Source organism: Giraffa tippelskirchi, chromosome 11, assembly GCF_054371585.1.
Source record: "Giraffa tippelskirchi isolate mGirTip1 chromosome 11, T2T-mGirTip1v1.2.pri, whole genome shotgun sequence".
In the NCBI taxonomy this organism is placed as follows: domain Eukaryota; kingdom Metazoa; phylum Chordata; class Mammalia; order Artiodactyla; family Giraffidae; genus Giraffa; species Giraffa tippelskirchi.
In genome coordinates, this window is record NC_137285.1 from 100,354,456 (window position 1) to 100,628,738 (window position 274,283).

The 274,283-nt window shown below is 43.8% G+C and overlaps 4 long non-coding RNA genes across 4 annotated transcripts; 1 reads left to right on the forward strand and 3 right to left on the reverse strand.

Moving 5' to 3' along the window:
* Nucleotides 1-56,118: 56,118 nt before the first annotated feature.
* LOC145526653 (uncharacterized) lies at nucleotides 56,119-243,330 on the reverse strand. The gene is made up of 3 exons (XR_014069051.1): nucleotides 242,943-243,330; nucleotides 60,531-60,658; nucleotides 56,119-60,323 (listed from the first exon to the last, which is right to left on the reverse strand). It is a non-coding gene; the product is annotated as an uncharacterized LOC145526653 (long non-coding RNA).
* On the reverse strand, nucleotides 68,535-69,953 carry LOC145527259 (uncharacterized). The gene is made up of 2 exons (XR_014069598.1): nucleotides 69,507-69,953; nucleotides 68,535-68,838 (listed from the first exon to the last, which is right to left on the reverse strand). It is a non-coding gene; the product is annotated as an uncharacterized LOC145527259 (long non-coding RNA).
* On the forward strand, nucleotides 112,321-118,497 carry LOC145525589 (uncharacterized). Its single transcript, XR_014068311.1, has 2 exons — nucleotides 112,321-117,188; nucleotides 117,877-118,497. It is a non-coding gene; the product is annotated as an uncharacterized LOC145525589 (long non-coding RNA).
* An 8,835-nt stretch (nucleotides 243,331-252,165) lies between the features above and the next one.
* On the reverse strand, nucleotides 252,166-260,385 carry LOC145527934 (uncharacterized). The gene is made up of 5 exons (XR_014070009.1): nucleotides 260,240-260,385; nucleotides 257,453-257,679; nucleotides 255,257-255,396; nucleotides 254,771-254,906; nucleotides 252,166-254,665 (listed from the first exon to the last, which is right to left on the reverse strand). It is a non-coding gene; the product is annotated as an uncharacterized LOC145527934 (long non-coding RNA).
* Between the last annotated feature and the right edge of the window lie 13,898 nt (nucleotides 260,386-274,283).

Genomic DNA, 274,283 nt, shown 5'->3' on the forward strand with positions numbered 1-274,283 from the left:
TGGTGTTGGAGAAGACCCTTGAGAGTCCCTTGGACTGCAAGGAGATCAAACCAATCAATCCTGAAGGAAGTCAGTCCTGAATATTCATTGGAAGGACTGATGCTGAAGCTGAAGCTCCAATACTTTGGTCACCTGATGGGAAGAACTGAGTCATTGAAAAGACCCTGATGCTGGGAAAGATTGAAGGCGGGAAGAGAAGGGGAGGACAGAGGATGAGATGGTTGGATGGCATCATCAACGTGATGGACATGAGTTTGAGCAAGCTCCAGGAGTTGGTTATGGACAGGGAAGTGTGGCATGCTGCAGTCCATGGGGTCGCAAAGAGTGGTACACGACTGAGCGACTGTACTGAACTGAACTGATATAATACTTCTTAATATATATGCAACTTATATGCTTCCCTGCTGGCTCAGACAGTAAAGAATCCATCTGTAATGTGGGTGACCTAGGTCCAATCCCTGGGTTGGGAAGATCCCCTGGAGGAAGGCATAGCAATCCATTCCAGTATTCTTGCCTGGAGAATTCCCATGGACAGAGGAGCCTGGTCGGCTACAGTTCATGTGGTCATAAAGAGTCGGACATGACTGAGTGACTAAGCACAGTGGAACACCAAAGTATAAAGTGAACATTAACAGATATAAAGGGAGAAATTACAGTAATACAATTGTAGGGGACTTAAATACCCCACCGGAGAAGGCAATGGCACCCCACTTCAGTACTCTTGCCTGGAAAATCCCATGGACAGAGGTGTCTAGTAGGCTACAGTCCATGGGGTTGCTAATAGTCGGACACGACTGAAGCGACTTGGCAGCAGTAGCAGTAAATACCCCACTCACATCAATGGAAAAATCATACAGAGAGAAAACCATTATGACCAATGAGGCAATGAAGAAAGCAACAGGAAAATTTTAAAATACCTCAAAATCTATAGGACACAGTGAAAGCAGTTCTAACAGGGAAGTTTATATCAACATAGACCTACCTCATGAAACAAGAAAAGTATCAAATAAACAACCCTACCTATTATCCAAAAGAATTGGAAAAAGAAGGATGAACAAACCCCCAAAGTCAGAAGAAGGAAAGAAATAATAAAATCATACAGTAAATAAACAAGAGAGAGATAAAAATCGAAAAGATCAATGAAACCAATATCTAGTTTCTTAAAAAAATTAATTGACAAACCTTTAGCTAGGCTTATCAAGAAAAAAAGAGAGACAACCCAAATGAATAAAATAAAAATAAAAGAGGAAAAAAATAACAACTGATACCACAGAGATACAAAAAAATCATAAGAGAATACTATGAACAGCTATATGCCAACAGATTCAACAACCTAGAGGAAATGGACAAATTTCTAGAAACATACAACCGAGTCAGGAAGAAACAGACAATCTGAACAGACTGATTACTAGTAGTGAAATTGAATTTGTAATTTAAAAAATTTCCAGTAAACAGAAATCCAGGACTAGATGGATTCACAGGGGAAAGTACCAAACATATAAAGAAGAGATAATGATAATACCTATCCTTCTCAAATTATTCCAAAAAATTGAAAGGGAAAGAACAGTCCCAATTTGATTCTATGAGGCCTCTGTTACCCTAATAACAAAACTAGACAATAACATTACAAAGAAAGAAAATTACAGATGAATATCTCTGATGAATACAAATGTAAAAATCCTCAACAAAATATTAGTGCACTGAATTCAACAATACATAAAAAGGATATACCCTGGTCAAGAGGAATTTATGCCAGGGATACAAGCGTGGCTTAATATCCACAAAGCAAACCATGTGATACATCTAATTAACAAAGGAAGGATAAAAATCACATGATCATCTCAATAGTTGCAGAAAAAGCATTTGACAACATTCAGCATCTATTCATGACAAAAACTCTCATCAAAGTGGATATAGGGGGAGTATATCTCACCATTATAAAGGCCATTTATGATAGACTTACAACTAACAACATACTCAATGATGAAAAGCTAAAAAAGAAAGATGAAAATCTAATGCTTTTCCTCTAAAATCAGGAACAAGACAAAAATGCCTACCCTCACCACCTGTACATCACCTGCACTTAATAGTACTTGAAGTCCTAGTCACAGCAATTAGGTAAGAAAAAGAAATGAAAGGCATCCAAGTTGGAAGGGAAGAAGTAAAATTATCACTGTTTGCAGATGACATGATACAATACATAGAATACCTTAAAGTCTTTCACCAAAAAGCTATTAGAACCAATACATAAATCAGTAAAGGATATAAGATTAATATTTAGAAATCTGTTGCTTTTCTATACTTGAATAATGAACTAATGGAAAGAAAATTCAAGAAAGCAATCTGATTTACAATTGCATTAAAGAGAATAAAATACCTAGGAATAAACTTAACCAAAGAAGTGAAAGACCTATACTTTGAAAAGTATAAGACATTGATAAAGGGAACTGAAGAGGATACAAATAAGTTGAACAATAACCCATATTCATAGATTGGAAAAATTAATATTGTCAAAATGTCCATACCACTCAAAGCTGATTTAATCAATCCATCAAAATACCCATGTCACTGTTCATTGAACTAGAACAAATAATCCTAAAAGTTATGTAGAATCACAAAAGGCCCTGAATAGCCAAAGCAACCTTGAGAAAAAAGAACGGAGTTGGAGGTATCATGCTCTATGATTTCAGACTATACTACAAAGCTATAGCAATCTGGATAGTAGGGTACTGGTACATAAACAAACACACAGATCAATGGAAGAGAATCCAGAAATAAACTCATCCACCTATTGTTAATTCAGTTCAGTTCAGTTCAGTCACTCTGTCATGTCCAACTCTTTGCAACCCCATGAATCACAGCACACCAGGCCTCCCTGTCCATCACCAGCTCCTGGAGTTTACCCAAACTCACGTCCATCGAGTCAGTGATGCCATCCAGCCATCTCATTCTCTGTCGTCCCCTTCTCCTCCTGCCCTCAATCTTTCCCAGCATCAGGGTCTTTTCAAATGAGTCAACTCTTTGCATGAGGTGGCCAAAGTATTGGAGTTTCAGCTTCAACATCAATCTTTCCAATGAACACCCAGGGCTGATCTCCTTTAGGATGGACTGGTTGGGTCTCCTTGCAGTCCAAGGGACTCTCAAGAGTCTTCTCCAACACCACAGTTCAAAAGCATCAATTCTTCAGTGCTCAGCTTTCTTTATAGTCCAACTCTCACAACCATACATGACTACTGGAAAAACAATAGCCTTGACTAGACGGACCTTGGTTGGCAAAGTAATGTCTCTGCTTTTTAATATGCTATCTAGGTTGGTCATAACTTTCCTTACAAGGAGTAAGTGTCTTTTAATTTCATGGCTGCAGTCACCATCTGCAGTGATTTTGGAGCCCCCCAAAATAAAGTCTGACACTGTTTCCACTGTTTCCCTATCTATTTCCCATGAAGTGATGGGACCGGATGCCATGATCTTAGTTTTCTGAATGTTGAGCTTTAAGCCAACTCTTTCACTCTCCTCTTTCACTTTCATCAAGAGGCTTTTTAGTTCCTCTTCACTTTCTGCCATAAGGGTGGTGTCATCTGCATATCTGAGGTTATTGATATTTCTCCCGGCAATCTTGATTCCAGCTTGTGCTTCATCCAGCCCAGCATTTCTCATGATGTACTCTGCATACGAGTTAAATAAGCAGGGTGACAATATACAGCCTTGACGTACTCCTTTTCCTATTTGGAACCAGTCTGTTGTTCCATGTCCAGTTCTAATTAATCTATTACAAAAGCAGGACTATTCAAGGAAGAAAAGACAGTCTCTTCAATAAGTGGTGCTGGGAAAACTGGACAACTATATGTAAAAGAATAAAATTAGAACATTTTCTCACACCATATACAAAAATAATCTCAAAAGTAATTAAAGACCTAAATTTAAGACTGGATAGCATAAAACTAGAAGACAGTATAGGCAGAACATTCTTTTACATAAATCAAAGAATATTTTTTGAATCAGTCTCCTAAGGCAAAGGAAACAGAAGCAAAAATTTTAAAATGGAACTTAATTAAAAGATTTTGCACAACAATGGAACCACTGACAAAGCAAAAAGACAAGATACTGAATGGGAAGAAAATATCTGCAAATGATATGACAGATAAGAGGTTAATATCCAAAATATTAACTTAGACAATTCTATATTGGGCATCCCTGATGGCTCAAAGGTAAAGAATCCGCCTGCCAATGTAGGAGACACAGGTTTGATCCATGGGTTGGGACAATCCCCTGGAGAAGAAAATGGCAGTCCACCTGGGTATTCTTGCCTGGGAAATCCCATGGACAGAGGAGCCTGGTGGGCTACAATCCACAGGATCGCAAGACAGTTGGACATGACTTAGTGATTAAACAACAGCAATACAACTCAGTATCTAAAAACAAACAACCCAATTAAAGTATGAGCAGAAGACCTGATTAGACATTTTAACAAAGAAGACATACAGGTGGTTAACATGCACATAAAATATGCTCAACATCGATAACTGCCAGAGAAATAAAGATCAAAATCACAATGAGATATTACCTCACATGTGTCAGAATAGCTAACATCAAAAAGGCAAAAATTAACAAGCATTGGTTAGAATGTGGAGAAAAGGGAACCCCCATGAACTGTTAGTGGGAATGTAAACTGATTTATTTGCTATGGAAAACATTTTGGAGATAAAAATTAAAAATAGAACTACCATGTTATCTAGCAATTCTACCCTTGAATATTTGTCTGAAGAAAATGAAAACACTAATTTGAAAAGATATACACATCCCTATGTTCATTGCAGCATTATTTACAGTAGCCAAGATATGTAAGCAACCTGTGTCCATCAATAGATGAATTAATAAAGAATATATATATTTTGCATATATATATGTATAACAATATATGTAGCTCAACCATATAAAAAATAATGAAATCTTACCATTTGCAACATCGTGAATGAACGTAGAGTATATTGTGCTAACTGAAATATGTAAGACAGAGCAAGACAAATATTGTATGTTATCTGTTATATGTGGACTCTAAAAAACAAAACAAATGAACAAACATTACAAAACAGAGTTAAAGACACAGAGAACAAACAGGTGGTTGCTAGAGGGGACGTGGGTGGCGAGAGGAAACAAATAGTTAAGGGACATTAAGAGGTAGAAACTTACGAGTTTGGCATAAAATGAGTCATGGCATAAAATGTACAGTGTGGAATACAGTCAATAACTATGTAATATATTTGTATGGTGAATATCATAACTAGACTTAGGGTGATCATTTTGAAATGTATCCAAAATCACTACTTTGTACAACAGGAACAAACATAAGTTAATTATGCTAAAAAACAAGCTCATAAGAAAAGAGATCAAATTTGTGGCTACCAGAGGTGGGGAGTTGGGGGAGGGGAAGCTGTATGAAGGCAATCAAAAGTACAAACTCCCAGTTATAAGAAATAAGTACTGGGTTGACCAAAAGTTCACTCTGGGTTTTCCATAAGATGTTATAGAAAACTCAAATGAAATTTTGGCCAACACAAATGCTAGCCATGTAATGTATAACATAATAAATAAAATTAACACCACCATGCATATATATGAAAGTTATTAAGAGGGTAAATTCTAAGGGTTCTCATCACAAGGAAAAATTTTTTCTTTATTTTTTTAATTTTGTATCTATATGAGATGATGGATGTTCACTAAACTTATTGTGATAATCATTTCATTATATATGTAAGTCAAACCGTTATGCTGTACACCTTAAATTTATACAGTCCTTTGTGTCAATTACATCCCAATAAAATGGGGGAAAACAACCAAACAACAAATATAAACAAACCAACAGGAACAGGGGGAGAACTGAATTGGAAGTCAAACCGTTATGCTGTACACCTTAAATTTATACAGTCCTTTGTGTCAATTACATCCCCAAAAATGGGGGAAAACAACCAAACGACAAATATAAACAAACCAACAGAAACAGGGGGAGGACTGAATTGGACCTGAGGCCCACAGTTTTTTGACCCCTGAGCTTGTACAGGGTATTTGTACATTTTTTTAGGCTTATTCCATTCCTGTGGCCACACTTTGGCTCCTACAGCCCAATTCATTTGGGAATTGCTGCTTTTCCTCCCTACCTCCTTTCCTGATACATTTATATTTTGAGTATCTCTATTTTCCCCATGAAAACTTCACCAGCTTATCCAACCTATACTACTCAACTGAGTTTTCTGGAGCCCTGTGGCATTTAGCGTTCGTACCCCAGAATTTAGAATATAGTTGTTTCATGAAAATTAATTTTCTCCTCCTAAGAATACTATAGATGCTTGAGGGAAGAAAACAAGTCTCACATTCATATATGTTTCCTTCAACTCCCCTCTTACAGCATGGTACATAATAAGTGTTTGATAAATATTTGCTAATTGATTTGTTGACTTACATCTACAACAGTGCTTATTTGTTCCTTGCCCTGTGTAGCAGGCTGCATAATGGCACCCCCTAGATGTCCCTGTCCCACTCCTTGTAACCTATGGATGTTACCTTACATCATGATAGAGACTTTGCAACAATTAAGAATATAACATGTTAAGAATATAACTCAACATGCAAAAAACAAAGATCATGACTTTTGTTCCCATCATTTCATGATAAATAGATGGGGAAACAATGGAAACAGTGACAGACTTTATTTTTGGAGGCTCCAAAATCACTGCAGATGGTGACTGCAGCCATAAAATTAAAAGATGCTTGCTCCTTAGAAGAAAAGGTATGACCACCCTAGACAGCACATTAGAAAGCAGAGACATTACTTTGCCGACAAAAGTCCACTTAGTCAAAGCTATGGTTTTTCTAGTAGTCATGAATGAATGTGAGAGCTGGACTAGAAAACTCTTGAGAGTCCCTTGAACTGCAATGAGATCCAACCAGTCAATCCCAAGGGAAATTAGTCCTGAATATTCACTGGAAGGACTGATGCTGAAACTGAAACTCCAATACTTTGGCCACCTGATGCAAAGAGCTGACTCACTGGAAAAGAGCCTAATGCTGGGAAAGATTGAAGGCAGGAAGAGAAGGGGAGGAGAGAGGATGAGATGGTTGGATGGCATCACTAACTCGATGGACATGAGTTTGAGAAAGCTTCAGGAGTTGGTGATGGACAGGGAAGCCTGGCATGCTGCCGTCCATGGGGTTGCAAAGAGTCGGACACCACTGAGCGACTGAACTGAACTGAACTGAACTGAAGTTAAGAATCTTGAGATGAGATTACCTTGGATTATCTGGGTGGGCCCCTTGTAATCACAAGAGTACTTATAAAAGCGAAGCAGGAGGAGTCAGATGACAGAAGCAGAGAGACAGAGAGAATGTGCTTTGAAAATGCTCTACTACTGGCTTTGAAGATGGAGGAAAAGGGCCATGAGTCAAGGGCCTCTACAGGCTGCTTCTGGAAGCTGGAAGGGACAAGAAAATAGATACTCTCTTGGAGACTTCATAAGAACCAGGCCTGCTGGAACCTTAACTTCATCCCAGTGAAATATATACAGAATCTTAGCATCATGAACTGTAAGAGAGTAAGTTTGTATTGTTTAAAGCCATAAAGTGTGTGCTAATTTGTTACAGGAATAATAGGAACCTAAGACCCTCTGTGATGGGAAAATATTAAATGATTAAAAACACCAAGAAACATTTCTGTACCCATCTCTGGATGCCACGGCTGGTCCCCAAGCACAGCTTTGAGAATTTATTCTCCAATGAGGAGGATGATCTAAAGTAGGTGGTGAGAAAAAACCCTAGAAGCATGTATTTGTTTATACGAAGAGATTTCCTAGTGACGTTCTGTATTTAAGCTATTTTTCAAGGCGCATTGGAAAGCGATTGGTCCTAGAGATGTGGGTTTAAGATCCAGCTCTGTCATTTGCTATGTGACCTTGGACAAGTCACTTAATCTCTTTGGCAGTAGAGCCTTACAGCTCCAAAGGGTATAGGAGATATACCCAGTCCCATTTAATTGGCCCCAAGGAGGCAAGTCTAGCCTCTGTTCATTTGGATTTAGTAAGACATTTACTATAAGTTTGCAATAAAGCTATCCAGTAAAAAACCCAAGGGGCTGTTCTGTCTTACAGACAGCTGAGGTACTCAAGGTACAGAGCTACTATGCAACTTTGAGACCTCTTTCTGCAGAGGAGACGCTGCAATTACTCCAGTCAAACAATGCTACCAGGTCCAAGACCCAACAGCTAGGTGATTATTTTCAGAAAGATGGGTTAGAGGTTCGCTCTGTTTCAGTTTTGCTTTTTTGAGCTATCCTCTTAGATTAATCACAGAGGCCCTATAGGCATACCCTGGGTTTCTAGTATTGTCATTTTTGTGATATTAACAATAATAGTAATAATAATGGCAGGTTTGTATGAATAATAACATTCTGCTACCTGTCCAAGGCCAGTCCTTCTCTTGTGTTCCAGATGTTTTACTCCATCAATTCTCCCCATTTTCTCTTGCATTATTGAACATGGATCACACTCAATCTCTCCATACACTAGCAAGTGAAAACAAAGAAGAAACACTTTTTTGGAACTATGTTACCTCTATGAGCTACTGACTGCTCTATTTCTTCCTTCCTTTTACTGCTCAACTGCTCCAAATGCTATCTACTCTGACAACTTCCTTATGTTACCATCTATGAACTCTTGAACATCTTTCTTTCTGGTTCCCATTCCAAACAATTAACTCAAATTATACACTACACAACTGAACCTCTCTTAATTGACCCTTTCAAAGCCCCTTGAAGTTCCTCATTTTTATGACTTCTCTGCTGTGCATAATTGGCCTCTCCTTGTAAATATCACCTCCTTTAGTATGGGTGACTGTCCCCTATGCTGATTATTCTCTGACATTTGTAAACTCTTCTTCTATGCCCTTTGTTCTTGATTTTTCCTCTTCTCCTTGTCCCCAGCTATGGCTGGTCACCAGGTCCTGCACTTAGCACTCCTCTTCTCCCACCATCCTTTCTCCTTGAGCAATCTCCTCTATCCTTGTGACCTCACCATCATCCACATGCTACTAACTCCACTTCGGACCACTAACCCAACTTCCATTTCCACTTTTCCAAATGCATTGTGGTTATCTCCACGTGGATGTTCACATGACATACTGAAATAGGTCAAAATCTGAACTAATGTTCACTTCTCTCAAAACTGTTCAGAGTGATGATTAAGAACGTGGCTTTTCAAGTTTTAGAGGCTTGCATTCCAGTGTCAGCTTCCCTCTACTTTAGCTGTATGACCCAAAGAAATTTACTTCTGTGTCTGTATTTCCTCATCTATGAGATGGGAAAAATAGCAGTACCTACCCCACAGAGTTCTTGAGAAAACTAAAAGAGAGAATGAACCCAAATTGTCATTCTTAGTGCCTGGAAAATAGTTATGGTTCAATAAATATGCATGCCGTTACTGCACCTGACTTACTCTTCTTTTTGTCAGTCAACCTCAGCTGGTCATTCTTCACATCACCATACACCCAATCAATTGCTAAGTATTGTAAATTCTTCATTAATAACATGTCTTGTTTCTATTTCCTGCTTTTCACATGATCAGCTATTTTGTTAGGAGCAACTACAGCTTGCTGTCCAATACCTTCACCCTTTTCTCTCCACCTGCATTGCATCCTTTCTTTTTGAAGAACAGATTCAATGTGTCATTTTTCTGACCCAAACCTTCAATGACTTCTTATCATATAATGAATAATTGGCATTCAAAACTCTCCAGGATTTTGTTTTTAACTTACTTTCCCAGCATTATTTCCAACATCTGTCCTATGAACATCTCATACTCTACCCAAACTTATTGCATCACAAATAATTATCTTGCTTTTCTGACCCTGTACCTTTGGTTTTATGAGTCCTGTCCCCAATGCTGCCATTTCTGGTTGCTAAAATTCCAGCCTCCCTTTGAAGTTCAAGTGAAATGGAATTAGCTCTAACTTAGTGATTCTTAAACATTTTGAGTTATGACCTCCTTAAAAATCTGATGAGTGTATAGATTTTCTTCAGGAAAGATGAAAATGAGCCAACCAAACATCTGCATATGATTTCAGAAGTTCATAGACCCTCTCCTCCATTCCTTTTTGCTGATCATCGAATTATAGTTTATTTTAAAATTATGTGGTATTTTTTGACTACTAAATTCTTAAAGCATAATGTATCTCTTTCATAGAACTCAGCATGTAATTCCCTGTATTTTGGTTAGTTTCAACACTGGCTTTCCTTAACTTCTAGAAAAATGCTTTCTTTATTGTTGTTATTATTATGTGTATGTATGTGTGCTATTTAATGAGATTCTAAGATTATCAAAATTAGAATCATAAGAGATACCTGGGTGCAACTCCAGGTCTCCTAAATTAAGATGCCATGGACAAGGGACCCAGAAACACTTTGCTGTAAGCTGCCCCATTGAAGTACCCGTGAAATCTCATCCTATGCCTGAGCTAGCATCACAGATGCACAGGATGTACAGAAACAGCCTTGGTTCCCCCACTCCCAACCCTTTTGGTCTGATGTGACCAGGAATTGTCATGGACACATTACTTCTCCTGCCATCTTCCATCAGTTTAATTGGATTATGTCTACACGAGCACCTTCTGGATTTGAGACAAGGAATATTATGTGCTTGAGAGTATTTTATCTAGGTCCCTGGCTCCTTCTCTGCAGATGACTTGTTTTTTCCAAAACTCTATCCTGCATTGGTGAATTGGTTTCTGCTTAGTCTTGACTTGATATGTTAACACACAGTTTGGAAAATTCCAGCAAGTCTCCCAATGGAGCTTGCCTGAATTATGATAGCAATTTGGGTAAATGCCTTATCGTCTCTCTCTGACTGTGAAGTTCTTAAGCGTAGACTAAACCAATTTCCAGGTTTGGCATAGCCATTGTATTGCTTTATTTTACCCAGACAGATGAGGTCTCTTTCTTCTCCCTCCCCATCCCAGAAAAGTCAGAGAACAGTCAGCTTCCTTTTCTCCTATCTACAACCTGACCATTTTAAAATTCTCACCTCTTTCTTGAAGCTCTTCCTGAGAAGTTCTATGTACATTGATTTCTCCCCTTCTGAACTGCCCAGGGCACTTCCGGTCTATTCCAAAGATTCCTTTTTAACCTGTGATTATATTATATAAGTAGTATGGCATAATAATTAAGTTTATGGGCTCTAGATTCAAGCAAGCTAGGTTCTAAAACTCAACCCTAACACTGCATAAGAGGATGGCTGATCTTAGCTCTGGGACTCAGTTCAACATCTGTAAAACAGAAGTAATATAATACCTACTTCATGGTGTTTTATGAGAACTCAATGAGATAATGCATATAAAGTCCTGAGCATATGCTCTGGATATAGTAAACACTCAATAAATGTTAATTTTAGAGTGATGCTATGTATAAATCAGATTAGGCTAAGTAATGCTATGGTAAGGAGTAACCTCAAAACATTGTTTCTCATAGAAACAAAAAGTTATTTCTCACCTATGCCACATGTCTCTTGTAGCCCATTTAGGAGTCAAACTCCATATTGCTATGCTCTGGGAACCAGGCTGACAAAGGAGTTATTGTTGGAACATTGCCAGTCATCACAGCAAAAGGAAAGAAACCTATGGTTAAGCAACTAGCTCCTACAACTTCTGCCTGAAATTGACGCAGGACAATTTCCTGTAAATTTCACTGGCCAAGTCACAAGGCAGGGTCTGACTTAATGGGGCTAAGAAGATAATTTCCCCTCAGGAAGGGAAGAGGAAGAAAGTTATCTTTTAAGGCTTTCATGTATTTCAATTTTCCATCAGCAGTTATTTGACTGGCGTATCTTTTGTGTCCCTTAGAATTGAGCACATAGTAGGAAGCAAGTATATATTTTCTTGATGGATAGTAGGTGTTCATCATGTCTCTACATTTTGAATTGAGCTGAATGATTGAAGGAGAAATTCCTCGGTGATATATAACAAGTGTCTGAAAATGTGAACTGATGAATTGACAGTAAAGAATCAGAGATCCCCATTTCTCTAAAACAAATGAAACCATCCACCTGGCACAATTTTTTTTTAAATGTTTAACTTGAGAGCTGTCCAAGACCACATTTTACTCAAAATTTCTTACTAGGATACGTTTTTATTAGTTGTCTGCAAAATCTGGGATATTGCTATCATTTTTACATTTAGATCCACAAGTGTAAGACACACAAAATTTTTTATTTCTCCCTGAGTCCTGGCCAGCAATTAGCATCCAATGTCTTTAAGTTACCTTCAGATAAACATGTGGCCAAGACAAATGGGCACCCAGTACATATAGTTTCCTGCTTTTATAAAAGATGATTCTCTATTTAAATAAATAAGTGCTACAGAGAGATGTGGATAGTGCAAAAGCACAAGTCTTTAAAGAAAATAAAATCCCCCAGGAATTTTTGTGTACCTCCGTAATTATTTATTATTATCGATTATCTTGCCCAGGTTTTATCTCTAACCTTGAGTACATTTCTTTCAAGTCACTTTCAGTCTTGAAACTTAGAGTCAAAATTCCTTCCTGGGGCATATTTATGGCTCCAGTGCTTCTCTGTCTTCACCAGATATGAGTGTCCCTGGAGTCTTTCTTCTGCCAACAGCAGATTAAGACTCTGTTGGGAGAGTCTTTTGCTTCTCAAGAGTTTTCTTCCTCAGTCGGCAGTGATCAGATGTCTCACATGACCTAACTACCAAGTTCCTCCATCTTAGCACTAGAAAGAAATTTCCAGCGGCAGAAAGCTATCTCCTTTCAAGTTCCCTACTTGTAACTCACCTTCTTCTTTATCCATAGGGCAGAATCCCAAATGTGAGTAAAACACTTAAGGCTGCTGGTCTGGGGTGGAGGGATCCAGGGGGAAGATCAAAGGGCTTCATAAAATAAAAGGTTGCCAACCTATTTACTAACTCATTTTTTCTTTCCTTTCTTCCTCACTTCCTTCTTTTATTCTTATCAATATTTTGACTGAATTATGTGTAAACCAAAATTTGAATTGAATCCCTTTAGCAACCAGCTCTTTTACAACCTGCTTTTGATACAGAGTGCCTGCCTTTAAAAGCTCCACGTCTCTTTCCCATGCAAGCCTGTAGCAAAATATATCACTATTTAAATATACTTATAACTATCTTACTTTCTATTACAAGTCAGGAGAGCTAGAATGAAGAATTTTCCACTTTGCTTTTTTACTGTAGTATGGCCAGAGATTAACAAATTTTATGCCACATAGAAGGTCTCCAGTAAATAATTGTAGGTGAAAGCATGAATAAATAGCATGGTGATGAACAGACACTGAACCCAGGCAAAATTACTGAGTTCAAAACACAGTTCCACATTCTGTAACTTTTTTCTAACTCAATTTTCTTATCTGTGAGATGTGATATTAGCATTTGGCATAGTCAGGGTTTAGCTGCAGGTAAATAAAACAGTCGAGGTGTTTTGAGCAGAAAAGGATTGAGTACAGGGATCAGGTGCTTACAAAATTGTTGAATGATGAGAGGAGCAGGCTCTAGGCTCAGCTTCCACAAATAAGATCCAAAATACCACCACTGTGTGTGCGTGGTCGTTTTAGTCATGCCCAACTTTTTTCGACCCTATAGACTATAGCCCTCCAGGCTCCTCTCTCCGTGGGATTCTTCAGGCAAGAATACTGCAGTGGGTTGCCATGCTCACCTCCAGGGGATCTTCCTCACCCAGGAATCAAACCCATGTCTCTTGCTGTCTCCTGCATTGCAGAAGGATTGTTTACCCAGTAAGCCACCTGATACTGACCCACTAAGAGAACTCTCACACATCTTCCATCAGAAAGCTGGGGAAGCAAGAGGTTGCTGTCTTAATTTCTGAATTCAAGATCAGATCATCTTATTAACAGATAAATTCCAAGAATCAGGAAGTCACCAGAATTCTTGGCCCCAAGATCACCTGAGACGGAGCAATCTAAAGCAATCATTACAACTGCAAGTTTTAGGGTCAAACTATTATACAAACTGGATCTGTCACAGGGAATAAATGGCTCACTTACCTCTCCTTGTCTCCCTACCTAACTCATCGAGGAGTTAAAGTGTCAAGAAATCTGACTGGATAAACCAGAACTGCATCCAGACTGCAAAGCATCCTGGGAAATCTATCTTCAGCTTTCCAGCCACTATAGTACAGGAAGTAATCCTAGGAGTGGGTTCAGTGGACATTGAGCAAGCCAGGCTATAGTTCCCCACCCACTCCTGCCACAGGATTTCAGTAAGTGAAAAGGCTTCAGCAGAGTGCTTGAACATAGGTGATACTCACTCAGTGTTACTTGTTGTTATTATTTTACCTAAGAAGATCTGTCACATTGGCTTGTATAGTAATCCTTCATACATATTTTGTGAGCACTACAGGCATTGAGTAGCAAGTTTAGTGAATAAATCTTGTAAAAAATTATTTTATGCTCTTTAGTACTGGACATTAGCAGAATCTGTACACCCTTCCCCATGCCCCACATTCTTGGCTCTCTTCACATGACTGAAAGTGAAGGCAAAACCTTTTTTCCAGTCTTCTGGCCAAATGTTGCAGTGCTCCTGCTGGGGGCTTCCCCACAGCTCACCCTCCTGGAATCCAAAGGACATGCAGTTTGGTCGATTGCTTCAAGCGGCAGTTATCTCAAGGATTTCCCAGGTGGCTCAGTGGTAAAGAACCCACCTGCCAATGCAGGAGCTGCAGGAGATGTAGGCTTGATTGCTGGGTCAGGAAGGTCCCCTGGAAAAGGAAATGGCAACCCACTCCAGTATTCTTGCCAGGATAATCCCATGGACAGAGGAGACTCAGGGCTACAGTCCACTGGGTTGCAAAGAATCAGACACAACTGAGCGTGCACAAAGTTATCTCCAATCATTTTGTCCTTTGTGTTTTGAGGGCAGACAGTGTAGGCATGTATGTTTCTTTGTGTGTGTGTGTGTTTCTTTTGTGTGTCCATCTACTATACTCTCCTCAATCAGATATCTTTTCTTCTCTGGGGTCAATTCCAGGTCTTTCCTTCTACTCTTCTAAGAGCGAGTTCTCTGAGGACATTTTTTTCATCTCAGACAAGTCAATCCTCAATATTTTAGGTATACCATCTACATGCTAGTTCCTATGCTAGGTCCTATAGATCAAAGGACTTAATGGTTCACCTAGGAAAGCCTGTGTGGTGCTCTGGCAACACAAAACAGAGAAACGAAAGCCTGATTTCAGTTGAGGATCATAGAGGATGTCTCTGAAAATAAAAGTATAAACTGAGAACTAAATGAAAAAGGATGTGTGAGAATTAGCCAAGTGACATGGGCTTAAGGCAAAAGTATAACCTATAGAAGGAAAGGGGTGAAGCTTTCACTAGGGGTGAAGCTAGTGGTAAAGAACCCATCTCCCAAAGCAGGGTTTGATCCCTGGGTTGGGAAGATCCCCTGGAGGAGGGCATGGCAATCCACTCCAGTATTCTTGCCTGGAGAATCCGATGGACAGAGAACTCTGGCAGTCTACAGTCCATAGGGTTGCAAAGAGTTGGACACAACTGAAGTGACTTAACACACATGCACACATAGAAGGAAAGAAATATGCATAAGGATATCTCTCCCCCAAATAAATTAGTGGTTAAGATAGATTGTTCAGAGAAGTGAGTGGAGGGTCAAGTTTCTGTTCCTCCACTTCCAACCCCATTTGCCTTGGAGAACTACTTGTCTGCTGTTGAATGCAGTCTTGGTGGGATTGTCAGGCTAGGTGTCCTGCCCTTCCACAACCAAGCTGTGAGCGGATGAAACAATCTAGGCCAATCAGATACTTTCCCTGGAATTTGAATCTTAAGTGGATTGAAAAAGAGACTGGGAAAGGCTCAAGTTATCATCATGGTAGTGGTTCTCAGCCATCCATTATTTTAAGATACTTTGGTTTCTGTCCTTTCTGAGGTTCTGCACCCCCCTCAATTCTATGAGATACCCCACATTCACTAATACAATTTATTTTTTGCCCAAGTTGATCTCTGGTGGCTTGCAACTAAGAAACTTTATGAGATAAAAGAAGCAAATTTTTTTTTGCTAAAAAATGTCTTTGATAGCAGATTGAAGAGAAAAGTAAGAGTTCAAGGGCAAAGGGAACTGGAGACTAGTAAACAAATTCTATCCTTAAAGTGTTCTACACTAAAAATCCATAAAGCATTGGAAAGTTAGGAAAGAACAGAAGAGGGGATAATTCAATTGAACCACATGGTGAGGTTGTTTGTACTCCTGCAAAGACCTCCTCTCTCTATATACATTTGTCTCCAAAGTCTTTTTCTACACTAGACAATGCTGAATATGAATAGACTTTCGGGTATATGGAGGGGGTGGGGCAATTGAAATGGGCAAAAGGATTGAGTTCCACATTTGCATTGTCCTGGCGTAAAACAATTGCAACTTGTGTGGAACTGAGAGAAATTCAAAGATAGGTAACTGAGAGGCAGAGAGAAGCATGAGAGTGTAAGCTTCTCTATGAATTTTCAGGTATACTTCTAAAGGGCAACGGAATAGGAATCTGACCCAAACCTAACTGGACTTTCTGAGGACAGAATGACCCACAAGTTGACAACTCTTAGTACGTCTGTGACTTAGAAGAAAAGCCTAGTGGACAATGCAACAACATCGTCCAACATTAATGGAAGACACTGCATGATGGGATTATGTGTGATTTTTATTTCATTTAGTGTGCGTGCTAAGTTGCTTCAGTCATGTCCAACTCTTTGTGATCCTATGGACTGAAACCTGCCAGGCTTCCCTGTCCATGGGGATTCTCCAGGCAAGAATACTGGAATTGGTTGCTATGCCCTTCTCCAGGGAATCATCCCAACCCCGGGATCGAACCTGTATCTCTTATGTCTCCTGCGTTGGCAGGCAGGGTCTTTACACTAGCTCCATCTTTTCATAAATTCCAAATTTTCAACAATAAACTATAATGGGAGAAATATTATTTAAAGTATGATTAAATACATGATCCTTTTAGCCCACGTGACTCCTGTGAGGACCAAATTACATAATGTCTAAAATATTCATAATTTTTCTTTCTATGTCCAGTGCTAGCACTGTTTACAGAGCCCATCCTGGATGCAAGATTGGAGAGGGACAGCCTTACTGACTGGGTAGAGGTGGTTTGATGCTTTATCCATTCTCCTCCCAAGCTCTGTTGCCTCCTCAGCACCGTCATTGTTTCCAGAGGTGCTGTCATAAAGCAAACAGGATGGGGGTACTCCTACCCCGAGTAACTGTTGTTACCTGCAGGATGTACACCAGCATGCTCCTACCTACTCTTGAAAGTGACACCCGGCAGCTTGGAGAAGCCTCCCACAGCCACTCAGCCAAGACAGGCTTCTCTGGCATCCAGCACCCAGGACGACATAGCAAGGACAATTCTTTGTATGACAAGGCCAGGCCAAATCAGCACTGGTCACTGCAAATAGCCAAACAGTCAGTCTTTAAGGCTTTTCAGCATGCAGAGGGTGCCCTTCTGGGTGTGTTTCTTTGATGAGGTCCTGGGAACAATGGGCCCTACTTTGGGGTTCCTGATGATGACCCGGGGAGGCCACTAACTTCATAGGAGCAAGCCTCTTGGAGCCACTATCAGACCCTGAAATCTTGCCACCAACATTTTGGGGTATGAACAGCCTTGAGAACTCTGAACAACTTCATCCATGATGGCTTATATTAAAGACTTAGAAGCAACCAGCTAGTTCTAAGGAGATTCAGATATCTTCAACTGGGATACAGGCAGCTCAGCTCAAGTTCAAGTCCATCTCCTTTGTAGAATAGTTCCCTAGACCTTGGGGAAACATTCATTGTCACCTTACTTGCAGTTTCATGCTGCTTTGTGAATACCTCATTTGTAGCATTCATCACACTCTGTGGAAGTGTACATACATATGTATTTATCTTGCTCAGAGGACTGTGGGCTCCCAGAGGATAAACACTGTCCACCCATCACAGTGCCTGGCATGGAATAGCCTCAGTCACTGTCCATGAAGTAAATGACTTCCTCATCTCTTCATTCAACAAATATGTGTTGCATATCTGTGCTGGGCCAGGTGCTGTACAAGGCACTTGGGACATGGTGATGAATGAGACAAAGAGCAGCCTCCCCGGAGCTTACCCTCCTGTGGGGGATGACAGGGGAATGCAAACACATCGTCATCAATAACTGTCAAGTATCAGTGGGTGTCCAGAAGATAAATGATCCCAGGTGGAAGGGAGCACTCCTTCCGATTGAGTAGCCTGGAGAGGCCTCTGTGAGGTGGTCACATTTGAGTAGATGCTGAGGCAGTGTGTCCTGAGTAGAGGAAATAGCAAGAAGGAAGGCTTCAGGGAATAACCCTGAAGTCTCCTGGGGCCAGCAAGAAGGCTGGACAGGGAATGGGTGAGTGTTAGGAGACAGGATTCAGGGGACCCATGGGGGCCAGATGAGGCAGGGTCATAGACAGGAGGCTGGATTCTACCCTGAATGAGCAGATGAGCCACTGGAGATTTCTGAGCAGGTGAATGACGTGATCTGATTAGTGTTTCAAATTGCTTTGTGAAATTAATCGGAGAAGTTCAAGGGTACAAGCAGTGAGAGCAGCAAGGAGGTGATTATTAGACCAAAGAGATGTTGAGGGATTTGCTTGGATGGTCATGCCCTGGACCATGCAGGTATGGAGCAAGGTCAGGTACAGGAGCATGGTCAGGTGCAGGATATATTTGACTATTTTTAGGCTGCAGGAAGAAGGCAAGCTCTTAGCTGGACGAGAGTTTAGGGCTGAAAACAACAGTGTCCAGTTTGCAGCATGATGATGGAAATCTGGGCGAGGCAAGAGATGAACAGCGTCCGATGATCAGAGCAGACGTATCAGCCTAGCTGTCTGGCCCCTCCTTGAAGCAGGATGAGAAGGCTGGGGGCTGGAGGGCACTGTGACAGCTTAGCCGGGCCCCATCGCACACTTTCTCCAAAGCCCCACCAGGTGGGGAAGGGACTGGAATTCTGGCAACAAGAAGTGCTGAGATCGTCACCTCAGCTCCAGCAGCTGCTGCGTCTCCACTGACCTCCTCCCCAGAGGACAGAAAGTCAGAGCAGAGATAACGCCGCCGCCCCAAGCCAGGCCTGGTTCTCCCGTGCTGATGGGCACAGAAACATGGTTTTCTCGGGGAGGAGGACACCTTCTGTCGCCCCCTGGGCTCTCTACAAACAGCTGGCTGGGCAGGTTTTGTGTGTGTGTGTAGAAGTTGGCCCGGTGCTGAGCACCCAGTCTCAGGGCTGAGTCCCACTCCCTGGACCACGTCCCCCAGCTCCTGAGTGTCATTTTTATTTACTCGCTGTTGCTGAGAGCTGCCAGGGAAGGGCAACAAAAGTGCTCACGTAAGGGTGTGAGGAGATTTATTCCACTTTCACCTTAGTGCTCGTTAAAAAAACATGTAAAAAAGGCTGCGGGGAGGTGATCCAGAGCAGACCTAGCTGAAAGAGTGCAGGACTCCTCCACGGAAACTGCCAAAGGGTATTTACGACCATCAGAGTAAGGCCAGATGGCGCCACTGCCCAGCAGCCAGGGCCCAAGGAAATCCGGGCAAATGTCCCCAGCATCTTCCCAGCGTTACCTCACACACCTACTTCACAAAACCCTTTTTCTTCTAATCGGCCATGGCCTCCGCGTTCTACCCACAAAGACGCGCTCATTTCCTGCACCCCTCCCCTCACCTGAAGCGTCCTCGTAGTCTTCCTAAATCTTCCCCATCCTTGAAGACACACACTCAATCCCATCATTAGCAGCTGCTGCCCTCCCTGGTTTGGCTCACGTTAAACTTCCTGTGCCTGTGTGCTAAGTTGCTTCAGTCGTGTCCAGCTCTTTACCACCCCATGGACTGTAGCCCACCAGGCTCTTCTGTCCATGGGATTCTCCAGGCAAGACTACTGGAGTGGGCTGCAAGATCCTCTTCCAAAGGGTCTTCCTGACCCAGGGATCAAACCCATGTCTCTACGTTGGAAGGCAGGTTCTTTACCACTAGCACCACCTGGGGAGCCCCAAGTGAAAGTGTTAGTGGCTCAGTTGTGTCTGACTCTTTGCAACCCCATGAACTATAGCCCAGACTTCCTGTAATGGACCCCAAAGACATCCATATCCTATTCCCACCAATCTGTGACTATGTCACCTTACGTGGCCAAAGGGACTTTGAAGGTGTGAGTAGGTTAAGGATCTTTGGACAGGGAGACGATTTGTATTGTTTGGATGGGTCCAACGTAAGCACACTTGTCCTTGTAAGAGGGATGTGGGAGGATAAGATCTGGAAAAATGAGATGTGACAACAGAACCAGAGGCGGGAATGATGTGCTTTGTGGGTGGAGGGAGGGACCACAAGCTAAGGAATGGAGGCAGCCTCTAGGTGCTGGGTGAGCTAAGGAAATGAAAGTGCCACTGAAGCCTCCAGTAGGAATGCAGCTGTACCAACACCTTGATTTTAGACTTCTGACTTTCAGAAATGTGAAAGAATACATTGGTACTGTTTTAAGCCACTAATTTTGAAACAATTTGTTAAGCAGCCATAGGAAGCTAGAGCATTCTCACTTTTCTGAAACTGCCTCTGCCCTTCAGTTTGCTATTTCATCACCTTTGACTCTCATTGTTCCCAGATCTACTTCTTGTCTCTTCAACTGGCCTGGATGTCCCCAGAAACTCAGGCGACACAACTTACATAGCTTGTACTTGTCCTCGGCGTTTAACATAGGGTTTAGCATATATTGCACACTCCATTAGCATTTGGACAAGGAACCATGTCAAATGAAGGGAAGCATCAGAGAAGAATGGGAGCCCCTAGGCAGCCAGTGGGTGTGAGCACTGCACAATTCATCCCTGCCTGGCCCGCTAAATGTGCTCTTATATTCAAGAACTTTCTTAGGGCTTCTGTGGCCCAGGCACTGTTTGAGGTTTAGAAATAAACTAGACAGGTAGGGCTCCTTTTACAGGAAGTTCACAGGTGAGTGGGAAGGACAAATAGGCAATAACTGTGAATTGTGTGCTTGGGAAGCTATGGGAGCTGGGCAGAAGCAACTAATTAGACTGTAGAATCAAGGAAGTCTTCCTAGAGTAAGTGACATTGAAGGTGAGATCAGGAGGATGGGTAAGAGCGCTGAGAGAGTGGCGAGTGTGATGGGATGAGGGCATAAAAAATAATGTGCTGAAGAACACAGAGGAAGAGATTTGACACTGATGTTCATGACAGCATTATTCACAACGACCAAAAGACAGAAGCAACCCAAGTGTTCAATGATGTATGAGTGAATAAACACCATGTGGGATATACATACAATGGAATATTATTGTCTTTTTAAAAGGAAGGAAATAATGACACTACTACAACATGAATGAAACTTGAGGAAATTATGATATATGAAATAAGTCAGTGACCAAAAGAACAGATCTTGCACAATTCTATTCATATGAGGTACTTAGTAGACTAGTCATATTCACACAGAGGGAAAGCAGAACAGTGGTTGCCACGAGCTGGGGGAAGGAGGGGTGGGGTTTATTGTTTAACAGGCTCAGAATTTCAGTTTTGCAAAACGAAAAAATGTTCTGTGGATAGATGATGGTGATGGTTGTCCAACAGTGTGAATGTACTTAATGTTAACTTTATACATTTTTAAAAGGTTAAAATGGAACATTTAATTTTAAATATTTTATTACAATTAAAAAATAAATTCATTAAAATAAAAACAAAAATAGTACAGATGAACTTATTGGCAAAGCATAAATAGAACCACAGATGTAGAGAACAAACTTATGGTTACTAAGGGGAAGGTGGGAGGGTGGGATAAATTGGGAAACTGGGATTGACATAAATACACTATTATGAACAAAATAGACAACTAATGAGAACCTGCTTTGTGAACTCTACTCAGTGAGAACCTACTCAGAGAACTCTACTCAGTGATCTGTGTTGACCTAAAAGGGAAGAAAATCTAAAAAAGTGGATATATGTATACTTATAACTGATTCATTTTACTGTACAGAAGAAACTAAAACAACATTGTAAAGAAACTATACTCCAATAAAAAAATTTTTTAAATAAAATAAAAAACACAGAGGTTCTCACTTCTGTACACAAGTATCCGCAATCATTATTAAGCATCTTCTACCTGTAAAGACCTGCTTCCTGCCTTGGAAGCTTCATAGTTAATGAGTGAGAAATCAAGTGAGCCAATCATGTGAACCAACTTCGTTGGAGTAGCTTGGCTGTCTCCTGTCCTTGGCTGTCTTCCATTCTACCAGTGTAAGAGTTTCCCTTGCATCCACCAAGCCTCAGCCTTCCTTGTTCCTGGCGTCTATAGGAGTATCCTCAAAAGAGCTGGAGCCTTTCACAAATCAGTCACAATGATGACTGTTGCTTGGTGCGATCTTGCCCTTGCTTCTCTGTGGATCTCAGAACTTGGGTGCCTCTAACAATTCTTGGCTAGAATGCCAGCAGAATGAGTCACCAGCTTGCACTCAGATTTGGATGGTTCTAATGCAGGAGACCTGGGTTTGATCCTTGGGTTGGGAAGATCCCCTGGAGAAGGAAAAAGCTACCCACTCCAGTATCGTGGCCTGGAGAATTCCATGGACTGTACAGTCCATGGGGTTGCAAAGAGTCGGACACGACTGAGTGACTTTCACTGTCACTAGGGCAGCTGTGGGTTTCTCCCATAGCTCAGCTGGTAAAGAATCTTCCTGCAGTGCAGGAGACCCCAGTTTGATTCCTGGGTGAGGAAGATCCCCTGGAGAAGGGATAGGCTACCCACTCCAGTATTCTTGGGCTTCCCTGGTAGATTGCATGATAAAGAACCTGCCTGCAATGCAGGAGACCTGGGTTTGATCCCTGGGTTGGGAAGAGCCCCTGAAGGAGGGCATGGCAACCCACTCCAGTATTCTTGCCTGGACAATTCCCCCAGCAGAACCTGGCAGGCTACCGCCTATGGGGTTGCAAAGAGTCGGACACGACTGAATGACTAAGCACAGCCAAGAGTAGCTGCACCTTTTTCAGCGCTGCAGTTAGGAGTTTCCTTAATGTCTCCTTCTGCCAAACTCAACTGATCAGCTCTCTCTGTCACTGGTGAGGAAAACAGACTGTCTTAGGGCCCAGACCCTTTAGAAGGGGCTCACAGCCGAGGGACAGGACCTGCAATCACTCAGGCCTCCAACTTGCTCCCTTCCCCAGCAGGGATCATAGATTCACTAAAGGAAGTGGAGATGGTATCCAGGGAAGCCTAGTTCTACACCAGGGTGCCCTGTGCCCCTCCCATTCTCAGACCCTGTATCTGAGTCCAACTTGTCTGCCAGATTCACTATTCACATACAGAGACCTCTTTCCACAGATTCCCATTCTCTCTCTTTTCTGTGGGGACCCCTCCCCATACAGTCCATCAAATAACATTGATGGAGCTCTGCATTCCAAATCTGGTAAAGTTTCAGATGATTCCCCTTGGAACGCCCAAGTCCCAGGAAATCACAGGATGGCGCTTGATACCTGGAAACAAGTACCTGAATGTTTCACGACAGTGAGTGATTTTCTCTGCCCAGAGTACAGAGAAGGCCTCCAGGGCACTGTTGCTTAATCTCAAAGTCGTCGCATTCTAGTCTCAGCACAGCCACCCTTTTACACCAATCTGTACTACAATCTTTCAAGTGTTTTCTTAGCACTTTTGAATTACATGGTGCAGGAGAATAGAGGCCGAAGAGATTGATTCTGTCTGGGGAGGTTGTTCAGGAGAAAGGAGTAGGGGTGTGGTGACACCAGTGCTCCTGGGCATCAACTGAACGCTGTGCATGGCAGTCACAGCCTGTTACCACTCGTCTCGTTACTGTACACATTCACACGCCCTGCAGATCAACCCTCCTCCTGAAACACAGCGAGGGCCTTACACCAGACTGAGTCAGCTGGTCAAGAGTGGACGCCTTGGACTTGGAGCCGAAGGCCTGGATTCACATCCTGACGCCACCCAAGTCCTTTAGTCTCCTGGCACTTGGTCTGACTACTTTCAGGAAGACACATATCTTCACCACCAATATCTTCACTGCCTTCCCTTTTTCAGCTCCATGAGAGTCAAATGGGATTGTGTAGGAGAAAATACTTTGAAAGTTATCTAACACACTACACATATAAAATAAGAATAAAAAGGATAGTAAAACAACAAAAATGTTTATTATCAAAAAGAATAATGATAAAAACTCAGCATAAATCAGTGAGCCTATGAAACAGCTGATTACCATCTTCCAGTTAGCATGTTATGGCATTTGTTATGGCCAGAGAAGGCTTTGTTTGGGGAGGAAAATCTCAAAACCACATATAAGTGTCCTTGTGAGTGATGGGTCAGGAGAGATAGAGGGTGTGTTCTCACACGGAGCTGTCGGGACGTATCCTGAGTGACCTGAACATCAACCCACTGTGCTAGTTGCTCCAAAGCTAAAAGAAAATCCAACAATCTCAGAACATGCTCTATGTCAGCCTCTCATGGAATGCAAGAGTCAACAAGCAGACAGTTTTTCCACTTAAGTCACAGTTTTCTAGAAAAGAGCTCCTGTAAGAGCAGAGACTCGGTGCCCACTGCTCCACCCTCAGGCTTGAATCTTCCCTCTGTTTCCCTCCCAATTCTCTTGTGCTGGGAGGCTCCTCTCACCCACTGCCGCGCCACGCAGGAAGCAAAGGAGGCTGTTGGCTCACACCACACTCAGCTAAGTGACAGAGTTGTTAACAGTGAGGTTGGGGAAGGTCAGGTAAGCTGAGCAGGCCCCGCGTTGCCATGGAGTTTGTTGAATTAGACGCAGAACAAGGAGATGCTCGTAAGATGAGGTGACCCTGGCTGCCTGAGCTACATATTCTCCCTGCCAAAGGTGCACACACAGAAACCCTGCTAGAAAATCACCTGGCCTGGCTTCCTTCTCCTTTGACTTGTAAGAATATGGGTTCTGGGGCTGGGGAGGGAAAGGGGTGTCTTAGGTTCAGGGGGCAAGCGTGGAAAGATCCAGCAAGAAAGGCTGAACTAAAGTCCTTATGCAGCACTAGGACAGAAACTGGAAATCAAGGGCAGCCAGAGTGTAGAACCAGGGCTAAAATGTTGAGTTGAAGCTGAGAAACAGAGCTAGTGGGGAGAGGTATAGATGATGTGTGTAGATGGTGTGGAGACCATGACTGGTATGCCAGTCTTTCATTTGTTGACTGTCAGTTCCAAGATGTGGGGTCAGGTAGGGGAGACTTAAAAGCTAAGCCTGGGGGTCAGGGCCCATCTCACCCCCTTGAAACCACTTACGTGCTTTTTTTTTTTTTGGCCATACCACATGGCATTTGGGATCTTAGTTCCCTGACCAGGGATCAAACCTGTGCCCTCTCCGTTGGAAACAGGGGGTCTTAACCACTAGACTACCAGGGAAGTCCCTACACATACTTTTAAATTTCATGTTCTCACCATCTGTACTCCCAGCTCCCCGCATAAGACCCACCTTGTGGCTGAAAAGTCTTTACAGTCAGCACCCACTTCTCAGATCTGCTTGGCTGGCAGATGGTCATGTTGTTTGATGTGAAACGCACCCTTTAGGAAGAGAAATCAGTTCCCTTACTGGGTGCAGCCTCAGGCTTTATCACTTCTGCTCACATGTGATCCCACAGACAGGCTTCCTAGGCAGGTTGCTGAGAAGTGTTTATCACAGAAACACTTGCCCACGTTTTCATGGGAGAAGAAGCAGGGCTAAATTGCCTCTAGGAAAAGCTTGGGTAGATGAGAGTCCCTGATGACACTTGACTCAAGGCTTGTATTGTGTTTTATTATTGCTGATTTCAGAGCGTGATAAGCAATATCCGAGTTAATTTATCATTGGCCTTCACCTTATACTTTTGCAGTATTTGCAACTTTTCCCCTCCTAGTTCTCAGAAGAGAATAGTGAATATTTTACTTTATTAAGCACTTTATGGGCAAGATCCAGAGGTTTAAGATCTGGTATCTTGTAACTTCCCAGTGTTAGGGTTTTGGAAGTGGCTTTTCTATAGTTTGGTGTTTTTCAGGTTTCTTTTGTGGGCTAGGCAGTTTCTCTGGTCTAGGTTTTCTTCCTTTTCTCCATATCCAATGTATTCACTCACTACATTTGAGAATATACTACATGCTAGATGCTCTTCTAAGTGCTGAACGATAGTAATAAATAGAACCATCAAAAATACCTGTCCTCAACACATATATGGAATCTAGAAAGATGGTACTGATGAATCTATTTGTAGGGCAACAAAAGAGATGCAGACATAGAGAAGAGACTTGTGGACACAGCAGGGGAAGGAGAGGGTGGGACGAATGGAGAGAGTAGCATTGAAACGTAGACACCACCATACGTAAAATAGATAGCCAGTGGGAACTTGCTGTATGACATAGGGGGCTCAACCCAGTGTTCTATGACAACCTAAAGTGGTGATATGGGGTTCAGGGGGTGGGAGGGGGGTTCAAGAGGGAGGGGACATTGGTATACTTATGACTGATTCATGTTGTTGTATGGCAGAAACCAACACAACATTGTAAAGCAATTATCCTCCAACTAAGAATAAAATCCCTGTCCTCATTGTTATAGGGACAGAGTAACGGGCAAAGTAGGTGATTAAATAGTTAATCCCACTAAAGGATCACAGTAAAGGAAAAAGCACGGAGACCCCTGTAAGTTAATGATCAATCAAGAAAATAGATTTGCTTAACCACAAAACCAATCAGTCTCGCTTAGCAACAGCCATGCAACACAAGTGTGAGACTTGCTTTGACTGGGTCAATGTTCCTGTCGATAGATCAAATAGTATAAGGTGTGGGAAATGGCTATTATGTTTAGGGTGAGCTTGATAAGATGTTTTGGTAAAGTGGTAGGAAAAAAATCCTGATTGGAGCATACTAAACAGAGATATGGGGAGAAAAAATTAGAGAAAATGAATGTCAGCAATTTTTCAGACTAATTTTCTTATAAAGACAAAGGGAGAAATGGAGGTGACTGTGCCAGGAGTAGGGCTTCCCCGGTGGCTCAGGGGTAAAGAATCTGCCTGCAATTCAGGAGATGCAGGTTTGATCCCTGGGTCGGGAAGATTCCTTGGAGAAGGAAATGGCTGCCCACTCCAGATACAACTGAAGCAGATGTAAGAGGAGTAAGGTCAAGGGAGGCGCTTTATTCCCCCTTAAATACGGAAGAATTCATGGTATGGATGAACGCTGATAAAAATGATCCAGAAGAGAGGAGAAAGATGATGTTTCAAGAGAAAGAGAGGATGGCTACTGCACAAATGTTCTTGAATAGGAGTAAGAAGATGGGTTCCAGTACACGGACAAGCTATTGGCCTTGCTTGGGTCATGAAGAGGTCATGACTCTTACTATACAAAGGGAAGACGATTTATTTGCAAATGAGTTGGAACCCACAGGAAGCCTTGGAAAAGTAGGATCAGCTCCTGGGACAGACTACTGTGAATAGTCTTTGCCCACTGAAAAACCATGCCAACCACACCAGTATCCCCTAGGGGAGGAGAGGGAGCACCACTGATTAAAAGATGTACAGCTGCTGCAAAGTGAAATAATCTGATAGATAGAAATAAGTTTAGGACACAGGGCTTCTGGTATCTATTGCTTTCTATTACCTTGGTATGAGTCATGGAAGCAAAATATTTCCCATATAGTAGGTATTAACCTAGTGGCTTATGTTAAACTATAGACCCAAGGAACATGTTCTGACCAAGCCCACTGAGCCTGGAACAGTGTGGTCTCTCCCTAAATAGTTGTTACAGGAATGAACACAGGAATGCAAGAAAGCATGAATAAATGAATTACAATCTTGACCGTCTATCTGATACCAGCCTACAAAGATAAGCAATTGTTCTATGTTCTTTTTATCTATCTTACAGATAATATAGAATAGCTGAAGTATCATAGGCTTCGGATTTGGACAGATAAGTTAGATTCCCAGGTTGCATCTCACTTAAATGTGTTCCTTAAACTGTATGAGTCTTATCCATAAAATGGGAATAGACTAGTTCTTAACTTATAGAGTTGTTGTGAGAAAGAAATCAAACCAAGAATACTGTGTTTCCAGTAAATCATCTGACACATATTATATGTTAAATGCTGTCTGAAAAACAGCTCTGCTTAATAACCTGGTAAAATTCACCAACTTCTCTTTCTGCAACATCTTTAGATTTTTCAGTGCAAGCCAGCCCCTGAGATAAGGAGTTTGAGAAGGTCCTAACAAGCTCTGGAAAGTCCTGCTTTTTTCTAAGAACATAAAAAATTATTATCTCACCTTCATTTCAACTTAGTGATTAATTATTGCATATTGGATGCCTTCTCTTTATTTTTAGATTTTAACTTTTTTGTTTTTGCATCTGCAAAGTCCTCTTCTCCCAATGGCTATGAGATGGAGATTTGGGGATCCTGCTTTCCTTTAGTGAAGTTTCACCCCAGAACACGTTTCTTAGATGTGTAAGAAGAGAGAGACACAGGACCACACCTCAGGTAGACCCACTTTGTTGCACAAGAGAGAGTCGTCCACGGGATCAGTAAGGGGGATTCCAGTGTGATTTCTTCATCCCCATTAATCTCATGTGACTAGAAGGAGATTTGTTTGATGTCTCTCTGCAGATACAGTCAAGAACACTCGGTGTGGGTTGTTGAAGGCATTAAGGATGTTCTCACAGACTCCCGAAGAGGCTTGTAGTGAGAGGTGTTTCTCAGGAATTCAGGGTCACCTGCAAGGACTAGTCAGTCATCTGAGAGAATGTGCGCTGCTTAGAGTCAGGATTCCCCACGTTTTTAACAACCATGTGAGGATGGTTTATGCACATCGAAGCTTTTGTGGAATAAGAAGAATGTAAAAAAATGGAGAGGAGACTGTAATAATGTAGGCAAAGGAGAGGTGACGTCAGGGCAGCACTCTGTCCAGTGAAAACTGGCAACATCCAAGTTCAACAGGGAATGTTCTCTCCAGGTGTTCTGACTCCTCCCCTAACACAAATATAGCCATGAGTTTTCACCCCAGGATACTCCAAAAGACCCCTCTCCTAAGACACTGAGCTCTGCTCAGGCTGCCTGGACCCTAATTTTTGCCTGGTGTGAATATTTTGTGATCATACAGGTAGCATTTCCCTGCCTTTTCATACAAGGCACCATTGCTCCAGCACCAACCCGAGGAGTCCAGAAGTAGGTGCTCAAAGTGGAGCTCAGTTCTCAAGCCTCCCTGACTATCACAAGGGTTGATGAGACAAATATCTCAAGGCATAATGTAGCCATTTTCCACAGACTACCTGTTGGGGTGCTATCCCACACTGCTCCCGTCTCTGCACATTTCCCCCCAAAGAATGAGTGTTCGCAGAATGGAATGGAAGCCTAGAGGAACCTCACACAGTCAGTGGGACAAAGGACTAAGGTCCAGGAAGAGTGGAGGATGACAACAACACACCACCAACAGTGATGTTTGTAGACTAATGCATATAGATTCGGAGAAGGCAATGGCACCCCACTCCAGTATTCTTGCCTGGAAAATCCCATGGACGGAGGAGCCTGGTAGGCTGCGGTCCATGGGGTCGCTAAGAGTCGGACGACTGAGCGACTTCACTTTCACTTTTCCCTTTCATGCACTGGAGAAGGAAATGGCAACCCACTCCAGTATTCTTGCCTGGAGAATCCTAGGGATGGCGGAGCCTGGTGAGCTGCCGTCTATGGGGTCGCACAGAGTCGGACACGACTGAAGCGACTTAGCATAGCATAGCATATAGATTCTAGGCAATGATCTTACATGGCTTGCCTCAGTTTGGGAGATAATCACTTGACAAAGGTGCTGTCATTATCCCCACTGTAGAAAAGATGAAGTTAAACCTTGCAAAGTTTGGCTACTTTGCCAAAGTGATGCAAGTAATAAGTGATGATACTGGTATTAGAAGCCTATAAGCCTATGTTCTTAACTAATTGGCATGGCTACTTTGTAAGCAAGAAAGGAACAACATATAGGTGGTGGGTAGGTAGATACCTCTTGCCTTGATCTAGGAGATGACTTGATTCTAGCCCAGCTGTGAGGATGAGGACCTGGAAAAATTCAAGTTGGGGAGTTTCCTGCTCTGCCTCACTTCTGCCTCCTCTAGAATGAGGCAAGTTGCAAGCAGTTGGTAACTGTAGCTTGTGTTTAAGAGGTTTGGGGGGCTACCTGTCCCAAAAACGATGGAGACAGGTGAGCGTTTGAGGAATTTCACATTTAAAACTCAGAGTTGTGTTTTTTTCTCAGGAAGTGCGTGTCTGCTTAGTCACTTTAGTTGTGTCTGACTCTTTGCCACCCTATGGCCTGTAGCCCACCAGGCTCCTCTGTCCATGGGATTCTCCCCGCAAGAATACTGGACTGGGCTGCCATGCCCTCCTACAGTGGATCTTCCCAACCCAGGGATAATACCCTTGTCTCCTGTGTCTCCTGCATTGCAGGTAGATTCTTTACCACTGAACCAGCGGGGAAGCCCTCTTAGGAACTGAGAACACAAATTTTAGCGTGCCTCTGATGGGGAAGCACTCACAGCCGCCAGGTGCCCCTCCCATCACCTTGGGCAGCTGGGCTCCAGGTCTTCGGTACTCTGGCCTCTCTAGCCATCTCCCTACCATTTCCATCCGTCCAAAGCTGAACAGTCAGAAACCGCAGAGCCTCATTTCCCCCTCTCACTGAATCTCAGACTTTGAATGAGGACCACTCAGCAAAACTCATCCTCCCAACCCTGAGATAGGATGCTCAGAGAATTCACCAACATTTCTCGATGGAATTTTTCAGAACAGGAAATCCTTTCTAACCAGCAATACTCAATGAGTCTGAAGGCATTGTTATAAGAAGTCAGGCCTTCTCCAGTTCAGTCTTGAGTTGGAGACAAAAACTGAAAACGTGGTCCTGACTTCCAGTGATTCACTCATAACTTCTCAGCCTCACTGTGTGTGGGTCACAGGCTTAAAAGTGTATGAATCAGATCTTGGCATCACAGTCTACCTAAGGAGACTTAGAGGACAAGGGCAGGCTGTAATTCTTGTCCCCAAGAAAGGTCCCTGTTATAGATTCCAGAAAACACCTCCATCTGAGGGCAATTTTGTATGCAAAAAAGGACGGCGTTACTGCAAGGAGTCCCATAGTCAGTGCGTGAGGTCCAGTTTGGTTTTGTTCCTGGGCTCCCCTGGTGGCTTAACAGTAAAGAATCTGCCTGCCAGTGCAAGAGACATGGGTTCAATCCCCGGGTGGGGAAGATCCCTTGGAGAAGGAAATAGCAACCCACTCCAGTATTCTTGCCTGGGAAATCTCATGAACAGAGGAGCCTGGTGGGCTACAGTCCATGGGATCTCATAGAACTAGACACAATTTAGCAACAAACAACAACAAAAATTGTTCCTACATAAGATCATGTCCAGAGGCCTGAAGTATTGCTCTGTGCTTGGCCACCTATGGGATCCTCACCCGAGTTTGGTTCACAGTCCTGGGGTCATCAGATACCCATTCTCACAAAGGGCACAAACATGGGGACAACCAAACTGTGTGTCTCCTCGGACACACCTCCTTCTCCCCATGTAGGTGAGCACAGACCATTTCAGGCTGCAGAGGCCGCTCAAGGTCAAGCCTCAGTGCTGCTCTCAGGCTTGTTTCAAAACAGCCTGGTTGCTATCTCTAAAGACTCAAAGATCACACAACTTTGCTCTCTCTCCTCCAAGGGCCAATCAAGAGGCTTAAGCTGAAGCAGGAAGGATTTGGGGTTCAAACAGCTTTTGAGGAAGCCTTGTGAGATTCGATTTAAAAAGAGTAAAGAGCTTCGTCGTCTCCAGGGGCTTATGGGCAGGTCCACTGGCTTCCTTTGGGAGAGTCTGAGAGCATCTTACCCCACTCTGAGCAAGTGGGTAGATTGGGAGTCCAGAGAAGATCTCTGTCCCTCCCTTTAGCTCGGGAGATCTGTGACAAGTAAATACCATGATGAAATTAACTTATTTTAAAATCAAGGGAGGGGGTAGCCTGCCAGGGCTCTGACTCTGAGAGCCCTCATTCTGGGCGTGGACAGTTTGAGCAGCCCCTGATGCAGTCCAAGCCCCTCCTCTGCCTTCCCTTCCCTTTCTCCCTTTGCCTCTTCCTCCCCTTTGCTGGTCTGGCAAGGCTGTTCCCTGGCAGAACCCTAAAGCTGTCCCCTGGCTGAATCACGTTGGCAGACACACCAGCCAGGAAGCAGAGCTGTGTTGATCAAATATAGATGAGATCATGTGAAGGAAAGCCTGGGAGTGTGCACAACGCTGGGGGTGAAGAGTGGAGTCTTCAGTTACACCACAGAGGTCTAAGTATGGCACGTCAGGATGTGTGTGCGAGTGTCTGGAGATAAACAAATGAAATAACAGGTCAGTGGTGAGGTCAAACTGCTGTGTCCACAGGGATCTGAGGCTGTCGGCAGAGACAAGAATTTCCATGCATCAGGTGAGAATTGTCACCCCATCTATACTCAGTAAGGCAGTCAACATTCAGAAAATGAATCTCTTTTCTGCTAACAATAATTGCAGAAAAGGACCTAAGAGTAATTCTATCTTACAAGGAGAAGGTTTAGAATTCAGCTCATGTCCACTGTTAATTAAACATTCCCCATCTCTTCACCCAGCACTCCAGGCTTCCTATGTCTTCCCTGTGGAAAAAAACAGAAATCTGCTTCTAGGGATTGAATCATAAACCACTTCCATTCCCTACTTACCCACACTCTTCATGCCTACAAGCCATATTCCCACATGCCAACTCTTAACCACATACATAATTATACATACACACAAGCACCCTACTCATTGGTCTGCTGACCACATCCACACACAGCATCCATGTAATGAGTTTTTGTACCATAGATCCCTTTGGCAGTCTGATGGAACCCATAACTCCCACCCCCCCCAAAACCATTTTTAACTGTGTGAGATAAAATACATAGAATTACAAAGGAAAATATTATATTGAAGTTCAGTTTTCAAAATATTTTAGAAATGAATCCATGGTTTGATAATATATGTGCTCCCTTATTAAAACTTTAAATAACATCTAATGATGGATTTTATAACTAATGTTGTAGTGGCTGTAAATGATATTTTGATTACATCTATAAGAACTGTAAAATAATATGAAATATCCGTGATTTCTATTGGTAATAAAATCATCGACACTGCTAATACTACTATGGATTGTTGCCTACATTCGTGTTGGAGGAAATGCTACATTTCAGCTAGAAGTTAGTTTAGTTGGAATTAGATAAAGATTTAATTTTCTTTTTCCTCTTCAAGTTCTTGGACCCTCTGATTCCTTCTATGGACACCTTAAAGATCCATGGATCCCAGGTTAAAAGTTACCTGGACTTATCTATCATATATACTTATACTTCCAAAGCAATAAATACATTCATTCATTACACTTACACTTATCCACCAAATCTCTCTCTCTCTCTCTCACACACACACACACAATCCTTCCGAATCTTGTATCAATAATAACCAACCAACAATCCCATGCATATACAGTTGTATGATGATAAATGTTTAACAACCAGCTCTCCAGGTAATAAAGGTCCTGATTTGCAGCATTTGCATCTTCTCTGGGATGAATACTCCCACCATGACTAATTTTAAGTTACCAATATATATCATGAAACTTGAAGTTGGATGAGATGACAGACAACAGCCTGTTCTACTACACAGAGGAGGTATAAATAATCTCCAGATGCAAACAAGAGTGAAATGTAAAATAATTACAAATGCATGAGTTTTAATTATTATTTTTATTCTTATATAATTTATGTCATTGTAAGTGCATACAATTTAATTTTTAATATTGGTTGATTTTAACAACAGGCTTACACAATTCCTAAGTTTAACAGTTGCTCCCACAGGCCAGTGTAAGCCAGCTCCAGCACACACTGCTTATGCTTTCATATTCGTATATATACCAAACCCTCAAGGTATTTTCCACACACAGATCCAATCATCCATTTATTCATGTATGTCCCATGTTCCTGAGAAGGAAATGGCAGCCCACTCCAGTATTCTTGCCTGGAAAATCCTATGGACGGCGGAGCCTGGTAGGCTACCGTCCGTGGGGTCGTAAAGAGTCAGACACGACTGAGTGACTTCACTTTCACTTTCACTTCTTTCCCATGTTCCTGAACCCCCACTCGTGAACATACACTCTACTAACACCTTCATACACTTTTACTGGTACACATATTCACAGCACTTGTATCTGTCCATCTTAACACACAAGTTGTTCATATATACCCTTGATATACATAGCACACACTGTTATTTATACACATTTACAAACCCACAATCCATAGAAGTCCTCAAACTTATAAACCAACTCTAATTAACAGAACACACTCATTTATACAAACACAACTCATCCTCAGTTGTAACATATTCATGTACATACCATTCCCATAGTCCCTAAATTCCCCTTATCAAAATACATACACTGACACCCCTTTCACATACATTCCAAAGATTCTTAAACAGGTCAGTGTACATAGATGCACCATGCACTCATATAACACCAACAGTGCATTGTTAGTGTGAAAATGTTAGTTGCTCAGTAGTGTCTGACTCTTTGAGACCGCATGGACTGTAGCCTGTCAGGCTCACCTGTCCATGGAACTCTCAAGGCAAGAATACTGGAGTGGGTAGCCATTCCTTTCTCCAGGGGGTCTTCCTGATCTGGGGATCAAACCCGGGTCTTCCACATTGCATGCAGATTCTTTACTGTCTTCTTTAAGACTTCCCTGGTGGCTCAGACGGTAAAGCGTCTGCCTACAATGTGGGAGACCTGGGTTTGATCCCTGGGTTGGTAAGATCCCCTGGAGAAGGAAATGGCAACCCACTCCAGTACTCTTGTCTGGAAAATCCCATGGACGGAAGATCCTGGTAGGCTACAGTTCATGGAGTCGCAAAGAGTCGGACACGAATGAGCAACTTCACTTCACTTTCTTTACTGTCTGAGTCAACAGGGAAGCCAGAACAGTGCATTACACACACTCAAATACTCACAATTTTCCTACTCCCCCAATAGTGAACACAACTAACCTCCACTCATAATGTTCATGTTTGACCACCTACCACATAAATTATCCATATGGTCTGGTGCATATAGATCCCCACATGTCAGCTACACACACCGCTCACGCATTTCTCATATTCTTACACCTTCCTGCTCCTCCAACACCCCCACACAAACACACAGATTGAATCCTGGCATCTCTTTCAGGGCAAGGCTGCTGTCGGCTCTCAGAGCACCACAGGAGCCGAGGAAGAGGCCAGGCTGGCTGGGTGACCTCACACTGATATGTCAGGAAACAGCAAGACAGTAGCTTGGCCAGAAAAATCATCACCTCTGTGGAGCATGGTCCATCAGTGACTCTTCCTTTTCCTTTTGGTTTCTGATTCACAGAGCTTCACATCCATTATGTCTCTGCCAATAGGAGCAATGAGGTACATGGGGCTGTGAGGCAGAGGGGCAGAGAAGACTTAGGAAGCTGCCAGTCTGTGCCATTGCAAGCAGAGTCTGAGCCTGACAAAATTCTCACATGAGTGGACGCCCACGGCTCATTGTCTCCACAGGTTAGAGGTTCAGGCAGGTGTACAAGGCATCAGGAGTATGTAACATACCAGTAATGTCTGCTTCTCTTCCAAATAACTGGACCCTGTGTCCTGAGAAGACACAAAGAAGGGGAGGAGGAGGAGTGTGATAGACTCCATGGGTGCAGGGGGGACAGGTCTCTGAGTGGCCTGGGTGGGGGTGGGGGAGCCTGCAGGCACAGGTGAGCTGGGCAGTGTGGTCAGAAAGTCACATGGGGCCTCCAGTTCAAGTATCAGCCCCTAAATGGGTCGTGTGTGCTACAAGTGAGCAACTCACAACTCAGGTATGAGAACACTTGATGGCTGATCACTGAGATGGGGCTAGAATCAGGGTCTCTGGCTTTTAGATGGGCTTTTTGCCTCTGAGCAGATACTTAGTAAGTACTTGATGAATTGAATTGAGGCCCTAGGAAGCTGTATAGTGTAATCCATCTCCCAAGGAGACCAGAGCACAAAGCAATCCTGACTCAACACCTCATGGCCCTGAGACAGGAGGGGTTGGCACTTAGAGTCCTGGTCCATCCAGCAGAGGCCCTTGCATCAGCTTCTGGTTCCATCTGTTCCATTCCTGTAGCAGCACATCCTGACCCACCAAACCAGTGGCCCGGGGAAAGGGGGCAGTGAGAGGGGGAAAGAGTTTGTCTTTGAGCCCTTGACTGAGTTACAAATGAGCTAAGTGACCCTGGACAATCCTAAACCTCTCTGAGCCTCAGGCATCTCAATAAAAACCCAAGTATTTGCTCCAAGTGATCTTTAAGGTTTCTTTTCTGGCTCTAAGATTCTGGAATACTGAGTGAGGCAGTAAAGTGCCTATGACAGGGCCTGATCCAGTGTAAAGCCTCATAAATAGTGGCTCTTAGTATGTTTTCTTAGGGTGAAAGATATATTAAAAGTATGACATACAGTCCCTGTCCTCATCTAAAATGAGCCCAGGTCACTAGGCGTAGACATATGAGTAAAAGATGAGAACCAAGGTGTGCCCAGGAGGAGGCTATGACCGAATTGATACCATGATGTGGCTCAGGAAACAGGCTGAGTTCAGAGGAGAGAGGGTGGGCTGGAGTCACCCAGGAAATCTCCCTAAGGTGCCTTCCAAGAACAGACCCTTCTCCATAGCCTCTGCTTTAGCTCCTCTCTGAAGTACCCAGATAACAGTATCTGCTGCACATTTCCCGAGTTGTTTTACAGATGCTAAAACCCCCACAAAATGGAAGGTATTAACTACTTGATGACCTTGAGCACATAGCCCTTAGACCTACTGGTGCTTAAGAATTGAAAAATGTTAACCCCTGTGACACCACCCTGTTACCTCACTATCCATCTCTCAGAGAATTGTGCAGGAGCTGATCACAGGCCCTGGGCTGGCTGCCCCTCCCTCATCTGGTCTTTAAAAACCCATGGCTGATTCATGTCAATGTATGGCAAAAACTATTACAATATTGTAAAGTAATTAGCCCCCAACTAAAATAAATCAATTTATAAAAAAAAAATAATAATAATAAAATAAAATAAACTTTGAAAAATCAACATAAAAATAAATAAATAAATAAATAAAAATGCTTTCTGGAAACCAATCAAGGAGTTCAGGTGTTTTGAGTACTAGCTGTCCTGAACTCCTTGCCTGGTGCCCTGCAATAAATGCTGCACTTGCATTCATCACAAGCTGGTGTCAATGGATTGGCTTTGCTGCACACAGGGAGCAGACCCAAGTCTGGTTCAGTGACAATTAGACATGTCAAGAAAAGAGTTTTGTGGCCTTAGCCAACTGTCTTCCCAGGGCTCATGGAAAGAGTAAGGTCCTGAAACAGGGAGAGCCCAATCTACACTCTTCATTTATTCAATTGTTTACACAACCAGCCTTTATGAAGCATGTTTTTTCTGACAAGCACTGCTATTAAATGCCCTGGGGATATAAAAACAAGGACATGAGTTTAAGCAAACTCCGGGAGACAGTGAAGGACAGGGAAGCCTGGCACACTGCAGTCCATGGGGTCACAAAGAGTCTTAGCAACTGAACAACAACCATATAAAAATAAGAATGACACAGTCCCTGTCTTCAAGGGGATAGGCTCTCCTAGAAAAGTCAGATTCATAAGCTGGTGCTTTTGGAAGCAGAGAAGGGCCCATAGATTTGAGTACAAGTGTGACAGAAAAGGGAAGGAGTCATTCTCCTCAACTCACCAGGTAGGACTGTGGGCAGGGGGAGGTTTGGTGAGGGAATCATGATGACCACTAAACTTGACGAAGCATTTACTGCGTGCCCTAACTAGTCTACGTATATTATCCCATTTAGTATGCATGCCTGTCCTTTAAAGTGGGTACTATTCTTATATACTCTAGTAGTGACAGTTGCTCAGTTGTGTCTGACTCTGTTATTGCGTGGACTGTAGCCCGGCAGCCTCCTCTGTCCAAGGAATTCTCCAGGCAAGGATACTGGAGTGGGAAGCCATTCTCTTCTCCAGAGGATCTTCCCAACACAGAGACTGAACCCCGGTCTCCCACATTGCAGGCAGATTATTCTTATATACAGAGGGGGAAATTTTCAAGTAGGAATGGGGAAAATTGGTTCTCAGTAACTGGAAAGCTCAAAGTTGGAAATGGCATAGTCAAGTTGAAGTTTCACACAGTGCCATCCAGACTGTCTCTTCACCTGTTCATTTTCCCTCTGCAGCTGAGCCTCCTAGAACTAGCATCCCCCTCCCCATCTTGGCTGGCCCCTTTGAAAGGCCAGGACCCTGCCCCTGGTCAATGCCATCCATCCCTGAGTCTGCATATCCACAGCCATGGATTCACTCGGGTAGCACAGAGCCTGCTGCAGGCCTACAGGCTCCACACATAATGGGGATTAGAATTCATTAATGCACTACAAATTAAAGTATTAATAACGGCTGCGGAGTTGAAATGAGAGCCAGGGAAGGGAATCGGGAGCGGGCCGCCCCTCCCGCGCCCCCACCCAGCGGCATTGTTCCAGCACCGGCAGTCCTGCGCTCTTTAATATGCCGTGACAGCCGCTGAAGTGACCCCAGACAATAAACAGGGCCTCCTAGTTAAGTATTAATCTGCCAAAAGAATGACCTTCATCCACTAAAGAAGGGATGATTTTAAAAACCTCGCGAGTGGAGGAAGGCTCATTTGTTCGCTCATTTAGCATATTAAAAGGGTATTATTGCTACAAACAAGAAATCTAAATGAGGCCTGGGCAGGAGCCGCGGATAACACTCCTGATTAAAGGTACAGGGTAAGGATGAACACGGGAGGCTGAATCCGTTATTGTTCACCAACATGGCAGGACCCGGCAGCTGGGACGATAGGAGCTGTGAGCTGCGGCTGGGACCGCAGGCGCGGTCCGGGAGGAGGGGCAGGGCCAGCGTCTGGAGCGCTGCGCCCACCCCGCGAGGGTCGGGGCTGGGGGACGGGTGTTGGCGGCGACCTCCGAGGAAGGGCCCAAGTGAGGTCGCCTCAGGAGGTTCGCTGGAGCGACCAGCGTCTCCGCTAGCATCTCTCATCCAGCCCCTGCCGGTCAGCACTGTGGACAGTTCCTTTCCCTCAGGCCCCTGCAATTTTCCCGAGAGTGATCTATTTCCTGGAGGGAAGAGTCCAGCAGGGAGAGGAGAGAAAGAAGAGACGGACTGTGATTCATCTCTTTTGTGCCCAGGATAAGGTCACCCCCCACCCCCAACTCCCCTACCCCCAGCCTGGGCTGAGGAGCAAGGTGTCTCCTCTTTTAGCCTGTGGCAGTCTGTCCGGGAAAGATGGAGCCTGGGTGAAGCCCTGAGCAGAGGGAGAAGAGAAATATAATTGGAGGAAAGAAACAAAAAGATACGAATGTAACACTCATATTCAACAACTAGAGGGTAAGGGTGCTCCGCCACTTGCCTGGTACCCCATCAGGTTACATGGGGGACTGACAGGTGACTAGAATAGTCACATAGATTCAGCCCTAGGAATGGAGGGAGGTGGGAATGACTCACAGGAGACCTGTAGGCATGAAATAAAGTTTTAAGAACACAGACTATTTCAGATATAAGTAATCACTGGTAGCAGGAAACAGTGAAGTTACAGAATTAATTGAAGCCAGAATTGAATTGAATTAATGTCATTACAGAATGAAAAGGGGAATTGAATTATCCTAAGAGCTAACAGTGCTGGCACTTGCTTCTCTGGACTATGTTCTCCTTGAGGACAGGGAATTTGTTTGCTTATCTCTGTGTCTCCATTGTTAAGTACAGTTCTTGACACACATTAGATGCTGTGGCAGAAACAACACTATTTGTTCTCCACCCAACTTCCTCTTCCTGGGCTAAAATGGAGAAACATTTCTGAGCCTCTCTTGGAGTGAAATTGGAAGCATATGACTAAGTTTTGGCAAATACGTACAAAGGAGTAAGAGAAATGTGTCACTTCTGGCCCAAGGCGTGGAAAAGATAATTTACCTCACCATCTCTCTCTTCCACCTCAGCAACCATCGCAGGATGGAGGGAGCCTGGATCCCGGGTCAGTAGATAGGGGAGGACCCCAGCCATCATACATCAGACTCTTCAGGTTTCTATTGTGTTGCACCACTGAGATTTAGAGGCTTATCTACTGAGGCATAGAAATTATTTATCCTGATTAATAAATGAAGTGCTTGATAAACACTTGTTGAGTTAATAAATGAATATTCTCCTTTAATCCTCACAATGGCTTTAACATAGATACAGTTTTTCCCATTTGACAGAGAAGGAAAGAGACTCAGAGTTAAGAAGTAATAGACCCAGAAGTTAAATTTATGTCTTCAAATTCCATGTTCTTCCTACTATACCTGGCTGCCTTTCAAGAATATAGCCTGATGTATATTTTATGTGAAATTTACCAAAAGCTACCTCAGTGTAACAGAGGTTAGGGACTTTCCAAATAAGAGGGTTCAGTGGCCATCATTGCTGTCAGGACAGGGTTGCTGTCTTGGACACCATTAAGGTTTCCTGAATTCAAGTACTTGACAAAGAACTTTAGCCACATGCTTTGTCTCCTTGGCAATGGTGGTGCTGGTGGTTATCCTTCTATTTCCATGCCCAAGAATGAAAAATCTCCTTCCCATAAGCAGATGGTCAGATCAGCCTCCTTGGAGAGACTGACTCCAAGCTGACTTTTGCATCTCACCTTCTAAATAGATTTGTCAACCACCCAACAGTTTTGAACCTCTGGAGCTTGCCCTGCCTGAACTTAAGAAGCATGAAAATAGCTGAAGATACGTACTAACAAGTTGACTTACACTGTGAATCCTCTTTTCTACTTTGCTATGGACACAAAGAAGGCAGAAGGTAGTGTGGAGAGGGAGAAGACCTGCTCTTGGCTTGGGTGGAGGTCTTTAACAGGAAAGGGAGGATTTAACTGGAAAGGGGGATGCCTGCAGGACTAGAAAGAAATTAAATCTCTGAGAGAAAAGCTAATAAGAATCAACCATAATAGATGATTAGTTATCTGTAGAGAAATCCAGAAAGCAGGGGTAGATTGTCCTCTGTCACCATTCAATGTCTCTCTCCTTGGGTCCTGGGGAGGTCTGGGTCTTCTGTTCAGCTAGCAGAATAAACTTCCTTTGAGTAAAGACTATGTGACAAGCATGGTGCTAGATGCTGGGGACACACATATGAGTAAGAAGGATCAATATCCCTCACACCCAGGCTGAATATATGAAGCCCTCTGCAATCATAGGAAATGGCTACAGCTAAACCACGGGGTTGTTGTTGTTCAGTTGCTAAGTCTGTTCGACTCTTTGTGACCCATGGACTGCAGCATTCTAGGCTTCCCTGTCCTTCACTGCCCCTCGGAGTTTGTCTAAACTCATGTCCATTGAGTCGATGATGCCATTCAACCATCTCATCCTCTGTTGGCCCCTTCTCCTCCTGCCTTCAATCTTTCCCAGCATCAAAGGCTTTTCCAGTGAGTTGGCTCTTTGCATCAGGTGGCCAAAGTATTTGAGCTTCAGCTTCAGCATCAGTCCTTCCAATGAATATTCAGGGTTGATTTCCTTTAGGATTGACTGACTTGATCTCCTAGAAGTTTAAAGGACTCACAAGAACCTTCTTTAACACCACAGTTCAAATGCATATATTCTTTGGCATTAACCTTCTTCATGGTCCACATCTCACATCTCTGTATGATTACTGGAAAAACCATAGCTTTGACAACATGGATTTTTGTTGGCAAAGTGATGTCTCTGCTTTTTAAAACACCGTCTAGGTTTGTCATAGCTTTTCTTCCAAGGAGCAAGGGTGTTTTAATTTCATGGCTGCAATCACCGTGAGGATTTAACCACAGGGTGTCTTGATACAATATGGAGGTTGCTCAGTGGCTTCCCTAGTGGCCAAATTACCTTGTACCAAGAACGCTGGAGCGGGTTGCCATTTCCTTCTCCAATGCACGAAAATGAAAAGTGAAAGTGAAGTTGCTCAGTCGTGTCCGACTCTTCACGACCCCATGGACTGCAGCCTACCAGGCTCCTCCGTCCATGGGATTTTCCAGGCAAGAGTACTGGAGTGGGGTGCCATTGCCTTCTCCACCTTGTACCAAAGGTCCTTTCTATTTTTCATTCTCTATCCTTCACTTTGAGATCTGTGTTCCCCTGGGATCTGCAGCTACCTGATATTAGAACTGGACAGATCCGAAGGGATTGTTGTCACCCAAATTTCCCATTCTTGAAGACGAAGAAACTGATAGAGAGAAATGACCTGACAGAAGACACTTTCCTGGAGGGACCAGTGTGATGACTCATGTGTGTTTGTTAACATTTAAGCCAAAAAAGTATTAAAGCTTTTTAGTAAATTAATCATTGTTGGACTGGTAGAGGTGGGACTGGGGGGGAAAGTTGATTGTCTGCTCAGTCTTGGTGAGTTCAGTATATGCTGTTTGGGTCCTTCTGTGACTTGTGTTCACCCTCAATTCCACTCCCTTCTCTTGGTTCCAGGTTCCCTCTAACTCTCACTTGTAAAGCAATTTTAATGCAAAGACCATAGGGCAATTGGAGCCTGGGAGAGCTCCCTTGGCTGAGAAATTAGTCAGTCTAATTACCCTCTCATACTGTATTTATCTCAATGGAAAGGGCTGCCAGTGGTCTGTCAATGACAGACAAGGTGAGGGTGAAGTAATGGCAAGTGGTTGGGTCTTAATTGTGTGAGCTGTCTTAAGGGACATGTCATTCTGTTCTGGAGCTGTAAGACTGGGTCATCTGCATCTTGACACCCTTGGCTCAGTCCCCTTGCTAGTCTGCATTCCCATGGCAACAACTGGGTGACAGCTCACTCATAGCCATTCCCTGGGGGTTTCCAGTCTGGCTCAATGGCTTCCTTCCCCATGATGCCTTCCCTGACCCGCTTCCCAGTCCCCATGCTCTCAACATGCGCACACCCCTCTCACAGCCCTCACTATGGGGCACTTCCACTCTATTCCGGTGCTTTTCTCCCCCACCAGCCTGAAAGCTTCTTGAGAAAGAGCCCAGGCCATCCTAGTCTTTGTGTCTCTGGCACTAGCACAGGTCCAGTGCAAAGTAATTACCCATGTTGACCTCAAAGTAAAACCAAGTCCAGTTCCTAGAGTCTTACCATTATTGTGATGTTGACCTGGTTCTGTCCCATAAGGGTTGAGTAGGTGCTACTGGGAAGCCAGGTCTGCCCTGGCATTATGCCTAGGGCTTCACATACAGCACCACAGCCCTGAGGGGCAGGCCTTATGATCTCATCTTCATCTGAAGAAACTGAGATTCAGAGGGGTTAAGTGACCGGTCTAAGGTGTCACAGATGGTGGGTACAGAAGCTAGATTGGAGCACTGGTCTATCTGACTCCACAGACTGGGCCCCTCCATAGGCCACATCCTGACTTTGCTGGCCCAGCCCGTCCTGTTCACAGTGCCCACAGTGTGAGATTGTCAACACTGTTCATGACCTCAGACTCACTTACTAGTTTTCTGTGGTTGTCGTTCAGTCGCTAAAAGTTGTGTCTAACTCTTTGTGATCCCATGGACTATAGCACACCAGGCTCCTCTGTCCTCCACTATCTCCTGGAGTTGACTCAGATTCATGTCCATCGAGTTGGTGATGCTATCTAACCCTCTTATTCTCCGTCACCTTCTTCTCCTCCTGCCCTCAATCTTTCCCAGCATCAGGGTCTTTTCCAATGAGTCGGCTCTTTGCATCAAGTGGCCAAAGTATTGGAGCTTCAGCTTCAGTAACAGTCCTTCCAAAGAATATTCAGGGTTGATTTCCTCTAGGATTGACTAGTTTTCTGGGATGCCATAAAGCCACATACAACCTAGACTGGACTTTACAGCTTCATTTCCCAGAGACATCTGCCTTTGCATATGGCCCCTATTGTTTTAAAAGCATCTCCCTCCTCCTCTCCCCAGTCAGGTGAGCCTGAGAACTGCTGCTCAAGCTGCCCCTGTCTGCTTTGCAGGATTTCACATGGACCTCCTCTTGGATTCTGGTCCTTGGTTCCTCTTGAACTCTTGTGGCTTAAACATAATAATAACAAACAAAGACGACAGCTGCCTGCAGTAAAGAACAGGGACAAAAATCCTCTGCTATTATCTCCAGAGATCAAAGAGATCTTACCTCTGTTGCTCTAGAAGATCCTAGGCTTGAAACGCCCCGTAGAATTCCCCGATACTTTGATTTATCTACTTGCTGCTGACCATTTCATTAATTTATTTATGCTTTCATCTTTAAAGTATATATAGAATATTTTTAGAACTTAACTCATGTTAAATTTGGAGTCATCAAGAAACTATCACTGTTCACATGTTCTTCAGGCACCAGGCTGCCTGATCCATTCCCTATGGAATCTCAAAAGTCAGTGGACACACATACACACATGCACGTCGTTTGAGAATAGAGGGAGAGCAAAAAGGAACAGGGCCGGGAAGGGGAGAGGATGAGAGAGGATAGGCAAGAGAGAGATGAAGAAGGAGATCCTGGGTGGATCTACAGTTTGAAGGAATCCCAGGGTAAGAGCCTCGAGCAAAGGTCAAAGTAGTGCGAATGAAAGAAAGGCTCCTTAGGATCCTTCTGGCATTGGAGAAATATACAAAGAGCCAGAGGCTGCAACTGCAGCTAGTGGGAGGTCATGAATTTTTGTGTTTGAGTTTCTGGCGTCTGGGGTTGAGTATTTTATATATATATAATTGGCTGCGTTAGGTCGTAGTTGCAGCACACAGGATCTTCATTGTATCATGTGGGATCCCTTGTAGCTGTGTTCAGGCTCAGTAGTTGCTGGCGTAAAGGCTTAGTTGCCCCAAAGCATATGAGATCTTAGTGCCCCAAACAGGGATCAAACCCAAGTCACCTGCAATGCAAGGTGGATTTTTAACCACTGGTCCACCAGGGAAGTCCCTGGGTTGAGAATTCTACCATGTTTGTAGGAAAGAATGGAGACTTTTCCTTGGGAACACTTTTAATTCAGGAATGGAGTGTCAGGGAAATAGGGATCCGATAGAGACAGACACAATCCTAGTCCATTTGGAATGGAATGCCAAGAGGTTTTCAATATAGAGTGAGGATATTCAGGGAAAGATAAGAAGCTTAGAAAGAACCTGAGCGCTGGAAATAACTCGATTGCAAGTATCTACATTTTGCTAGCAGACAGGATTGTTCCAGATGCCAAAAAAGAAGCAGTCTGCATAGGTGACAGATTTTTCCTCCGGATATAGGAATCTGTGTCACAATTAACCTCTTGAAGAGAGATTTCTCTCAATTAAATTTTAGTTGACAGGTGGTAAAACCTGGACAACTGGCAAGGATTGACTGACACCTGGAGCAGATGAAGCCATTCATTCTTTCTTTTTCTGCCTCCTTTTTGATCATCCCCCCTCTTTCTCGCCAAATACTTTCAGTCTCCAAATACTCATTTTCCATGTACCTTCTAGGAAACCTTCCCTGAATTCTATCCTCTTCTTGCACCTTCCATTTGGGCTGAGAACCTTTCCTCTGGGCTATCAGAGCACACTGTGCTCATTTTAAAAATAGCACTTAACACACTGCATTATAACCTCTCTGCCTCCTCCATCCGGCTGCAAGTTCCTTAAGGGAAGGAACTCTGTTTTACTCATAAACTTTCCTTTAATTTCTAGCATGGTGCTTGTTACATCATAGATGTCAAGTAAATATTTCTGAATGAATGAATAAATGAATGATCACGGAACTATGAATCTGATCTAGGAAAGTTATCCACTATTGTATAGTGTCCCAATTTAGGGGCTTGGGGATGGCAGAGCAATATTTTAAGAAATTAAATTATTCAAAAGACCATTTCATGCCAGTCACCAAAAACCTATGTTGCATTCACTACTCTAGTACAAACACATCTCACCATCTTTATACAAGTGTCCGAAGCCATTGCATTGCTCATTGAGCAGAAACACTTGACTGCTCTCCCTGGAGGAGCAGGGGTCTCACACATGTTAGTAAACACATGCTCCTTCTTTGGCACCAGCTTAACTTCACATGGCACCTCATACCTGGACCTGTTATTCACAGGAAGTCCTGCTACCCTCGATGCCATGTAACAAACCATGCTGCTCAGTATTACATCTGCAGGTGTCACATTAATATTGAAAGAGACGTTCACAAAGCACCCTTAGGAAAGGAACCACCCATCCTATGTGCCCCAGAGGATAAACAGGCAGGGATGAGAAAAGCAGCCCCTTGGTGGAACAGCCAGGACATTCCCCAAATTTACAATGATGTCCCCTGGGGAAAAAAGACAGCAACAGTGACTTGAATTCATTAACAAAAGAATAGACACAGTATAGAACTCTTGCAAATAATCTCTCTAAAATTTGGTAAAGAACAGAAGGAAATTGTAGGGCCACTGGGCAAATTCCTCATGAATAACCTTCTCAGAACCAAGAAACAATTGTTTCAGGGAAGAAATTATGATGTGGTGAAGCTCTCCATGCTTGCTTTATGACCCTCAGTCTTTTGTCTGGGTGGCAGGTTCAGAGGAGCGGGCAAGGAGGCATTGTGGGATCCAGGGAGAGGGAAACTAGAGCTGGATATTTAGAGAAGGCTCTATCTTAAATAATGGTCTTCCCTGGTGGCTTAAATGGTAAGGAATCTGCCTGCAATGCAGGAGATCAGGGTTCAATCCTTGGGTCAGGAAGATCCCCTGGAGAAGGAAGTGGCTACCCACTCCAGTAATCTTGCCTGGAGAATCCCATGCACAGAAGAGCCTGGTGGGCTACAGTCCATGGAGTCACAAAGAGTCAGACACAACTGAGTGACTATCATACCTTAAATAATACAGATAGAATGAATTTTACTGTTTTCAGCCAATCCTCCCAAAACAGAAGAGCAAAGGAGCATTAAGGGCAGAATCCATACCTAAGAAAGAGCCATGGGCTTTTGAAATGTTGATCATGATTGAGGCTGCAGAGCAAGCTTATGAATGCTACATATGGGGCACTGCCCACATCTCTCATGGGCAGGGTGGTGAAACCCAATATCTGGGAGCAGCCTACAGAAGACTTTACTTCCAGCTCCTTTCATGAGGGAGTGGAGATGGCAGTGGAGTGTGTCATGGACATGCTGAATAGATCTACACAAGTTGTTTTTGAAAAGGTAGATCCTAGATACCACTTCACAGTTACTAGAGAATCTTTGAAGGTGGGGTCTGGACATCTGCATTTAACTGACTCCCCAGGAGATCCTTGTGCACACTGAAATTTGAAAGTCAGTGGTTTAGTATGTAAGAAAATATTTTGGGGTAGGAGAGACTGGGATTCCAACAGAAGATTTGTACCCATTGACTGAATGACTCTGGGAACTTAACTTCCTAGTTCTCAGTTTCTCACCTATAAAATAGGAATAACAGGAACATGAATGCTCAGGGCTATTGCACAGATTTAAGAAAATATAGAATGTAAAGTGTCTAGCATACAGTGTGATACATTGTAATATGTGGAGATTATTATTCTATAGTAATTACTGTAGTCTTTTTTGGGTAAACAAAATGAATGCATGTGAAATAATTGCAAACAGCTAATCAAGTGACATGTTGTGCCCAGAGACATCATGAAAGAAAACTTTTCCCCTTGAAATATGCCTCATTTCTTTTCCTGAAGAGGTCACGCTTTCTTCAATTGGGGGGGTTAGCTTGTTGTTGCAACTTTCATGTGATTCCTCTAGGGAGGAATCTTTGGTTGGGGGACTGCGAGTACCCGCTTTGGAACCCAACTGGCCTGAGCTGAATGTCTGTGCCCTCACTTACTAGCTGTGAAGGTAACAACAGTCCCCGCTTCACTTGATGATGAGATGACATAGCCCATGTAAAGTGCCTAGTTCAGTACCTGGCACATAGTAAGTGCTTATTAAAAAGTAACCATTTTTAATGTTATGGGGCTTTCAAAGCAAACCAGCCATTTCCAGGGGAACATGCACTTATACAGTCACTCAGCAAATGAATTCTGAGTTCCTACAATGTGTCTAGGGAACCACAAAACCATAGGGTGGTTCTTGTTTCCTTGAGAAGTGCAAAGAAAGGCTATTATTTTTCTCCTGAAACCAGAATAGCCATGAGATTATTATATGGCAATTATCAAATGAATATCATACAGTGAGCACTAGGACATCTTGGGGGAGACAAACCAAGGAAGGTTTCTAGAAGCAGGGACAGATACTTCTGAACAAGGAGAGGTCTTTCAAGAGAAGAGCCGAAACAGAGTCAAGGTGAAGGGGACAAATATAAATGATGCATCCATGTAAAGAGTGTATGACTAGAGGGTAGACTATATTATAGAGTAACCTTCAGAGGTCACTGTATTCTGACCCTAGTTTGTCTCCACACCACCAGAAAGGGGTACATTTATCAAGACTCTAGAAACATGCAGGTGCACACAGTATATCAAGAAGACTGCTCTCAGGTGGGAATTTCAGATCTGGAAGAGCTACTCATAGATGGCACATGTATACTTTTTCCTTTTCCTTTTGATCCCATGTTTTTCCTTATTTCTTTTTTTTAGGGAGAGGAAAAGAAAAGAGAATTAAAAATTCAGAGCTTATCTTGACACTGCACCTGCCATAGAGACCCTGCACCTGCCACCCTCATCTCCCCAAGCCCTTTCTAGCACAAAGACATAACCTTGAACTTGATGACAGTCTATTAAAGATGCTGACTCAGAAAGGATCAAGAGGACAGACAGAACAGAGAACTGAAAGAGAGGAAAGAAGAAAAGGAGGAAAAGAGAGAAAGATGGTGAGAAGCTGAAAGAAGAGTGTAAGAAAAGAACCATGGACAAATGTGCCATCTATTGCTCTTTGGAATAGTTACAAATGTTGTATTTAGGTGGGGTGGTTTGTCCTATCACCATCCAGGTTTCTGCCTTTTTCTCTTCATTTTTCATACCTAGAAACACTGCCTGGGATCACCTGGAAAGACATTCACAAATACATAAGCTTTTTAAAAGTCATGAACTCAGACACTTATTCATTCATTCACAAGTATTTACTAGGGGCCTTCTATATTCCAGGCATTGTACAGAAACTAGGAACATAAAAGTGGACAAAATAGATATAGTTTCTACCTTGTTTTAATTGCCCATCAAGTACTTTTTGAACTAAATGCTATAGCTTGCATTGTTCTAGGTATTGCAAAAAATACAAAATAATTTTAAGACATAATCTGTAGTCCCAGGAAGCTTACCATCTGCTGAGGAAGTAATAAAAATGTATCTGAATGAATCACTTCCTTGAATAACTGCAGTCCTCAGTGATTTTTCATTCTTTTGTACTCTCTGTTCACTTGTGGAAATAAGTCTGTTCACTTGTGGCAGACTTAGCACACAGTACCTGGTATTGTTATCTGCTTATGCATATATTTATTTTTATCCTACAGAAGGCCTGTATCAGTTAGTTTGTGCTATTTACAAATAATTGCAAAACTCTTTTCAGTCATTTATTTATTCCATGATTCTGTCAGTTGGTGATTTGGATTAGGCTCAGCTGGGTGACTCTTCCGGTCTTGGATATGTTCATTCAAGCATTTACTGTCTGAAGCTGCTCTGCTAGGCAGCTCTATTTCTAGAGGTTAAATGAATGTTGACTAAGACATGAGAGGTGACTGGGCAACATGGTCTTTAACCTTTTGGCAGGTAGGCTGGGATTTGTTCACATGGCCACTTGGCAGAGTTTTCAGAAAACTAATGAAAATGTGCAAAGTTTCCTAAGGCATGGGCTCTGAACTGGCATATTGTCACTTCTGCTGCATTCTGTTAGCCAAAGCAAGTCACAGGGCCAGTCCAAAATTAAGGGGCAGCAAAATGGGCTCTGCCTTTAGAAGGGAATAGCTGCAAAGACACATTGCAAGGGCATGGATATAGGAAGGGGTACTAAAGCCATCTTATCCTCAATCTACCATATGGTCTGTTAATCTTCTCAAGAGAGATGCTATTTACATATTTTTAGATTCTGAGAGATGAGGGTCCTGGCATATTTCAGGAAGAGAAATAATGAGTCAGGTGGGAGAGAGTTTGAGCTGAGGGAGGAGCAGGGAGACAGTGCTGCAGGGCTAGGCAGGCAACACAATTGAGGGCCTTGCAAACCTTGATAAGGAATTTGGACATTATCGTAAGAGCAATGGGAAGTCATTAAAGAATTTTAAGCGGGGGATAGGAATGATGAGGCCTATGTTTCTGAAAGATCACTTGGACTGCAGTATGGAGAATGGATTAAGGGAGACAGGAAGAATAAAGTCCTATTTTAAATTCACAGATACCTCTGGCAGGATTAGAGGGTTGTCAGCTACTTACACTTTAAGGGCAGGATGCAGGACCAAGATTCTCTCCCTGACTTTGAGCTATAGGAGAAGGGATCAGTCAGCTTTCCAGCAATGCGCCTCTCTCACCCATATTTTAGGAAGAAAGAACAGAAAGTTCAAAGATGAAGATTCTTTTTACCTCTCTATTAGCTGAACTAATCATTTGCCTTTAAGTAAGACATTTCATTTTGATTAAAGTAATAGCCATGAATAAGTAAAAAGAAATTAATTTCAAGAAGGACATTCAAATGTAACAGGATTTCATTTCCTGTCGGGACTGAGGTTAATCCAACTCTTGCTTCTGCTGACATCTAATGGGAGTGACTATTTTATTGAGTTCCTACTATGTACCCAGCAATTTACACCATTTATCTTGCATGATGCTTATGATGACCTCCTTAGGGAGATGGAATCACCACATCTTACAGATGAGACTCAGACAAAGTATGCCATGAGTTCAAGGTCACTCTTAGAGGAGGTCCGAGCTGGAGCGTGATAATTCCTCTAACATTCATGGTAGCTTGCCGTCACCCCTGAGTTTTGCAGTGTGCCAAGCATGGGGTTAAGTCCTTGATTTGTTTTATCTTGCATATCCTCCCAACAATCCTTTGAGATAGGGCTGTTAGCCTCTTCACTCTACAGATGGGGAAAATGAAGTTCAGACAAGTCACCTGGCTTGTTCAAGACCACTGAGCCAGGTCTAGCAGAAGCTGTGTTTTAACCTAACACATTGCTTCCCATGTTCTTCTAATATGTACACCATGCTATCATGAAAACGATGGATTTTCTTAAATAAACATTCCCTTATCCTTCCTAATCGCCGTGTAAACAAAGCTCTGCATCATTGATACAGTAAGCCCTTCATATCTCCCTCTTCATCGCCCACATCAGTCATAAGCCTTTGGATGAGAGGGGCTGTGTCTTAGACCACTTGCCATTCCCTCTAGCACTTAGCCATGAGGTTCCAGTCTGGAAGCATTCTTGATCTGGGCTGGTTCTCCCCAAGTGTGGTGCCATCTTTACTCACACATGTGGAAATTCTCGCAAGCTGAGTTTTCTGAGCGAGTCCTACTAACAAGCCAGTCAGGCAAGCAGCCTGCCCCTCTAGCTGCATCTGCACGGGGATGGATCAATGCCACTCTCAAAGCAATGACCAGCCAGTCCCACCCCTGCCTCCCCCCAGCGCCAAGGTTCCTTGGGGAGCTGGGGACTGCATTTGGACGCTGCTGTTTCTCCACATCGTCAGTCACCAGCATGAGAGAGGCCGGGCTCCAGCTCCTCAGGCAACAACATCGGGAGGAATAATGAGCTGCTCTGGGGAAGGCGAGAATTTTCTGATTGGGAGACATATGGGGCTGTCACAGTGACAGATGGACCCAAAGGCCCTTTCCCTGCTACACTGCCCCAGTGACCTCTACTCTCAGCCCCTAGGTCTGTCTGCCTCTTGATGCTTATTAGGGATGGTGGGGTGGTCAGAGAGAGGAGCAGGAGACCACGAAACCAGTGAAAAAAGGGAAAAACCATAACGGTCTTGAGGGACATTATTTGAGTGTTAGCTTTATAACTCACATCAATAAGCCCTTTGGACCCACTTTATTTATCTGCATCATGAGACAGTTAGACTTAGACTTTGACCTCTGGGACTGTAGTTTCCCTCATCTGTAAACTGTGCTCAGTGAAAACACCCATTATTGTAGGCCTGGCGGAGGGAGTCCCAACCTTGAAGTCAGAAGACTTAGATGAAAATCAGGTTTTAGTTTTCTGACTTCTCTGTACCTCCACTTACTCAAGAATGAAGAGAAATAACAAATGCATTTCTCATGAGTTTCTTGTGAGCATAAAACCAAGCACATGTATAAAAAGCGCTTAATGCAGTATCTGGTAGAGGATAGGTGTTCCGCCAGCGTTTACTGATTTGGCAGTGAGTTTTGAATAAGGCATTGCTGTTAAACTGAAAGACACCATGCAAAGTTGACTCTTAGCATGTTGTATTAGTCTAAGGATCCATGTCAGTATTTGTGCTGGTACTGGTGAGAGGGATTGTTATCCCTAAGGTATCCTTCAACCTTTAAAGACAAGGATCTCCAAACAGAAAGACTGGTTCTTAATAATCAGTCAGTTTAATAGACTGAAAGATGGAAAACTTTGCATCCCCAACTCTGCTCTGTGTCCCCAGCACCATGCAGGAGACTGTGGATCTCTGTCTGCCCAAAGATGAAAGTGACTGACAAGTAGCTGAAAGGGACTTTGGATGGAAAAAACAGGGAAAGGAGGCAAGGACAATGCTTCAAAAAGGACAGGAGGAGACTGTTTAGGGGGCAGAGAGAGGCAAATCTGTTCTTGGACCACTCCCATCCCTTCTAGAACTTAGCCATGCAGATCTAGCCCAGAAGCGTGCTCAAAGCTGTGGCCTCCAACATTGGATCTGTGCCCATGGATAGCCCAGGTCCAGGGTGAAGTTGGCATTAGAGAACAGCTAAGGTGAACAGTGATGAAGTGAGGGAAGGCTCAGTGAGAGAAAAGGCAGAGGAGAAAGAGAAGAAAGGACATGGAAGATGCTGAAGTAAAGAAGAAGGAGGAAGGCCCTCCTTGTCCTTTCTCTTCTTAAAATCTTCCAAGAATCCCTCATCTGCATGAGTAAGTCCAAGACCCTCAGCTCATGCACTAGCCCTGGAGATCAGCTCAGTGGGACCAGCTCTTGCACTGTCTCCACACATCCATGCTCCAGCCACCAACAAAGCACCGGGTGTTGCATCTTCACGTCTTTGCCCTTGGGGTGTCCTCTGAGCAGATGGCCTTTCAGCTCTTCCTCATTTTAGAAAACCACCAGGCATCCTTCAAGTATCACCTCCTCTGGGAAGCTTCTCCTGAGTTCTTGAGGCAGAATTAGTCTCTCCCTCCACTGGGCAGCTGTACCTCCCTCCCTCAAGGGCAGACTTCCAGGTCTGTTTGCTTCCTCACCTGCCTTTCACTCTGCGGAGAGCTCCTCGAAGGTGGGCTGTATTTCTTGTTCATCTTGGTACACTGGTGCTTGAGCTGTGGGCCTGGAACACGTTCATGAAATGGTCATGGAATGACAGGAGGGGCCAGGGGAAGAGGGAGAGGAGAAAGGGTGAAGACAAGAGGGAAAAGGAGCCCAAGGAGAAGAGGGAAGGAGAGAAGAGAGCTGATGGAAGAAGAGCATGCCAATGGGGAGTGGAGTGGGGAGGCGAAGGAAGAGAGGAAGGGAGGCAGGGAGGAAAACACAAAGGTGAAGCAGAGAGGAAAGTGAAGAGGATAAAGGGGAAGAGAAAGTAGATAAAGAAACAGGGCTGGTGTTTGAAGAGGGATAGAGGAAAATGGGTTCCAGAGAATCTCTGGGAATTTCTCAGCAACCAGTGCCTGGCCCCTGGGACCTGCTTCCCATTTCTGCATCCTCACAAGGCACCAGGGTTAGCTCCTCGCTGAGCCTAGACCCGTCTGGAGTATCTGTGACCTGGGATGACTGTTTAGAGGAAGCATGGCTTTTTTACTGCTCAAAAACAACAGGCGGACCCCCTTGCAGGTTGATTGGTGTGGACAGCTCTCACTTATAAAGGAGAGTCCTGCTCCTTCCTCCCTGTCATCACCTGCTCCAGCCAGCTCTATTTTGGACAGACTCCACTGGACAACTATCAGCTGGAGACTTTGTGGAGCAACTTATCCCCAGCTAGATTTAACCAGACTCAGCTGGTCTTTCTCTCTTCCCTGGGTTGAATTCCACTGACTCTCCCAAAGTACTGCCTCTCACCTGATTTCAAGCAAACACAACAGGGGTGCTAACTTGACCACCCAGGCACACAGGCCTCCAGGTAGTGTTGTGGGTACATTGCAATGAGAGTAATCCCGCAAGTTTTCTGGGGCTGTTCCCTGATGAGGGCTGGGCCATCTTCTCCACATTGAAATGGACCTGTGCTGGGTAATCAGAGACTGGCTTCTCTGAATGCAGGTATTACAAGAATCAACATCACTTGAGGTTAAAGTAAATATCATTAGAGAAGGAAGAGCCTGGAGGCCTCTCTGCACCTTTATCTTTCAGCTTCCCAAGGGAGCCCATTGAGGGCTGCACTAAAGTAAGTGGTTCTTCAGTAAATTCCAAGACCCACTTAATTTGCATGATTCAGCCCAATCCTTTGCATCTTCTCTCTGATGCCCTCTCCCTCACTAGCCTTCATCTTCACGTGTAAAACCACGAGACCCCAATGCTCCTCTTTCTTTTCTAATAATTTACCATGAGGGGAAAGTATACACTTATGGGGGGGGTGGCATGGAGGGCAAGGGAGAGAAAGCGATGCTCTTAAAGGTAGTATTCTCCTTAACCACACACAGGTCAGAAAGGTCTAGTGGGAGGGAGAGATGAACAACCTGTGTGCAGAGATGGCAGGGAAACTTGGACAAGTTCTACAGAGTTCTCCATCCTTCTGGAAGACAAATAGAAGCAACTTTTCCCTTCCTTTCTAGCAGGAGCAATGGGATCAGTTAGAAAGGGGAATGGAGAATGTAAATGCATAGGGCTCATTTTAGCCTAGACCAAAACTTTCACCATCTCTTCTAACTTGACCTTCACTGGACGTCTAATGAATTTCAACTCTCTTCTTTTTGCTTCTAAGGCCTGAAACGGGCAATAGGTGAGTGAGAAAGAACCGAAAAAAAGTCTCAAATAATCCCTAATCCAAAGAGAATCATGATTCCCAACGAAAATTGGAAGTTAACCAAAATACTGTTTTTTGGGTTTAGTCCAAGCAGGTATGCAGCATGAACCTAGTTCATTGGTCCTCTCCCTTCATTCTCTTTCTTAAGAGAATAGCCTTATAAATTAGTGTTAGTTTGTTCAGTGATGGAGGATGGGCACTGTAATTCCTTAGTCTCTAGCTGCCAAGTTTCTCCTTGAAACTACCCTCACTCCTACCTCTTTCCTGGAGGCACCACGTACCCAGAGACTGCATCCTTCTGCCCATTCACTTACTTATCAATTATTCGCTGAGTAGTTGGGAGCCACAGGAGACTTAGAACAGAGCTATAGTGTCCCTGTCTTTCTGAAAGCATGAGGGACACAAAATGAGGCTGGGAAGCCAGTGGACTCAAATAGCGAAGGCTCTTACAGGGCTAAATAAGGAGTTTAGACTCATTTTATAGACAGCAAGGCATGTCAGAAGGTTTTGAAGGAGGGGGATGGCACAGTCAGTTTGCTTAATAGGTCATCCTGGGCTCAGTGTGGAAGGTGGCCTGGAAGAGGTTCGCAAAATGGGAAGCAGTCAAGAGGAGGCTGAACAGTGCAGGTAGAGGCAGAGAGTCTGCCAAGGGCAGAAGGGATGCAGTGAGAGGGAGCAAGGTCATGGGCATCTGACACACACACGACTTAAAAGACTTGGTCGGGTAAGTAAAAAACCAACAAAACCATATACTCTTCCCCCAAAGCTGCGTTTTATTCCACTATTATTAATAACTGATTTCATTCTATCCATTCCATTTTACAACCCCTGTCTCCTGCAATTGTCTGGTCCTGGTAACTATTTTATTGGAGCATAGGAGGCACATTATAAATACATTTTATACTGCACATTGTATTTGAAGCAAATTTGAGACATCTCTGATTAGGTGCCTTCCCAACGATAGCCTTGTTCAGACAGATAATTGCGTGCTGATTTTTATTTTATTTTATTTTATTTTTTTCAGCTTTGTTCTCTCCCCCTTGGCAAAGCTGCAATCTTGCATACACACGTCAGTGGATAAAAACCCTTGAAAATAACTCTTCAGAAGAAATCTAATTTACTTTTTAATCTGGCTCGGAAATTTGCCAGAAAAATTTCCACCGACAAGCACAGCCATTTATTACCACTTATCACACAACCGGGCTGTGCTCGCATTCCTGATGGGGCTAATGTAACAGGGGAGGAATCTTCTGATACATTATTTATTTGACACAATCCCACCAGATAAGATCTATGGGCAGGAGAGGACAAAGTTTGACCTTATCCTCTGTCTAAGGGAAAGTAAGGGGTCTTCACTTTTGCTTGTTTGAGGAACCCTCTTTAATTCCATGCCCTTGGAAAATCCTAAGCTTCCCTTAGAGCTCTGGGATTATCACCCCACAGAGACCTAGCTTTGACTTTGCTTTCTTCCCCTGAGATCCATACCACCCACTTACCCATTTGCTTGTGTTAGACCTTGAGATGATTTTCAAGAGTTTCATGCTTGTTCTGATCTGTTTCTTAGGGACAGAGACCAGAGGGACATTTAACAAAGGCCTTTCCAAGCTAAGATTGGGGTGGCTCCATGTTGAAGAAAAAAGATTGGTATGGGCCAGCTGGTGGCCTTGGGCTGGTGGCCTTGGGCTGGTGACCTTGTGTCCTCATCTGTAAAATGAGAAAGGGGATCTCTGCAACCTTGTCAAGCTTTCATGGTCTGTGGAGATGGCCCAAGGCTTTGGGAAGAACAGAGGACTTGAGTCAGAAGGCCTCGAGCTGGAGTTTTGGCCTAGTGGCTTCCCGGCTGGCTGATCTTCAGTAAGTTGCCATCTCTGAGCCTCTGTTTTCTGATGCGTCCACTGCGAAAACAGCTCATAGCATCATTACGATGATAATGATTATGGAAACTTTGCAAATAGCAATGAAATATGTAAGTGTATAATTATCATGAATCGATTCATTAATTAGTGAAAATACATGATGAGATATTTGCAGAACCCACTCGGAAAACCTGGAGAGAAGTAAAGCTGGGAGTAACCAATGGGGCTTTCTGTATACCTATCTCCAACCTCAGCTGAAAGATACTCCAGGCTAGCCTTAGTCAAAAGGAGACTCCTTCTTTTTGCATTTATCCCTAACAGACATTCCCAGAGATCTCTGGAGCTCCCAGGAACTATAGAACTGGGATTTAGTGTCCACCTCACCCTACCATGTTTCCTAAAATTACAAAGGTGAAAGATCTTTGAACACTGGACAGAACTGGGTTGAAATCTTGACTGTGGGCACACTGAAATCTACAAGAATTTACTTAACTTTTCTGAGCTTTAACCCTCATCCCTCCTCTATAAAAGGAGGATATTAGCACTAACCTCATGGAGTTGTTGTGAGGGGTCAGTGGCATATGTAATGTTACCCTTACAGGCCTCAGTGATCCACCACCAGTGAATTAAATTCTAAGAGAGGTCCTTTTCTTCTTAGAAACCCTTGTACTCTTGTTGTGCTTAGGACCGTGTCTGCCATGTTGGAAGAATTCAATCAGTACTTGTCAAATGGGTGGACTGATGGATGGACAGATGCAATACACAGCAGTCAGGGTTGTGAACTGAAGAAAATGTACGTAATATTCTTGATCTAGAAAGATAGTCTTGAGTCCTAAATCAATTTTTGAATCTTTGTGCTATGCTAAGTGACTTCAGTCATGTTCGACTCTGCAACCCTATGGACTGCCAGGCTCCTCTTTCCAAGTGTTTCTCCAGGCAAGAATACTGAAATGGGTTGCTGTGCCCTCCTCCAGGGAATCTTCCTGACCCAGAGATCGAACTCTTATCTCTTATATCTCCTGCATTGGCAGGTGAGTTCTTTACCACTAGCGCCACCTGGGAAGCCCTTTGGAATCTTTATTTCCTCCCAAATCTGTCTCCTACTTCTTCCAGGTGTCTTACCGTTCTTGCTCCCCTTTCCCATCCTCTTGGCCTCCAAAATGTTCCATTTCTCTGACCCTCACCCTCCAAGCTTTTCTCTCCTCAGCCAATGGGTTGGCAGTGAGGTTTGCCCACAGAACTTTCTCCTTGTCTCCCTGCTTTCTGTGATGCCTTCTCAGAGCTATGCCTCCTGTGGGAAGAGTAAATATAGAAAAATGACAACATGTACATTAATGCTCGTTAGAATGTCATCATTATACCCCACAAAGTGTCTGCCGAGGGGGTCCCTAAAGGGCACTTAGAAACGAAGCAGCTGCTCCAGCTTTGTTCCAGCTCACATCTCGAAGAAGTGACACTGAGATAGATGCAGTGATCTCTATCTGGAGAAAGGGGAGAGAGCAGTGCTTCTTTGGAGGAGGAAATGGTGATGCGAGAACCCACACTTTACCCCATGCGCCCAGGACAATCAGTGAGTGAGATGGACGGAGAGTATGAGAACGTCAGGGAGCAGGCCAGGCTGCATAGCTGGGGCTGGTGTGCCCAAACCCAGAGGCTCCCAATCTCTGTAGGGAGATGGAGGATAAGGAGCTAACCCTAACCCCAACCTCAATCTTAGATCAGCCTCGGAAAGAATCACCTGCTCTTCATCAATGTGTGTGTTAAACTGCTCAGTCATGTCTGACTCTTTGTGACCCCACAGATTGTAGCCTGCCAAGCTCCTCTATCCATGGAATTTCCCAGGCAAGAATACTGGAGTGGGTTATCATTTCCTTCTCCAGGGGATCTTCCCAACCCAGGGATCAAACCTGGGTCTTCCATATTGCAGGCAGATTCCTTACCATCTGAGCCACCAGGGAAACCCCCTCTTCATCAATAGTGAAACATAAACTACGGTGGGAATGAGGAAAGTATTTTTCTACTTACTTTTCTACCAGTAGTAACTGGACAAAAATTGTGGAGAAAAGGGGAGGCAACATGATATCCAAGTTTTGAATCTATTGGCAAAGGGTACCAACTAATCTCCCTCATAACTCTGCTCATCCATTCAAGACACACCCACAGGACACCCATGCACCCTACATACACTTCTGTCCACAACTAGTCTGTAGCTGGTCCAGCAGCACAGGCCATGGCCTGGTATCACAGGTCCCTTCATCCCAGTGTCTTGAAAAAGCAGGTGTCAAGGTTCATAAACTTATGTTGTCATATAGAAAGACAATTTTGAGCCTCAGGGACAAAATCACTACTCTAAGTTCAACTAATTCATACCAACTATGGTTTGTATACCACTTTGTGTTTATACAGTCTTTCACATGTACACACTACTACATCAGATTCTCATTATTACCCTATGAAACAAACAGGGCGGGTGTTATTATCCCCATTTTACAGATAGGGAAAATGAGGAACAGACTTTTCAATTACACACATATATACAACTTGCCTACCACCCCCATCCCTCCTCTTTCCCCAGGACTCAGAAGGTTGGACCTAAATTAATTTTCTTTAGACCCTGCTGCCTTTTCCTATTATGGTCAAGCACTGATTGGTTTGATAATTCCTTTTAAAATCTCCTTGTCATACTTTATTGAGTGTTCCTATGTACCAGGGAGGATGCAAAGTTGTCTGATCTCTGCCCTGGAAATGTTATGGTTTCATGGGTAGGCCAAGGCATCTAAATTCCCTGTCTCAGCCTTCTCCTCTATAATGTGGGGATAGTGGTAATGTTTTCAGGGTTATAGTGGGGATTAAATGAGATAAGGTCTGTGAAGTCCTTGGGACAATGCCTATACATAGTGAACTCTTATTATTCTTGTTACTAATTGCAATGAATATTATAAGGGAGGCATTCTACTAAAGCTGTGGATGAGCTGTGCTATTTGTTGTGTCTGACTCTTTGCGACCCCATGGACTGCAGCACCCCAGGCTTTCCTGTATTTCACCATCTCCTGGAGCCTGCTCAAACTCATGTTCATTGAGTTGGTGATGCCATCCAACCATCTCATTCTCTGTTGTCCCCTTCTCTTCCGGCCTTCAATCTTTCCCAGCATCAGGGTCTTTTCTAACGAGTTGGCTCTTCGTATCAGGTGGCCAAAGTATTGAACCTTCAGCTTCAGCATCAATCTTTCCAATGAATATTCAGGATTGGTTTCCTTTAGAATTGACTGGTTTGATCTCCTTGCAGTCCAAGAGACTCTCAAGAGTCTTCTCCAACACTACAATGTTGTGCTATGGGAAATCTGAAAAAGATGGAGCTATAGTTGTACTCAGTGGTCTTTAACTAAAGAAAACTGGTGGGAGAAAGAAGCAATATGCATGATTTTATGTCAGTGGAGAAGATGGTTTTATATTGGGTTGGCAAAAACCTTTGTTTGGGTTTTTCCATAAGATGCTGTGAAAAAACCCAAATGAACATTTTGGCCAACCCAATTCTTTTATGCACTTACCTGGGATATGAGGAGGAATCTAATTTGAGCCACAATCATCAACTCTGCAAATATACAACACTAGTTCCTATAAGTGGAGAGATGGGTGACGTGGTGTCTGCATTCACAGGTCAGTCCAGCTGAGGAGGCTGCATAAGGGGAGAGAGGAAGAAGGAAGAACATCTGGGTGGGGTGAACTGCACATGCAAAGATGTGTCTCTGGGGAGAAGCATGGTCTTTTTGTCTGGGAGATAAGGAGAGGGAGACAATAGTCAAATTTTAATTAGAATAAGCACTTTGATAACTATAGTCCTCAGACCAGAAATTATTTAACTTCTTGTATTATTAAAACTGATTTTTACTCACCAATTAGGCCCCTGAGACTAAAGTGTGCATGAACAAGTCACTGAGAAGTAAACTCGAATTTTGAGCTAGTAGTCTTAGGGGAAATGCACTCTGAGAATGAAGTCTCAAGTTGACGTAGAAAGAAATGGAAAACCTGAGAAGACAGAACCTGGTCACAGCCTGGAGCTGCTCCAAAACCCATCCTACCTGTTCACAGGATGCCCAAGAGCCACCATCTCTTCTCCACTTCTCCCCTGACAATCATTTTTGCTGCAGCCACATCCAGGCCAGGAAAGGATACCCAGATAGAGTATCTTGCCTTGAGACCAAGGATAAGAGATTAGAGGAAATGGCAACTCTGTCTCGGTGTCCTCCTTTGATCAATGCACCTTATCAAGTAAGTTTACTTGCAGAGCTTAGTAATGACTCCTGTGAATAAGGGAGGAATTAGTGTATCAACCCCATTTTTCCCAGCTCCCTCAGCCAGCCATCTGGAGTAGTCCAGGACAGATCATAGAGGGCTCTGAATGTTGGCTGAGTAGCTTGGACAGAGGTAAACAAATTGAGAGCCAGTTTACAGGACGGCATGCAGAAGGTGGAAGTGGTGGAGACGGATGTCAAGAGGACGGGGATCTTCTTTGCAGAGGAAGCTTTGTTGAGCCAGAAATAAGGGTTGTGGGTGGAAATGGGCTTTACATAAACAGACAGCAACAGATGCAGGCTTTAGGTAAGTAACAAAGAAGCAATTCTGCATTATACCCCAGACTTTAAAATCCTACTCAGAGAAAAACATTGATAAGAGCACCTTCTTTTAATTCCATGACTTAGATAGCGCTGGCCCCTAATTTAACCAATGTTTATTAAATACCATCATGTTCATTGGGCTTCCCCAGTGACTCAGTAGTAAAGAATCCACCTGCAATGCAGAAGTCGCAGGAGACCCTGTTTCAATCCCTGGATCAGGAAGATCCCCTGGAGGAGGGCAAGGCAACCCACTCCAGTATTCTTACCTGGAGATTCCTGTGGACAGAGGAGCTGGCAGGCTACAGTCCATAGCGTCTCAAAGAGTCAGACATGACTGAAACAACTTAGCATGTAGCATGCATGTTTGGTGTGCAAAGACAAATAAGACATGGCATCACCTACACAATCAAGCAGGGCAAGTGGATGTGTCTACAACAACCAATCACCCGCCAGGAAAAGTACTATTCCAATGATATGTACAAAGGACATGTAATTCTGCTGGAGACAATTAGGAAAAGGAAATGGTATTTAAGTCAGTTCTTAAAGAATTTGAGTAATTAATAAGAGTTTGTAAAATGGAGAAGGGTCTGTGGACCCAGTCTATCCCCTTTGCTTTACCATATGCATGTGTTCACTGTTCTCCTGCCGGGCAAGTTCTATTTGGGATAAAAATGCAGTGCTTTCTCTTCTCTCAAGGGTTTAAGCCACTCCTGCAAATGACCTGGACAGTAACTGAAATTTCTAGAGGGAAAGAGCCAGGTTTGTACTTTTCCTGAGTAAGTGTGGCTCTCTGAGTGGCAGGGGGAGTTTCACTCTTATTTTTCTTAGAGTCCCACATTATCATATCTCTTTCCTATGCTTGGAGGGAAGTTATTTGAATTGATCCCTCTTTGGGGACCCCCAAATGGACAAATTTTTTTCCCTTCATCTCTCTGGTGTTACCGTCAGGAACTGTGCACAAAATCTCTCCAGCATCCCTTGTGACTTGTGCTTCCCATCATTCTTTTGATCACTCACCAAATACTTATTGAATACCAACTGTTCCTTGGTGGCTCAGATGGTAAAGAATATACCTGCAATAAAGGAGACCCTGGTTCAGTCCTTAGGTCAGGAAGATGCCCTGGAGAAGGGAATGGCTATCTACTCCAATATTCTTGCCTGGAGAATTCCATAGACTGAGGAGCCTGATGGGCTACAGTCCATGGGGTCACAAAGAGTCGGACATGACTGAGAAACTAACACACATACATACATATAACCATCCACCTAGTCTGGGCACTAGGAAGACAACAGTTAAAAAATAAGCCCTTGTCCTTATGGAATTTACAGTTCAGTGGGAGAGTTAGACAATACATAATTAAACAAATAAAGATATTAATATAATGTCAGGCAGTCGTAAGTTCTTAGGAAGCAAAACAGTGTAGTAGGAGGCTATTCAAAATGCTGGGCAGGGGATTGTAAGGTCAGGGACATCTCTCTCAGAAACTGATATTAGAGTAGAGAATGAAAGATATTCCAGGCCAGAGAGATGAAAAGCAGGACTATTCTCAGAATACTTGATGAACAGAAAGGGAGAGAGTGTGTCTGGGGTGGAATGAGCTAGGAAAAGAGTGGTCACTAACAAGTCACTGGGACAAGGTCATTTAGATCTTTCAGACTGCATAAAGACTTAGGATTTTATGCTAGTTGAGGGGAGATGGTTTTGGAGAGTTTTGACCAGTGGAGAAACATGCCGTAATGAATGTCTTCATAGGGTCATGTCGGCTGCTTTGTTCAGAATACACAGAAGAGAGTCAAGAGAGGAGACTGGTTCGGAGGCTGATGTAGTAGACTGAGCAAGAGATGGTGGTGACTTAGACTTGAGAGGTGGTGTGGAAGGTAGTGGCAAGTGGTCACAGACATATTTTAGTGGACAGGTCAAGAAGACGTATTTAAAGGATTGAATGCAAAGAATGGGAGAAACATAAAAATCAAAGATGATGACAAGGGTTTTAACCAAAGCAACTGAGTGAACAGAAGAGTTACTTATGAGATCTGAAGACTGAGGGGAGATTTTGGGCTGGGGCTGGTGAATACCAAGTTTGATAAGGGAAATTTCTATTAGGCATTCAAGAGGTAATACTGAGTAGGTCAAGGAGGTATGGACTGATGACTTCAAAAAGTTGCGTGATTTTAGAGAGGAGGAAGAATTAATTTGGATAGAGTACTGAATACCAAGGAGAGCACACACGCCAGCCCCAAGAGGGTGGGGAAGAGTAGGAGCAAAAGGAGCATCACTGAATGGATTTCAGGGGGAGACAAAACCCTCTGGGAAGAGCTGGTTTCAGTTAGAGCAAGAAGGTGATGGAGCTGCTCAGACATGAGATTGAGGATGTAGGGGATGTTATCAAAGATGGGGCACATCTCTGCAGTGCTCCATGGAAAGCTTCAGAGTTTGGGCATCACTGTGAGTAATAGACAAGAAGAAATCCATGAGCCTCAGAGGATCATGGATAAGGTAGAAGTTTTAAGGCAATTGGTTTCTTCACAGATCATGGGAAAGTGATGCAGAACAACATAAGGAAGAAGCCCCTGAGTTAGGACTCCAAACAATCTCAAGGATCCACTTCTGGGCACAAGTTCTGGGTATCTCAAGGTCATGCCAGCATTGACTGGATATTAAAAGTCCTGCTAATAATGGCTATATTCTGTTCTCACTAATTTGTCTTCCTAAATATCCTAAGGCAGGTGGCCTCTCCTTCTCAGGTTAGGGAAAGGAGTGTGGTCATCTCAAGCTCTATCCTATTTCTTGAGGACAGAGGTTGAAGAAAAGAAAATCAGAAATCTAGAAGAGCTTACAAAAGAATCACAAGCCATAGGCACTTGGAAAGAAAACCATCAGTACTGGGCACTGAAAGATGAAGCCCAACACATGGGTCAAATGGGCTGTGAGTGTGAAAGGGTTTAGAGAAACTGGAAGCCCACTGGACAGCCAGGGTGGCCAGGAAAGGCTCACAGGGAAGGTGGGCCTCAGAGGGGTCCCCAAGAATGAGGAGTGTCTGCTCCATCACCTGGAGCAGTGGATGGGGAGGTCACCTGGGTGGATTTGCATCTATCAATTCAGTAGTGTGCCTCTGGGTGAAAAAGAACCATTTGCTCCTTGTCATTATCCTTAATAATTCTAAATCAAGAGGTGATGGAAAACCAACTCAAACTCATTTCAGAAGGATGTGGAAAGGGGGAGGCAGCAGGAAAACACATCAGAAAACAAATTCATCTTCTTGGCACAGAGACAAAGGACTGGGGCTTGGTCCAGAGCTACAAAGACTGATCCTTTCAAGGCTGAGCCAGTTTTTCAAGACATTCAAGTCAAGTAGTGATAAAAATCCCACTATTCACTGTTATATTAATGGCTTCTCCACTATATGCAGATAGGTAAAAGCATCATATCTTTATTTGCATTTCTTTTTCTATTGCCTCCAGCTCACTGAATTTCTTCCTTATCTGCCAAGAAATGTCTACTTTCAAGGTATTCTTTCATTTCCTCATGCCATTGGCTGTCAAACGACTTAATAACTTGCCTATCATGGAAGTCAAATATGGTTTATTAAAAATGCATGTCTCACTCAATAAGATGCCCTTTGGCAGTCTTCAGACCTTGACGACTCTGTCTCAAAGCTTGGGAGCACAGAATGGTCTTGGCTGGCCAGCCGCACTGCCTTGTTCTGTAACTTGCTCATTGCTGCCCAGATTATGCTGAAGCGGCACAGAGAAAGGAGGTAGGAACTGTCCAAGGAGGTGGAATCGGACCACTTAACTGACTTGAGGAAGTGGGACGTAGGCATGAAACCCCCAAGTGCCTGAAGACTTCCAAATCATCCGCCAGGTCTCAGGGAGAGAATTTGGGAATGAGGATGGAACTGGTACCCTGAGGTAGGAGAAGGGAGGGGGAGAGGCATCTCCGGAGGGAGTGGCATCAAGCAGGAGTGGGCTGTGTTGACTCAGTGCACTGGGATGATGAATCATGCCTGGGATGGCTCACATAGCAAGGCGACATCGCTATTTACAGGGGCTAATGAGGCATCTGCAGTCACCCACTCAGAGTCTGAATGCTGTCATGGTGGAGGAGCAAGCAAGGAGCCTGAGCTAAAAACACAAAGAGAACTGGAGGTCACCTTTTCCATTCTCTGCCCAGGGGTCCAAAAGCACCAAACCACTTCATCAGGATATACTGACCCTTCTCCCAAATGATCTCAGAGCATCTCTTCAGCTTCCCAGGCTGATGTTCTCCAGTGGCCTGTGGATCTCCTACCTGGAGCCTCAGGACTTCAGCTAATCCTTCATTCTTTGTTTTTCTGTACATAACAGAGATGAGAAACACCTGTGCTGCCTCATTTCATATACCACCCCCTCCACTACTTACAGACTCCACTCCATCTCACCTTAGTCTCCTCTTCTTGATTCTAGTCAATCCCCACCTCTTCCATGAGAGCATCTCTCATTACTGTCCTCCAGATGGTAGTTTCTGGTGTCTTATTGTTAAAGGATCTGCCATGTTCTACTCTGTCTGCTCAAGACAACAGAGATGGTGGAGAGCCCCAGCCACTCTTCCCAAGAGAATGGAGATGCCACACCCAAGCAGAGACTCGATGCCATGGAAAGACCCAGAGGGGAGCTCAAGTACCCACAGTAGGAAAGTTTGGTTACTCAGCAGGGAGAAGGCAGGGGTTCCTCTGGAGGAGAGAGAAATCTGGGCTTTGGGACTGGATAAGGGGAAAATATGGACCACAGTTGGAAAAATAAGGGGGAAGGTAAACAAAAGGAAGGGAATGAAGAGAGGGACCTGTGCCATGAGACAGAATGAAGAGGAGAGGAAAAGGCATTGGGAAGAAGGTGTGGAGCCATGGAGGAGCCAGAGCAAGGTCTGGGCCAGAGAAGGGGCCAGAGGCCAGGGGCCAGAGAGAAGAGGAGAAGGGCAAGGCGTGTGAGCTCTTGAAAAGGCACACTAATCCGTGGCTGGGCTGAGTGAGGGGAGAATGGCTCAGCCTGGTCTGCCCAGGCACACGTGCTGATCCTCTGTTGAGACCATGGCCAGGGAATCACCCCAGCCAAATAGCTGGAAGAGCGATCCCTCATGTCCTCTGCCTGGAACTCCCTTGCCACCTGGGATGATGGGTGGCCAGGTGCTGACATGGCGTGACTTGGGCTTGGAGGTTTCATGAGCTTCTCCTGTAAGAAACCTCCGGAGAGATGACCGGGAGATTGGGACTGACTGTGTATGAAGTCGACGGCCTGTGAGGGCTTACTGTATCAGGCATGGCGGGGTGGGGGAAGAAGGTACAATCTGTTTATAGGACATTATTAAGTTAACCTTAAAAATGCATTCCGATATACAGTGAAACTGAAAGTGTTATTCCCTCAGTCGTGCCTGACTCTTTGCGACCCCATGGACTGTAGCCTGCCAGGCTCCTCTGTCTGAGAGATGCTCCAGGCAAGAATACTGGAGTGGGTTGCCATTTCCTTCTTCAGGGGATCTTCCTGATCCAGGGATTGAACCTGGGTCTCCTGCATTGCAGGCAGATTCTTCACTGTCTGAGCCATGAGGGAAGCCCCCCAGTATGCAGTAGGTACAGACAAATACTGATTGATTCCACATATATAAGGTACCTAGAATAGTCAAATTCATAGAGTCAGAAAGTACATCAGTAGGTGCCAGAGGCAGGGATGTGGATGAGTGGGGAAGGGGGATGGGGAGTTAGCGTTTAAAGGGGACAGAGTTTCCCTTTAGGAAGTTGAAAAATGTGGGTGATAGATGATAGTGAGATTTGCACAATAATATGAATGTACTTAGTGCCACTGAACCATACAGTTAAATATGGATTAAAGAAAAGAAAAAATGCCAGAAGAAGGAGGAAATGAGGATGCAGTGAAAGAGAATAGAGAGAAACAAAGGCAAGTGCTGAGAGAGAGACAGTACCAAACCAAGACAGAAAACAGCAGAACAGAGACGAGAGAGATGGCAGAGAGGTTGATAAGAAAGGGAAAGCAGCAGTAATGATTGGAAGCCTGGGAGACAAACTGAGAAAGATGTCATGAGATTGAGATGATATTGAGAGAAAAGGAGGTTGAGGGAGAGGAAAGAGAAAAGAGCCAGGGCTAGAAAACAGACAGCATGGAGCTGGAGCAGCAGAAAATGGAATGGGCCCTAATTTTGAACCTTTGCCAACATCTGAACTTGCTCTTCTGCTATCAGTTTTTCATCCGTCACTAAGACAAGCTGAAAGAGCTAAGCTTCAGGTTTTGTTGATTATAAAATGTTCCATTCTGATCTGTACCAAGGGTAACTTTCCTGGATTTCTAAATGAACCACATGCAGTTAGAGAAAGAGAGTGAAGGAAGGGAGGTCGGGGGTGGGGAAGATGCTTGCCACACCACTAAGGACGGAAAATAGAGTCATTTAGTAACACCCCCGCAGGGCTGGAGGAGACACTTCCTTACATCTTAGTGTCATTCCTTGGGGACAGGGAGCTTGGAGCCACATTAGGGCATCCGTTGCCCCGGGGCCAGCCCTGCCACCTGCAAATCTCTCTTCTACCTGCTTTGTTTCTGCCAAATGCAGAGAGAGATCTGGCTTTACCAGGAGCTCACACTGATGACCCCTGCCCATGCAAACAAAACAACAACTTTCAGTCTCCCTGAGAGAAGCCAGGTCGGGCTGAGTGTGGGGAAGGGGGGCTAGATTCCTAGGTCTTTAATTGCTGGCTTCCATGGGAATGCGCCCCCACACCCCAGTGCCTGCAGCCTTTCAATCTGCAGCGCCCACTATAGGACCCACCAAGGTGGTGGCGCTCAGAGAAGAGGGACAGAGTGAGGACGCGGAGGGGGTGGCATGCTCCACTGCACCTCTCCCCAGAATGCAATGTGACACAAGACATCGGGAGATGGCAGCGAAAGTTCAAGGGAAAAACACAGTTATTTATGGCTCGGGCATCTGTCGTCAGATCAGAAACAGAGACCTAATCTCAGGCAAATCCTTGCCTGTACCAGAGCAGATGGGGAGGTGTGTGCAATGCTCCATCCTGTTCAACTCTCAATTCATTATTATTCCTCATCTTCAGATCCTATCTCCGAAGCAGACGTTTGTCCTGGCCATGATGCCAGCAGCCCCGGGTGGGTGGATCGGGAGATGAGAGTGTCCTTCTCTTGGATGAGTAGTTATTTCCATCATGTGACTTGGAACCTTCTGTGTGAGGAGAGAAGGCTAAGGCAGAATCCAGAAAGGAGACAATGAAAAAAGGGAACAAAAGGAAAATTCCAGCCCAGAAAAACCACAGGCTGAATGGAAATGAAATTGGCCTGGGAGCCCATAGTTTAAGGATCTAATCTCCCTCTGCCCTACCTTGCAGTGTGACCTCAAGCAAGTCATTTTACCTGTTTGTCTGTCCGTTTCTGCCAAATGCTTGAGATTCTGTATTTGCGCATTCCCAAGGACACACAAAGATGCCCGCTCAACCCAGGTGTGATGGGAAAAAAAATACCAAAATACCAAATCTGGAATCAGGAGATCTAGGTTCAAGTCTTTATTTGCCAGGGACCAGTGAGTCACCCAAAGCAAAGCAGCTTCCCCTGCTGACTCTTAGGCAAGAAAGGAAGGGGAGTTTATCTGGCCCTTTCCCAAGCTAGAAATCCCACAATTTCATGAGAAGGAAACCTGGAGATTATCAGAGGACAGAAAAATGAATGAATTATGAGGAATTCAGATGCAGCTCCTGAGCCCTTGTAAAAACTCACTCTGTTGGTTGAACAAATAATAGTCTCTAATGGTGATTCTGAGTTTGTGGCTCAGACTCACAGACAGCACAGACGCTCAGCCCCCAGAGCTATAGGTAGACACCTTCTCCACCCCATACCACTCTCGAAACAACCTACCTGTCTCCCAAGACCTTCCATGTTGGCATCCCACGTCTCCAAGAGCACTTTTGTGGGGGAGCGCAGAGGAAGGAGGAGGAAGGACAGGGTGGGCGTGTGGCACAGCGTGGAGAAAGGAGGCCTCCATGTGGATCTCCATGCCTGTTCTGATTACTCTGCCTTATAAACTCTTTTAAGAGGATGCTGTCATCCCAGGAGACACCTTACTTTTCCCATTTGAGATGCATCTTCTCAACTGAAAATATGCATCAACAAGCTCTGTATGTTTCATTGCAAAACAGAATTACATTTCCCGACCTGTCTAGATCCATTTACACTTAGGTCAGTGTGATTCCAAAGGCAGAGCCTCTCCAGGTCCTCAGCCAATGTCAAGGGGTTTAGCGTCCCCCGCCTCTGCCCCCAGGAGAGCAAGACTTTTCCCTTGATCAGATGGCAGGCACACTCAGTGGTAAACCCTGGCCCCAGGAGGGCTACCTGCGTCATGAAAGAGGGGAAGTCTGATGTCATAATAATGGTAAATAAAGACCTGTAGCGGAGCTTTAGGTAGACAGATGTTTTGATTGACTAGACACAGGTGTCTCTGTCTCCAGTGCCTGAGAGATGGTGGGTGATGGGAGAATTGCATTTCAGCTCCACTCCCAGGGGCTGTCAGCTGCAGAGCCTCATCCGTGTGCTTTGTATTCCTCTCACTGCCAGGCAATCCAAAGGACTTAGGGCTGCCAGGGAGCCTGTGCTAATTAACATTTGCAAGTGACCAAGCAAGACCTCACTGTCCCCAAGCTTTACCCCTTCCCTGGGGTATCTAGGTGGAAGGGAAGAGAAGATATGATTGGTCACCCCTCAATAAGGCCTGGCTGGGAAGTCTCTCCAGGTGCTCCTTGCATTGAGACGGACATCTCTCCCCCTGCGCAGCCAGACCCCTCAGCAAGGAGAGGTGGGGGCTCCATCTCATCACCGAGGCTGCAGAGCAGAAGCCTCCCAGCAAGACAGTGGTCGCATCTGCAGAGACGATGAGATGGCACTCTTCCTCCAGCCCGGGGCAGCCTCTGTCGGCAGGCTGACTCTCTGCAGTTGGTTTTGCCTATGTTGGCACCTGTTCACAGCTTACACCAACTAACGTCTGTCAATGGACTAATTATCATCAAGGATAAGGAATTAAGAAATTATGAATGTGTAGACACTTCTGTTCTCATACTAATGGTCTGTGTATTTAATGGTTTGTTTATTATGTAATGGTTTGTTTATTTTACTGATGGCATCTGTCCTCATTTGAACCTTGCAAAGTGCAAATTGGACTTGTACTTACCATTATTTTGGGTTTTCCTTACCTCTGCTGTCCTTGATTTTCTATTGCCCCTAATGAAAGTGGCAGTCATTGTTTAAGTACATGGATAGTAGGTAGATAGATAGAAAGGGAGGGAGTGAGGGAGAGTGAAGGAAGGGAGGGAGGGAAGAAAGGATAGAGGAAGAAAAAAGAAAGGAAAGAAGGAGGGAAGGAAGGAAGGGAGGAGGAAAAGGGTTTTTAGTGTACTAAAAGCTTCGGAAATCACATTTATTGAAGGAATTTTATGTTTGGCTTGGAAAAGAGAACGTTTAAGTGGAACATGATAACTGTCAAGATTAGAATTATCTTTTTAAAGTTTTCTTCTAAAGTATGACATGTACACATGCAGAAAACTATGAGAAATAAATACATAGCTCATCATTTTAAAAAATCTTGTACCCACACCCTGGTTGAGATCTGGACCATGCCAGCCCCTTCCTCCACTGCTGGCATCTTCCCAATCATTCCCTGCTTCCTGCTCTCAGAGGTCATTACAGTCCTCACATTTGTCTTCTATGGCAATTCATTTTTAAAAAATTTTGTTTATGGCTTGTCATCTAAATATGTAGCACAAACAATATGACATTTTTTTGCCTGTTTTTTGAAGTTAAGATAAATGGGGATGTACAGGGAACCAACTTCCTTCGCTTAACACTGTGTGTGTGTGTTTTAAGATTCATCTATATTGTTGCTTGTAATTGTGATTTGTTCACTTTGTAGTGTATGGCATCCCCTTGTATTAATATACTATAATATTAATGTGACCTAATGTTAGTGACTATTTGGCCTGTTTCCAATCTGGGGAAATTCCACGTTGACAGTGCTGCTATGAACAGCCTCATTTGTGTTTCCTTGTACCTGTGTGCATCCAGAGGGTATATACCTAGGAGGAGAATTTCTTGGTCATAAAATTTGCATCACTTTAACTCCATCAGACGACAGTAAACACTGCTTTTCAAATTGCTTCTTCCTTTCCATCCCACTAGCAATGATAAACTTTGTACTTCTGTGCACTTTACACATCTTTTTTGACACTTGCTACTATCTACCATTGTATTTCCTGCCACTATGGTGAGTATAGAGTGACATTCCAATGGGGCTTTCATTTGCATACATCTGGTTATTAGTGAGGTTTAGCACCTTTCCCTGTGTTTATTGGCCATTGGTAATACCATTGTAATCTTCTGCCTATTTTCTTCATCCAGTTGTCCTTTTTGCTTCTCATTGTTTGGAGGAATTCCTGGTATGTTAAAAGTAAACTCCTCTGTCAGATGTTTATGCATCTGCTCACCCCAGTATGTGGCTTGCATTCTACGTCTTAATGGAGACTTTGGAAGAACAGATTCATAATTTTAATATTGTCATATGTATCAATATTTTTATTATAAGTAATTCTTTTTGTATCTTGTTTAAGAAATTCTTTTGTATATACTTCAGATTCTACATTGACATATATATGAGCTTGACACACATGTATAGAGGATGAGATGGTTGGATGGCATCACCGATGCAATGGACATGGGTTTGGGTGGACTCCAGGAGTTGGTGATGGACAGGGAGGCCTGGTGTGCTGCGATTCATGGGGTCGCAAAGAGTCAGACACGACTGAGAGACTGAACTGAACTGAATATATATACACCTCTAGTAGTAGAATCAAGACTAATGTATCTGCTGCTATGAGGAAGCACATTCTCAAAGTAGAGAAGATTTTCTCTAACATTTCTAACGTTTCATGGAGAGCCATGAAGAGAGTGGGTTAGAACCCCCCAGGGCTGCTACAGGGGAGGTCTACCTCTATGGCCTATTCAAACTCTAAGATTCTAAGGCTCTAATTAGAAATAAAATCTACTTTGATAATTGTTCAGTTATAACCAGTAGAGGGCTTCAGCTATGCCATAAGTTAAGTCATGATACACTTGAGTGCTCATTTAAATAAACAGACATGAATGCCTGTACCCCACACTCCTGTCTTAACATTGTGTCTTACCTTTTATTGTCCGGCCATAGGGCTTCTCTGGCCTCATTGCCTGCACCTAGTTCAGAGCAGAGTACCCAGTCCATGTGTGGTCATTTGGTGCTGCTGGCTAAGTTTACAGGCAGTGGTGGAAAATAGGGTTTATTTCAGGCTAACTCAATTGGTGGTGGTTGTCTGCAGGGCAGGACTAAGGCTGAGAAGTAGCAAAGGCTGCATAGCTGAGACTTAATCTAAAAGATCCCTGTATAGAACATGGCAGAGAGATCAGCCCAACGATATGGGATGCCCTGGAGGCCTAACCGTGAGCTGCTTGGGCTCCAGAGGACAGAGCTGGAGGCACGCAGCATGGCCTCTGCTAATGCTTGGACAGCAGAGGAGATCTAATCTTAATCCTTCAAACGCAGACCTTCCCCATGTCTGTTTGTCTTCCCCTAATCCTCTAATATTTAAAGCAATTTCAATCCTGTTTGAAGAGACTTCCCAGCAGTTTGAGTCTGGGGCCTCTGGAGGGAGAGAGGTAGGGAAAAAGGCAGCAGAAGGGGAAGGGAGGAGGAGCAGGAGTGAGAGTGAGCCCCAGAGACACGGTGGTGTGGGGCAGGAAAGGTCCGGGAAGATAACAGCCTGCCAATGCTGCTGAGTTACATCCTCCTGAAGCTGCCATCCCAAATATGGCATCTTCACAATTTCTAAGAGAGTGCAGATGACAAGGGAGAAAAAGAGGGAAGGTCTTGGGCTAAGATCTGGGCCTTGAATGGAGCTCATTCATTCATTCAATCAGGCAGTCAGTCAACATAACATGTATTGAGCATCTACTGTGTGATGCTATATCCACATTAACCTTGAACAGATAATTACCAGAATCATTTTAATTACAAAGGAGAAATGCAGGATGCAGTGGGAGCCTATACAGAGTACCCAAACTTGAGATCAGATCAGATGTGTCTATAGAAGGAGCAGAGAACCGCAGGCTATTTTTACCATATCACTTATGGTTTTTGCTCCATGTTTAAAAAACAAAAACAGCAAACAAGCAAAACCCCACTACCCAAACAACCCCTGGTTCTTCTATCCTGGTGTACTTGTATCTCTAGAGTCTCTTGGCTTTTGCTCCATCAGCCTGGACTAGGCGAATCAGAATGACAATGTGTGGGACTCTGCCATGTTCCAGTCAGCACATGATAAGGGGCTGGGAGAAAGGAGTATCCCAGAGGGATGAAGAGAGTAGCTCAGCCTAGCAAGGTAAGTGATGGTTGAAGAACAGTCTCCTTTCTTACACCTTGTTTCGAAAGCCGGAGAACAGAACACATTTCTGAGCAGAACATTCTCATTAGAGAACATTTGTCTGTTTCAGGTAATTGAGGGTCCCTCCAAAGTCACACTCTTTTACAAATGTTTAACAGAGGTGATAGAAATAGATGATAGATAGTTAGGTGAGTGGATGGATGGCAGATGGATAGCTGAATAGTTAGATCAATATCAGCTGATGGATATCAGCTGAATATCTATCTTAGATGGATGGTAGGTTAATGTCTAAGATTTTAAAAAGAAGGCAGAAGATAGAAGAAAAGATGACTTTATAACTTTGTAGCATGCTAAGAATCAAAAAATTATCTTCAGCAAAAACAAAAATCACCATAAGCAATTTTTATAGGAGGAATAGATGCACAGCAAAATCACAATCCAGATAGAAGATTCCGCTAGGCACTGGGACAGAGAGATGACAAAGGGGCACTAGTGCCCACTAACATGAAGTCTGGTTATGTATTCCTGTACACCCCTTCTTTATGCAGAGAAAAGAATAGGCTCGGGCTTTGCCTGAAAAACTGCTTATATTCTAATTAAATGATACAAGGGGATCTACCAAGAAATGTTTGCTTAAGATCCCCAACTTCAACCTTAAGCCATGGTATTTTAGTCCATCTTTGCCAATAATTGCCTAAGTGACCTTGGGCTGTCCTGTCAGATTACAGGTCTCAAGTTCTTTATGTATATGATGGAGATGAGACAAGGATGTCCCAACAATCCCGCCCACCTCTGACAGTCTCGCTGCTAAGCCAGGAAACCATTAGCAAACCCCAGAGCAACAAGCAACAATGGCATTTTGCCAGGTTCCCACAGCTTCCACCCAAGGCTTTTCCAGATGGGATCTCTGATGACTGATAAGCACCCAAACCAGGATCCAGGATCGGAAGCCCCCCACCAACCGCCCCCTGTGCTCATCTCAGCATCCACACCAGCACCTCTCTGAAAGGCTTTTCCAGCAGCTGGCAACATGTTCATATGGCCATTTTCCCCCTAAGTTTCAAAAGTAAGATATTTTAAATTCCCTTATTGAGAGAAGTCCATGAGATCCAATGCTTCTGTGTTATATCTCCTTACCTCACTTGTGATTTCAACTCCAGCTGCAGTGGGCAACTCAGGGCAGCCTTTGACCACCTGGTGCTGACATCCTTCTCTGCACATCTTTTGCTTCTGTCCTGGGGCTTCTCTAGTGCCACAGGGATGGAGGCTCTACATGGGCCCAACTCCATGGGCACCTTCTCCCAAGGCTGATGCAGCTATTGCTATCACTGAATGTCAAGAGCAGAAACCAATCCTATGATCTCAGAGTGGTACCATATATTCAGGAGACAAACTGACCACGTGTGGCAGGTGGGTTACATGGGATCCCTTCTACCCTGGAAGGGATTACATTGGATCCCTTCTACCCTAGAAGGGGAAATGATTTGTCTTATCTAGAATTCACACCTACTCTGGATACAGATTTGTCTTCATCACCTAAGGTACCTTTGCTAGCACTATTCTCTGAAGGTTGAAGAAAGGGAGATTTGCTGACTCAAGACCCCTTGTAACAATTGTCTTAGACCAAGGAAGCTATTTTACAGCAACAAAGGTGTGTGAATGGGCTCATGATTATGGCACCCACTGATGCTGCCATATACCACCCTACATTGAAGCAACAAGCCAGAACAATGCAGCACCATTACTAGACCATCTAAAGCCCCATCTGAGAGGCATGGGTTTGCAGTGCTGTTCTGTGGTGTACTGAAAAATAGCTGATATGTAATTCCTGTATCCTCAATAGCTGGGATACACAGGTTCAGAAACTCGGGAGTAAAAGTTGCTGTGGTCTTCTCATTACCACTCCTAGTGAACTATTTGCAAAATTTGTGCTTTGAGTCCCTACAAATCCAGGTTCTGTGGCACTGGAGTTCCTGGTGCCCAGTCAGGGAACAGTGAGGGTCCCACCAGGTCTGAACTTCTAAGTATTGCCTGATCATTCTATGCTGTTCATGCTGGTAGATGACGGGGCAAAAATATTCCCTGATATTGATTATTGTAAGGAACCAGAGTTGCTGCTATTTTATAGGAAAAGAAAAGAATACAGGTGCCACTCCAGTGAGTCACTGGACATTTCTTGGTGCTTGGGATCTAAATGAGGACTCACATGGCCCTGGTTCCATTTTCTCCCTGACACTCTCCCTCACACAAGTACTAGATCAGATGATCACAGAAGCTCGGGATTCCTGCTAGGAGTTGTCTTGGGTTTCATGGTCTGGGTCAGATTCCATTAAAGTGTCCTGGTTCACAGATCTTTCCTTCTGACCAGCAGAGTGTTTCTTTTGTGGAATGGCAGGAGATTGGGTGTTGACAGGCCGATTTGGGGTGACTCAGACTGCTGACATAGATGGACCCCCATTCACCTGATGGGAAGCTCTGCTCAGCACGTAATCTCCCCTGGTCTGTCTCCTGCCCTCCTTGACACACAGCATTCAGAGATAACTAACGAGTCGCAGGCTTTCTTGCTTCAGTGCCTTACCTACCCTGTCCCCCTTCCTGGAGCTTTCTTTTACCCCCACCCCTTTTACCTGCCAAGCAAACTCCTTTTTATTTTTCAAACTTCAGCCTGAGTCACCTTCTCATGGAGTTTCCTACCCTCTCCCAGCCCCAGGGCAAATTAACTGCACCTTCACCATGTTTTCATAAGACACGTACCTGTATTTATCACCTGGTATTGTAATATCTACCTCTTTAGACCATAAAGGTCTTGGGAATAAGGATGAAGACATACTGAACAGTGCTATAGGTAAACATTTAATAAAATGTTTGTTGAATTAACTAATAATAACTCATAAGTTTGCTTTGAGGATTAAATAAGATAACTTAAACACTCCAGATGTCAGCTCAGGTCACTCTGTCCTCTGAGTTTAAATAAAATTGCCAAACTTCCTATCTCACATTCCATGGGAAATAAACATCTTCCCAAGATCCTGTGACCATCAGAGAGCTTAAGTCCTCATGAGCCCTTCAGTCCTGGATTCTTGCTTCCATTGTGTCTCTTTCCCATCTCACTGCTATTCTTTCCATTTATCAGTGCACTGTATTTGGTTCCCAATCCCTTTCTCTTATTTCCCTCCCAATTAAATAGATAAGCCAGTTGAGTTTGTAGCAGATGCTTATAAGATTTGTGGCAATGACAAATGTTTATATCTCAACAATAAAGACAACCTAAAATTGAATATTAATTAGGCTTTGTGTCCTTGAAAGGCCTTGAGCCGTTCAGTGGAGCCCTTCTCACCTTTGGGTTCTCTGTGGGCTCCAGCTGGCCACCATGTCACCTGTACACTTTCTCTCCTCTCCCAGGTGGCTCAGTGGGAAAGAATTCACCTGCCAGTGCAGGGGATACAAGTTTGATCCCTTGGCCGGGAAGATCTCCTGGAGAAGGAAATGGCAACCCACTCCAGTATTCTTGCCTGGAAAATCAATGGACAAGAAGCTTGGTGGGCTACAGTCCGTGGGGTCGCCAAAGAGTTAGATATGACTTAGTGACTAAACAACAACAACTTGTCTCAAATCTCTCCTTCTGTCCCCCACCTCATACCCAAATTTCTGTTTGCTTCTTTTTAAAAATAATTTTTAAAATTTCAATTGGAGCAATGCTTGAATATTTTTAAAATCAAATAGTTCAGACATTCTTACAATGACATCAACAGTCTCCTCTCCTAGCCCTCCCCACCTTGAATCCCACTCCCCAGAGGAAACCACTTCCAATCATTTCTGTTTTGAGGGCTCCTGGTGGTTTCTTCCCCACACTAGATGGTATGTTCTTGCCTCCATTTCTTGATTTATTGACCACAGATACTGTCTATTGATTACCCACTACAAAATATGAGATTTATATTCACACCACAATCAATGTCCTTTTCTTTTCACCTCGTAACTTTTACACTGAATTCTAAAATGACATTCATCATTTAAAATAATACATGCAGATAGATAGGTATTGTTTCTTCTATGTCAGGTAATATTTCTTCCTTCATATGCCACCAAAAGAATACATGGACATCAATTTTTCTTTCAACTCCTCTGTCACTTTTCCACACTCCACATGCTCCACAATTCCACAGTTGCACCTCTATCACTATCCAGACTGATATCATTTACATTGTTCTGTCCAGCCGTGGCTCTGCCTTGCATTGTGTTGTGAGCATCATAAGAGCCTTCAGGGACCAGACTGGCCATGTCTATGGGTCAACATGTTCTGGTGTCATAGCAGGGAGATCAATGAAGACCACAGTGAACTACAAAGTGTTCAACTCAAAAAGACGTTCACTTTTTTTTTTTTTTTAATCTGTATACTCAAGCACATCTGCAGTGGGCATTTACTGAAGGTGACCGGTTTATAACCTCTCATGTAAGTTACTCTAAAAGCTGAGTGTCAGTGAACACTGATGGTGAGCAGGATGACCACCAAATACTCCATCTGCTCTCTTACCCCTGCCATCTATCTCCTTGCTGAGTGGAGAGAGAACTATGACTAGCCTAGGCAGAGAAATGTGAGAAATCTTGTGAGTGATCTTCAGGTTGAGCTAGTGGAAACCCAATGAGATTTACAAATCTCTCTTTCTCTGCTGCTGTAACTGAAGCCAGATATTCTAGATGGTGCAGCTCTAAGGTGGTAGAGCATCCCTGACCCGAGTTATCAAGTGACCAGGGAGAGCAGAGTCCTGTGCTGACCTGCTCGGGTCATGTAGGATGACCAAGGAATCAACTTTTATGTGTTAAGTCAATGACATTTGGGGTTGTAACCTCAGCATAACTTAATCCATTGCTACTCATCTGGTAGTTAAATTACTATTTCCATAGGAATATTATTCACCGCATAGTCAAAAAGTGAGAATTATATTTCTTTATCAATGGACTCAATGCTATAGTTTTTGCTACTAGGAAGATATCCTTGCTATGACTGAAGTCAAATGTGTTCATTTTTCACACTCAAGTTCTATACTTAAGTACATGATAAACTTTATTTTGTTTCAAATATAGACCATTAATTTCTCACATGAATTTTTGTAGTTGTCTTTCCTTTTTAGGGAAAAGAATAATGTGCTTTTAGTATAACCTGAAATCATTAGGTCCTCAATTATTTATTACATGGGATCATTTTCTTCACAGAAATATAATTCCAGAGACACTGGACCATATTCTCTAATCTGAACCAGTTACTTTAAGGTGTATCACATAACTATTTTCTTGGATACCCACTTTTCTCCTAGGTTAGTTCTATAATTTCTTGGGTCTCATATACTACTCTTTCTTATTTCATCTTTCTTTTACAGGAGTATATCCTTAAGTAACCTTCTTAGGAAGAATATTTAGGAAGCAAACATTCTAAATATTCATTTGGATTTCTGAAAATGATGCTATTTATCCTTTATACTTAATAATGGCTCTAGGTAAGTAAAGCCATACTTAATATGACTCTCAAATTTGTTTTCCTTTGAAGTTTGAAAGCAGATTTTATCCTGGATTGATGAAGTAATCACCACTGCCCTGCATCTCATGACGAATACAGCTGTGAAACCCATGGAGAATGAATGGTGAAGATACTTGAGGACTCTGAAGTAACCAGTAGCAGACAGATAGGGAAAGCAGGCCCGAATGAGAAGCACCACCGAGTCAGCAGTACAGTTTCCACTTTTCCTCTGATATCCACAGACCTGGGCAGAGAGCTCCGGGAGACACCATGTAGTTCTGGATCAGGAGTGGGAAAGGGAATTCTTAACATTCAAAGAGAGCAAATTCTCTCTCTCTTTTTTTTTTTTTTGTTTTTTTTTTCTCTATTCCAAGAGGCTCAGATTCCCTGTGGTGTCAATCTGGTGGCATCAACAGTGACAGCGAGAGTACAAGGTGCTTAACTTCTGTGTATGTGTGCACGCTCCATTGCTTCAGTCGTGTCCAACTCTTTATGATCCCAAGGACTGTAGCCAGTCAGACTCCCCTGTCCATGGGATTTTCCTGGGAAGAATACTGGAGTGGGTTGCCATGCCCTCCTCCAGGGGGTCTTCCCTACCTAGGGATCGAACCTGTGTCTCCTGTGTCTCGTACATCACAGGTGGATTCTTTACAACTGAGCCACTGAGGAAGCCCCAGACTCTGAGGGAGCAGAATCTTCATCTCCAATCAGAGATGAGAGTGGGGCAATCCCCCGTGGGTTTCTTTTTCTCTGTGTCCTCCTGTTGGTTGACTCCAGAAGTGGGCACAGTTGTAAAACGTGTAAGACAGAGTAGAGAAACTAGAGCCCAGCTTCCTGGCCAGGAGAGCAAAGAAGGAAAGCTGAGGGACCTGAAGGTACCAGAGATGGTAAGAAAGAAGGAGCTCAAGAAAGCAACCCCATAACAATATCCCAACTCCTGGGATCTCCCTGAGCTGTGCATGTGTGGACAGGATCCTAAATAGCATACCCCAGATTTTGAGAACTGAACTACAGGAACAGTTCACCACACCCTGGTCCCCATACTGGCCACTGGGTGTGCACACAGAGAAGATCCAAATGGCTCTGCAAACACTCTGAAATAAACCTGGCATTAAAACCACAACTCACCAAGCACCAGTTGGAGTTTATAGCCTGAACCCAACAAAGTTAACTGCTTGTTAAAACAAAAATATGGGAGGGAGGCTCAAGAGGGAGGGGACATATATATTGGCTGATTCATGTGATGTATGGCAGAAATCAACACAATACTGTAAAGCAATTATCCTTCAATTTAAAATAAATAAATTTAATTAAAAAATAAGAACAAATAAATTAAAAAAACAAAAATAATAAGATTTTCCATAGGATTTAAACAAGAGCCAGAGGCTCAAAAACATAATATTCAAGATGCCCAGGATATCATCCAAATCCCTCAGCGTGTGATAATGAAGAAAATCTCAATTCCCATGCTCCCACAGGAAAAGGCAACTAATAGGCACCAGTCCCAAGGACACACAGATGTTGGAATTATCTTGAAAAGACTTTGAAGTATGTATTATAAAAATACTCCAATAAATAAAACATTTTTGAAAGATAGATGGTATTGGCAAAAATATAAGCTATAAAGAGTCAAGGGAAACTTCTAGAACCAAAATATACAAGAATGAACATTTAAGAGTCACTTGGTGGGCTCAATAGTGAAATGAAACCACAGAGGAAAGACTCGGTGAACTTTAAAGTTTATCATTAGAAATCATTCAGAGAAAAGATTTGGGGGGAAATGAATGGAGCCTAAGGTACCTGTGAGACAATAAAAAAGTTCAAATGCTTTCAGAGTACCAGAAAAAGAAAAAAAAAGAAAAGAAAAAGAAATATACAGTGCTGAAAAATTATTTGAAGAAATAATTACTGAAAATTTCCCTAACTGGTGAAAGACATAAACCCGTAGATTCAAGAAGGTCAGCAAGAGCATTTGTTCAGTTGCTAAGTCATGTCTGACTCTTTGTAACCCCATGGACTGCAGCATGCCAGGCGCCCCTATCTTTCACTATCTCCTGGAGTTTGCACAAACTCATGTCCACTAAAACTCCATTCCTGCAGAGATTATAATCAAACTGCTGAAAATGAATGACAAAACCCAACAAACAAAAAAAACCTAATAGCAACTAGAACTGAAAGATGTACTACTTATCAAACAATGATTCTAATTCCCACAGATTTTTCAACAGAAAACGTGAAAGTCTGAAGGAAGTGGAATAATATTTTTTAAATGCTGAAGTAGAACTATTTCCGGTGAAAATATCCTTAAGGAATGAAAGTGAATAGTTTTGCAGGTGAAGAAAAACTAGAAGAATTCATTTGTCAGCAGACGTGGTCCCAGAGAACTGCTAAAGGAAGACTTTAGACAGAAAGGAAACAACATCTACAGAAAATCTGGAACATCAGCAGTAAACAAAAAGTCACAGGGATGGCATGTATTTGCGTACACATAACCAACTTTCCTCCTCCTTGAGTTCTTTAAAATGTGGTTGATGCTTATAACATCACCACTGAAAAGGTTGTATTTAAACAAAGGCCCAAAGGAGACGGAGGAGTGAGCCACTGGATTATCTGGGGCCAGATTATTCAAGAGAAGAAGTACAGCAATAGGAAAAGTTCAGAGTGGTAAGGTCACCCCAGAATAGGGGTGCAGTAACTGTAAAGCAGACCGGGGGAACCTGATGATAAAGGGCCTTCAAAGTCAATAGAAAGCTTTTGGTTTTTATCCTGACTGAGACGGGAGGATTTATGAGAGGAGAAACATAGCATGAAGAACAGGCTGATTTAAGAGGACTACTCTGGCATCTCCTAGAGGCAGAAGTAGGAAAAAAGCAAAAGCAGGGAAATAGCTAAAGAGATTATTGTAATAATCCAGATGAGAGACAATGATAGCTTAGATGATACTATTAGCAGTGGAATTAGAGAGAAGTGATAGGATTCTGGAAACTTTGTGGACAGACATATCAGAATTTGCTCAGGTTTGGTTAAGAATATGAGAGAATTCAAAGATACCAAGGTTTGTTTTGCTCTGTTTCTGGGTTTCACAGGGGTTTTTGGCACGTGCAGTTGAAAATATAGAACTGACATTTACTGATGTGGGGAAGAATGTGGGAGGAGCAGGTTTGGAGTGGTGGAGGGAAGATAAGGATTTTGCGTTGATATCTTATTAAAGTTGAAAGGCTTATTAGACAGAGGCTTATATTGTTGAATAAGAAGTTGGATATACAAGCCTAGGATTCAGGGGCAGGGTAGAGATTGGAAAGATGAATTTGGGGATGTTCACGAATAGATGGCATTAAAATGGAACTGCTGCACTGAGGTCATCAGGGCAACCAGTGTAGACAGAGAAAAGGAAAAGTTCAACAGTCAGCCCTGAAATACTCCAAAAGGGCCAAAATTCAGAGAGCAAGGAGACAGAAAATAGCCAGAAAAGGAGAGAGAGAAGAAGTGACCAGTGAAGCAGAAGAAAACCAGAAAACGGCGGTGTCTAGAAATCAAGTGGATAAAGTGTTTTAAGGAAGGGGGAGTGATCAACCATACCAAACACTGCTGATGTGTCAAATGCATTGAGGACTAAGAACTGAACATCAGATCATTTTTATAACATACAAGAGAGTAGTGACTTTGAGACTATCAGTTTTGAGGAGTGGGGGCTTGACTGAAGAGTATTCAAGAAAAAGATAAGAAGAGATAAGCTGTAGAGGGTGTATAACAACTCTTTCAAGGAGATATTTTTTCTATAGAGAAAGAAAATAGAGGCCATAGTGGGAGGGAGGTGGGGAGTGGAAGTGTTCTTTTTAAGCTGTTTCTATGCAGATGGGAATGATCAGCAAGAGAGGGAAGAGCTAACAAGCCATGTTAGCAAAAATTGTTGCAGAAGAGGATGGAATCAGGATCATAATTGTTGTGCTGGTTTTAGGATTAAGTACAGACCATCACTGGTGCTAGTGGTAAAGAACTTGCCTTCCAATACAGGAGATATAAGAGACATGGGTTTGATCCCTGGGTTGGGAAGATCCCCTGAAGGAGGGTGCAGCAATCCACTCCAGTATTTGTGCCTGGAGAATCCTGTGGACAAAGAAGTCTGGCGGGTTACAGTTCATAGAGTCACAAAGAGTCGGACATGACTGAAGCAACTTAGCATGCACGCATGCACAGACCATCTAGTGTGGCTGTGTCAGAGAAGGCAGATTCTGGGCAGAGATGCCAATACATGGGTAGATGTGATGGGTGGGTGGATGGCACAGTTCCCTTTTGTAACTTCCATGTTGTCAGCTGGGACAGAGTAGAGGGGGCATTCGTAGAGGATTGAGAAGAGAGGAAATGATGATGATGTAAAATAACAGCCAAGTTGGGAGTGAAGGGACTGGGAAATTTTAGGGGGATGTATAGGAGTGTAGGGGCCCACTTGAGGCTAGTGATGATCATTTTAAAATGAGGCCAGTCATTTTTGTTGCATGCTTTTCTTTCATCTTCGTGGTTCTCAAATGTCATTAGTGTTAGTCTCAGTATGGACCATTTTTATTCTTTGTGTTAGACACTTGGTATGCCCTTCTAGCCTCAGGACTCGTGATATACTTTGGCTCTGGGATATACGCTTGGATAATTTCTTTGATCATTTTCTTCCCCCATTTCCCTCTCTCTCTCTGTCCTCTCTCCTCTTTCTTCTCTCCCCTCTCCTCTGGGAGATATCTTTGACCTTATCTTCCAGCTCTTCCACTAAATTTTTTATTTTGACAATCATATGTTTTTAATTGCCACAAGGATTTTCTTGTTCTCTGGTTATTTTCATTTCATACGCTGGTTGTTTGGTTTGAGCTTTTTATGTTTTTTAAATTAAAAAATTATTTTATTTTATTTTTAATGAGAGAAAATTAAATCTAGTGGTTAAAAGCAAGAACTCAAAAGTCGAATAGGTTGAGTTCAGATCTCAACTGCCACCTCTTGGTCACGTGAACTTGGGCAAGTCACTTAACATCTCTATGCTGTACCCTCACCTCCAACATAAACTGATTATAATGGGTACCTCCTATGATATTATGAGGACTAAATCAGCAAATGCTTGTCTAGGAGTCCCTGTTCCAGAGAAGTGCTAAGGAAGTGTTAGTTACGGTGATGACAGTGATGACCGTGGTGATGATGATGGTGGTGATGATGGTGGTGGTGGTGGTGATGGTGTTGATGGTAGTGGTGATGGTGATGATGGTGGTGATGATGGATATAATATTATATTGAAGTTCTCTGGGGTGGTTACTTCACATTTAGAAAATTTTCTCTCACCCCTTGAATTAGCTCTATTGTTCTGCTTGTTTACCTCAGTCTTTATATTTCACTGAGGATTTTCCTGGTGTACTTGCCAATCTGGTTGTACATTAGGACTGAAAAATAAGGGTCTGGTTGACTATCCAAGTATCTATTGTGTAGGTAAATCTCTTTCCCTGGTGGGTTTCTTCAAATGAGAATAAGGCTATAGGACAGAGCTTTTCCAGGGGCAGGCTTTGCTTTAGGGGGATTCAGACTGAAAAGTTATCTGTAAAAGCTGCCCTCCTACCCTTTTGGTGGGAATGTAAACTGGTGCAGCCACTATGGAAAACAGTATGGAGGTTCCTCAAAAAAGCTAAAAAGAGCGTTGCCATATGATCCAGCCGTTTCACTTCTGGGCATGTATCCAGACAAACTATAATTTGAAAAGATATATGCACCCCTATATTCAGAGAAGCACTATTTACAACAGTCGAGACATGGAAACAACCTAATTGCCCTATCAACGGATGAGTGAATATAGAAGATGTGGAATATGTATATACAATGGGCTATTACTCAGCCATAAAAAATTAAATAATGCCATTTGCAACAACATGGATGGACCTAGAGATGATCAAACTAAGTGAAGAAAGTCAGAAAGAGAAAGACAAATACCATATTATATCACCTATATGTGGAATCTGAAATATGATGCAAATAAACCTATCTATGCAAATGAACAGAAACAGACTCACAGACATAGAGAACAGATTTGTGAAGCCAAGGGGGAAAGAGAGTGGAAGAGAATTGGATTAGGAGTTGAGATTAGCAGATGCAAACTGTTATATACAGAATGGATAAATAACAAAATCCTACGGTACAGCACAGGGAACTATAATCAATATCCTATGACAAATCATAATGGAAAATAATATAATAAAGAATGCCTGTATGTATATAACTCATTTACTTTGCTGTACAACAGAAATTAACATATTATAAATCAACTATACTTCAATAAAATTTTAAAAAATGAAACAAATGAACATATCTATGAAACAAAAACAGACTCACAGACATAGAGAGCAGACTTGTGGTTGCCGAGGGGCAGCAGGAGGGGTGGGGGGAGGGATGAATTGGGGAGTTTGGAGTTAGTAGATGCAAACTAGTGTATATGGCATGGATGAACAGCAAGGTCCTACTGTACCATATTCAATATCCTGTGATAAACCATAATGGGGAAGAGTATAAAAATAATGTATATACATGTATAACTGAATCACTTTGCTATACAGCAGAAATCAACACAACACTGTAAATCAACTATATCTCAATAAAAAAGAAAAAAAAACTTCTCAGAAGGTTGGGGCTAGGATGAGGAGGCAGTGGGGCTCTGAGGCCCACACTAGAAGCTCTAGATCGCCTTCCTTTTGTAAGATAGGAGCCCTGTGCTGAGGGGAGAGTGCGGTGAAAACGTATCACTCCTTTTCCACACCTATTGACTCTGAGCCCAAAGCCTTCCAGTTTTGCCGTGACGATTGGCTTCCATGTCCTCTGCAGCCACCAGCTGGATGTATTCTGGACTTAGGCTCCATGTACATTTCATTTATCAACCCACTTTTATCTAGTTTTCATTTTCCAAGGGTTTGTTTATTTTGACTTTACTTTTTACTCCTTTGATTATTGTAGATTTATTCATTTTTTAATTCTTGTAGCGTCATCTTAATGGAGAGATTAGCTTTCATGCCTCAGTCTGCCATTTTGAACCAGAACTTCTATCCATTTCTTGTGCAGAACAGTTCGGCATTCTCTTTATGCCTCCTCCCAAAAGACATTCTCACCACCCATACACAACGTGGCTTATTGAAGTAGTTTTCTAAAGAAAAACAATTTCTTTCCTCAGAAGAAAGCTAGGATGATATATCTAAATCATATATTTCCCAGCTTGCTCTTTCTATGCAAACTGCTGAAGATGGTGCCTGATTCAGAGTGAGTGTTTGGTGTATATTATTTCCTCTTCTGCTCTTTGTAGTCTTTCCAGGCCACCACCAATGAGTTCTAATCACATTCTACCAACACGCTTGCTCTCATCTGAATATATTTATAGATTTATGTTTATTTCTTTTTTTGTTGTTATTTAAATAGCTATTTATTTATTTATTTTATGAATCTATTTATTTTAGTTGGGGGCTAATTACTTTACAATATTGTAGTGGTTTTTGCCATACATTGACATGAATCAGCCATAGGTTTACATGTGTTCCCCATCCTGAACCCCCCTCCCACCTCCCTCCCCATCCCATCCCTCTGGGTCATCCCATTGCCCCAGCCCTGAGCCTTTGTCTCATGCATCGAACATGGAATGGTGTTCTGTTTCACATATGACAACACACATGTTTCAATGCTATTCTCTCAAAATGTCCCACTCTCACCTTCTCCCTCAGAGTCCACAAGACCGTTCTATGCATCTGTGTCTCTTTTTCTTAGACTTATGTTTATTTCTGAATAGACTTTGTATCTCTTTATAGGTGTTTCTTCATGTTTGTCTGTGTTCTCTTTAAGGAAAATGAGGGCCAGAGATACTAAATGACTCACTCAATGATGTAAAAGTAAAAAGTGATGAAGCCAAGGATTAGAACCCCATTTTCCACCAAGCCGCCCTTCCTGCCCTTCCTTTTGAGAATGCATGAAAGTTTAACATTGCCCTCTTCTATCCCAATCCACTCCTCCTTTGGAGTTTCTGGAATAAAGATCCAAACCAAAGTCTGTCCTAATTTCAAAGCTAATGTGAATAGCTTCTGAGCAATTGTCCCTCCATCCTCAGTACCATCTCAGAAGGAGCTAGGCTGAATTAGGTGCTCAGTGCTCTTAAAGGCTAAAAAATTCAGCTGTTAGGCTGCTAAGGATTCTTTGCTCATAGAATGCTCAGGAAATTTGAGGAGACTCGTATTTCAAGGCCACCATTTGGTTCAATGGGTGTCTGTGGGCCAGCAAGGGAACCAAATCATCAATCATTTTTGATGGGAAAACGTGTTCCCAAGTCATACACAAACAATTCATGAATGAGCTACATCTCATTCATAGGTCGACTTGTTCTGTGAAGTGGGGCTGAAGGCAAGAGAATAAAGAACAGAAATGGTATCCCTACAAAACCTTGGAATATGCTCCCTTACTCTGTATCCTCCATCTTACAGTGGCTGGTTTAGATTTTTTTTTTAATTGTATTCATTTATTTATTTTGACTGCTCTGGGTCTTTATTGCTGCATCTGGGCTTTCCCTACTTGCAATAAGAGGGGGCTACTCTCTAGTTGCAGAGCCCAGGCTTCTCATTGTGGCGGCTTCTCTTTTTGTGGAGTATGGACTGCAGGTGAGGGTTTCAGTAGTTGTGGCACACAGGCTTAGGTTGCCCCGTGGCATGTGGAGTCTTCCCAGACCAAGGATCGAACCTGTGTCCTCTGCATTGGCAGGCGGATTCTTAACCACTGGACCACCAGGGAGGTCCTGGTTTAGATTTTTGAAGGAGAATTCAAAGAGATGAAGACAGAAAGAAAGAAAAGAAAAGGAAGAAAGGAAGGTAGAAAAGAAGGAAGGAAGGGAAAAAGAAAGAGAAAGATGGAGGTAAAGTGATTAAGGGAATCTTTTGAATCACGTATATCCATTAATGGGCTTCCCAGGTGGCTCAGTGGGTAAACAATCTGTCTGCAATGCAGAAGACACAGGAGACACAGGTTTGATCCCTGTGTCAGGAAGATCCCCTGGAGAAGGAAACAGCAATCCACTCCAGTATTCTTGCCTGGAGAAATCCCACGGACAGAGGAGCCTGCTGGGCTTGTCTGTTGGGTCACAATGAGTCGGACACCACTGAAGCGACTGAGCTCACAGAACACATACCCGCTAATAAAGAAGATACCTAAATTAAATCTACTACTAGAAGAATTAGGATTCTGTTGCCTTTCAGCCTCAAGCCTTGATGTCAGGACAGGCCCCGGATCCACACTTTCTGCCAGGAAGGGGCTGCATTGAATGACCTCTGAAGGTCACTGCAATTCCATAAAGCATGATTTCATTTCTGGAAGACTCCATTAGATTTGAAAAGATCTTCCCAGTGGGGGTTATTCTGGTACTCAGCAGGATTTGAGGAAGGGGAGAGTAGCATAGCTGGACCCCATCCCCACCTTCACTCTCTGCCCAGCTCCGCCATAGGCAGGAAACCTGACACTTCTCTGCCATCCCGCGGGAGCTCTGCTCTGTATCCTCAGCTCAACAGGCAGCTTTGGCTCTGTAGCTGCAGGAGGAACACGCTCACTCTCTGCCTCCCCCCTCCCCCCAATCCCACAGTCTAATTAGATGTCTGTGGAGCTACAACTGAGCTCTTCACACTCATAACCTATGGCAAAGGGCAAGAGGCTCCCATTGGTTAAAAGAGAAGGAAACGAAAGGATTTTTTCTCAAGAGACAAACAAAACAGAAGGTTCTGTTTGTGCTACCTTTGATTAGAAAGAAAAAACAAAAATATTTTTTAAAATTTTGTTTTAAGAAACAACTACAGGATAAGGAAGAGGAGGCTGGTTACCCACAGGCAGAGGACTGGGTCAGGAGAGAAAGGAGAATCTGAAAATAAAAAGACAAGCAGGGTGCAGGCTGCAGAGAGGAGGGAGATAGGTGGGCGGGGGACTCATCCTTATTTTCTCTCTCATGTTTGTGAAAACATCCGCTCCTCAGACTAGAGCAGGCTGTCTTCATGGCTCCGTGGGTGCTGGGTCTGAACAGAGAGGCTCATCTCCTCCCCTCTTGCAAATCTGAGCTGATGCAGCCGGGAGGACCAGGGTCCACCAACAGGGCTGCAGAGGTTCATTCGCACACACGCTGTGTTTACTCCCTCATTGGGGAGAGTTTAACCAGCCTGCTGCGAGGAAGCTGCCCAGTCCTGAGCCATAGCCAAGAGGACCTATAGCCTTGGGAAGAGGCCATGGAAAATTGGAGGGGCATTAGAGCTTGCATCTAGCCAGGCTCTTCTAATGTCAAGATCTATTCTTTAAACCACGGTGTCTTTGAAGCCCAGGTCTCCTCTGAAAGTCCCCTGCCTGGCCTCTTTGGAAAGAGCACGTCTAAACAAAGCAATCTTGGGAGGATCAAGACTGCAGGAAGAGAATGAAGCTAAGGATGACAGCTGGATGACATGGGGTCATTTCCACGGAGCAAGGTGCACAAGTGAGGGACCACAGCCCAGGCTGGGGCCAAGGCTTCAGAGAGAACGTAGTGATGGGGAAGAGAGTGCTGTGTGTTAGGAGGAGGGAGGGAGGGGGGAGAAGGATAGGGGACTAGAGACATAAAAAGGAAGAAACCAAAATTAACTGAGGGTTGTCATATGCTCAGCCCTCTTCACAAACCTCAAAATGTAGCTTTTGTCATTCCTATTGCAGTGAGTAAGGGACTGAGATTTCAGAAGCTAAGAATTTACTCTAGGTCCCATAATGAAAGATGGGATCAAGATCAGAACTGAAATCTGTCCTAATTCCAAAGCAAGTGTGCATGGTTCTTTAGCCATTGCCCCATTCCTCCTCAAATTCATTCCCCCCAACCTCCACATGTGACTTTATTCCAAGCATCACATAATCTGGTAGTTTTCTGGGTTCTGAGTGGAAACACACAGAAGTCCAACCCACTAGCCGTGTTAGAAACAATGATTCTCAAAAACGACAGCGTTGTGAAGGGGATCGGGGACATGGAGTAGCCATCCACACCCATCCTTTTAGCCCCTGAATACCTACCAACACATCACTGGTGTAACCATACCATCTGTGCCTCAGTCCCCACCCTTAGCTTCAGTAGGCCTAAACAGCTTCTCCAAGCCCCAGCTCTCTTCCTTCTTCAGTGTTGGGTCATAAAACATTGTCTTCAGTTATTTCCCTCCTCCTCGCTTCTGAACAGCCAAACCAATAGTGCTGCTCCGTGGGTTATGCGCCATATGTCAGTGGGCTGTGAAATATTAAGCCTTCACAATAGGTCCGAAGTCGGCGATGCACAATCCTTTAATGGTTTAGCTCACTCCGACTATTTCAAAGTGGCATAATATTGCTATTTTTAAATAAATGGGATCTGTATTAATGAGAGCCGACCTCTCTTGCCGTGCCCAGGCTTCTGCCTGCACTGAGCCTACACTGGGGATTCAGCGAGAGAGGGAGGGGGTAAAACAGCTTTTCAAAATGGGAACCAAGCAACACTTTAAATAATGCTCACAGATGCTAATCATCTTGGGGGGAGGGGGATGATTATTTGAGTGGATAATAGATTTCATTTTCAAAGAAGATTTAGAGTTTTGATATTGAGAGGAAGGGGACGGGAGTGTGTGTGTGTGTGTGTGTGTGTGTGTGTGTGTGTGTGTGTGTGTGTGCACGTGCTCACTCAGGGGGCAGACATAATCCCAGCATAGGGTGGGATTGCACTGACAGGAGCATGCTGAGATGTGGAGAATAATTGTGCTTTTTTGGAGGTTTGGGAGGGGAGCCTGTGAGGGCTAGGCAGGAAGCCATCTTGATCAGGTATGGAGACAGTAATGGCTAAAGAAATGTCCCCTTGAATAGGGATAGACCAGGCTCTGGTACCCTAATAGGTGAAAGATTCTGGAACTCTGGATTCCCATTCCCCAAGCGAAGAAGGGCAGGAACAATGAGAGCTCTCCCAGGCTCCTCCCCTGTGTTCTGGCAGCCTTACACGGAATTGCCAGGCAGCAGGTACAGAGTCACACACCAGGCTCAGAGGGGCCCCTCTGCTTCTTGAGACCAAACATTGTATCTGGGGATGTTGAGGAGGTGATCAGGGCCAGGACATCGTGGACTCAGAGCCCTTGACGCCCGCTGGGGATCCTGATAAAATTGCCTCTTCCTCAGCTGCAAGTTGGAAACATAACAGCAGACTGAGATGGGGTGAGGGGACCTCAGAGGCAGAAAGTGGGATGTGTAGAAGAGGACTTGAATAAAAGGCTAATGAGAGAAAAGGAAGATGCCTCTCCTGGAGAACCTGACCAGGAAAATTAACAGCCTGCAGGCCACAGGGACTTCCCTTGTGGTCCAATGGCTAAGAATCCACGCTTTCATTCCAGGGGTCATGGGTTTGATCCAAGGTCAGGGAACTAAGATCCCACATGCCGTGAAGTGTGGCCAGAAGATAAATAAATAAAAATAAATTTAAAAAAGAACCCTTAGGCCAGTAGTTCCATCACCTGAGTGCATGGGGCTCAAAGTTAAAAACAACAGCTCCAATAGGCAGCTCCTCCAAAAGGAGATGGCCTTTTTTCTTCCTTTTCAGGAGGCTAGACATTCTGCTTTTTAAAAAGTAGATGAGTTTTCTGGGGATGTAATGGATAGCATGGTGACTGTAGTTCAGTTCAGTTCAGTTCAGTTCAGTCACTCAGTCATGTCCACCTCTTTGTGACCCCCTGGACTGCAGCACCCCAGGCCTTCCTGTTCATTACCAACTCCCAGAGCTTACTCAAACTCATGTCAATTGAGTCAGTGATGCCATCCAACCATCTCATCCTCTGTTGTCCCCTTCTCCTCCTGCCTTCAATCTTTCCCAGCATCAGGGTCTTTCAAATGAGTCAGCTCTTCGCATCAGGTGGCCAAAGTATTGGAGCTTCAGCTTCAGCATCAGTCTTTCCAATGAAAATTCAGGACCAAGCTCCTTTAGGATGAACTGGTTGGATCTCCTTGCTGTCCAAGGGACTCTAAAGAGTCTTCTCCAACACCACAGCTCAAAAGCATCAACTCTTTGGCGCTCAACTTTCTTTGTAGTCCAGCTCTCACATCCATACATGACTACTGGAAAAACCATAGCTTTGACTAGATGGACCTTTGTTGGCAAAGTAATGTCTCTGCTTTTTAATATGCTATCTAGGTTGGTCATAACCTACTTCCAAGGAGCAAGCGTCTTTTAATTTCATGGCTGCAATCACCATCTTCAGTGATCTTAGAGCCCCCCAAAATAAAGTCTGTCACTGTTCCCATTGTTTCCCCATCTATTTCCCATGAAGTGATGGGACCAGACTCCATGATCTTAGTTTTCTGAATGTTGAGTTTTAAGACAACTTTTTCACTCTCCTCTTTCACTTTCATCAAGAGGCTCTTTAGTTCTTCTTCACTTTCTGCCATAAGGATGGTGTCATCTGCATATCTGAGGTTATTGATGTTTCTCTCAGCAATCTAGATTCCAGCTTTGCTTCATCCAGTCCAGGATTTCTCATGATGTACTCTGCATAGAAGTTAGATAAACAGGGTGACAATATACAGCCTTGACATGCTCCTTTTCTGATTTGGAACCAGTGTGTTGTTCCATGTCCAGTTCTAACTGTTGCTTCTTGACCAGCATACAGGTTTCTCAGGAGGCAGGTCAGGTGGTCAGGCATTCCCATCTCTTTAGGAATTTTCCACGGTTTGTTGTGGTCCACACAGTCAAAGGCTTCGGCATAGTCAATAAAGCAGAAGTAGATGGTTTTCTGCTTTATTGGACTGCTGCAGGGGTAGGGGCTTGGGTGTAGCAGACCTGGGTATGGCATAAGCCCTCTTGGAGGAGGTTGCCATTAACCCCACTAGAACAGGATTGAGGAAACAGACTCTTGGAGGGCACAAACAAAATTTTGTGTGCACCAGGACACAGGATAAAAGAGCAGTGACCCTACAAGAGACTGACCCAGACTTGACCAGGAGTCTCTGGCAGAGGCATGGGTCAGCAGTGGCCTGCTGCAGGGTTGGGGGCACTGAGTGGAGCAGTGCATGCATGGGATCTTTTGAAGGAGGTTGCCATTATCTTCATTACCTCCACCATAGTTTGGCCTCAGGTCAAATAAAAGGGAGGGAACACAGCCCCACCCATCAACAGAAAATTGGATTAAAGAGTTACTGGGTATGGCCCCACCCATCAAAACAAGACCCAGTTTCCCCCTCAGTCAGTCTCTCCCATCAGGGAGCTTCCATAAGCCTCTTATCTTCTCCATCAGAGGGCAGACAGAATGAAAACCACAATCACAGGAAACTAACCAATCTGATCCCATGGACCACAGCCTTGTCTAACTCAATGAAACTATGAGCCATGCCATGTAGGGCCTCCCAAGATGGATGGGTCATGGTGGAGAGTTCTGACAAAACGTGGTCCACTGGAGAAGGGAATGGCAAACCACTTTAGTATTCTTGCCTTGAGAACCCCATGAACAGTATGAAAAGGCAAAAAGATAGGACACTGAAAGAGGAACTCCCCAGGTCGGTAGGTGCCCAATATGCTACTGGACATCAAGGGAGAAATAACTCCAGAAAGCATGAAGAATGTTTTGCTAAAGCAAAAACAACACCCAGTTGTGGATGTGACTGGTGATGGAATTAAACTCCAATGCTGTAAATGCAATATTGCATAGGAACCTGGAATGTTAGGTCCACGAATCAAGGCAAACTGGAAGTGGTCAAACAGGAGATAGCAAGAGTGAACATTGACATTTAGGAATCAGTGAACTAAAACAGACTGGAATGGGTGAATTTAACTCAGATGACCATTATATTTACCATTGTGGGCAAGAATCCCTTAGAAGAAATGGAGTAGCCCTCATAGTCAACAAAAGAGTCCGAAATGCAGTACTTAGATGCAATCTCAAAAATGACAGAATGATCTCTATTTCTTTCCAAGACAAACCATTCAATAACACAGTAATCCAAGTCTATGCTCCAGCCACTAATGCCGAAGAAGTGGAAAGTGAATGGTTCTATAAAGACCTACAAGACCTTCTAGAACTAACACCCAAAAAATATGTCCTTTCCATTATAGGTGACTGGAATGCAAAGGTAGGAAGTCAAGAAATACCTGGACTGTAGTTAACAATACTGTATTGTGTATTTGAAAGAAGCTAAGAGAGTAGACTATAAATGCTTTCACCACACACACAAACATTGTAATTTTGTGGGGTGATGACTGTGATGTTGAAGTTGAAACTCCAATACTTTGGCCACCTCATGCAAAGAGTTGACTCATTGGAAAAGACCCTAATGCTGGGAAGGATTGGGGGCAGGAGGAGAAGGGGACGACAGAGGATGAGATGGTTGGATGGCATCACTGACTCGATGGACATGGGTTTGGGTAAACTCCAGGAGTTGGTGATGGACAGGGAGGCCTGGCGTGCTGCGATTCATGGGGTCGCAAAGAGTCAGACACGACTGAGCGACTGAACTGAACTGAACTGACTGTGTTTACTCACCTTATTGCATACATCTGTGTGCTGTTTCACTCGGGTCCTTCCTGGGCTTTAAGGTCACCAGATTTAGCAACAACAACAAAGACATTTTTTTTTAGTGTATGTATCTCCCAAGCACTAGCTAGGATGTACTTATCCCACAGATGATTCCTCTTTGATCTGAAATTCAAATCATCTAGGTGTCCTCTGTTTTATTTGGTGATTCACAGTGTGACGCAGTGCTGGGTGAAACCTCAGAGAATATCTCCATGTTCTGGGGATGGTTCATACATCAGACACTTCCTGAGCACATCCCGTGGACCAGGCCCTGGCAGTACAGCAGTGACCAAGGTGGCATGGGCACTGCAGACATCAGGGCCAAGTCATTCTCATTTGACAATGTACATAATTCAAATTATCGTGTTGTATGTTAAGCTTACACAATGGGCTGTGTGTGTGCTCAGTCGCACGGTGGTGTCCGACTTTTTGTAACCCCATGAACTGTAATGTGCCAGGTTCCTCTCTCCATGGAATTCTCCAGACAGAAATACTGGAGTGGATTGCCATTTCCTCCTCCAGGGGATCTTTCCTTCCCAGGGATCGAACCCACATCTCCTATGTCTCCCGTATTGGCAGGTGGATTCTTTACCACTGCGCCATCTGGGAAGCCCAAACTCACACACTGTTACATGTCAATTATCTGTCCATAAAGCTGGAAAGTTTTAAAATAAACTAAAGAAAAGTCACCCTTTCTCTGCCCCCCTCTTAGTATTTGTCTACTGTTGTATAACAAAGACCTCAAAACTTCATGGCTTAAAACAGCAAACCCATGTTGGTTCACAGTTTCTAAAGGTCAGGCATCCAGGCACATCTCAGCTGTGTGCCTCCACCTCGAGGTCTCTCAAAAGGCTGCAGTTATGGTGTTGGCTGGGCTGTTGTCTCATCAAAAGGCTGAACTAGGGAAATATCTGTTTAAATATCTCACTGGGAAGACTCAGTTCTTGCAGGCTTTTTGACTGAGGGCCTCAGCTCCTGGCTGGCTATTGGCTGAAGGCCTCTCTGGACTCCTTCCATGGGCTCTCTGTATAGCAGCTGCCATATGACTTCCCTCAGAGTCAATTTATTGGTGACCTAATCTCGGAAGTCTTTTTCATTATAGGTTATTACAAGTCATTGGATTTAGTTCCCTGTGTTACACAGAAGAACCTTGTTGTTTATCTATTTTGTATATAGCTGTGTGTATCTGTTAATCCCAAGAAACTAGTTTTTCCCTCCCCTACCCCTTTCCCCTTTGGTAACCATAAGTTTGTTTTCTATGTCTATGAATCTGTTTCTGCTTTGTAAATAAGTTTATTTGTATTATTTTTAAGACTCCACATATAAGGGACATATTATGATATTTGTCTATGATATTTGTCTTTGTCTATCTGACCTACTTCGCTTAGTATGATAATCTCTAGGTCCATCCATGTTGCTGCAAATGGCATTAATTCATTCTTTTTTATGGCTGAGTAGTATTCCATCATGTGTTTTTGTGTGTGTGCGTGTGTGTGTGTGTATAATATCTTCTTTATCCATTCATCTGTTTTCATCTGTAGATGGACACTTAGGTTGTTTCCATGTCTTGGTTACTATAAATAGTGCTCTATGAACATGGGGAGGCATGTATATTTTCAAATTAGAGTTTTGTCTTTTTTCAAGTATATGCCTAGGAGTAGGATTGCTGGATCATATGGTAACTATTTCTAGTTTAAGGAATAGCCATACTGTTTTCCATAGTGTGCGCTATGTGCTGAGTGGCTTCAGTCATGTCCAACTCTTTGCAACCGTATGGACTGTACCCTGCCAGGCTCTTCAGTCCTTGGGATTCTCCAGGCAAGTATACAAGAGTGGACTGCCATGTTCTCCTCCAAGGGTCTTCTTGACCCAAGGATAGAATCCGACTCTCTTACATTTCCTGCATTGGCAGGTGGGTTCTCTACCACTATTACCACCTAGGAAGCCCCTTTTTCCATAGTGGCTGTACCAATTTACATTCCCACCAATAGTGTAGGAGGGCTCCCTTTTCTTCATATCCTCCTCAGCATTCATTTTTTGTAAACTTTTTAATGATAGGCTTTCTGACTGGTGTGAGGTGATAAATGTCATTGTAATTTTGATTTGCATTTCTCAATAAATAACAATGGTAAGCACCTTTTTATTTGCCTGTTAACTATCTATATGTCTTTTTTGGAGACATGTCTATTTAAGTCTTCTGCCCATTTTTTGATTGGGTTGTTTGGTTTGTTTTTTTTTAATATTGAGCTAATGAGTTTCTTCTATATTTTGGAAATTAAGCCCTTGTCAGTTGCATCATTTGCAAATATTTTCTCTCAGATCATAGATTGTTTTTTCACTTTGTTTACGGTTTATTTTGCTCTGCAAAAGCTTATAAATTTGATTAGATAGCAAGTGTTTATTTTTATTTCTTTTAGGAGCCTTGGGACACTGACCTAATTGCTACAATTAATGTCAGAGAATATTTTGCTTATGTTCTCTTCTAGGGGTTTTATGGTGTCATATCTTATATCTAAGTCTTTAAGGCATTTTGAATTTATTTTTGTGTATGGTGTGAGGGAGTGCTCTAATTTCATTGATTTACAGGAGACTGTCCAACTTTCCAAACACCACTAGCTCAAGAGATTGTCTTTTCTCCATTGTATGTATATCCTTACCTCTTTGTAGAAGATTAATTAACAGTAGGTGTGTGGGTTCATTTCTGGACTCTCTTCTGTACCATTGATCCATGTCTGTTATCCCAACACTACTCTGATTATTGTGACTCTCCTGTAGTATTGTTTGAAGTCTCGGACATCCTACCACTTGGGCTGCATTTTAATTGTTGGAAAGAAGTCACTAGGCCCAGTCCACAATAGAAGGGAGGAGCTTACACAAAGAAGAATTTCTGGGGTCAGGGATTATTTAGGGCCAGTTTAGAAGCTCCTACTACATACCTTCTCCTCCTTCAACAATTTTCAGAGAATAGGACACAGTAAGTCTTCTCAGGTAGGACTGTGTCTTGTTAACCATTGCATCCCCAGGGCTTATCAGGGAGCCTGGAGAAGAGAACTTCAGCCCTCCTGTCCAGTTAAGACCCTGCCTCATGAGCCTAATGGCTTGTGAGGCTATTTTCAGCTCAATGAGACCCACAATCTGAGGTCTGTGTAGTGTCATCCCTGAGCTGGGTGTGGAGTCATGACCAACTCTATTCCCTTTCATTACCCTATCCTGCACCTTCTCCAGCTCCCAATGGCTTCTTGATGAAAGAGGGAGAGACCAGAAGATATCCCAAGGCATGGCGATGAGTATCAAGGAAACTAGGAAGGCAGGACTAGACAGAGAAATAGAATAGAGACTAAAAAGACAATAGAAAGAGAACCGTCCCAAGCTGCTACCTTAAGATAAGATACACTTATTAAATATCTCCTGTTCACTGGAAACTTTCTCATATTTGTTCATTTAATCTTCACAAGTTTTCCAGGTAAACACTTCTATTTACTTTCACTGAAATTCACAGAAAGCAAAGGACATCCTTGGGCTTCCCAGGTGGTGCTAGTGGTAAAGAACCTGCCTGTCAATGCAGGAGACACAAGAGACCTGGGTTCGATCCCTGGGTCGGGAATATTCCCTAGAGGAGGAAATGGCAATCCATTCCAGTATTCTAGCCTGGAGAATCCTATGGACAGAGGAGCCTGGCAGGCTGCAGTCCATAGGGTCACAGAATCCAACACAACTGAAGTGACTTAGCACACATGCAAAGACATCCTTGAGTTTCCACAGCTGGTGGATAACAGAACCAAAAGTTAAGCCTAAGCTTTTGAAGACCCCTTAGAGCTCTTTCCAGGCTGAAAGGTTGAAGATGATGGAGAAGAAAGAATGTCAGTCTACTGAGACCAAGAGTTAATATCACAAGGGTTTGGTTGTGGTGGTAGTGGTTGTTATTCAGAGTTAAAAAATAGAGTTAAACAATATCACAACTGGGAGGAGGAGGGTATAGTCAAGCATGCTCCCATTACAGAAAACAAAGGCAAGTTTGACAAACAAAGATAAGCAGAGACACAGTCTAATGAGCCACTGTATAGCCACACTTGGTTTGTGACCCAAAAAACACTATCCCTGGCAAATCTCCCTCCTTGAATTCAGACTTGGCTCTGCAGGACCTTGACTGAATCCAAAAGTTACAAATGAAAATATGTATCTGATGAAAAGACTCACTTGACCATGCTGAAGATCTCCAGGAGAGTTCCAAGGATGGCACACACAAGGGAAACCCTCAGTATTGCTTAGAGGGCAGACAGACTCTGTCAAGATAATTAAGGGAAGCAGAAACACTCCCTTTCATATGTCAAAGTCTGGAATGTTTTTTTTTTCAAACATTTATTTTTAATTGAAGGAAAATCACTTTACAATATTGTGTTGGCCTCTGCCATATATCAACATGAATCAGCTATAAGTATACATATGTCCCCTCCCTTTTGATCCTCCCACCCACCTCCCATCCCTTCCCACCATGTGTCCATAAGTTTGTTCTCTATGTCTGCATCCTGGAGTGATTTTTTTTTAATTCAATTTCATTATCACAGAGCCTTAAATCTAAGCTCATAGCAGGAAAGGAAGTCCCTGATTTTCTTCTAGAAGGGATAGAAATTGAAGAGAGATTGGTGGGGTTGAGGAGGAGACGGTGTAGAGGAAAGACTCTGCCATGGCACTTTGCAGCCCCTCCCAACACACACACACAGGCACAGACACTACCTACCCACATCTAAAAACATCCCCCTTCTTTTCCATTCAAGACATGTATTTCCTTGTAAATACTGAGAACCTTCTTCATACTCTGGTTTCCACCAAGACCCATCAGTTCTGGTAGCCCGCAGCTCCTAAACACGCCCACCTGAACAAGCTCAGTGTTGGTGTCAGGAGATGTTTGAAATGTTCTCATCCCAGGAATGAAAGAGACCTCTAGTGGTCATCACCTTATTCCTCCCCTTGCTGCCAGAGAGGCTCCTCCAAACTCAGCCCCAGCCAAGGTCCATCCAGCCTCTGCCACCCTTGGTGGTGAGTTTCATTCATGCTGTTTCCTTGAATTTCACCAACTGAGATGTAAATTGATATGTGCTGAGGCAAAGGAGAAAGATGCATTTCACTACAAGTAAAATGTAAAGATAAATACAGTCATTGACTAGGAATCTTCTTTTTTAAACTTTGCAAAAGTTAGAAGGCAAATTTGTTTGGAAACAATGTACAAATTGACCGCCAGATATTAGATGCAGGGACAATCTGTCACTTACTTAGTTTGTCTGTTTCAACTGATTTTCTCCCGATGACCCTGCCCTCCTCCACGAACATTCAGAGATTCAGGGCAAGGTCAGAGGAGGAGGGGTCAGGAAACCTGAGTTCAAGTCTGAACTTGCCCACTCTGTAACCTGCATCATGTCACAGAGTCTGCAGACAAAGAATGAAGAGGCAGGATCGGGTTTTGTCTAAGTCTCATGCAGCTGTGTTTCTATGAACCATATGTATGCAGTGCCATGACAAGGAGATGAGATGCATTGCAATCACTGGGTTATGCCATAGCTGTCAGGAAGAAGTGCCATGGCCTCCTCATGTGGGCTGTCGCCACCACCTCCGGTGCTCAGAGAACATGAGGAATTTCACAATTGGCAGGTCCTTCGCTTAACTCAGAGCTCCCAGGAGTGGGCTGTCAGGGGAGAGTTTCACATTGCTGCCAGTCCCTTCTGAATTGCTAATACAAGAAAGATGCAGATCCCTGCTGGGGGCCCCCTATACCTGACCCCACAGGGGCTGCTGCCATTTCACTGGTGCGCCAGCCTTCCGAGCCACGTGCTCCTTCCCAGTGCTAACAGCATTCAACACAAAAACGCTGCCCTGACAAATGGAGTTCAGCCTCTCCAGCCCCTCAGGCTCAGAGCGCCAGTCAGATCTATTTCACACACCTCCTGCCTGCAGCGCAGCCTCTGGCTGCTTGGGCTAAATTGCTGAGGGCTCTTGGCTTCTGGAGAGAGATGCCCATCCCACCCCATGAACAGCTTATATAGAGACCCATCAGTGAATGCCACCAGAGGAGGACGAGCGTTGAAAGGCTTGGGTCAGAGGGTTAGAGGCAATAAAGGTGTGGGCTGGGGGCACTGGGCCCCGTTCTTCCCACTATATGTCATGAGCTGGACAGGGAAGAGATCACCTCCATGTTTGCCAACCTTGATTATGGCGTGTATAAGCTAAGGGGTCAAGGGACAAGCTTCAGATTTGGAGTAAGACATATAGATCAGACAACATAAAGATCAGAATAATCACAATGAGGTGATAGGAAAAGAGAATTCATCGTGGGAATACAAGGTTTGTACCCACAAAATAGGATTCCACAACAAACACAGCACCCTGAGAGCTTGGCTATTCTGTCTCCAACTCTGTTTCAGCCATCCTGCTTAAATCTCTTTGCCTTTGTGTGTTCTCTAGTATGCCCTTCTGTTGCTTTTAAATATTATCCCCCCCAATAATGAGGAAGGAATCCATTCAATGCGTATTGTCTGTGAATCAGCCTGTGGAGGACTTGAAGCCTTCCCTCTATCCTCCTCTTTCCAGCAAAGTCCATCATCTCCTTTTTGTGCCAACACTGTATCCTTACATAATCCGATGATATAACTTGACATGCTTCTTGGATTCCTGTTTATGGTTTGTCTTTCCCTCTAGCCCATAGGTCACTGAGCACAGGGGCTGGATATTACTTCTTTCTTTTCTGCAGTGCTTAATACAGGGCACAGGACACAGAAGTGCTCGTGACTATTTATGGAATAAATGAACAGATGGATGGATGAATGAATGAGGAGTAAATTCAACTTTTGCACAGATACTCCTCCCTGAGCTATGGTCACAGTCACAAGAAATGTGGTGTCGCTGCTTGGTAACCTTGTCTTACAATGTGGGCCCAACCTTTTAACACATTTGTTCTCCTATTATCTATAGCAGGGACACCAGGAATCCTCTAGTATCCTAGGAACAATTGCTCTCATTCTAAACAGTGAGACAATCTGGTTTGCCTGGCCCTGAGCAGTTATATGACATCCTAAACTCCCATAATCATCCATCAGGACTGATTTGGGAGCTAGTAGAGGAAATATATCCATTAAGCCAGTGCTGACTCGCAGTAACTGCCCTATGGTGTGAATAATCAATTGTCATTACCAACATCCAATAACCAGTGGAAATGAAGGTATTTCCTTCCCCCTTCCTCCTTTGTTTTCCTCCACCCCAGCCAGATTTAACAAGAAGGCTCATGATACTCCATCTCCATGCATGAAAACATCATCATCAAGCATCTCTTATCCACTGGATGTTCCCGATCAAAGTAGAAGGGCTTATGGATGAGAGCAGGCTGGGGGCCTGGATCTCTGACTTGGCATCCCGTGCCCCCATGTTCAGCACACCAGAGGGGTCCTCTTCAGTAAGCTTCTCACAACTCAGGGAAACACCTGCATCAGCCATTTCTCGTCAACAAGAGAGAGACCAGTTTCCAAGATGCCACCTGATTTCCATATCCCTTCCTCCCTCCTTTTGGAAGCACAATGTAATCTCTCCCCTGCAATATAATAAATATTTCACTTTCGAATCCCGATTCATTAAAGGAAGCCCAGGAGGGAGAAATAATAAGGTGTTGCTTTACAGCCCAAATAAAACAGTGAAAGATATATTCTATAATTTATACTTAGACTTTAGGTTGAGATAATTCATATATCATTTTCAGTTAGGGACCCCAAATGGTGCTGTGTCAGCATATTGGCTGAAAAATAACTTTTTGTATTATTTTATGCCTTTCAGTAACGTGCCCTGGTTATTATACATCAGCACTAGGTTGAGTTCCAGTGTCTTGACAGCTCCTCCTAAGTCATTCTCTCTCCTAACCACTGTGACTTTCCCTCCTCAATACAAATGGTGCCCCTTAGCTGCATGCATGCATGAGCGCGCACACACACACACACAGATTCTCCCAGGTGCGAAAGCAGAGCTCCAACTGAAATCGGCTTGGCTGGAGCCATTTCTCTTACCATTATTAAACCACAAATTCACTGTTCTTTACCTCTAAGGATGAAAAAACTGCCTCAGAAACAGGCTGTATGATATTTTTCAAATAGAAATACAATCTTACACGTGTGTAGTTCTTTAAAGTTGGGGCTTTGGTGGGGATTGGTTTGGGCAGGCAGAACAAAAAGGCATGTGTTCAAACACCAACCCTTTTTCTTACTAGTTGGGGATCCTTGGTTTTCCCAATGGCTCAACAGGTAAAGAATCCAATGCAAGAGACATAGGAGATGCGGGTTTGATCCCTGGGTCAGGAATATCCCTGGAGAAAAAAATGAACAAGTTTTTTATCCCTGGAGAAAAAAATGAACAAGTTTTTTAACTTTTGAAGGCTCAGTCTTCTCATCCATGAAATGGGGATGATGGTAATAATGGTTAGTCAAACAGAGTTTAGAGAATTTTAATTGAGGTGAATGTAGTAATCAAATCATGGTGGAAACTGATTGTTTACTATATATGCACACACACACACACACATCAGACATCAGGCACTGGGCTTGGACTTTAGGTGGATTATCTGATCAACTCTCATTGCAATCCCATGGACTTGGTACTATTGTGCTTCTCATTATATAGATGAGGAAACTGAGGCTTGAGGAATTAAATAGTTTGTCCAAGATGGTTAGGTTTGCACCATAGGTATTTAGAAAATAATGCTTTCATTTGGTATCTGTTTACAAGGCATTTTTCTCTGATCCTGTGCCAGTACGAGGAGGAAAGGCAGGAGGATTATTATGAGAGAAAAAAATACATCCACTTGCCTATACTGCCATATTGCCTAGATTTTTGTGTTTTTCTCACCACTTCAGTAGCCCTTCAATTCAGACATTTAGTGAATGCTTGGGATCTCTGGTCTCCTTTATGTCAAAAAGGTAAAGTAAACACTTACCTTTATCTGCCAATCACTCTTCTGCTCAGCTGATCTCTGGTTACTCCATCTGTCCTGAAGAACCATACTGAGATTGATCCTCTGTTTCACCCCATCCCCCATAGACCAAGCTATCCCTGCCTGGGGAAATCAGAAGAGGATCCCAAGAACACTCCAGGCTGTGGGTCTCAACAATAGCAGAGGCATTAGGCGGATGCATCATCCTGACAAGGGTCTTTCTAGAGGTGCTTCTATAATACATCACCCAGGTTTACCTTTCCTTTTTCAGATCATTTGATGGAGAACCACAGAGTTAAAGTGGCTTGAACTTATGCAAAATGGTTTCAGCCCCAAGGCCTGAGCCTGGAACACTGGTCTCATTCTTTCCAATGTACTGTGAACTCTCCCCATCCAAGACCTAAACAAGCAGTCCTGGGAATCAGTGTTTAGTAATAATATAAATAGCAGAAGTTAAAAACAACAATAATAATACAAGGCAGGTGCTGTGTGTCAGACACTATGTTTCATACTCTGGGAATAACAATGCTTTATTCCCCTTTTACAGTTGAAAAAAATGAAAACAAAAATAATTCTGCAGTACATCCAGACAATGGAATACTACTCAGCCCTAAAAAGGAATAAGCTATCAAGCCATGAAAAGATATGGAGGAAACTTACAGGCATATTGCTAAGTGAAAGAAGCCAGTCTAAAGGGGCTACATACTGTGGGATTCCGACTACATGACGTTCTGGAAAAGGCATAACTGTGGAGACAGTGAAAAAGATCAGTGGTTGCCAGGAAGTGGGGTGGAGGAGGGATGAATTAGTGGAGCCCCAGAGGACTTGTAGAGCAGTGAAACTATTCTATATCATACTGTAATGTTGAATGCATGTCATTACACATTTGTCAAAATCCACAGGCTGTACAGAACCAATGTACACTGGGGGCCTTCTGGGTAATAAAGATGCCCTGGTGTAGGTTCTTCAATTGTAGCCAATGTACCATTCTAGCAGGGGAGGTCGATAGTGGAGGAGGCTGTGCGTGTGTGGGGCCAGGGGTATGTGGGAACTCTGTATTTTCAGCCCAATTTTATGTGAGTCTAAAACTGCTCCGAAAAAATAAAGTCTATATTTAAAATCCCTAACAAAAGAGATGCAAAATAAAAAAAATTAAAGTTAAATAAAAACTTGGTAATCTTTAAAATTAAAAAAGAAAGAAATGAGCTCTCAAGCCATGAAAAGACCTGGAGGAAACTTAAATGTATATTCCTAAGGGAAAGAAGTCAATCCGAAAAGGCTACTGTATGATTCCAACTGTGTAAATCCTGGAAAAGGCAGAACTATGGAGATAGTAAAAGTGGTTGCTGGGGGCTGAAGAAAGAAAGAAGGTAGAAAGGAGGAATGAATAGAGGTAGCACATGGATTTGGGGGCCAGAGAAACTAATCTAACATACTGTAATGCTGTATACATGACATCATACATTTGTCAAAATCCATAGAACGTGTAATACAAGGAGTGAATCTATAATGCAAACTCTGAACTTTAGTTAGTACTAATGTATCAATATTGGTTCATCAAGTATAATAAGTGTACCACACCAAGGCTGTTAGATGTTATTAACAGGAAAGATGTGTGTGCGGCAGGTTGCAAGGGGTGTATGCGAACGCTCTGCTTTCTGCTCAGTAGTTCTGTAAATCAAAAACTGCTCTAGGCTTCCCAGGTAGCTCCGTGGTAATGAATCTGCCTGCCAAGCAGGAGACATGGGTTCTATCCCTGGGTCAGGAAGATCACCTGGAGAAGGAAATGGAAACCCACTCTAATATTCTTGCCAGGGAAATCCCATGGACAGAGGAACCTGGCAGGCTACAATCTGTGGGGTCCCAAAAGAGTCGGACATGACTTGGCAACTAAACAACTACAAAACTGCTCTAAAAAAATAAAGTCTATTATTCAAAACAAAACAAAACGTTCAGTAACTTGGCAGCCAAGATTTAAACCTAGACTTTCCTGGTTTTCAATTTCACAACCCTAGATTTTAGGTCAACAGGCTCAGCAAGCCTTCAATTTCAGCTGTATTTGAATTCCCATTTTCTCATCCCTAAAATGGGTATAAAAACAATAATACCTCTCTCTGGTACCTTACTCAAAGTGTTTAAACAACATAATTTACTATAAAGAATGGGGCGGGGAGCTTTATAAACTGCAAAATGTTGTGAAAACTCAAGAAGTGGCCATCACTGATCTGAAATTCTGCCTATTGGTCCGTAACAAGGATATGGTTCTCTGGAAGCAGCTACCAAGCCCTCTGGAGGAAGCTATGTGAAGAGGCTCATAATTACCCTCCTCTCTCCTGGGACGCTGGCCTCATGTGATTGGGCTCCAAGGGAGGGCTGAGTCTCCTAGGGAAGCAGAAGCTGCTTCCACAAAGCTCTTGGAGCAGAAAGGAGAGAGGATGAGAGAGGGAGGGAGGGCGGGAGGACAGCAGCATGAGAAGACCCATTTATCGTAAGAGCGATTCCCTGTTAATAAAGTGACCTTGTGTAAACAGCTCAACTCCTCACAGCTCTCGCGTCATTAGGAGAAGGATGCTTGCTGATCGATCTCGACCACACGGGCTGCTGAACCAGGGCGAACTGCCACCACCGAAAGAATTATATGTGACTCAGCCCAGCTCCGGGCTCACACAGAGACACTGGGTAGGGGGAGGGAGACGCTTGTCACTGAGTCCTTTGAGGGCAGACTAGCAGACTTGATCGGGGCACTGGTGGACCAGGGATGGGGACTCCCCCCAAAGACCCCAAGACTTGCTGCCTCCAGACCATGCTCTGCCTGCCCTGGAAAGTGCCTACAGATGGTTCTTTGGCCAATCCCCAGAAACAGAGGTCTAGGGTAGGCAGAACCTTAATTCAGGTCTGTAGCATAAAAAGATATGAACAGTCGACTCACTGGAAAAGACCCTGATGCTGGGAAAGATTGAGTGCAGGAGGAGAAGGGGGTGACTGGGGATGAGATCATTGAAAAAAAGGAAGCTACCTGTATCTCCACTCCAACAGAGGGAGCCCAGAGCAAGCCCAGCACCTCCTCGGCGGACCACAGCACACGCAGCTGGGAGACAGGGGTGGAGGGGTGCTTGTGCCAGCCTGGGCCACAACCTTGTTGTGTGATCTGGGAAACCTCGCTTCACCTCTGAGTGAGGATTAAATCAGTTGATCTCCAAGGAGCCATCTTGTTCTAAAAGCTCCAATTATGAGTGGGGCTTCTCTTAACTAAACATCTAGATATTAAAGCAATTTTTAAACTCACAAGCTGAGCAGCTGGAGTGGAAAATCATCCTCATATTAATGTAACTCTCTACTCCCCTCCCCAATTGTTTTTCTCTACCCTCTGTTTCCGAGGTATGGTACTTGCCAATTTTTGAAATTTTACAAAAGATCTTATTTTCTACAAAGACAAAAGACAGCTTTTAACCCCCTTTTCATGTTTTCTAGGACCTGGAATCCTGAGAGAGGGAAGCCTCTATCTTCCAGGAAGAAAAGGAAGTTATACAAGAGAATCAAACCCACCATCACCCCCTTTCTCTCTCCTAGTAGAAGCATCCAATTCCCAGGCAGAGCTCTAAGCCCTGGAATTAACCCCCATTATGTTGCATAGCAGCCAGCCTCGAACACACACAATGCAAGCAGAGGGCTTTTAATGCACTGACACAATTTGGTGAACATAACATATTTCTTTCTTTCTCTTCAATGGAATCACTCCCACCTTTTGTCCCAATTCTTTCAGGGCCAATGCTCTCAGCCCAGCTATCATTGAATCTTCACAGAAGTGGTAGTTTTAAACAACCTCAAGTTCTTCCCCTTACCAGGAACATCTGCATTTTAACAGGAAAAGCTTAACATTGAAAACCTTCCAAGTCAAGGAAAGAATCTCAAGTGGTGGAATTTTAGACATTAAGACAGACTACGGGAGAGTTCTTTTGTGGCAAGGGGAGACTGACCAGGACACTGTCTTCACAATCTACTCCCCACACAGGCATGTGGCCCACTTGTGGAACTTTGGAGAAACTGAGGCTGATTCTCACTAAAGAAAGGGACTATCTGTGCCCCATTCTACTGATTCCTTCTGTTATAATGAAAAGGATCTGGGTCAGACCTAAAGCTTGTCCTGATGAAGACAAACGTGAGTTCTGGAGCCAGTGAGGGACCATCTCCTTTGAGAGTCTCTAAGCCCATTTACATGAGGGGGCAGGGTGGTGGCAGAGGCATATCTGGCCTGAGTACCAATCTTTTGGGAGATATTTTTTCATATAAATCCAAATAAAAGGAAACTAACCAACTTCCTCAAATAATAATTGAGATCCAACTGCATAAGAGGCACTGAGTGGAAAGTCAGGTGGAGATTAGAGCAGCATGGACAGTTTTGAAAAACAAAGTAAAATTTTACTACTGTTCTTAAGGAACTCAAAGTCTCGTGGCCACAATGGCCACATTCACAGCATGCCATAACACTCAACGTTACATGGGACCTGGGCAGAGTACTATGGCAGCCCAGAAAGGTTACAACTCATTCCACAAGGGTGCCAGGAGAAGATCTGAAAAGACCCTGAAGCTTGATGCTGGGTTTCCCTGGTGGCTTCATGACAAGGAGCCCACCTGCCAATGCGAGAGACTCAGGTTTGATCCCTGGTCTGGGAAGACACCACATCCTGTGGAGCAACCAGGCCCCTGCACCACAACCACTGAGCCAGTGCTCTGGAGCCTGGGGGAGCCGCAACTACTGAAGCCCACGTGCTCTAGAGCCTGTGCTCTGCAGCAACAGGAGCCACCACAATGAGAAGCCCAGGCACAACTAGAGAGTAGCCCTTGCTCCCTGCAACTAGCGAAAAGCTCACACAGTAACGCAGACCCAGCACAACCAGCCAAAAATAAATAAATTGATTTAAAAGGTTGAGTTCCTTTTTAAAAAGAGAAACTTCATACTAAAGAATGAATGGGAGGAAGGAAATGAGTCTTTCCAGAGAGAGAAAGCAGTAAGTACAATAACATAGAGGCTTAAAGGGTATGGTAAACTTTGGACTACAAAGCTAAAAATAATAATTTAGCTGACTAGAGTGATAGTTTCCTTAAGATACCTTCCAACTTTCTCTCCTTTCTCCAGGTCGATGTCTTTGCATATGCCAAGGACATCCACCAACTGGTTTGTGTAGAAGGCCTACTGGTAAGAAGCCAGCCTGAAATTGTGGGCTAAGGATGGATTGTGGCAAGCCTAGAATACTGTGTAAAGTCTGGGAGCTTCATCTCAAGCCACCACTAAGACATAGCTAAAGGAAGCTCCTCTTCAAGTTTTGCCACAAGCATGTTGCAATGATCAGAAGGAAGAGAGTATAACCATACCACTAGCAGTTTTAGGAAGTCCTTGCTGCAAGAGAAGTACCCTTGAAGTCTTGGTCTTATCTTTTAAAGTCTCGTCAATTTTGGTTTTATGCTATAACTTATCTATGTCTCTTTTAAAATAAAAATAATATTTGCAAACAGTTTCCAGTGAGTAAAACAAAGACTTGCTTGTTCATCTTGTGCTTTCTCTTGGCAAGTCCCTTGTGGGGTACTCCTACTCCAAGTTGAGAGGTTGGATAGGAGGTGGATGAGGCCAGAGGTGAGATGACCAGATAAGATGTGGCATTGGCTAAGAAGCGCAACAGTTATAGAATGAAGAGGAGAGAACAGACACAAGGCATGTTTTCTATATGGAATTGACTAGACTTGTTAACTATGGGCCATTGAGTGGGAGAAAGAAAGTCTCAGAATCCAAGTTTTCCCCAAGTTCATGTAGCAGTTACTGTTGCTGGGTAACAGTCTCCTAACTTAATAACTCCAAACAACCATTTTATTATACTCACAGATTCTGTGATTAGGAACAGAAAAGGGTACAGAATGGGTGGCTTGGTGCTCTACCCAATGTCTGGGGCCTCAGCTGCGAAGACTCAGAGGCTGGAATGACTTGATAACTGGGGCAGGAATCATCTGGAGTTACCTCACTGGCTTGTCTGGTGGTTACTGCAGGCTATCACTCTAGACCTTAGCTGAACTCTGGACCATGCCTTGTGGTTTGGACTGGCTTGGGCTTCCTCACAACATGGTGGTTGCGTACTGAGGGAGTGAGGTGCATGGCTTTTCTACCTAGCCTTGGAAGTCACTTACTATCTCTTCCACTGCACTCTGTTGGTAAAGACAGCCACCAAGGACTGCTCCAAGGTCAATAGACTGTCAGGTTCATAGACTCCACCACTGGAGTCTATGAACTGGGAGGAACGTTAGGGTCATGTTGTAAGAAAAGAATGTGGAATTTTGGGAAATTTTATCATTATCATTCTTGGGAAAGACAATCTATTAGTACTGTGCTACCAGGAAACTCTTTTGTCAATTTTCATTGACAGTGATCAGCTCATCTTGAAACTGTGAGCAACTGGGAAAGGGTTCTTGTCAATTTTACCTGTACTCTCCCCACACCATCTAGCATCACATCTTACTTTCAGAAGTTTCAGTAAGTATTTGTGGGATGAATGAATAAACACATGAATAAATGAATGGGAAATGAACTGCCAGAATGTCTCCATGGCACTTGAGCCAGATATCTGTGTGAAGAAACAGCAGCTCCTTGAAGGAAGGGACCACTTAAGGAAAGTTGGTTTTATTGCTTTCACATCCTTCCTGTATATTATCAGCTAATCCGGCAATCCATTATTTATGTGTAGCCTAATTAAGGTTGTGAGTGGCTTGATCCTTGTTTACTTAAGTCTATCCCAGAAGATTGCCAAGATAAAATAAAATTATCTCCAGGCAGGCAAGACTCACAGGAGCTGGGCTAGAAGAAAAGGGCCTGGGAAGATGCCACTGGTCTTTCAGGGGAGCCTGTACCTTGGTAAACTTCATTTCTGTTTTTGTCACAGGTACACACTACAGGCCCATGCCGCATCCCCCCACTCAGGGCTGGGCGGGGTGGGGGGCAGGTGCACAGGTGGCCATGAACCATCTACATGCACGTGGGGTCACCTGTGTATAAATGCACCTGCTCATACACATTACAGCTCCTGGAGTTGTTGCTGCCAATTCCAGCTCCCTTAATAAAGGTTCAGATAATCTACCAAACAAAACTCAGTGAAGTCTGAAACGAACTAATCGAAAATGATTAGCTCTCTCAGCCTCTGAATCTACCCTTTTCTTGTAAAACCAAAGACCGATTCTTATTTGGATGTGGGCCTTGTACTTTTAATGAAGAGAAAAGAGGATTGGTTGGGGTGGCAGGGATAGGTTAATATTTCTGAATGATTAGTAGCAAATTAGAAAACACTTTGAAGGGCTGTTTATATTTTTTTCTTTTATCCCCAAGCCTGTTCTTCTTTGGCATAGTATTAATAGTTAATGTAACAGTATCCAACTGTACTCAGAATTAATGGGACCTCTCCTTCATGGGAAAATGTGAGGGTTTGTTCACACTTACATCCAAGAGGCTACAGGGGACCTCAGAGACTTAAAGAAAGCAGAGTATCTTGGTTGTCACTCTTCATCCTCCAGCTGACAAAGAGATGCCACCAGCATTGGTTATCTAGAGCTGAGGACTGGGGTACAGTGACGGAGATAGGCCCCTACCAGAGTGAATGTAGGGGGGCTTCCCTGGTGGTCCGATAGTTAGACTCTGTGCTTCCACTGCGGGGAGTGCAGGTTTGATCCCTGATTGGGAAAATAAGATCCCACCTATCTCACAGTGCAACATTAAAAAAAAAAAGTAAGTGCAGAGAAAATAATGAGTTTTCGCAATATTGAGGAAACATAGACACAGTTTGCAATGAATTCGCTTATTCGTTTATTTAATACCTACTGGGGGGACTTCTTTGGTGGTTCAGTGGCTAAGGCTCCATGTTCCAATGCAAGACACCTGGGTCTGATCCTTGGTCGGGGACCTAGGGGTTTCCCAGGTAAAAATCGACCTGTCAATGCAGGAGACTTGAGACAAGGGTTCGATCCCTGGATCGAGAAGATCCCCTGGAGGAAGCCATGGAATCCCACTCCAGTATTCTTGCCTGGAGAATCCCATGGACAGAGGAATCTGGCAGGTTACAGTCCAAGGGTCACAGAGAAGCAACTTAGCATGCGTGGGGAACTAGATCCCACATGCTGCGACTAAAGAGACCATGGGCCGCAACTGAGACCTGGTGCAACCAAATAAATAAATGAATACTACTAATAAAAGAAACAGCAACTCATTAAAAAAATTTATTGGGCAGCGTCATTGTACCAGAAACTGCGCTAGTATCTTTCCTCTGGTTACCCACAATTCAATAGGTGACATAAATAAACCAGTGAGTTGAAATGATAATGCTACAATAGAGTGAAGCACATGATGAGAATGCATAGAAGGGGTTTCTTGGCCAGTTTCAAGTTTTGAAGCAGGCTTCTGGGGATTGACGAGGTTCTAAACTCTAAGTTAGTTGATTGTGTGTGTGCGTGTGTGAGTGTGAGAGAGAGGGAAAGAGAGAGTGAAGAATGGGGGTGGAGGACCCGTTGGGAGGGCTAGTAATGGGGGATGGTACACAAGAGAAGTAATTGCATGAACAAAGACAGTAATCACAGTAGTAGAAGTAGTGGTAATGACTCTACTACCCATAGATGTCTGGCCAAGTATAAAGCACTTTGTATGGATAACTGCATTTAATCTTAACAATAAATCTAACTTCTCCCCATTTTACAAATTATAACCAAGTCACACTCAGATTGGCTTCCCAGGTGGAGCAGTGGTAAAGAATCTGCCTGTCAATGCAGGATATGTAAGAGATTCTGGTTCTGTCCCTGGGTCAGGAAGATCCCTTGGAACAGGAAGTGGCAACCCACTCTAGAATTTTTGCCTGGGAAATCCCATGAACAGAGAGGCCTGGCAGCCAACATCATAGGGTCACAAAGAGTCAGACATGACTAAATGACTGAACACACACACACACTCAGATTAAGTGAGTGATGAAGTTGGGATTTAAACCCAGGATGAGAGCCCAGCTCCAGCTCCGTGCTCTTAGCCTCTGGTCTCCTGCCAGTCATAGTCAGGCAACTGTTCTTTATCTTATAAACAAACATAGGCACTGGAGGATTTTAAGTAGGAAACAGACATAGTCAGATTTGTGTCTTGACAGCTAATCAACACTGGGTGAGAAAGGATTGGAGGGTGGTAATGCTGCACATAAGGTGTCTGTCTAGTCAAAGCTATGGTTTTTCTAGTAGTCATGTACAGATGTGAGAGTTGGACTGGAACGAAGGCTGAGTGCTGAAGAATTCATGCTTTTGAACTGTGATGTTAGAAAAGACTTTTGAGAGTCCCCGGGACTGTGAGGATATCAAACCAGTTAACCCTTAAGGAAATCAACCCTGAACACTCATTGGAAAGACTGATGCTGAAGCTGAAGCTCCAATATTTCAGCCACCTGGTGCGAAGAACTGACCCTTTGGAAAAGACCCTGTTGCTGGGAAAGATAGAAAGCAGGAGAAGAAGGGGACAACAGAGAACAAGATGGTTGGTTGGCATCACCAACTCGATGGACATGAGCTTGAGCAAGCTCTGGGAGATGGTGAAGGACAGGGAAGCCTGGTGTGCTGCAGTACTTGGGATTGCAAAGAGTCAGACACCACCGAGTGACCGAACAACAAGGTGATAAATTAGGATGGCTAAAGGAATGGGCAAATTTAATTCAGATAACCATTGTATCTACTACTGTGGGCAAGAATCCCTTAGAAGAAATAGAGTAGCTCTCATAGTCAGCAAAAGAATCTGAAATGCAGTACTTGGGTGTAATCTCAAAAATGACAGAATGATCTCAGTTCATTTCCAAGGCAAACCATTCAATATCACAGTTATCCAAGTCTACGCCCCAACCACTAATGCCAAAGAAGCTGAAGTTGAACACTTCTATGAAGACCTACAAGACCTTATAGAACTAACACCAAAAAAAAAAAAAAAAAGATGTCCTTTTCATCATAGGGGACTGGAATGCAAAAGTAGGAAGTCAAGAGATCCCTAGACTAACAGGCAAGTTTGCCCTTGGAGTACAAAATGAAACAGGACAAAGTCTAACAGAGTTTTTCCAAGAGTATGCACTGGTCATCGCAAGCACCCTCTTCCAGCAACACAAGAGATGATTCTACACATGGACATCACCAGATGGTGAATACTGAAACCAGATTGATTATATTCTTTGCCACTGAAAATAAAGAAGCTCTTTACAGTCAGAAAAAACAAGACTGGGAGCTGACTGTGGCTCAGATCATGAGCTCCTTATTGCAAAATTCAGACATAAATTGAACAAAGAAGGGAAAACTACTAGGCCATTCAGGTAGTACCTAAATCAAATCCCTTATGATTATGCATTGTAAGTGACAAATAAATTCAAGGTATTAAATCTGATAGAGTGCCTGAAGTACTATGGATGGAGGTTCATAACATTGTACAGAAAGTGGTGATTAAAACCATCCCCAAGAAAAAGAAATGCAAAAAAGGCAAAATGGCTGTCTGAAGAGGCCGTACTAATAGCTGAGAAAAGAGGAGAAGCAAAAAGCAAAGGAAAAAAGGAAAAATATACCCATCTGAATGCAGAGTTCCAAAGAATAGGAAGGAGAGATAAAAAAGCCTGTCTAAGGTCTGATGTTGAAGCTGAAACTCCAATACTTTGGCCACCTCATGCAAAGGGTTGACTCATTGGAAAAGACCCTGATGCTGGGTAGGATTGGGGGCGGGAGGAGAAGGGGACGACAGAGGATGAGATGGTTGGATGGCATCACCGACTCGATGAACATGGGTTTGGGTAGACTCCGGGAGTTGGTGATGGACAGAGAGGCCTGGCGTGCTGCAATTCATGGGGTCGCAGAGAGTCGGACACGACTGAGCGACTGAACTGAACTGAAGGGAACAATGCAAAGAAATAAACAATAGAACGGGAAAGACTATAGATCTCTTCAAGAAAATTACAGATACCAAGGGAACATTTCATGCAAAGATGGGCACAATAAAGGATAGAAACAGAACCAGAAGATATTATAAGAAGTGGCAAGAATACACAGAAGAACTATACAAAAGAGATCTTAATGACCCAGATAAACCAGATAAGCATGATGGTATGATCACTCACCTAGAGTCAGGTATCCTGGAGTGTGAAGTCAAGTGGGCTTTAGGAAGCATCACTATGAAGAAAGCTAGTGGAGGTGATGGAATTCCAGCTGAGCTATTTCAAATCCTACAAGACGAAGCTGTGAGAGTGCTGCATTCAATATGTCAGCAAATATGGAAAACTCAACAGTGGCCACAGGGCTGGAAAAGATCAGTTTTCACTCCAGTCCCAAAGAAGAACAATGCCAAAGAATGATTAAATTATCACACAATTGCACTCATTTCACATGCTAGCAAAGTAATGCTGAAAATCCTTCAAGCTAGGCTTCCACAGTACGTGAACTGAGAACTTCCCAATGTACAAGCCAGATTTAGAAAAGGCAGAGGAACCAGAGATCAAATTGCCAACATCCATTGGATCCTAGAAAAAGCAAGAGAATTCCAGAAAAACATCTACTTCTGCTTCATTGGCTACACTGAAGCCTTTGTCTGTGTGGCTCACAACAAACTATGGAAAATTCTTAAAGAGATGGAAATAACAGACCACCTTAACTGCCTCCTGCAAAATCTACATGCAGGTCAAGAAGCAACAGTTAGAACCAGACATGGAACAGCGGACTGGTTCCAAGTTGGCAAAGGAGTATGTCAAGGCTGTATATTGTCACCCTGCTAATTTAACTTCTATGCAGAGTGCTGCTGCTGCTAAGTCGCTTCAGTCGTGTCCGACTCTGTGCGACCCCATAGACGGCAGCCCACCAGGCTCCGCCGTCCCTAGGATTCTCCATGTAAGAATACTGGATTGGGTTGCCATTTCCTTCTCCAGTGCATGAAAGGGAAAAGTGAAAGTGAAGTCGCTCAGTCGTGTCCGACTCTTAGCGACCCCATGAACTGTAACTTACCAGGCTCCTCCGTCCATGGGATTTTCCAGGCAAGAGTACTGGAGCAGAGTACATCATGTGAAATCCTGGGCTGGATGAAGCACAAGCTGGAATCAGGATTGTCAGCAGAAATATCAATAACCTCACGTATGCAAATAATACCACCCTAATGGCAGAAATTGAGGAGGAATTAAAGCGCCTCTTGATGAAGGTAAAAGAGGAGAGTGAAAAAGTTGGCTTAAAACTCAACATTCAAAAAAAGAAGATCATGGCATCCAGTCCATCACTCCATGGCAAATAGATGGGGGACAAATGGAAACAGTGACAGACTGTTTTCCTGGACTCCAAAATCACTGTGGATGGTGACTGCAGCCAGGTAATTAAAAGACGCTTACTCCTTGGAAGAAAAGCTATGACAAACCTAGACAGCATATTAAAAAGCAGAAACATTACTTGGCCGACAAAGGTCCATCTAGTCAAAGCTATGGTTTTTCTAGTAGTCATGTATGAATGTGAGAGTTGGACAATAAAAAAGGCTGAGTGCCAAAGAATTGATGCCTTCAAACTGGTTATGGAGAAGACTATTGAGAGTCCATTGGACAGCAAGGAGATCCAACCAGTCAATCTTAAAGACAATCAACACTGAATATTCATTGGAAGGACTGATGCTGAAACTGAAGCTCCAATATTTTGGCCACCTGATGCCCAGAGCCAACTCAATGGAAAAGACTTTGATACTGAGAGTTTGAAGGCAGTATAAGATGTTTGGATGGCATCACCAACTCAATGGACATGAGTTTGAGCAAACTCCAGGAAATAGTGAAGGACAGGGAAACCAATTGTGCTGCAGTCCATGGGGTTGCCAAGAGTCAGACATGACTGAGTGACTGAACAATACAATAAAGTTCCGGATGAGAGAATATGAGGCCTAAACTATGGGTGGCAGTTGAGAAGGAAGGGTCAAACCTAAGAAATGTTGGAGAAAAAAGTTGGATCTGTATGAGCAACTGAAAGTAAAGGGTGTGTGAGAAGGAATCTATGGTGATTCCTGGATTTATGGCCAGAGTGAGTGGAAGTGCTGTTAACCATCTAGAAAATACTGGAGGCCAGGTAAGCATAGGCATCTGTCAGAAGCTGAAGGGAGACATGGAGTGAGAGGGGCTTCTTAAGCTTTAGACCTGCTGATGTGAAGTGCAGAGGGGCGTTCAAGTGGAGATGAGAGAAGTCATGTGGATAGATGACTCAGAAGCTGAGCTAAGACATTAGAGCTGGAGTATCACCCACATAAAGTTAGTAATTAAAACCATGGTAGGGGATGAAGGTCTCAAGGGAGAGCAGACGGAGGCATAGAGAACACCCGCATTTAACGGGCTAACAGGAAAAGGGAGGCTGGAAAGTTGCCCATAAAAGACATCTAAGAGGTAGGAGAACAATTTGGTGGGGGGGGGTGGGAAATAGAACCATAAAAGCAGAAATGAGGAAGCAGAGAGTTTCGGGAAGGAGAGAGTGGTGATTACATTTAACAGTACAGAAAATTCCAGGAAAAGGACTGAAAGCATCACAGGTTTCGTAATATATAGTCCCTCACTGGCTTTTGACAGAAGAGTTCAGTGCGGTCATGGGGTAGGGAGACAGAGAGAAGTAAGTCAGGTACCAGTGAAAGGAGGAAATAAGAGGTATGAGTACCGCTGTAGTGGTTATTCTTCCAAGTGAGTTGTCTAGACAGGAAAGAAAATACAAAGGACCCAGGATCAAGGGAGAGTTGTTAAAGATTTGAGAAATCGACATCTCTTTTAAGGATGAAGACAAAGACAAAGAGGAAGAAGTTGGCAATGGAGGAAAGAGAAAAAAGAACAGGGGGATGAGGTCCTAGGCTGATGGAGATGCGTGGGATCAAGAGATGGTGAGGAGTTGGCCACGCACAGGATGATTCCTTTTCTGACAGTGAGGCTGGATGGGGGGAGAGGAGCATAAATCCAAATGATGAGGACGTCTGGGAGATAATGCTCTATCACTTCCAATTTCCTAACTTCTAAAATGAAGTCATGATGAACATTGCTTAGACTGTGAAGGAAGAAGACTGGGAGGATGCTTGAGAAGCCAGAAGAGGATAGAGCGGGGAGTGGGGAGAGGGAGCACTGCCCAGTGACAAAATAACTGACCAAAATGTCGATGTGCTGCAGAACCGGGTTGACACTGGCGATGGGATTTCCCCTTGGAATTCTCAACAATTCAAGGACAGAGGCAAAGGTAGTAGTCTTGTGGGAGTTTGTTAGTGAGTAGAGTATAGAATAGAGCCCATTAGATACATCAACACAATGGTGACCTGGCCATAACCTGGCATACGAAGGAGCTAAAGCTTGTAAGGCACCAAACACGGTGACTGGCATAGCCCTCAATAAATGTTGGCTCTTCTTAATAGCCATCTGTTGGTGATTTGAAATTATAAAGCCTAATATTCTTTTATCCTGCTAAGAAACAAAAAAAAAGGAGACACTGACTAACATTTTAACAGGAGAGTTTTCAAAGATTGAAGCCAAAGAAATATCCAAAAGGAAGGGCTATTAAAAAGCTCTAAGGGCAATTAAAGAGGATGATAGAATCCTGGATGAAATTAAGATCCTGACAGATTTTTATGTGTCTGAGACAGGCTAGATGCAGTCCTTCCTTGAGACTGGGAGCAACCCCCAATCATCAGAGTGGGTCATTTCTTCTTTGATGACTCATGATGTTACATCCAATCTAATAATGGCTGCCTAGAGTCCTGTGAGGGCTTCCCGGGTGGCTCAGATGGTAAAGAACCTGCCTGCCAATGCTGGAGATGCAAGAGACGCAGCTTTGATTCCTGGATCAGGAAGATCCCCTGGAGTAGGAGATGGCACCCCACTCCAGTATTCTTGCCTGGAGAATCCCATGGACAGAGGAGGCTGGTGGGCTACAGTCCATGGGGTCACAAAGAGCCATGCAGGCCTGAGCAACTGTGCACACTCACAGAGCCCCATGACGAGCACGGCTCTCAAGGCAGGGGATCAGTTGCTATGTCTGCCATGGGCTTAGGACTGGGAGGTGGCATGTTTGCTCCCCCATCTAGCCCATACCCCTCAGTGAATACGAGAAAACTGAGGATTATAGAAAGCAGATGCCTTGGCTGGCTCTTTAGTGGAAACCTGGACTACTGAGCTTCCCTGGTGGCTCAGCGGTAAAGAATCTGCCCGACAATGCAGGAGACATAGGTTCAATCCCTAGGTCGGGAAGACCCCCTGGAGAAGGAAATAGCAACTCACTCCAGTATTCTTGGCTGAAAAATAGCATGGACAGAGGAGCTTGGTGGGCTACAGTCCATGGGGTTGCAAAGAGTTGGACACGACTTGGAGATTAAACTACCACCACCACCACCACCACCACCAGACTACCAGTCAGGTTTTCCAACTTACAGCCCAGTGTTCTGTCCAACACACACACGTTGCCATTTCCCAAACATTTGCAAGCAATGCAAACATCACACTGATGATCACTAAGGGCCTACAAACTGTAGCAGAGACCAAAAAGCCAAAGATTTATGAAACAAGGCTGTGTTTTCACGTCTGAGCACAGGAGAATCATCTTTTAGCATAAATAAGTCAGAGCATAACCTAGAGTAATCCTCAGCAAAAACAAAGTGCTCAGAGAGCCTGGGCTCCTGCTGAGAAACAGTAAGCGCGCGGTTTAAGTTTATTTGAAGCATGTAAAGGCCTGAGGGCCTACACATGGGCACCAGTAGCTTTGAGAAGAGGCTATTTCAGTTGGAACAACGTTGTTTGGCACCTAATGCGTATCAAGCACCCAAGGTGGTCGGCCCAATTAGAGAATTAACATTGCTCATATCTGCTCAGCCAAATAGAAAGGAACTACTCTATAAAGGGGCTAAGCATCCAAAATTAAACAGGGGAAGGAGAGGCCTCTAATTGCTCTCATTTTTTGCCCAGCAGCGTGGTGCCAGTCTCCGAATCTCCCAAGCAGATGGAAGGAAGGGAGGGGTTGAGAGGAATAGGGAATCACTTCACTTCATCAACTACCTCCTCCCACTCTCAGGGCACCACTCCCCCCGCCTCTTTCTCTCTTTCTCCTTTTGTTCAACCTATGCTGCCGGGTGCTAAGTCACTTCAGTCATGTCCAGCTCTTTGCCACCCCATGGACTGTAGCCCACCAGGTTCTTCTGCCCATGGGATTTTCCAGGCAAGAATACTGGACTGGATTGCCATTTACTCCTCCAGGGGATCTTCCCGACCCAGGGATCAAGCCCAAGTCTCCTTCGGCTCTTGCATTACAGGCAGATTCTTTACTGCTGAGCCGTCGAGGAAGCCCTTCAATATTTCTGCCCTACTCCCATCAGCCGAGGCGCAGGTACATTTTATGTCAGTTTGGTGACATAAAATGAGCGTCAGACCAGAAAAATCTGGATTGGAAGCACTCCTTCTCTAATACAATCTGTGTGACCTTACTTAACCTCTCGGAGTCACACTTTGCTCTTCTGAAAATAGGAGCTAATACTCTAATGTTTACCTTTCAGGGTCATTCTGAAAAATAAATGATATCTATGAAAGTCGTTAGCAGACTGAGTCTTGCCCAGAGCATGCATACACTGATGTCAACAGGAATCAACCTTGTCCTCCAAGATTCAAATGCAATTGGCCTTCACCCCAACCTTACTTGTAGGAGAAAACCCAGGTTTTTCAAAAATGCTTGGAGGAGGCATTTGCAGTTCTCCTGGTCACCTCTGAACTCCTTCAGTTTGGGACTCATTTTATCATCTAAAGATAAGCAACACCTTCTACTCCAAGCAAAGTCACATTGGACAGCACGCTGATTCCTTCTTTCCCCCGAATCCCCTCGCTCTGAGAATATGGGTGCAGTCGGCTTTGACTTACATGAAAGAGCAGAGAGCATTTGCATTGTGGTACCCCAAATAACTTTAACTGATAATGACATCTCTCCTATTTTCCAATGTCCTTCAAGCCTCCCCAAAGTTTGCCCTAAGGTTTCCTCACTGGCCGGTTCTCTGCACAAACTTCAGTCTCTGCCGTCTTGTCTCTCCTTTCTCTCCTTTTCCTTTCATTACCCTCGCTCTTCCCTCTTTACCCTCATGAAAAGTGAAAGTGTTAGTCACTCGGTCATGTCCGACTCTTTGCGACCCCATGGACTGTAGCCCACCAGGCTCCTCTGTCCATGGGATTCTCCAGGCAAGAATACTGGAGTGGATTGCCATGCCCTGAAGGTCAGATCTTCCCGACCCAGGGATCAAACCTGCATCTCCTGCATTGCAGGCAGATTCTGAGGCACCAAGGAAGCCCCTTTCTCCCCCTCCCAAGCCTCAGGTTCATATAGTCTGCTTACACAGAGCATTTTGGTTGTCTCTTCATGTCACTGTATGTTCCCATACCAATGCTTGGAGCTTCATTTTTCTCATCCAAAATACCGTGTCAGAGAACTTTCCTGAATAAAGTCAGTCCTCCCTCCTGGAGGAAGTCTGGTGCCAGTTGTTAGTGTAACAATTATGTTCTTCCCACTACATGGAATCTTAGTCAATAGATGTTAGTAGCTCATTACCCCTTCATACTAAAGATCTTTTCCGAGACTGCCTTTCCCTCCCGTGATCTCCTCCCACCTTTAGTAAGCCTTGAGGAAATAAGCCATCCTTTCCTCCAGACCATCTCTCATTCATTGTTCAGGGAGATGCTCCCAGCACTCTTCTGAGACTGCTCTCTGAAAAGTCAGCTTGAATCTGCCCGATCCAGTGACCTTATCTCCACTCTCTGTAGCAATTGGCACTGTTGACAATGAACTCTTTCTGACCGGAGTCTACCCAATGCTGTCAGGGCTGCTCCTCCTTCCATTTCTGGCCATTTCTCCTCCAAGTCTCCCTTCTCCTCTCCCCACTTTGACGTCCTGGCCACTGGGCTTCAAGCAGTAATGGAATGTACCTCTTCCTGCTGTACATGACCTTCCCAGTCATCTTTTTTGTTCCAACAGCCCAACCTCCCAAGTTGCCTGTAAAGCCCATGTGTTTCTCTTTTAGCTGTGATTCACCCCAAAGCACACAGACACATGTGTGAATACCTGCTGGAAATCCCTGACTGGTAAGGCACTGGCACATCCAGCTCACAAATCCAGACCATGCTCGTCATCCCCTCCATTCCCACCACCAAGCCCAGGCTTCGTTCAGTTAGGGAATCACCAGCCTCCAGCCCTCTCCTGGCATCCGTTGATTCGTTCAGTAAACATTGATTGGGTCTTTCACCCTATGTAATCTCATTCATTCCCTTGGCTCTAAATAACATCTATATGCTGATGACTCCAAAATTTATATCTCAGCCTGAAGCTCTCCTCCTAGCTATAGACTCATATATCCTACTGCCTACACAACCTCTTCTCTAGTGACTTACCTCACAGCCACCTCAAATTTAATTTATCCAAAATAGAATTCTTACCTCTCTCCACCGTGACTGTTCCTTTTCCATTTGAACCCAAATGAGTGAATAGCAACTCCAACCATTCATTTACTTAAGCCTCAAACATTAGCATCTATCTTGATTCCTTCCTCTTCCTCATCCATGTAATTCAGCCTAGCAGCAAACTTCTTGTTCTAAAATGTATACAAAATCTATCCTTTTCTCCTCACTTTCACTTCCACTCCTATGACCTAGGCTATCATCATCCTTTCTGTTGAAGATTCCAATGGCCTCCTGGGGGTCTTTTGCTCTAGCCTCTCTGCCCTCCAAACTCATCCATACCCTGAACAAGAAAATAACTTTCAAAATATAAACATGTTTATGTTCTTGTCATCCTCCTACCTGAAACCTATCTGTGGCCTCGCATTTCTTTGAGAATAAACTCCAAATTCCTTCTCATGTCCTGTAAGCGTGTTGTCTCTCCAAAGTCCCTTCATGCCTTCAGGTCTCTCCGTAATCACTAGACTTCTTCAAGTTCTTCAAGGAACAAGCCAAACTCTTTCTCATCCTGGAGACTTTATTCTTCCTTTCTCCTCTGTGATACTTTTCCCAAGATTGTTCCTTCCTGACCTTTAATCTCAACATAAATTTGACCTTGTCATAGAAGCCTTCCTGCCACTCCTAGATAGCGTTGTACCTGCTTACCCACCATTATCTTTTTTTAAAAAACTTTTTATGTTATATTGGAGTATAGCCAATTCACAATGTTGTCATAGTTTCAGGTACATAGCAAAAGGATCCAGCCATACCTATACATGTATACACTCTCCCCTAAACTCCCTCCCATCCAGGCTGCCACCTAACGTTGAGCAGAGTTCCCTGCGCTATACAGTAGGTCCTTGTTGGTTATCCAATTTAAATATAGCAGTGACCCACCATTATTTTTTATTACCTTTTCCTCATATTTAACTTCTTTCTGGATTTTTTTCCTTACTTGTTTATTGCCTGTCTTCTCCATGATAGCAGATTCTTTTTTAACCACTGGATTGCCAACATTGAGAGCAATGGCACACAGTAATTGCTCAGTAAATATTTGGTGCGTGAATGAATGTATGCTTGGAAAAATGAATGAATCTTTAATATGCACAGTATGTTGGAGAAGACACAGTCCTTGCTATGCTATACAAGGATGATCCACTCGGTAGAATATAAACTCATAATTATAGCACAGAGTCATTTCTTCTGTGAGAAGCATAATCCAAATGGTATGGAAGTGCAGAGGTAAGTACAACCAGGCCTGCCTGGGGGATTTGTAGAAGACTTCACATAAAACTGATAAATAGATGGGAAGGGTACTGCACAAGATAGAGATTGGGTAGATTTTAATTTTTTATGTGTGGTTGATTAAATCAAAATTGTAATTTATTCTTGTATTTTAGCTTAACGTCAACTCAGGTAATCACCTGATGTTGGAGATAAGAGCTGGAAATTTTGAGTATCGGTGTAAAGTACAGTCTCAATACCTGTAACAAAATTGTTAACCGGCTGGTATATAAAATGCATTTCCCCTCCTTCACCCTCCAAAAAGATAGTCCAAAAATTTCACTCAGTCTGAGGTACCAATATTATGAATGGAAAACTGCACACTGCAGATATAAATTAATGAATTGAATTAAGAACAGAACAAGGATCATGTCATATTCACTACATCTCCTTCTCAGCATATATGTCAATCATCTTAGGCTACATCATGCCGTGGTACCAAATGATTCCAAAATCTTAGTGGCTTCCACACCAGGAATTTATTCTCACTCCTGTATGTGGGTTTTAGTTCACCTTTATCACTGATCCAGGCTGAAGCATCAGCTCCTATAATGTTGGTCTGGAGGCAGAGGGGAGAAAGAGAGGGCAGAACCTAGTCATGGCTCTTAAAACCTATGTTTGAAAGCAGCTAATATCACATTTCATTGGCCAAAGTCAATTACATGGCCAAGATGAGTACCACTGAGTCAAGGGTGTGAAATTCTTGCAAATATTTGGTGATTAAAAATACAACCTACCATGACATGTATAAGTCAAGCTCATTGCTAACATTATTCCCATTACTGTAAGGATGCTAAGAAACATATTATCTACATAGCAAATGCACTTAGAGAAAATAGCTGATGCTTTGATGGAGTCATGCAGCAGGAAATATCCTTACAAAGACACAAATCTCAAATCTTACTAATCCCTCAGAGCCAGAATGTCAGATCTCCTGAAATGTTTCAGTATATAATAGCTATATGCACAAAACAACTATCTCCTTTCTAAGACCAAATAAAAATAAATTTCAATCCATAAGTAAGGAATACTTAAATTTTCTTCAAAACACGTGATTTTTTTTTAAACTGGAGGCATTTTGTATGCCTATGTATTTTATAAAGTGGCAAATACTGTATAGATTTTGGTTGGCTTTAAGAATTTAAAGGTTTTCTCTATTATGCCATAGACATATTAAAAAAAATTTAAGGTCATATCCAGAAGCTTCTCAATCACATCATTAAGTGAAAATTCAAACAGACATTTTAGAGGGGGAGCAGGGGTCTACCATTTAGTTAAAGCAAATTACAAGTTCCTTAATACAGAGAACACATCTTAAAAATTTGGAATCTCCAAGGTAACTAAGTACCCAGTAAGTTCTCAATAAATGTTTCATGCTAACATGTTATATCAAATTTCAAAATGCTCATCAACTTGACCCTGAAATTCCAATTATAGCAATCCATCCTAAGAAAATAATTGGAGATGTTCACAAAGAAAATAATTGGAAATACAGGCAATGTTTACCTCAGTCCTATATGTAATAGCAAAAAATACTAACAGCTAAAACATCCAGAGTACTCATCAAATATATAATGCTGCTGCTGCTAGGTCGCTTCAGTCGTGTCCGACTCTGTGTGACCCCATAGACAGCAGCCTACCAGGCTTCCCTGTCCCTGGGATTCTCCAGGCAAGAACACTGGAGTGGGTTGCCATTTCCTTCTCCAATGCATGAAAGTGAAAAGTGAAAGTGAAGTCGCTTAGTCATGTCCGACTCTTCGTGACCCCATGGACTGCAGCCCACCAGGCTTCTCCGTCCATGGGATTTTCCAGATATATAATAGTACATCATATAATAAATATTATGCAATTATGAAAAACTATATTTTCAAATAACATTGATGGTAAAGGAAAATGAAATATACTATGAAGGAGAAAGAGCAGTTAAAAATGAATAGGTATAATAAAATCTCATTTTAATAAAATGAAGATATAAATGTATACCTATATTCACACACACATACAAACATGCATATATGCATATGTATCTGAATGAAACAGATACAAAAAAATGATCTATTATATGGAAAGAACACTTGTTTCTTGCAAGCACCTTCTGTCTTATAAAGATGGGGGATCTTTTGTTGACAGAGAGGAGAGATTCATGTAAAGATGTGGAAAGAGGTGAGGCTGGTGCTGGAGACAAGGCAGACTGTGGCAAGACCTAGAACAGGCAAGAAATTGAGGCAGTTGGCAGCTGATGACAGAGAACTCAGATGTCCTGTGGAGAATTTTTATTCCATGTTGCTGTGCAGCATGTATTGCACTCTTCTCCTTTGCCTTCCCCTGGAAACTTTGGCAAAATCTCCATTTTTCTCTTCTACTTTGTGAAGGTAGATTTACATTGAAGGGAGATGTCCATAGGCTGACTTTTGCTCAGGGGCAAGACACAAGGGTACTAGAAGGTCCAGCACTCCTAGGAGATCTTTATGAAAGAAAATGCACCCTAAGTATTAAACAGTCATTAGCTCTGGGTTAAGAGAGAAAAAGATGATTTTTATTTCCTCTCGATACTTTAATGGATTTTCCAAATTTCTGCAATGAATATGCATTACTTTTATAATCAGGTAAAAAAGTTATTTTTAAAAAATAAATTGATGTCAAATGAATGAATAAGTGAGTAAACCAATGAATGAATAAACTAATTAATGAAATGATTGACCTGGGCAACAGAAGCTCAAACAGGATTCTAATAGACAGATTTGCTTGTTCTTATTTCCTGCTGTGGACATTAGTCAGCCTCTATCTTTAGATGAGACATCTTTAAAAAGAGAGAGAGAGAGAAAATAGTCTTCAAATGGAAGCAATATTTTCATGCCTTCTACTCTCTGATATTTGCAAAATGCCTCCATCCCAACCTGGGTCAAGCCTGACATGCCTCTTATCTTTTTACTCAGGGTCTATGGCCAATACCCCTGGAATTCACTAGCATAGAATTTCATAGAAATCAAAGAAAACAGACAATGGTAGGATCTACAAAGAAGCCCGCTGCCCCTTGACTTTGAAATGTTGTGGGTTTGTGTTTATATGGCCTCATAATATCTGTGCACATGTATATGCATGTGTGTGTAAGACATGGACAGGCATGAAACCAAGGCTGCAAATTGAAAACATACTTAACACACATCCAAACATATTTACCCTGAATCAGTACCAAACCACATGTGCTCAGCATGTCAACAAACTGATTTGTTCGAATCACCCACATAAACACCGTCAGGCAGGGCTGGAAATCGGGTGCGCTGCGCTGGATGGAGCTACAAGGGCTTCTATAGAAAGCATATTGTGAACCCATATGGGCTGGTGGAGATGGCAGCTGGGTGAGGACCTTGCCGCCTGCCAGGCCGAGAGCAGAGAAGCCCGCCCCAGAGTCCCAGAATCCAGGCTGAGGACGGCTCAAGGGCACGAGGAGCTTTCTGGAATATTTGGGGAGGACAGTTACTGGGTGGACCCTTGGAGAGGAGAGGGAGTGAGAGGGAAAGTAGAGCCTGCCTGACCGAGCTGATTTTTTTTTTTTTTGTACACATGCTGCTGGCAGCAGAACAGAGTGGGAGAGTGTGTTCAGCTACATTAGTCAGGGATAGAGCTTTAATAGGGCTGCAGAAGGAAGTGATGACGGTAAAGTTAGGAGCAGTGAGTAACTCAATTTGAGAGAGCCAAGCTCTCTGGGAGATGACAGCAGAGGAACCATTTTTCTGTTTGGCCCCATGGGGGCTGGGCTGTTATCAGGGTCAAGGCAGACACTGGCATCGGGCACTTTTACTTGAATAAACACGAGCCAGGGCCTCTGGGAGGCAACCCTGCAGCAACTCCCGCTGTGACCCTGAGACATCCTGAGGCTCATCAGCTATGCCAACCTGTATGGAAGTGATCCTGAGCAGCAGAGGACAAAGCTGTCATTTATGGTTATAGGAGGGAGGGGAAGCTGTGCACCCAGGTGGGGCAGGGGGAAGCCTTTTAACTGCTGCAGATGTAAGGGTGGTGAAGGTGCCACCAAGGGGTGCCAAAGGTCAGCAAGTCTAGTAAAGAGAAAAACTGGTGACTAAGCTGTCAGGGCTCAGGCACCTTTGAATTAGAAAGGCATCCTCCTCCTGGTGAAGGATGAATGGCTTGGTGGAGAGGAGGGAGGGATGGAGTCAGCCTCCACTTGGCCCCCTGGCTGGGCACCTTTGATCAGAGTACCATCTGCCCAGCCATATGCAGCAACCCTGAAAACCAGCCTTTGATAAACAAACTCCTTAGCCTGGAATTCCTGGCCCTCCATGAGCCAGCCCCACTCTGACTGTCCAGCTCAACCGCTCATATCCCTTGCCACAAACCCACCACCAGCAGAAGACAAGTCCTAACCATTCTCCTAGCCTGCCTTCACTTTCTCACATTTATTTATACTTTTGCTACTACTGTTCTTTCAGGCTGTAATACCCTAACCCACATCTTTGCCTGTCATTACCATAGGCATTTTTAAAGTCCCGCTCTTGTACCCCCTCCTCCAAGAAGCCTCCTCTTATTGCCTCCAAGTCAAAGCAATCTTATAACTTGAGTTCTTGCAGGACTATCTTTGCATCCTCATGACATCATTTTGGGGTCACTGTTTACCTTTTTCTACCCTGTGCTGTAGTTTTTATGTTTCTTGTCTTCTCTACTAGACAGTGAGCCCCCTGAGGGCAAAACCTATTTCTTGTTAATATCATATACCCCACAGCATCAAAGTGGTGTACTTGGTACAGGAAAGATGCTCCCTAGGCTGTCTTGTAGAAAGAGTATTGGGCAAAGCAGGTTTAGATTCCAGCTCTTGTCACTTGAAGACAATATTAGCTAACCATCATTTATTTTTAGGTGTGTCAGGTACTGTTGAAAGTGCTTAACTTGTAGGAAGTTACTGAATTTCCCTAACTAGCTTAGGTAAGTTCTGTTTTTAATCTTAAAGTGCAGAATAAGAAACAGAGACATTAAAAAGTTAAGTGTTGTAAGGGGCAGAAGTAAGATTTGATCCCAAACCAACAGGTCCTGAGTACACACCTATAATTATTGCTGGGCTATCCATTACTAGTTGATGGACCTTGGGTTTCATTAATGTGATTCTCACCTTCTTCATCTGTAAAATGTGGATAATAATACTTATAAATTATATATATATTTATAATAATTATATATTAACAGTGTAGATTCCTGGAACCTTATATAGCTCCATAGTCACCATTAATAAATATGTTTTGAATGAAGGATATACAGAATTTTTCATCCAGCATAGAATATCCAATAGAAATACAATGAAAGCCATACATGTTATTTAAAATTTTTTAATAAAGGCAAAACAAAATAAAATTAAATTTAATGAAATATCTAATGCAATATATCCAAAATTTTATTATCTCAACATGTAATCAATATAAAAATCACAATAAGGTCTTTTACAGTATTTCTTTATAGTAAGTTTTCAAAACCTGGCTTGCATTTTACACTTAGAGCATTTCTCACTTTGGACTACACATTTCAAATAATCAAGAGCCACATGGGGCCAGTAACTACCATATCAAACAACACAGATCTGGCAGATCTAAGAAAAAATAGCCCTCCCTGAAAATCCTGTGAGGAAGTCAAACTTCTGTTATTTGAGTTATGATAAATTTTCTCTTTTCAAGAGCTCATCACTAAAATGTAAATACTTTGGGGAAATATCAGTTAGTGCTGAAGCTGGGCTAATGTTGCATCTCAGACTAGCAGAGATGCTCAGAAACCCTATTTGGTGCTTAAAAGTGTGAATCTGAGAGTTGTTCAGACCTGAGTTCAAATCATGACTTTGCCTCTTAGAATTCCTGTGACCTTGGCCGAATCCATGAACATGACTGAGCCAAGTTTCCTTATCTGTGAGATAACAGAACATTAGGATGGAGTAAGAGGAGGCTTGTAGGGCCAGAACAGGGCTCAAAAAGCATCAGCTCATCTCCTTTTCTATTGACTTCTGTGTCCTTGTATGTCCCTTTCCTGGCATGCATGCTCAGTCGCTTCACTCATGTCCGACTCTTTGTGACCCATGGACTGTAGCCTGCAAGGCTCCTCTATCCATGGGATTTTCCAGGCAAGAATACTGGAGTGGGTTGACATTTCCTACTCCAGGGTATCTTCCCAACCCAAGGATTGAGCCCATATCTCCTATGTCTCTGGCATTGCAGGTGGATTCTTTACCGCTGAGCCACCAGGGAAGACCCTTCCCTCTCCCTCCTCCTCCTCTATTGCACAGAAACACCCTGAAGGTTTTGGTTCACAGGAGTCCCCAGGATTGGGTTACTCTCACTCAGACTTGTTGAGTACTGATGTCCCTAAAACATGAGGCACCAAGGGGTCCCCCCAAAGTGCATCATGCTGATAATGGTTTTTCCATACCAGCACTGACCCCATGATTTTCAAGTCCATTATGACTCTACCTCCTTCTTCTTGAGCCTGATCTCAGTCTCTGTGCCCTCCTTTCCCCATGCCTGGGCCCTTACTCCTGAGTCATGGGGTAGAACAGGCTGGCCTCACTGTGCTGGTCCATCAGACCCAGTCTGAGAAGAGACTCTCCCTCTGGTCTGTCCATGGCTGCCTCTTCTGATTATCTGCCTCCTATAACCTTCCTTTCTGGGGCCCAGAAAAGTCACTTGACTTTTCTTGTTCCACTGATAAGGCAAACTGTGTGAGAGTTCATGCATGGAGGTGAGCACAAGTGGAATTGCCCTGGGAAATATGGTCTACATGTTGGGTGTCATCCAAGGGGCAGGGTGGATTTCTGGGATAAATGCGGATAGCCATAGTCAAAAGGAAAAGCCGAGAAAAAGACAGCAGACTGCTCTGAACCACGAAGACCACTGAGGGACCTAATGGCATAGGAGAGGCATGAGCAGCAGTCTGGGGCTGTCAAGAGAAACAAGAGAATGCCCTGTGGATGGGTGGTGGTCCCCAAAGCTAAGTGTGCCGTGAGGTGTTAGTTTTAGGACACTTGTTTCCCTTAAGGCCTGTGTGGGATCTTGAGGATGGGAGCTCCCAGAGTCCCCTTGCTTGTTTGCCAGGGGTTGCAAACACTTTGAATGCCTTGCAAACATGTCTACCCACATGCCCAGAACAACTGCACTTCATCTTGAACTTGTCCCCATCCCTGCCAGCCAGGCAGTGAGCCATGGCAGCTAAGTCAGCACACATGGCCATCCTGACGACAGTGCCTATGCCTCCCAGTCCCTCCTGCTGGTGGCCTTGCCAGCCTTGCTCTAATTTACAGGCTGTGCCCACCTAATCCTGAGTCATGACATCATATGCTTACCATTTGGAAGGGTTAGATCGATCCAACTAGGAGGTAGCATAAGTTATCAGTGAAGGGCTTCATTGTCAGGAAGACCCAAATAGAAATCTTAGCCCTAGCCACTTGTACAACCTTAATCATGTGGTTTCATTCAGTTTTCTCTTCTGTAAAATGGGTGCGACAAGATCTATCTTACAGAGTTGCCCGAAGATATAAATGAGAGAATAATATATGTAAAGCGAGCTTAGTACCTAGAATGTAGGTATCAGTCTATCCATGGCAGCTTAATTCAAACACAGACATGAACACCTCCAGGGGCTGACAAATGGATGGAGTGCAAAATCCTTAGCCTGACCTGAAAGGCCATGAGCAAGCTGATCCTGCATCCCTCGCATTTCATCTTTCACACTCTCCAGAGATCCGCTTCCCTCCAGTCATGCTCAGTCATGCACTGTTCCAGAATCAGTCACATTCCCTGCTGCCTCTGAGACTTTGCACAAACCACCTCTCCTTTGGATGCTATCTTCATGTTCTTCACCTGCCTGGCTCTGACTCCCACCAAGCCATGTCCTCCTAAGCCTTCCCTAACCCTCTGCCTAAAACTTGGGCTCCCCTTCTGCAGAGTCTAAAGCCCCTTGTTGGCCCTTCGGCCATATCTCTGCTCTTTATGCTCTACCCTCTAACCCCAAACTCTGAGAACAGGGTCACAGATGTGTCTGACACAGGAAAAATAGTTAAGAAGAGCAAATATGTAGTGAGATGTAGTGAGTGTTACCCTGTTTCCAAGGAGGATGCTATGATCTTTACATACATTATCTCATTTAATCCTCCATCACCTATGAAGTGGACACTATTATCAGCTCTGTTTTCCATCTGGGAAAACTTGAGGCGTCTGGTCATTAAATAACTTGTCCTGGTAAAACCAACTGTGTGAGGAGGTGGAAATTCCAAACTGGAGTCCTCTGACTCCAAAGTCTGGACACATAACCCTGCCACACAAGGACTGATGAAGGAGTGAATGAATAACAAGATCAAGTTCAATTGGTAGAGCAGTGAAGTAGAGAAGTACCCTCTTTGAACAATCATTTGTGGGCTTACATTGCATACATACAGTTTATGACACATATCATCACTCTTGATGGTGATATATTTAACAAAACAAAAACTCAAAGAGAAATAAAACACTTGATGGTGAGTTTCACTGTCCCTCTGCTCACAGAACACCTGCCCAGCACCTTGGTTGTCAGCAGATCACCCTTGGAGGACACAGAGTGTGCTGACCAGTCACCTCCCCCTGTTTTCCTCCTCCTCCTTCCCGTGGGCTGGTGCTCCCTACTGTGTCCCTGCAGAAGCTAGTGAGGCACTGAGCACCCACAAGGTCTAGGCACAAGCGGTGGGGATGCTGACTGACCATCCCACCTCCCTAGGAGGAGACAGGAGGCAAGAAAGAAACATCTGGAAACTGCAACATTCCGTTCTGGACCTTGCGCACATGAATGATGTACTAAGACAATTCTCTGCCTTATCATAAATTCTGCAAACTCATGAACTTTGCAATCTCTGAAGCTCGGCGCTGTATGTGAGCCACTTATCTTGTGCTGAACACAATATAAAAACAGATGGCAAAGAGTGCATCGGGAGATAAATCAGCGGCCTGGCTGCCAGGAGTTTGTGGACAAACTCAACATGGCCAGACTCTTGACTCTCAGACATGGGGCCCGCTGGGTGGGGCACCTCTAGGGTGAGGTGACCAAGCTGCAAAGAAGGTGGCTGGTGGGGGAGGCAAAACAGAGTCCCATTGGGAAGAGGGTGGGGACAGGGCTTATTTTCATAAGCAACCATGAGAGAGTGGCCAGCCCTTTCCTGGGGGGTAGCTGGAGGATAACTTGGGCTCTGTCCACAAAACTGCAGCTGAGACCCGAGCTTCCACATTTACAAGTCACTTTCCCATGGTCGACACCCTGAACCCTCACTGCAACACTGTAAGATATTTAAATTTCCAGATAGGGGAACTGAGGCTCAAGAATTGTGACTTGGTGAAGTCACATGGCAGAGGCAGAATTTGAGTCAAGATATCACACATCAGGGTTTCCCAAGTGGCGCTAGTGGTAAAGAACATGCCTGCCAATGCAGGAGACATAAGAGACACAGGTTCAATCCCTGAGTCAGGAAGATCCCCTGGAGAAAGGCAGGGCAACCCACTCTAATATTCTTGCCTGGAGAATCCCATGGACAGAGGAGCCTGGTGGGCTACAATCTGTAGGGTTGCAAAGAGTCAGACATGACTAAAGTGACTTCACAAGCACGCACATCACAGCCCCAGGGCTCTACCACTCACATTGCAGGGGCTGCTTTGGCCATGTTTGGCTCTCACCAAAGTTCTATGAAAAGGTATAACAAAAACGAAAATAGGACTTAGTGTTGAAGTGCCTGCCTGGGGTCTGAAGCCTCGTATGCAGTCGGGCAGAATACCCCATTCGGTACTTCTTCTACCTCTGAGGGCTGCAGGCCCACCTGATGCATCATCCACAGCTCCCAGACAAAAAATGAGCACCCCTGGACCCTAGGCCAGGCTCAGACCTGTGGGGACAGGCCCCAAGCAGAGAGACAGTGAGGAAAGAGGTAAAGAGACTCAGGGAAGCCAGAAGAGTTGGAAGAAGAGAAAGGGAACATCAAAGGGCAAGAGTCCGTGGACAAGAGAGTGAGAGATGAAGGGATGAGAGAGATAGAGGCTGCACAGGAACCCAGGAGGTGGGAAGCTGGTGCCACAACAGCCAGACGACTGACTCAGTGACACTGGGTTAGGGGCAGCTCATCCTTGGAACATGTCTGATGGGGCCAGATAGTAGGGACATGGACTTATGTACTCAGAAGATGCCAGAAGTGTCAGAAAGACCGAGAAAAGGGCATATGATGTTTGCCCCTGTGCATCACAGATGTAGTCAGCGAGCATCTCCTGGATGCCCGGTTCCACTGAGTACGGGAATGGGATGCTGATACAGGTGAGTGTGGTGAGGTACCATGGTAAGCCCAGAGTTTGGACTCGCTCAGGTCCACAGATCCAAAGCCTGAATAGAGGGATTCCATTAAGAGTGAATTAGAATGGGAAATGCAGAGACAAGAACTCGGGTTTGGGAGGTGGGATGAATCCCAGCTCTGTGCTGCTGAGGGTGTGAACTTGAGTCATTCCAGAACCTCTCTGAGCCTCTTCAGTTGCCACATCGGGCTGGTACCACCCCTTCAAAGACTTGTTGAGGGATTAGCTGAGGTGACAGATGAGAGCACACGTCTGAAGGACAGCACCTAATAAATGCCTGCTCCCTCCTCCCACATGGGCTTCCCTGGGAGTTCAGATGGTAAAGAATCTGCATGCAATATGGAAAACCTGGGTTCAACCCCTGGGTCAGAAAGATTCCCTAGAGAAGGGAATAGCAACCCACCCTAGTATTCTTGCCTGGGAAATCCCATGGACAGAGAAGCCTGGTGGGCTACAGTCCCTGGGGTCGGACACGACTGAGCAACTAATACTTTCTTTTCTCTTCCCACATCTACCTGACGTGTGCCCTTTTCTGTGTCTTTAATCCTTCCCCGACGCCCATCCTCAACCCCTTCCCATGCTGATGACTTCTCCCCTCGGCGATCGTCAGCCTTAAGCACTAGGCTCAGCCTTGCCCATGTGCAGGGGCTTGAGATCCTCAAGTCTTTAATGTTGTATTTCTGTTCTTTTGGTTGAACTTCCCCAGCATGGAGATGGCACCTTCCATCCCCTTAAAACCTCTGCAGTACATCCCCCTCCAGGACTCTAGTCCTGGGGGGTATTTGTGCTGAAAGACTGTGTCCAATGCAAATACTCAACGTCAGATCCATCTGATGCATATGAAGTCCTTGTCCTGCTCCACATACTGCCTGTGTAGGACATGTCACACTCAGTGCCTTGTTTAATCTTCCCCCAAACCTCAAGAGGTGAGTATGACATCTTTCTTACCAATGAGAGAACTGAGGAGGTCCAGAGGTGGGAGGAGTTTGCTCAAAACCACGTAGATTCTAAGAAGCCAAGCTGAGATTGCCAATAGTAACAACAACCACATGATAATGATAATAATGGTGAACCTATAGCATTATTGACATTATCTCATTTGGATCTCTCAACAAACTTATGAGATAGGTACTCTTATTTTTCTCATCTTACAGATGAGCAAACTGAAGCACAGAGAAGTTAAGCAACTTTCTCCGGGACCTATGTGGTTGAACCCAGGTGGGGCTGACTAGAGACTGAGCAGATATTTGATGTCCAAGGACTTCTCACAGCTTAAGTCAGGCTTCTGGGACTCTGGACTCGGAGATGGGCACAGGATTGCAGAGGCAGGTGCTTCTGGATGTTCTCTGCATGGAGCTGTGGTTCAGGGAAGGGTTCCGCTCTGCCCTGCCCACCCAGCCCTCTCCAGGGAAAGGCTGGCTCCAGTTTGGGAAGGAAAGCAGAGAAAGACCAGATGTGGGGAGGGGCTGAGAGGCGCCTGCCTTTCACAGAGGCAACAAACAAGATGCCTGCTCTTGTTTTTGCAAAACATCCCTCCCTTCCCCAAAATGAGCAGGCTTACAGCCACGGCTGCGCTAAGACAATAATCACTAATCAAGTCGAAGTTTCCTTCTAATCAGTTCAGTTGTTGGAGGAAGGAATGCAGCCGGGCTGGTGCTGGGAGGCTGGCCGTTCATCACTACCGCATGACAGAGGGCTGCCAGGTGGCGCCACTGCCCCCGACCATCCTGAGCCCCTAGCCTCTCCTGACATCACCGGGCATTCGACACTGCAGCTGCTCTGCGACGAAGCCTTTTCTGGGTGCTTCTGTCACCCAGGCTCAAAGAGGCTAGAAACGGCAAGAATGAAACCATAGAAGGAGTGTTGCTTCTGAGGTCGGGCACCTAAGGTTCAAGGGTGACTCTGCCATCCCCATCCGGGACCTTAGGAAACATGACTTGACGCTGTGGCCCCTCTGCTGCAGGAGAGAGATTAAAAACAAGTTGTGACACTCCCCTGGTGATCCAGTGGTTAAGAATCTGCCTTGCAGTGTGGGGGACACAGGTTCGATCCCTGGTCAGGGAACTAAGATCCCATATGCTGCGGGCAACTAAGGCCATGTTCTGCAACTCCTGAGCCCAAGTGCCACAACTAGGGAATCCATGCCCTGCAACTAAGATTGGGTGCAGCCAAATAAGTAAATAAATATTTTAATAATGAAAAATTAAAAGATAGCTTAAAAAATAAAAACAGGTTGTGCCTTTCCAGAATATTCTACTCATCCTTTAAAATGTAGTTCAAATATCACTTCTTCTGTGACTTCTTTCCCAACCAGCATCATGTCCGCCTCCCTGAATTACTTGTCCCTCTTCTTCATTTCCCAAAATATGTTGTTCAAACATCTGCCAGAGTACTGTTTTCTAGACCAAAAGCGCTTGAAAGGAAGAAGACAGTGCATTCGTAACTGTGACCCCCGCACTGGCTCACCACAATGCCCAGCACATAATAGATACTTATTAAATGTTTGTTAAATGAATAGTGAATGAAGAGTAAATCAATGGTATGTGTACTTGAGTCTGTCATTTGTATTCAAATAGAATGCTTTCAGTCTTATCCGATGTTGTTATCAAATGCAAAACCTTTTACAGACTCTGGCACTTTGGCAATAATAATCCACAGGACTTGAGATATGCAGGAAATAAGAAAACTGTGTGATGAACAACTCCCACAAAATTTCATCAAGAGTTTTTCCAGTTACTGGCAAATGCACAGATCCTACTTTATTCAATCTAGATTAAACCTCTTATTGGGAAGACTTTAAATTAAGTGTGACTGAATTAGCTGCTGTTAATTTTTTTTCCCCCCAAGATCTGCTAATCTCTGCACCCGGCGGGGCCCTCTCCTTCCGGACTGATCGGTTTCCTCTCTGGTGCGCTGGGATCGATCTCTATCTTCTGGGATATTGAGTGGCGGGGTCTCAGGCAGGCAGAGATACTGAGCCTGTTGGTGCAGCCGGGCCCTCTCGGCCAGGAGATTCCCCTGCGGGAGGACTGGCTGGCGTTCGGAGAGCCTGGACAATAGGTACAGTGCTTGTGAGGTGCTATCGCTAATAGTAATCGGTGCGCTCGGATGAGCTTCGGCCGCAAACCCTCATTTCATAAAATGGAGATGCTGGGGAGTTAGCAAGGCCACAAAGCCTCTAACGGCACTAACTCTCCTCAAGGGCAGCAAAGGGCAGATGAATTTGCTGCTTTTCCTCCCTTTGCTGCATTTTTCTACCCCAACCCTCCAAAAAGAGGCCTGTGTTTCTAGTCTCCTCCTGATGTTCTGGAGGCTGGAGACCTAACAGAATGCTTGGATATCTTGGCCAGGAGCCCACGTACTTCAGCAAACGGCAGCCTGGATGTATGCAAGGGAAACTTTTATGGGTTGAATTGTGCCCCTCAGAAGGTTGTGGAAGTCCTAACTCCCTTTTTTTGTTGTTGTTTAGTCACTAAGTCAGACAAGGCAATGGCAACCCACTCCAGTACTCTTTTCTGGAAAATCCCATGGATGGAGGAGCCTGGTAGGCAGCAGTCCATGGGGTCGCTAAGAGTCGGACACGACTGAGCAACTTCACATTCACTTTTCACTTTCATGCTTTGGAGAAGGAAATGACAACCCACTCCAGTGTTCTTGCCTGGAGAATCCGAGGGACGGGGGAGCCTGATGGGCTGCTGTCTATGTGGTCGCACAGAGTCAGACACGACTGAAGCAACTTAGTAGCAGCAGCAGTCACTAAGTTGCGTCCGACTTTTTGTGACCCCATGGACTGTAGCCCACCAGGTTCCTCGGTCTATAGGATTTCCCAGTCAAGAATACTGGAGTGGGTTGCCATTTTCTCCTCCAGGGAATCTTCCTGACCCAGGCATTGAACCTGATCCTCCTTCAGTGGCAGGTGGCTTCTTTACTGATGAGCCACCCCTAGTATCTGTCAATATGATCTTCTTTGAAAGTAAGGTCTTTGCAGATTATCAAATTAACATGAGGTCATTAGGGTGATGCTTAATCCAACAGGACTGGGGTCCTTGTTGAAAACATGTCCTTATAGGAAACTTGGACAGAGACCTGCAGACAAAGAGAACACCATAGGAAGATTGGAGTTACGCTGCTACGGCCAAGGAACTACCAGAAGGTAGAAGAGAGGCCCAGAACAGACCCTTCTCTAGAGACTTTGGAGGAGCAGGGCCCTGCTGACAACTTGATCTTGGACTTATAGTCTCCAGAACTGTGGACAAGGACGTTCTGTTGTTTAAGCCATGCAGTTTAAGGTGCTTTGTCACAGCCACCCTAGGGAATAGTAGAGAGCCAGGTCATTCCTGAGACAGAGGGGCCAATGGAAACCACCACAGGAGATACGAAAGAGACGTCTCTCCAATCTGTTTCCAGCTACAAAGGTGCAGTAGAAAGAGCTCAGGCACTGTGCTTCAGTTTCTCCACCTGTAAGACGGGGCTGAAGACTGAGCTTGCATTTCTGCCAAGAAGATCAAACTAGAAAATATATATAAAGCCTGATTTGACACAAGCACCTGATTCAATCGACTGAAGCTGCTAATTCCTGTTGCTGTGATTTAACTATTAAACGAATAGTAAAGAAAGATGTCCAAAAGACAGGCATATGTGAGCACTTCAGAGAAACCTTGCCGAGAATCTCTGATTCAAAACTGTTGGGGCCTGGCTCCCAGAAGGCGGTTTCTCCCACCTGCAGTGCCTCATCCCGCTTTCTCACAGCCATGGCTCCAGTGTCCAGAATGCAGGAGCAGTTCCGGCACCTGCCCACGCTCAGGAGTGTCCTTCGGGTCCTCTCTGGTGGGAGCGGGGTGATGTGGCATTGATGATTCATGACTCGGCTGCAGTAGCACAAGGACTCTGGGCAGGTTATGAAGCCATCAATCTTGAGCTGAGATTTTCTGGAATGCTACAGCCAGTGAGAAAATGTAGCAGAGGCCTGAGGGGTGGGGGTGAGAGAGACCTTGCCCAGGAAATACACAAGAAGAGAAAGAAGGCACCATCAAACCAGAGTTGTTAGAAACATTTTCTATCCCCATCCTTTCCCATCCCAGCCGTGCCTTTTATTTTCCCTTCTGCAGATTTTTTTTTTAATTGGAGGATAATTACTTTACAATATTGTGTTGGCTTCTGCCTTACAACAGTCTGAATCAGCCATGTGTTGTGGTACTTCCTCAGTCGTGTCTGACTCTTTGCAACCCCAAGGACTGTAGCTCGCTGGGCTCCTCTGTCCATGGAATTCTCCAGGCAAGAATACTGGAGTGGGTTGCCACTGCCTTCTCCAGGAGATCTTCCCAACCCAGGGATTGAACTCGGGTCTCCTGCATGGCAGGCAGATTCTTTACCATCTGAGCCACCAGGGAAGCCACCAGTGAATCAGCCATAAGTATACATATATCCCTCCCTTCTTGAGCTTCCCTCCTACTACCCTTATCCTACCCCTCTAGGTCATTACGGGGCACCAACCTGAGCTTCCTGTGCTCTACAGCAACTCCCCACTAGCAGCTTCTAATCCCTACCCACCCCACCCCAAAACACACATACACATACCGAAGCCTTGATTCATCTCCCTCCCCCGGGGCTAGTGTGGCCCCTGGGAATCTGGCACCCTCGCCAATCAATCACTGGTTTTGTTCATTTGAAAATTTGGAAAATCTTGAGACTTCTCAACCTTGCAATTAACACTCTCCTCATCTGATTCCAGAATATCTTTCTCCTGCCATCTTGCCACCAAACCCCCCTCCATCAGGCCACACACTGGCCTCCAACTCCTTCCCACCTCTGTGCTCACAGGTGACCCCCGCTAAGAAAGAATCTAGGCTTTAGAATCAGACTTGGATCGGTGGGGCCCCAGCGCAGAACCGGGCACACTGAAATCAAGGTAATTGATGAGAATTCAATATAGGCCCTGTCTACACAAGTGAGGGCAGCCTTGGGGAAACCAACAAGGGATGATGAAGATAAGGGCCAGCAGCAACAGAGAACCTTACCAGCCCTAGAACAGAAGGGCAAGAGAAGGGAAATCTATGGAAGAAGATGTGAAAGGGAAATGAGCAGACCAGCACTGTGACTTGCTGAAGAGGTACCCCAGTATGGAGGGAGGTGGGAGATAAGTATCCTGACCTTACAGCACCCCCCTCCCAAGCCAGTAAACTGCCAGAGCCTCCCACTGGCAAGACTTGACAGGAAGCTGATGAAACTCCTGAGTCTGATTCTGCAGGGGAACAAAGCGGGGGAGGAAAGGGAAGAGAGGGTCCACCTGAGCAAACAGAAGATAGCCAGCTTAGGGCCTGAGACCAAATCCCAGTTCTTCCATTTACCAGCTGTGTGATTCTGGACAAGCAACGCAACTACTCTGCGCTGCAGTTTCTTTACCCATTAAAAACATGGAATAAGACTTTGTGCGTGTGTGAGAAAAAATAAGGTAATATTTTCTCACTGATTATTTTTAATAAAATGAAATAAGAGACAGGTATTTTTTTCACAATCTGAATGTTTTAACCAGACATTTGCTAAATTCTTTTTTAGCTGTTAACAGTTTTTAAAATGCTGCTCTTAGTTTTTCCAGATTTACACTTATATCTAAAAACAGTTATTTTGCAATTTCCTTTTCCAAATGTATAGCTTCTTTCAGTATGCTCATCATTGTCTCCAAAATAATGTTGAATAATCGTGATGATAGTGGGCATCCTTTCCTTATTCCTGACGTTAACAAAAAAAAAAAATTTCAACTTTTAAGCATGATATTGGCTTTAATTTTACATGAAAGAAGTGCCCCTCTATTCAGAATTTAAATAAGGAACAGGTATTGCATTTTGGCAAATGTGTTTTCATTCAGCATCTTTTGAGATAATCCCAAGGAGGATTATCCTGGTTTGACTGCCCCCTGCTGCAAGCTCACCCCTGAACTCTATCAAGAGTGCCTCCAGAATTCCAGGATGTCAAAGCTAAGCCTGCTCACCGTTGAACAGCCCACCTGTGGCTGTGACACAGTCCTCAGAAGATTTAAGGGAAGCCCGTAGGGCTCCATCTATCCCTGGTAAGACACCCTGCCCCTGTTGTGAAGACATTGCCTGGCAGATCAATCCCCAGAGGAGGCTACATGTAGAACTGATGATACATCTTCTGCTAGAGACATTCAGAGCTAATCTCATCAGGCCCTACCACCCCATTTGCCTCCCTTCCCACTCTACTCATTTCCCCACACAAAAATGTTCCAATACAAATGCTGCTGAATTTCTTACGTCTTCAGAAACATGAGACCCTTCCATGTACCTCTGGAACCCATGGTATAGATCATTGGCAATATCCCCATAGGGGATGTTCAAGCTCTTCTCTACTTGCCCAGGGAATCCTGGCTCATCGCCTTCTAGCTCGATGAATCCTGGCACAAAATATTCCTTCGCAGGAACCCCTCCTGTGGTGGCTGCTGATGGTGCTTCCACAACCCACAACCCACCTACCACAGTCTGGAATGGGGCAGGGATTCCTCCTTTCTTCCTTGATACTTCCAGGCCATCTCTATAAACAACCAGCTCCTTTGAAGCACGCATTATCTGTTGGCCACATTATCTGTTGGTTAACCAACTCTTAACCATCCTCACTGGAATAATTTGCTTCAGTCTTCTTGTCATTGTTCTTAACCACTTCAGCATCCATATGGATGATTCACACAACACCCAGCCTTTTCATATCCTTGAACCTTTCACTTCCAACAAAGTGAGGCGTGTTCCTCCAACTTCACTCATGCCCTAGACCTTGTCCTTCCCAATAACTGCTCCACCCTCCCACTCTCAGACCCCCAGCTACTCTCCTACACACTCACACCAGCAGCTCTCCTCTAAAATTATTTGAATCCCATCAAAAACATTTATGCATTGGCGTCTCTGGTTGTGTTTGCTTGTTTGTTTGCTCTCTGAAACTTCTTCCCATTTTCTCTTGTCCTCTTCTCTCTGGTTACCCAGCTTAGATCCCAAATCACATCCCTATAATCTCTCCCTTGAGCATATCCTCAACTCTCTTGCTCTATTCCTCTGTTAAATTCATATGGCAAAACCCCAATGCTCCTACTCACTCATACTGAAGCAGTAGGATCTGGCTACAAAAATTTTACTACATCTCCTTAATTCCTTATCCCTCTTTCCAAGATAACTATTTCATATCATGGTACCAACAGGGGGTCATCCCACAATATCTGTAATAACCTTCAAAATAAAATCTTTAGTTGGATATATGGTTTCCCAGAAGATGACATTTCCCCCATTTTCCTTGCAATTAGGTGTGGGGCTGTGGCCAAACTTTGGCCCAGTGAAATTTTTGTATGGCAGCTTTTGAAAACTTCTTTTATATGAGTGCAGAATCCCAATCAGTTTACCTCTTCTCTCTCCTTTATTTTGCTCCTTGAAACATGTACTTGGCAGCTGGAGCGTCATTGCAGACTATGAGCATGAGGGCCATGCCCCAAGAAGGGTGGAGTGAAAAGCTGGAGAAGGGCTCCCACAGTGGCACTGGGTAGCCTACTCTCTAACTTATGTAAGCCATTGTTGAGTGTCTGCTACTCATAGAAAAATAAAGTCTCAACCAATACACACTCTCTCCTTAACCCCCAACACTCCCTTCTTACTCTTGACTCTCAACTGATAAACCTGCTTCTTATTTTTCCGAGAAAACAGATGCAATCAAAAAGGAATTTCCACTTCCACCCACCACCAACCTATCAAACTACCTTCATCTGTGTATATATCCTCTCTTATCCCTTCTTGACAGTGGGTGAGGCCAGTAGTTCCTGTTCCTCCACTGGTACATGAGAACTTACCTCTCATCTACTCAAGGATTCTGTTCCTACAGTTAGTCATCTCACTCTTGCATCATCCACATTTCCCATTTTAAAAGATCATTCCAAATAACCTAAAAAAACACTGCACTTTCTCGCATATTAAAAAAAAATGCAAAAGCTCCCCAGCCATTTTCCTCTGTTCCTTTACCATAAAACCCCTTCTTTACTAGACATCTGTTCTCCAAGTCCTCTTTCTTCCCATTCTCTCTTGAGCTTCACTCCACTGAGCTTTCATCTCCATGATGCCATGAGAATCCTCTTTTCAAAATGGCCACAACCTCCACTTTTCCAAATCCAAGAGTCAATTCTTAGTCCTCCTGTCACCTGACATCTCAGCAGTGAGTCAGCATGTGAATTAACATTTCCAATTGCAGACATTGTCTTCATGTGGTTTGGTGGCACCCCTCTCTTTTCATTTCTTCCCGCTTTACAGGCTGCTCCTTTTTAGTCTCTTGGCTGATTCGTCCTCATTTCTTTGTCCTCTAAGTGATCATATGTGCTTGGACTCAGGCCGCAGACCTCTTCTAATCTCATCCAGTCTGATGGCTTTAGTTACCATCCATATACTGATCCTTTCTCATTTCATTTCTGTAGGTCTGACCTCTTTCCTGAACTCCAGACTTCTATATCCAGCTGCCTATTTCACATCTCCAATTGGATGACTAAGAAGCATTTCAAACCTAATACAGCCAAAATCAATTTCCTGAAAATGCTAGACTTGTGTGAGGAGGGAAAACCAGGCTGGCCTTAGATGGATATGACCGCATGGACATCGGATACTCTTCTCCAAAGCAGGATCATCTTAAACAAGCGGTCCCTCCATTTGCCTAGCTGCCAGGCTCAAAACACTTGGAGTTATTCTTCAATTCTCTTTTCCCCCCACCCCCTCTCTTTTTTTCATTCTTGACTCTCTTGTTGACTCCCCATCTAATGTGTCAGCAATCCTTTCAACTCTGCTTTAAGAATGAGGCCAGAAATTAATTGCTTTATCAACTTCCTTGGCTACTACCTTTGTCCAAGCCAGTTATCCCTCTCTGGGATAGCCACACAGACACCATGATATTAGGATCTGTTCCCTGGCTGCCTCTGTGATCTCACCTATGACCTTTCTGCCCATCTTCCACTCTGCTGTAGCCACAGTGCCTCCCTGCTTGTCCTCCAACCTACTGAGCATGCTCCTGCTTTAGAACCCTTGCCTTTGCAGCTCCTGATGCCTGAAATGTTTTCCCCAGATACTCACATTTCCCTATTTTCACCTAGGTGTCTGCTTAATGTGTTCCGTGTCAGAGAGGCTTTCCCTGACCACTTGATCCAAAACAGCACTCCATCTCCTCCATTATTCTCTATCTCTTACATTGTTTTACTATCTTTATAGAATTTATAACTGCCTGATATTATGTTATTCATGTATTCATTTCTCTGTTTATTATATATCTCTCCTCACTGAAAATATAAACTGCATAAAAACAGGCACTTTCCCCCCCTCTTTTCTTTTTATTCTCCAACACCTAGAATAGTGCATGATAACTGAGGCATCAGGAATATTCTTTATTCCTAAAGAAGATATCCACAACCCAGTCTAGTATTCTTGCCTAGAGCATCTCATGGATAAAGGATCCTGGCAGGCTACAGTCCATAAGGTCCCACAGAGTCAGACATGACTAAAGTGGATACATATATACAATGGACTACTATTCAGCCATAAAAAGAATGAAATAATATCATTTGTAATGATATGGATGCAACTAGAGATTGTCATACTAAATGAAGTAAGTCAGACAAAGACAAATATCATATGATACCACTTATATGTGCAATCTAAAACATGACACAAATGAACCTATCTGTGAATCAGAAACAGAATCATGGATGTAGACAACGGATTGGTTGTTGCGAAGGGGGAGAGGTTTGGGGAAGGGATGGAGTTTGGAGTTAGCAGATGTAAGCTTTTATATATAGAATGGATAAACAGCAAGGCCCTACTGCATAGCACAGAGAACTATATTCAATATCTTATGATATATGTAAAATAGATAGCCAGTGGGAATTTGCTGTACAACACAAGGAGCTCAAACCCACTGTTCTGTGAAAACGCAGAGAGATGAGATGGAGCAGGAGGTACAAGGGAGGTTCAAGAGGGAGAGAACATATGAATCAACCTATGGCTGATTCATGCTGATGTATGGCAGAAATCAACAATATATTGTAAAGTAATTATCCTCCAAGTAAAAATTTTTTTAAAAATTCAATCTTATGATAAACCATAATGGAAAGAATATAAAAAAGAATATATATGTGTATATGTATATATGAATCACTTTCTGTACAGCAGTAATTAACACAACATTGTAAACTATAATTCAATAAAAGAAAAGAATCTTCCTTATTCTTTTTATTCTTTAAACTAAGAACCATGTGGGCAGAAACTAGGCTCAGTCACAGGGCAGGCTGAGAAATGCTGATGACCATTCCTTCACAAGAAGCTAGCCCTCTGACTGGGAGCTGAGGACGGAGCCCTGTGTTCTTGGCTGCCCCAGCCTGGAGTATAGTTTCTGTCTCCCTGCACTGGGAGGAGGGAACAGCTTTTGGTTCAAATACCAAGACTTCTGCTTTTCTTAGAGTTCAGTAGATTTTCTAGAATAAATGTTTCTTCATTTGTTGTATCCCCTCAGGACCATTTCCAGAGAACTTAATTTTTTTTTTAATAATTTTCACCAGTTTTATGAGGGGGCAACTCCTTGGGTCTCCTCACACTGTCACGCCAGAAGTGAAACTAATAGTCCATATGGATCATCCTGCTTTTATCACAGGACCTGCCAGTCTATTCCCCTTGCCATTTCTTTTATGCTTCAGGTGTAGAGAATTGAGTTAATCATAGTCCTCAATGAGTCATCTGACTATTATCTGTGCAGGGACCCTCTATATTGATATATTTTAAAGATTTTATCTCCTTTAATTCCAACTCCTCACTCCCATTCCTGTACCAACCTCACAGACAGCCCGACTATTGTATTTACTAAGTATTTTTTGTCCTTTGTGTCATGTAAAATATGGAGTGCATTATATATCAACTTCTTGGTTTCCACTTGGCACTGTTTTAGTATCTCACCGTGAATACATCCAGCTTGTTGCTCTTCAATGCTGCTGGCACTCGAGGGTGTGCACCCAATCCAATGTATCTACACACACTCCGAGCAATGGACACCAGATTGCCTCAACTCCCCTGCCACAAACTCGGGTTGGATTACCGACCTGAGTCCTTGGGCTCTTTCATCAGTGGAAACTGATAAGAGTTCAGATGAGAAGTTCAGGCAAGGCTTTACTGGGACTTGTGCTGCAGCACAAGAAAACGAGAACAAGAAACAGGTACCCTTCCTCCCTCTTCAAGGAGTGTGCGCTGGCTTCTTAAATGGGGTGAGCGTAGGGGCAGATGGGTGGATTGGACTGGAGAGGTGGCTCAGGTGGTCTGCCCACTGCCTTGTTGGTGCCCGGGGCAGGCATCATGTGTAGTACTGTGCTTTCGCTCCTGACACCTCAGAAATGGCAGCTGGGTCTTGGTCTTTTTGTATCTTGTCATAATTTGCCCCAACTGCTCATGCATGTACTTATTTTCAGTCCCTTATAGTTTCTTTGTATTCTGTTTCTCAAGGAGATGTTTGTCCAAATGCAAGCCCTGCAGTAAAGGGTCCCAGGTCCTAGACTGCTCATTCTTATGGATCTGTGTAAGAATCTGTCTCAGATATATTCCACAAGTGCTGGACATAATTTGCGAGATTGTAATTGGCCTAAGTGTGTCCAGACTGCTCTTCAGAATGGTTGCCCCACTCAAGAGGCCTCCAGCAGGCACAAAGTCTCCTTCCCACCAACACTTGGCATTATCCTAATTTTGCCAGTCTACTAGATATAATTTCTATTTCTTTGATCATTAATTTGGCATCTCTCCATATGCTTATTCATCTTTAGTTTTTCTCTATAAATTGCCTATTCATGTCTTTACAGCTAACATTTTTTTTGGTGTATATTATGTGTTTGGTAGCATATAAGTGCTTTATATTTTCTATATCATTTGATTCTCATAACAACTCTGTGAAGCAAGTAGTATTATTAGCTCCCTCATTATCAAGACTGAAACTGTAATTTAGAAAGCTTTAATAACTCTCCCAATGACATATGCATTTAATTAGCTGCTGAGCCACGACTCAAACCCAAGTCTCCTTTGCTCGCAAACTTCTGTGCTTATTCCAGTGCTGTACTGGGCTTCCCTGGTGGTTCAGCAGTAAAGAATCCACCTGCAATGCAGTAGATTCAGGAGACTCGGGTTTGATCCCTGGGTTAGGAAGATCCCCGGGAGAAGAAAATGGCAACCCACTCCAGTATTCTTGCTTGTGAAATTCCATGGACAGAGGAGCCTGGCAGTCTATAAGTTCACAGAGTCATACATTACTGAACACACACACATACTCTGCCTAACAGAGGCACCTGGTATTGACTGATGCCTAGACAAGACAGTGTAGTCAGAGCCCATGAGAGGAGAAGCCCCAAGTCAACAGAAGCCACCGGGGACAGAGATGCAGAGAGACAGAGGCAGGAAGAAGTCTTGAGATTACTGCTGTTGATAGTGTTTATTGACACAACCACTTTGGAAAACAATTTGACAATATCTAGTAAAGCTGAAAATACATACTCTATTGTCTAGCAATTGATTTTCTGCCCACAAGCCCTAAAGACACTGTCACACACGCATACAGGGATGTCATCGCATCAGTGCTTATAATGTGAAATTTTTTTAAGAAAACAAAATGTTCACCAATAAGGAGTGAATATATTGTGATATAGTCATACACAATGGGAGGCAGTACAATACTCAAAGAATGTGTTAGATCTATGTGTATTGACATGAAAATATCTAAAAATCATAAAATAGATACACACAATATAAAAGGTTTATACAGATGCTGAAAACCCAAAACAATGCAACATTTATTTTTATAGACATACTTTTAAGTGGAAAAAGTATAAAAACATGGACTGGAAGGATATGAAGAAAATTCATGAAGGATATTTTCTCTGAAAGGGAGGGTGAAGAATGGAAAAGAGATGAGAGAAGAAAGGAAACTTTAGTTTCATCTGTATTGTTCTGTTTATTTTATTTAAAAATTTGAAGCAAGAAATGCAAAATGTTAGCATTTAAAAATACTGGATAGTGGGTACACTAATGATAGTTTATTTTCTGAACATTAAATTTTTTCTAGACATTTTGAAAAAAACATGCAAACAACAAAATAACCAAGTTTAGTCCATTAAAAATGGTGTAGCATGTAAAATGTTAATACCTTTGTCAAAGACACCACAAGAACATCTTTTCCAATAGCAATTCTATTGCTACTGATGAAACTTTTCTACAGGGCAAGGGATCATACTGGCAGAAAGTAATCTTTGGCATTTGTTAGGTTCTTTCAGATTTCAAAAATGATATCCAGGCTATTTTGATGACTGCAGCTTATTGTACTGGAGAAAGAAATTAGAAATAAGTCACTTGGCATGTCTGGAACAATACAGTTGTAGCCCCCTGTTCTCAGGGTCATCTTCTAGAAACCAGCATCTCTTACTTCTTCCTCTACTGCCTCCATCACAGCTAGTTAGGCTGTTAGGACAATGAGGATCCATTCCTCTAGCAGGATTAGTCCTTGAGATGTTGCACTAAAACATAAAAATTGTGAGAATTAGATGTATGAGTCTTAGAAAATCTGATTGATCATGAGACATTGACCATGCTATGAAAACTGAGTACCAAAGTGTAACTGGGTAGGACCCTATGGGGCCTTCCTAGGGCAGACTCTAGCTTTCCTTGGCATCCTCATATCAGCCTGAAATCCAGACTCAGACTCCTCAATCTCATTCTTGCTAACATTCTAGGCCCTCCTACAATCTGTCCTTCTAAAGCTCTTTCTGTAACCCAGCAGGACCCTATGGGGCCTTTCCAGGACAGACCCCTTCCCACATCCTCTGCTGTAGTTCCTCTCTCAGTCAATTCAGTCACTCAGTCATGTCTGACTCTTTGTGACCCCATGGACTGCAGCACACCAGGCCTTCCTGTCCATCACCAACTCCCAGAGTCTACTCAAACTCATGTCCATTGAGTCAGTGATGCCATCCAACCATCTCATCCTCTGTCGTCCCCTTCTCCTCCTGCCCTCTATCTTTCCCAGCATCAGGGTCTTTTCAAATGAGTCAGTTTTTTGCATCAGGTGGCCAAAGTATTGGCGTTTCAGCTTCAACACCAGTCCTTCCAGTGAATATTCAGGACTGATTTCCTTTAGGATGGACTGGGTGGATCTCCTTGCAGTCCAAGGGACTCTCAAGAGTCTTCTCCAACACCACAGTTCAAAAGCATCAATTCTTCGGTGCTCAGCTCTCTTTGTAGTCCAACTCTCACATCCATACATGATTACTGGAAAAACCATAACCTTGACTAAACGGACCTTTGTTGGCACAGTAATGTCTCTGCTTTTCAATATGCTGTCTAGGTTGGTCATAACTTCCCTTTCAAGGAGTAAGCGTCTTTTAATTTCATGGCTGCAAGCACCATCTGCAGTGATTTTGGAGCCCCAAAAAATAAAGTCTGACACTGTTTCCACTGTTTCTCCACCTATTTGCCATGAAGTGATGGGACCGGATGCCATGATCTTAGTTTTCTGAATGTTGAACTTTAAGCCAACTTTTTCACTCTTTCACTTTCATCAAGAAGCTGTTTAGTTCTTCTTCACTTTCTGCCATAAAGGTGGTGTCATCTGCGTATCTGAGGTTACTGATATTTCTCCCAGCTATCTTGATTCCAGCTTGTGCTTCATCCAGCCCAGCATTTATCATGATGTACTCTGCATAGACGTTAAATAAGCAGGCTGACAATATACAGCCTTAACGTACTCCTTTTCCTATTTGGAACCAGTCTGTTGTTCCATGTCCAGTTCTAACTGTTGCTTCCTGACCTGCATACAGGTTTCTCAACAGGCAAGTCAGGTGGTCTGATATTCCCATCTCTTGAAGAATTTTCCACAGTTTGTTGTGATCCGCACAGTCAAAGGCTTTGACATAGTGAATAAAGCAGAAGTAGATGCTTTTCTGGATGTTTCTTGCTTTTTCGATGATCCAGTGGATGTTGGCAATTTGATCTCTAGTTCCTCTGCCTTTTCTAAAACCAGCTTGAACATCTGGAAATTCACAGTTCATGTATTGCTGAAGCCTGGCTTGGAGAATTTTGAGCATTACTTTACTAGTGTGTGAGATGAGTGCAATTGGGAGGTAGTTTCCTCTCTAAAATACCTAAATAACAATATCTGATGCACATTTCCCGAGTTGTTTTAAGGATGCAAAAACCCCTACCAAATGGAAGACGTTAACTACTTGATGATCATGAGTACACAGCCCTCAGACCTACTGGTGCCTGAGAATTGATAATGTTAACCCCTGTGACACCTCCCTGTTAACTCACTATCAATCAATCAGAGAACTGTGCATGAACTGATCACTTATGCTGCAACTTGCCTCCCTCACCTGGCCTTTAAAAATGCTTTCCTAAAACCCATCAAGGAGTTTGAGCCCCAGCTGCCTTGGACTTCTTGTTTGGTGCCCTACAATAAACTCTGTACTTTCCTTCGTCACTACCTGGTGTCAGTAGATTGGCTTTGCAGTGCACGGGCCAGTGGACCCAAGTTTGGTTGGGTAACAAACTGAGTCTAGGTTGTACTCAGAAAGGGAAAACTAGCAAGACGTTTTAAGCATGGATATACCAGTAGCTTCTTAGTGTTCTTCCAACACCATGCACTCCCTCCCACTGGGTACGGCACACACTCTCCTGTCTCATTTATAGGATCCAATCTTTGATGTGTTGAGCTTGGTTATGCCCTCTGAAGACCACAGCTTATTCAAAATTTATATAAACCTGGATCCAAGTTTTCTGTTGGAAGCCTTTGAAAAAGTTACAAGTATTCTAAAGAAATTACCTAAGAACACAAAAAAGAAAAGAAAAATCACTATTAAATACATGGTCACTCACAGCTATTTTGTTTTGAGATGAAATTGGTGGTTGGTAGAAAACTTGAGATGATGAAACTTTGGTCCAGCAATTCAATTTCTACCCATGAAGCCTACAGACACTGCCACAGTTGTCCCTCAAAATAGACTCATAAACTGAATTAGGAAGAGAGATCGATCTGTTTTGATGTTCTGGGACAGTTCATGTAACACATAGATTATGTGTTTCTTGAAAGTTGAAAGTATCCACTGGTCAAAGTCCCAGGATTGAGAATCTTTATATCTGAGAAAACAATCTATTGGTCAAGACTTCTTGAAAACTTGAAATGTTTACATATGTTATTCTGAAATAATTATAAAAATGAATAGTCTCAGTTTTCCTCATTTCTAGTTATTTAAGCTATAGCTTTTAATTATGTCTAAGGAGTTTTAATGTTTATAAGGTTCTTTTGCATAATGAAGTCTTTATTCTTGAATTTACACTTTTATCCCCTCTTAATCAAATGAAGTACATCCTCAAGTAGTTTTCCCAATGAAGAATATTATTATTATTACCAACAATAATAAGAGCTTAACACTTTTAGAACTGATAGATATGCCAGACACTCCTCTGAATGCTTTATGTGGATTATATCTTTTAAGATTCAAAATAACTCTAAATAACGTTGAAATTCTATACAAGGCACTTAATAGTATTATTGTCCCCACTGTGCAATTTACAAGCCCCTGAACATCTGAGAACATAAATAACAACAGGCCAGGGTATATAATTCTTGAGTCAGCCACATTCTTGACACAAGCCATCCAAATACAAATATCCCTATTGATTTTCATATTTAATGCTGCTGAGAGGAAGTCAAAGGTCAGCAGGATTTTTGTCCCTTGGCAGCAGCCTGTCTTGTGTCGTCCCCAGCGGTGGTGGCTTGCTTTGCTTTGTTTTCCTTATGCCACTTACTTCTGGTGGCAGCACGATGCACCTTCCCATGGTGCACTTTGTTTCCTAGAACAAAGTGAGCCCCTGTGATCTGCATGTGTAGAGTGTCTTCATTTCTGGAAAGTTTTCTCCCATTCTGCCTTGTTTATTGCTTCTGCTACACGATGTCAACTGCAGAGCTCCATTCTCTCTCTTCCACATCTAGTCTATTCTCTTTAAGCTTTCTGTGTAATAGAGAAGATTTTTTAAAATTGTAATAAGCATTGCCATTTTAATTTTCCAGAAAGTCAGATCTGCTCCTCATTGCTTCCAATGGGACTTTAATTGTTCCATTGCAATTTTAGTATCCTTGGAATCCTCCCCTAACTCAGGCTGTTTCCTTCTTGGCACATATCCTTATTTAATCTTCTCACCCAAACTTTCTCTTTCCCAGTGGCTTTCTGGTCCTATTTCAAGGAGACCGTGTCCTTATATCCCAATGAAAACAGCAAGTAGCTTGTAGCACTTTGGATGCTTTGGGTTGCAAATAAGACAAAACCAATTTACACTGTAGCAAAGCATTTCAGGGACATTTTGGACAGAGCTCAGCTCCAGGCCTCAGGGCTTTGCTTGTTCTGCCCTCCTTCACATGTCAATTTGTTCATCAGGCTGGCTTTCAGAGATGCCTGCCAGGAGCGACCTACACAATCCGTCCCAAGCATTCACGCAGAAAAAGAGCATCACTTCCTACCCTTAGTGGAAAAAAGTCCTAAGCTTCACTCTGATTGGCCACCTTTGAACCAATCACTGTGTCTGAAGAAATGCCTGGCTTAGGTCTCTTAAAACAATCACTGTGAAAGGGGATGGGACCTCACCATCTCCACCCCCTCACCCCCCAACCCCTCGCCTGGGAAGGGATTAACAGCCTGAAAAATAATCTGAGTATGGTTAGGAAGAGAAAGGAGAGAATTATATGGAGTTTGATATTTGATCTAGGTCTTAGTTTTCTGCAGCATTTGGGGGTTTAGTGGGGGCGGTTGGAGAATCACAGGTAGCTCTTCTCTTTTTCTCACCCCTCCCATGTCATCCACTGTAAGAACTAGCAACAATAACTCCCAAACATTTCCTGAATCTGACCAGTTGCTACCATAGCTTCCGCTTCCTCTAATTCCAGCTACTGTCATCTCTCACCTACTCATGACTACAGTCATTTTGACACTCCATTCTTCACCAGGCAGTGAGAGTACTGTTTTAAAATAGTATCTGGGACTTCCCTGGTGGTCAGTGGCTAAGGCTCCTTGCTCCCAATGCAAAGGCCCTGGGTTTGATCCCTGATCAGGGAACTAGATCCCATGTGCTGCAACAAAGACCGAAGATCTTGCATAAGACCAGGTGCAGCCAAATAAATAAATAAATGTTTATTAAAAAAAATAAAAAATAAAATAGTATCTAAAATATCCACTGAATTTAGAATAAAATTTGATATATTAATGATAGCTTACAAGACCCTAGCTAAAATGGACAGCTTTTCACTATATTCTAGCTACAACTGCTTTCTTCTGGTGCCAACTTGAATTCTACCTTGGGACCTTTGCATTGGTTATTCCCTGTATCACACGGGTCCTCCCCACAGAAAGTTAGAGAGGCTTTTCCTGACCATTCTGTATAAAATCATAACCACTCCATCACTTTATACTCATCTTGTCTTCTTCATGGCATCTCTCCCTTATTGAAATTTGTTTTGCCCCAACGTAGTAAAATCTTCACTAGGGCAGGACCTTTTTCTATCTTGTTCACTGCTGTGACAGCACCTGGCACATAGCAGTCACTCTACAAATCTCTGCAGAGTGAATGAGTAAATGACAGAGGACAGATTCTCTGGGAGGTTATTGGCTATGCAGAGCCAAAGGATCACCCTCTGTACTTCTGAAGTATATTGATAAGGGTGGGAGGTGAGTGGGGTGGGGTAGAGGGAAGGAGATTGTGGTTACATCTCGGAGAAGGATTCGTTATGTTCAGAATCACTCGTCAAGGCAGGAAAGACAGGCGGGCCAGAATTCAAGTCTCTTGAACACCATCATGTTCCTCTCCTGCAAGAGGGAAATGTCCCTAACATGACATGATCAGCATTTGTTCAAAAACAAGAGACAAAAGGCATTAGACAGGAGCTCTGATTCCTAGAGCTCGTTTTCCAAGAATGCATGAAATATATAAAAGAAATTGATATGAGGCTCTGTGGGGGAAAAAAAATTGGTTACAAACAATTCATATAACAAGGCCTGGAAGGCTCATATATCTTCCTAGATTTATTAAATTTCATTTCAAAAGTTGGTTATAAATCAGCCAATAAAACCCCTTTTCAAACCGTCTCCAATATCCTCCATTGCTGTTATTTAGAAACTTAACTGCCATTTGCACAGAAGACATAACACTTCCCATGGCCTTCGACAGCCAGTAACCTCGTAAACTCAGCTGATTTAGACTCTCCATTTTGGCAGTGGACTTGAATGAGCCCCCAGAGACTAACACCCAAAAAGCTGAGGGACGGATGGGGAGCGTGGGAGGGCTTCCAAGAAGTGGGGGAAGGCAGAGAGAGGAGAAAGCATTGCCAACACACTTGGAGAAGCATGGAGGGCAGCCCTCAGTGCCCCCAGACCTGCCCCATGCCTTGTGGTGAAGAATAGGAACCTGCCCCTAGACAGATCTGGGTGTACTCCCTGTGTGGCTACTTCTTACAAGCATGTCTTGGTTGGATTAGCAAATCGTTTTGAGCCTTTGTGTTATCAACTGAAATGGGTAGCATCACCTAAATCACTGTGTTGTTGGGAGCATTAAATGAGATCATGCATGTAAAGCACTTAGCTAAGTGCCTGGCACATGTAAGCCCTCAATAAATACAGTTTCTCAGGAGCCTTCCTGTCAAGTGCCCATCTGCCGTCTCTCGGGACAGTCAGCTACTATGGCCCTGGGTGAATTTATAGTAAAGCCTCATTAATCTGGACCTTACTCACTTAAAATTTACGATAATTCATCAGTGGTCTAAGCTAAAATTTACTTTTGTAAGTGCTATTAAAAAAAAAGTAACAAGGAGGTTTGAAGGAATTTATGAGGAGACTGTTTAAGTTAATGAACCATTCACTATTTCTTTAGAAATAGTCATTTACATACAAATAATGGATGTGCTAATTACAAATGATTCTTATCTACATAGAAGGAAAGTGGGCCCTTGATTTGAAGTATAGTTCAAATTATTTAAAGTGTAAAAGTTGTTTAAAAACCTAGTTTATCAGATGATGCTAAGAAATTGATATGATTATAAGGTGATAGCAATGTTTTACCAATTTTTAATATAATTATCTTAATATTCAAGTATTGGCCATATTTAGGAGGAAGTTTTAATGAAGCCCTGTTCAAGTACATGTGGAATAAAGGAGGAAGGAAAGAATGCAGGAAAGGACATAATTCTTCCCTCCAGGCTCCCTCTCATTGCTGGTGTCACGTTTTCTTTGCCATTAGAGGAACTCCGTTCTCACAATTACAATTTTCCAAGCAAATAATGACCACTTCTCCACTTCTTGAAACTCTATAGCACATTTTATTTTTATTCTGATAAAAACTGACATTTTTTTTGTAACTCTCAGCTTTTATAAGAAAACAATTTATCATTCATCCTCTGAGCTAGAGGTATTATGAATAAAGAAGGTAGTGAATACAGTAAGTCCCTACACATGAACGAGTTCCATTCAGAAAGCATCTTTGTAAGTCCAATAAAGTTAGCTTTGGTATCCAACTAACACAACTGGCTATATAGCTTTGTACTTCAATAGGTTTATAATACTTTTCACATAAGTCATACATAAGAAACAAACAAACACAAAAAATAAGGAAAACATTTTAATTTTACAGTACGGTACCTTGAAAAGTACAGTAGCATAGTACAAAGCTGGCATACAAGTGCTGGCATCAGGTGAACAGGCAAGAAGAGTTACTGATGGAGGCAGGAGAGGGCGGGGGGAGATGGTAGAGCTGAAGGAAGATCAGTGATAAGAGACGGAGGGCAAGCTGCAATTTCACTCACGCCTGACATTGATGGAACACACGTTCACATCTTTGAAAGTTCACAACTTGAAGGTTCATATGTAGGGGACTTCCCGTATATGTAAACACTGCTCATTTAAAAACATTGATTTGGAATGAGAGAAGCAGGAGTAAGGAAAAATATAAAGTGGTCAGTCGAAAGAAAACTTTCATTTTGAGAAAATATAATCCCGTGGCTTCTACCAACAAGTATTGAAGGGTAAAACAAATCCCAGTTTTCTTCTGACAGGAAGATTAAGAGACCTAGGAGTAGAGGAGACTGTGGGAGACATAGCCCATGTCAGCAATATTTTTAAACATAATAAACCTTTGGTTAAGGAATTTCATTCTGGCTAAGATGATGTAATAGGATTGGATTTATCCTTCTACTGAAGCACTTTTTTAAAACAACTAAATATATGAAACAACAGTTTTCAAGACAATAGACATCAGACAAAGAAAGACAGTGAGCCTTTAGAAATGGGAAACAAACCAGATGAGTCTTGGGATTGCCCCAGCTTCCTGCCTGCGATGAAGCCCATGGGTGCAGTGGTGGGGAGTGGGAGGAATCCCAAAGGGAGCCTAGAGGTGTTTCTGGGGCTTAGTGTCTGGGTAGGCAGAGGTAAGTTAAGTTCAAGGGCAGAGTAGTAGAGGAGACAGTGGCACAGAGAGCCCCTCGAAGATTGCAGAGGATCCGCTTCCAGTCTATAGCTGAGTGCTGAATATCCATGTGAAGAAACTACCCAAGGCTCATTCACTAAACTGAGGGGTTGGAGGGCTGGGGAGGAATTTAAGGAGGGATGAGGACAAGGGCTCACGAATAGGTTTTATCTGAAAAGCTATTCGACAAGGTAATCCGTGAATATTACTAGAACTGTGAGGCAGAATCACAGTCTAGAGGTTCTGGATTGTAACTGTTGATGTTCAAGAGGATGATGAAGATCGTGAGACATATACACTATTGATTTTATGTGTAAAATGGATACCTAATGAGAACATATTATACAGCATAGGGAACTCTACTTAATGCACTAGGGTGACCTGAATGGGAAGGAAGTCCAACAGGGAGGAAATATATGTATATGTATGGCTGATTCATGTTGTTGTACAGTAGAAACTAACACAACATTGTAAAACAACTATACTCCAATAAAAACTAATTTTTAAAAAAAGATGGTGAAAAAAAAAAAAAGATGGTGAGACAAAGGGGCAGATAAACAGAAGATGCTGGGCATCTTCCCTTGGGATCTCTGGTGCTCAGTTGCTGGACTCTTTGTAGAATCATGAATGGTTACTTTAAGGATTGCCCTGAGCTAAATACCTGGAAGCTTCTAATTCTTCAAATTGTTGTTGTTCTGTCACTAAGTCATATCCAACCCTGCGACCTCATGGGCTGTAGTCATCCTATATCTTAGCCAGATCAATTCCTCTAAGCAACGGAGAGTGATTTCTCTCCCAGCACTCCCTTTTTTCTTCTGGTCAATTGCATCCCTCTCCTTCTATGACCTGGGGCCTGAGTGAGAGTAGCCATCTGCTTACATGAGCCTGTAGAAAGTGGACTCTGGGTCCAGCCAAGCCACTGTGCCAGCCTTAGACCAGAGAGACTCTTTAGGAGGTGGACATGTCGTCTAAGCCAGGATAATCAGAGCTCCTCCTTGGAATTTTATTTCACATTAGAACTGCGAGAAGAACTTCTTTCTTCTATGGTGGTAACCCTAGGATGATGGGAGTTTAGAAATTGCAAATGGCCACATCCTCAAGGAGGGCTTCACAGGTGGCCCTAATGATAAAGAACCCACCTGCCAGTGCAGGAGACTAAAAGATGTGGATTCGATCCTTGGGTCAGAAAAATCCCCTGGAGGAGGAAATGGCAACTCACTCCAGTACTCTTGCCTGGAGAATCCCAGGCAGAGGAGCCTGGTGGTCTACAGTCCATGGGGTCTCAGAGAGTCAAACACAACTGAAGTGACTTAGCACGTAGCATATCCTCAAGGAAAATGCTTTTAATGATTAGAAAGAAAAGATAACACAGAAGGAAGCAGAAATGATAAATGGAGTGAAAATGTCCTTCAAGGGTTTAAGTTACTAGGTTTGGGCTTTCCTGATATCATCATTATGTGAGAACAAATTCCCCTTTGGCCTAACCTAATTCAACCTGGCTTTTTAAAATTGCATCAAAAGAAGATACAAGGAACAAACTGTAATTTCTTATAGCTAATTTCTGGAGTAAAAGGGAATCATTTTTTTCTTTTTTTAAAAAAATTTATTCTTTAATTTGAGGAAAATTACTTTACAATGTTTTGTTGGTTTATGTCATAAACAAAGTGATTCAGCCATAATTACACATGTATCACCTCCCTCTTTAGCCTCCCTCCCCTTCCCCCAATGGAAACAGTAGCATCGACATATATATACTACCATGTACAAAATATATACTGGTGAGAAATTGCTGTATAACACAAGGATCCCAGCCTGGCACTCTGTGATGACCTAGAGGAGAGAATACACTTAATCTTTGTTCCCCATGGCAATTTCTTCAGATATTTGAAAATTAGTATTATGTTTTTCCTAAATTATATAATTTTTTTCAAGAAAAATACTCTAGTTCTTTCAACTAATCCTAATACCTAATATACCATGGTTTCCAGGTCCCTCCCTATGCTGGTTACTCTACTTTGGATATTTTCTAGTTGTCTATGACCATTCTGAAATATGTAGACCTAGTAAGTAAGGTGCCTCCAACTTGGTCTTATCAGTGACTGAACCACACTCTGAGTACAAGTTCTTCTGTTAATATAAAATAAGATGAGGTCAATATTTTGGGCAATTGCATTATTCTTGGCTAAATTGAGATTATGATCTTTTGAAATTCCAGTGTTCACATGCATTACTGCAAAGCCAGTTATTCCCAATCCCACAGTTGTGCAATACACTTTTAAATTAAAGACTTTATAGTTTTTCCGGTTCAGTTTCATCTCACTTTGTTACCTTTACACTAAGACAATTAAAAATCTGATTCTTTGATCTTTAATATTAGTTATCATTCTAAATACGGTAGAACCAACCTTTCTTATCTAGGATAATGGACAGAACTTTTAGGGTGCCATAGACATACTCTCTGCCTAGCCATATGAGCCCTTAAAAGGTAAACTCCAGATGGGCAGGGGTGACCAGTGTCTTCTCACCATTCCAATGATAAAAACCAGAGCTGCCTGATCTTGTATTTAATCCTATCCACTATCTATTAAAATTCACTAAAGCTTGCTAAGCCTCATTTCCTTGAAAGCCTATCAGGTTTCGGTTTCATCAAAGTCAAGTGTATTTAATTAACACAATCCAATTCATTCTGAAAGTGGTCAGGTTTTCCGAAAGGTACTCATTAGAGCCACTGGTATTTTTATAGGAATTAAATGTATGATACAATAGACAAAAATAAGCATGCTTTATACATGCCATTCCTACCACCTATTTTGCATACAATTGAATAAATTACCTTTTGTTAGGAAACATTAATCCTCTTTGCTAAGTGGAGTAATTCTCATCTTAGATTCAGCCTGCTAAGGAGTGCCTTGGGAGCCAAACTTTAGTGATCTTGTACTGACGCAATGAGAAGGGGACATAGTCCTTTGGAGAAGAATCCCCATTTTGTAATGTCAAAATTTTGCCCTCTGGCCTGATCTGGGGCAATTAAATCCCTCACTGGCTTTCCCTCTCTGGTACTCCAAATTCTAAGATGAGCTCAGACATGTAGGTACAAGATTGCATGTAGGAAGCCCAGGTAGTTACAATCAAATTAGCCCAGCAGGACTTGGTCAGCAAGAACTGTGTAAGGAATTGGTGTGAATATTTCAGCCCCTAGGCTTCAAGAACTTTTCTGTAATAAGTAACTCGAAAAAGATACGTCTGTGTCCTAATCACTGGAACTTGTGGATGTCATCTTATAGGTTAAAAAGTCAAATGTTATCTTTTTCGAAAGAGGACTTTGTAGATGTAATTAAGCTGAAGATCTTGAGATCAGGAAACGATCCAGGATGGTCCAAGTGGGTCCTGAATCCAGAGATGGTGTCCTTATAAGAGAAAAGTAGAAGAAGGTGGGATGCTGACAAGAGAGGAAAAGACAGAGGAGAGGTGATGTGAAGATGAAGGTAGAGATAGGTATGATGCAGCCACAAGCTAAGGAAAGCTGACAGCAGAAACTGGAAAAGTCAATAATGGATTCTCCCCTAGACCCTCCAGGGTAGTGAGGCCCTGTCAACGCTTGCTTTCTGTCTCCTGACCTCCAGAACTGTGAGAAAATAGTTTCTGTTGTTTTATTTTTTCTCAAGATTTTTTTTGCTGAGGAACATTTTTTAAAGGCTTTATTGAATTTCTTATAATACTGCTTCTGCTTTAGGTCTTAGTTTTTTAGCCCTTGGCATGTGGGGTCTTAGCTACCAGACCAGGGATGGAACCTGTACCCCCTGCATTGGAAAGCAAAGTCTTAACCACTGGACCACCAGGGAAGTCCCTAATTTCTGTTGTTTTAAAGCACCAAATGTGTACTTGATTGCAACAAAAGCTTCAGGAAACTAATAGCATTCCCCTTAGGTGGCTGCGTAATATCTGAGAAAATGTCAAAAGGTAGAATGAGGTGATGCTTCTATCATGTGTCTCCCAAAGTGTACATTTCATATTTCATACTCAGCCAAAGCTGCCCTCCCTGTTGCCAGCGAGATCAATGTGTTAAACTGCCTTTCACTCTATGCTGAGATTTCAAAGGCTGTGCACAGCCATGCTCTGACTTAACGCTGCTCAGAGCTGTTAGCTGTTGCTGTTTATGTTAGCCAGGATTCATATGGAAATAGATTTGGGGAGGGGATAGAAGAGACCATTGAGGGGGTTTCCCTAATTTAACTGGCTCTAGGAATGGAAGGAGTGGGAGTGGCATCAACTAAGAGCTGGCCAACAAAGCTACCAGTTGCCTGGAACGCCAATCAATAAGGGCTCTTAAAACATAAGTTGAATTAGTTGGAAATACAGGGTCATTTGGGGCTCCCCAGGTGATTCAGTGGTAAAGAATCCGCCTGCCAAGCAGGAGATGTGCATTTAATCCCTGATTCAGGATCCCTGGAGAAGGAAATGGCAACCCACTCCGTGGTTCTTGCCTGGAAAATCTCATGGACAGAGCAGCCTGGCAGCCTACAGTGCATGGCATTACAAAGAGTTGGGCATGACTTAGCAGCTAAACAACAACATAACTCAGGTTTTTCACACCAAACTCCTGTCGTATATGCCGAAATGTACATGTGTTCCTCTCTCACAAAACAGACAAATTCGCTGAGAAGAAATATAGAAAGCTCTATTTCCACACACCTCTCTTAGATGTGGTTGTCTGTTTCTTTTTCAATGCATACAAGCAAATGCAGCCTAGGTCAACAGTTTTCTCTTTTAATTTCAGCACTCACTTTTTGTATTTCAAAATTTCTTTCCTATTTTCTGACCCTCCTGTCTCATAACACTCATCCTTTTTCTGTGGATGTAATATTGTCTTGACTTTGAGCAACACTTAGAAATTTTGAAGCTTTGATCATTTTGTTTTGTTTCATAGAGACTTTTCTACCTTTCGAAGAATCTTTACTTTCTCCAAGATCTTTAATTTTCTGCTTCTTTCTCTTCATTTTCCTTCAGTTGCAGGTTTTTCTCAAGGGCTTGTAATAATTAACGTGGTAGATTGTGTTTTCCAAAGATGGCTGCAATAATATCCTACACCCTACATGCTTTTCTACAACACAATCTACTCCCCCATCAACCTGGATCTGAATCTGGATCTGGGATCATTCTGTGATCACTTTGACCAACAGAGTAAGGCTCAAGTGCTCTGTGACAGTTCTGAGTACACCCTTAACTGGTTCAGCACCTTCTGCTTTCTTTCTCTTGGAAACAAGCCTCCAGGGAATAAATGTGGTTACCCTGAGACTGCCATGCTGTAGAAGGCCAAACCATAAACACACAGAGAGGAAAGCCATGGAGAAGTAAATCACTAGGCATGTAAGTAGGAAGCTATTTCTTGGACACTCAGCCCAATAGGAGCATCAGTTGACTCCAGTCACATATGCCAACTTGATTTCAGCTATATGAGAGACTTCAGGGGAGAACCACCTACGTGAGCCCAGACAATGTAGAGAGGCAGAAGAAATAAAAATAAGCCTCTGAATTCTGGAGTGGTTTGTCAGGCAGCAATAGATCACCACACTTGGTCTCTCATTCATATTTAAAATGGGGCAAGATGAAGACTGAAAGCATCTGGGCTGGGAATATTGAGCTGATGGCCTTCAACCTAAAGATATTGATTGAACCTTATCTTTGAGAGCATCAATATATAATGTGGAGAGCTTAGCTCCAGAGTACTAACACCCATACACAGCAGTTGCCCTAGTTCTTCTCCGAGTGTTCTTGGGAAAAAAACCTCATGACTGTTTTCTCTTGGCCTGAGATGAAGGGCCTGCTGCAGTCTTCTCTTTGGGCAGGTGAAGGTGAAGGAAGGATGAGACAGGGCATGTAAACTATTCCATACATACACTTCAACTCTGCCTCCAACTGTCATATCTGCTACTTGGCAAGACTCAGTCCTAAGACTCTGGGACACTGAAGGGCAGACATACTCCCTTCTAAACAATAGTCACTTGGGTGGATTGTCTCAACTTCATTTTCTCACTTCCACTGCTTTTCAGCATGACTTTGGGGGGCTGAGGCTGGGTTTTGCATCTTCCAGAAGTGTGTTGAGTTCTGTCTTTGGTTAATGGGTCATCTCCAACTCTCTGTTTTATTCTTTCTTACATGTGATGGTGGTGGTTGGGTGCGGGAGAGGGGTTATTCATTGTTTTATTCTTTAAAATCATTTTAAATTTGGTTTTAGATCATTTAAAATTTAGATTAAATGTGTTCATATCTACATCCTAGAATCTATGTTTTGTCTAAATTTAAAACACTTTAATATGTCTCCTAAGAAGTTTTTTGGCTTGAATATTTGAAAATATTTTTTTTAACTAGAGACCAAAAAAATAGAAAAAAAATTTTGATTCTACTTCTTGTTTGGATATAGAACTTTGCAAGAGTCTCCCTTTCAGCCCAACCACCAAAACAGTCCAGGTGATCTATGAAACCATAGATTTAAAAAGTCCACAAGAGGAGAACACGAAGAAACCCAAATAAAGTCAATTCCAGAATACTAGGAATCCTTTAAAGAAAAGAAGAGATTTGCTGCTGTTCTCATCCCTGGTGAAACTTCAGGAGGCAGAGAAATCCATCATGGTGGGGAAAGGAGAACTCAGAAGGAAAGACTAAAGAACTTGTTTAGGCCATGTGTGCACAAGCATGAGAGACTGGAATCCTTAAGAACCGCTCCTAATTGTATAGGTCTTCACAAAGCACCTGCAGATGGTATGCCAGAAAGAAGGGGCAAAGGACAGCTGAGAGAGATCCACCATAAGACAGATGAGACCACCACTAAATGTAAGGCATTCGCCATTTGAAATCAGAGGGAAGAAGGAAATAAAAAAGCTGAGAGAGATGCAACAAAAACATTCTAAGCACTCAGGCTTTTTTTTTTTTTTTTTAATTGAAGGATAGTTGCTTGACAGAATTGTGTTGGTTTCTGCCAAACATCAACATGAATCAGCCGCAGGTGGATGTATGTCCTCTCCCTCTTGAATCTCCCTCCCACTCTCAGGCTGAAGGGAAGGAGAAGGGTTGAAACAACCAGCATCTTAGGTACTCCCGACTGTAACCTAAGGGACACAGGAAGAGAGAAGAAAAGCAAAAAAAAAAAAAAAAAAAACCCTCGGGCAGTTAAGACTTTCAACTACCACAGACTAGGCAAGAGGCAGAATTTCTGAAAGAAACCCCTTTGTTCATTCTAGGTCTTTGCAAAAGGTTGGGACAATGCCCAAAGAAGACCCAGGGGTGAGACAGCAGGACTGATAAAGATATCCCCAGGCTCAGAAACACGAGGGTTCAACTCAGGAGGAAAGAGAACACCTCAGAGACCCAAAAGACAGGCAGCTGGGTTGTAAACCAAGGAGAGATTTTGCACTGTTCAGAAAGCTTTTATTAGTTCTTAGGGCTCAGGGACTATTGAAGAATATGTCCTAATTTCATCCTCAAAATATTTGAAGTCAGTGATGAATTGAATCAAACCAAAGCCACAACAAAGACCAGATCCATTTCAACTGCAGATGTGGTGGTCTGACATAAAACAGGATATGCCTTTCCCTGAAGTCAAACATTATTTGTCAAGTTTCTGCTTTGCTTTCATGCAAAATGTCCAGAAAATTTTTTAAACTCACAAAAAGAAAAAAAAAACAAAAATGATACCCTTGGTTAAGAGAGTAAATAGTAGTCATGGAAGCAGAGACAGACATGACCCAGAGGACAGAGAGGGATTTTAAAATAACTCTGATAAAAATGCCAACAAATCTAATGTAAAAGGTGGATAAGATGGATGAAAAGATGGTACATTTCAGTAGAAGCATGGGAACTATAAAACAGACTAAAGTAAAAGCAAGAGAAATGATAAATAATACAAAAAAAGAGATCATTAGATGGCCTTAACAGGAGAATAAACACAAACAAGGAAGGGATTGTGAATTAGAGGACAAATTAAAAGAAATTATACAAACTGAAATGTAAACACGCACACACACAAAAAAAGAGTAGAGGGAAAAAGCAAAAAAGACCATTCAAGACCAGTGGAGCAATGTCAATAGCCTAATATGTGTAAAGGACTATAAGAAAGAAAGGAAAGAGAAACAAATATTTGAAGAAATAATGTCTGTGAACATGTACCTGGGAAAACTGACCTATATCAATGAACTCTGAGATACACACTATTACTAATATTAGAAAAACTATTTCAAGCCTACAAGGAACAAAGAATGTTATACTTTTTATAAGCCTTGTGTGAAGTCTACTCAAAGACAATCTTCATCCAACAAATAGATGACTGGAGAGTCTTGAGCAAAATGACTGATGGTGAACCTTGAATATATTTAAGTATAGAACTAAGGCTAAAACACAGGCTTCCCTGGTGGCTCAGACAGTAAAGAGTCTGCCTGCAATACTGGAGACCCAAGTTTGATCCCTGGGTAGGGATGATCCCCTGGAGAAGGGCATGACAACCCACTCCAGGATTCTTGCCTGGAAAATCTCATGGACAGAGGAGCCTGGCAGGGTACAGTTCATGGGATCGCAAAGAGTCAGACATGACTGAGCAACTAACACACACGTGCACACACACAAGGCTAAAACAATGATGAAGACAAGAGTGGAAGAATAGTGTGTATATGTTATAGAATCTGAACAAGGAAGAAAAACCAGTGAAAATGGGGAAAGAAGGAAAAGAAAATGAGGGAAACAGAATAAACTTGTTGACTGACATACAAACAGTAAGTAGGAGACAGAGGATAGTATTTAAATATTACAAACTCAACAGTGGTAGCCCATGTAAGAAAAAGGGGAACTGCTGGCATTAAAATTGATTGGTATAAAGGTAAATTGTTGAACAAACAAAGTGAAACTTTCTAAGTACCAAAGGAATTACAAAACAAAGAAAAAATGGCACATAGAGAAAAATGTTAAATCAGTGAGAAGACATACCAATCTGTTTTTTTAATAGATGAAAGTATTAACAAATATTTTGCAAAAAAAAAAAAAAATCCCTATGACCAATATGCATGTGAAGAGAGGCACAACAGCAATAAACCACCTATATAAATGCTTCAGAATGACTAAAATTTAAAAATGAGTGGTACAAAATGTTGGAGAGACTGAGGAGTAAATTAAAATTGTGTACACTGAAGATTGGTGTGTAAATTGCTACTACTTTGAAAAGCTGTGTAAGCAGTGTCTACTAAACCTGACCTAGCAATTAGGCTCTTGGAATGTATGTACCTGACAGAAATGTGTCATATGTGCACATATTGACATGAACAAGCATGTTTATAGTAGCTTTACTTAGACTGAAACTGCTGCTGCTGCTGCTGCTGCTGCTAAGTTGCTTCAGTCGTGTCCGACTCTGTGCGACCCCACAGATGGCAGCCCACCAGGCTCTGCCGTCCCTGGGATTTTCTAGGCAAGAGTACTGGAGTGGGGTGCCATTTCCTTCTCCGAGACTGAACTGAAAGCAATACGAATATCTATCAACTGTAGAACACCTAAACAAAGGGTAGGATAGTCACGAAAGGGAATATAGTACAGTCACAATGCATAGCTAAAAGTAGTCCTCACTGAGACATAAATTCTGAGCACAAAGGGGGCTCAGTGGTAAAGAATCTGCCTGCCAATGACATGGGTTCGATCCCTGGTCTGGGAAAATCACACATGCCATGGAGCAACTAAGTCGGTGCACCAAAACTACTGAGCCTGTGCTCCAGAGCTCAGGAGCTGCAACTACTGAGTTCACGTACCCCAGAGCCTGTGCTCCACAACATGAGAAGCCCACGTACCACAACTAGAGAATAGCCCCCATTCGCCACAACTAGAGAAAAGTGCATACAACAATGAAGACCCAGCACAGCCAAAAATTAATAAATAAAATAAAATAAAAATTTTTTGAGCCAAAAGGCCAGACATAAAAGACTACAAACTGTATCAGTTTATTTATGTGAACTTCTAAAGTAAACAACACTAATTTATAGAACTAGAAGCAGAATTGGAGAGATATTGGCTACCAAACAATATTCTGAATGATTCTAGGGTGCAAGTAATAACTTAGATATTGATCTACATAGTAGTTATCAGGATTTGTCCACTTCTAAAATTCAGTCATGTAAATATGTCTGTATATTTGTGAATTCAATTAAACTTTTTTTAAAAGTCAAGACTGAAAATAAATAAATGAAATGCCCAAACTCAAATGGCAAGAAAAAGAACAATAAATTAAACAAAAATAATGCAGAAAGAAGGAAATGGCAATGATAAAACCAGAAATTTTTGAGGTAGAAAGCAATAAATAAACAAAAATGCTTCTTGCTTGAAAAAAAATCAATGTAATGGAGAAGCCACTACCTAGTCTAATCAATAAAAAGGAATAAAGCACAAATATAAAAACTAATGATTAAAATGTGGAACTAACCATAGAAACAGAGGAAGTAAAAATGAGAGTGGCAAATGAGCTGAAAAGTTTAGTAAAGAGATAAATTCACAGGACAAGACAATGTACCAAATTTGACCTCAGTGAAAATAGAAAGCCTAAATAAACTAATTTTCATAAAAATTTTAAAAAATGATTTTACAGGTGAACCCTACCAAGCCTTCAAAGATCAAAAAATCTGAATGCCACTTAAATTGTTTCAGAGCACAGGAAAAAATCATTGGCTCAGACTGAATGTTTGTGTCTTCCCAAAATTCACCTCTTGAAATTCTAATCCCTAAGTGATGGTGTTAGGAGATGGGGTCACTGTTAGGTGATAAGGTCATAGGGGCAGAGCCTTATCAATGGAATTAGTGCCCTCACAAAAGAGACAACAGAGAGCCCCTTGTAGCCCTCTTCTGCCACGTTAGAACACAGCAAGAAGGTGGCTGTCTATCAACCAGGAAGCAGGTCTTCACCAGATACCCAATCTGCCAACACCATCATCTTGGACTTCCAAGCCTCCAGAAATGTGAGAAAAAAATTCTGCTGTTTATAAGCCATCCAGTCTATGGAAATTTTTTTATGTCAGCCTGAAGGGTCTAAGGTAACATCCAAATTCTTTTTATTAAGCAAATATAACATTCCTACCAAAATCTGGTAAAGACAGCACTCCCACAAAATTACAAACCAATGTTACACAAATACTGATGTGAAAAAACCTAAATAACATATTAGCAAACAGAATTAAATATTACATTAAAAATGAAAAGAGAGAATATATCATGATCAAACAATTTATTCTAGTAAGGCAAGAATAGATCAACATTAAGAAATCTGTATAATTTAGCATATTAATAGAGGCAAATAGAAAATGAGTTTGATTTTCTCTAAAAATCCTACAAATGCCTTAGGTAAAACTCCAAACACAATCCTGTAAGGGTTGATGAATCCTTTCTTAACAAAATTTACAAATGCTTCTCTCAGTCTTGAAACTAGATTCTTACTCAGTGTGGAAATATCAGAGGTATTGCCTTGAATGTCAGGATCAAGGCAAGATTGCCCTTTATGAATTAAAGACATTAGGCAATACAGTCAGATAAGTGAAAACCTTTAGAGTTGAAGAATTAGAACTAGAAATGAATGAAGAACTAGAACTAAAAATATCTGTCTTTTTTCGGGTGCTAATCACCTGGAAGTGTATGTCAAAGGACAATCAACACAAAAAATTACATACTTCACTAAGATATCAAGACACTAAAATAGCATACAAATCAATAGCTTTCATGTATACAATCAATTCAAATATATAAAGAAGGAGCATAATCAATTTGCAAAAGCAATGGAAAATATCAGGAATTAGGTTTAACATGAAGTGTGCAAAATGTGTATAAAGAAAACTTGAAAAGAGTCCTGAAATCACAAAAATAGACTTAAACAGTGGAGATGTCACTTTTCTTGGATAGTGTGGTGGATAGAAAAGTTGCCTCCCAAAGATGTCCATGTCCTAATTCCCAGAGCCGGCGATATGTTACTTGATGGGGAAAAAAGGACTTCATAGAGGTGATCACACTAAAGATATAGAAATAGGGAGATTATCCTAGAGTAGTATCTGGGTGGGTCCAACATAATCATAAGAGCCCCTCTAAGATAGAGGCCCTTTAATGAAAAAGACATCTTTTGGGGGTATTAGTTCTAGAAGGTTTTGTAGGTCTTCACAGAACTGTTCAACTTCAGCTTCTTCAGTGTTACTGGTTGGGGCATAAACTTGGATTACTGTGATATTGAACAGTTTGCCTAGGAAATGAACAGAAATCGTTCTGTCATTTTTGAGATTTGCATCCAAGTACTGCATTTCAGATTCTTTTGTTAACTATGATGGCTACTCCTTTTCTTCTAAGGGATTCTTGCCCACAGTAATAGATAAAATGGTCATCTGATTTAAATACACCCATTCCAGTCCACTTTAGTTCACTGATTCCTAAAATGTCCATGTTCATTCTTGTCATCTCCTGTTTGACCACTTCCAAAAAGGTACCCTTTTCATTATAGGGGACTGCAATCAAAAGTAGGAAATCAAGAAATACCTGGAGTAACAGGCAAATTTGGCCTTGGAGTACAGAATGAAGCAGGGCAAAGGCTAATAGAGTTTTGCCAAGAAAATGCACTGGTCATTGCAAACACCCTCTTCCAATAACACAACAGAAGACTCTACACATGGACATCACCAGATTGTCAACACTGAAATCAGCTTGATTATATTCTTTGCAGCCAAAGATGGAGAAGCTTCATACAGTCAGCAAAAACAAGACCAGGAGCTGACTGTGGTTCAGATCATGAGCTCCTTATTGCCAAATTCAGACTTAAATTGAAGAAAGTAGGGAAAACCACTAGACCATTCAGGTATGACCTAAATCAAATCCTTTACAATTATACAGTGGAAGTGACAAATATATTCAAGGGATTACATCTGATAGAGTGCCTGAAGAACTATGATATTGTGATATTGTGCAGGAGGCAGTGATCAAGACCATCCCAAGAAAAAGAAATGGAAAAAAGGAAAAATGATTGTCCAAGGAGACCTTACAAATACTTGAGAAAAGAAGAGAAGTGAAAGGCAAAGGAGAAAAGAAAAGATATACCCGTCTGAATGCACAGTTCCAAAGAATAACAAGGAGAGATAAAAAAGACTTCCTCAGTGATCAATGAAAAGCAATAGAGGAAAACAACAGAATGGGAAAGACTAGAGATCTCTTCAAGAAAATTAGAGATACCAGGGAACATTTCATGCAAAGATGGGCATAATAAAGGACAGTAACTGTATGAACCTAACAGAAGCAGAACATATTAAGAAAAGGTGGCAAGAATACACAGAAAAATGATACAAAAAAATCTTAAAGACCCAGATAACCACAATGGTGGTTATCTAAAGCCAGAAAGCCTGGAGTGTGAAGTCAAATGGGCCTTAGGAAGCATCACTATGAAGAAAGCTAGTGGAGGTGATGGAATTCCAGTTGAGCTATTTCAAATCCTGAAAGATGATGCTGTGAAAGTGCTGTAATCAATATGCCAGCAAATTTGGAAAACTCAGCAGTGGCCATAGGACTGGAAAAGGTCAGTTTTCATTCCAATCCCAAAGAAAGGCAATGCCAGAGAATGTCCAGACTACCACACAATTGCACTCATCTCACATGCTAGCAAAGTAATGCTCAAAATTCTCCAAGCCAGGCTTCAACAGTATGAGAACAGAAAACTTCCAGATGTTCAAGCCGGATTTAGAAAAGGCAGTGGAACCAGAGATCAAATTGTCAACATCTGTTGGATCATCAAATAAGCAAAAGAGTTTCAGAAAAACATCTACTTCTGCTTCATTGGCTACGCCAAAGCCTTTGACTGTGTGGATCACAAAAACCATGGAAAATTCTTTAAGAGTTGGGAATATCAGACCATCTCACCTGCTTCCTGAGAAATCTGTATGCAGGTCAGGAAGCAACAGTTAGAACTGGACATGGAAAAACAGACTGGTTCCAAATAGGAAAAGGAGTACATCAAGGCTGTATATTGTCACTCTGCTTATTTATCCTATATGCAGAGTATATCATGAGAAACGCTGGGCTGGATGAACACAAGCAGGAATCAAGAATGCCAGGAGAAATATCAATAACCTCAGACATGCAGATGACACCACCCTTATGACAGAAAGCGAAGAAGAACTAAAGAGCCTCTTGATGAAAATGAAAGAGGAGAGTGAAAAAGCTGGCTTAAAACTCAGCATTCAAAAAACTAAGGTCATGGCACTCAGTCCCATCACTTCATGGCAAATAGATGGGGAACAAGTGGAAACAGTGACAGACTTTAATTTGGGGGGCTCCAAGATCACCACAGATGGTGACTGCAGCCATGAAATTAAAAGACATTTGCTCTTTGGAAGAAAAGCTGTGACAAACCTAGACAGCATATTAAAAAGCAGAGACATTACTTTGCTGACAATGTCTGTCTAATCAAAGCTATGGTTTTTCCAGTGGTCATGTATGGATGTGAGAGTTGGACCATAAAGAAAGCTGAGCGCTGAAGAACTGATGCTTTTGAACTGTGATGTTGGAGAAGACTCTTGAGAGTCCCTTGGACTGCAAGGAGATCCAACCAGACCATCCTAAAGGAGATCAGTCCTGAATATAAATTGGAAGGAATGATACTGAGGCTGAAGCTCCAATACTTTGGCAACCTGATGCGAGGAACTGACTCATCTGAAAAGATGCTGATGCTGGGAAAGATTGAAGGCAGGAGGAGAAGGGGATGACAGAGGATGAGATGGTTGGATGGCATCGCCAATGTGAAGGACATGAGTTTGAGCAAGCTCCAGGAATTGGTGATGGACAGGGAAGCCTGGCATGCTGCAGTCCATAGGGTTGCAAAGAGTCAGATATGACTGAGCTGAACTGAACTGAATTGACAGGAAGTAAGGGAAGTGCCCAGTTTCAGCCTCCTCTGTCCTTCGTGTTCCACCTAAATGTAGGGAAAGGAGAATAAACTGAGAAACCCTTATGAAGGCCCCAGCCTTGGGCAAAGACTCACTAAAAGACTGAGACCTTATCATAGGATTATAGGAAAATTTCCCTCTTTCCCTCCCACCTCTTCACCTCTCCATCAATAGGGCTACCATATAACATCAGGGGAATAAAACTGGAAGAACTGCAAGTCTCTGATATTACTTAAGAAGAAGTCTTTAGGGAAACCCAAAGACAAGGGAGGAGGCAAAAGTAGGACACCAGGGGAAGTTTTAGCCTTTGACACCCACAACCACAGCAAATGGTAAACACAGCCTAACTCTTACCTGATAAACATAAAACCTCACACTAATGGACTGTTTATATCAGTTTCTTTTACTTAATAGAGGATGCCCAATTTTCAACAACAATAGAAAAGAATGAGAAAAGGGAAAATCATGCTAAAAAGCAAAGCACACAGTCTGAGGAGACAGAGCAAGCATCAGAACCAGACTCAGATATGGCAGATTTTGGAATTAATCAACCAGGAAGCTAAAATAGCTATGATTAATATGTTAAGAGCTCTAAAGGAAAAAGTGGACCACATGTAAGAACAGATGGGCCGTGTAAGCAGAGAGATGGAAACTCTAAGAAAGAATCAAAAGGAAATGCTAGAAATCAATAACACAGTAAAAGAAATGAAGAATGCCTTTGATGGGCTCCTTAGTAAACTGGACACAGCTGAGGAGGGAAACAGTGATCTTGAATATATCCCACCAGAAGCTTCCCAAATGGAAAGACAAAGAATTAAAAAGAAAAAAAAAAAGAAAGAACAGAATAAGCCCAGAACTTAGGGGAGACAATTACTAAAGTATAACATATGCATGATGAGAATGCCAGGAGAAGAAACAGAGAAAGGAACAGAAGACATATACCTTCACAAATACAAAACAACATATGCACATGGCCACTCACTGAAGCACTATATGTAGCAGCAAAATATTGGAAGCAACCAAAATGTCTATCTATAAAAGACTGGATAAATAAACTATGATTTATCCCTTGATGGTGCAGTCCTACATAGCAGTAAGAAAGAATGGGAAAAATCTCCATTAGCTGACATGGAGAGAATTCTGGAATATGTTGCTATATTTTTAATTAAAAAATAATTTAGATTTTCTTTAAAAAGTACAAAATATATATATATATATTTAAGTAATTTATATAATTATATTATATATTATTCATAGTGTATAGGTATACAAATAGATCTAGATATTAGAATATTATTTTTTGTAACAAAGAAGGGCTGATTTTTACAAAACAAAACACAAGAAAGATGAATTAGAAACAAATAAATGTTGTTATCTTCTTGGGCGAGTGAGAAAGGGGAGGAAAAGATGGGGATGGAATTAAGACTTTTCTAAATGCAACTTCTGCATGATTTTGACTATTGAGCCATGTAACAATTTTGCATTCAAAAGAAAAATAACATCAAAAAAAAAGATGAAAAAAGTGGATACTCAAAGTGAATGCAAACAGAAATGGATGAACCTAACAAAATATTGGAAGCAACCTAATTGCCTGCCCACAAAAGATTGGATAAAAAAAATTGATTTATCCTGTCACAGTATGGCACTATTTAGCAGTAACAAGACCACACACAGAAAAAGAATTTTTGAAGTAGCTCTGGAATATAGCACTTTGGTAGTATACACCTTGTGGAATATATTGTAAGATTTTTAAAGAAACAAAAATACCTGAACATTATTTCATAAGTTTGCTATTAGAGGTGGTGTTGGTATAGTAAGTCTGAAACTCTTTATTGTACATAGTGAATATACAAATGAATAAATATAGGTATGTTTTGGATAATGAGGTTCTTACTGTGGACAAGAGAATCAAATATGGAATGAGGGAAAGTGGGTGATGCTTCATGTCCACTGTAGATATCAATATAAACTCACAATTTTATTCTGTCCACTGAAAGGGCCTAAAGAAATGACACTCAGCATATTAAATGGTATCCTCAGAGAAGTTTCATTTCCATGCCTAGTTCTCTACTCCATTTCCACCCACTTCCCATAAGCGATCATTTCCTTTTGTTTCTGATTCAGCCTTATTTAGTTTCTTTTTGCAAAATAAGCAAAGACATATATAAGTACACAACATATTCTCCTTTCTTACACAGAAGGTGGTATATAATAAAACTTCATGCCCAGAACTTGACTTTTAAATACCAGTCCTACCAGTCCTCACTAAAAGAAACTAATTCTCCTTGAAGAAATGACCAATTCCAGATCTGAGGTATAAAAGTTACAAAGTGAACTTAGAACACCCTTTGTGCTAGAAAGCAAGGGAGACAAAGACTTAAGAGGATATATACAAAGGACATAGAAGCAGGATTGAAAGAGCTCTGATTAGAAAAATGTTGGATAATTTGAATATCAAAATTACTAGTGAAGGTAATAGGCCTTAATACATTGAATTTAAAAATCCATAAATTCAGAGTGATACTCAAAAAACAGATAGAAAAGGTGAAGGAGGTGAAGAATAAAGTTCTTTATGGAAGCATGACATCTAAGGAAGGCAGAAAGGGTGAGAATTAGAAAAATCAGGATTTTGCAGTCATTGATATAATAATTGCTTCTGGCAAGGATCGTCAGTGAATGCTAAAACCACTGAGTTAAAGATTATTGGGGCACAGCATATTTACAAGACTTCAAAGTCTCACTCACTCCTCATCCCCCACCCTCACACCTCAGTTTTACTTCTTATGTATAAAGATAATGAACTACCTTTAAAATAAAAAAGATCTGGAACACACCACCTTACCTAAATGATCAAATTTAGGAACACCAATAGTAAAACTATCTGATGTTATATGCCTCCTTATGTGATGCATGAAAAGTATAGAACATCAATCATGCAGTATTTTTGCTAAATATATATTGAATATATATATATGCACATATATATTCAATATATATTTTATATTCAATATATATTATGGAAACAGTGACAGATTTTTTTCCTTTGGGCTCCAAAATCACTGCAGATGGTGACTGCAGGCATGAAATTAAAAGATGCTTGCTCCTTGAAAGAAAAGTTATGACAAGCCTAAAATGTGTATTAAAAAGCAGAGACATTACTTTGCCAACAAAGGTCCATCTAGTCAAAGCTATGGCTTTTCCAGTAGTCATGTATGGAAGTGAGAGTTGGACCATAAAGAAAGTTGAGCGCCGAAGAAATGATGCTTTTGAACTGTGGTGTTGGAAAAGGCACTTGGGAGCCCCTTGGACTGCAAGGAGATCAAACCAGTCAATCCTAAAGGTAATCACTCCTGAATATTCATTGGAAGGACTGATGCTGAAGCTGAAGCTCCAATACTTTGGCCACCTGATGCAAAGAGCCAACTCACTGAAAAGACCCTGATGCTGGGAAAGATTGAAGGTAAAAGAAGGGGGCGGCAGAAGATGAGATGGTTAGATAGCATCACCATCTCAATGCACATGAATTTCAGCAAACTCTGGGAGACAGTGAAGGACAGAGGAGTCTGGTATGCTAAATACACACACACACACACACACACACACACACACACACACACTTAACCCAAGTCTCAGCATGAGGAAATAATCATACAAATCCAGATTGAGACACTCTACCAAAAAACTAGCTTAAATTCTTTAAATTGTTAATGTCATAAAACACACATATACACAAACATAGAGGTGGGGGAGTGTTCTAGATGAAAAAAGACTAAAGGTAAATGATAACCACATTCACAATCTGATCCCTGATCAGCTTTGGCATTGGGGAAGGAGCAACAGCTCTAATGGAATTGTCTGGATCAATTAGAGTAAGTTGACAATGGGCTATACATTAAATAGTATTATTGTATTAACATAAAATCCTTTGGATATAGTAATGGTGTTGTGGTCATATAGGAAAATAATCTTATTCTTAGAAGAATCATGCTGATAGTTTAGCAATGAAATGTCAAATTGTCTGCAACTTATTTGCCAATGATTGGAAATAAAAATATATGTGCATATAGTGAAAGACACAGAGAGAGCTAAATAAAGCAAGAGTGAGAGGAAGAAAGCAAGTACAAATATGGCAAAATATCGGTAACTGAGAAATTCAGTGTGGGTATATATTGATGTTATCGCAATTTTCCCTAGATTGGAAATTTTTCAAAATAAAATCTTAAGAAAATATAGAAAAAGTAGAAATAGTTTGTAGAGTTGTAAATGAGTAAAAACAGGAAATTTAAATATATTGTATGCATGATTTTCCAAATTTGCTGGCATATCGAGTGAAGCACTTTCACAGCATCACCTTTGAAGATTTGAAATAGTTCAACTGGAATTCCATCACCTCCACTAGCTTTGTTCGTAGTGATGCTTTCTAAGGCCCACTTGACTTCACATTCCAGGATGTCTGGCTCTAGGCGAGTGATCACACCATCGTGATTATCTGGGTCGTGAAGATCTTTTTCGTACAGTTCTTTTGTGTATTCTTGCCACCTCTTCTTAGTATCTTCTGCTTCTGTTAGGTTCATACCATTTCTGTCCTTTATCGAGCCTATCTTTGCATGAAATGTTCCTTTGGTATCTCTAATTTTCTTGAAGAGATCTCTAGTCTTTCCCAATCTGTTGTTTTCCTCTATTTCTTTGCACTGATCGCTGAGGAAGGCTTTCTTATCTCTTCTTGCTATTCTTTGGAATTCTGCATTCAGATGGGAATATCTTTCTTTTTCTCCTTTGCTTTTCGCTTCTCTTCTCTTCCCAGCTATCTGTAAGGCCTCCTCAGACAGCCATTTTGCTTTTTTGCATTTCTTTTCCATGGAGATTTTCTTGATCCCTGTCTCCTGTACAATGTCACGAACCTCTGTCCATAGTTCATCAGGCACTCTGTCTATCAGATCTAGTCCCTTAAATCTATTTGTCACTTCTACTGTATACTCATAAGGGATTTGATCTAAGTCATACCTGAACGGGCTAGTGGTTTTCCCTACTTTCTTCAATTTAAGTCTGAATTTGGCAATAAGCAGTTCATGATCGGAGCCACAGTCTGCTCCCGGTCTTGTTTTTGCTGACTGTATAGAGCTTCTCCATCTTTGGCTGCAAAGAATATAATCAATCTGATTTCGGTGTTGACCATCTGGTGAAGTCCACGTGTAGAGTCTTCTCTTGTGTTGTTGGAATAGGGTGTTTGCTATTACCAGTGCGTTCTCTTGGTAAAACTCTATTAGCCTTTGCCCTGCTTCATTCTGTACTCCAAGGCCAAATTCGCCTGTTACTCCAGGTGTTTCTTGACTTCCTACTTTTGCATTCCAGTCCCCTATAATGAAAAGGACATCTTTTTTGGGTGTTAGTTCTATAAGGTCTTGTAGGTCTTCATAGAATCGTTCAACTTCAGCTTCTTCGGCATTACTGGTCGGGGCATAGACTTGGATTACTGTGATATTGAATGGTTTGCCTTGGAAACGAACAGAGATCATTCTGTCGTTTTTGAGATTGCATCCAAATACTGCCTTTCGGACTCTTTTGTTGACCATGATGGCTACTCCATTTCTTCTAAGGGATATGCCAGCAAATTTGGAAAACTCAGCAGTGGCCACAGGACTGGAAAAGGTCAGTTTTCGTTCCAATCCCAAAGAAAGGCAATGCCAAAGTGCACTCGTCTCACATGCTAGTAAAGTAATGCTCAAAATTCTCCAAGCCAGGCTTCAGCCATACGTGAACTGTGAACTTCCAGATGTTCAAGCTGGTTTTAGAAAAGGCAGAGGAACGAGAGATCAAATTGCCAATATCTGCTGGATCATCGAAAAAGCAAGAGAGTTCCAGAAAAACATCTATTTCTGCTTTATTGACTATGCCAAAGCCTTCGACTGTGTGGATCACAATAAACTGTGGAAAATTCTGAAAGAGATGACAATACCAGACCACCTGACCTGCCTCTTGAGAAACCTGTATGCAGGTCAGGAAGCAACAGTTAGAACTGGACATGGAACAACAGACTGGTTCCAAATAGGAAAAAGAGTACGTCAAGGCTGTATATTGTCACCCTGCTTATTTAACTTATATGTAGAGTACATCATGAGAAATGCTGGGCTAGAAGAAACACAAGCTGGAATCAAGATTGCTGGGAGAAATATCAATAACCTCAGATATGCAGATGACACCACCCTTATGGCAGAAAGTGAAGAAGAACTAAAGAGCCTCTTGATGAAGGTGAAAGAGGAGAGTGAAAAAGTTGGCGTAAAGCTCAACGTTCAGAAAACTAAGATCATGGCATCTGGTCCCATCACTTCATGGGAAATAGATGGGGAAACAGTGGAAACAGTGTCAGACTTTATTTTTTTGGGCTCCAAAATCACTGCTGATGGTGATTGCAGCCATGAAATTAAAAGACGCTTACTCCTTGGAAGGAAAGTTATGGCCAACCTAGATAGCATATTTAAAAGCAGAGACATTACTTTGCCAACAAAGGTCCGTCTAGTCAAGGCTATGGTTTTTCCAGTAGTCATGTGTGGATGTGAGAGTTGGACGGTGAAGAAAGCTGAGCGCCGAAGAATTGATGCTTTTGAACTGTGGTGTTGGAGAAGACTCTTGAGAGTCCCTTGGACTGCAAGGAGATCCAACCAGTCCATCCTAAAAGAGATCAATCCTGGGTGTTCATTGGAAGGACTGATGTTGAAGCTGAAACTCCAATACTTTGGCCACCTCATGCGAAGAGTTGACTCATTGAAAAAGACCCTAATGCTTGGTAGGATTAGGGGCAGGAGGAGAAGGGGACGACAGAGGATGAGATGGCTGGATGGCATCACCGACTCGATGGACATGGGTTTGGGTAGACTCCGGGAGTTGGTGATGGACAGAGAGGCCTGGTGTGCTGCAATTCATGGGGTTGCAAAGTCGGACATGACTGAGCGACTGAACTGAACTGAACTGATGCATGATTTATAACTATAACCACGTAAATTGCCTCTACTGTAAATAACTGAGTAGTGGAGCTACAGCTAGGAATGATGTCAAAATTACAAAAATCTAAAAAAATAAAAATAATAAAATGTTGCATGATTTTGAGTATTAAGAAAAAGTGTACAATTTTAATAAAGGAAATTCAATTTTCTCTTATCTCCACTAATAAAACATTGAAAAATGTGAAAACTATCATTTGGGGCTTTTAGTTCAATACAGAGGATTTAATGTATGCATTTGCCTCTGCTCTTCTCTGGATTCCAGATTTATTTTATTTCAGTTTTTCAAATGAGCCTGTTGAGGTCTTAACCTAGAGAGGAAACTACAATAACAAAATTCTGAAAGCTAAAAAATGTAGTGCTTGACTCAGCAGTTGAGAAGTCATTGTATCCCAAATCTTCGTGATGGGGAAACCACAAAGCAACTCCACTTACGCTGTAGAATCCATAAAAGGGGCTCAATTCATTCTGACTCAAAATTTTATTTTAATTTAAATGTTCAAGAATAGCCAATACAATTTAGAAAATTAAGAACATCTTGACAAAATACATGTCAAGTTGAACTTATAATCACTGTCAATTAAATGCTGTTAAGCCAATTATATTTAACTATGTGAATGATATATTAGAATAGCTTTACAAAATAATAGATGACCCTCAAATAAAGACAAGTTGTAGGGTTGGTAAAAAAAATAAAATAACTGAATTTGTGTTATCCAGAGTTATTTTAATAAAATATTTCTTACTATTAATTATAAAACATGCCAAAAAAGCTAAGCAGATTCAAGTTTTACTCTTTAACTTTTAATACAATTTTTAAATACCAGTTAAAAGTTTTTGATACAAAAATTTCCTAACTGGAAAGAAACTATATAATTTGATTGGCATCTCATTCAAATTTAAATAAATTAGAAAATGAAACAAAATAATTTTCATGACTATAAAGTAATATTTATGTGCAAATTACTTGTACTCTATAAAGATTATTTTCTAGCTATTATAGACAAATATACTTTCAGTTTAAAATATATATTAAACAAAAGAAAGACTTGAACAAGTAAAACTACACAATTCTATTTTTGTTTTATTTTTACTATCTCAGCATTGTAATTTTTTAAAGAATAAAAACTTAAAGAACAACAAAAAAAAAAAAAAAAAAGAGGAGGAATGGCTACATGTTTACTTTTCAAAGTTGAATCTCTTTTGCACTCTTAGTAATAGTAGCCATGAGTCTGTCCCTTCCCCGTAAACTGGATGTTTATTCTCTAGAAAGCATAAAACAATCATGCTGAGGGTAAAAGTAACATATTGAAAACAGAAAAACAGAGCCATTAAGCAAAACTTTACATCAGACTATTGAGAACTAGCCTCCAACTTTCTTTTTCCACTCAACTTCCCATAAGCTAGGAGCCAAGTATTTAACCACCAAACAAGGAATTTGAAGTCTATGCTAATGTGAACAGCCCCCAAAGACATTTAAATATAGTGACACGGGGAAGGGGGTCCCCTGTGCTACCGTCCAACAGATCACAGTAACAAAAGAATTATAGTTGACAAGTTCCACTACATAAACAAAGTGATCCAGGCCTAGATATAAGCAACCAAGCATCATGAACATCTGAGAAAATATTTAATGTGAAAAAAGGAGTTCAAAAGAACAGATGGACAAGTGAGGGGATGACTAAGGAAACAACCAATTCAAGACTACAAACCTTAATTTAAAGAACTATCCTTAAGCTCCTCAGAGAAATAACAACCATATTGTATCCATGAAACAAGAATAGAATGCTAGAAGAAAGGAACATACAAAAAATTTTTAATTCAATAGAAGTAAAAGATACAGTTGAAGAAAAAAAAAACCGAAATCAGAACAGAAAGGCAAACAGAAAACAGGAAGGGAAAAATATAAGAAAACTGGAGAACTAATCCAGCATTCAGAAAATGGAGTTTCAAAGGTGACAAAGGGCAGGAAATCATTACAATAAAAATAGTAATTTAAGAAAAATTTCCAGAATTTAAGGTTTTGAATTTCCAATTAGCATGCAAACCTCCTAGTGTTTCTCTCAACTTAAAAAAATAAATAAGCTTAGCTCCACCTCCTCTACAGTAACCATCTCATTTCTCTCCATTTACAGTTAAACTCTTTGAAAGAGTTGATTTTACAGGCTCTGATTTCTCCTTGCCCATCTTCCCTTGGGTGCACCCAATCAGAGCTTTGGCTCCACAACTCTACTGAAACTGATTTTTCTCAAGAACAACCATGATTTTCAAGTTGCTCAATCCAATGGCCAACTTTCTAGGCTTTACCACCCACTCCAGATCTGTGACTCCTTAAATCTTGCCTGTCTCTTCTAATAACACCTTCCTCTTTGCTGTTGCTCAGAAAAAGAAATTGTCATCAATTTCTTGTCATTCAATTGTAATCAATTGAATCAATTTCCCTACCCCTCAGAATTCCTTTTCCATCCTCCCCATGTTATTTTTCTCCATAGCATTTTCCATGATGTAGCACACCAGCTCTTTTACTGTTTTTATGATCTTTCCCTGTTAGTAGAATGGAAGCTCCCTGAGGGCTAGGAGTTTTCTCTGTTTTGTTCTCTGTTGTGTCATCAGCATAGAGAACAGTGCATGGAGCTTAGGGAGCACTCGATAAATATTTGGGGAATGAATTATTGAATAAATGATTGCTCACTGAGTGCACAGCACAAGGGATGGAAGTAGATCTATGCCAAAAATATGAGGAGGAGGAAAGGGTAAAACTTCCATAGAGAAAAGAACAGGTCATTTATAAAGGATAGAGAATCAGAATAGCATCGGTTTTTCAATAGTCATTGTTGTTGTTCAGTCTCTAAGTCGTGTCCTACCTTTTGTGATCCCATGGACTGCAGCATGCTAGGCTTCCTTTTCCTTCATTATCTCCCAGAGTTTGCTCAAATTCATGTCCACTGAGTCGGTGATGCCATCCAACCATCTCATCACCTTCTGCCCTCTTCTCAGAAGGTAAACGCAATGGCGTAATTTCTTCAAAACTCCTAAAAAATTTCCTTTCTAGAAATTTATACACAAACTGCCAGTTAAATGTGTATGTGCACTAAATACACTCACAGACATGCCTTAAGACCTTGGTACCGGTTATCCTCTCTATGTGAAACACTCTTCCCCCAAGTATCTTGATGGTTAATTGCTTCACCTCCTTTAAGTCTTTGTCAGCTTCTCAACAAGGCTACTCTGAGTATCTCTAACTCTGTCCTTGTGCCCCTGATCCCAGTAGTCCTCTAAGATCCAGACAAGAGGGTCTCTGACCTGGATGCAGGTTTTGTAGGGCCTTTGGCATCGCAAATACACACACACACACACGCGCTCACAATTGTTAAAGATTATATGCACACCTCTGTCAGTTGGAATCTGGCCCTCCAACTTGGCCCAGCACTCTATCTGACTGTAAATGCCCATGCTCAAAATTAATACCATTCAGGCCCCAGAAAAATGCATTTCTCCATCTCTTTCTTGCTGTCCTTGAAATAAAAGGAAGCTATATCTGAATACACGAAGTTCTGTGGATAGGGTCACTGCCAGCATCAAAGAGCAACACTGCTCTGGAATTTAGGGAGGATTTGAGCTGCAGACACACTGAAACAAGAAACAAATTAATTAACTTGTCAAATCTTTTCTCTCAGATACCGTGAATGCAGTTGATTCTCACATAAGAAAGCAACATTTTCTAGCACAAGAGTCTATTACTTTCTTTGAATTTCAATTTTGTGGTTCTAAGATACTCACAAACTCAAGAGATACCCACAGCAGTTGCATATGACAGCTGAAGAATATTTTGCAAAATGAAATGATCCATACTGCTCTTAATTGGTCTATATGTAGGTCTAGACAAAACATAAATCAAGTGTGATGCTAGTTAAAGGGTTCTCATCTGATCTCTTACTTCAGGTTCCACAGATGTCAGGAGCAGAACTGATTCCCTTTACCCTTCTCTACTTTTTCTTTCTCCTTGGCACTTACCACTTCATATATTAATAATTGATATATTCATTATGTTTGCTTTTGCCATTAGCCTCTCTCTGCTAGAATATAAGGTCCTCAAAGGCAAGCATCTTAGAATATTATTCACTGATGAGTCTCAATACCTAGAATAGTGCTCAACTCTTAAAACATATATTTTTGTAGAATTCTTAATAAGTGTTCAGTGAAATTGAATTTGTGTGTGAATGAATGGCTTAATTCTGTGTGTTTTCTTTCAAGAAGCAAATGGAGCACGTGCACCCTAAACAGGGGCTACATCATGGGAAGACAGAGTTCAGAACCCACGGGTCATATAGAAGATAGATTCAAAGGGCCTTTCCAGGATGCTGAGGAAAGAAAAGCCCGACAGCTGTGCAAAGGGCAGAAGGCTAACCAGCCCACACTGAAGCATCTCACAGCTCCCAAGAGATATGAAGATGAAACTGACTCAATAACTAAGATGGTGGAATATATCAAAAAGAGATGTATGCCACCAAGGAAGTACTTGACACTGAAGTATTTGACAATAACAGGGAAAAACAAACAAGCACGACAATTATTAACTCCAGGGAAAACCACATCTGACAGAAGAGGAAAAGTTGGCACAGAGTACCACAATACCTATAATAGTCATAATAACACAAGCACAGAGCATCAGTGGGAGCATGTCATGAAAGGACCAGGGAGGAAGGCAACCAAACCTTCATATTCCATAAGGGAATTATGCTTAAAACGAAAAGCTCAAGAAGCAGTGATATAAGAAATGTATTTGGTGATCTGGAGATAAATACCCAAAGAATTGTCTAAGAGTCTAGAGATTGTTTCCGGAAAGAGGGAAATGGAAGGGTTGGTGTGGGGGAGGATTTCAGTTTTTCATAGTAAGCCTGGAGGAACAACTGTTTCTTTCAACTATATATATAGGAGACTTTGATTAAAAAAATGAAAACTGTTAAACACAAGCCAAGCTCACAACAAATCACACAGGCATGTATAGACATATAGATGTATGCATGTATAGACATATGACATATATACATATGTCATATACATATATGTTCATACATATACATATATACATGTATGTATAGACATATGGATGGATCAAGAGCAGGCATGCATGCCAACCACGGACAGCAGTTGCTTTCCTCTTAGAGAAGGGAGTGAGATGTGGGCGTGGGAGGAAGGTGGATGGGGAGGAGGTGGATGACTCATGTTTTGCTCCATTTACTTCAATATTGTTTTTCATCTCAGTGAGAACACACTCATGAGAAATCAAACAAAAAGATGCAATAGATGTGGGCAAAAAGAATGACATTTTGAAGAAGTATCAAGCTAACAGTTAATTTGGGGCAGCCTCTTATCTAACTGTAAGTTGAAATAGGAGGATGGAAGAGGGGAAGAAGGAAGAAAGTTCAGTGGAGATTGGAAAATGAGAACTGGAGCTCTCCAGGGACTAGCACCTGGGAGAGGACTTTCAACCCTGAACAAAAACATGAAACTGCCATAGAGGCACAGTGCTGCTACACAGAGCCTGGTACTCAGGCGGTATTTTTGATGGAAACCAAAATCATTCCCTCCCAGCCAAATGCAACAGCAAAGCAACCTCCCTCCCCACCCCATTCCAATCTCCAGAATTTAGGCTTGCCTCACTCTGTGGGTTGGGTTTTTTCTAAAGCAAGGAAAAAGTGCTTTCCTAGGAATAAGCTGTCTGATGTCTGCTTCCTGCCCTCTGGCCAGCCTCACAGATGGGCTACTCTGGTCAGCAGCCACCCAGCACTGCCCTTGAGTGTTCTCAGCCCACTTGGCCCTGGCCTGCTCCCCGACCAGAGGCCCCCGGGAGCCGTAATGTCGTGGGCCATTACAGCAGAACATTGCCTCTGCTGCAGAGGCAGCTGGCTCTCCCCTGGAGAGCTGGGCCTTGGCAGATGTTACACCTCCCTCCTCACCATCAACAATGAGCAAGGCGACAATGGCTCCTACTGGATAGGTCAGGGCCATCCAGCAGGCCAGTAGGAGGCCTGAGAGGTGGTACCTTCTCCTAAAAGAGCACTTCTTACAAAATGGTAGGTCGGAAAAGAGAACAAGATGATTTGTGGGTTTTGCCTGATTTTTGTTTGGGGTGGGGAGACAGAGGAGGAAAAGGAACTGTCAGATCACAACAAATTGTTATCCGTCTAGGCCTGCATTCAGTTCAGTTCAGTTCAGTTGCTCAGTCGTGTCCAACTCTTTGTGACCCCATGAATCGCAGCATGCCAGGCTTCCCTGTCCATCACCAACTCCCGGAGTCTACCCAAACCCATGTCCATCGAGTCAGTGATGCCATCCAGCCATCCCATCCTCTGTCATCCCCTTCTCCTCCTGCCCCCAATCCTTCCCAGTATCAGGGTCTTTCCCAATGAGTCAACTCTTCGCATGAGGTGGCCAAAGTATTGGAGTTTCAGCTTCAACATCAGTCCTTCTAATGAACACCCAGGACTGATCTCCTTTAGGATGGACTGGTTGGATCTCCTTGAAGTCCAAGGGACTCTCAAGAGTCTTCTCCAACACCACAGTTCAAAAGCATCAATTCTTCGGCGCTCAGCTTTCTTCATCATCCAACTCTCACATCCATACATGACTACTGGAAAAACCATAGTCTTGACTAGACGGACCTTTGTTGGCAAAGTAATGTCTCTGCTTTTTAATATGCTATCTAGGTTGGCCATAACTTTCCTTCCAAGGAGTAAGCGTCTTTTAATTTCATGGCTGCAATCACCATCTGCTGTGATTTTGGAGCTCCGAAAAATAAAGTCTGACACTGTTTCCACTGTTTCCCCATCTATTTCCCATGAAGTGATGGGACCAGATGCCATGATCTTAGTTTTCTGAATGTTAAGCTTTAAGCCAACTTTTTTAAGCCTTGCTAATTTCACGTATGGACTCAATCAACCCTAATTGAGAACTAGTGTCATAATAGCGAACATTTGTTGAACTGTATACTGTCTCATGCTGAGTCTCCCTATCTGTTATCTCAGCTAATTACCACAAACTTATGAACTAGGTATTGTGATCATTTTAATTTTGTAGAAAAGGACATGAGACTTGGGTTAAAATAACTGGCCCAAGATGACAGAGACTGAGTGCCAGGGCTGACCCATTTGTCCCTGGTTTTTGGATATACACCCTACCACCTCCCATATGTTAGAAGCCAAGTTTTGAGCTAGACACTCTGTGTCAATTAAAAAAGCTTATATTTACTTTAGACTGTTGTCTTTCCAGACTGTTCGGGGTTGAGGACAATGAAGTTAGGTATACATGGCTGGGGTTGGGGCAGAAGAAAGGCACTGGTTTGGTGATAGCCCAGGCAGACTTAAGGTAAAAGGATGAGTCCAGACTCTCCTCACTGGTGGAACAGGAAATCCATTAACTGCACGCTTGTCCCTCATTGCTTTAGGAACCATGCCAGTCTGAGCATGTCAGAAGCTGGCCTTCAGTCCCCGCAGCGGGGCAAGGTAAGGGCAGGGAGAAGCGGTGGATGGGAGGGGTTGAAATGGTCAGGGAGGGAGAAGAGAGTCTTAGAGGGTTAGTCAGAGAAGGTTACCTGAGATGCTATCAGAGCCACTGAAGACTTCCGAGTAGGGCAGAGTCATGATTTAAATTGCTTTTGCCTACCAACTCTGTATGTATAGCATTTGTATGCAGAATGAACTGAACAAGAAAAGATGGGAATTAAGGAAGAAGTTCAAAGGGTCATGAAGCCATTCTTCTAAACCTTAAAAACCTCATGGCTATGAAAATCATGGAAATGACATTTAAAATGATCAAAACAGCCTTGCAAAGGAAGGAGAACCCCAGCTTCCAACACCTTCTAAGAGATGCCCTCTGAACTGCCTCCTTGCTGGCCTCCTTCTTCATTCCGTCGCTCCTCCTGCAGGAGGGTTCTCTGTTGACAGTGACCACGGAGGGGGCCAAAGGCCAAGGAGGATTTCTGTTCCGTGTGGACGGCTTTGCAATTGCCCAGTGCCAGCAATACACATGCAGTTCTGTGTAGAGAGGAGTTTGCATTGAATTTGGTAGAAAGAAAACTCAAAAAAACCTCTGTTGGAAATGACAGCTCTTGACAAGATGAAAGGAGGTGTCTTGCTCAGATCTTCACTTAAAACAATCTGGAGTTCCATTAGTATTCATGGAGGAGAGGCAGCGTAGAACAAGTACAGCCCCATGAATAAAATTAAAACTGGTATTGACTCTCTGCGCAGAAGGAGGGTGGGAGGGGGCTGCTGGGAGCTGGACGGGCTTCCACAGCCTTGATTCTTAGTAGCCAGATGGGACCCATTCAAGGCACTGCATGTACATTTCAATCGGGCAATTTATCGCTGTCAACAACTGCCCATCACCGTGCCTTTCAGCCAGTCGCGTCCACCTTCTGACTTTCGGGAGTGAACTCGGCCTCCAGTACCTCCTTTGTTCTTCACACTATCATGATGTGCCCTCTGTCCGGGTGCTGCCTCCAGCCAGCTCCTGACTCGCGGCTCCATTCTACGTTTTGATTCTTACCTTGACCTTTGGGGTCCTTGCTGGAATTTGTTCTTACTAATTCTGATGCTTGTCTCTTCTTAACGCCTCTGTTTCATATGTTTTCCCCTCCCCATCCTGCCACCCGTTTTACTCCAGGGCACAGAATACCCAGGCCTGGTCTGTCCATCTGTCCACTGAGCTCCAATCCTTAGCTCCAGCTCCGCCTGCTTCATGTCCCTTAAGCTGAGACTTTCTGTACAAGTGAGCAGTAAGGTAGGGTCATCTTCCCCAAGCTGTCCCTTGTAAAACCCATCAGGCTGGCCCTGATCAACCTCAAGCATGTCATGCCCACCTAAGAAGGATCAGGAAGGAAAAAGGAGATTTTTCCAGAAAAAAAAAAATGTTGAAAATGTTCACTTGCCCTTTCTTGGCTCTCCTTGGTGGTTCCTCCAGGGTTCGGGTGACGTCGCTCTTTGGAGGTCTGCTATGTCCTCAGCACTTATTTGCAAGGCTGTGTTAGCCCCTAGTTGTGTTTGCAGCTGCAGTTCTAGACTCCAGAAGGTCCTCTGTTCAGAAAAGCACCTCCGTCTGTAGCTGCCACCCGTATGTTTCCCATTTCCTAGACCCGCCTGAGCAGCTGTCTCCAATGAGCCACAGACAGAATTTCTGCTCCAGAGAGTTCAAGCTGATCAGGGCATTCCTGAGTGCAATGTCCGGCACTGGGACGTGGCCAGGGGCTGTGAGCACTGGGAATCTGGGAGAAAACACGCATCACTTGGCAGGAGCCCTGCCCCACTCCAGAGGGACCTCACAAGCTAACTTCCAAAACAACAGAGGCACCATTTCCAGCCACTCTTAATACAATTTTCAAATTTATTTGATGGCAAAGAAAAAAAATGACTCTCTCAATAATATCCAGGAACTCCAGAAAATGCTATCATAGACCCAATGGGCCTCAACCCCACCTCACGATTTTCCCTGCCCCCTTACCTGGCTTTATTCCCTGGTCCCCTGCTCATTCACACCTCATGCTACAGCATTCCCCATCTTTGCCTCTTGAAGAATCCAGTCTGAACCTGAACAGAATAACTGGTTTACCTTGACCATGGCTCTGCTTTTCAGATGATGTGTACATGGCTCTTGGGCTCACTGAACCCAGAGGCTAAAGCCGTGCATGATGGAATGACAGGGACCCTCTAACAGTTAAGGCTCAAGAACCCAAGCCCTGGAGGTGCTGGGACTCTGGAGCTCTGTCCAGGTACTGTGCACACACAGTTACTCTCACCATTGCCTATAGTCTAGACGTGAAAAGGATGGATTTGGAACAGGTTTGGAAGGAATAGCTAAATGTCTCTCTATGGGGATCTGGTTAACTTTAGATGTCCTCAAGTCCTTGAAAAATGATTCAGATCTAATATGATGCCTCCTTTAACTAAGCTGCATTTAACAAGATCACTTCTGCACCCTATCACCTTCCAGAGGCTGTTACCAGAAGACACAGCTGGAAAAGGTGAATGATGGTCATTTTGGTGATAGAGATGAAGACCTTGGTGATATCTGCCAATCATAAAGACTGAATCTCTCCTCTGAACAATGTAAGTACTCTCCTAATGAAGCAAATATTTCTGTGGTGCTTGCTATGTGCCTTGTACCGTACTGCATGCTTTGCAAGTATTGTTAACACATTGAATCCCCATAAAGGCACCTTGAAGCAAGTTCTATTACCATCATCTCTGTATTTTATATGTAAAAACTAGCAGAGAAGGGAAGTGACTTTCTGTGCTAGCAAGTAGTGATGCCCGAATTGAAGCCTGGCTTTACAGTTCAGGTCCCGTAGGCATCAGAATAAAATTCTTTCTATGACAGCTTGTTCTCATCCATTTATTATGTATTGCCATTTATTCATTTTTGGTGTCTATGTTTCATCTTTGATTAGATAAAAAGATACTTGAAGGCCAAGACCATGTTTGATGCATCTTTGTATTTCTCATAGCATTATTATTATTTATTATTATTTCTCACAGTGTCTCATATCTATAATTGCTTAATAAATGATTACTATGAACATGGTGAACAGAAAGAAAAAGAACTTAATCTAACAAATTTCAATCTTTTTTGTAAGTTATTTTGCCTCCTAAGAATCCCTCCAAGAATATAGTTTACTCCCCCAGGAGAAGTTATTTTAAAAACTAAATAACTCAGTACTTAAGAAAAATTCATTGCTCCTGATGAACTGATGCTCATGCTGTTTCCCTTTTTATTTCTGCTGCCAAGAAGCTCAAGGCTATGTTTTTTTCTTTAGAAGACTTGTTATATTTAGTCTAAATATTCTGGTACAATTATACCCCCCTTTATTATTTGACCTTAAATATATGTTATTCTTGTATTCTTATAAGAGCCTTATGAATTTTTTACCCATGTATTTTATTGTAAATCACTTCACTTTCTTTTTAGAAGTCTAATAGTTGTCTGGAGTTGGTGGGCCTCAGTTGCCTCATCTATAAAATGGAGAATACAATAGTCCCTACATCATAGGGTTGTTGTGAGGATTTTATGAAAAGCTTGAGAAAAAGCCTGGCATGTAACAAATACTCATATGTTAAGGAAGATGAAGAGAAGGAGGAAGAAGAACCAGAATATCCTTCTAGGTGTCCATAGAACATTTATGAGCATGTGTGTTGAAAATAATTCATATCTCTAAGCCAAGACTCTTCCTGAATGCCAGCCTTGTTTCTAACTATTTATTACCTCCACTACTATATCTAATAGACATCTCAAACGTGTCCCAAACTGAACTCTTTATATTACCATCCCAAATATTTTCTTCCTACAATCTTCCTCTTTTCAGGCAAATGGTAACCCCACTCTTCCACTTGGGCCAAAAAATTGAAATCGTCTTTAACTCCGCTTTGAGAAAAGCACCCCATGTCTAATCCATCAGGAAGTCCTTTGGTTCTACCTTCATAATAGACCCAGAAGTCAACAACTTCTCACCCTTTTGTTCCTGCCACCCAACTCAACAATACCTGGACTATTGCAATAGTTTCCTAGCAGGTTCCATCTTTCCCAGTCCCCAGCCCCGTCCGTTTCCAAAGCAGCACCCAGATTAATCCTGCCAAAATATGACTCAGCCTCTCATTCCATTCATAGTAAAGCTTTGGCCTCTACTACCTTTACCGTGACTTACCAGGCCCTGAATGACCTGCCCTATGGGTCTCCTCTGACCCTCACTCCTTCCCAGCCACTCACCTCCTGCCCTTCCTGAAGACAGTGAGGCTTGCCCTCACATCAAGTCTTTTTCTCTTCCCTCCTCCCCAGATCACTCAAGACTCTCCCAAACCACCTTTAGATCTTAAATATTACCTCATAGGCTCTTCCCTGACCACTCTGCTTAAGATCACAGCCCCTCAACACAACCACACAAACATACACACACATACACACACCCTACCCTTCTGTCCCACTTTGTTTGCTTTGAGTGGCACTTAATACCACATAACATTCTATAGGGAGACAAGATAGAGCTTACTGATCAATTGCACAACCTCTAGAGACAAATTACCTGGGTTGAGTCACAACTCCACCCATTATAAGCTGTGTGATCTTTGGCAAATTACTTAACCTTTCTGTGCTTTCATGTCTTCATCTTTAAAAATAGGTTGTTTGGATGATTAACTGACTTAACACATATAAAGTACCTAGAACAATGCCTGACATAAAGTCAGCACTCTAAGTGTTAGCTACTATGTTATTTGGTTTGTTATGTGTCTCTTTCACTAGAATGCAAATTTCCATATAAGAGGCAGTGTGTCGAATGTGGTTTTTGAATTAGTGTTTATAGTTTTTTTGGACATATACTGAGCAATACTGGAGAAGGAAACGGAAACCCACTCCAATATTCTTGCCTGGAGAATCCCATGAGCAGAAGAGCCTGGCGCGCTACAGTACACGGGGTCGCAAACAGTCAGACACGATTAGCAACTAAACCACCACTGAGGAATAAAATTGCTGTGTCATATGGTAATTCTATTTTAGAACTACCTGTTAGAGGTATATCTCTATCATATACCTCTTAGAGAGGTACCTATTAGAGAACTACCTATTTCTCTGTTTTTTTAGAAACTTCCATACTGTATTCAGTATTGTGTATCTTGTTCATCGCTCTGTTACCAGTACCACAAAAAAGTCTTGGCACTTCTTAGGTGCTCAATAAATGTTTGTCAGATAAATGGAGTGAGACCCTGGGAGAGGGTCATGCGGAGGGTCATACACAGACTTAGGAGTCATTTTTTTTTCTTTGAGAAATGACATGAAGCTTAAAACTGAGAAAGAGAGTAAAGAAAAAGAAACTAGAACGTAAAGAGAAATTAAGATCTGAATTTTCGTTTCTTTGGCATCTACAGTCATGGGACAAGTAGAAGAAGAAGAAATAAAGGAGGCCAAGAAATGGCCACCAAGCCTGGACAAGACTTGAGATAGTTAAAAAAAAAAAAAAATCATAAAAAAACAGGGAAAAGAAAAGTGTAAGAAGCGGGGGGTGAGGCTTGGGAACATTAACAAGGGAACAGATGGGGACCCAGGTGCCACCCCTGGGCCTGGTGAGCCAAAGAGCACCGGTTCCTCTCAAAGAGCAAAGTTAGTAACAAGGTAGGAAAGAAGCCAAGACCAGACTAGGCCAAGAAGAAATGGCAGGTGAGAAAGAGGAAGCAGCAACTACTGACCATTTTTGACAATAAACAGTGAGAGCAAATGGAAACAAATGGAAAAGGAAAGCTGTCAAAAGAGAACTCTTCTCATGTCACACAGATTTGAAGCCAGGGCTTCACTGTGACTTTTCATGTTGTTTTCAGGGGAAGCATTGTTATAATTTACTAATAATATATTCAATACATTTATTGATCACTACTTATGTACTGTTTTTACATGTAGAAACTCCTTCTCTCTCTCTTTCTAGCTATACCTTAGAAGAGAATTTTTTTTTTTTTTAAGAATAGGTGCAATCTGGGTATATGGGTGTATAACTGGCTTCCAAACAAGATTGGTGGGTAACCTCAATAAACTCTCATTGTCTTTTCCCTCTTAGGACTCAAAATCTCTTTGTGGACTGAATCTGTTAATAAATTAATATGTCCAGATGGGGAAAAGGTGCTGTTCTAAAGAAGGGGCTTGGAAGAATACCCACTCCTTACCTGCCCTAAATGGTTTGTTGTTGTTGTTGTTGTTTAGCTGCCCAATCTTGTCTGATTCTTTTGTGACCCCATGGATTGGGATTCTCCAGGCAAGTGGATTGCCATTTCCTTTCTCCAGGGGATCTTTCCAACCCAGGGACTGAACCCACATTTCCTGCATTGTAGATGGGTTCTTTACCGCTGAGTCACTAGGGTACTAACTGGTTTTATAAATCCTTTCGAGGCAACAGAAACCAGCTTCAGTCCATCTTTCTCCACATCCGTTCTATGCTACAATCATTGCAACAGTGTTGAGAAGTAGTGTCTCTCACCCACAAGCACCCAGAGGGCCCATGGGCAGCAGCAGGACTCTTGGGCTCCCTGTAATGGGCTACAGAGACACGGGAGAATGCCGAAGCCAGATCCTAGAAGGCCTCTGGCTTGCACAGAGGCTGGAGGAGTGTGCCAGCTCCCCAGAGTTGTACTCCGGAGTTAAATCCATAACACGACCAGGTTGTAAATTTCAAGCCATAGTTCATTAACTCCAGAAGTTCAAAACGATACCCCCTGCTTTCCCAGTCAATGCAGCTGAGAGTTTTCCCGGCGTGTGATGATCCATCAACAATTGGATTCCAATATCTTTTGCTTCATTAATAGAGTCACACGGGCCCCTCCAATGGAGCTGAGTAAGGTTCCTACCTACATGCCAGCTTGTGGCTGCGTTTGTGCAGGGCTGTATTTTGAGCCTCAAGCTCCAGGCTGACCCTAGGTGCACATTTTCCTGAACTCTGCTAGCCCAGGATCTCCAGTTTGACCAAAGTTAACATGAAAATGCCTTCCACGGGGCTGGTTTAGCTTTAACAAGATGATTCCAGTGCTGATACAAAGCAGCACAGGTCTTAGAAAACCCTATGCAGCTTTAGGAATTTGTGTGTGTGGTGCGTGCATGCTTAGTCATGTCCGACTCTTTTGAGACTCCCAGGGACTGTAGCCCACCAGGATCCTCTGTCCATGGGATTCTCCAGGCAAGAATACTGAAGTGGGTGGCCATGCCCTCCTCCAGGGAATCTTCCCCATCCTGGAATTGAATTCACATCTCCTGTGGCTCCTGCACTGGCAGGCAGATTCTTTACCACTGTGCCACCTGGAAGCCCTTAGGAATCTGTATTGCCTCCTAAAACTCATACCTGTGGCCTAGGTGACTTTTAGTCCAGTGGGTTTTTATAGTCTAAGATGCATGTCACTGACTCACTGGGCCCCTTGGGAAGTCACCTCCCCTACATGTGTTGAACAAGCAGAGATCATCCCCCAGAATGGGACTGGACACAAATCCTGCCAAAAATGGCCACGTGAGCCACAGCCAAGAAGGGGAGGCCCAGCTCAGAGTTCATTAGGCTGAGTGTGAGCGAGGGCAGCTGAAAGCATGGTGAGCCTTAGGTGTACCATCCATGTTCAGGGGACAGTGGTCACTGTCAAAACAGGAAAGCCACAATCTAGCATTAAGTCTAAGGAAAAGCTTGAACTTGGAAATAAGGCCAAACCAAAGCCAGAAGCCAAACTATCCAATATGAAGGGAAGCAGTGAAGACAATGGACTCTAGTTCAGATCAGTCGCTCAGTTGTGTCCAACTCTTTGCCACCCCATAGACCGCAGCACACCAGGCCTCCCTGTCTATCACCAACTCCCGGAGTTTACTCAAGTCCATGTCCACTGAGTCGGTGATGCCATCCAACCATCTCATCCTCTGTCGTCCTCTTCTCCTCCCACCTTCAATCTTTCCCAGCATCAGGGGCTTTTCAAATGAGTCAGTTCTTCAAATCAGGTGGCCAAAGTGTTGGACTCTAAGCTCTGCTATAAACATCGCTTATCGGCTTGGCTGATGCTCACAGAGTCACAAGGCTGCCTCTTCTCTTCCCCAAATCCCTTCCCCTACTGCCAACAACCCTTGAAACCATCAGGGTCCCCAATACAAACAGGAGGGCACCACTGCCACGATTTCCAAAACCTTTGTGAAATTCAAATGAGGCTCTTTTCCTTAGCAACCCGCTCCCACTGGGAATTCTTTTTTTTTTTTTTCCAGCTCTTAAAATCTCTTGCCTTCTAAGCCACTGAAACGACATATATTGCGGACCCCATAAACCTCCATTGCCCATAAGCAGTAGTAACATTTTCTGCCTCCTGTTAATAAATTGTTCCTCTCTTTGCACAGCAGAGAAAAGATGAAGACAAAATTGGGGGGAATTATTTCCCAAGTATTGTTTCTCTAACAATAGCAATCCCTGCTCCTGAGAACTCTATTTTGCTTAATACATTCTTTCTGCAAAGTGGTAAAATGTGACAGTGTAATAACCCAAAAAGCAGCGTGAAGGGCCTGATTCCCCAAGTGTCCACTGAGAAAACACACAAGTGTTTCCATCAAGAAGGAATTGTGTGTATTGAGAGAAGGTAAGTGCACAAAATAAGGGTCTGCTTCAAGTGGGGTCCAGGCATCAGGGATTAAATGTTTGGATACTTTGCTTCACAATAGAAGCATTTGCAGGAAGAATGGGGCTCCATTTCTCTCCTTAATGGGGATATCGCGCGCACACACACACACAGCAAGCACATGTCTTCTTCAGGATAAAAAGAAAATTGTCTGGTTTAAACATAAAATACAGCACCTGGCCAAAAAATACACCAACAATGCTGAGCAAAATCAGAACAGGCTTCAAAGTGGGCCTCGGACTTAGATACTGGGGAGACCCTCCAGACGTCACATGTCTGAACCCACTGACATACAGCAGAAAGGAATTTTGGAGATGGATCCAAGGTGACCTTTGTAAGTCAGTTCAAATAGGTGTCATCATCAGACGGATGGCATAGACTAGATCATCAAATCTGTGGATTCTAGAAAAGACTTTCTTCTCCCAGTTCCTTATGATTTTCCCCTTTTCTGGTTCCTGACTCCTCCTCAACATAACTTTGGACCACAGCATTTGCTGGTATCCCCTTGCCGGGTAGGAAGAACACATGTAGGGACAGAGAGGTGATAGAGAGGTGGCGATGCTTCCTAATGGGGGCAGGGGAGTCCATCAAGGAGGAATGGGTAGAGAAGATGTGGTACAGTGGATTATCACTCAGCCAGAAAACAGAATGATATAATGCCATTTGTGGTGACGTGGATGGACCCACAGACTGCCACACTGAGAAGTAAGTTAGACAGAGAAGACAGACGCTGTTTCTTACGGTATCACTTACATGTGAAATCTAAGAAAATAGTACAAATGAGCCTATTTACAAAATAGAGTCACAGATGTAGAAAACAAATTTATGCTTACCAAGGGGAAAGAGTAGTGGAGGGATAAATTGGAAAGTTGGAATTGACATATACACACTACTGTGTATATAAAACAGATAACTAATAAGGACCTACTGTATAGCACAGGGAAATCTACTCAGTACTCTGCAATGACCTATGAGGGAATAGAATCTAAAAAAAGAGTGCATATATGTGTGTATATATATGTATATATATATATATATATATATAACTGACTCACTTTACTGTACAGCAGAAACTAACACAACATTGTAACATCAACTATACTCCAATAAAAAATCATTTTAAAAAAGTGGTCAGAGAATGATTTGCCATGAGAGAAAGGCAGGATACTTGTGGGAAAAGACAAAAGTCACCAGCAGTAAAACAAGAGTTTGCACCACATCCTAGGTGGTAAAGGTAACTGCTTTGAGGTAGATATTGAACGGGATGAAAATTCAGGTTGAGCCTAGCGAGAAGGGCTTAGAAAGAACCTCTGGGCCAGGCAGGACTGCAGTGTCTGGTGAGGTGTACTGTGTCCAGTACACAGTGCCTGCATGTATTAATGCTACCACTTCACTCTGTACTTTGTGACTCTCTAGTTCCTCTCACCAAAGGGTCCAATTATAGTTCCTACGCCTCGACTTTGGATTTGGCCGTGGGACTTGCTTTTTTTTTTTTTTATAAATTTATTTATTTTAGTTGGGGGCTAATTACTTTACAATATTGTAATAGTTTTTGCCATACATTGACATGAATCAGCCATGGGTTTACATGTGTTCCCCTTCCTGGACGCCCCACCCTCCTCCCTCCCCATCCCATCCCTCTGGGTCATCCCATTGCCCCGGCCCTGAGCATTTGTCTCATGCATCGAACATGGAATGGTGTTCTGTTTCACATATGATAATATACATGTTTCAATGCTATTCTCCCAGAACGTCCCACCCTCACCTTCTCCCTCAGAGTCCATAAGACTGTTCTATACATCTGTGTCTCTTATTCTGTCTCACATATAGGGTTATCATTACCATCTTTCAAATTCCATATATATGCATTAGTATACAGTATTGGTGTTTTTCTTTCTGGCTTACTTCACTCTGTATAATGGGCTCCAGTTTCATCCATCTCAATAGAACCGATTCAAATGTATTTTTTTTAATGGCTGAGTAATATTCCATTGTGTATATGTACCACAGCTTCCTTATCCATTCGTCTGCTGATGGACATCTAGGTTGCTTCCATGTCCTGGCTATTGTAAACAGTGCTGCGATGAACATTGGGGTACACGCGTCTCTTTCAATTCTGGTTTCCTCGGTGTGTATGCCCAGCAGTGGGATTGCTGGGTCATATGGCAGTTCTATTCCCAGTTTTTTAAGGAATCTCCACACTGTTCTCCATCTTTGCTCTTGCTGGTGGAATGTTAGCCAATATAGAGGCCAGTGTCTTCGAAGCACTTGGGTCTGCTCTCTGTATTTGAATACTGTCAGGGGAAGACTAAGCACAGTCGAGCCTGTTAGTCCCAGGAGGGTGATGAGGCATGCATCTAACAGCTGAACTGCCCAGCAGAGCCCTGCCTAAATGCCCACCCCTGGCCACAGCAGCCATGCAAGTGAACCCCTCAGGAGATGAGCAGAACCACCCCGCTGAGCTCAGCCAACCCCTGATTAGCCGCTGGATTCATGACAATATAAGACTGCTGTCTCTTGGTATGCTCTGTTACATGTCATTTTGTGGCAATAAGTAACTGATACAGAGGTCCAGCTGAGGAGGCTAAGAAGGAGCAAAAATCCAGCCTGCACTCTGCAGTGCTGTTTTGCCCTGAAGCTGTGTCACCCTAGCCAAAGACTAGCTCACACAAAGGACCTGTGTAGGTGAGTGGTAGTCCCTGTAAAAATCCGTGCTGACCATTTCCCATCTTCTTCCCCATTTTCCCAGTCTACAAAGCCCTCCTAGCTTTTCTTGGCATTTTCATATCCGCTTGAAATCCAAACTCAGCCTTCTCCATCTCATACTTACTAACACTCTAGGCTCTCCTCCTACCTGTCCTTCTAAAGCTCTTTCTGTAACCGAGCAGGATTCTACAGGGCCTTCCTGGGACAGACACCTCCCCTAAAACCTCTCCCGTAGCTCCTCCCTGATGCACATTTCCTAAGTTGTTTCACGGAGGCTAAAACCTCAACTAGATGGAAGAAATGAACTACTTGATGACCTGGAGCTGGAAGCCCCCAGACCAACTGGCGCCTGAGGGTTGACATTGCCCTATTGCCTCACCATCAGCCAGTCAGAGAATTGTGGGTGAGTTGATCCCCTTAGTGACGCCCCTCCCTCACCTGGCCTTTAAAAATACTTCCGTGAAACCCCTCAGAGAATTCCGGTGTTTTGAGAACTGGCTGCCTTTCAATAAACACTGCACTTCCCTTCACCACAACATGATGTCAGAAGATTGGCTTTACTGAGCACAGGCGAGAAGACCCAAGCTTACTTTGATACGATTTCTATGTCCCTCCCCAGGCTTTGCTTTCTTTTCCTGCCTCTGCACTGCTGGATGAAGGGTGTGGCTGATGACTCCCCGGCACCCACCATCCTACAGCTTGGCAGGGCTGTTGTAAGCCGCTCTTTGCAGGAAACCACCATTAGCAGGAAGCCTCTTTCCTTGTCATTTACTAAAGCGGTATTGTATCTAACTTTTAACCAGGCACCCCTATGCTCTACTCATTTTCAACCAGAGCACACCTTTCAAATCTTTTAATCTCACAGTTCTTTGCCTAACTTGGTTGTTTCCCTGGATCAAAGAAATAGGAAGGAAGATAAGCAATTAGCAGATGAACAGATCTCCTCCCTAGCTTCCCCTTTGGTAATCTCACAAACAAACCAAGTGATCAAACTGGGTGAACAAGATAACATCTAGAGGAAGGTCATGAGGAGTCCACCAACCTGCAGGCAGCAGGGGATGGTGACCACTCTGAAGCCCCAGCTCAAGGATTCACTGACATTACTTCCCTCCTTTCCTTTAAAACTTTCCCCATCGAACAGATTCTTTGGAGCTGGTGTTCATGGGACACTGAGTCCACCATCTTTTCAGACTGCTGGTATTCTGATTAAAGACAACTCTCCCCTCCACGGACGTTTGTTTATCAGTTTGACTTTGTAAGTGGCGAGCAGCAGGAACGATTCATTCGGAAACACTGTTCCCGTGCTGAGCAGGCTCTGGGCTACCCTGGGTTGACTCCCCACTGCCCTGGCCAGCTTCTGGGCCCCAGAGGCCAAGGTCAACCACGTCCTAAGAGCAAAACAGGTTTCAGATGCCCGGTAGGCAGAATGCCTGCACAGGTCCTCTCATTATCTGGGAGGAGAGGCAAGACGACCCAGAAGAAAGCATTAGCTTATCCATGAGCTCCAGATGAAGGGCCGTTGGTGTTCTGGGGAGAAGTTTACTTTTAACTGAGGGTCTCTGGGGAGCTTTCAAGGAAGAGGTGACTTTGAAACTGATCTTGAAGGATGGAAGGGCTTTGCAGATGCAGAGAAGGGAGCCTAGGGCTTCAGCAGGAGAACAGGCATGGACCCTTCCTTGACGTTCCAGAATCACCTTAGTGCTGCAGAGAGCTCTCTGGTGCCAGGCCACAGGCAGTGTTGGCATGTGGGGATGGGGAACCTCCTTCCGGAAACCTAATTTGTCAACACCCTGGGCTCAGAGGAGAAAAACAGGAGCCAGAGTCTCGTTAGCTTTGAACGTGCACGGTCCCTTGCCACAGAGTGGCTGCCGTGATGTGGACGCAGCCCGTGTAAATAGCGTCGGACAGGATTGCGGTTAATAGGGTTATTAATACCTGTCACAGCCCCGGCTAGCAGAAGAATGTGGAGGTTTTCCACTGTAGATTAAAACCAACCAACAGGGACTTTTCCGAGTCTGGCCGTCACAGCTCTCTCTCCAGACATCTTTTCCTGCAGCCATGCAGGCTGGGGTAAGTAATTGTCCCAGGGAAGGACTGTCACCGTGGTAAATGCAAAAGCAGGAACAAACTTGCCTCCTTTGGCTTCAGGCGAGACCGAGCATATTTGAAATTCAAAAAGGTCAGCGCCAACCCTGGCTTCTGTGGGCAGCTTTGACCTCTTTCCTGGCCCAGGCGGTCACGCCAAAGAGAAGCCACCTTTGTCTGGGCTTCAGGTCTCCAGCTCCTGGAAAGAATCTGAGCCAGGCAGAGAGCTGAAGGGAGAAGGGAGGAGAATGTAGAGTCTGGAGGATCTGCAGAAAGCCAGGCTCTGGAAGCCAGGCGGGGCTGCTTCTTGGGGACAAGATCACTCCTGTCCCCTCTGGGTCCTCAGATAGTGACTGGAGTCTGGGCCTCTCTGTTGCACAAAGGTGCCCCAGAACCCTCAAGAAAGGGCTCCAGTAGCAAACAGGTCAAGCGGGTAGAACCCTGCTGGAGGCTTTGCCTTAAACAAGACACACCAGCACCCCATGACCCCACTCGCCACCACCTGAGAGAACTTCCATGGGCAAAGGCACCAGCTGGGGACACAAGCTCCCCTCATTGCTGTGCCCCTGACGGGAGGGCACCAGGCATTCCGGGAGAGATGGCACATAGCTTCGTCTTGCTTCCCCGTCCAGGGCTATGTCACTCCTCCTCTCAAACAGAAAGCTCCGGACACTTATGAGAGGGACTTAGGGACCCATGCTGCCCTCACACGCTCTCTGCAGGGTGTCTGTCCCTGGCAGGGCTCCAGGCAAGCCCCAGGGTAAATGGGGCTCGCTTTGGAGAGGGAGACTTGGTTCTACTTCTGTTTTGGGGTCCTTCCTTCTTTTCCCTTTGCATTTTCAACTGCTCCTGGGAGTCCAACTCGTCACTCTCTACTATCATGGACTGAATTTTGTCATTTCCTCCACCCCATTTATCAATGGAGCCCTAACTCCAATGTGACCTTATAGACATAGGACCTTTAGGGAGGTAATTAAGGTTAAGACAGGTCATAAAGACAGGGCCTTACTCCAGTATAACTGGTATTTTTATAAGAAGAGATACCAGGAGTACGTATGCCTAGAGGAAAGGCCAGGTGAGAACACAGTGATAAGGTAGTCGACTGAAAGCCAAGAGAGTCCTCACAGCAAACCAGCTCTGCCGGCACCTTGACCTTGTGTTTCCAGCCTACAGAATTGGAATAAATATCTACTGTTGAGGCCTCCCAGTCTGTGGTATTCTGTAAGGCAGCCTGAGCTGACTAAAATACCTGTCTGGTCTCTCTGCTTGATGTCTTACTAGAGAGGAGGAGAAGTCATTCTGACTCTAGAAACCACCACAAATTGGTGTGGAGGACACAATACTGCACACTGGTTTCCAGGGCAGTACTGCCTAATGGTTAAGGCCATGTGTTTTGAATCAATAAACTGGGCCCTTGAGAGGTTAATTTTCTATCCTATGCCCAAGGATCCTCATCTGTCAAATGGGATAATAGTTGTTCCATTATCACAGAGTTGTAGTAAAAATACAAATAAATAGCAGCACAGAGTAGGAGTTCAATAAAATATCTGTCATGCTTATTGACATCTTGCTGCCTCTGATATACAGTTTGACCTTGGTCCTACTAGGTTCTCCACTCATAAATCTCATAAATGATGATGAGAGAGGCTTCTCATCTCCCAGATTTGGTGAGAAATTGAAAAGAAGCAAAGATAAGGAAAAGCCAGGGAAGAAAAATGCCTCAGAAATTCAAGATTGCCTCTATCACCATCATCATCACCATCATCACCACCATCACCACCATCACCATCACCACCATCATTATTATCACCATCACCACCATCATTATCACCATCATCATTACCATCATCACCATCACCATTATCATCACCACCATCATTACCACCACTGTCATCATCATCATTTGCCCCTGATGCTACAAGTGATGCACAGCAGTCTCTTTTTGAGACTCCACGCTATACTCTGGTTCTTGTTCCTGCTGCAGACTCACAGGTACGTCCCAGTGGAGGTCTGATGGTCTGCTGCTTGCTTCCACAGCCACCTGCACACACGGACATGCCCCCTTCCCCAGGTTTCCTGCACCACCCAGCTGCCAGCAACACAAATAGTAGTCGGTGGGAGGCAGGCAAGAAAGCAGAGTGAGTCCCTCTTGCACCTTCCCACCCCTACCCCTGGCGGAACATGGTCCCATGCCCACAGGGAGGGCATACCCTTGCTTCTTTCCCTCCAGCAATGTCAGATAAATGAGGTGGGGGCAGGGGCTGTTGGAGAGCATCCAGGGAACCCGCAGGGCACAGTCACCCTCCAAACATAAGCCACAGAGTTGGGATTTGAATGACAGGCCTGCCCCCACTTCAGCATGGCTCTGGGAAAACACTGCCCAGCAGCCAGTGGCCCTGAGAGCCATCCTGGGAGGCTACTATTTACAGCCCAGCTCTTTCCTCCTTTCCTGGTAATCCTTCTGCCCATCCCAGTAGCTGTGGCACCCTGCCAGCCCAAGTCCAGCTGAACAGTCTTCTTAGACACTTCCATGGCTTACAGCTAGTGGAATGGTCCAAAAAATGGAGCCATTGGGTGGTGGTGGGGGGAATATCCGAGGTGCCCTTGAAATCTCAGGATTGAAATCTGGACCGGCTTTGTCGCCAATGGCTATTTGGCCTTCCTGTCCCCTCTATCAGAAACTGGGAGGCCCAGAGCAGAGGAAAGCAGGGCCTGTTTAGAAGAACATTCTAGAATGCATCCTCCATGGCCAGGACCAGCTCACCATAAAAGGCCCTCCCCCACCCCTCTTCCCCAGCTCCTCTCAAAAACAAACAAAAGAAAGCAAGAAAAATGGTGAGAAGCACAATCAAATCAGCAGGTGACTCATATTAATCCCCAGGGCTCAGGCACAGGGAATAAAGTAAGAGCTGGTAAAAAAGCCCACAAGAAATGTCGATTCTGAGTGGGGACTCAGCACTGTCAAGATGAGCTAGGCCCCGCTTGCTGCCCTCTGCTCGGTCTGCTGTTTACAGTAAAACTTCATCACAAGATGCTATTAAGCTTGGCAGTTACTGTAAATGCTACTGTTGCTGTTGACTTCCACAGCCCCAGGAAATTTTATCCAAGACAGAGTGGCTTCAACAGAGAGGCCCCGAACCACCACTTGTTTCTCTATAGAAAGTAGAAAGTGCCCTGGAGAGAGATGAGCCCAGTCTTGGGCTGGAGAACGGCCGCCCCTCCCCAATGCTGAGGGCTGGAAGGAGGATAATGAAGTCAGCAGGGCTGGTGGGAGAGATTCCAGAGCAAAATGAAAAGCCGTTTGTCCATTATGAGGAGGTCAGAGAGCATGGTCCAGCCGCTCCTATCTGTCTTCTTGGTTACCTTGATGGAGGCAGAGAAATTGCCTATTCTGGGACCAATAAATAAAAAATGGACACAGGGCCAGTCTGAATTATCTGGGGGAGGGAGGCAACAAGAACTGCACTTGCTTGAATGTTGGTGACAAGACACAAGGACACACCTGGATTTGTCAGCCACCTACACCATTTCCCACCTCTCTTCCCCGAAGCAGGTACAACCTCCAGATGTAAGCCACCGAGGGACTTGTTTAAAATTCTCTGATTAATTCATGGCATTTATCTTACTTTCATCTGATTTTTAAAAAGGAGGAAAGCTTTGGTGCCTCACCCAGCATCCTGAAGCAAAGCCTTATTCATCTCGGTGACACATCTCCGTGTTTGCTGAACACTGGTTGGATGGGTGGTGTTGCACATTTGAGCCAGATGTGGAAAGAGCAGTGGAGTTTTTAACAAGAAAAACTGGGGTCAGATCTTGGCTCTGTGATTTGCAAACTATGTAACTCTGAAGCATAGGTCCAATTTCCTCTTCAGTAATTTGGGAATAATAATACCTACATTACGAGGCCATTGGGCAGATTAAATGAAATAAAGGTCAAAGTACTTGCCACAGTGCCCGACACATCAATAAACCTTGTTGAATCTGAATCTGAGGGATCAAATCTTGACCTCACCAAGACCTACAGCAAAATGACCCCATACCTCTGAATGGGGCACAGCCAGCTACTGGGATTATCTGCTACAAATCTAGGGTCAGGTACCACTTTGTCCCAGCGTCTCTGAGCCACAGCTCTCTATTTCCTTCCACCCAGTCCCCAGCAGATGTAAGCTCAGGGAAAGCTAACAAATTTTAATAACATCCTAAGTCAAATATCATTATGAAAGTAAACCTGCTGGAAAAAATCATATAATGCATCCCAAGGCCAAATGTAAATGATTTTTTAGATTTTCCATTATTTTAGGTTACCTATGCCCAGGAGAGACAGGGAAGATAGCTTAAATTCATACAGATAATCAAGAACTGATTATACTTCCGGATGGCTTGCTTGTTCTAGATTCTAAAGCAAAGATCTTCAACCTGATCACACAGAGAATCTACTGGTCACCTCCCAAAATGGTCACTCAAGTCAGGGATGGTAAATGGTGTGATGACTGCAGCTGTTAAGTGGTGTGATAGCTGCTTTAAGCAGGGGAGAGGGCTCAGGTTCTGGAAGCTTCTGAATGAAGTAATTTACCTAACTCCTTTAATTCTGCATAAATCCATCTGCAAGCTCCATTTTGCCCCAGTCTCAGAAGATCAATCTGAACTGCAAACAAGGTAAGACTGGCCCACATTGGTGGTGGTGTTGTTTTGTCGCTAAGTAGAGTCCGACTCTTTGCGACCCCATGAACTGCAGCACGCCAGGCTTCCCGGTCCTTCACTATCTCCCAGAGTTTGCTCAAACTCACGTCCATTGAGCTGGTGATGCCATCCACCCATCTTATCCTCTGTTGCCCACTTATCCTCCTGCCCTCAACCTTTCCCAGCATCAGGGTCTTTTCCAGTGAGTCGGCTCTGGGCATCAGGTGGCCAAAGTATTGGAGCTTCAGCATCAGTCCTTCCAATGAATACTCAAGATTGATTTCCTTTAGGATTGACTGGTTTGGTCTCCTTGCTGTCCAAGGGACTCACAAGAGTCTTCTCCAGAACGACAGTTCGAAGGCATCAATTCTTCAGCACTCAGCCTTTTTTGTGGTCCAACTCTGAGTCGATCTCTCCCTATCTTGCATCAGCTCCCTGTCTCTAGATGTCAAGTCATGGGTTATTGTTCCTTCCATGTGGAGTAGTTCCCGAGGCCAGTTTTCTACCTGATAATGCAGCTATGGTGGTGTTCTCCAGTCTGATCCAGGACCCTAAGTCTCCTACATGTCTGTAGACTATCACCTCCAGATATGCCCTGGGAACCTCTGCACATTGTCAGTGAGGAGTTTAAGTAGACACCCTGGATCTAACATTCAGCTTGGCTCTTGCCTGGTACCACTCCACAGATGATAAACTGAACAAAGGCAAATTTTTGTTCCATGCACTTAGGATCATATACTTCATAACCATGATATTAGAATACTACCTTGTACTAAAGAGGTCTCAATAAATATTTACTGACGGGATGGCCTATCTGTTCCTTTTTTTAATCTCCTGGTTTCTCCCAGTCTTTGAACGCAGGTTCTTGTTTTCCTGTCTCTAGTCTCTGACTTTCCCAAGAAAGAAGGTGTTAGATACAGTAGAAAGTTCAGGACTTTATAGGCAGAAAGCTCTAGATGTAAGTCTCAACTCTACCACCTTTAAGTTATGTAGATCTGGTAAGTTGATTAATTTCTAATCTGAGATTCCTTGTCTCTATCTCTAACATGGGTATAATGGCACTCATAAACTTGTTTAAAAAGATTAAATTATGTACTTAAAGTCCCTAGAAGAATGCCTGGAGCAGGGATCAAGTTCAGCAATTTTTGTTCCTTTCTCCACTTTCCCACACACAGAGATGTCACTGAGAGTCAATGGATAACTTAGATAACATTTCTTTCATATTTGTGTTGCCTAATAAACACCAGTTCCTTTGTCCCTGTGTTCATTCAGTCATGGAAGAAAATGTTCCCTGGGTCCCACGGCATGCCTGGCACTATGCTGTGTGCTGGAGTATGATGATGAAAAGACTGAAGCAAGGGGAGTTTCCTGGTGGTCCAGTGGCTAAGACTCTGAGCTCCCAATGCAGGGGTGGAGCCCTGGACTGATCCCTTATCAGGGAACTAGATCCTAAATGTTGAGACTAAGAGTTCCCATGCTTGGACTAAAAAAGATCCCTCATACTGCACTGCAATGAAGATCAAAGGTCCTGTGTGCTGCACCTTAAGACCTGGTGCAGACAAATAAATATTAAAAGAAAAAAAAAAGAATTCTTGATCTGGGGTAGGGAGAGGAGCCAAGTCAGCAGAGAATTGCATAAGTCTAGGTCAGAACAACAGGAAATGCAAAGCTGATGTGGAGGTCCTGAAAAGGGTACCTGCCTCTGACCATCTGACTTTACCTGTGCATGAATCTGTGATCTGGCTCAGGCAGCCAGCACCCAGTCCTGACTGTGGAAATGGAGCCAATGATTGACAATAACTGGCTCCATTGAGGTCCAAGATTAACTAACAGCTTCTAGACCTGTAGACATTCAAAGGCAGAGTTTTCCAAAACCCACAGGGCAGATCATTCCAGACAATTTCAACCCCTCTTTCCACTCTCCCCTCGCCTTTCCGTAGAATGAGGGGCCAAGGCCAACTCCTCTCTCTTCGTTTACCCCCTCCTGGGGGTAGGCGAGAGGTTTAAAGAAAAGTCTCCAATATTATTTTGTGTGGGAAGAAGAAGGAAACCACTACTTACTATGTGCCTCCTTTATGCCAGGCATTCTGTTGGCATTTCACGTTTGCTGGCTTCCTTCTCCCAGCAGCTCTCTAGGACAGACAAGCATCGCTTCACCCATCCCACAGATGTGGAAACTACGAGCTTAAAATACTCCTCTGAAGTGAGTTACTAAGTTACAAGGAAAGCCTGGTCTGGGCAGACCCGTCTGGTTCACACAGTTGTGCAGGATGTCCAGTGGCCAAAGGCACGCATCTGAGGGGCCAAAATCCAGGCTGGGCTCTGCTCACCTTGATGAGCACCTGGCGTGTGTCTACAACCACCTGAGCGAAAGGAAACCTGTATGCAGTTTCACTAGGGCACTATCTGCTTGCCGTACCATCATCTATCAGGCCGCGTCTGCCTTTATCTCTTTCAGACAATGGTGCCTTATGGGGGAGTAGCAGCCTCAGTTGGGAGCCCACTTAGCCCATCTCTAGAGTCTGAGAACACCCCACAATTCCCTGCTGTCTCCCCAGACTTCAGCATCTTCACTTTATAGGTGAGGACACACAGGGGGCTACCCCACACTAGGCATTACCATGCGCCAATTCTTAGCATTAACACTGCAAGTGAGACTTACCGCCCCCACCCAGCACAAGAAAACAGAGACCGGAAAAGGCAAAATGGAATGCCCTAAGTCATATGAGTTAAGTGCCAGAACAAGGATTTGAACTTGGATTTCTTTTGCCCTGAAGCATAAGTTCTTTCCGTTGTTCCAAGCTGCCTCAAGAAAAGAACTGTTTGCTCAAAGAGCTACCTAGCAGCACAGCTAGCCTTGGAACCTGGTCTTCCGATTCCAGATTCAATGAACAATTGTTATGGAGTGGTTGGGGACAGTCCTGGTCATCTACTGATACATAACAAGCCACCCCAAAACACGGTGAGTTAAAACAAAAACAAGGATTGATTTTGCTCAAAAGCTTGCAGTTTGGGCAGGGCTTGGTGGAAATGGCTGGTCTCTGATCTTTGTGGCTACAGCAGGAATAGCTTGATAGGGGTGAGAGAATTCCCTTCTAAGATGCTGTCACCTGGGAGCCAAACTAGGACTGTCAACCAGGAGTCAGGATTCCAGTCCACATGGACCTCCCCACTGGAATGACTTGGGCTTCCTCACAACACGGTGGCCAGGTTCCAAGAACAAATGTCCAAAACCCCACAAAGTTTCTTCCCACCTAGTCTTGGAGGTTCCAGAATATCATTTCCTCTGCCTTCTATTGATCAAGAAAGTCACAAAGACCAACCCAGATTCAAGAGGATAAAAATTAGACCACACTTCTCAAAGGGAAGGTAGAAAAGAATTTGCAGTCATCTTTAACCCACAGAAGGACCTTGGTTATGTTGTTGTTCAGTGGCTAAGTCAAGTCTGATCCTTTGAGATCCCATAGACCCCAGGGACACCATGGTACTGGAGAAAGATATCAATGACATTTTCCAAAAATAGGCTTCATTCAACTGTCACAGCATCAAACTGCCTTACTAAACAGCCAGTTCAATGCTCACAGGTAAACCATGGGTAAGGATTTGGTTGAAGACTGGACACGCAGCCTCACCCCTGACCTACAGGGAATGTGATACCTGGAGAGGCTGAGCGGATTCTGAGCCCAGAGCTTCAGGGCATGTCACAATCCTGGCTGCCCCTCACTAACAGCGAAAATCACCGGAGCAAAATGAATCCACACAGCATCTGGTCTCCATACACTGGCTGACTCCAGCCGGGCCCCTGGGCCCCCCTCACTGTCACAGGTACTAAATTCCCCTGGACATGCATGCCAGAGAAAGCCAGGGTTGAAAACTACTAATAAATCCATCTGAACACTGTGCTCTCTTGGGGCTTATCAGTATTTCAGTTCTAGTCACAAAAATAACATACTGTAAAAGACTGATTAGTCATCGGATAATTGAGTTCTTAAATGTCAAAAACAATATTGTATGAATATTCAACAGATCATGCTACTGAAACTTACCTGTTCCATCAACAATGACTAACATTTCTCCCCTATTGTTCTTTCCCAGAAATTATGTTAATATGACTTTTCCGAGGTGATGAATGTGGTTCTCTTTAAAACATATTGTCTTACAGGTTAATGCATAATGAGCTGGTTAAAGGAAAACAGCTTAGGGGTCAGGCTGGATTTGCATCTCTCTGCATTAGTTTCATCTCCCTGTACAGACAGAGGGGGGATCAGAGTAGAATTCCTTCCAGCAATGGATCAACTTCAGAGCCCGATTCTTTGTGGATTTTAGTTATTTATTTATTTACTGGTTGGTTGGTTGGTTTTTGACTGAGACCTGGGAATGATGCACTGTTTTCTGGCAGCTTAAGTTTAAACAAGCACTTAATTTCAAGTTTGGTTGGAAGCTGGCACGTAACTGAATTCCATGGGAAGTTAGGGTGCATGCGTGTCTGACTCTCTGCAACCCCATGGACTGTAGCCCGCCAGGTTCCTCTCTCCATGGAATTCTCCAGGCAAGATGACTGGAGTGGGTTGCCAAGCCCTCCTCCATGGAATCTTCCCGACCCAGGGACTGAACCCACGTCTCATTATGTTTCCTACATTGGCAAGTGGGTTCTTCTCCACCAGCACCACCTGGGAAGCCCTAGAAGTTAGGTATGGTGGGCTAAATGTATCTGTAAGAACTTATCTATGTTTTTCTGAACTCTTGTGTAAACAATACACACACACACACACAGAAACAGACAAGCTGTGAGGGTGTAGTGTAGCTGGAAGGAATTTTCTGAGCCTAGAGTCCAGCGAGGAGGAAACTCCCCCAAGCAGATCATGCTTTCTGTTCGTCTGGCTTCAGCAGATGCTGCAGCAGCTGGAACCAGGAGCAGCTTGGTGGGATGGGAGCTGATGGGGTCAGCATGCAGGCCCCGCAGCATGTCAGGGGCCTCGCTCTTGGTGGGAGCAGCAGGGTATGCCAGGCCTTGTCTGCTCCTTCAGCAGACTCTGTCGCCCCAGAGGCTGTTCTAGCTCTTTCTAGCCAGAAGCATGAGACCTCTGGAGTTTTCATGTCCAGCCCTCAGCCAGTCCCAGCCTCAGCCCAGTCGCCTGGGATTATTAATAGAATGTGCACGAATGAAGATGTTTGTTTGTTCAAGGATTTACAATTATTCCCACCATCCTAAATCTCACTCCTGAAAAATCCCCAGCCTATCTCTGCTGGTTCTAATCTTGTTACAGCATCATCTACCTAATAAGCCTTCAAAAACTTTATAATGCTTCTGTCCTCCCACTCCTGTTTCTCCCGGAAGAGCCTTTATTTCTCCCCCAGCCATCCTGGAAAACAGTTATTAAAACTCACACAGATGAAAAAGTGCTTTCAAGTTGGACCATAGATATGGGCCCAATTGTGCTTTCCAGTCCGTCCCCACCCAACTCCACACTTTGCCTGTTCTTCCATCCTACAGATGCCAGCTCCCTGATGAGAACAGCAACATAAAACATCTGCTTACAACAGGAAACTCTGCTCAATGTTGTGTGGCAGGCTGGCAGGGAGGGGAGTGTGGGGGAGAATGGATACATGTATATGTATGGCTGAGTTGCTCTACTGTGCACCTGAAACTATCATGACTTTCAGTTCAGTTCAGTCGCTCAGTCGTGTCCAACTCTTTGCGACCCCATGAACCGCAGCACGCCAGGCCTCCCTGTCCATCACCAACTCCTGGAGTCCACCCAAACCCATGTCCGTTGAATCGGTGATGCCATCCAACCATCTCATCCTCTGTCGTCCCCTTCTCCTCCTGCCTTCAATCTTTCCCAGCATCAGGGTCTTTTCCAATGAGTCAGTCTTCGCATCAGGTGTCCAAAGTATTGGAGTTTCAGCTTCAGCATCAGTCCTTCCAATGAACACCCAGGACTGATCTCCTTTAGGATGGACTGGTTAGATCTCCTTGCAGTCCAAGGGACTCTGAAGAGTCTTCTCCAACACCACAGTTCAAAAGTATCAATTCTTCGGTGCTCAGCTTTCTTTATAGTCCAACTCTCACATCCATACATGACTACTGGAAAACCATAGCCTTGACTAGACGGACATTTGCTGGCAAAGTAATGTCTTTGTTTTCTAATATGCTGTCTAGGTTGGTCATAACTTTCCTTCCAAAGAGTAAGTGTCTTTTAATTTCATGGCTGCAATTACCATCTACAGTGATTTTGGAGCCCAGAAAAATAAAGTCAGCCACTGTTTCCCCATATTAATCGGCTATTGTTGTCATTCAATTGCTCAGTCATGTCCCACTCTTTGCAACCTCATGGACCGTAGCCCTCCAGGCTCCTCTGTCCATGAGATTTCTATTCCAATATGAAATAAAAAGTTTTTTTTTAAAGTTATTAAAAACAAACACATAAGCATCTGCTTACAGAAAACACACTGAGAACCACTTCTTCCCCTGCCCAAGGTTCCAGGAACTCAGAGAATCAAAAGGAGACACTAAAATTAGTCATTCATTCCAGAGCTTCCATCTGCTTCCTGCCCAGTTTCAAATGCACAGGCCGTCCCTGCTTTGTGTACAAATAAACTGCTCGACCTGGGACCATCAGGCAGGCCTTGAACATTGAGTGCTGACCCCAAAGCTCTCACACTAGGTCATCAAGACCTGGACAGAAGATTCTTCCTGCCCTGGAGGGGCTTACAGCAAGGCCCTGTGGAGAGTGACCCTAAGCAACAGGCAGGCAGATTCCTTCCGCCTCCAAGGAAGGGCCTGGGCTCAGCGGCCGAAACAGAGACCAGAAGCTGGGCCCTCACTCTTGCCGGCCATGTCTTAGTAGCACAGGGCTCATGTCTCCCTTAAGCATGTTTTTAATTACTGCAAAATTGTGTCCTCCGAAACGGCAGTGTGGTTCTCAGTTACCCACATGCAGACTGATGTTCTCTGTATGGAGTGGGGAGCAGACATTTAAAAACAATTAGGATCATGGTGAGGCGGCTCCAAAGAGCTCGTTAGGTAGGGGAATGGGGAAGGGAGGCCAGTTTGCTTACCAGATAACGAAGTTATTTGTACTTTTGATGGGAAGGAGGGAGATGATTGGTTTCTTTATTATTTCCCTTTTGATGTCAGATGGGAGCTCTGGACACACGTGGGTGCAGGGAAACACACACACACACACACACACACAAGCCGCATTCCCAGATGACGAGACAAATGCAATTTGAATGCTTTAGGAGGCACTGCCAATGAAGAGAGCTAGAAAAACAGCTGATATCTCTTTGGCAAACCCTCTGACATCCTGCCATGCCCAGGAGGCCGAGTGGGCGCCAAGAAGGAGGGCCAGGCCCAAGAAGAGCTGGGTTTGGGGTGCGGATGAACCCATGGTGCTGAGAATGCCCGCCCTGTGCAGGGACCACAAGGAAGTGAATGGCACCTGCCTCCTGGACTTGGCTCCTGAAGCCAGGAGAGTGCCTTGGTGGGGGTTATCTTTAAAGGAGCCAGGTGACACTAGCTCCACCTCCCTGCCTGTGTCCTTGGTTAAGGTCATGCTGTACTGCTGTGCTCAGTCACTCAGTGGTGTCTGACTCTTTGCTACCTGTAGCCCACAAGGCTCCTCTCTCCGTGGAATTCTCCAGGCAAGAATACTGGAGTGGGTTGCCGTTTCCTTCTCCAAGGAATCTTCCCGACCCAGGGATTGAACCCACTTCTCTTGCGTATCCTGCATTGGCAGGCGTATTATTTACCACTGTGCCACCCGGGAAGCTCAGTTAATGCCATGTGTGACCCCAACCTCCCGGGTGTTCTGAGATGTGGTGGCAGAAGGAAGGAAAGTGAGGGATCTCTTGCCAGTCTCAGTATGGAGTTCCTCTGTTATTCCAAGAGTAGTCATAACAAGCCTCTGAATCCTGATTAAATTTCTCCCCTCACCCCCCAAACTTCCAGGGGGCAGTGAGTTTGTCTACCTTGCACAGCACCTAGGCTGACTCTTACCTGCCCGTGGGGAGGCCTCATGTTAACCCACTTTGTTCCCATGTATATTCATTCACTCAAGCATTTGTTGAAGGGAGCATGCCAGGAAGTGTGCTAGGAGTGGATGGAAAGACCCAGAAAGAACTGAGTGTGGTCAACAGACCCGGAAGCTGTGAAACACCCCTGCTTCAATGCACCACACTCCCCCTGGCCTCCTGATCATGCTCTGTCACTGTAGCCTGTTCCCTGAGGTCCACCCCGTGGGAAGATCCCAGTTCAACCACATACAAGCTGTGTGCTGTGGTCAGTGGCTTGGTTGTGTCTGACTCTTTGCAACCCTTTGGACTATAGCCTGCCAGGTTCCTCTGTCCATGGGATTCTCCAAGCAAGAATCCTGGAGGGTGTTGCCCTTTCCTCTTCCAGGGGATCTTCCCAACACAGGAATTGAACTCATGTCTCCCCTGTCTCCTGCATTGCAGGTGGATTCTTGATCACTGAGCCATCAGGAAAGCCCATACAAGCTATGAAATCTGGGGTAATTACTTGGCCTGTCAGAGGTTGTTTTCTTGCCTCTAGATAGGCAGCTGTTGGGAAGATGAACAGAGATGATATATAAACTGTAGCGATTGTAACAGTAATAATGCTATGCTGTATGGTCTCTGCTGTACCTATGTTTTCCTCACAGATGGGAACTCATCGTCCACAAGGATCTTTTGAACTCATTCCTTCCCCAGGTCGCGCCACATGCCACGGTTCTCAGTCTTTCTGATCACAGGGTAGTGAGACTTCTTGGCCCATCTGCTTACATTTGCCATTTACTGGGAATTTTTTAAGGTACCCCAAAATATCAAGTACATGATGCACATTAACGGATTATTCTCTGATATGCCAGAAATATTATCCCAGCTAAAGGGAAGAATGGTGCAGTTTAAAATAAACACCAGTACATTTTCAGCTCCACTCTTGCTTGGCATCTGAGTGCACCACAGACCATGCTTCTAGATTTATTTCTAGAAGGTCTCTCTTGGAGCCCTAGACCAGAAGCAGAGAGCTCCCAGCAGAGGGCACTAAACCAATCGATGGGATCCCTCCCCAGGCACAGACCCAGACCCCCAGACCTCCCCGGTGGTCAGCCCCACTACAGCAGGCCCCCGAGATGCTGGGAGTATTTTTGAACGTTGATGATCTTGTAATTTGCAGAAATGTTGATATCTCCATATGCCGCCTCAGAGTGGGATTGTCTCACAACAAGCATGAGAGAATCACACCTCGGCAAGGAGTTCAGTAAATTCATCTGTGAAACATATTTCAATTCCAAAGGCAATTTTCTAATTAGTAACGACAGGCAAAGCCTTGGCAATCTGAAAGCAGTTCTCAGCAGAGCCGGTCTTGAGCTAATCTAAGCCTGAGAATGAGGTACCAGATGCCTCCTTGGTCCACAACAGGTTTCTGAAAACCCTTGGGCCTTAATTTGGAATGAGGTGGGGGCACACTTACCACCAGACAAAGAAGTGGATCTTTCCCTCCACCAAGACCCTTTATCTTACAGCCAGGGCTGGGAGCCACAGGGGCTTAGAATAGGCAGTGCAGTGTATTTGTTCATTCAGCATTTAATGACGAATTTTAAAAGGTATGGACCAGAAAGACATCATTCTTGCGCTCCTGGAGCTTATGGTTTACAGGAAAATTCAGACATTACTACACAAATAATTGAGTAACCAAGGAGTAGCCAAAAGGGCTCTGACCAGTATCCCAGTTCATCTGCAAGGTGGAGAAAATTTTCTCAAAGGACATGATGTTTAAGCATACTGAAGTGGATTTGAATTCCAACTATATGATTTATTTTAGAATACGTTGTGGTTAGCTAGTCAAACTCTCTGGGTCTCAGTATCTTCACCTATAAAATGAATACATAATAACTACTCACAGATTTACTATAAGGATCTACTAAGGTAATGTACTTAGAGTGCCTGGCATCATTTAAGGCACTTAATAGATACTCAATAAAAAATACCTCTTGTTACCATTTCAGGAGGCCTCCCAACCTGTGGCTGATGGGATGCCCAGGAAACACAGCTCAGTCTTCTACACTCTCCTTCCAAAAGGAGGCTGACAAGTTATCTGAGCAGGTTTTCAGGGACCTGGCCACGAGAGCTAGCCTTGTTTCTAAAGTGAAACTGCACGACCTGCCAGGATGAGCAAATAGATGCAGGAGAGGGCTCGTCATTAGGAAGCCCAACTTGTTAATGAATAAAATCCCACCAAGCCTTCCAAGCCTGGAACTGAGGCGAGCACTGTGAGAAGGAAGACCTGGTCCAGGACAGAGGACAGCATTCTGTGCACCCAGGCTGCAGGGCTAGACGCCCCTGGCTTCGCAGGAGCAGCGGCTGACTGACATCTATAACCAGGGATCTTAGATCCTCAGGCTACACTCCCTTGGGAGATAGGAGTTTTAATCCCAACTTTACCCCTAACTCAGTGGTCTTTATCACCCACCCCCCATAGCTTTCCAGGTTCTCAGCTTCCCCATCTCTAAAAGTGAAAAAGGATCCTTTCCAATTTTGTCCAACATCCTATGCAAATTGTTAAAGACAATGAGATCCTGAGTAGAAACATGTTTTATGCTCGAAAGAAGAAATCCCAAGGATGTCACCTACAACCAATAAATCTTTTATCTCTAGGCAAAGCAGCTGGCAGCACTGAGCGCCCCAGGGATGGAGGCGCCCCTCCACCCCCACCTGCATCCCTGAGATGCTCGCCTCGCTCGGCTGCACCCAGGGCTTGGCGTCTCCAGAAAACCTTCGGAGCACTGCCCCTCTCTCTCTCCTTTACATCTCATTTCATCCCATCTCCCTTCCCCAGGCTGCGCTCTCACTCACGGATCCCAGAGCCCCGAGCCCCCTCGAGCTTCTGGCCACTCTCATCCGAGGCCCTGGGCATTTGTTTTCTCACTGCACGAGGTTGCACACTGATACATTGGTACCACAGGAAGCAGAAAACTAGTTTAACATCTCATTTATTTCATAGATGAGAAAGTAATTCCCTGCTGAATGACTGTCCCGAACCAGCAATTCAGAGAGGAGGAATTTACAGTGCTGCCAAGGACCGGGCTGTATTACTGTAGTGCCGTTATATAACAGAGCTGGAACCTTTTTTTCTCTCTCCTGTTAGCCTGAAGAGAAAAGCCATTAAATATGATTAAGGTTAAGAGATTGCTAAAATTACAAACAGCCGCCATTCAATTATTTTGCTCTATAAAATGCAACACAGATTGGAGTTATTTCTCTGAAATGTGTTTTTAGAAAATAACATAACACAACTAATGTGGTTTGATCTAGCAAATCAGGTTCCAGATACCACTTCTAATGCAAAGCTAAAAGGTTCATAATTTAACTCAAAGTTTGTAACTTAAAGTTGTCAGGTGCTTACTTTATAGAAAGCTTTACAAAGAGAAAAAAAATCAATACCATCCCAACTAATATTCTGAAGTCATCTACAGCCAGAGATTCAATCAATTTTATCACCTATTAAAGGGACAGACAGAAAAAAAATTTTTTTTTAATTTAAAGAACCAGCAACCTCTTGACCTAACAGACACATATTTGGGGGGCAGGGGAGGAGGGGCAGGAGGGAGTGTTAATCTCTCAGATATTTTTTGGCAATTTTCATATGGCCAAGGTGGGATACTGAGGGTGTTAGTTTCGCAAAGAAGTGGCAGGTAAATGGAAAAGTAACTCTTCTAAATCTGTTCCTCCCAAGAGCAGTCTTGGGGCAGGGAATAGTCCTCAAGGACAGCCTCACACTGTCCTTGGACTTATAGTCACATTGCAGATGACTTACTCTCAGCTTAGAAAGAATCAAGAGCCCAACTGCATTGAAATGAATTTTCTGTCCAGTTTATATTGAATGCTGAAATAATTGGAAATTTCAAAAAAAAAAAAAAAAACACACCTCTATGCAGATATATTAGTGGCTGGAGACTTCTGGTTATTATGGTTAATAAAACACAAGAATGATATTACACGCTGCTCACAGACTCTAGCCCAGGCCTCACAGTCCCTCTAGACAGAATATAAGCCGTTTATGAGAGTAAACTTTGTGCACAAGCTAAACACATAAAGCTGTGTATTAGAATTGGACAAAACATTGCAAGCCAAATAAAAGCTAGCTAAATGCCACATTCCCAAGGGCAGCCGAGACGACCTCCTGCTTTCATGAACCACACATGGATTTTTCTCTCGGCTGTTGCAGCAACCAGGACACAGCAGCCTCCCACAGATGATGGGCCGATGAGGAGCCTGACAGCTTCTGCCCTCTCGGATCATTTTTTCAAGCCTAGACTCACTCATACCCAAAATCCCAACACCCTGGACAATGTACAGACCTCTGTGAACCGAAACTGGGATTAGGAGTGTCAGAAGTTGGTGAGAAAGAAGGCACCCGGGAGGAAGAACCGGGCTGCTCCACACAGGCTTAAATCACCTATTGTTTACAGTGGTGATGTTATCTGAAGCAGAAACAGAAGCACGCACAGTCAAAGGACTTGATCTGACTTGTGCATGTTTGTACATAAAAAGAAAACAGGAGTAAATGCCTTAAGAGAGGCATGAAAATCAATGACAGGTGACCAATAAGAACATTGCAAGGAGGCAAATCTGCCTCTTCCAGGCTCCTCTCAGCTCCCCATGGACCCATCCCCACATACCCTCCATTTGAATCCTGGAAACTTCCTGTGTTGATTCAATACTGTTGGCTGAACACCTACAGTCTATGCCAAGTATCATGCTAGGAGCTGAGTTCCTGTACCCAAGAAGCCCTTTATTTAGTGAGAGAGAACTATACATGTACAAATAATTACAAATCAATGTGAACAAGATGCTGCTGGAGCACAGAGAAAGGCGCCCGAACTCCCAGGTTGGTCCACAGAGCGTTCAGAGAGAAGGGAGGCAATCAACCTAGTCTCAAGGGTCGTGTGTCAGGCAGGTAGGGGAGATGGACGGAGGGAGACAGAGGAGGAGGTGGAGGACAGAGATATACTAAAGGCACCCTGATGTGAATAGAAATGGCATGTCAGGGGATGGTGAACAGTCCAGCATGGCTAGAGTGCAGGAAGGGAAAGGGAGAGGGGAAAAAGATGAGTCAAGAAAGACAGACTGAAGCCCAGTTGTTAAGGCCCTCGACAGGCATCCCACTAAGGATGATGGAGAGCCACTCAGAGTCTTCCAGCAGGGCAGTGACACAATGAGGTGTGTTTGAGAAAGACGGCTCTGGAGGCGATGCAGTAGATTGACGGGGGCGGGATGAAGGCAGAGAGAAAAGGTGGGAGGAGAAGAGGCAATAACCCTGGAAAGAAACCGCGAGGGTCTGAGCAAAGGCTGTGGATGGAGAGATGATCAGCTGGTGATTGATTTAAGAGGATTTTAGACAGTAGAATCTATAGCACTTGGTGTTGATTGAATGTGAGCAATAAAGGAAAGGGAGACTTGGAGAATGACTCTGCAGCGGAGATATCCAGCAGGCGTTTTGGAAATAAGCGTCGAGGACTCAACAGGAATTTGGGGCTTCACAGGTGCCACGACCTCCGCTTAAGGTCACAGAGACTCAGGACCATCATCTGTCCCAGAGGACAGCCATGGTTCCCAGAATCATGGGCCCCCGGGCACCCTGTGCTGTGGGTCTGAAGTCCCTAGCTCCAAATCTAAGCCGAGACTGCTGTGAGATGAAAGGGGAAAAGTTGGGAAACACATAGGTCTTCGTGTCTTCTCTGAGCCTCAGTTTCATTTATTGCTGTTGTGTTGTTCAGTCACTAAGTCATGTCCAACTCTTTGTGACCCCATGGACTGCAGCATGCCAGGCTTCCCTGTCCATCACCAACTCCCAGAGCTTGCTCAAACTCATGTCCATTGAATCTGGTGATGCCATGCAACCATCTCATCCTCTGTCACTCACTTCTCCTCCTGCTCTCAATCTTTCCCAGCATCAAGGTCTTTTCCAATGAGTCTCCTCTTGGCATTAGGTGGCCAAAGTATTGGAGTTTCAGCTTCAGCATCAGTCCTTCAGCTTCCCTTATAAAGGAAGGCAATTATAAGACACAGAGGAGGTATACTGAAGTATATTGGACTCAAAAGTAAGGCCCCTTAAAAGTCCAGATGCAGTGTGGAGTGTGTGAGGCCAAGGGGAACACCAGAACAGGGGTGATGTGGCCAGAGGCCCCCACATTCCCCACAACACTGACACAGTATTGAGACTTGTTCTGCCAGATGAGTTCAAGATAATCAGACAGAAAAGACCCTTAACAGAAACAGATGTGCAAATGAGTCACAGGGTATTCAGCTTCATGCCTTAGGGAGATAGATACCCTAGGCTCTCCTATGTCTGTCTATAGAATTATCCAGAAAGTTTCCAAGGACCATGCACTGACTCCTTAGCAATTTCTGCCACATTCTGCCAGCTTAAGGGCAGCTGGACCAAAAAGAGGTCTCAGTTCCTGGACCCTGCCTTACACTTGAGATGCTCAGACTTTGCAGTGACAGACATCCTGCCTGGACCTCTGAAAAGGCTTTGGCCATGCCTCTCCTCTGACTCTTTAGCACCTTCCTACTGACAGGAACAGCTGGTGCAGATAAGGCAGGCATGGTACGATCGGCCATGAAAGCCTTGCTGGCATTGGTGCACTTTCAGGGGGAACAGAGAAGAAAGGAGCATGTGCTCCTATGGTATCCACACAGGAGAGGGGGGAAGGTGTGCTGACCTAGGATGCTGGGCATCCATTCACCTTTGGCATCTCGGTCTGACCCCAGGGCTCTCTTAAGAGCACACTCTCCAAATTCCTTCTACTTCTCCAGGCATGATGACATGTTTTGGGGGTAAAAAGGATAAACAAAGAAGAGCTTCAGCCATGGGTCCATCTGAACTACAGTCAACCTCTGTGAGAAAAGTTTTAAGATGCCAGCGTAGCTAACCTGGTATGACTGTTTCTGATTTTATTTTACCCCCAAAGCATCACCCCCGCCCCTGCTGCCACTCTCCATGACCCTCCCCACATCCTCTTCCTCCTCCACACTTAGCAGCTTGAGCCAAGGACCCAGCAGCACCCACACCATGACAGGCAGGTCTCCTCCTCACCAGGAAGGCAAGTGAGAAAAAAAGATGCTCACACATTGCCAAGGCTTCTGTTGTATAATGTTGTGGCAGGCAAGGCTGGGGCTCCTTTATATACTTAATCATGTTCCATTTCCAGCTGACATAACTCAATGGTTTATGACACAGCACCACTTAATAAGACTCACTATCAACTTAGGAAGGGGGATGATGAAGCTGGGGGAGGAAGCGATGAGCAAAGAAGCCAAATGCTGCTACTGCTAAGTCGCTTCAGTCGTGTCTGACTCTGTGCGACCCCATAGACGGCAGCCCACCAGGCTCCACCATCCCTGGGATTCTCCAGGCAAGAATACTGAAGTGGGTTGCCATTTCCTTGTCCAGTGCATGAAAGGGAAAAGTGAAATTGAAGTCGCTCAGTCGTGTCTGACTCTTAGCGACCCCATGGACTGTAGCCTACCAGGCTCCTCCATCCATGGGATTTTCCAAGCAAGAGTACTGGAGTGGGGTGCCATTGCCTTCTCCGAAGAAGCCGAATAGAGAGGATGAAATAGAGAGGATGAAAATGATACAACTTAAAAAAAAAAAAACAAACAGAAAATCTGTTGTCAGTTTAGATTATTGTCTAAGCAACCAGGGCAGGTCCTTGGAGGTTGAAACATTTCCCAGACAGAGCAGAATCTTCTCTACAAAAGCATTGAGATGGAAGAAGCCAAATCCTTCTCTAAGAAAATGGGATAACTCTGGGTACAGGGTCAGGATGGCATTTATCTTGGCTTCTGAGAGCAAAACAGACCAGGGTCAGCAGTGGTTCCTTTTCATCATTCCTGACCTGGACAGTTGCCCACACTTATCTCTCCAACTAAAGAGTAATTTCACCAAAGGCAAGAAGGACATCTTTTTCTTATCTTTATAAATCTGCTTACCACCAAACAGTTGCTGGCTTCACACTGGGCCTTGTTGATCTGACAGAAAACACTGTTTCTACCCAGAAAGAAGAAAGTGAAGTCGCTCAGTTGTGTCCGACTCTTTGCAACTCCATGGACTGTAAGCTACCACACTCGTCCGTCCATGGGATTTTCCAGGCAAGAGTACTCAAGTGGGTTGCCATTTCCTTCTCCAGAGGATATTCCCAACCCAGGGATTGAACCCAGGTCTCCTGCATTGTAGGCAGATGCTTTACCATCTGAGCCACCAGGGAAGTTCACCCAAGGGATGGTCTTATCTCCCTTGATGAGAGAGAGAACAAGTAGAAATTTAGAATGCAAAGGACCTTTCAAAATCAAATCATTGGATTTTCTCATTTCACTCATTGGAAAAGTGAGCACAAAGAAAATTGCAAACCATGACACAACTCTTAGTGACTCAGCCAGGCCCCAAACTCACGTCTTCTGAGTCCTTATCCCACTATTCCTTCCATGACACCTGGTTGCCTCTTCATGCATCTGTCCAGGACTTCAGAGGCATTCCTTCATCCATCCATCCATCCATCCATCCATCCATCCATCCATCCATTCTTCCACTTACCCATGCCACCCTCTCAACTACAAGTCACAGCTGGGTTATTCCTGGGGTAGTGCAAGAGCATAAGAAGATGACTCAAACCACATCCCACTCAATTCCCTGCACCCCTCATTCCTGAGAGGAGAAGGCATATAGACATGAAAAATACACCCCAGCCTGATATGATGAGAGTTACCTTAGGTACAAGCGCTATTTAGCACAGAGTGTAGAGTAGGTCAGGTAGAATGAGGGTGGAAGGATTGGGAAAGGTTTCACCAAAAAAAGGTCTAATTTTATTTTCTCAAATAAAGAATAGATGGTGATCATACAGAGCAAAGTATGTCAGAAAGAGAAAAATAAATATTGTATATGAACGCATATATGTGGGATCTAGAAAAACGGTACAGATGAACCGATTTGCAGGGCAGGAATAGAGACGCAGGGGGTAGGAGAAGAGGTGGGATGAATTGGGAGATTAAGAGTGACATGTGTGTAAAAGAGACAGCTAGCGGGAAGCTGCTGTAGAGCGCAGAGAGCTCAGCTCGGTGCTCTGTGATGACCTAAAGAGTGGGATGGGGGTGGCACGGGAGGGAGGACCAAGATGGAGAGGATGTATGTAAACATAGAGCTGATTCACTTCATTGTACAGTAGAAACGAATACAACATGGTAAAGCAACTCTACTTCCCCCACCAAGAAAAAAAATAAAGAATAGATGGTGGTGGTCAATCACGGGAGGGAAGGGAGGTGATCTGGGCAGAAAGAACCCGAGAATGCGGCTCCTAAAATTCCCCCGCCTCAGCTTCAGGTGCCCCATTCCGTCAGGGCTCTTCCCCCGCCCTCTGAGCACGCCTCGACAGCTCTCTCAAGGGCAAGCTCACGGTCATCTCACACCTGTAACGTGTCTGTTGGATTTGGTAATCAGCTGGCCACTGGACATTGTCCCTGGCCCTCTAGTAGGTTGTGTTATTGTTGTTGTTGTTGTTGTTTAGTCGCTAAACAACAAGTCATGTCTGACTCATTTGCAACCCCATGGACTGTAGCCTGCCAGGCTCCTCTGTCCATGGGATTTCCCACAGGCAAGAATACTGGAGTGGGTTGCCATTTCCTACTCCAGGGGATCTTCCCGACCGAGGGATTGAACCCACGTCGCCAGTGTTGGCAAGTGGATTCTTTACCACTGAGCCACCTGGGAAGCCTCTATAGGTCACATTTCCCTGTTATTTGCTCTTGCAACCCCACATCCCATACCTTCTTAGCACTTCTCACCATTGTCATCTGCCATTTGTTTGTGTCATCTGTCTTGACATCTGTCTGCCCTACTAAGTAGGAGGAAGGTCCTATAGGCAGGGACTGCTTGGCTGTATCCCCAATACCTGGATGTGGAGGTTGGGGAGCACATGGTAAGCAGGGACTGCTTGGCTGTATCCCCAATACCTGGATGTGGAGGTTGGGGAGCACACGGTAAATGCTCAGTCAATGTCGGCCCACTGAAGCAGGCATAAACAGTGGGAGCAGAAATTCATTTTCATGGACCAGAGAACAAACGGAATAAAAATGGGGGTAACAAATGTTGATCACTCTTTCAAGAAAAGGTATGGTGAAAGACAAGAGATAGTACCAAAAGAAAAGGGAATGCAGGATTTAAGGAGAGTCTTAGAAGGAAAAGACTTTCTAAAGATTGAGAAGCAGCAGCAGTGGCAGGTAGAAGCAGAATTTACAGGGTGGTGGTACAAGGTGAGGTGATAACCCTGGGCCTGGTTTCCTGAGGAAAGAGATCATAAACACAGATGAAAGAGGAGGCTGAGGTCAGCAGATGCAAGTTTTTACACATGGAATGGATAAAAACAAGGTCCTACTGTATAGCACAGAGAACTATATTCAGTATCTTATGATAAACCATAATGGAAAAGAATATTAAAAGAATGTTTGCAATATATACATATATATGTATGTATAACTAAATCACTTTGCTGTACAGCAGAGGTTAACATAATATTGTAAGTGAACTATACTTCAATAAAAAATAAGAAAATAAAAACAAAGTCACCAGGTTAAAGACTGAGAGGGGATTAGAACTGAAGTGTTCGGGCTGGTAGTTTATGTGGCCCTAAACCACCAGGATGGAAAGTCAACCATTCATTAAATAATCAGTAAAAGTTACTGGACTTCCCAGGTGGCTCAGTCGTAGAGAATCCGCCTGCCAATGTAGGAGATGCAGGTTCAACCCCTGGGTCAGGAAGGTTCCCCTGGAGAAGGGTGCGGCAACCCACTCCAGTATTCTTGCCTGAGAAATCCCATGGACAGAGGAGCCTGGCGGGCTACAGTCTATGGAGTTGCAAAAGAGTCAGACACAGTTTAGCTACTCAACAACAACAGGTTATTAACATGTCATTTCTATAGATTCTTATGTTAGAAGATATTAACCATGTTTGCTGTCTTCTCAGTTCTTAGGATTGAAAGTTATCAAAGATTCTACTGCTATGTCAACAAGAACCAAAAATCTTCATTTCTGGATTTGTTATTAATCCTAAGCTATTGCATGGCTTTCGTTTTTTAAGGTACATGATATTTGAGAGAATAGAATTTAATTCATGGTTCCCATTTTTCTCTTCCCACTCAGTTCCTTAAAATTATTCATTTTATTGTTTAACTTTTGTATCTTTAGAGAATTTCTCTATTTTTTCACTAATAATAGTTACTAATACAGTTTAAAAACACACACACAAATGAGGGCTTTGCTTATAACAGGAATGTCTCTTCCAGAACAGAAAGAAGCAGATACTGTACTCCACACAACAGCTAGGTATCCATAACACCTGTGCTGGCATCTTCTCTGTCCTGTCTTGAAGAACTGTTATCTACTTGAATTTACAAAAAAATCGAAGAAGTTATTTGTGGACTTTTTCAACGTTGCTCCCAGAGGAGAAGAGTAAAAAGTGTTCCTCCTCTAGAAAGCCCTGGTCCTCCATCCAATGTCTCGTGGAAGCCAGGGCGCATCCTCCCCAGCCAATCAGAAAGCCCTGTCTGAAGGTCTCTGTCCCTCCCTCTCTGTTCCCGGGATATCCTCCCCACTACCTGCCCCACCCCACTCTGCCTGGAACCAACACCCTTGGGTGTGAGTCTCTGATCTCAGTCACTTGAAAGCAAGGCTCCAAGCTCTCAGAGGCCAGAAGCTTTGGGGTGCTGAAAATACCCATCGTGCCGTCTCAGAAATGGGCGCTGTCCTCCCAGGATGGTTTCTGCATCCTCCGCCTTCAGTCTCACAGACAGCTCTCTGATCGGGGAGCTGGACCACAGCTGGACACCACCGCTCCTCTCAGGCTCTGCGGTGCAGGCTGCACTGTCGGCCCCTCTGCCCTGTACCCACACCCCCATGTGACCCAGGCTGCTCTTCAAGAGCTTCTTTATCCAGAGCTGTCTCCTTGCTCTTGACTAGAAGAGAAAATGGATTCTCTGCTCAAGAGTCTGGGAACCATGGTGATGGCATCGCTAAGGCGCAGGAAAAGAGGGAAGCTGGTGAGGCCTCCTGGAGACAGAACCCTACAGGATGGGCCATTGGTGCCTGCATCTGGGTCCACAGAAAAGCCACACAAGGCAGAAAGCGAAAGGATCCCATCTCCATCCTGCTCTGAAGGCAGAATCGTGTGTGCTAAGTCTCTTCACTCATGTCCGACTCTTTGTGACTCCAGGGACGGTAGCCCACCAGGCTCCTCTGTCATGGGATTCTCCAGGCAAGAATACCAGAGTGGGTTGCCATGCCCTCCTCCAGGGGATCTTCCCGACCCAGGGATAGAACCTCTGTCTCTCACGTCTCCTGCACTGGCAGGTGGGTTCTTTACCTCTAGTGCCACCTGGGAAGCCATGGGATGAGGGTAAGGATGCCAATTTGCAGGGTTGCTGGGAGGGTTGGAGATAATGTAGGGGAAGCATCCCTCATTGTGTGTGGCACCTGGTGGGGATTCAGTGCCTGGGAACTGGTTGTTCCAAAGGGGCTGGGGGGTCTGCGTGAGAGTCAGGGGAGCAGGCTCACAGATCAACACAGTCCATCCTTGGCCCTCTTTTCCCTGATGTGGCTGTGTGCTTGGGAGGGAGGCTCCTTACCAAGGGCCCCGGGGGCAGGTGGGCGGTGGGTGGTGGGTCAGGACCGGGAGTCACAGCCGAGGATGTGGAGGAGGGAGGGCAGCTCCCTCCAGCTCATCCTTCCCTCACAAACACAACAACAGCAATCAGCTTCTTCTCTTCCCTAACCTGTTTCCATGGTTCCCGCCCAGACTGCCTCTGAAATCTGACACACTTTTAGCATAATGTGCAGCGAGCACCACGGCAAATATCTCTGTGTCGCCCATGGGGTCTAGGCCGAGCCCCTTCCTCCTGTGTCCTGGGGATGCTTCCGGCCCCGGGTGGGAGCGGAGGGGTCAGGCAGGGCACCTGAAGCCTGGGTCTCCTTTGAGTGCACCACTCGGCCCAAATTACCCGTGCTCGCCAGGTCCCTCTCACAGGAGGACCCATTAGCAGCATTGCGTGTACAGCCTGTCAGCTCCCTAATTACACCTTTCGATGGAAGGCTGGCTGGGAGAGTTCCATGCTTTCTGTCGGATACCTTGATCCATGCTGTCGTCGGAAATCCCTGGGTGGCCCGTCTGTGTTTGGGGAGTGGCTGCCTCTCTTCAGCTGGTGTCTTGTTTGGGTGTTTGGGGGGTTTGTTTTTGTTTTTTGCCCTTTTCTGCCTTTAGCTAAGCTGGATTTTGAACTGAAAATGGCAAGTAGAAAGAACACACAAAAGAAACCAGAAACCATGAATTTGAACCTCACATTCATCGTTTGTTTGCTGGGTGATGGTGAGCAGACCTTTCTGGGTCTGTGCATCAGGTATATTAAGAAGACCTACCCCGACAGCATCACTGTCACAATCAGATGTGACAGCGCATGAGAAAGTCTATCTTAACTGTAAAACAATCCAGAAGTGCTTATTATTCTTACAGAACCATGAATTTTGGACCAGAGCATGAGTTAACTTGTTGAATGCTTCAGATAAATCACTTAGCCTCTCCGAGCCTCTGTTTCCTCATCTATGTTGTTGTTGTCTAGTTCCTAAGTCGTGTCCAACTCTTTGCTACTCCATCGACTATAGCCCGCCAGGCTCCTCTGTCCGTGGGATTGCCCAGGCAAGAATACTGGAATGGGTTGCCATTTCCTTCTCCAGGGATCCTTATCAATTAAAAAAAAAAAAAAAAAAGATTAATAATATACACCATATTTTCTAGAATTTTTGTGAGGACCAACAAAGGTTCAAGATAGGGAATTATTTGAATGTGATTCATTTCTCTATTTGAAAGATATGTTTGAAACAATGGAAAGTGCTCCATACCTGTAAGGTGGTTGTGTTACTTAAAGCAGGCTGGCAAATCAGAATAGGAGGTCTGGGGAGGTGGGGGAAAGATGGGCTGGGAGTTTGGGGTTAGCAAATGCAAACTATTACATATAGAAAGGATAGACAAGGTCCTACTGGATAGTACAGAGAGCTATATTCACTATCCTGTGATAAGCCACAGTGTGGAAGAATACAAAAAAAATTATATATATATGTATATACATGTATAACCGAATCACTTTGATGCACAGAAGAAATTATTAACCAAGTATACTTCAATAAGATAAATTTTTAAACAAGAATGGGAAACCTCCAGGTTTTGAAGACTTCACTGATCCCACTCTCCCAGGCATGCACCAGTGTGTCTGGAAGTGAATACCAGGAGGCCGTGGGCCATGGAGAGGATCCCAGCGGGCAGTGCAGGGATCCCTGCATGATATTACACAAAATAGAAACTTTGAGGAGTGTTTGCCGTGTTCCAGACACTGTTCCACATACTTCGGGTCCATGAGATCTCATCTAATCCTCCTACCAGCCCATAAGACAGTCCCATGAGTATGACCGTTCAGCGGATGAGAAACTGAGGCTTAGGGAGACAGAACAACAACTCAATTTACCACATCTAATTAGTGGCGGGGCTGGGACTTGACACTCTGATACCAAAGCCAAGTAACAATAACAGCTGCTAACATTTTGTGAGCACCCACTGAGTTCCAGTGGCTCCCGTGTACTAACCCAGTTAGCTCTGGTCCAGGTTATAGGGATTGTATTGTCCCTGTTTTACAGATGAGAGAACTTGAGGCACAGACAGTTCAGGTAACTCTCACAAGGTTTCACAGCTCGTGAAACCACTGCATCCTTTATGTCAAACTTGTGTTAAGGGCATCTCTAATGTCCCAAAAGGGGCTTCCCAGGTGGCTCAGCAATAAAGAATCTGCCTGCCAATGCAGGAGACTTGAATTTGATCCCTGGGTTGAGAAGGTCTCCTGGAGAAGGAAATGGCAACCCACTCCAGTATTCTTGCCTGGGAAATCCCATGGACAGAGGAGCCTGGAGGGCTATAGTCCACTGGGTCTCAAAGAGTCGGACATGACTGAAATGACTAAACAGCAACAACAAAAAGCCCTGTCTGGACGGGGCAGAAGTCAAGGATTCTGGCTGCTTCCATTCTTCATCCCAAAGTGAAAATAGCCACTTGCTCAGGATCTAACCTAAAAGCTGTGTTACACAGGTAAGAGTTTGCCCTTAGCAAAGATCCACTGCCTGTGGAAATCATCCTTTTTGTCACACTAGTAAATACTACAGACTTGTGAATGATGATTTAGAGTTAACACATATTTTTCAGCCTCTTGCCTTTTTTCTTTGCAAATGCTCATAAGGACCCTTTGTTGCGAGGGCTCCAGGCTAATCTGGAACTAGTTTAGGAATAGGGGGATCACCATTTACTTAATACCTTGTTATGTTCTGTGTCATGGGATCACTCACAACAGTCCCATTATACAGATGGGAAATCTGAGGCTCAGAGATGTTAAGGTCTTATGACTAGTAAAAGGCAAACCTAGGATTTTAATTCATTCATGAACTTTCCACTAAACTCCAAGATACACCACTGAAAGCACCTCTGAGGTCTGTTACTAAGCTAACCCCAGGAGATGGAGGGGGTTCAGCTTGGGCACAAAGCTCCTGGGACGGGAGCTGGTACCAAATGCCTGAGGAGGCTGGGAAATCCTTAGCAAAACATGTAGTATCACTCCTCACAGAGAAACAGCAGATCATGGCCACTGTCCCTAGGGCTGTGTCTCTTCCTCTAAAGCGTGTGCGCATGTGCGGGCCAGACAGAGCGCATCCACTCCACGTGACTTCAAGCCCCAGCCTCCATTAGCCGCCTCACCAGGATGTCACCTGCAGAAGCCATTGATCAGTGGCTCAGCCCTCATCCTCACTGACAGCAGGGCAACGCTCTCCACTCACCTCCGAGAGGCCTGTCTCTCTCAATGGACTCTGCCAGACAGATACAGAAAGTGAAGTCCACAGCAACCTTACCTCGCCCCGAGATTCCCACTTTCTAAAGAAAGCATTTCTTTTTGAAAAAATTTATTTTTAATTGCAGGATAATTGCTTTACAATGTTGTGTTGGTTTCTGCCATACAACACCATGAATCAGCTCTAAGTATACATACATCCCCTGCCTCTTGAACCTCCCTCCCAACTCCCCCTTCATCCCACCCTTCTAGGTCATCACAGAGCACTGGGTTGAACTCCTGGTGTTATACAGCAGCTTCCCATTAGCTATCTATTTTACATATGTAGATATTTTAATGCTACTCTCAATTGGTCCCACCCTCTCCCACTATAAAGAAAGCTGAGCGTCGAAGAATTGATGTTTTTGAATTGTGGTGTTGGAGAAGATGCTTGAGAGTCCCTTGGACTTCAAGGAGATCAAACCAGTCCAGCCTAAAGGAAATCAGTCCTGAATATTCATTGGAAGGATTGATGCTGAAGCTGAAACTCCAATACTTTGGCCACCTGATGCGAATAACTGACTTATTTGAAAAGACCCTGATGCTGGAAAAGATTGAGGGCAGGAGGAGAAGGGGACGACAGAGGATGAGATGGTTGGATGGCATCACTGACTCAATGGACATGAGTTTGAGTAAACTCCAGGAGTTGGTGATGGGAAGCTTGGCGTGCTGCAGTCCATAGGGTTGCAGAGTCAGACACAACTGAGCGACTGAACTGAACTGAACTCTCTTTCCGCTACTGTGCCCACAAATCTGTTTTCTATGTCTGCATCTCTATTCCTGCCCTGCAAATAGGTTCATCTGTACTATCTTTCTAGATTCCATATATATGCATTAAAATATGCAATAATTGTTTTTCTCTTTCTTAATGCAAAAAAGAGAGCTGGGGAGAGCACCGTCCAGAAAAAAATGCACCCCTTCCTAGGTCAGCTGCTGAACAGCCCTCTCCTGTCTGTCATCAAGGGTGCACTCAGCCCCCATAACTGGCAAAGCAGTATGAAAAAAACCATGCACTCAGGGTCTAGAGAGCTGAGTGCAGGTCCAGACTTTGCTGTGTGCCATCAAGTAGTTTAGTTGCCCTCTCTGGCCTTCTTTTCCCTTCTCTGCAAAATCAAGAGATGGGACTCTGAGCTGTAAGCATCAATACCCACGGTCTCCACCAGAGCAGTTCATTTCCAGTGCCCTTCATGGAGTGCCACAGAACATTCAGGGATGATGAGAAGTCCAGCTTCTTCTTAGAAGCTGGGTATTTGAGACCTTCGGATCCTACAGGTCCCATCTTGGGACATATCAAACTGATGCCATCCTGTAATGGTGGTGAATCTAGCTCCTGGCAAAATGACAGACTCAGAAAGGCTGGCTGGATGGAGGGATGAGGAATTGAACACACATCTTTGGCTTTTTGGCCCCCTCCCTCCATTATCTCCTGATCTACTCCAAGGTTACCGCCTTCCAGAGTCCACATCGAGACCCCACCTGGCCCTATGGCCTGCCCTCGAATGATGGCTTCCCCACAGAGTTGAGGCCCTGGCCTTGCCCATGTCCTGATGGATAGATGCCCTCTGCGCAATGAGTAACCCTTTACCTGACAAGTAATTAGCTGTGGAGAAAGCCAATTAAAAGAGACACCATATGAATAAGAGGGTGTGGGTGTGTACCTGACTACAGATGCACAATGAATTACTCTAATATGCCAAGAAAACTCTTCTGGTCTGTAGAGCTTGTTTTTGCTGCCAGAAAGATGGAAACCGCCAGAAGATGAGCTCCTACATTTACTTTGCTTCTTTAACCAGCGTTATTAGTCCAACACCAGTACAGCGGCCTGGGTGTCAGCATTCCCAAGTAGCCCGCAGCACCCAGAGGAGCCCCTGGCTACCCACCCCGCAGACCCCAGCTGCTGTCACTGCATGTTTATTTCTGCAGGCAGTGTGCTTAGGAGAGGAAGCAAGTCCTGGGACAGTCTCACCTGGACACTAGAGGATGCCTGAGATTCAAATTGTGTGCATTTCTCTGGGAGTGTGCTCCCCACTCCCCGCCCCCGCCCCCAACCACCTTGCTATTGAACTGAACAAATCCAGTGCTTCAGAGGACTCAGCTAGAATCTGAGGACACCAGAGGACTCACCCCCTCTGGAAGGCCTCCCCTGACTGAGTAAGATTTGTCAAGAGACCCAAAGCACGTTTGATATTGTTAGTTATGTAGAGGCAGCTGTGGTAAAGCGTGAGCCTTAAGTCTAGGTATCTGGGTTCAAATCCCTGCTCTGTATAACTTGGGCCAGTGACTTCTCGGTGCCTGAATGTTTACATCTGTTAAATGGGCCAACAGCATCTTCCTTACTGAAAGTCAAATGAAACAGCTCACTAAAGCATCTGGAACAGCATCTGTCATTTGCTAAGTGCCTACTATCAACCATCCTCATTTTCTGCTTTCTTATTAATACCCCTCTGGGAACTTGCCAGTTCTGAGAAGGCAGGGCACACACACACACACACACACACACACACACACACACACACGTCCTTCTCATAGTTCCATAAGCACTTGCTCAGCGACAAAAGGAAGGACTAGGCATCCTGGGCCACCATATCTGAGGCCACATAGGCTTCAGGAAGCTCACATCTTGCAGGAGAGTCTGACTTATCCCTCAGGGCGACTCTCCATCCCCACCTCCTTCCCTGGGAGAGCCGGTTCCTCCCTCCCTCCTGCACAGGTTTGTATTTAACACAATAAAGCAAAGTGAGAAGGAGAACAAGAGAAACAGCTGAGGTAAACCGCTCTGAGATTCCCAGCCTCCCCGGGTGGGCCGGGGGTCTCTGGGGAGGGAAGCCAAGGCAACAGCCCCTGGGTGTGGAACCCAGGAGCTTCTGGAGACATTAAATGCCGATTACCCCCAGGGCTTGTGGTTACAGCGCTGTGGGAACCCACCCCCTGAGGCGCCTGATTGCTTAAGCATCTCTTTGCAGAATGTTTATTTTATTTATTTTTTCCCCATGAATGTTTAATCAGGTACCTTGACAAGGAGCAGAGCAGCCCTCTCCAGAGCAGCTGGAGGTGGCGTGATCAACCCTGGTTTGTACAGAAGGTGGCAGAATGTGGCCACCGCCTGGCACTTGCCTCCTGATTGTCCCCAACCCATGTCTCCCGGTCCCCCATCCCACTGTGCCCAGCTCAGGGCGTCCAGCCCCCTTGGCCAGCAGGAGGACTTGAGGTGCAGCTACTTGGACCCCTGCATCCCAGTCTGGTGGTGATGGGGGTCTTTGCTCTCCCCCAGTCTGCTGCCTGCAGAGCCTGGCCTCCTGCAAGGAGGAGGCGAGGGTCCCTCAGGCAACCCCTCTGCTTGGACAACTCTCCCCAGACCAGGCAGGGGAAACCCCGGGCCTGCCCACTTGAGGATCTTGAAGTGGTTAATCCCTTTTATTTCCTGGTCTCCCTTCAGTCTTCATCTTTGTCCAAAACCCTCTGCAGAAACAGGGGCCTCTCTCTGCCTCACCCCCATTCTGGCGGGAGGGGTCCCCTAGGTGACTGTCTGGACATCCTCCAGCTCCAACGGATGGGACGCTGGGTTTGCTGGGGACTCCCAGCTGCAGGGGCGGCCGACCTCTCCTCCCTCCTTCTTCCGTCCGCGTTCACTCCGCGCTCAGCTCCAGGCGGCCTCCTGGATTCTGCCTCCCCCTCACTTATCCCCAGCCTCCTGGGATTACGGGCAAAGCCATTACCTCAGGATTAAGCTGCAGTTTGATTCTCATCAAAGACTCTGGTCACCGAGTATTTGCTTAACACCAGACCTTTCAGGCCCCATCAAATTTAACAAGGCCTGACAGATTTGGGATTAAATAGAGAAACCCAGACAAATCCATACTTTCATAGGAGCCCCCAGTGACTGCAGCAGGACAAGCAGGATTCTCGAAAGCCAGAGACCCTAAAGTTAGCACGTTCCTCCGGTGACCACAGCAGGGACTGTCCTCCCCAGGCTGGCAGCCCTCACCTCTGCCCACCTGCCCTGAGACTGGATTTCATGCTTTCACTCTCTCCAGTGAGGAGGTTCAGCATTGATTCAGGAACCAGAGGCTGCAGGGGGAGTTGGAGGGGTGGGGTGGGCAGGGGATAGCATGGGAGAATCGCCCCTCTGGGGTCCTCTCGGTCTGTCCCTACCTCGACCCTGCACTCTGCCATGGTCCTCTGATCTCTGAGGCTCCTCTGGGGTGGGTGTTCCCACCCCCAGATCTGCTCTACCAGCCACAGACCCCCACCATCATCACCCCAATTCCCAGCTCTCCATCGAGCCAGACATAGAATGGCAGCAACATCAAGCTCTGGGCAGCAGACCCAGCGCAGCCTTGCAAATTGATTTCAAAAATCACTTTGTGACACATGTAATCAAAGAGACAGCAGGATGATGTGGAAAGCTTGGAGGCCGCAAAGCAGGTTTTAAATCTGACCCACTGGTCATGTGGCCTTAACGCCTTCAGTTTCCCTGCCTGTAATATGGAAGCTGATAGGAAACACCCTCCTCTGAGAACTGTTAGACAGGCAAGCTGAAAGAAGCTCTGTAAAGTTTCCCAGGGCGATGCCTGGACAAGTCTGCAAGTCGATTCTTTCTGACTTCCTCTCTCCTTTTCTTATTTGATTATATGTGCGTGCTTGCTAAGTCGCTTCAGTTATGTCTGACTCTGTGCGACGCTATAGACTGTAGCCTGCCAGGGCCTTCTGTCCATGGGATTCTCCAGGCAAGAATATTGGAGTGAGTTGCCATACCCTCCTACAGGGGATCTTCCCAACCCAGGGATCTAATGGATTCTTTTACCTCTCCTGCATTGGCAGGAGAGTTCTTTACCACTAGCACCACCTGGGAAGCCCTTATTTGGTTATGCAATTTGATGAATTAAAAAAAATAATAAAATGCCTTCACCTCTTGCTTCCTCATTTAGTGTTTCTACAAGAAGCACATACAATAAGCTTCTCCTGTCTCAGCTCCTAAAAGGTGCAGTGTAAGATGAAAATTCTACACCATCAACACTAGAGAATTAACACCAGTGCACTTCTCCGAGGCCTGTTATCCGTCTCTCCCAGGCTCTCTGCCCAGTTCCTTTGGCCCTGCCTAACTGCTAATTTGCCCTCCTCCCAGCCCCTGGCTTAAGTTCAAACTTCATCCTTAAAAGCCAGAGAAGTGGGGTGGGGGGGCGGGGGCGGCTATGGAGGTTTCATTTTAATTTTCATCATTGATACAAAGGAAAACAATGGCTCGTGTTTACTTGAAAATTAATTTTTTTTGGAAATTGCTTTGTCATTTGTTTTACTCTTCTTAATTAAAATTTACTTGGTGAAGAGAACACCCCATAAATTAACTCAAATGCAACAGCAAATTAATTAGCATTTAGTGACTAGACATTACTCACAGGCCGGACAAATTGTTTTTAAGCTGTTGTGCAGGGGCGGGGCTGGAAGGGTGCCATGGGTTACTTTGGCTGGTTCTCCAGACAGTACCCCTTTGTCACCTCGCCCTTCCAGGGGCTTAGGTCACTGTCAGAGCAAGGGCCCTCTGAGTGCATGTTCAGGCCAGACCTCTGTATCTTCACATCGGGGATACTCAGTCCCCACTGGAAAAATCAGGACATCATCGAACAGAAAGGCTGAGTTGGAGCAGCCCTGCCTCGGGCCGGAAGACAGCACAGTGACCTCAGGGAGCTCCTTCTAGTCACAGGAACCTGAGGATCTCTACAACTCGGGCTTAGAGGAGCCAGGGCCAACCACCATCTAGTCTTAGATCACGTGTGGGATTCCTGGACCTAAGGAAGAGCTTCCCAAAGGAAAGAACTGGAAGAACGGCAGGGAGTTAATACAAGAAACAAGCTGGACTGAACCGTTTCTGATGATGAACTGCCCTTATTTCTTGCAAAAGAGAATTGGAAGCTTAGTGTCAGCCAGTGAAGGACCTAGGCAGACTGCCTGGATTGGAATCCCAGCTCATCTTGCTACTTTGTGACCTTGGGTAAGTTACCTAACCCCTCACCTTTGGTTTCCTTGAACAGGAATAGTTTCTATCTGAGCTGCTGGGCAGAATCAACCAGGAGCATGTAAGGCCCTGAGGAGGGGTCTGGCATGCAGCAAGGGCTTGGGAAGCATTGGCAATGAGTTTGGAACCCAACCTGGCCACTTACCAGTATCTCAACTCTATGCCTCAGTTTCCTCATCTGCATAGTGGACACAAAAGGAAGTTCTTGCTTTGAGGAATAAGTAATTTAATACATGCAAAGTGCTTAAAATAGTAGAATAGTGTCTGGTGCATAATAAAAGTTCAATAAGTGATTATTATTATGATTTCATAGATACACATTTTGTGACCAAGACAGGGACATGGAACCAGAAGTTCACAATAGGCCAGTTCTCCTCCATTATTTTCCAGTGTTCAGGAAGCTCCTTCTGAGAGGGAGTTGCCTCCAGGAAGCACCCAGTCCTGCCAATGAATGGACAAGTCAACCCGGCCTGGCCTGGCTGGTGACAGCAGCAATGCCACCACTAATGCAGCCTGACTCCTTCCTAGCTCTGCAGAGTGGAGGCCCCATAAATAGTTCCCCTTCCTGACAAATGGGAGGAATGGCCTTGCTGAGGTGCTTGCTCACTGATAAACAGTGATGTATGGCGGGCTTCTCCAGCAAAATAATGCTCCCAGGGGAGGGAGGTGGACATGGGAGTGACCTGACTCTGTGATCAGAAGAAGGATTGTCACAGGGGGCTCCCGACCCCCACCCAGGAATTTTCCTCCCCCATCATGGCCTCCTCCATCCATTAAGTGAGCTATGGGGTCTATCAGAAGCAGTTTGAAGGAGTAGCTTTGCAGTGTACTGTGTTAAGAGCAGGTACCCTGAGCCCCCCTGAGCTGGTTCACCACCTATGAACCGCCTACATAATCAGAGCAAGGCTTCTGTGTCTCAGTTGTTCCAGCTGTAAAGTGGGAATTATTATAGTACCTAACTCACAATTACAGGAACGAATACATATAAAGTGCTTCCTTATCCCAACATCTGGAATAGAAGCAGCACTAGGGAAGCATCTGCGATCATTATTAAATAATAATGTCTTCCATAAAATAAGCGCAATCCACTCACACTTTTGTGGAGCATGCAGGATATAGAAGATGTTGTATCCCATGCAGGGAGCATGAGAGCGAGTGAGAACACAGCCTCGACACTCAGCAAGCAGTGCCTGTTACATAGTGAGCATGTCCACCTAAGTGGTGGTGTCCCATCATCTCTCGCTTTTCCTGCTATTTCATTCAACAAATATTTTAGCTGCATCTATGATGTCCCAGGTACTGTAAGACAGGGGTCCCCTACCCCCAGGCCACAGAACAGTATCAGTCCACAGGAACAGGGCTGCAGAGCAGGAGGTGAGTGGCTGGCAAGTGAGCAAACCTTCATCTGTATTTACAGTTGCTCCTCATTGCTTGCATTATCACCTGAGCTCTACCTCCTGTCAGATCGGCGGCAGCATTAGGTTCTCATCATCAATCATAGCGAACCCTACTGTGAACTGCACATGTGAGGGATCGAGGCTGCATGCTCCTTATGAGAATCATCCCCAAACCGTCCCCCACCCCCGTCCATGGAAAAATTGTCTTCCTCGAAACTAGTCCCTCGTACCAGAAAGGTTGGGGACCACTGGTATAAGAGGCACTGGGGCTATATAAGGCCACACAGAAACAGTCACTACCTTCAGAGCATACAGTCTGATGACAATAATGATAATTATTGGTACTAGATGCTATGGCATCTACTCAGCATTCATCACCCCAGTTTTCTTCGTGCTAGAGATCTCACGTGGTCCCATACCATCCAGCCTGCAAACCCATGAGCCTGACTGGCCCAAGGGTCCCCTGCCTTTGATTGTTGTAGGAGTGGATCTATGAGCCAATTTCTATAGAAATATGAGAGGAAAGTGCTGGAGGGCTTGGGATAAGCTTCTCTCTCAAGAGAGAGTCACAGGGAGAGAGAGTCTCTCTCCTTTCTCAAAATAGCATTGTCTCTGCAGGTGATGCCTGTATCTGCTAAGCCATTTTAGACCAGGCTACAGATCAAGCTGACATCCAGGATGGCAGAAGAGAGAAACAAAAAGAACCCAGGTTCTGAAGACCCTGCTGAGACCTTGAGCCCACCCATCCTGAAGCCTGATCTATCTTTGAATCTCCTGTAATAGGAGATAATAAATTTCCCTGTTGTTAGGCCAGTCTTGGTCCTTTTTTTTCTGTTCTTTGTTGCTGGAGCATCCTGTGGAATCATAGGCTAATAATAATACATTTTACTATTAATAACTAACATTAAAAAGCACCTGACATTTCACGATACGCTTTCACATTTATTATTTTATTTGATCTTCAAACCAACACCGTCAGAAAGGTCTTCCTTTCATCCTCATTTTGCAGATGAAGCAGCGAAAGCTCGGGAGGTTTGATGACTTGCCAGGTTGTGCAGTTGGCAAGTGAGGAGCTGGTTCTGCCTGCCCGAGCTTAGGTATGCTGATTTCATTTTCTGTTCCTTGCTCTTGTCTTTGCTGGGCTACCATTGCTCCAGCATCTTTGGGGAACATCTCTCCTGGAATGAACTGTCATCAATCTAATAAATAACAAACAGCTCCTACAGGGGCTTTCTGCTGTTTCTAAAGGAATCCAGGCATGCTGGTTTGAACCACTAGGGTCTTTCCTTCCCTAAGGCTTCAATAGATCTCATCAGAAATATGAAACTTTGGAGCCATCCAGGAGGCAGACAAAAGACTGAACCTTAATGTCTTGGGCAGTGACCTCCATTGACTTCTCCCAGTGGACAGATGGAGTTCAGTCCACGGACACTGCTAGATCATTGAAGAAGAGGGATAATTCATTGTTGCCCTTAGCAATGACACTTGTGTTATTTCTCAGCATGGTTCCAGAGGGACTTGGTGTCAAGTTCAGGAAAGGGGGGCATATAATATGAAAGCAGGAGCCACATGACAGACTATAAACAAGCACTGGCTCAGAAAGAATCAGGGGACACAGTGGAGCCAAGCTTGGGCATGGGGGGAGAGTCTTGGGAGAATAGTTGTCCAGATCAGGATTGGATAAAAGGTGGAGCAGGCCAGAGGCCAGCATATGTTTGTGAACAGAGGGAGGCAAGTCAGCATAGCAGAGACCAAGGCTGAGCTCAAGGAAAAGACCAGAATCTAATAGTGGGTCTGATGTCAGGAGCTTCTCAGAAAGTGAGAGACAGGCCCCACAGGGAGAGTGGAGCTGAGGTCAGTTGCAGGGGAATGAGATGGTCCAGACGATGGCCCTTTTAAAAGTAAAGAGCCCAGGCTGCCTACTCTCTAGCCTCTCAGCATATGCAGTTGTCACAACTGTGACTTTTGACCAGGCAGCCCTACTTCATCTTATTTTGGGGTCTGGTACCTCTCTCCAAGAGAAGGTCATTTCTGTTTTCTCTTTTGGTCCCTAAACAGTCCTCACCTCCAAAAGGAGAGTATCACCCCTTCCTCAGCACCCACCCCATCCCCAGGACTAATGGTTCAATAGCAACTCTAATACTCCGTCTTCTAAAACTTTCAGAATCTGTGCATGGCTCCTTTAAGAACAAGAGGAAGGTAGAAAATTGGCAATGTGGTCAAAGGGCCATAGCAATGAGATAAATCAACATTGTCTTCACTTTTGGTCTTGGCTCACACTTTCTGTAGTCTGAATGGTACTGAAACTCTCCATGGTGTGGGTGGGCTCATAGCTTCCAGCTCACAGCAGAAATGGCAGCAACAGAGAACACTAACCAGGCACTTTCTCTATGGAAGCTACTAAACTATTATTTGCATCTAGTTTCATGTAACCTTCCCAGCAGGCCTATGAAGTAAGAATCCTAATTTCCATGTTCTAGAAGAGGAACCCAAGGCTCAAGAGGGAGATTAACTTATCCATGGTTACTTGGCTAGTTGTGGGAAAGGCCCGAGTTAATTCTAGCTCCCTCTTGTGCTAATGTTGATGCTGTTGTTCAGTCACTCAGTCGTGTCCAACTCTTTGAGACCCCATGGAGTGCAGCACACCAGGCTTCCCTGTCCTTCACCATCTCCTGGAGCTTACTCAAACTCATGTCCATTGAATCCAGTGATGCCATCCAACCATCTCATCCTCTGTCATCCCCTTCTCCTGACTTCAATCTTGCCCAGAATCAGGGTCTTTTCTAATGAGTCACCTCTTTGCATCAGTGGTCAAAGTATTGGAACTTCAGCTTCAGCATCAGGCCTTCTAATGAATATTTAGGATTGATTTCCTTTAGGAATGACTGGTTTTATCTCCTTGCAGTCCAAGAGACTCTCAAGAGTCCTCCAGCACCACAGTTCAAAAGCATCAGTCCTTCGGTGTTCAGACTTCTTTATGGTCCAACTCTCACATCCATACATGACTATTGGAAAAACCATAGCTTTGACTAGATGGACCTTTGTTGGCAAAGTAATGTCTCTGCTTTTCAATATGCTTTTTAGGTTTGTCATAGCTTTTCTTTCAAGGAGCAAGCTCTTTTAATTTCACAGCTTCAGTTACCATCTGCAGTGATTTTTTTCCCCATTTATTTGCAATGAAGTGATGGGACCAGATGCCATGATCTTAGTTTTTCGAATGTTAAGTTTTAAGCCAGTTTTTTCACTCTCCTCTTTCACTTTCATCAAGAGACTCTTTAGTTCTTCTTCACTTTCTGCCATAAGGGTGGTGTCATATGCATATCTGAGGTTATTGATATTTCCCCCGGCAATCTTGATTCCAGCTTGCGCTTCCTCCAGCCCAACGTTTCTCATGATGTAATCTGCATATAAGTTAAATAAGCAGGGTGACAATATACAGCCTTGACGTACTCCTTTTCCTATTTGGAACCAGTCTGTTTTTCCATGTCCAGTTCTAACTGTTGCTTCCTGACCTGCATAGAGGTTTCTCAAGAGACAGGTAAGGTGGTCTAGTATTCCCATCTCTTTAAGAATTTCCCACAGCTTGTTGTGATCCACACAGTCAAAGACTTTAGTGTAGTCAATGAAGCAGAAGCAGATGTTTCTCTGGAACTCTCTTGCTTTTTCTATGATCCAGTGGATGTTGGCTAATGTTGATACTCTTCTTCAATACCACACAGCATCCCAAGTTAACTTTTTATATCTCAACATGTATTGTTTCATCTGTCTTCTTAAAATAAAAGTCAGAAATAAATGCCAAGACTTTACTGTTTCTCTTCATCATTCCAACTGTATAGTAGATGTATAAAACTTCTCTCCAGTTCAGATTTCCTTTCAGGAAGAATCTGTCCCTTTATTTAACTTTAACTCTTCAGCCATCCTTTTTTCTGAATGTGCGAAATCTCTGACTTTTTCAATATTTCAACTGGGCCATGGGACAGCTGCTCTGTGTATCACTATGGACAGCTTGACTTTGAGCTCCAGAATGTGGGTGCCTTCCCAAAACTGATGCTGACATGACTCCATCTGTCTATGCTGCTTTCAACTTGCCAAGGGTCTTACCTGCAGATTTATCTGCCCTCATCCAAAAACGTAACTTCAAACTTTTGCTAAATCAACAGCCATGTACTTTCATGTCAACACAGGAAAAGATACACTTCTGGTCACCAAAGCTACTTCTTCAAAGACAGAGTGATCTACCATATTTCAGCAAGGGTCCTCATCTTCCACAAACCACTCAAAAATTTCATCTCAGTATTCTAGATTCATAGCGCCGAGTGATACCCAGGTCTCTTCACATAATAATGACTCTACTCTCTAATAAAATACAAGCTAAACATCACCCTTTGACTCAGTAATACCACTTCTAATAATCTACCCAAGGAAATAATTGAAATACAGACGAAGATTTATGTGATGTTCACTGCATGTTATATATAACAACCCAAAACTGGAAACCATCTCAATATTAACAATAAGAGAATAGTTAAATAAATTATAGTGCATAACTACAATGGAATAATAGGAAGCTCTAAGGATCATGTTTTCTAAGAATATTTAAAGACACAGGAAAATATACACAATATAGAAGCAGGGTTTTTTTCTTTTAAAGAAAGAAAACCACTTTCAGATATATAAGTGAAGAGGGACTTGTAGCTTATTCTGAGTGGTTCTTTGAGGAGAGATAGAAGTAGTACCAATATGAGAAAACTACCTAGAAACATATTTGGGGGCAATTATGAGTGTTTACAGTTGTTCAACATTGTAGAAGATTTCCTGGGAAAGTAATGATTTCCCTGATACAGGAGGAATTCAAACCAAGGCTGGGCAATCATTTGAAGGGGACATTGAAAAGCAGACTCGGGCACTGAGTGTGAAATTGACCCAGATAATTCTCAAGGGTCCATCTTCCCCCGATACTACAAGATTATGTTAGAGTTTTTGTATTCTAACTGTGTATCTGAGCATGATCAGTGTTGGAGAAGACTAAACAGAGAAGGCATAAATCAAGGCATGAGCAGGGCAAGTACGAAGTCTGACCAGACAGAAAGTTCCCCAAATGGCAGCAGGTGGGTCCAGCTTAGAGGCTGCCCTGGGCTGTATTTAATGAAAGCATGGCTGCCCTTCACTCAGCTCATGTGGGTCAGTCTTTGATCCTTTCAAAGAAAGAAATTCTTTTCTCTTCCTCAGTGACCTGTTTTGTATGGAACAACCCTCTCGCTCTTGTCCACTTGGAGTCTATATTCACCTTTTCAGCATGGAGAATTATGGTCTTCATTGAAGAGACTTGCAATACAGAGATGGAGGGGCACAGCAGTCTGTGATGACTACTGTTCTTTCTAAAAATAGCTCCAGTGTGATGTGGCCCTCTCCTTCATCAGCTGTACATCAGGCTCATTGTGTGTATGTTTAGTTATACCAGGGACTTGGGAAAATAGTGCATTGTGAGGCAACTTTAAGTTGATGACAAACCACTGTGATAGACTGGAGATGTTAAGTTGGAAATGCAAAAAAGAGAAGATTTGTGAAAGACAAAGAGGGGTCAGTCTGGGCTTTCAAAAGATCTAAGGAACACCCAGCACCCAGACTTTGATTTTTAATACCACTACCCAGTAAAAGGAATGAAAGTTCCTTGGAGAAATGGATGATTCTGAGGCTGGTGCTGGAAAGATGAGCCCAGAGCATCTTATATAGTATCAGAAAATAAGGAAAAGCACAAAAAAATAAAAGGATGAGCAGATCAGAGGGATACAGGAGCCAACCTGAATAAGCTCCCATTGACCAAAACTGAAAAAAAAATTTGAGCAACCCAATAAATAACATAACGTGCTATTATAAACCAAAATAAATATATAAAATAAATATCCATGAGTCCATACTGGTATAAAGAAATGATTGAATAAAAAAATAAATGGGGAAGGAGAGACAAATCTCCTGAGGGAAAGAATTCCAAATAATTTATGTAGATGCTTTCCCTCATGAGGGAAAGAGCAGACTCCTCACTCCTTAAGTGTGTATTGCAAACAGCGACTCCCTTCCAAAGAGTGTTGTGTGGGAAGAAAGAGGAACTTTACGGTGAAGAAATCTGACAAACACGACCTCAGCCAAGGGATCAAGGTCAGCCTCAATGGAGATAGCATATACCCTTGATATACTTGATAAGAAGGCTCCTTTACCTCTGTGGTCTTCCTCCCCATAATCCCAATCTAACCATGAGGAAAGCGAAAAGTGAAAGTGTCAGTCATTCAGTCGTATCCGACTCTTTGTGACCCCATGGACTATAGCCTGCCAGGCTCCCCTGTCCATGGGATTCTCCAGGCAAGAATACTGGAGTGGGTTGCCATGCTCTCCTCCAGGCGATCTTCCTAAACCAGGGATTGAAACTGAGTCTCCCATATTGGATGCGGATTATTTACTGTCTGAGCCACCAAAGCATAAGAGAAATCCTAACAGAGGCACATTCTACAAAAGAGCTGGCCAGTACTCTTCAAAACTATCAAGGTCATCAAAACTTAGGAGAGTCTGAGAAACTGTTACAGCTGAGAAGAGCCTACGGAGACAGACAACTAAAGGTCATGTGGTGCATTGAAAGGAATCCTGGAACAGAAAAAGGACATGGGTGAAAAAAATAACAAAAGCTGAATATAACACCAACTCTAGTTAATAATAAGGCATCCACTTGCTTGTTAGTTATGACAAATGTATCACCCTAAAGTAAGATATTATCAGTGGGGGAAACTGGGATGGAGCATGTGGGAACTCATTGAATTCTCTTCCATTTTTTCCCGTAGATCTAAAACTATTCGACAATAAAAACTATTTTTTTTTTTTTTAAAAAAAAGTGTAAAGAAGAAACAGGAGAGGGTTTGACCTTCATGAGCACTTTGTAGAAATTGACTGAGGCCAAATGCTCAGCGAAGGAAACAAATTGGATGGATTTCCAACACTGGCAAACCAAGAAGAACAAAGCAATAGGCAAGGAGAAGCAGGGTGCTTGGGGGAGAGCTAGTTTCATCCTGAACCTGCAGTTTTGCCCGGCTCCTGCCAGAAACGCTCCAGCTTACTCTGTCCTCTAGATCTGAAAGAGATTGTCTGCCTGCTTGTGAGGAAAGCTGGAGCGAAGATCAGAGGCTTTGTGTTAAGCAAGACAAAGCCATGCTATGAAACTCTGTCGTACACAAGCCATTTGAAAACCTGGGTTGTTCTATAGTCCAAACTCCAGGACTCACTCACCTGGAATGAAGTCACTCTTTCATTTTTAACAAATGGTGAGCAAGTCGATGGTTCAGGCATCTTCCGACAGAGAAGACTGGGGTATAGTCCAGAAGCCAGAGCAAGGTCCACAAAGCATCATTTGGAGTGGCACCAGGCACGTCTTCATTTCATAGTTGCCAATTAGTGTTTCCTGGAAGTGGAAAAGCCAGGAGCCAAAGAGGATGGATAAGAATCCCTGACTTCTGCCTTCTGGGAACTTGATGACACTGAAGCCAGAAGACATTCAAGGAATAGGGGACCCAGTGATGAATAAAACATTGGGAAGCCAAACACACTTCTTGTTTAGAAATCTTAAAGGAAGCTTTGTAAAAGTTTCCTATGATCTAAATGTCTGTGTACTTAGCCCTTGACTCTGGGCTTCCTCCTGCCCATGGGGTCAGCCCCACCTCCACATCTGTAATCTACCAGGCCTGGGGATTACCACTCCCACAGAACACCCTCCTCGCAGAGTCTGCTCCAGGGCTGGCTGGCTCTTTGGACCCAGACGGTGCCCTCTGGCAGCACCTCCTCATTTCCCCCACTTGCTTACATCCCAAGGAAAAGTAGTAAAGACAAAGTTTGGGGGGGTCTTATGATTAAAAAATTGGCTAGGCGATGTTTTATGCATGCATCTGTTATGCTAAAATAACCATCCTTTCTAACCAGGCCCACCTGCTGTCTTTTTCAATTTTAAGTATTTCTAAGTAGCAATCAAATCAGTATAATTTGTTCTTTATCTCGGCAAAACCATTGTGAAAGAAAAATGTGACCATTATGTTACATCAGGGAAAAAATACAAGCCCTTTATTTGCAGCCTTCTCTATATTCTATCAGATCTCACAGTTGTCATTATGCCAGTTGTATTTAATGTTGTTCAAATGAACAGAGCTTTCTTTAATCACTACAGCCTTCTTTCCCCTAAATGCTTTTTTCCAAGGTTATGGTTTTCAGAGATAAATACATAAATACCAATGTTATGAATACGTTAAGGGTATCCAAGAGACAGCTTTCAGGATTTGTAGCAAGAACCTGCTGTCATTGGAGTTACACAATAGCTGGCTGATGTTTTGAGTACGAAGTTACTGGGTATTAGAAGTCCTGATACCCGCACAGAAGCGGAAGGCTATTTTGAGCCGATCACAATAGACCACTCAGCAAATGCTAACTTTATAAAGCTGGTATCAGGATCCTCGCTGCTAATAACCAAAGCCAGCAAGTCCAGACCTGTGAATGTCCATCCTTCAGATCTGGGTTGGGGTGCTCTGTCCTGCAGGCTTCTGGACCAAACCTGTAGGCATGGTCCCCCATGACCCCCTGACACCAAAGGCAGGCAGACATGAGGACTGAGGTCAGCCTTTTAGACCATCCACTGTGATACACTTTATTTGCAAATTAGCAGTCAGAAACATGAAGAAGTTAATGACTTGCCCAAATGCATATGTCTAGTTGGAAGTGGAACTGGGATTTGAACCCAAGTCTGTTCCCTGGTGACTCAGACGGTAAAGACTCTGCCTGCCATGTGGGAGACCAGGGTTCAATCCCTGGGTAGGGAAGATTCCCTGGAGAAGGGAGTGGCTACTCACTCCAGTATTCTTGCCAGGAGAATTCCATGGACAGAGGAGGCTGGCAGGCTATAGTCCATGGGGCCGCAAAGAGTCAGACACGACTGAGCAACTAACACACACACAGTTCAACATGTATTTTTCCTTTACTGCCATCTCAGGCACTCTAACTTTTTAGGAGGCATTACATGGGATGATTCTGAGTTTATGTGAATCCTACATTTATTCATTTATTCATTCAGTCATTCTGTTAGCAAATATTTACTTTTGGCTGAGATGCTGAGGACAATAGTTACAATTATCAATAGCTAATATTCTTGAGTGCCTGACACCGTTGTCAGCACCTAATATAAATGAGAGCATTTCTCCCTGATGGTAACCCTCAGAGGTAAATGCTGTTCTCCTCCCATTTTACAGATGAGGGAGGAAGTCCCCACAAGGTTAAGGCACTTACCCAAGGCCACACATCGAGGAGACCATGTCATCCACAGCTGGGGTCCAGAGTCAGCACTCTGACTCACTACAGAGGAAAAATGTGCCCGTATCATTGCAAGTGCTGAATAAATGTTTGTTGCATGAAGCATTGTAACTTGCCCCAGAGAAGCTTACAATACAGAGAGGAAACATTTATGTAAACAAATAACTGAGATGCAGGTATGATATAATGTGTTAGAAGAGAAACATAAACAGTATAAACTGGTGGCATGCTGAGGATGGCGTGGTGAGAGCCAACCAGGAAAAGTGGGGAGGAGCATAGTGCAGGGAAAGGGGGGCGGTGGGAACACAGTGGGCGGGGCCAGGAGGTCTAGCTTCCCTCTTGCACTGTCTATCATCAGGGCAAACCACAAGGTGTCTACACCTTCCCATGTCTAACAGGAGAATAATGCCTGTACTTTTTATCTCAAGGGGTTAGGCCCAGATTTATAGGAGAGAGTATAAGCAAAAGTGATGTACTGATATAAATTGCCAATCTCTTAACGATTTTATGTATAACTAGTGGTTTGTGAGCTCCTTGAAGGCAGGAGAGACATCTTTTTCACTGATTGTATGATCTTTGCTCAGAGCAATGTCTGACATACAACAGGCATTGCTGAATCATAGAGAGGAAGCTAGGAGGGGAGAAGGATGGAAGGAAGGAAGGGAAGAAGGGAGAGAAGAAGGGAAAAGGGAAGGAAGGAAGGAAAGGAGAGGAGGGAGGAGGGAGAGAGGGAAGGAGGGGACAACTAATCAAGGGGTCAGAAAAGATGCTGTTTCAGTCAGGGCTTTCCAGAGAAACAAAACCAATAGCATCACTCTTTAAGCATCAAATTTCATTAAGAAATTTATCTCAAGTTGTTCATCCAACCAATTGAAGGGGCTGGCAATTTCAAAATGTATAGGGCAGGCTGGCAGACTGGAATCTCAGGCAGCAGCTGATGCTATAATCTAGAGGGAGAATTTCCTCTGTTTTGGACAGATCTCACTTTTTGCTCGTAATGCCTTCAACTGATTGGATAAGGCCCACCCACACTATTGAAAGTCATCTTTTACTTAAAGGTAACTGATTGCTGATGTTCACCCCCATCCACAAATTACCTTCACAGCAGCACCTAGATTAGCATTTGATTAAATTGCTGGGTACTGTAGCCTCGCCAAGTGGACATGAACAAAAACTATCACAGATGCTCTGCCCTGAGAAGAAACTGGAAGAGGGAAGCACAGAGGCAAGGAACAGATCTCAAAGCTAAAAACTAACTGTTACCTTGGGATTTGGCTAAGGCTCTGGGTAGAAGCGTGGACTGACAACTAGAGACCATGTCCATCATGGTCAGCTGGAGACAGCTGAAGGAACATTAGCATTATGGGTTATCTGTTCTTCCAGGCTGGTGTGGACTCAAGGAGCTTGCTAAAAACACAGCTAAGAAAAAAAACAAAAAAGCTAGCGACCCCATTCCAAAACTGCTTAATCTGAATTGCTAAGGTGAGCCCAGCAACAGGAACTGTAGAGCTCCCAGGTGATTCTGATGTAACCAGCGAACACTGTTGTGTAAATCAGAAGTTGCGGAGACTTCCAGTTTCTTCAAGAGGATGGATTGAGGAGTCTCAAAGATGTGGGTTCAAATTTTGCACCTACCACTCATTAGCTAAGTGCCCCTCAGAAAGTTACCTTCCCTAAGCCTCAGTTTCCCCATCTGTAAAATGGGCCTCTTCACAATACCTCTGGGGTTGTGAAAGTGAAATAACAAGTAAGAATAAGACCTAGTCCAGGACCTTGAAGGCACCCCTTGGACATTGTGGGGCTGGAATTAGTCATCTGGAGACAGTCAGTACCTGGTGCTGCAGGCGCCCCACAAAGTCTGCTACCGAAAGGCTCTGGGATGAGGAGTGTTGGGGGGCCATCTGCCCCAACCCAGCACCATGGCCTGTCCACTGTGCAGAGCATGTTGGTAATGGCAGAGGATTTGGAGCCCATGCCGGGGTTCCTTTGTGTCACCCTAACCTCAACCCTGAGCCCTCTGTTCCCGGCAAACTGCACTTCCCAGAGGTTGGTCTGGCTGTAGGACTTCTCAAAGTCTCTTCTACTATAAGGGGATTCTGCAAAACACAAAGCCAGCCGCTGTGAACCAGAAACCCTTCATTCATTTATGAATTCAGCCTGCTGCTGCTCTCCTCACTCACCTCACCGCTCATTCATACACCTTCGATTCTCAGTTTTCTCAGGACAGAGAAAGCTGGAAAGTTAACAAGTGGGTGTAGGCTTTATTCTGGAATCCATCTCCCAGGCCAGGATATGCTCAGCTCAGAATCTTCTACTCTTTCTATGTAGCTCTGTGCAGTGTTTGGAGAGGGGCACTGGGTCATCGAAGAGACAGATAGCCTATTTTGTTGCTAGCTCTACTTGCTAAGGTGGGAAAATAGATTATACTCTGTTTTACAAAGATGTGTGGCTGCCCTGGTGAAGACAAAAGGAGTTTTCTCAGTAACACTCAGTTAATCAGAGAATTCAATTCACTGCCACAGACATTGCCACAAACATTGTGTAATTGAGATATTAGACCCAGCGATTAAGCACTGTCTGGGAGGTGAAAGGGGGGAGAGAAGTAGGATTCATCTAGTTAGATGGTTCTCAGAACTAGGGTAGAATGTGTGTGTGCCTGCTAAGTCACTTTAGTCGTGTCCGACTCTCTGCACCCCCGTGGACTGTAGCCCTCCAGGCTCCTCTGTCCGTGGGGATTCTCTAGACAAGAATACTGAAGTGGGTTGCCATGCCCTCCTCCAGGGTATCTTCCCAACCCAGGGATTGAACCCCCATCTCTTTTGTCTCCTGCATTGGCAGGCAGGTTCTTTACTATTAGTGCTACCTGGGAAGCCCAGGTGAGGTAGGGAAATCTCTTAACACAGAAAGTCCCCTACCTCTGAACCTTGACGTTGTAAACCTTCAAAGATGTGAATGTGCGTTCGCACTTCCAATCATGTAAGCTAGTTCATGTGTCTGGTGTACATTGCCATATGTGTGCATCCTCTGTAAGTGGTTGTGCTTTTGGGTACTTTACGGTATCATACTGTATACAGTACAGTAGTACAGTATTTTATTTCAAGACCAGGATGTCCAGAAGCAAGCATAAAAGCAGCAGTGATGTAGCTGGTACAGTACTACCCAAATGTCACTGGATTATCTTTTCAAGAGGATAAATAGAATTGAATCCAGCAAGGAACCAGAACCTCTGCCATCAAAGTCAGGCCTGATTGACATTGCAGTTCGCCCTCTATCTTCTGTTGCTGATGATCCATCAGTTCTACCATCTCCCACCTCCTCCTCCTCCTCCAGTCAGGAACTCTTCTTGCCTGTTCACTCGATGCCAGGCCTTCTATTGTACTACTGTACATTTCAAATTACTGTACTATAAGATTAAAAACATTACCTTATTTTTGTGTTTGTTTTTAACATGCCATTTGTGTGAAAAGTATTATAAACCTCTTCCAATACAGTACTATATAGCTGATTGTGTTAGTTGGGTACTAGGTTAACCTTGTTGGACTTATGAACAAATTGAACTTATGAACATGCTCTTAGAATGGAACTTGGTTGTATGTAGGGAACTTACTTTAGTAAGAAGAAGACTTCTTCACTGAGCTCCTACCATGCACCAGATACTGCACAAAGCACTTTGGGGATGAGCACATTTACTTCTGGCAACATATCAATCTGCTTTGACTCCCATTTTAAAGATAAAGAAACTGAGGCTCAGAAAGTTGATGTGATTTGCTAAGGTCACAGAAATAGTCGAGTTGTCTGACACCAAATTTCCGTATTTTATCCTAGTGATGGAAATATCAAAGCCAAATAGCACAGTTTTCTTCATATTGAATACTAGAACTTTATACAGTGAGAGATTGAATCACAGTTCTTCCAAGTTTATTCTCAGATGCTGTTTCAGCTAAAAAAGAACCAATTTCAGGGCTGAGGGTCCTTTGTCCGAGGCCCTAAGAGGATCACTGGACCTGGTAGATTAAAGGGAAGGGAAGAAGAGGGAACTCAGCTCAGGAGTAGGGAGGCGGTCAGGTTCAAGAAGAAAAGAGGGGATCTTCTCCCCATCTTCCTCCCCAAACCTCTCCACCTCTTCCTCCAGCTCCTGCTTTTCCAAAATCATCCGTCGATTTCCGATGCTAAGAAAATTCCTTCAGGAACCTCTGGCAGTTGATGAAGATCCAAAATGACTATGGAGAAAATACAAATTATTAATAATCACAAGCAATAATGCCCAACTTCACTTGTAATACTAGGAAATGGTAATACAAATGAAAATAAGATGCTCTAGAAGATTTTTAAGTGAGGAAGGATATAGTCAAAATCCTCTCTCAATAATACTTCTTTGATTAGGAGTTTTCATGCAGCAAATCCCTCCCAGATGTCTCAGGATGTGAACAATTCCAATTTCATATTTTTCAAACTTTTGAAGTAATAGTACTCAGTATTTATTAGAATATAATAATAATCTCTTTTAGATTTTATATTATATAAACATTATACTAGTATGTAATAGCATAAGATTATATACATTATAATAGTTAAATCCTATGATTTTACTATTATAAAAATAACAGTATTTCACACTAACAAAAATACCAGTACTTTTGTACTTAAAAATAGTATAGTACCCATAATCCTGGAATACCCCAAACCAGGACTGCAGTCATGAATTATATTCTTTTTCTGTATTACCTCCCATGAAGCCAGTAAATACTGTTATAGTTTCTGGAGAAACACCCTCTGCACATTAGCTCATTCACTCCTCATATCAATGGTACGAAGCAGGAGTGAGTTTGATACACATTCTGCAGATAAAGAAAGCACTCAGTGTCACACAGTTTGAAAACATCTGAGCTGAGCAAGACTTGAACCTAACATGGAGAATTCCAGACCCCAAACTGTGACTCTGTTTCCCCTGGGGTCTTCGATCCGTGCTTTCTTCTGACAGCGGGAGACCCTCTGTCTGAGACTTCCACGCACCCACTCTTGTTATCCAACCTGCTCCGTCCCCAGTCCAAGAGCTTTTCCAGGTGGAAAAAGAAAGAAAGAAGAACTGGAGCAGTCGGGCCCACTAGGTCTGCAGACGTTCCAGACCCTGGCTGGGAATCAAAACCTCCAGATCGCTTCCAGCCAAAGCAGGAGGAGGGTTCTGCTGCTGCCAGGAAAGAAAGGTTACAGTCATTTTCCTGCAAAAGGGTAGGGTGATGGATAACATACAGAAACACTTTCTCATGTTGGGAGACCTCTTGACAAGCTCTGGGAGCGGGAGATGTAGGTACACCGGGCGGGAAAACATTCTGCTCACCTTTGACCCCAGTTCCCGGCTGCACACCCACAAGGAGGCTGCACAGGTATAGACAGCGACCCTCTAGGCAGGATTGGGCAGAGGCAGAGGGGGCAGCAATAGGTCAGCCCCTACGGATTCTGCCCAGCACCCAGGAGTGGCTGGGATGCAGATGGAAGGTCTGAGGGACTTCCCTGTGGGTCCAGTCGCTAGGACTCTATCCGGCTTCCACTCCAGGGACATGGGTTTGATCCCTGGTCTGTGAACTAAGATCCTGCATGTCACACTGTATGGCCAGAATAAAGAAATAAATAAAAACAGGAGGTCTGAGGAGGACGAAGTCTGGGCCAGCCACAGTGGAATCGTGGAAGCAGCACTCCGCAGAGTTAAAAGCGGGACTGGCTCCACACGGCTTTCCAGGGCCCTGGGCTCTGACGGGCGCCCCTTGCTTGGGTTTTCATGCCCTGTAGTTGTCACCCTGACATTCTTAATAATTTTATCCAGGAAATTGCATTTTATAAGAAATTCCAACTGGACCATGGAGCATGTGCCGAGATCTGGAGAAACAGCTCACATGTGGTCCCAACTCCCTCACCTCTCGCCCCCCCAAGACCAGTTCTCAGCAGCCAGGTCCCCCAAGGGTGCAGGTATGGGAGGGTCCAGAGAGCCCGCCCCATGCGCCAAGTCACAAGCCAGGGCCCCGTGTGCCTGTGAAGGTCTGTATTTATTGCAAATATTAACATCATGTGTTCAAGTGTTGTTGTTGCTGTTTAGTCGCTAAGTCATGTCCAACTTTTTTCGACTCCATGGACTGTAGCCTGTCATGCTTCTCTGTTCATGGGATTTTCCAGGCAAGAATACCAGAGTAGGTTGCCATTTCCTTCTCCAGGGGATCTTCCCAACTCAGGGATCCAACTCGTGTCTCCTACATTGGCAGGCGGGTTCTTTTACTGCTGAGCCACCAGGGAAGCCATGCCCAAGTGAGCACACACTATACAGCAAATAAAAACAGCATGACATGCCCAGAGAATGGAAAAAGCTTTTGAACAAGAAGCACACATTTTTATATCTCACTCATGCCTGGAACTATGTCACCAACGTTGTAAGCGGAATGGACGTTAGACAGGGAATCTGAGACAGAGACATAGCATCACTCCACAAGCCCCATACAGCAGATGTGACAAATGTGAAGGATAACTCATCTTATTCTACTCACTCCCACATCCTCTGGGGGTTCCCTGATAGCTCCATTGGTAAAGAATCCGTCTGCAATGCAGGAGACCCTGGTTCAATTTCTGGTTGGGAAGATCCGCTGGAGAAGGCATAGGCTACATCCCCTAGCCGGCACCCTCTTAACCCCAGGCTTCTTATCTCTAATTCTACTTCTCCTCTCCTCCCCTATCAAAGTCAGATCTTAGCTGACCCCACACTATAAAAGATGTAGTTAGTCATACTCTAAAGATACAAAACAATATTGAAGATGTAGACGATTTCAGATCTTTACCCTTCTCAGGGAAACTAGAACATTTTTTATCATAAACAATGCCTTAACTCAAAGAAGTGAGTTACTACTAGCAGGATTTCGAATCCTTTAGAAAGTCAGGATGATAATAATGATAATAAATAGCCATGGTTTATTGAATGCCTATGTTGTCAGACACGGATAAAAAACATTATCTTTAATCCTCACATTAACTCTGGAAGATAATATTGCCTCTATTTTATAGAGGAAAAAACTGAGGTTCAGAGAGGTACCTTGCCAAGAGTCATGCAACCAGTAAGTAGTAAAATGGGATTTGAACTTGCTTTTCTTCTGACATTGACAAGTTTCAGACAGAATAAAACCTTTTTTTTTTTTTAGTTTTTTTTGAACTGGAATATAATTGGTTTGGGCTTCCCTGGTAGCTCAGTGGTAAAGGATCTGCCTGTCAGTGCAGGAGACTGGGTTTGATCCCTGGGTTGGAAAGATCCCCTGGAGAAGGAAATGGCAACTCACTCCAGAATTCTTGCCTGTGATATCTCATGGACAGAGGAGCCTGGCAGACTACTGTCCATGGGGTCAAAAAGAGTCGGACATGACTTAGCGACTAAACAACAACAATAACAAAAAATGTCTAACTACCCCTATGCATAAGGATGATATTGGATTTAAGAAGGCCAGGAGAGCCTTGATGAAAAGAAATGGCTCTTCCAGCTTCCAAGCCCAGGACCAGAGGCCTGCTGAGATGGTAGAAATCTGCCCAGGTTCATTCAACCTGGTTTAGGAAGCAGGGGCAGTCTGGGCATTGAATGTCTCAGCCTGCATCTACTCATCAAGGGAAATAAGACTGACAAGCAGCTCAAGCCATCCAGGCTGCTTCTAATTAAAGTCACTGATAGCTCAGATCACGGAGAATTCATTCATAAGCTAGTTTTTTGAAAGACCCTTGTGCAAGGCACTGTAATAGGCACTGATGGTCCAGGATAAATGAGACTGACCGGTCCCAGGCCACATGGATTTTACAGACCTAGTGGGACTGTCTCTTCAAATGACCACAAGACAGATTAAAAGGTACATTCTATATGTCAACCTATACACAGGGCCAATCCACACACCCACATACTAAAACAAGTTTCACAGACCTTGACTAATCCTTACTATATATATAATATAGTATTTTGTGTCTTAGTAGTTTCAGTTTTTAAAATACTAGACAGGAACAAGTGGACTGACTTTGATGGATCACCAGAAAAACTTCTCGTAGGAGATACAGTCAAGTAAGTAGTAATGTGCTAAGAGGTTCCAGGTTTATGGAAGCACATGGGATGAAGAGCTCCTCAACCGGTCAGAAGGATCAGGGAGGGCTTCTGGAAGAAATGACCCCAAGCTGAGATATGAATCTAAGAGAGGTACATAAGAGCCAGATTACACAGAAATTTTTAGTTCTGTAAAGGAATTTGGACTTAATACCATGAGCCGTGGAAAGCCACTGAAGACTATTAAATAAGCATGGTCATCATGGGGTCTGTTAACAGCTCTCCTCTTAGGCTCAGGTTAGCAATGCATTTTCCTCTCCCTTTTGAAGTTAGATGTAGCCATTGGACTTATCCCACTGGACTTATTTGGTCCAATGAAATATGAGGCTTTAAAAGCCAAAGAACGATTTACATATCTACTTATAACAAAGCATTGGAAGAGGACAAAGTGTCTTTTACATGTGAAGCTCCCACTGCAAAGGTAATTTTCAGTAAAAGATTGAAGATGAAGAAGGAGTTGGCCATGTAGCTATCTGGAAGGAGGACACACCAGCCAGAAGGAACAGCAAATGCGAAGGTCCTGAGACAGGTGTGTGCCTGGCATATGTGACAAAGAACTAAGGAGCTAGTTTGGCTGGAGTGAATCAAGGGGAGTAGAGTGGGCAGTGTTTCCCAGACCTCCTGACTACACAGTCCTTTCACCAGGAGACACAACTTCAGGAACTGTACACAGGAACTCCTGGGGAAACAAAGACCTAGACTCTCTCAGTTAAGAAAAGGGGTGATGATATGAACGGATCTTGAAGGCATTATGCTAAGTAAAGGGCTTCCCCGCTTCCCCGACGCTCAGTGGGTAAAGAACCCATCTACAGAGCAGGAAACGTAGGAGACACAGGCTTGATCTCTGAGTCAGGAAGATCCCCTGCAAGAGGAAATGGCAATCCACTCCAGTTTTCTTGCCTGAAAAACCCCACAGACAAAGGAGCCCGGAAGGCTACAGTCCATGGGGTCGCAAAGAGTTGGACATGACTGAGCAACTAAGCACATGTTAAGTGAAATAAGTCAGAGAAAGACAAATACTGTATAAACTCACTTATATGTGAAATCTAAAAAAACAAATTCATAGAAAAAGAGATCAGATTAATGGATACCAGGCGAACTGGGTAAAGGTGTTCAAAAGCTGTAAAACTCCAGTTATAAGTAAGTACTAGGGATGTAATGCGTAACATGGTGACTATAATTAATGCTGTTTTATGGTATAGTTGAAAGTTGCTAAGAGAAGAGGTTCTAAAAGTTCTGATCACAAGGGGAAAAAATTTGTAACTTTATGAGGTGATAGATGTCATGTATAATTATTTTGCAATATATGCCTGTCAAGTCATTACATTGTCCTCCTTCAATGTACACAGTGTTGTGTGTCAATTACATCTCAATAAAACTGGAAGGAAAAAAAGGCACAATGAGTGGTTGAAGGACTCATGAGAACAGAATACTCTTCCTCTTTCAGAGGGGTCCCCAGAGACTTACCTGCTAAGGTCAAGACGCTTGGGTGACTTCTGCCAAAGTGACGTTACCTCCTTTGGTCAACTCTCTCCTGAAGAGGAACATGCTTTAAGCAAAAGAAGTTGTACTGAGTTGCTGGGATTTTAAATCTTTTCTTTCTAAAAATATATCTATTGTGGAAAAATCCCAAAAGATGAAGCACATCACTAACCTCAGGGGGTCGAGCGGTCCTTCCTCACGTGCATGGAGCTGTGCTTCCAGCTCTTATCATTAGCAGTAATCTCAGGTCAGGAGGGGTTGCCTGGCTGTTCTCAGCTACGTGGGCTGCTTGCTGATTTCCTGGGGCCCTTGAGAGAGAGAAACACAAATTCTGCTTTAGAACAGTGCCTGTGTTTGTTTATTGGTAATGAGCCTTTTCTTAAGATTCTTGAATGCATGGTTGTCCCTATAGTCCTAAAACCTCCACCTCCTCCCTGATCACTCATAATGTCTGCAGTCCTGAGGGTCTAGGAAATCAAGGCCATGCACCCCTCCCTCCCAGCCAGCACCAAAGGGAAAAACAAAAACAGACCCCATGGCTTCTCTTGGGTTTCTGGAAAATAAGGACAAGAAGCTTCTTCTCCCGGAGGCAATCTCCAGTGACAACAGGGCCCAAACCGCCTCTGCTCCTGCTGTCCCAGGCTCTGTGCGTACTCACCAGCCTGAACATGTGCATAATAGTAGGAGCGGCCATGTGTCTGGGCCAGTCTCTGTATGAAGGGTCCAAGTTATTTTGATCTTTCTTGGCTCCAAAGCCACATACTTATTCCCAAGTGGTCTACTGGTCACAGCAGAGACCTAGAGCAAGAATACAGGTGGATTAGAGAAATCCCAGTACTAGATAGAAAAGGAACTTAAGGCACATGTACCACCAAGAATTTAAGCCATTCTATACTTGTGTATAACATCAATAGAGCAGCTGCTAGATGCTGAAAACTAAATTATCAATGAGGCATAGTCTCTGCTCACTACTACTGATATAGAGATGTAAATATATATGTAGAGACAAGATATACATGTATCTATATATATATATATATATGTATGTACATATATTATGAGTGAATGAATAAGTATGATTCATGCCATTCCATTCATGCATAAAAAGCTTGAGGAAGGAACAGTTAGAGGTAAGGGGATGTGAAATGGAAGGAGAAAGTCAGAAAGAGCCAAGAAAGCAACACTGGTTGCTGCTGTTACTGCTAAGTTGCTTCAGTCGTGTCTGACTCTGTGCGACCCCACAGACGGCAGCCCACCAGGCTCCGTCGTCCCTGGGATTCTCCAGGCAAGAACACTGGAGTGGGTTGCCATTTCCTTCTCCAGTGCATGAAAGTGAAAAGTGAAAGTGAAGTCGCTCAGTCGTGTCCGACTCTTAGCGACCCCATGGACTGCAGCCTACCAGGCTCCTCCATCCATGGGATTTTCCAAGCAAGAGTACTGGAGTGGGGTGCCATTGCCTCTCCAAAGCAACACTGGATTGGACCTTTAAGGAAGAGAAAGAGTGGGCATCTCAGAGGGAGGAGCAACTTGTGCAAAGACACAGCAGTGTACAAGTCCTTGACCCATGTCACTGGACAGCATGTACCATTTTCCAATAGCCAATGTCAAAGTTCATGGGAATCAAGGAACTATCACAAGTGCCTGAACTCTAACCACCTCAGAAAGGTTAGCTGCATCATTCTATCACTGTGTAAATGACTCTTGTCATCACCACACAATTACATATACATCTAAAACCAACCATGTTCAAGGCCCATGCTAAGTAGGGAAACTATATAACAATACTAAATGATAATAATAGCAAAAGGAGGTATTGAACACCTAATATATATAGATACCAGATGGGATTTTTATGCTTATTCTCCAACTTATTCTCCTAATAAATGTACAACATGGTTATTATTATTCCTGTTTTACAAGTGGAGGAATTCAAGTACACAGTATCCACTGTAAGGGATTCAGAGATGAGTTGCAGAGGCAAGACATATGCTTAGAAAGAAAAGCAGCTCCATTTGCTTATTTCTGTTTTTATTTTCATTACCCTAGGAGGGGGGTCATAAAAGATCTTGCTGTGATTATGTCAAAGAATGTTTTTTCTATGTTTTCCTCTAAGAATTTTATAATATCCAGTCTTACATTTAGGTTTTTAATCTATTTGAGTTTATTTTTGTGTGTGGTGTTAGATAGCATTCTAATTTCATTCTTTTATGTGTAGTTGTCTGGTTTTTCCAGGACCATTTATTGAAGAGATTGTCTTTTCTCCGTTGTATATTCTTTCCACCTTTGTCATAGATTAGGTGACCATAGGTGTGTGGGTTTATCTCTGGGCTTTCTATCCTGTACCATTGATCTGTATTTCTGCTTTTGTGCCAGTACCATACTGTCTTGATTACTATAGCTTTGTAGTATAATCTGAAGTCAGGAAGCCTGATTCCTCAAGCTCTTTTTTTTTCTTTCTCAAGATTGCTTTGGCTCTTCATGACCTTTTGTGTTTCCATATAAACTGTAACTCACAATGATGCTTAACATTTATTGAGCATTTACCATGTAGCCACTCATAACAATGCCTAACATTTATTGAGCACTTACAATGTAACAGGCATGGCACCAAGGATTTCACGTGCATTAGCTCATGAAGCTTTGCAATGCCCCTATAAGGTCAACACTATTATTATACCCATTTCCCAGAGAAGAAAACTAAAGCACAAAGAGTTCAAGTAGCTTGCCCAACATTACACAGCTAGTCCAACTCGAGAGCCCATGACTCATAAGCTCATAAGTGTAACTCCTGTAGTTCACTTCCCTAAACCTCCACCATGCTCCAGGTACAGAGAGCAGCTACAGTGGAACTTACATGAGTAAACACATGTTGTTAGCTTTACCAATGTGCATGGCTAAGCTGAGCCTTCCAGAAGGACAGGCTTTAGATACAAGAAAAAAGCTGGAGTGGGCAGGAATAGGGCACCAACTAGTCTTGCTCCAAGTTGGCAGTCTCCACAGGGCTGCTCAGGGGGGCATCCATGTCCTTTATGAGTTCCTTCCATCCAGGGTTTGATTGTCAGGCTTGCAGGCTGGAGCTCACTAAGAAAAGAGTCATATCTCAGAGGTGAGCTTAGCATATTAGAATCATATTGTCTTGAGACAGAGTAGTTCTGTTTATTTGACTAGTACATCCTCTCCATATGAAGAAAGTCAGCTCATAATCAGAATAATAATAACAGCTGGTATTTGTTGAGTTCTTACTCTATAGTACGTGCATGAAGCATTATGTAAATAATGAAACAAAAGGGAGTTAAGATAAATTTAATGTATAATGGCATCACAGTGAGACAAACTGATGTGCCCATTTCTCCAACATGGAGAGTCTGGCCAATGAGATAGAAATACTTGAAATTTAATGGTCATGCTGCCGCTTGAGTAACCATAATAGGGCTCTTGGCCCAAACTCTGTCCCCTTCATATGGTCATTGCCTTGGTGACTGTCTTTTCTTTATGCATTAGGCTGAGCAGTGTCACTTCTGATTAACACATGCTTCCTGTAGGTGTGTTAATACATTCAATCAGGTTACTGTCAAGTCTCACTGCCCAGGGAACCATTCTGTCTCCTGAAGGTGACTTTGCATATCTCTCTTCTGTACAGATCTTAAAGTTTAATTCTCAGCAGACAATCCTAGTTCCCTTATCTACAGATGCTTGGGAGATGCCTCATTTCAGCCCCCACATACAGGCAACATTAAAAAAATGACACCAAATATACCAAGAAGCAATGTGTTTTACTGAGGCTTCCCAGGTGGCTCAAGTGGTAAACCTGTCGGCTAATGCAGGAGATGCAAGAGACTCAGGTTTAGTCCCTGGGTTGGGAAGATCCCCTGGAGGAGGAAATGGCAACCCGCTCCAGTATTCTTGTCTGTAAAATCCTATGGAGAGTGGAGCCTGGTGGGCTACACTCCATGGGGTCACAAAGAGTCAGGTACAACTGATTGACCAAGCACACAATGAGTTTTACTGAGGCAGAAAAATTGTGCAGGGGAGTTAAATTTGGAGAGATAGGTTGGATCATGGAGCACTGAATGCCAGAATCATCACTGCCCAAAATTACCACCAGGGTCCGCCATTGTGTTGGATGTGTGTGTGGCGGGCCGGGGGAGGAGGGGGAGTTGGGTGTATGCTCAGTCACTCAGTCATGTCCCACTCTTTGGGACCCCAGGGACTGTAACCTTCCAGGCTCCTCTGTCCACAGAATTCTCCAGGCAGGAATACTAGAGTGGGTTGCCATTTCCTTCTCTAGGGGATCTTCCCGACCCAGGAATAGAACCCAGGTCTCTTGTGTCTCCTACATTGGCAGGTGTATTCCTTACCCTACAAAGCACAAATAAAAGTATGTGTCTGTCTGTCTGTCTGTCTCTCTCAGAGCATGTGTGCATGCGCGCGCACACACACACATACACACACACAAAGGACCTGCCCTTTCTGAGCTTCTATTTTAGAGCAGATTTCACTGCATCACCAACAGGATTATAAATTCATCCATTCATTAATTCATTTTTAATTCATTTTCATTCATTCACTCATTCTGCACATATTTATGAAGTGCTTCCTGTGGGTCAAGGACTATTCTCAGAAAGGTATCTTCTGGTCTCACAGAGGCTCCACCTCCTCCCCAGTCTTAACCCTGATAGAATAGATGCAGAAGAGGGAAGGGGAGGAAGTGCCTACCCCTTCCCAGACCAAGCTCACTTCCTCCACTCCAAAGGAGGTACTGAAGCAGGGAGAGCATGAAAGACGAGGCCATATATCATTTCTGCTCCAGTTCCAAAGCCTGGTTAGGACTGAGGGAAGTGTAACAGATGAAGTTTGAGTCTGATTTGGGATTTGAATTTTAAACTCGATTGGACTTGTTTTTTCCAAAACCAAAGGTCACCGTAAAATTAAAGATTTTACCCAAAGTATCAAGGGGAAGGAAAAAAGCCCAATTGAAAACAGGCTCTACAAAATAAGAAATTTAAACCAAGTCCATAAACATTTACATGATTTTTTAAATTGGTCCAATTCTTCGCAACCCCACTCCCTTCACTATGGTTTAATCCCCCATCATTTCTCAGGGGGATTCCTGCCAAAGCCTCCCCACAGATTCATCTTTATCCACTGTTACCCTGATCCAATTCCCTTTCCAGCAAGAGTCAGCCTGATTTTTTAAAAACCTTCTGATCATGTCAACATCTTGCTTAAAACCCTCTGTTGCATTCCCATTGCTCTGGATAAAGACAAATGTCAACAGTAGAATTTTTTGGTTAAAGGGACATATTTGGGAACCAGATATACTAAGGCATAGATTAAATCCATTTAATCATGGCTCTGCCATTCACTAGTTGTTAGCTAGTAAATTGTTGGTACCATCTCTGCGCCTCGGTTTCTTCAGTAAAATGGGGCTAATCATGGGATCACCACATCGTGGGATAGTCACAAGGATCAAAGGAGTAGATATGTGTTAAGATCTTAGAACACTGGCTGGCTCACAGCTGTGAATGTGAAGTGTTCCACGCTGATGTTTCCTTGGGGAGCTGGAGTGCTGCCGTTTAATTTACAAAGAATGGAGGGAGCTGCCAGCTAAGACTGGAGACTCACTCCTGATTCTCACTACCTGGCCTGGAGCCTGGCATGCAGGAAGTGTTCACTGAATATTTGATGGATGGATGGATGGATGGATGAGATAGAGTCCTCCTCCTACTCACATAGGACCCTGAGCCCTTCTGTGCCTCTCCCCTTCCTCAGCTTGAATGGCTGCATGGAAGGGGCTGTGGTATCTTAGCAACAAGGGCTTCTGTAGAGATGAAGCTGCAGCCAATAAGATCAGGCCCCTGGTCCCACCTTGCACTTGAGAACAGGGTACGTGCATACAGGTACCTGTACCTCTTCCCCGGCCCCCTTCAGGCCTTGACTGCTATTAGGAGCAGTCCCGGCCCCAGTGATATTCTCTGGGAGGTGAAGGGACAGGACGCCCTATAGGATGTCCCACCAGTCCAGGGGATCTGTGACAGGATGGGAACCTTTGGTACCCTGGACTCAACAGAGAGAAAAAGCTGAAGGTGAGGGTATTATGGAAGCATCTCCCCCCAAACCCTATTTCAGCCATGATGTGAGGTCCAGGCTGGTAGTCAAAGAAGGATCCAAGATTCTTCAAAACTCATAGTTAAACAGACAGGATGATCTCAGGATGAGGCAGCTGAGGCTTGTTATGGCAGGCAGGGCAGAAATAGCATCAAAAGACAATAGGGTGGAATGTGCCAGAGAAGATGCCTGTACACAGAAGGTAAGATTCTGGCCTGGGAGTGAAGGGACTGGGATTCTGGTGATGATCAACTGTGGGTGTGCTGCCACTTTGTTCCAGGGCTCATTCTTTCCTTTGTAAAATAAGGAGCTGGACAAGATCTATGTCCCTCTAGAGCTATTGGCCATGAATCCATGCCAATACCCACCCCACACCCCCCCAAAACTGCTCATTTGTATTCCTTTTTTTAAAAAAGCATGCCAAGTTGTTTTCTCCAGCTCCAAGTTCATTTTACATGTACCTTGCTTGGAGGATACAAGCATTGGCATAACCAGTTCCCCCATCCTCCCTACCCACTCCCCAACCTGCACCATCACCAACCAGCACCACTCACTGGAGTGGGAGATGTATTCAGAGTGACTGCTCCAGAGCCCAGGGTAAGAGAGAGAAACTGTCAGAACCAGGAGGTGTCAAGGTGTCTAGAACTTAAAGGACCCCAGACGGGCCCTTTGACCCAAGCTTTTGAATCAGGAATGGTCTAGGATCAGATGCTAAAGAGACTCCTGGTGGAGCCATGGCCAGTGTGATGGAGTCTGGAATCAGGAAATGGGCCACTGTTAAAGGGGAAGGAGTGGTCCTCATACGTCCTACCCAACCTAGGTAATCATTAGTGAAAGCGAAGGCGGAGGGCTTGGTGCGGGGCCAGGAGCAGGGCAAGCTGCGATGGGGTGAGGGTGACTGTGGGGGTGCAGTTCAGCATGGCTACACACCAGAACCTAGCAGGCCTGCCTGCTCCCTTGCCGGTGCTGAGAAGCCTGAGCTGGGAGGAGACCTTCCCAGGGAAATGCCTGCCAAGAGGTGGTCACCCGTAATGAGGCAATAAACGGGGTAATTACTGGGCAATTACTGGCCCTCCAAGTGTCTGGGAAGCTGCAGGTGAGAGAACTTGGCCAACATGAGGCTCACACATCTCTCTGTGAGCAGGAGGCCCAGCTGATAATTAGACAGTGTGGATGGGAGAGGGCAAGGCTTTGAGAACATGCACTTCATCTTTTCTTGCTTCTTTTTTCCTTTCCCTCTCCTTCTGGCCTAAATTCAAGGCAGTCAGCAAGTGCCCGAGGCCTGGGTAGTGGCCAGGAGACAGAGCCTGCTACAGACTTTCTTGGCATCTTTGGAGACCAGAGTCGACCCCACCCTACTTGCTTCTACCCACTCTACCTGCTCCATTCCACAGAGCCAAGCCCCTGCGCTTTTGGATGGAGCCTTCCGGGAATCCCTCTCCAGGACCAAGGCTGGGACAGGCCCAGTGGGGCCCCACCTGCCAGCAGAGACAAATTCAACCGTGCCGCTGCAGCCTAGCAACTTGACATCAAAGTGCAACTTCTCCGGTGGCCTCAATGGTAAGGAATCCACCTGCCCATTCAGGAGACACGGCTTTGATCCCTGATCTGGAAAGATCCCACATGCCATGAGACAACCAACCGGGTGTGCCACAACTATTGAGCCTGTGATCTAGAGCCCAGGAGTCACGACAAGAGAAGCCACTGCAATTAGAGGCCTGTGCAAGCTGCAACTAGAGAGTAGCCCCCCACTCACCGCAACTAGAGAAAAGCCCACACAGCAACAAAGACCCAGCACAGCCCAAAATATATAAATAAATAATTTTTAAAAATGCAACTTCCTTGTAAATGTCTTTTTCTCTTTTCTTATTTAAACTTGGAGGTCTCATCCCTCGTAGCTCCTTTCTTCTAGTTAACCAAGTTGGACTAGCTACCCCAGAAAAAAAATGGAAGTAATTAAACATGCAAAATGTCTGGAACTGTTGAGGCTATTGAATAAGATGGGTTTGTTTGCTCTGGCTGAGGGCAGGGTGGAGATTTGGGGGGAATGTGAAAATGAGAAAATTTTTTTGGTCTCTTTTATAGATTGCATGTCACTGTGTTAGTTTAGGAGCATTAAAAATGTATAACATAAAGCTTGTTCTGCTCATAAATGATCTTCTTTGGCATATTAAAATTTAAAGTATAGTTTATTCAGGCAGTAATTACACTTTTACTAATTGAACTGATCTTTAAATATTTCAAAGTTTTGTAAAAAGTTGAGCTACAAGATACTAAGCCTCGAGATATTTGTATTCAATGGTGCTTCAGAAATAGGCAAAAGCTGGAGAGCAGAAGAAATCACTAGCATTAGATTAAAATGAGAAAAAGGGTTTGTTTTCTGGCGTTCTCTAGTGCCCAGAAAGACAAGAAGCCAAACAATACATGACACAGTGCTTTACTTTATAAATCTCCTTTACATACATTACTTTATTTGATTTTCACAACAGAAGTCTAAGCAGAAAAAGAAAAGGCTGTGCATCTAAAGATAAAGAAACTGGAACTCAGAAAAGCTGAGTGACTTGCCCAAAGTCACACAGGAATGGCAGAGCTTAGATCTGTCTTCTAACCCCAAAGCCCTGGCTCACTCATCCTTAGAAAAGATTCCTGATAAAATGTCCTCAGTGGACAACTGGATTGACAAGATGTGGTCTATACATGCAATGGGATATGGTTCAGCCTTAAAATTCTAATACTTGCTATAACATGGATGAAATCTGAAAACATCATGTTCAGTGAAATAAGCCAGCAGGAAAGAACAAATATTACAGGTTTCCAATTATATGAGCTATCTAGAATAGACAGATTCACAGAAACTGAAAGTAGAAGATGGTGGTTGCAGGTGCTGGTGGGGTGGGAGGAGTAGGAAGTTGTTTAATGGGTGCAAGGTTTCAGTTTGGGACGATGAAAAAGTTCTGCAGATGGACATTGATGATGGTTGGCATAACACTGTGAATGTGCTTAATGCCACTGAACATTTTGAAGCCGTTAAAATGGTAACTTCAAAGAATATGCCCTGAACACGATTTTTGCCCCCAAGGAATTCATTTCATTTGCTCAACTAGTCTTTTCAGCACATTCTGCTGCCTCCAAACCAGCCCCCAACTTCCTTCCCATTCACACACTTCTTGAGAAAGAAAGCTTTGCCTTGGTTACTGTAAGATTCTCTTCCATGACAAACCAACCTAAACCAATTTGGTTCTTTTTGTAGATAGTTGAGGGCTGTGCTCTCATTTGCGGATAGTATGTTACAACAAAAAAAGTTTCAGGCTGGCTTCTCCCGTGCAGACAGATTTATTAGTAAGCTGGCCTCAAAGAGCCTATCCAACAAATTCAGTGAAGTCTGTCTTCTGACCTGTTAGGCCATGTGACAGCACCCTGCATGAATGTGTGGCCAAACTCTAGTGATGGGTTAGGAATTAGGCTTTCAAATCCTTTAAGTGGCTATAAATAGAATTTCTTTCAAATCTTAGCATACCATTCCAAAGAGCACAGGTTACCACTGGCCTTGGTAAAGTGACAGACCTTTCCCGCAGAGGGTGGAGAGAGCTCCTGTCTGATAGTTTGCACATGTCAAAGCCTACTTGTTTCACCGAAGAGAACCATTTCTAACATCCATTATGCTAATGAGCAAGGCCTCTAGTGTTGATAGGAGACAAAAATAACTGAAAGTCTTGGAGTAGCTGCCCAGAGAGCGTGGTTTCTGCTTGGAGTCTTTCAAATGTTAACTAACCAGCCCTGAAGTCTGTATTCCTGATTAGAATTCTTTCCATGTTAACTAACTGGCCCCTAGAATTTGGATCAAAAGCATATCTCACAGTCAGGCTTTGCCAGCTGAAATATACATAATATTTGGGACATACTTCCGCTAAGAAATTATTTGGTATTTATGTGAAATTCACATTGAACTCTGCGTTCCATATTTTTATTTGCTAAATTTAACAACTCGGCTCATACTATATACAACACCAAAGTATTTTGAAATGAACAACAGACAATATAACACATACCTTTGAGAGGTAAAAAATGTTACAAGTTAATGTTTCTCTTGACTTGATTGTGAACATTTCTAAGCCTAACTCTTCTCCCGCTGCAGAAGGCAGACAGTCCTAAGCAGGTGTGACAATAAGCTGCTTGTTTTAAAATCCACAGAAATGAAGGGATGTTCCTATCTCTCTCCATGGTCCTTCACTCTCAATCCTCAATGCCTAGGAACACATCCACTGACACTGAGATCAAAATACAGCAAGAGCAGACCCACAAGCAGAGAAATTCCTGAATCTCCTCTGCGTGTGTGTGTGTAATGGTATTGCCCCTGGATGCAGAAATGTTTCTTTTACTCTTGCCTATGAGAATGATACTACACTGCTTGTTCCTGGTGGACAAGAACTATAATGATCTGATAGTCCAGGTAGTTTCACATTAAAATCTTTTCCTTGCATGGAGGGATTTAGAATTCATTGGTAGAAGGTGGGGAGGCAGAGGAGTAACAAAGACAGGATAATAGCACCTTATCTGAAAGATTGTAGTCATCATTCTAAAACAAAATGAACATAATTTTTGCCCCTAAAATGAATTTTATTTTCCAAAGTGTTACTAATTTTCATTTTTACCATTGTTTAGGTGGGGAGGAGAATGCTAAGGGTAAAAATAAAACAACATTGTCCCCCATTCCCACTACTGAAGTATTTGGGGAAAGAACAGAGGCAGGAAAGAAACCTTGTCTTTTCTAATTGAGGATTCAATGGCTAAAGGCCCCAAGCAGGTGAATTGTTAAAAAAAAGAAAAAAAAAACACCCCTCTCTGGCCCCTGTACCTCCAGAGCTCCTGGGAAAGGTCGCCCAGCAGGTCAGCCCCTCTGTGGGACCCAGGGAGCCTGGACTCCCACCACCTCACTCCCTGCAGCTGTAGCTTAATAAAGCTTAATAAAAGGTGTGGTTGCCATGGCAACCTCAGTAACACTTTCAAATAGATAGCCAATTATTATTCACTCATTTACTGTTTATTGTGGCGATGCCAATCACAGTGAACACCGGGAGTGTATTAATGGAGATGTGAGTGGAATTGGGGCCCTGGGGACTGGCATTGTAATACCTCATTCATTAGCAGCATGGCTTCAAGGTGGGTGGGCACACAGCCACTCCCTCTGGTCCCTCAGCCCCTAGCACCACCCAAGCACACACACAGGCGCGCGCGCACACACACACACACACACACACACACACACACACACACACAGCAAAAGGGACTCGGCCTAGAGGTCACTGAAGGACTCAGTCCCCTTCAGGGTGGCCCCCAGCGCACACCTAGATCACAAGACAAGCAGATGGACCCAGACCTTGGTTCAGCCCCAGAAGGTATTTTCTGTAGTACTTTTTATTATTTTTCACCCTTCCCTATAAACCTGTTCCCCATTTCGCATCTGATAAATACAGTGCCTCGTTAAACTCCACCAAGTTTTTCGGGGAAGATAGATCAGCCCATTCCCCTTCCAGGAGATCTTCACAGTTGGAGGTTCAGGAGACTAGAAGGGGAAAATATCAGGAGTCCTTATTTTAAAAACTCTCCACACTACTCAGGTGCCTGCTGCTTCCAATCTGCCTGCGTCTCCTCCCAGCCCGGCAAAGGGTCACACACTTTCATCTCATCCCAGTGATGAGCCGTCTGGGCAGCGTGACTTAGTGAGATGCTCAACTGTGTTTCATTCTGAAGGTAGCCAGGCATTTCCTGAAAGCAAAAGATACAGGAAGACAACTTCCACCCTTGGTTTCCTGAATGGATTTTGCCAGGCCTTCCCAGAGAGGAAAGACAGAGGGCTGGGGGCATAAGAGGGCATTGAGGAATTTCCAAGGGCAGCAGGGGAGAGAGTCTTCCCGGGAAGACTTCCATGGTGTAGCTACAAGCCTCCATAGGTGTCCCTGCTTGTCCCCAGATCTGCTGTGAAAACAACAGGATCACCTACCCTCCCAGTCCATGAGGGCCTGGAAACGGCTGCATCAATGGACCCGTGGGGACCAATGGTGGAAGGCTTCCCACAGCTTCCTCTGTGCCTGACCCTGGTCCAAGGGAAAGAAGGATGGGGAAGTGTCTCTACCAACCTGGTGGGATGGGACCCAGCATCAGATCTCCTTTGATTTAAAAAGTCAACACAGCAGAGGCATGACGGTCTTTGTACAATACGCTGGAGTGCGTGGTACAACCCAGACTCACTCCACAGGCTGGCAGCTCCAGTTACCAGGGAGACACCACCCCCAGGCAGCCTGCTCTTCAAACCAGCAGCTTGTTCTTGCTCTGCCCGGCTCCTTTCTAGGGTCCTAAGGCTCCAGGCTCCACCCCAATGCCTGCAGCAGCTCCCACTCACAGCTCCCTGTCTCTGGTGCCAGGCGGGACCAGAGACAGACGGGGGTGGGAAGGTGTGAGCGTGACTCACTCGCTTTTGCTTATCTCTGTCTCTGCCTAGGCTCAGGATGTGGGGGCAGTGTTAAAGAAATACATTTTTTCTGACACTCATTAAAGAAAGACTTTATTCAAGACTATCCTGAACCAGTCAGTCCTAAAGGAAATCAACCCTGAATATTCATTGGAAGGGCTGATGCTGAAGCTCCAATCCTTGGTCACTTGATACTAAGAGCTAACTCATTGTAAAGACGCTGATGCTGGGAAAGATTGAAGTCAGGAGGAGAAAGGGATGACAGAGGATAAGATGGTTGGATGGCATCACCCACTCAATGGACATGAGTTTGAGCAACCTCCGGGAGACGGTGAAGGACAGGGAAGCCTGGTGTGCACAGTTCATGGGGTTGCAGATTCGGAGACAACTTAGTGACTGAACAACAACAATCCTGATAGGAGAGAGAGAATGGGACTCAACCTGGAATACGGCAAGGACAAGTGGGGGTTTATAGTTAAGGAGCACAGTGAGGGGGTCAGTGCATGGAGTTACTAAGAGCAGACTTCCAGGCTCAGGGCCGCACCCTGTGGCTTTTGGGATCTCAATTTCCCTACCAGGGATGGAACCAAGTCTTAACCACTGCACCGGCAGGGAATTGCCCAGAGTAGGGGACTCTTGCAGAAGGTAGGCCAGCAAGATCAGAGACCAAAGGACTTCCCTGATAGTCCAATGGCTAAGACTCTGAACTCCCAATGCAGGGGGCCTGGGTTCAACCCCTGGTGGAGGAACTAAGATCCCACATACTGCCACTGAAGATCCTGCATGCCACAATTAAGACCCAGCACAGCCAATTAAATAAATAAATCTTATTTTAAAAAAAGATAAGAGATCAAGAGTACGGGGATTGTCTGGAAGTTGGCTTAGCAGCTTCCTTGCTAAAACTGAACTCTGCAAGGGACAGACTCGGAAGCCCCAGTGAGGCTTAGAAAAGCCCCAGTGAGGCTTAGAAAAGGAAAAGGCTCAGAGGAGCCTGACTAAAGTTCGGTCAGGAGAGGCTTCATCAGCCACCCCTGGGAAGGAGCTGGGGGACAGGTGGAGCAAGGGAGAGCAGAAAGAGAAACTGGATGGGGAGGCAAAGCCATTCAATGGGCAGCCAGCTAGGAAGAGTGGGACTGTTAGGGCAACTCTGAAAGGGCTGGAGAAACTCAGGGAGCTCCTTCCTGCAACTGCATGTCAATCTGACTTGGGGATCTTGACACCCATCACCATCATAAGTCAAGTCATTTCTGGTATCCAAGAGATTTGATGCCCTAGGCCCTCCCTCAGAAAGGGATTCTAATCCTACCTCAAACTTTAAATTTCATTGACGCTTATCAAAATTGGAAAACTGCAATTCCATTTAAATAGGAGCGTGTGTGTGCATGCTCAGTCACTGAGTCATGTCCAACTCTTTGCAACTCAGTGAACTGTAGCCCGCAAGGCTCCTCTGTGCATGGGATTCTCCAGGCAAGAATACTGGAGTGGGTAGCCATTCCCTTCTCCAGGGGATCTTCCCAACCCAGGGATCAAATTCAAGTCTCCTGCATTGGCAGGCAGATTCTTTACCACTGAGCCACCTGGATTCTTTTCACTGAGCCTTAAATATGGGTAGAAGGATTCTATTTCTTAACAAATGTTCGATAATAATATATCTCATTTCTGAACTTTTTATGCAAATTACACCAGAATCCATTGTCCTGCAATGTTTCCTAAAAGCTTTTTCATAAAACACCAATAAACTCATTAAAAGTTTAATGTTCTCTTTTTTTGATATATTATTTTTTTAAGTATAGATGGTTTACAATATGCCAGGTATACAGCAAAGTGACTATATATATACATATTCTTCTTCAGATTCTTTTCCATTATAAGTTATTACAATATTGGGTATAGTTCCCTGTGCTGTACAGTAGCTCCTTGTTTCTCTATTTTATACATAGCCGTGTGTATCTGTTAATGCCAAACTTCTAATTTATCCCTCTCCCCCTTTTCCCTTTGGTAACCATAAATTTGTTTTCCATGTCTGTGCGTCCATTTCCGTTTTGGTAAATAAGTTCCTTTGCATCACGATTTCAGACTTTTGCTCTCTGGTGACCATGAACACCCCCTTCCAGCTCAGTTTCCTCCTCACAGAGGTGAAGTGATAGAGGACCCGCCCTCGGGGTTTGTGGGGTCAGTTGAGCGTATGGTGTTTATAAAGCCCAGGAGAAGTGCTCAGTGAATGTGGCCTCTCCAACCTCACATTCACAGCTGGGAGGACCCGATGAGTCCCAGAGAAGACCTCCAGCCTTTCCGAGGCACAAAGCCTTTGTCTCAACAATGAGGGGCTGGCAGAGATGGGGCAACAGGGCCACAGGGACTCAGAGAGGCCAGAGTCCCGCTACTGCCACAGAGCAACAGGGTGGAGCTGCCAAGGCTTGCCTCTCGGTCAACAGCTCCTGAAGGAATGAGACCCTGGGGGAGGTTTGGAGGAAGCATGGGTGGGCTCATGGATCTCACAAAGAACAGTGCCCAGGAAACAGAGCAAGGTGGGGAGTGTGTAGGGGAATAGCTCTGACAGTCTGATTTTAACTCAGCCCAATAAGCACTCACGTTCTGGCTCCCACACTAGCTCATCATGTGCTGCTGGGCAGGTCCTGGAGTCTTGCTGATCCCCAGGAGCCCTGTCTATAAAATGAGGATCTTGATAATACCTCCTTTGTGGATGGGCTGAGGATTAACTGAGAGAATATTATCAGCTGCCCAACAGGGTGGTTCTGGCTCACACGAGGCGTTCAAAAAATGATGGTTCGCCTTCAGGCAAAATAATAGGAGGGATGTGTTTGAAGTCAAAGTGAAGGATGTAAACGAGTGTCAAGCCAACAGTAGGCTCTCAAAAAAATATTTGTAGAAAGAATAACAAATTAAATCTGAGTGAGGGGGCAGAAAGGAGTTGAAGATGATTCTGAAGGTTCTAGAAGGATCTCTTGGCTGGGCGTTGAAGGTAGGCAGAAAGGAGCTGACACGGCTGCTGGGGGTGTCTCCCCTCCTGCCACCCTGACTCCCCCCACCCTTCTCCCCAAGGCGGCCTCATCCCGCCACCACAGCCAGACTCGCCCAAGGGGATATTCCGCCCCATCAACATTTAGTTCCCTTTGGGCTTCCCCTGTGGCTCAGCTGGTAAACAACCTGCCTGCAATGCAGGAGACCTGGGCTCGATCCCTGGGTTGGGAAGAGCCCCTGGAGAAGGAAATGGCAACCCACCCCAGTATTCTGGCCTGGAAAACTCCATGAACTGTATAATCCATGGGGTCACAAATAGTCCAACAGGACTGAGTGACTTTCACTACCACTACACTACATGCTCATAAAAGATAAAAATGCATGTTCACTTCTGCTTTCCATGGTGGACGGCCACACGGCGGCTATCTGGTGAAGGTGAGAGAGGGGAGAGTCATGATCAACAGAAAGAAAGGGCTCAGGGTCATCCGTCACATGGCCTCCATGTGCTAGACTCGGGAATTATTCCACTTAATCCCAACAATAAATTTTAGGTGTTTGGTACTATTACCATCATCCACATCTCACTGAAGAGGAAAATGAGGCTCAGAGAAGCTAAGGGGCTAGCCTAAGGTCACACAGCTAGAAAGTAGGGAAGGCAGGGTCCAACCAGGTTACCTGGCTCCAGAACCTTCACTTTTCTGTCACCCCTTCTAAAGAGGCAGAGACTGAAAGAGAAAAAGATAGATGATAGCGTCTGAGTCCATTTGGCAGCTATGATAAAATACCATAGACTGGGTGGTATATAAACAACAGAAATTAATTTCTCAAAGTGCTGGAGGCTGGGAAGTTCAAGATGGAGGCACTGAAAGATTCAGAATCAGTGAGGACCCTCTTCCTGGTTCATAGACCGCGCCTTTTGCTGCACTCTCCACACAGTGGAAGGGGCGAGGGAGCTTTCTCAGGCTCCTTTTCTAAGGGTACTAATTCCATTCATGACCTAATCACCTCCCAAAGACCCACCTCCTAATTACTATCCCCTTTGGGGGTTAGGATGCAACATGTGAACTTTGAGGGGGACGCAAACACTCAGATCATAGCACATAATAGCACAGATGCTAAAAGAAGGGACAGAGTAAGAAAGACTGTAGAGTGGATGTGAAGGTGATACATTTAGGATGAGTCCTACCTTCCAGCCTTGATGGGGGCAGCTGACACCCACTCAGCCTCTTCTTGACAACAGGTGCAGACTGAGTCCTGCACTGTCTGCCTGTCTGTGTCATTCTGCTCTGAGCTCATCCCCCGTCCTCCTCCCACCAGTTGTCCCAGGGCCCATGGGAGGCCCAGCCTCTTCTCAGAGGCTCCTCCTACTCTCCACAGGCTCACAGTCCTAGGGAGGCCAGGTCCATAGACCTGGGACTAATCCCCGAAGAAAAACAGGCTGGAGAAGTCCACCCAGACACCTCGGTGCCCATCTCCCAATATCTGAATGAGCTTCTGGGGTTTCTGAGGCTCGTTCAGACCCAGTGAGAGAGGCCCCTCTTCGGTGAAGCCCTTGCTGACTGCAGTACCTGGAATGATTATTACTGTCACTATGTTGTTGTTGAGGGTCTAATCTGTACCAGACATTCTACACGTGTCCTTATTTAAGGTAGGTGAGATTGATCCCACCTTAGAGGTGCAGTGATAGAGGTGTAGAGAGGTTAAATAATCTGCCCCAAAGTCCACATCAGTAAGAGGGGCAGAGATGGCACCTGAACCCAGGCTGACCTTACTCCAAAGGGTGCACTCTTGTCCTTTATAAGGCACTTGTTCTTACACGCAGCTCTGGGCCCCCCAAGGTGACTGGGCATAGAGTAGATATTTCAGAAAGAAACACACTGTTCTTTTCTACCCACAGGATACTTCTGACACCAATGTGTGGACATTTTCCCCACATCAACTGATTCTGCAACTCTTCAGATGCTAACTGGGTGTCTGTCCATTCAATGCAGTCAGGACACTAACTACCTGAGTTAATCCAGACCCACAGGTTAAGGGTTCAGCCCCAAACTCCTCCCTCCTCTTCAGATGCCGGCTGCAAGTCCAGCTTGTCACCTGAACAACAACCTAGAAACCAGGCATCCCCATGACTCTCTCCTCAGGTTCAATCCTTTGCGGTAAACAGCTCACAAAACTCTAACCCTTACATCTGCCTTTATTATAAAGGATTGGCTCAGCAGGTAAAGAATCTACCTGCAATGAAGGAGACAGGAGATGCAGGTTTGATCCCTGGGTCGGAAGGGTCCCCTGGAGGAAGAAATGTGACCCACTCCAGTATTCTTGCCTGAAAAATCCCATTCAGAGAGGAGCCTGGAGAGTTATGGTCCATGAGGTATCAAAAGAGCCGGACACGACTGAACGACTAAGCACACTAAGAACACATAGAACAAAGAATACAGATGAAGAGCCAGATGAAGAGGTAGAGGGTGAGGTGAGAAGGGTTCTGAGCCCAGGAGCTCCTGTCCCCGTGGAGTGGGAGTCCTTCATCCTCCCAGCACGCGGACATGTTCACCAGTCCAGAAGCTCTCGGTCCCTCTTTAGGAGTGCTGATGGAGGCTTCATCACACAGGCATGATCAGTGATTAACTCCATCTCCAGCTCCTCCCTGTCCCCAGAGGTCAGGGGGTGGGGCTGAAAGTTCCCACTTTTTAATCACACTGTGGTCCTTCTGGCAACCAGTTCCCATCCTGAAGCTACCTATGGGTCCCCAGTCACCAGTCATTCATAAGCATACAAACTCGGAGGGACTTAGGAGCTGTGTGTCAGGAAACATCAAAGACTAAATACACGTTTCTTTTGTCACCATGTTAGTCAACAAACATCTGATGAGTGACAAGCTAATAGGGCATGTGGATGCTGGAGCCACCCCATCAGCAGCAGTGACGATTGGGTCCCAGGAAAGAGGACAGAGAGTCCTGCTCAGCCCTCCCCTCATCTCGGTCACTGCCAAGGATGGCAGGTGGAAGGACAGGGCCCCTGGAACAGAACCAGGTGACGCTCTTATTTTCTACCCTGGTGGGCATCCTCAAACCATAAATCTGAACAAGTCACTTAAACAGTCTAAGTCTTATTTTCTTCATCAGAAAAATGGAAGTGATAAGATGCACTCTACGTAAGTCACAGGGTTTCATGGGGACTTAATGGGATAATAGATGTGAAACACTTTATAAACTGTAAAGTACCACACAAATATGAGGCTTTTTCATTAATTATAGATGAGCACACGCATGCCCACACACCCACATCCACAGGCACCCATTCACTCAAAAGCACACACTCTTGCTCCAAAGAGAAATTAGCACTGTGCTGCGACCCCCTGTGAAATCCCATGCTGGGACCTCTATCCTTCCTGCGCCATTACCCACTTAGACTGAGTGGGTTCAGGAAGGTTGAGGAGAGGCTGAAGAGCTTGGAGGATAAGCAGGTGAGTCTGGAGCACAGACTGCTCAACCCACACCTGCCCGTTCTTCCTGGTGTTTGGGTTTGTTTGCATTTCCTTGACTAAGAGTCACGTGGGAACCATGGAAACAGCCCCCCCCCCCCCGGGAGAAAATGCTTGGCAGTGCAGGGCTAACTGGGTAAGAGGCCCGGATTCAGCAGTTTTCTTGGGGGCGGGGGCGGGTCTACCCTTCATTCATTCACCCTTCCAGTCAACAAAATGTATCAAGCATCTACTATATCCCTAGAGAAGCGCTTTTTCTGCTGGGAATCCAAAGACAAGCAAGTCATCCCTGCCTTCGAGGGGCTCGCAGGGGCAGTTACAGAGGAGGCCCAGGCTGCAGGATACAGGGAGCGCATTCGGCAGTGGTCGGCCGCTCTGATTGGACAGAGTAGATGAGCCAGGCCAATGAGGATGAGGAGGTCAAAGGCAGGTCCCACCCCGAGAGGCCTTAGTGCCACACCGATGAGTTTGGATTCTATCCTGTGTGCCCTGGGAGCCACTAAAGAAGGTTAGGAAAAGAAGTGACAGAAATAAGCAGAGTTCCTTTCTTTTTTTTTTTTTTAAAAGTATCTTTCCCCTCTCTCTTTTACTGTATTTCTCTTCAAAACCGATAACATGGCACTGATGAACCTATTTGCAGGGGAG